Source organism: Homo sapiens, chromosome 16 (genome assembly GCF_000001405.40).
Source record: "Homo sapiens chromosome 16, GRCh38.p14 Primary Assembly".
NCBI lineage: Eukaryota > Metazoa > Chordata > Mammalia > Primates > Hominidae > Homo > Homo sapiens.
In genome coordinates this window covers 23,578,722-23,794,882 of record NC_000016.10, presented here as the reverse complement: position 1 = coordinate 23,794,882, position 216,161 = coordinate 23,578,722, and the positions used below count along the sequence as shown (strand labels likewise).

The 216,161-nt window shown below is 45.5% G+C and overlaps 6 protein-coding genes across 36 annotated transcripts, besides 12 other annotated features; 3 read left to right on the top strand and 3 right to left on the bottom strand.

Moving 5' to 3' along the window:
* Positions 6,992 to 7,627: an enhancer, noted in NCBI's record as "OCT4-NANOG-H3K27ac hESC enhancer chr16:23798577-23799212 (GRCh37/hg19 assembly coordinates)". NCBI's record gives its function as "activates a minimal SCP1, AML or CMV promoter by ChIP-STARR-seq in primed H9 embryonic stem cells {active_cell/tissue: H9 hESC(primed)}" and the evidence as "EXISTENCE:reporter gene assay evidence [ECO:0000049][PMID:30033119]".
* Positions 7,628 to 8,263: an enhancer, noted in NCBI's record as "OCT4-NANOG-H3K4me1 hESC enhancer chr16:23797941-23798576 (GRCh37/hg19 assembly coordinates)". NCBI's record gives its function as "activates a minimal SCP1, AML or CMV promoter by ChIP-STARR-seq in primed H9 embryonic stem cells {active_cell/tissue: H9 hESC(primed)}" and the evidence as "EXISTENCE:reporter gene assay evidence [ECO:0000049][PMID:30033119]".
* On the bottom strand, positions 35,948 to 39,857 carry CHP2 (calcineurin like EF-hand protein 2). The gene is made up of 7 exons (NM_022097.4): positions 39,767 to 39,857; positions 39,150 to 39,222; positions 38,956 to 39,036; positions 38,690 to 38,820; positions 38,434 to 38,495; positions 37,560 to 37,682; positions 35,948 to 37,353 (listed from the first exon to the last, which is right to left on the bottom strand). The coding sequence occupies exons 1-7, from the start codon at positions 39,831 to 39,833 to the stop codon at positions 37,300 to 37,302; spliced, it is 591 nt and encodes a 196-aa protein (NP_071380.1). The 5' UTR covers positions 39,834 to 39,857; the 3' UTR covers positions 35,948 to 37,299.
* Positions 39,324 to 39,969: an enhancer, noted in NCBI's record as "H3K27ac-H3K4me1 hESC enhancer chr16:23766235-23766880 (GRCh37/hg19 assembly coordinates)". NCBI's record gives its function as "activates a minimal SCP1, AML or CMV promoter by ChIP-STARR-seq in naive H9 embryonic stem cells {active_cell/tissue: H9 hESC(naive)}" and the evidence as "EXISTENCE:reporter gene assay evidence [ECO:0000049][PMID:30033119]".
* Positions 64,751 to 65,682: an enhancer, noted in NCBI's record as "H3K27ac hESC enhancer chr16:23740522-23741453 (GRCh37/hg19 assembly coordinates)". NCBI's record gives its function as "activates a minimal SCP1, AML or CMV promoter by ChIP-STARR-seq in naive and primed H9 embryonic stem cells {active_cell/tissue: H9 hESC(naive and primed)}" and the evidence as "EXISTENCE:reporter gene assay evidence [ECO:0000049][PMID:30033119]".
* On the top strand, positions 81,661 to 104,573 carry ERN2 (endoplasmic reticulum to nucleus signaling 2). Of its 7 annotated transcripts, NM_033266.4 has the most exons (22): positions 81,661 to 81,788; positions 83,865 to 83,970; positions 84,334 to 84,367; positions 84,639 to 84,711; positions 87,804 to 87,876; positions 88,022 to 88,129; positions 88,452 to 88,553; positions 89,736 to 90,000; positions 92,181 to 92,259; positions 92,346 to 92,493; positions 92,610 to 92,731; positions 93,769 to 93,924; positions 94,179 to 94,344; positions 98,905 to 98,989; positions 99,494 to 99,683; positions 99,765 to 99,864; positions 99,956 to 100,155; positions 102,552 to 102,699; positions 102,793 to 102,920; positions 103,458 to 103,581; positions 103,687 to 103,754; positions 103,840 to 104,573. In NM_033266.4, exons 1-22 carry the CDS (start codon positions 81,696 to 81,698, stop codon positions 104,050 to 104,052), a joined length of 2,781 nt encoding a protein of 926 aa, NP_150296.4. In that variant the 5' UTR covers positions 81,661 to 81,695; the 3' UTR covers positions 104,053 to 104,573. The 7 variants fall into 7 exon arrangements, 6 of the variants coding, with proteins under 6 accessions (NP_150296.4, NP_001295149.2, XP_011544013.1 ...); NM_001308220.2 differs by lacking the exon at positions 93,769 to 93,924; XM_047433506.1 differs by lacking the exons at positions 81,661 to 81,788; positions 83,865 to 83,970; positions 84,334 to 84,367; positions 84,639 to 84,711 and adding an exon at positions 85,671 to 85,712.
* Positions 89,401 to 89,901: an enhancer, noted in NCBI's record as "H3K4me1 hESC enhancer chr16:23716303-23716803 (GRCh37/hg19 assembly coordinates)". NCBI's record gives its function as "activates a minimal SCP1, AML or CMV promoter by ChIP-STARR-seq in naive and primed H9 embryonic stem cells {active_cell/tissue: H9 hESC(naive and primed)}" and the evidence as "EXISTENCE:reporter gene assay evidence [ECO:0000049][PMID:30033119]".
* On the bottom strand, positions 104,516 to 115,994 carry PLK1 (polo like kinase 1). The gene is made up of 10 exons (NM_005030.6): positions 115,543 to 115,994; positions 114,631 to 114,799; positions 113,825 to 113,969; positions 112,726 to 112,819; positions 110,794 to 111,013; positions 107,259 to 107,414; positions 106,138 to 106,215; positions 105,491 to 105,645; positions 105,207 to 105,389; positions 104,516 to 105,023 (listed from the first exon to the last, which is right to left on the bottom strand). Exons 1-10 carry the CDS (start codon positions 115,948 to 115,950, stop codon positions 104,820 to 104,822), a joined length of 1,812 nt encoding a protein of 603 aa, NP_005021.2. The 5' UTR covers positions 115,951 to 115,994; the 3' UTR covers positions 104,516 to 104,819.
* Positions 107,394 to 107,895: an enhancer, noted in NCBI's record as "H3K4me1 hESC enhancer chr16:23698309-23698810 (GRCh37/hg19 assembly coordinates)". NCBI's record gives its function as "activates a minimal SCP1, AML or CMV promoter by ChIP-STARR-seq in naive H9 embryonic stem cells {active_cell/tissue: H9 hESC(naive)}" and the evidence as "EXISTENCE:reporter gene assay evidence [ECO:0000049][PMID:30033119]".
* Positions 115,995 to 117,410: 1,416 nt separating the features above from the next.
* DCTN5 (dynactin subunit 5) lies at positions 117,411 to 153,417 on the bottom strand. 6 transcript variants are annotated; one of them, NR_037573.2, is made up of 7 exons: positions 153,293 to 153,417; positions 151,860 to 151,928; positions 137,297 to 137,397; positions 136,258 to 136,376; positions 133,602 to 133,713; positions 129,155 to 129,257; positions 117,411 to 127,836 (listed from the first exon to the last, which is right to left on the bottom strand). NR_037573.2 is itself a non-coding variant. In NM_032486.4 (6 exons), exons 1-6 carry the CDS (start codon positions 153,338 to 153,340, stop codon positions 127,739 to 127,741), a joined length of 549 nt encoding a protein of 182 aa, NP_115875.1. In that variant the 5' UTR covers positions 153,341 to 153,417; the 3' UTR covers positions 117,411 to 127,738. The 6 variants fall into 6 exon arrangements, 3 of the variants coding, with proteins under 3 accessions (NP_115875.1, NP_001186672.1, NP_001185940.1); XR_001752007.3 differs by lacking the exon at positions 137,297 to 137,397 and having other exon boundaries at positions 117,411 to 125,440; positions 127,310 to 127,866; XR_001752006.3 differs by lacking the exon at positions 137,297 to 137,397 and having other exon boundaries at positions 117,411 to 125,440; positions 127,310 to 127,836.
* Positions 124,240 to 124,469: an enhancer, noted in NCBI's record as "active region_10586". NCBI's record gives its function as "activates an Ori minimal core promoter by ATAC-STARR-seq in GM12878 lymphoblastoid cells {active_cell/tissue: GM12878}" and the evidence as "EXISTENCE:reporter gene assay evidence [ECO:0000049][PMID:35858748]".
* Positions 142,698 to 142,847: an enhancer, noted in NCBI's record as "active region_10585". NCBI's record gives its function as "activates an Ori minimal core promoter by ATAC-STARR-seq in GM12878 lymphoblastoid cells {active_cell/tissue: GM12878}" and the evidence as "EXISTENCE:reporter gene assay evidence [ECO:0000049][PMID:35858748]".
* Positions 152,355 to 153,144: an enhancer, noted in NCBI's record as "H3K27ac hESC enhancer chr16:23653060-23653849 (GRCh37/hg19 assembly coordinates)". NCBI's record gives its function as "activates a minimal SCP1, AML or CMV promoter by ChIP-STARR-seq in naive H9 embryonic stem cells {active_cell/tissue: H9 hESC(naive)}" and the evidence as "EXISTENCE:reporter gene assay evidence [ECO:0000049][PMID:30033119]".
* PALB2 (partner and localizer of BRCA2) lies at positions 153,573 to 191,718 on the top strand. 19 transcript variants are annotated; one of them, NM_001407305.1, is made up of 14 exons: positions 153,573 to 153,773; positions 156,291 to 156,424; positions 156,754 to 156,813; positions 156,931 to 157,033; positions 158,549 to 160,021; positions 164,414 to 165,243; positions 165,608 to 165,679; positions 168,486 to 168,647; positions 170,789 to 170,874; positions 171,753 to 171,914; positions 173,405 to 173,521; positions 180,792 to 180,879; positions 186,871 to 187,019; positions 191,214 to 191,718. In NM_001407305.1, exons 5-14 carry the CDS (start codon positions 159,223 to 159,225, stop codon positions 191,422 to 191,424), a joined length of 2,676 nt encoding a protein of 891 aa, NP_001394234.1. In that variant the 5' UTR covers positions 153,573 to 153,773; positions 156,291 to 156,424; positions 156,754 to 156,813; positions 156,931 to 157,033; positions 158,549 to 159,222; the 3' UTR covers positions 191,425 to 191,718. The 19 variants fall into 19 exon arrangements, with proteins under 19 accessions (NP_001394234.1, NP_001394235.1, NP_078951.2 ...); NM_001407306.1 differs by lacking the exon at positions 156,291 to 156,424 and having other exon boundaries at positions 153,573 to 153,756; NM_024675.4 differs by lacking the exon at positions 156,291 to 156,424.
* Positions 154,272 to 154,506: a silencer, noted in NCBI's record as "fragment chr16:23651698-23651932 (GRCh37/hg19 assembly coordinates)". NCBI's record gives its function as "represses an EF-1alpha promoter that drives an FKBP-Casp9 reporter gene in an ReSE screen in phorbol 12-myristate 13-acetate-treated (for megakaryocytic differentiation) K562 erythroleukemia cells {active_cell/tissue: K562(+PMA)}" and the evidence as "EXISTENCE:reporter gene assay evidence [ECO:0000049][PMID:32094911]".
* On the top strand, positions 198,567 to 213,869 carry NDUFAB1 (NADH:ubiquinone oxidoreductase subunit AB1). Of its 2 annotated transcripts, XM_011545856.3 has the most exons (6): positions 198,567 to 198,795; positions 203,733 to 203,790; positions 207,564 to 207,686; positions 209,460 to 209,547; positions 212,508 to 212,607; positions 213,710 to 213,869. In XM_011545856.3, the coding sequence occupies exons 1-5, from the start codon at positions 198,593 to 198,595 to the stop codon at positions 212,597 to 212,599; spliced, it is 564 nt and encodes a 187-aa protein (XP_011544158.2). In that variant the 5' UTR covers positions 198,567 to 198,592; the 3' UTR covers positions 212,600 to 212,607; positions 213,710 to 213,869. The 2 variants fall into 2 exon arrangements, with proteins under 2 accessions (XP_011544158.2, NP_004994.1); NM_005003.3 differs by lacking the exon at positions 203,733 to 203,790 and having other exon boundaries at positions 198,567 to 198,760.
* Positions 198,820 to 198,909: a silencer, noted in NCBI's record as "silent region_7281". NCBI's record gives its function as "represses an Ori minimal core promoter by ATAC-STARR-seq in GM12878 lymphoblastoid cells {active_cell/tissue: GM12878}" and the evidence as "EXISTENCE:reporter gene assay evidence [ECO:0000049][PMID:35858748]".
* Positions 200,655 to 200,831: a silencer, noted in NCBI's record as "fragment chr16:23605373-23605549 (GRCh37/hg19 assembly coordinates)". NCBI's record gives its function as "represses an EF-1alpha promoter that drives an FKBP-Casp9 reporter gene in an ReSE screen in HepG2 liver carcinoma cells {active_cell/tissue: HepG2}" and the evidence as "EXISTENCE:reporter gene assay evidence [ECO:0000049][PMID:32094911]".
* Positions 213,870 to 216,161: the final 2,292 nt, after the last annotated feature.

Here is a 216,161-nt window from a genome sequence, read left to right as displayed (position 1 = left end):
TCCTCCCATGGTTAGCTTGGCCTATGCCCAGGAATGGGCAAAGACATCCAGGCTGTGAGGATGGAGTCAGCCACATTAGACTTCTCTCGCTGTCTCATTGTCATAATCTATGCAAACTGAACATGCAACTACTATATAACCTAGCAATTGCACTCTTGAATATTCATCCCAGAGAAATAAAAATTTATATTCATACAAAAACCTCTACATGAATGTTTATCACAGCTCTACTCTTAATAAGCAACCATTGGAAACAACTTGTGATATTGTAAAATTATATTTGGTTTTGGACCTCATTTCCTGGCATACAACTCTTAAAATCCTTAGAATACTTAGAGTACAGTGGCACGATCTCAGCTCACTGCCACCTCTACCTCCTGGATCAAACGATTCCCGTGCCTCAGCCTTCCAAGTAGCTGAGTTTACAGGCGCCCACCACCACGCCCGGGTAATTTTTGCATTTTTAGTAGAGACAGGGTTTTGCCATGTTGGCCAGGCTGGTCCTGGCCTCAAGTGATCCACCCACCTCACCATCCCAAAGTGCTGGGATTACAGACATGAGCCACCGCACCCGGCCTATGTCTTTAGTTTTAAATACTACAGTGAAAGAGCACGTTTGGGTTGACCCACAGCTCACTACAAAATAATCACAAATGGTTATATGGGAGGCAGACACACAGGTGGTTATTCCCAAGAGAACAGCCAGCCTGGTGGACTGGATAAAAGCCACTATAGGCTGGATATTGTGCCTCATGCCTGTACTCCCAGCACTTCGGGAGGCAGAGGTGGGTGGATTGCTTGAGATCAGGAGTTTGAGACCAGCCTGGGCAACGTGGCCAGACTCCATCCCTTCCAAAAGAAAAAGAAAATTAACCAGGCATGGTAGTGTGCACCTGAAGTCCAAGCTATTTGGGAGGCTGAAGTGCAAGGATCACTTGAGCCTAGGAGGCGGAGGTTACAGTATGCCAAGATCACGCCACTGCAACCAGCTTTGGTGACAGAGTGAGACCCTATCTCAAAAAGAAAAAAAAAAGCCACTGTAAGATCTGTTCTCCCTGAGAAGGGGGACTCTGTCTCCTCCTATAAATATCCAGTAGTGCATCTCGGAAGAAGCAGCTGATGTGTTTCATATGCAAGTCATGTGGGCCTGGCTTTATGAGAATCGCGATATTCACCAGCTGAATGTGCTCATTGCCAAGGTCATAGTAAATGCTGTGGTTAAGGGCACCCCTGTAATGTGGATGCCCCGTATAACCTTGCTGCTGCAAAATCAAAAGGTAGTTCAAGAAGCCTTATCATGTTTTCTGGGCCAGTCACGGTGGCTTATGCCTGTAATCCCAGCACTTTGGGAGGCCTAGGTGGGCAAATCATTTGAGGTCAGGAGTTCAAGACCAGCCTGGCCAACATGGTGAAACCCCGTCTCTACTAAAAATACAAAGAAAACTTAGCAGGGCTTGGTGGCACATGCCTGTAGTCCCACTACTCAGGAGGCTGATGCAGGAAAATCGCTTGAACCTGGGAGGCAGAGGTTGCAGTCAGCTGAGATCACACTGCACTCCAGGCTGGGTGACAGAGAGAGACTCAGTCTCAACAACAACAATAACAAAAATCAGATTAATTAATAAGAGAATGGGGAAATGCAGACAAGAAAGTCAAAGGATTCATCCCAGGAAGGTGGAAAACACCCTCGATGACTGGAGTGACATCAGAGAAACACTGTAATGAGTGTGACACTGTGCAGCAGAGATCCATGATGAAATGGAAATGGTTTAGCGGATCATTCTACCTGGGGAATGCGAGGAAGAAATACACGCAGAGAGCCTCTTTTCCCCTCAGATAGACTTTGGAATTGTGGGAGGCGTTGCTGGATTCTATTGTCACTTGGATAGTGCCCTACAAACAGTTCTCAAATAACAGCTGGTTGGGGCTGGGCATGGTGGCTCACGCTGGTAATCCCAACACTTTGGGAGGCTGAAGCAGGAAGATCGCTTGAGCCCAGGAGTTGGAGACCAGCCTGGGCAACATGGTAAGACCTCCTCTCTACAAACAATTTAAAAATTAGCCAAGTGCATGCCTGTGGTCCCAGCTACTCAGAAGGCTGAGGTGGGAGGATCGCTTGAGCCCAGGAGTTCAAGGCTGCAATGAGCCGTGTTCATGCCACTGCACTCCAGCCTGGGTGCCTGGGTGACAGAGTGAGACCCTGTCTCAAAACAAACAAACAAACAAACAAAAAAACTGCATGGAGTATGGGTGACAGTTCCAAGTTCCAAGATGAATAGACAACATCTTATTTGGAAAGATGCCACTCTGATCAAAGACAGTAAAAGCAAATCAGCTCAGTGGGCTGAATTGCATGGTGGTTTCCTAGCAGTGATGGAAAGATTGAACAGTAATAAAAAGTCTTTGTGTTTGGGTTTTTACTAACTCATGGGCAGTGGTCAGAGACCTAACCATACTCAGGCAGGAGGGCATGGAAACCTGGCCTATTAAAGAGATGCCCTTATAGGGGACAGCCCTATGGAAGTGTGAGAGTACATTAAAGTAAGACATGGGCTGCCCATCAGAAGAACCTCCTTCCGGGTTTGGAAGGTGATTGGAATCGACAAGCAGATATCCCCATTTGCTCCCTTGTGGGGGCCAGCTGGGTCTATGAGACAGGGCCCTGCAGCAGTGCAGAGACGGGCTGAATCTAGACAGGTTCTTCTTGTGCCCTCTGAGGTACAAAATGCCAGTGAGACTGTTCTGTTTGTCAGCAAGAGAGACAGAAGCTGCTGAGGGCTATGGAAAAGATTCCTTGGTGGGAAGGCCCTGAACGTAGCTGGCAAGTGAGACCGACACTGGTAGCCCTGGGGGACCACAAGTGGGTCTTGACAATAATAGACACTGACTCTGCACTGGGCCTTGCTTACCCAATGGAAGATGCAACTATTCACGATGCCATTAAAAAACAGGATCAAAAATAGTACATGGATTTGGGCAGCTAACTGTCATTTCTTCAGACCAAGGGGCACACTGTACAGGCTGAAATGTCCAGCAATGGGCAAAGAGACATTCTCCTAGAGAAGTGGAGCTGGCTATTAAAATTTATTAGGGCTGGACATGGCGGCTCACACCTATAATCCCAGCAATTTGGGAGGCCAAGGCAGGAGAATCACTTGAACCCAGGAGTTCGATAAAAGCCTGGAAAACATAGTGAGACCTCGTCTCTATAAAAATAAGAAAAAAAATTAGCCAGGTGTGGTGGCATGTGCCTGTAGTCCCAGCTGCTTGGCAGGCTGAGGCAAGAGGATTGCTTGAGCCCAAGAGGTGGAGTCTATAGTGAGCCATGATCACGCCACTACATTCCAGCCTGGGCAACAGAGCAAGACTCTGTCTCCAAAAATAAAATTTAAAAATAAAAAATAAAACTTATTGGTTGTCTAAAATGGGTTAGGCTGGGCATGCTGGCCTATACCTGTAATCCCAGCACTTTGGGAGGCCGAGGATCACTTGAGGACAGGAGTTTAAGACCAGCCTGGGAAATACACAAAGACCCTCATCTGTACAAAAAGAAAAAAAAAATAGTCAAGTATGGTAGCACACATCACAGTCCTAGCTACTCAGGAGGCTGAGGCAGGAGGATCACTTGAGTCCAGGAATTCGAGGCTACAGTGAGCTACAGGCATGCCCCCACCACACCTGGCTAATTTTTGTATTTTCTTTGCAGAGACAAGGTTTCACCATGTTGCCCAGGCTGGTCTCAAACTCCTGGGCTCAAGCAATCTGGCTACCTCAGCCTCCCAAAGTACTGGGATTACAGGCATAAGCCACCACACTTAGCTTTGAAGAGAGAAAGGGCAGGTTGGGTTTTGTGTCACACAAGGTCTTATTATACAATAGTCATGCATATTCAGCAGGTTTGGGAGAACGCTATACATATTTATGAGAGGAGCCAAATGCATGAGCAATGGGTAAACATTGGCAGCAGAAATAGGGCCCCACATTTGCTTCATGGGCAATCATTAAGCACCTACTGTGTCTCGGGTAGATTCTGGTTATTCAGGCAAAGTGCAGGAAGGGGAATCTGCAGTGGCATGAGGCACTGCACCCAGCCTATATGCTTTTTAACATTCTTAATCACACACACACGGGACGTAGCATACATCCCATGTTCACTTCGGGGCAGGTTTTAGCATTAAAATGAGGTGGAATTTGACTCGTTACGTCAAAAGGTGACCTACAGGACACAAAGAAAGCTTGTGTGCAGCCTCTATAAGCCGCTGAAACTGGCTTAAGGTCTGCAGTTCCATATAAGAAAACAATGTTTATAAGGCTGGTCCCTGTCCAGAGTTGTAGCGGTCTGGGCCGTAAATTCACCTGATATAGCTCCTATGGTTAGGGAGTTTAGCAAGGCTGTGATTTTACTTTTTTCTTTTTCTTTTTCTTTTTTGAGACAGGGTCTCGCTCTGTCACCCAGGCTGGAGAGCAGTGGTGCAATCATGGCTCACTGCAGCCTCCACCTCCCAGGCTTAAGCAATCCTCTCACAGCCTCCTGAGTAGCTGGGCATACAGGTATGCCCACATCCAACTAATTTTTGCATTTTTTGTAGAAATGAGATTTTGCCATGTTGCCGAGGCTGGTCTCAAACTCCTGGACTCAAGCAATCTGCCCTCCTAGGTATGCCAAAGTGCTGGGATTACAGGCATGAGCCACAGCGCCCAGCTGGTTTTTCTTATAGCTATAGGAATTTAGAAATTTGCCATGCCTGCCAGGACCTGAACCCTTGACCTTAGGTAGGTAACTTTTGTTTCCTTAACCTTGGGCTTGTCTTAGTTGATAAAGGGGTGTCTGTTTCAGTCTCTGAGCACATTACACATAGGTCTCTCAGATCACACTACACTAGGTACTTTACATTATTAACTAATCTTTTTTTATTTTTTATTTTTTTCTTGAGACAGGGTCTGGCTGTGTCACCCAGGCTGGAGTGCAGTGGTGTGATCCCTGTTCCCTGCAACCTCCGCCTCCTGGGCTCAAGCCATCCTCCCACCTCAGCCTCCCAAGTAGCTGGGACTATAGGCATGTGCCACCATGCCTGGCTAATTTTTTGTATTTTTTTGCAGAGATGGGGTTTCACCATGTTGTCCAGGCTGGTCTTAAACTCCTGAGCTCAAGTGATCCACCTGCCTTGGCCTCCCAAACTGCTAGGATTACAGGGGTGAGCCACTGTGCCCAGCCCTACTCACCTTCTTAAACCCTGTGAGGTTAATACCACCATGATCCTGTTTTACAAACAATGAAACTGAGGTTAAGTAATTTACCCAAGGTGATATAACTAGTAAGTGGTGGAGGTAGAATTTGAACCAAGACATTCTGATTCTAAAGTCCTTGATTTTAGCCACTGTGCTGCAGTAAAGTCTGGGCCACTCATAGGGCCTCTCCTTAAAGATGCACTCCAGTTCCTAGCCATTCTCAGGCTTCTCCCTCTATTCAGTCCCTCCTTCTTCAGGCCTTCTCAGTATACATCTCCATCCCTCCTCTCTGGAAAACTTTCAGAGCAAGAAACAGAGCCTGCAACTGATCTGACCTTACACACTGAAGAAATGTTATTATCTCACATAATAAAATGGGGAAGCTTCATGGTTGATTGATTTGACAGCTCAATTACATTAGTAAAGGCCCACTTCTTTGTGGATTTCCACTGTTATCCTTGACCTAAATCAGCCCCCGTCATGGGCACAAGATGGCTGCCCAAGCTCCAGCCAGCATGTTCTCAAATAACCAGAGACAGTAAAGGGGCTGTTTCTTCCCTCTTTCATAAAGGGGCTGTTTCTTCCCTCTTTCAATCAATCTCCTTTCAATCATTAAGGAAGACCTTTGCCAGAAACTCCAATACACTCCCCACTCGTGTCTCATTGACCAGAATTATTTCATGTGCCCATGCTGAGCCTATCACTAAGCAAGGGAAATAGGAAAACATGGTTGGTTTAGACCAATTACTATTAACTTCTTGAGGTCAGAGACCGCTTCCTGTAAAGAACATGACCACGTGGAGGACAGTAGACAGCAAAAAATAAATGGAGGTTTTATTGGGAAAGAGGAAGAGGAAACCAAGTTTTTGCCACATTCTAACCACAGAAGTGGACCTCACAGTGGGATTCATCCTTCTTCCTCCCCAAATACAAGCTCCAGAGGACCAGCATTAATTATCAGAAATAGTACTGTCTGTCTCAGCAGTTCTCAAACAATAATGTGCATAAGAATCACCCTAGAAGTTTGGTGAAAGGGCAGATCTCTGAGAATGATGGAACTTGAGCCTAAATCCATCTATTTTAACACCTGGGCTTTTAACCATTGTCTTATTGAGCTCTTACCCTGTGTCAAGCACTGCTCTAGGAGCACTCCCTTAATGCCTACAGCAGAATTAGGCCTAAGAAGTTCCCCTTCATAGGTCCCCTGTGACCCACCTTATCCTCCAGAATGTTCCTTCCAGCCAAAAAAAAAAAAAAGTTGTGCCCACCCCAATTTTCCAGCCCCTTGGACAGAGTTCTGATCTTTGAAATTTTCATCAAAGTGAGACAGGAATAATACAGGGTGGTCACAGGAGAACAGAAAATTCCAGGCAGCACTTTCACATGGCTAGGCAAAAGGCAGATGTTGAAATAGCTGCAGAAGCTAGGGTCTGATAAAACCCTGAAAAACCAGGGTGTGGACCATGCTGGCTAAGACCAATTGAACTTAATTGGCACTGGATTTGACCTAGGTTTCACCTAGAACCTTATGTTTTTGTTTGTTTGTTTGTTTTGTTGTTGTTTTGAGATGGAGTTTCACTCTTGTCACTCAGGCTGGAGTGCAATGGCGTGATCTCAGCTTACTGCAGCCTCTGCTTCCTGGGTTCAAGCAATTCTCCTGCCTCAGCCTCCCAAGTAGCTGGGATTACAGGTGCCCACATTCACACCTGGCTAATTTTTGTATTTCTAGTAGAGACAGGGTTTCACCATGTTGGTCAGGCTGGTCTTGAACTCCTGACCTCAGGTGATCTGCCCCGGCCTCCCAAAGTGCTGGGATTACAAGAATGAGCCACTGCACCCAGCCTATATACTCATTAACATTCTTAATCACAAACCCACCAGTGCCAGGACAGTTCCAGGAGCACCCATATTGATGTAAAAATTGGTGGCACCATAATTCTGAGAAATCTCCAGCTTTTTCCAGGAATTTTCATGAATATTCCTTCCCTTGGTATGCCCACACTCCTCTCTCTTGAGTATGTACTCAAGACCCTATTGCATGTTTCTATTCTTCCCCCAGCTCATCGAGATTCCCTCCTGTCAATGGAAGAAGGGAGTGCGTGTAATAAACAGATTCTCCCAGCTCTTCAGATAACTACTTTTGTGTTCCTGTACTCTCGGGACCACAGTTTTCCTGTGAGTAATATCTTGATGGAGAAGTTTCTATCCACCTTCAGCCCTTTGTTGAGATCCTGTACCCCCGGGAGTATATAGAGAAGCATTGAGGTGTGAGTGAGAAGGGAGGGGGATAAGAGAGTACAATTACTCCTGGGAACATTCCCTTTCTTTGGGGAGAAAAGTGGCATATCATTGACACTGCTGGATCTCATCAAACACCGAAGCATCCCTTAAAATAATTATTTGAATCTACAAAGCTAATGAGCAATTGCCAAAGCTCCTTTCGTGCTAATGGGGCCGCATTGTGTTCCCACTAATGAGTGCTGATTGGCACTCCATTCAGATGCAAACCTTGGTCTTTTTTTCTTACAAATAGCCTTTTTTTTTTCCTTTTAAAGGCATACTCTGGGGGTGCTGAGAGTTTCAGCTTGATTGCAAATCTAAAATGGAGTTTGGGATTTGATTCCTTCAATTCCCACCCCAAATCTGCCTGCTCACCCTCTTCCCAGTGTCATCAAAAACTGTTCTTTTGGAGACCTTAAATTTAAGAGATGGTGGGCTTGAAATTGGATAGAAGAAGGTGCAGTTTCTATAACCACCTGGTGAGAGGGGGTAGTGTCTGCACCAGCACTGGTAAAGCAGCTGGTTATTATTAAGAAATGTCTTCTCTCCTCTGCTCTTCCCTACAAATCTCAAGGTCTTACTGTCTTGCAGCTTCTGCATCTAAGTGCCTTTCATCTCAGTCTTTAATGTCCCTCAGTCAACATGTTCTCTTGTTGAAAATGTACTTTAGAGAGCAACTGTTCCCCTTCCTGCACTTTGCCTGAATAACCACAATCTAGCCCAGACACAGTAGATGCTTGATGATTGCCCATGAAGCAAATGTGGGGCCCTATTTCTGCTGCCATCCTTTATCCTTTCCATCTATTTCCTACGGTCTATGTAATAGATCTCCAATACTAATCTGAAGGTACAGAATCCAGTGCAATGGCGGAATTGTTAGATTCATGAGAATTACTCTCTTCAGCATTGCAGGGGTTGCTAAGTCCAGCTGGCTGCACAAGCAATGGCTAGGCTCTATGATCAGTGGTCCCTGGAGGAGGCTAGTTAAGTGTCTCATCTCTCCTCTTCCCTGGGCTGAGACACAACAGTCCAGGTCTGAGGAAGGAAGCAATACAAATAGCACAGGACTTAAGGCACAGGCTTCATCACCATATAGACCTAAAGTTGAGGCTGAGCTCTACCTTATAGCAGCTGTGTGACCTGTAACAAGATTCTTAACTTATCTAACCATCATCAGTAAAATGAGGATAATAAGAGTACGCAGCTGGTTGTTTATAAGATGACTACCATAATCCACCCCCTCCCCACATCCATATCTTGAGAAGGTCACCTCTATGTATAATCTGGTCTTAGTCATGTGACTTGCTTTGACCAATGGGACATTAACCAATGTGATGCAAGCAGAGGCTGGAAGCCTTCTTGCACATTAGGATTTACTCTCTTGCTGCTGAGAACTTTCCTACCATCATGTGAACCAGTGTGGGCTGATACTGACAGACACATGGCTGTCGCCCCAGCTGACATTGAGGCAATTGCCAGATACGTGAGCGAGACTATCCTAGGCCATTCAGTTGCAGCCAAGCTAGCCCAAATCAGAATAAACTCCCAGAAAATTCACAGAACTGTGAGAAATAATGTCTATTGCTTAGTCAGTTGCAGTGGCTATGCTTATAGTCTCAACTACTCAGGAAGCTGGGGAGGGAGGATCGCTTGGGCCCAGGAATTTAAGACCAGCCAGGGCAACATAGCAAGACCCCGTCTCTTAAAAAAAAAAATTCAATAAAAGATAAAACAATGCCAGGCACAGAGGCTCATGCCTGAAAGCCCAGCACTTTGGGAGGCTGAGGCAGGAGATCACTTGAGCCCAGGAGTTCAAGACAGCCTGGGAAACATAGTGGGACGCTGTATCTACAAAAATTTAACAATTATCTGGCCATGGTGGCACGGGTTTGTGGTCCCAGCTACTCAGGAGGCTGAAGCAGGAGGATCACTTGAATGCAGGAGGTTGAGGCTGCGGTGAGCCATGTTCACACCACTGCACTCCAGCCTGGGCAACAGAGCAAGACTCTATCTCAATAAAAATAAAATGATGTCTGCTGTTTTAAGACACTAAAACTTGGGAAGGTTTGTTATACAGCAAAAGCTAACTGATACACATTGCCCCACTCATAGTGATGTTTGAGTTTTAAATGTATATTAAGGTGCTTCAACCAGTGCCTGATACATAATAAGTATTCAATCAATGTTGATCACATCATGTGATCTGTGAAGTCAGGATACTAGGAAACTTCCGGGATGATCTCTGCTGAAGTGGAGCACGTACAGAAAGAAATTATGCTTAATTTTGCCAACCCGTAGTCTGGTTCCAAGTCTAGTTCCTTCCCCAAGGGAGGGACTCCAGAACTTGCAAAAGCACCATTAGTCATTGCTTATCTGCACAGATCATGAGTATCTCATTCCAACACCATTTTGGTGAGTAACAGCTACTTCAGAGTTAGCCAATGGGAAAGAAGCAAGCCCTTCTACTGCAGCAACACCAACAAAAACCTGTCACTGCTCAGGCCAGACCCAGTGAGAAACATTCCCACCCACCCCAGGTGGCCCAGACCCTTCCCCACTAGTCAGCAGGCCTGTGGATTATTGTTTCCAGTGGATTCATATATGGAACATTTACACGTATTCCTGAATTACAATGCCTCTGAGCCTCCCACCTGCACCCCATTCCTACTTTCAAAAAGCAACCTCATATGCACTCACACACCAGTTTTCCACTGCAATCTAAAAACACAAAAATTGCCAAGTTCTTTCTCTCTCTGGCTTCAGATTGAGGTTCAGGAAGCCACATAAACTAGCCACAGCTGAGAGTGTCTCTTTTGAGGATGCCTATGCTGGTTTTGAGGTACCATCCCCTAGTGCCCACAAGGTGACCAGTTCTGGGGGTGCCCCAGGTGAGGTGGATTCTGCACAGGACCACCTTTTCCCCATCGCTCCATCACTGCAAATCTGCTCGCTTCCCCATCAATCACAAAATCTCTTATCCAAACAGTTCTGCAGACAGCATTGTTTATAAAAGCCAAACATTGGAAACAATGCAAGTATCCTTCAACGGGAGAATGAGTTTTTTTAATTGTCATTTATTCACACAATGGAATACCATAGAACAGTGAAAGTGCACAAACACTCCACACAATGACATGCATGAACTTCACAGATATAAAGTTAAGTGAAAGAAAACACTCATTTAAAAGTATTTTTGTTTTTTGTTCTTGCGATAGTTTACTGAGAATGATGATTTCCAGTTTCATCCATGTCCCTACAAAGGACATGAACTCATCATTTTTTATGGCTGCAAGAACAAAAAACCAAACACCGCATATTCTCACTCATAGGTGGGAATTGAACAGTGAGATCACAGGGACACAGGAAGGGGAACATCACACTCTGGGGACTATTGTGGGGTAGGGGGAGCGGGGAGGGATAGCATTGGGAGATAAACCTAATGCTAGATGATGAGTTAGTGGGTGCAGCGCACCAGCATGGCACATGTATACATATGTAACTAACCTGCACAATGTGCACATGTACCCTAAAACTTAAAGTATAATAAAAAATAAAATTAAATTTTTAAAAAAAAGTATTTTTGTTTGTTTGGCTTTGGAGATTTGGGTTTGTTTTTGTTGTTGTTGTTTTGTTTTATTTTGTTTTTTTTGAGACAGAGTCTTGCTCTGCTGCCCAGGCTGGAGTATAGTGGCACGATCATAGCTCACTGCAGTCTCTACCTCCTATGCTCAAGTGATCCTCCTGCCTCAGCCTCCCAAGTAGCTGGGACCACAGGTGTGTGCTACCACCCCTGGCTAACTTTTTAAATTTTTTGTAGAGACAGAGTCTCATGATGTTGCCCAGGCTGCTCTCAAACTCCTGGACTCAAGCAATCCTCCCACCTCAGCCTCCCAAAGTGTTGGGATTACAGGCGCGAGCCACCATGCACTGCCTGCTCAACACATATTTCACTAGTAGACGTGAGTTTGCAAGTCTAAAGAAGGGATGATTTGCTCTGTGCCTAATCCACCAAGAGTGATGAGAACAGAGCCCTGAGGAATACCAGCATTTAGGGGAGAAACAGATAAGAGAAAGCCTCCAAGGAAATGAGAAAGAGCAGCCAGGGAATGGTGCTCAGGAAGCCTAGAAGGAGTCAAGTCTCAAAAACAGTTTGGCCAGCTTAGGCGACAGAGCGAGATTCTGTCTCAAAAAAAAAAAAAAAAAAATACAGTTTGGCTTTGGTCAGGGGCGGTGGCTCACGCCTATAATCCCAGCATTTTGGGAGGCCGAGGCAGCCAGATCACTTGAGGTCAGGAGTTCAAGACCAACCTTGCCAACGTGGTGAAACCCCATCTCCACTAAAAAATACAAATATATATATATATATATATATATATATAAAATCCAGATGTGATGGTGCACACCTATAGTCCCAGCTACTCGGGAGGCTGAGGCAGGAGAATCGCTTCTACCTGGGAGGCAGAGGCTTCAGTGAGCTGAGATTGCACCACTGCACTCCAGCCTGGGCAACAGAGTGAAACTCCATCTCAAAAAAAAAAAAAAAAAAAGCTAGTTTGGCCAATGTCAAAATGCAGCAAAGTCATATAAGATGCAGATCGATTGAATCAGCCCAATTCCCAGAGATGTGATTTTCTTAATCCACCATATTCTATAAATTATGCATATGAGCACTAAAACCCCATTAGTCCAAATTGAATTTTGCAAAATAGTTCTGGAAACAGGAAAGCAAAACTACTATCAGTGGTTATTTCTGGGGACTGAGATGAGTTGAGCGAAGGAGGGACTCTCACCTTTTTACTTCATGTACTTCTGAATTACTTTAATTTTTACAAGGAGCGTGAATGTATTTGAAAATTTCAAATGAAGCAAATAAATGAAAATAGCTCAGTGTTAACCAATACTAGCATAATAACATTGGGAGAAGGGAAAAGTGGTTTTTGTCGATGGAAGGGGAAAGAAAATCTATGGCGGGGGGGTGTTGATGACAGATGGGGGAATTTGGCAGGCAAGGACTGGGGATGGATGTACTGACAATGTGAGAAGTGAGAGCGTGGTAGGAGATGCTGTGGTCCAGTAATTGTGTAGGTGGGTGAAAATACAATAGCAGGAGCAGTTCCCGGTTAGAAGGTTTAAGAGGCTCCTCCAGTGACCAATGGTCAGGTAAAGATGGGCAGGAAAAACCCAGCGAAGGGAGGGGGGTGATATTTGGGGTCTCACTGGCCCCAGGCTAGGGAGGCACTTTTGTTGTCAACTCACTTGGGGCTGCCTTCCCCAAGAATCAGTTGGGTCACCAGTGGTCTTAGCTACTCAGGAGGCTGAGGTGGGAGGATTGTTTGAGCCCGGAAGTTCAAGACCAGCCTGGGCAACATACTGAGACCTCCATCTCTAAATAAATAGATAACCTTAAAAAAAAAAAAAAAAAGAGTCAGTGGGGAACAAAGAGGAAACTCCCCCCCATCTACCCACCCATACCCCCAAGGCAAGACACAGAGGGCCAGAGCAGAAAACAGAGTTGGGGCCAGGCATGGTGGCTCACGCCTGTAATCCCTGCACTTTGGAGGGCCAAGACGGGCAGATTCACCTGAGCTCAGGAGTTCAAGACCAGCCTGGACAACATGGCAAAACCCCATCTCTACTAAAAAATTAGTCAGGCATGGTGGTGTGCACCTGTAGTCCCAGCTATTTAGGAGGGTGAGGCAGGAGAATTGCTTGAGCCCAGGAGGCAGAGATTGCAGTGAGCCAAGATTATGCCACTGCACTCCAGCCTGGATGGCAGAGGAAGACCCTGTCTCAAAAAAAAGAAAAAAAGAAAAGACAAAGAAAACAGAGTTGGGATGAACATAACAGCACAGAGTTAATGTAGTCAGACTGGGTTGCAATTTATTTAACATCAGAAATCTACAAAGTGCCCTTTTCATCATGTCCTAACAAGCATTGATTGTGTCTTTTGTTTGTTTTTTAGTCTTTGCTAATCTGATTGGCGAAAAGGGCTTTATTGTGACACAGGGGATGTTCTATCTAAATTGCTTGCTTACTCAAACCTTTGAGGGTGACACAGTGATTTTCATCTTTCCAGTCCCAGCATGTCACTTGACCTAGAATTAATGGATAAAAGTGCCATAGCATGGCTGTTTTTATTTGTATAAAAATGTTACAAAGAAAGAGTTGGCTGGGCAGGCATGGTGGTTCATGCCTGCAAACCCACCCTTTGGGAGGCTGAGGCAGGAGGATCACTTGAGCCCAGGAGTTCAAAACCAGCCTGGGCAACATAGTAAGACCTCGTATCTAGAAATAATTTTTTAAATTAGCCTGTATGGTGGCTTGCACCTGTAGTTCCACCTACTTGGGAGGCTGAGGTGAAAGGCTCACCTGAACCCAGGAGGTCAAGGATTCAGTGAGCCATGTTCGTGCCACTGCACTCCAGCCTAGGTGACAGAGGGAGACTCTGTCTCAAAAAAAAAAAAAAAAAAGAGTCAAGCATTTTCCTCAACAGTTTAAGCACAAGGAAAGCTTGGTACTTTGTGGCTTACAATAATGTCAATCCAGGGATGAGATAATTGGTGGCTGGCTCTTGTCATCACGAAAGGTTTACTCAGGCTATTTCATTAATGTTGCAACTGAAACCCTGCATTTGATATAACTCAATCATCGGACCACTTAGAGCACTGTGTAGAAGTTATAATATAAGGTAGTCAGTTTTTAGTCTGAGATGTCTCCAACTAGGAGTCATCTCTATACCTCTAAGAAGGGTCGGATAAAATAAGTACAAAAAGGAGAGGATAGTGTTTCACAGTCAGATGCCTACGGTCAGCGAGCCAAATCTGCCTGCAGCTGTATAAACAAAAGTTTTATTGGAACACAGCCAGGTTCATTCACTTTTATTTTGTCTATGGCAGCTTTTGCCCTACAATGGTAAAGTTCGATAGCTGAAACACTAGCTTTATAGCTCTCAAAGTCAAAACTATTTACTATCTGCTTTTTTTTTTATTTTTTGAGATGGAGTTTTGTTCTTGTTGCCCAGGCTGGAGTGCAATGGCGTGATCTCGGCTCACTGCAACCTCTGCCTCCCGGGTTCAAGCGATTCTCCTGCCTCAGCCTCCTCAAGTAGCTGGGATTACAGGCATGTGCTACCATGCCTGGCTAATTTTGTTTTTTTTTTTTTTTTTTTTTTTTTTTTTTAGAGACAGGGCTTCACCATGTTGGTCAGGCTGGTCTCGAACTCCTGACCTGAGGTGATCCACCCACCCCAGCCTCCCAACATGCTGGGATTACAAATATGAGCCTCCACAGCCAGCCTACTATCTGCTCTTTCACAGGTAAAGCTTGCCCGCCTTGTTCTAGACCCTACCCCTCTCCAGAAATGGTGTGTGGAACCAACCCAACTTGAGGAAGGTTTACATCAACGGATACAGAGGAGCACAGAAAGGTAGGGGGTCATTTGATCCTCACAGCAACTCTGTGAGGTAGGTACTGTTATCTTTACAGATGGGGAAACTGAGGCACAGAGCAGTTAAACAAATTTCCCAGAGTCACATAACCAATGATTGTTGGAACTGAGATTTGAACCCAGGTAGTCTGCTTCTAGAGTTTGCACACTTAACTGCCACCAATAATGGCACCTAGAAGTTTTCAGGAGTGGGGGAAAGAAACATAATAGGCACATACAAAAACTAATACTCTTCAAGAGCATCATAAGAAGCTAGAAGAAAAATGAAGCAATACTTTTCCTTTTTTTTTTTTGAGAGAAAGGCTATTTTCAACCTAAAATTCTAGACCCTGACACCTTACCATCAAGCGTAATGGCAGAATAAAGACATTATAAATCATGCAAGCTCTCAAATATTTTTCACCAATGCACTCTTTTTTTTTTTTTTTTTTTTTTTTTCATGGAGTCTTGCTCTGTCACCCAGGCTGGAGTGCAGTGGAGCAATCATCTCAGCTCACTGCAACCTCTACCTCCCAGGTTCAAGCAATTCTCCTGCCTCAGCCTCCTGTGTAGCTGGGATTACAGGCACCTGCCAACATGCCCAGCTAATTTTTGTATTTTTAATAGAGACGGGGTTTCACCATGTTGGCCAGGTTGGTCTTGAACTCCTGATCTCAAATGATCCACCCACCTCAGCCTCCCAAAGTGCTGGAATTACAAATGCGAGCCACCACACCTGACCACCAATGCACTCTTTCTTAGGAGGTTACTAGGTAGTCTGCTCTATCAAAATGAGAAATTAAAGCTATAAAGAGGAAAACAGGGGGTCCAGGAAGCAGTGGAAGCAGGAAAAAGGAAAGGGAATCCCTAGGATGAGAGTAAAAAGTGGCCCAGAATGTACAGCAGGTCTGTTCACACTGAAGCAATAAGTTGGGAAGCCAATGACAAACCCACAGCCAATATCATACTGAATGGGCAAAAACTGGAAGCATTCCCTTTGAAAACTGGCACAAGACAGGGATGCCCTCTCTCACCACTCCTATTCCACATAGTCTTGGAAGTTCTGGCCAGGGCAATCGGGCAGGAGAAAGAAATAAAGGGCATTCAATTAGGAAAAGAGGAAGTCAAATTGTCCCTGTTTGCAAATGACATGATTGTATATCTAGAAAACCCCATCGTCTCAGCCCGAAATCTCCTTAAGCTGATAAGCAAATTCAGCAAAGTCTCAGGATATAAAATCAATGTGCAAAAATCACAAGCATTCTTATACACCAATAACAGACAAACAGAGAGCCAAATCATGAGTGAACTCCCATTCACAATTGCTTCAAAGAGAATAAAATACCTAGGAATCCAACTTAAAAGGGATGTGAAGGACCTCTTCAAGGAGAACTACAAACCATTGCTCAATGAAATAAAAGAGGACACAAAAAAATGGAAGAACATTCCATGCTCATGGATATGAAGAATCAATATTGTGAAAATGGCCATACTGCCCAAGGTAATTTATAGATTCAACGCCATCCCCATCAAGCTACCAATGACTTTCTTCACAGAATTGGAAAAAACTACTTTAAAGTTCATATGGAACCAAAAAAGAGCCTGCATTGCCAAGTCAATCCTAAGCCAAAAGAACAAAGCTGGAGGCATCATGCTACCTGACTTCAAACTATACTACAAGGCTACAGTAACCAAAACAGCATGGTACTGGTACCAAAACAGAGATATAGACCAATGGAACAGAACAGAGCCCTCAGAAATAATACCACACATCTACAACTATCTGATCTTTGACAAACCTGACAAAAACAAGCAATGGGGAAAGGATTCCCTATTTAACAAATGGTGCTGGGAAAACTGGCTAGCCATATGTAGAAAGCTGAAACTGGATCCCTTCCTTACACCTTATACAAAAATTAATTCAAGATGGATTAAAGACTGACATGTTAGACCTAAAACCATAAAAACCCTAGAAGAAAACCTAGGCAATATCATTCAGGACATAGGCATGGGCAAGGACTTCATGTCTAAAACACCAAAAGCAATGGCAACAAAAGCCAAAATTGACAAATGGGATCTAATTAAACTAAAGAGCTTCTGCACGGCAAAAGAAACTACCATCAGAGTGAACAGGCAACCTACAGAATGGGAGAAAATTTTTTCAATCTACTCATCTGACAAAGAGCTAATATCCAGAACCTACAAAGAACTCAAACAAATTTACAAGAAAAAAAACAAACAACCCCATCAAAAAGTGGGCGAAGGATGAACAGACACTTCTCAAAAGAAGACATTTATGCAGCCAACAGACACATGAAGAAATGCTCATCAGGACTGGCCATCAGAGAAATGCAAATCAAAACCACAATGAGATATCATCTCACACCAGTTAGAATGGTGATCATTAAAAAGTCAGGAAACAACAGGTGCTGGAGAGGATGTGGAGAAATAGGAACACTTTTACACTGTTGGTGGGACTGTAAACTAGTTCAAACATTGTGGAAGTCAGTGTGGCGATTCCTCAGGGATCTAGAACTAGAAATACCATTTGACCCAGCCATCCCATTACTGGGTATATACCCAAAGGAATATAAATCATGCTGCTATAAAGACACATGCACATGTATGTTTATTGCAGCACTACTCACAATAGCAAAGACTTGGAACCAACCCAAATGTCCAACAATGATATACTGGATTAAGAAAATGTGGCACATATACACCATGGAATACTATGCAGACATAAAAAATGATGAGTTCATGTCCTTTGTAGGGACATGGATGAAGCTGGAAACCATCATTCTCAGCAAACTATCGCAAGGACAAAAAACCAAACACCACATGTTCTCACTCATAGGTGGGAATTAAACAATGAGAACACATGGACACAGGAAGGGGAACATCACACACTGGAACATGTTGTGGGGTGGAGGAAGGGGGGAGGGATAACATTAGGAGATATACCTAATGTATATGATGAGTTAATGGGTGCAGCACACCAACATGGCACAAGTATACATATGTAACAAACCTGCACATTGTGCACAAGTACCCTTGAACTTAAAGTATAATAAAAAATATATATATATATATTTTAAAAAGGGAAGCCAAATAGGAGGTTGTATCAGTTAGCTATTGCTGTGTAGCAAATGACACCCCAAAAGCTAGTAGCTTAAAACAACAAATATATATCATCTCACACACTCTCTAAGGGTCAAAAATCAGGGAGCAGCCTCTGGTTCAGTCTTTTATGAAGTTGCAGTTAAGCGGAGGCTGAAGTCATCAAAAGGCTTGACAGGGGCTGAAAGATCTATTCATTCCCAAAATTGCTGGCAAGATCCCTCAATTACTTATCACCTGGGCCTCTCCATAGGGCTGCTCCATATGGCAGTTGGCTCCCTCTAGAGTGAATAATCAAATAGAGATGGGGATGAAGCAAAGACCAAGACAGAAGTTACAATGTCTCTTATATACTAATCTTAGAACTAATATGCCCTCACTTCTGATCTATTCTGCTGGTCAACAGAGATGAACTCTGGTACAAGGTTGGAGAGGACTACACAGGGTGTGAATATCAGGAAACAGGGATCACTGGGGGGATCATCTTTGAGGCCGCCTACCACAAAGGTGTTCCAATTATTACAGCAGTGTAGCAAAACCTAGTGGTGAAATTGGCTGGGTTGCAATGGCTTATGCCTGTAATTCCAACATTTTGGGAAGCCAAGGCAGGAACATCACTTGAGGCCAGGAGTTCAAGACCAGCCTGGACAACATAGTGAGACCCCCATCTCTACACAAAAATTAAAAATTAACCAGGTGTGGTGGCATGTGCCTGTATTCCCAGCTACTCAGGAGGCTGAGGCAAGAGGATTGCTTGAGCCTAGGAGCTTGAGGCTGCAGTGAGCCATGAACACAACACTGCACTCCAGCCTGGACAACAGAGCAAGACTCCGTCTCAAAAAAACAAAAAAATTATAGAGGTTGCCTCTCTAGACTGGAACTGGGGAGGAAGAGAGTGCGGCAGGGACTGCTGGTTTCTGGGTTGAGTTTGAAGCATAACTGGGCTTTTGAATTCAGTCTCTGTCTTTGTTACCACACTTAGGCCTCTGCAATCTGTGGCCTCCAGGAGACTTGTCACTCTCTAATGCCTCTGATTAGACCCAATTAGACACCCTCAGGTCGTGAGATGCACTGTCCAGCTGGGCTGCTCCAAGGGGCACAGGCCCCAGCCTCAGACTCCACATGCTGGGAGCTGGCCTCCCCCTCCCACTAGGCCCAGAAATTCCTTCCAGCCCCAACCTTGGAAAGAGAGCAAGAGTGTCCCCTATGAAAATGGTATTTGTCCTTGCATTGTCCCTGCCCAAAGCAAAAGAGCTCACCCAGATGGCCCTTCCCAAAAGAAAGGAACTATGCACTCCACGCACAAACCCAAGCCTCCACCCTAAATGACAGAACCCACATCTATTTTTTAAAAAATAAAAGTAATAATGAGCCAGGCACAATGGTCAGGCCTGTAGTCCCAGGACTTTGGGAGGCCGAGGTCAGGAGTTCGAGACCAGCCTGGCCAATGTGGTGAAACCCCATCTCTACCAAAAATACAAAAATTAGCCGGCTTGATGGCAGGCGCCTACAGTCCCAGCTACTCGGGAGGCTGAGGCACGAGAATCGCTTGAACCCAGGAGGTAGAGGTTGCAGTGAGCAGAGATCAAGCCACTGCACTCCAGCCTAGGTGACAGAATGAGACGTTGTCTCAAAAAAAACAAAAAAGTATCTGTATATAATGCTTGTAGCTTTTTAAGTGGGCATTTGTAGAGGCTTCAAAAAAATAATAATGTCCCGTCTCTATTAGACTCTCTGTTGTGTGAATAAGAAATGTATCTACAGAATCCAACCATGTTTCCATCTGCGCTGAAGGATTTCTGTCCTCAACATTGGAACAGAAACCCGTATAATTCTTGGCACCCGGGGAACCATAATCAACCTCTTCCATGTTATCAGCTTTAGTGAATGTTAAAGGCATAGTGCTTAAAACATCAAAATTTAGGAGACTGCACAACAGTGACATACTAAAAATACAAATGCTTGTTTTATTTTGCTGACATATGTTGGTTGAGGATAATGGAACCGCAAGTAGATTCAGAAAATATTTTCTAATACACTGGATTTGCATACCACAGATAAACTATTTCTGGGCAACTTCATGTTCTGCTTGGAGGAGAATGGGAATTCAGGGACAAACTCTGGAAATTATAGCTTAATAATTTTTTTCTAGAATCAGTATGGTATCAGATAGGAATTGTATTCAACTACTAGTAACAGGGTTCCAATTATTGTAGATTAAGCAATTTAGAGTTTTTTCTCTGATATAAAAGGCTAGAATTGGCTGGGCACAGTTGGATCACGTATGTAATCCCAGCACTTTGAGAGGCTGAGGTGGGCGGATCACTTGAGGTCAGGAGATTGAGACTGGCCTGGCTAACATGGTGAAATCGTGTCTCTACTAAAAACTACAAAAATTAGCCAGGTATGGTGGTGTGTACCTGTAGCCCCAGCTATACAGGAAGCTGAGGTGGGAGAATTGCTTGACGCTGGGAGGCTAAGGTTGCCGTGAGCTGAGATCACGCTACTGCACTCCAGCCTGGGTGACAGGGTGAGAAAAAAAAAAAAAAGGCTAGAACTGATATGGCAACTCTGCAAAGTTATTTGGCATAGAGGCTCCTTCTCTTAGTCTAAGCATGTAATTTCAAAACTCAAGGTTATTCACATTCACATTATGTATATGGAGCTCACGTAATAGACAAGCAAAAGAGGTTAGCTACAAAGGAAACTAAGAAATGTTATGTTTTCTCCAGACACTTTGCCACCCCCGGTAAAATTGGCTTTCCTTTATTAAAAAAAGAGGGGAATGAAAAGGCTATAGTAGACACCTAGCAGTCTCTGCAATGGGCACTCATTCAAAAAAAAAATTACTTTGCACAAAACTCTTCATTTTTCCAAGCATATTGATCCCTAGAAATCCCTAGCTCTAGAAATGCTACCATTCTCCAACCACATGCTCAAACCAAGAATCTACAAACCATCTCTGATTCTTCTTTTACTTTAGCCCCACATGCAAACCATGAGCATGTTTTCTTGACTCTACCTCCAAAATATGTCCCATGCCTTTCCAAATCTAACCTCTACTGTCACCACCTCCTCCCTACCTAAACTATTGCCATAGCCTCCACCGAGTCTCCCTCATCCTGCTTTTTTAAAAAAATAAATGTTATTTTCATTTCATAGACAGAGTCTTGCTCTATTGCCCAGGCTGGAGTACAGTGGTGCAATCATACTCACTGCAGCCTCAAACTCCTGGATTCAAACCATTCTTCCACCTCAACCTCCCAAGTACCTAGGACAACAGATGTGTACCACCACACCCCACTAATTTTTTAATTTTTTGTAGAGACAGAGTCTCACTATGTTGCCCAGGCTTGTCTTGAATTCCTGTGAGCCCGGTCCTCCCATCTCAGCCTCCCAAAGCACTGGGATTACATGAGCCACTCTGTCCAGCCTGAACTTACTTTGTCATACATTTATTTGTTGTGTGGTCTGCCTACCTCTCTAGAATATAAACTCCATGGCAGTGGGGTTGTCTGTCTTGCTTATCCCTGTAACACCTGCTTTTATTTAGCTCCGTGTCTGGCATGCCAAAGTGTGCATGAATATTAATTATTTATTAATTAATCATTTGCTTAAAACAGAATCTGAAAATATTGCTCAGAGTTGGGAAAGAGTTTGGTATGGCTTAAAATGAGAAGTTGATCATCCGAGTATTAAATTAAATATCTTTTGTGAATTATTTTCATGCTAGGAAGCGACAAACAGACCTCTTAAATATCAAATTAGTATACACTGAAGTCTAATTATGAAAATTCATACACAAAATTGTGGAAAAATCAGAGGGAATGTTTACTTAAAAGAAAAATGTATGTGATTGGAAACCAGCAATTTCTCAACAGACTGAAAAGCTTAATGACTAAAAGCAAGCACTTCACCACTTACTGACTGCATGACCTTGAGAATATTACTTCATATTCATAATGTGGGGTTACCAAAAATACCTAACTCATGGGTTTATTGTTAGAATTAAAGGAGGTTATGTTTGTGTAGGGCTTAGCTCAATAGGAAGTAGCCATTACCATTATGCCTTTATCATTAAAATTTGGTAAAAAAAATATATATACACACACATATATACATATGGTACCATTTTAAATGTGAAATATATATGTATATTTATACATATATACATATATTTAAATAATACATATGTATTAAAAATAAATATATATGTATTTTAAATGGTACCATTTTAAATGTGAAATATATATTACATATATACAAATATATATACATATATATTTCACATTTAAAATGGTACCATTTAAAATACATATATATTGTATATACATATATATGTATATGTGTATGTGTATATATATATACACATATATATATATTTCATATTTAAAATGGCACCATTTAAAACAATGAAGCTATTTTAAAACTTTGGTCATCAGGCCAAGGGTGCCTGCAAGGACTGATGGGAAGTCTGGAGACAGCAGCGTGTTGAACCTGTAAGTGGAAAGCAAGAGAGAAAGAGAGAGACCTGTGGCTCAAAGCCTTTATTAAGGTCCTGGGTACAGCCAGGCACGGTGGCTCATGCCTGTAATCCCAGCACTTTGGGAGGCTGAGGCAGGCAGATCACGAGGTCAGGAGTTTGAGACCAGCCTGGCCAACATGGGGAAACCCCGTCTCTGCTAAAAATACAAAAATTAGCTGGGCATGGTGGCGGGTGCCTGTAATCCCAGCTACTCGGGAGGCTGAGGCAGGAGAATTGCTTAAAACCAGAAGGCAGAGGTTGTGGTGAGCTTAGATCATGCCATTGCACTCCAGCCTGGGCAAAAGAGTGAAACTCTATCTCAAAAAAAAAAAATACGTCTTGGGTATTACCCCAGCAGATTTCCCAAGAGAAGTTCTAATTGGTGGGTTTAGACTAAGCAGGCAGGAGCTCTGCAAAGCCACACTGTGACTAAGAGGTGGTCACTGTAGCATATCTGTGCAACCTATGCAAGGTGTAGGGGCCAGAGGGGTGAGTCAATTAGGTGGGGTGAGACAAGTAGGTTGTATCTACACCAGGAGGAGATATAAGGCAGGTGTCTGGATCAGCCACATTGAGGAACTGGGAAGAGGTGAAGAACTGTGTCAAGGTTGACTGGGCCCTGCGTCTGATATGAGAAAGTCTAACTTATATTCAAAATGGGTACCAAGGCAACATAAAACTATGGAAATTCACCACACAACCATTGGATCTCTATCACATGCAGACAAGTCTATATTCAAAATCATATGCAGACTTGCAGGTCCTGTCTCTGGAAATTATAATGTAGAAGATCTATAGTGACGCCCAAGTATCAGTATTTTTGTAAGTTTCCCAGGTAATTTATTTTGATGTTCAAAATAATTACTTTGGGGAACTATTGAGCTGCAAATGGCTCAATAAAGCACTACCAGAAAATTATTATTGAATAATAAGCAGGAACTAATCAGGCAAAGGTTGGGGTGAAAGATAGTCCAACCAAAGAGAAAAGCCAAAGTCAGTGAGAAACAGCAGAGCATAGAAAGGAAGAACCTCAAACAGCTGGCATTCCTAGAACATGAAATGACACGCACGTGGGAGTCAGAGATGAAACTGGAAAGACCGCATACGTCATCTGCATTGCAGAGGACCTGGAAGCTATAAAAATACTTAGATTTGATCAATTGTGCAAAACTGTTTAAGAATTTTTTTTGAGATGGAGTACAATGGTGTGATCTCAGCTCACTGCAACCTCCACCTCCCGGGTTCAAGCGATTCTCCTGCCTCGGCCTCCCGAGTAAATAGGATTACAGGCACCCGCCGCCACGCCCAGATAATTTTTGTATTTTTAGTAGAGACGGAGTTTCACTATGTTGGTCAGGCTGGTCTCAAATTCCTGACCTCAGGTGATCCACACACCTTGGCCTCCCAAAGTACTATTTAAGAATTTAAAGGAGATTAGGAAGGTTGAGGCAGGAGGATTACTTGAGACCAGGGAGTCGAGACCAACCCGAGCAACACAACAAGACCCTATCTCTAAAAAAAAAAAAAAAAAGAAAACTTAACCCCAGTATGATGACACACACCTGTAGTCCCAGATACTCAGGAGGCTGAGGTGGGAAGATTATTTGAGCCCAGGAGGTTGAGGCTGCAGTGAGCTGTATTGTGCCACTGCACTCCAGCCTGGCAGCAAAGTAAGACCCTGTCTCTAAAAAAAAGAGTTTAAAGAAGAGAAGTGACCCAGACTGACTTGTTTTGACTTAAAAATGTAACATCTTAGAACATAACCCCTCAAAATACTTTTCTTTATATGTTTATATGCATGTTTGCAAATTAGTTTATGCTATTTATATTGTTTTCTTAATGATAATATTCATCTATGACATCGTTTTAAATGGCTGAATACCATTTCATTTTATGAATATATCATTTTATTTTAACCAATCCTATTGTGGTAGGTTTATTTAATTTTATTTAACTTAGCAAAACTGGAACTATATTTCCAAGAAATCCCTTCTCTATGGTCTATGTTATTGTTGGCCATGAGAAAAACATATGCAAGATTTGACAGACTGGCCGGATGCAGTGGCTCACGCCTGTAATCCCAACACTTTGGAAGGCTGAGGCTGGAGAATCGCTTGAGCCCAGGAGTTCGAGACCAGCCTGGGCAACATAACGAGATCCCCCATCTCTACAAAAAAAATAAGAAAATAAATATAAATAAATAAATAAGCCAGGCATGGTGACATGGGCCTGTGGTCCCTGTTACTCGGGAGGCTGAGGCAGGAGGATAACCTGAGTCTAGAGGTTTGAGGCTGCTGTGAGCTATGATTACACCACTTAACTCCAGCCTGAGTGACAGAGTGAGATTCTGTCGCTTAAAAAAAAAAAAAGATTTGGCAGACAGGACTGAAGGTGCAGCAATTGCTATGCTCTGAGCACAGGTGCATGGCATTCTTGCCACTTACACAATTTGCAGCTAGCCTGATGCTTCACCTGTGGGTGTGAGGCATCAGCCAGGCCTGTGGTACCTCCAGCTCCTCCAGGTCTCCTTCAGCTTCTCCAAACCCTACACCAGGTGCCTGTCATGGGCACTGGCTCCTCCTGCCAGTCACTCACATCATCAAGATTGGAGGTGGCAACAGACTCAGGTTCCACGTTGTCCTTGTAGGTTCCTGTTGGTCTTTGCATCCCCTACTTCATGTACATTTTTTCCTGTCCAGCTGCTGGCCCTGATGACTTCAGATGCAACATCAGATTCAGAAGAGCCACCGCCCACATTGACTGATAACTTGCCCCCACAGTTGCATGAGGACTAATCCCCACATGTAATAAGTCTCTCATTGCATGTCAGCCATGGTGGTTCTGCTCCTCTGATCAAACTCCAATTGAATGCTAATGCAATGTGTTAGTTGGGTTCTCTGCGGTAGTATCAGGTTTATTTGGGAGTAACATCCATGAAAGATAAAATGGTGAAGAAGGAGGATTGGCCAGGGAGAATATCAGATCGAGATGCAGATCTGGAAAATGTTCATCCAACCCAGTGGGGAGTTCTGGAGCAAAGATTTCCCACCAAAGGAATCCCACAGTGAGCTATAATCACTAGTCCCAGTACCTTGCTCAGTCCTTCGCTGGGGCTGCCTGAGAACAGCACAACCTCAGCTTAACAGGTGAGGCAGAGGCCAGGTTCAGTGGCTCACACCTGCAATCCCAGCACTTTGGGAGTCCGAGGTGGGAAGGTCACTTGAGCCCAGGAGTTCAACACCAGCCAGGGCAACATAGTGAGACGTCATCTCTACTAAAAATAAAAAAGTAAATTATCTGAGTGTAGTGGTGCACACCTGTAGTCCCAGCTACTCAGGAGGCTGAGGTGGGAGGATCACTTGAGCCCAGAAGGTCAAAGCTGCATTGAGCCTGGGTGACAGAGCAAGGCCCATGCCTCAAAAATAGAAAAATAAAAATAGCTGGAATCTGTCAGCTCCCAGCATTCCTCACAGCCGAAGGGCAAGTTCCTTCTTGAAGGGAGACCAGAACAGCACACCCTAGAGCTGCCCCACCCATATTGGCGCACAGTTGGATGACTCTGATGATCCACTTTGTTTGTTATAAACAAGACCTAAGTGAACAATCTGGTAGGTCATATCTTTTTGCACATCCTTAATTATTTGCTTAGGATACATGCCTAGAAATGAGGATCTGGGACAAATAATCTCCCCATTTTTAGGGCTTTTGATATATAAAACTAGACTGGGCCTCAGAAGAGTTGTGATTTTAATCAAATTTTAATCAACATTGAGGTTGAATGTTTTCATATGCATTTAGACATTTATATTTCTTTCTTTCTTTTTTTTTTTTTTTGACATAGAGTCTCGCTCTGTTGTCCAGGCTGGAGTGCAGTGGCACGATCTCGGCTCACTGCAACCTCTGTCTCCTGGGTTCAAGCAATTCTCCTGCCTCAGCTTCCCAAGTAGCTGGGATTACAGGTGCCCATCACCATGCCCAGCTAATTTTTGTATTTTTCAGTAGAGACAGGGTTTTTCCATGTTGGCCAGGCTGGTCTTGAACTCCTGACCTCAGGTGATCCACCTGCCTTGGTCTCCCAAAGTGCTGGGATTACAGGCTTGAGCCACCACACCCAGCCTAGATATTTATATTTCTAAAAAAAAAAAAAGAAAAAAACCTTCTTGTTCATATTGTTGGATATAGGATGGTCATATTCTTCCAATTGAAAGAGCTACTTATATGTAAAAGATTGCAACCTGTTGTCTGATATGCATGATGCAAATAATTCTCCAGTTTGTCTTTTACCTTTAATTTTTTAAATTTTTATGTAGTCAACACTATTAATATTTTACTTTATGATTCTTCTTAGGAAAGCTTCCGCATCTCAGGATTATATTAATACATTAATAATCACACTTTTTTTCTTTCTTTTTTTTTTTAAGAGACAAGATCTGTCTCTGTCACCCAGGCTGGAGTGCAGTGATGTGATTACAGCTCACTCCACTGCAGCCTCAACCCCCTGGGCTCAAGCAATTCTTCTGCCTCAGCCTCCTAAGTATCTGGGACTATAGGTGTACACCACCACACTCGGCTAATTTTTGTATTTTTTGTAGAGACAGGGTCTCATTATGTTGCCCAGTCTAGTCTTGAACTCCTGAGCTCATGTGATCCTCCCACTCAGCCTCCTAAAGTGCTATTATACTCCTTTTCTTTTCTTTTTTTTTTTTTTTTTGAGATGGAGTCTTGCTCTGTCACCCAGGCTGGAGTGCAGTGGCGCTATCTCGGCTCACTGCAAGCTCCGCCTCCCAGTTTCACACCATTCTCCTGCCTCAGCCTCCCGATTAGCTGGGACCACAGGCGCCCATCACCACCCCCGGCTAATTTTTTGTATTTGTAGTAGAGATGGGGTTTCACTGTGTTAGCCAGGATGGTCTCGATCTCCTGACCTCGTGATCCACCCACCTCGGCCTCCCAAAGTGCTGGGATTACAGGTGTGAGCCACCACGCCCAGCCTAGAGATGGATTCTTATTCTGTTGCCCAGGCTGGAATGCAAGGAATGATCACAGCTCATAGCAGCCTGGACCTCCTTGGGCTCAAGTGATCCTCCTGCCTCAGTCTCCTAAGTAGCTAGGACTACAGGTGTGCACTGCCAGCTAATGTTTTACTTTTTAGAGACATGATCTCACTATGTTGCCCAGCTGGTCTCAAATGCCTAGCCTCAAGCGATCCTCCCATCTCGACCTCCCAAAGTGTATTTTATTATATTTTTTTGAATACTGTAATAGTTTGCTAGATACTTTACATTATTTATATACACAAAGCTCTTTTACATCTACCTATTTAGTGCTTTGCATTAATAAGCATGAGAAAAATCCATTCACAAAGCAGTTTACATAGAGTTGCCTAAACTTTACAGGCTTCCCAAACCAACCATTTTATTTACTTTAGTTTCGTGATAAATGATAGATGTTAACCGGTAAGATAAGGCCCATTTTATTATTCATTTTTTTTAATGTCTACTTTCCTTCCCTGCAAGAAAATTATGCATCCCCACCTGTAACCACAATGTCAGATTAAAGATGACCATAAATTCATCAGTACTCCTGCCATCCAGAGATGGAGTCTATATTTCCTCTTCTGTGTGCTCTAGGACTGTTTTGTCTCAATTCATTTTTTTTTCTTTCAAGACAAAGTCTCACTTTGTCACCCAGGCTGCAGTGCAGTGGCCCAGTCTCAGCTCACTGCAACCTCCACCTCCCACGTTCAAGTGATTCTCCTGCCTCGGCCTCCCGTGTAGCTGGGATTACAGGCACCTGCCACCATACCCGGCTAATTTTTGTATTTTTAGTAGAGACAGGGTTTCCCTATGTTGGCCAGGCTGGTCTCGAACTCCTGACCTCAGCCTCCCAAAGTGCTGGGATTACAGGCATGAGCCACCTGTTTTGTCTCAATACATTATAACAGAAGTGACATTGTGCCACTTTCTCAGGCTTTAAGACACTGGGGTCTTACACTTCCTGTTTCTTAGGACACTCTCTCCAGAAGCCTTTTCTAGACACTGTTCCTGTGAGGATGTGATGGCTAGAGCTATGGCAGCCATTCTGTAACCATGAGTCAACACACCTGAGCATTAAAAGCCAACATACTGAGGAATAGAAGGATAAAACATCTTGGAGTCTCAATTATATTGATGAGTCATTCAATAACTCTAAGACTGCCTACCACCAGAGACATCTTATAATGTGAGATAATTGTTTTAATTATTTAAGCCACTGTTAGCTGGCAATTCTGTTATTTGTAGCCAAAAGCAAACTAACTAGTATATAGTTATCTGTGGATTTTGCCTGTCCAACATGCAGCCTCCTTCTTCCCATAACAACATTCTGATATTCCTTTAGGGAATCAACACACACACACACACACACACACACACACATACACATTGCATTTGGTTCAAGTGGGATTGACTTCAGTCCATAGTACTGGGGCAAGCATGTGAGCAGGTCTGGCTAACCAGAGTGTTGCATTTACCTGGCTACAATGGATGGACCAATGAGGTTTTGTTCTGGGACTTTTGACAGAACTGTTGGGAAAGAGAGACTCATTATCCTTAGCAAACTAACACAGAAACAGAAAACCAAATACCACATGTTTTCACTTATAAGTGGGAGCTAAATGATGAGAACACATGGACACCCAGAGGGGAACAACACATACTGGGGTCTTTTGGAGGGTGGTGGGTGGAAGGAGAAGGAGGATCAGGAAAAATAACTAATGGGTACTAGGCTCAATACCTGGGTGACTAAATAATCTGTGTAGCCACCTCCCATTATACAAGTTTACCTGTTTAACAAACCTGCACTTGTACCCCTGAACTTAAAATAGAAGTTTTTAAAAAAGAGAGAGAGGCTCTCTTTATTGGTATTTTATTTTACTGCTTAAGAATGAAACCAACACATTGGCTGGGCTCAGTGGCTCACGCTGGTAATCCCAGAACTTTAGGAGGCTGAGGTGGGTGGATCACTTGAGGTCAGGAGTTGAAGATCAGCCTGGCCAAGATGGTGAAACCCTGTCCCTACTAAAAATACAAAAATTAGCCCAGTGTGGTGGCGCATGCCTGTAATCCCAGCTACTTGGGAGACTGAGGCAGGAGGTTCCCTTGAACCCGGGAGGCAGAGGTTGCAGTGAGCCAACATCACACCACTGCCCTCCAGCCTGGGCAACAGAATGAGACCTGTCTCAAAAAAAAGAATGAATGAATGAATGAAACCAACACAGAGGACAGCAGAGTTAAGAAATGAAAGACTAGTTTCTGGTAATATCATTGAGCCTTTGGGACTCACCTTTGCCTGGTGTACCTTTGGACTTTTTTTTCAGTTATATGAACCAATAAATTTCTATTATTTTATTAGCCAGTTAACAATTAAAGAATCCCAGCTGGTGCAGGCCAGAGTCCAGGCTTACAAATGAGGCCAAGGGCCTCAGCTAAAATAAGTAGGTTTGAGGGAGAGGGGGAGAGAGAAAGGATAAGATGCAGCTCTGGAGGGCAGCTGCTAGTATCTCTCTCTGTCACAGATGACAGAAGCTAAAGCCCCAAGGGTTAAAATCACTTACCCAAGGTTGTACGGCAGCTCATTATAAGGGTCCAGATTCAAACCCAGGCCTAACAAGACTCAGCTATACTGTATCGCCAGTGTGGTTTTACTAAACCACACTGATTCTCAGGGTAGGGCTCTACCAGGAATCAAGTCTGTATGTTGCCTCTTAAACATTAAGAGTTTTATTGGAGCCAGGCGTGGTGGCTCACGCCTGTAATCCCAGCACTTTAGAAGGCCAAGGCAGGTGGATCACCTGAGGTCAGGAGTTCAAGACCAGCCTAGCCAACATGGCAAAACCCCATCTCTACTAAAAATACAAAAATTAGCCCGGCGTCATAGTGGGCACCTGTAATCCCAGCTACTCGGTTGGCTGAGGCAGGAGAATCACTTAAACCCGGGAAGCAGAGGTTTCAGTGAGCTGAGATCCCGCCACTGCACTCCAGCCTGGGCAACAGAGTGAGACTCCATCACTCACAAAAAAAGAGTTTTATTGGTGTTGCTTAGGCAGGGCTGAGGACAAGGTCAGAACTCCTAACTATTTTCCTTATCAGTTAGCAAGGGGCAATGGCAGCATAACCAGGTCTACCCAACATCACTACCTACGTCCTTCTACAGCCATGCGCTGCGTCATGACGTTTTGGTCAATGATGGACCACATATATGACGATGGTCCCACAGGACTGTAATACCACAGTTTTACTGTAACATTCCTATGTTTAGCTATCTTTAGATACATAAATACTTACCATTATGTTGCAGTTGCCTACAGTATTTAATGCAGTAACATGCCGTGCAGGTTTCTCCTCGCCTGAGAGCAATCAGCTACACCGTATCGCCTAGGCGTGTAGTAGGCTACACCATCTAGGTTTGTGTAAGTACGCTTTATGATGTTCATACAATGACGAAATCACCAACAACGCATTTCATTTCCCAGTCGCTAAGTGATGCATGATTGTACTTGCTTCTCTTCCGAGGGCTCCCTACATACCCTCTCAAGTTTTGTCTCCTTGGCAAGGAGAGGTGCTTCTTCTGGAACTCCCGTCTCCTCTTTGAGATACATAGATGAGTTATTCTAGAAAATTCCAGGATAGCCAAGGCCTTTCCCAGCAGCCACAGTGGAACAAGCTGGGACCACTCCAGTGCCCTTCCCACTCCTGGCTGGGAAGCACCCTCCCTCTCAAATGAGGATCGCAAGCACCAGGACTAGAGCCACCTCCAGTTTCTCCCTTGGGGACTCTGCCATCTTAGCCCAGCAAGTGGGCAAGTTCATGGGCCCTGTCTCCAAACTTACAAGTCTTACCAGGTTCTGGAGACGAATGTCAGCAGAGGGCTGTTGCTTTTAATATTTCCAGCTCCACGAAGCATCTGTCATAATGTCCTGTTACTTGTCCCTGGACCTGGCCTGATAAGTGAATTCCGCTACGATGGCCAACCTCTGCCAAACCCAACCTGACCAGTGGCCAACCTGAGCATCACGATGTTCAGCCCACTGATGGCTGCCTCCAGATGCTCCCTGAAGGGACAGGAAGGGAAGACTCAACCCAAGTTTATTTCCTCATAGATTGCTCCAGCCAGAGGTTCCCAAGGTGTGGGAAACACACCACTCACATACACAAGATGATTTTGGGTAGTAACAACACAGCTCAATAACATTGAATCACACAGTGAAAAGGTTATTCCTAACCAGGTGCGGTAGCTCACACTTGTAATTCCAGCCTAGGCAATATAGCAAGACCCCATCTCTACAAAAAATAGCAAAATTAACGAGGTGTAGTGGCATGTACCTGTGATCCCAACTATTCAGGAGGCTGAGGTGAGAGGATCACTTGAGCACAGGAAGTAGAGGCTGCAGTGTGCCAAAATTGCACCACTGCACTCCAGGCTTGGTGACAGGGCAAGATCTGGTCTCAAAAAAAGAAAAAAAAAATTGTACCCTTCTCAATTCTTTTTTGCATTCTTCAGATCACCAAAGAGAAATCTCTGTTTGAGGCAGGTTTATCTTTTAAAACTCTTTAACACTTGTTAATCTCCCCCCTGTAAAGAAAGTATTATTTTTGATTGACATATAATAATCATACTTATTTATGCAATACAGTTGATATTTTGTTTTTGTTTTTGTTTTTGTTTGAGTGTTTCCCAGGCTGGAGTGCAGTGGTGCAATCTCACCTCAGTGCAGCCTCCACTTCCTGGGTTCAAGTGATTCTCCTGCCTCAGCCGCCCAAGTAGCTAGGATTACAGGTGCCCACCACCATGCCTGGCTAATTTTTGTATTTTTAGTAGAGACAGGGTTTCACCATGTTGGCCAGGCTGGTCTCAAACTCCTGACCTCAGGTGATCTGCCCACCTCAGCCTCCCAAAGTGCTGGGATTAGAGGCATGAGCCACTGCGCCCAGCTCAATGTGATATTTTGATACATGCATACAATGTGTAATTCTCAAATGAGGGTAATTAGCATATTCTTCACCTCAAACATATATCATTTCTTTGTGTTGATATTCCCTTATATGTGTATTTTTTGTTTCTTTGCATGTACTGTATTTGTGTAGTTATTTTATTTATAGCCATTGATGCTGCTTTTATTTTATAGGAGTGATAATGGATGATTGGATGCAGAAAATATATTTTAAAAAGAAAATAAAATTTATAGGAGTAAATACAATTTCCTTTACAAACTCAAATGTATAAATTTTAAATGAGTGTGTTTATAGACAAACAATGAGTAACAGTACAGGACATAGATACTGTACAGCAACAATAATGACGATGGTAAACAAATCGCTGAACATTGTCAACTGCTGCTCACAGGAGAGGGGCTTCTCATCAGGACCCCTCTAGAACAAATCCACAGGCATCTGCCAGACTTGACATCCGGAGGGTGGCGTTCAGCAGTTTCTGCCCAGCAGCCAGACTGCAGCCCCTCACCTGCATGACAAAAGCCTCCCCTCCTGAGGTTTGGGTGGGATCTGGGGACTTTCGTGCTGAGAGTGGTTTGTGCCCCCAACAACCAGAGCAGCGAGTGGAATCCTGGGGATCCCTCAGGCCCTCTAGTAACCCTTATTAGATGAGGAGCACTAGTGATTGGTACTGAGTTCCTAGAGAAGGTGTGGGCATGAATGGATGGGGAGACCTTTCTTTAGAGCCTGTGGGCCCGGTGCTATGCTCAGTGCCTTATGGCTGTTGGAGACCTTCTTATAGATAGCAGTCACTAGGAGCCTGGCCGGAAGCTTTAGGTCAATGTTTTTAAAAGTTTTTTCCTTCATCTTCTGGTATCAGAATCACTTATTTAAAAATATATATATCTGGGTTGGGCACACTGTCTCTTGCCTATAATCCCAGTACTTTGGGAAGCCAAAAAAGGGGGTTCAGACCAGGTGTGGTGGCTCATGCCTGTAATCCCAGCACTTTGGGAGGCCGAGGCGGGCGGATCACTTGAGGTCAGGAGTTCAAGAGCAGCCTGGCCAACATGGCGAAACCCCGTCTCTACTAAAAATACAAAAATTAGCCGGGCATGGTGGCACACGCCTGTAGTCCCAGCTACTCAGGAGGCTGAGGCAGGAGAATCATTTGAACCCAGGAGGCTGAGATTGCAGTGAGCCGAGATCACACCACTGCACTCCAGCCTTGGAAACAGAGCGAGACTCCAACTCCAAAAAAACAAAAGAACAAAAATTAGCCAGGCATGGTGGTGCACACCTTTAGTCCCAGCTACTCGGGAGGCTGATGCAGGATAATTGCTTGAACCCAGGAGGTGGAGGTTGCAGTGAGCCAAGATCACACCACTGCACTCCAGCCTTGGCGACAGAGCAAGAATCCATCTCAAAAAAAAAAAAAAAAAAAATAGCCAGGCATGGTGGCGCACACCTGTAGTCCCCACTACTCAGGAGGCTGATGCAGGAGAATCGCTTGAACCCAGGAGGTGGAGGTTGCAGTGAGCTGAGAACCCACCACGGCACTCCAACCTGGGCTGTAAAGCAAGACCCCATCTCAAATAATAATAATAATAAATGTTAAAAGTTGAAATGTGGTTAATCCACATTTCACATTGTGGTTAACCCCGGACAATTCCAGGTTCCTGGGGCCCCAAAGTGTGTCGTGTTTACATGACCTCAAACTTCTAAAATCAGAAAGTGCCAGCAGCTGTGCAATGCTTCCTCAAAATGTCCCACTGAGTACTCACAACCATGGTTGAGTGTGAGCTTATGTTCTGGAAGGTCTAGTGTCTCTTAGGTTGGGTTTTGCCAGAAGCACCCTGAGGTTTGACAGTAAGTTTATTTGTGAGGTGATCCGGGAAGCACTAATAGGGAAGTACGCCCGTGATACAGGAAGGGAAGGAAGCCAGGACAGGGTGGGTTTTTTGTTGTTGTTGTTGTTGTTGTTGTTTGTTGTTTTGGGGTTGTGTTTTTTGAGACAGTCTTACTCTGTTGCCTAGGCTGAAGTGCAGTGGCACAATCTCGGCTCACTGCAACCTCTGCCTCCCAGGTCCAAGCAATTCTCCTGCCCCAGCCTCCCAAGTAGCTGGGATTACAGGTGCATGTGACCACGCCTGAGTAATTTTTGTATTTTTAGTAGAGACAGGGTTTCACCATGTTGGCCAAGCTGGTCTCGAACTCCTGACCTCAGGTGATCTGCCCACCTTGACTTCCCAAAGTGCTGGGATTACAGGCCTGAGCCACTGCCCCCGGCCAGGACAGGGTGATTTAACAAGCAAATGAATTAACCCTGTGAGCAATGGGGGCTCAAATCTGCTGGAAATTGCTATGAAAATTAAGAAAACATGTATCTAAATTGTGCCACCTGAATGATGAAGTAATGGGTATTTATCCAACCAATTTCCATCTGTCACTAGTTGAGAGCTACTCCTAATGTCATTAAATCCTGGCACTTCCACCCTGCCCTTTATACAGGCTGAATATGTGCAAAGCCCTGGAGCAAGGCATCACAGTGCTTGCAAAAAGAAGCCACTAGCATGTAAGGCTGGGTGCAGTGGCCCATGCCTATAATCCCAGCACTTTGGGAGGCCGAGGTGGGTGAATCACTTGAGTCTAGGAGTTCAAGACTAGCCTGGGCAACATGGTGAAACCCCACCTCTTTTTAAAAAAAAAATTAGCTAGGCATGGTGGCATGTGCCTGTAGTCCAAGCTACTCAAGAGGCTGAGGTGGGAGCATTGCTTGAGCCCGAGAGGCAGAGGTTGCAGTGAGCCAAGACTGCCACTGCACTCCAGCCTGGGTGACAAAGCTAGACCCTGTCTCAAAAAAAAAAAAAAAAAAAAAGGAAAGAAAGATAAGAAAAGAAAGAAAGAAAAAGAAAGAAAGAAAGAAAGAAAGAAAGAAAGAAAGAAAGAAGGGAGAAAAAAGGAAAGAAACCATTGGCATGCAAAGTAATGGGAAATGTCTAGCAGGTAGTGTGCAGATAAATGTTTAACAACTGGCTTTCCAGGAGGAAAAAGCCTTAACCTGTTGCAGTTACCAATGTCTGTGGTGTAAATATTCCTGCTATAGCCAGTTTCAAGCTGCTAACATATCATTGAAAGCAGAGTTGAGATGTTATGAGCACAACTGGTTCTCATGTGTTGATGATACAAGACAACCAAAGACCAGCTCTGGGAGGGAGAAAAACAGCAGGGCAATTACAGTGTCTCCCACAGGTGCAACCAGAGAGCTCTGCTGCAGACATAGAGTCTCATAGTTTTATGGGACTTCCTGCTCCATTCCATCTTATATCAATGTTTGAACATCTTACCATGAAAACAAGCTTACTCTTAGAATCTTCGAATGCATTCACACTCTAGGAAGGTATATATTGTTTATTATTTTTACATCGTCTCTTCCCTACTGCATCAAGCCCCATCATCCTAGCATGCACCCAGGAAATCAGCAAAAACCCATTTAAGAGTCCAGACTTCAAGGGTCCCTCACAGTAATGGGCATCTCTTGTTTTGCCCGAGCAGAGCAGACCACTCGTTTCCCCTTATTCTGCTAATTGTATTTCATTTTCCTTTAAGCAACCACCTTTCACCCCATCCTGAATCCTCAGACCTTATTTCCCTGGCTCTAGGAATTAGCACATGACACAGGCCTGGCCACTCAGAGTGTTTCATTCCCCTAGAAGTAGAGATGAGACCCCAAACGGGTCAATGACACTCTCCACTTGGAATTATTGGAATAAGTAAATCTCTTCCCACTGGGTTACTGGGTTAGCAGGATAGAAGCCTGGAGCTGATGGTGGTCATCTCCATCACTAGGAAAGAGCCTTCCTGAAAATCAGGCTTACAGACAGAAAAAGCTGAGCTGGGAGATGGAGAATAACTGGAGCCTGATGACATCATTTGTGCCCTTGGATCCAGCTGTGCCTAAAGGCAGATACTTCTGGACTTTTTAATTACCTGAATTCATAAAATTTCTTTCTGACTTAAGTCACTTTGAGTTGGGTTTTCAGTGATTTGCAACTAAAATATTGCTGGCTGATTCACAGCTCTGAGACCAAATGAGATAGACCTGGTGTGGGGTCTGTGGTCTGTTAGGAACCGGGCTGCACAGCACAAGGTGAGCGGCAGGCGAGCTGAAGCTTCATCTATATTTACAGCCACTCCCCATTGCTTGCATTACCGCCTGAGCTCTGCCTCCTGTCAGATCAGCAGTGGCATTAGATTATCATAGGAGCCCAAATCCTACTGTGAACTGCACACCAAAGGATCTAGATTGTGCACTCCTTATGAGAATCTAATGCCTGATGATCTGTCACTGTCTCCCATCACTCCCATATGGGACCGTCTAATTGCAGGAAAACAAGCTCAGGGCTCCTGCTGATTCTACATTATGGTGAGTTGTATAATTATTTCATTATATATTACAATGTAATCATAATAGAAATAAAGTGCACAATAAATGTAATGCACTTGAATCATCCCAAAACCATCCCCTGTCACCCATCCGTGGAAAAACTGTCCCTGATGCCAAAAAGGTTGGGGACTGCTGAGCTAGACTTTAGTACACATCCTTCCAGCTTTCTTCTCTTGGCCCTAAATAGAGTTAGAAACGAAAATACAGTTTATTGTCGCCCTGCGTCCATGCGTCCATGGGGGCTTTGGATGAATTCCAAGGAGATACTGGTTGCAGGAGCAAGCCCAAGGCACAAACGGAGTCACTTCAGGATCCGGATGCTCATTTTTTGCTCAACGTCCATCTTCTCTAAGGACTGAGGGAAAAACAAATGGCAGGCAAGAGGCTTGACTCTCAGCTCTCCATGCTCCCAACCTCCTCCCCCAGGGTTCTACCCATTCCAGAGACCCCATCATTCCCAGGCAACCCCTATCTTTCCGCCCTCCTCCGTTGAACGTTTCCCAAGTCTGTCTGCCCCAGAACTCCTGATCTCAACTCCCCAATCCCCAAGGGCACTCTGACCTTGGTGAACTCCACGAAGGACACAGCCCCATCCCCATCTTCATCAGCCTCCTGCACCGTGCGGTCAGCGATGTTCTCCAGCTGCTCTTCTGTCACCTGTACCCCAACCATCAGACGGAGAACCTGAGAGATGAGTGAAGAGGCAGCCATAAGGAGGGGGCACGAAGGCTGCAACTCCCCATCTCCTAAACCTTGCCCACCTCATCCCAAAAGTTATTGCTAATTTTATAATCCATCCTTCATCCATTTTTCACCATATCCCCCAATAATTTTCCCTACTGCTTCAACAACCAATCTCCTATCTCTCCCTCACCATCCTGCACTACCCTCAAAATATGCTCAAACTCATTACCCAACTTTATCACCCAACCTCCATCCATCCTCCACACCATTCTCCACCTTAGCCACTAAGGGTTTCTAATTCCATCCTCATTCCATCACATCTGTTCCAGAGTTTCTCAATCTTGGCACTGTTGACATTTGGAGCCAGGTAACTCCTTGTTGGAAGAGGCTCTCCTGGGTATTGCATGATATATAGCCACATTCCTGACCTCTACCCACTAGATGCCAGTAGCACACTCTCTCCCCCATTGTGACAACAAAAAGCATCTCCAGATATTGCCAGATATTCACTCAGGGAGCAAAATCACCCCCAGTTGAGAATCACTGATCTATTCCCAACCTCATAGTCAACTGCTCCCCACTCCGACTCCCAACAAACCCACACTCTAACTGCACCCATTCCCATTTCCCAACCAATACCCCAATTATCTGCGCCCCAGTTCCCCAATCATCCCACCCCATCTCTCACACCATTGCATTTAACCATCCCATCCTTCACACATCACATCTCTTGCTCTCGCTTTCTGCCAACCTGCAGCATCTCATGCCTGGAGATCTTCCCATCGCGATCCAGGTCATAGAGCTGAAATGCATCTGGGGAGAGGGTGGGAGGGGGAAAGGAAGGTAGGTCTTCCCTGGCTCTCTTCCAGCAGCCACCTTCCTTCCCCCCACCTTGGAGGAGGGGGGAGGTTGTCAATGCCCTCAGGAAGGGAGTGGGAGATCCCTGGAGCCTGTCCCTGGTGTGGGTACATCTGCATTCTCACTTGTGCAGGTCCTCACAAACTCACAGTGAAGTTTGTTCCTTCTGCTGTTGAGAGGTTCAGGTTTCTTGGGGTCTTGGGTTTCTGTGTCCTCATCTTCTACAGGGCGAAAATGAGCCAAGACCCTGACAAAGCCTGGGAAATCCACTCGCTGGCTCCTGGGGAGACGGGACAGAATGGAAAGAGGTGGTGGTCACCTTGGCCATCACTTTGCCTCCGTCTCTAACCTCCCCTCCCACCCACTCACACACCGGTTTTCCCGCCTTCACCTCCCCACGCCCAGCAAGCCTCACCCATCGGGGAAGAAGCTTTCTATAATTCGGTCTCCCAGGGGGTTCACGGCGAGCGCCCCTATCTGCTGGAGATCCATGCGGCTGCAAAGCCAAATTTCAAAGAGGGTAAGGCAGAGATGCCAGACGGAGGGTCAAAGAGGGACATGGAGTCAGAGAGACAGAGGCCAGAAGTTATGAGGCCGGCTCCCCCTCACCTCAGGTAGCCCTTCTTATTCCTGTCCAGTGCCCGGAACCGGTGGTGCAGGCGGAGCAGGCTGGCTTGGGAGACTGCGGGAAGGAGAGTGGGGTGGGGGTGTGTGACTCTGCAGGGCCAGCTCCAGAAACCCGCCCCAACAGGCCAGGAAGATGGGCCAGAACAGCGGGGGCTGGCTGGAAGGGGCGATCATCCCGGGGAATCAGGGGTTGAGCTGGCCGGGGCGGAGGGAGAGTGACACGACCCCGCGAAGATCCAGGTTCAAGACCCGGGCGGCTCGCAACCTCCCGAAAACCAAAGAACCAAAGCCATCCCTTCCAACCGCCGTCAGCTCTGCCTTCAGCTTCGAGCCGGGCTGGAGGACACCTGGGTGCCTGGATTCCTCTGGACTCCGACCCCGTGAACCCGGATCCTCCCCAGACTTGGAGGCTGGGACCCCTAGGTTAACCCGCCCCTAACCCAGCGATCCCAGGCACAGGGGCCTTGGTCTTCCAGCTCCGGGGAGCCCCGGACCCCAGACTTGTAAGTTCGTCCATCCTTCAACCCAACCCCTTCCCTAGCCCCAGACGCCTGGGTTCGCCCCGTCCCCTCCGCAGCCGCCGACGCGGGCGCACTCACAGCCGGTCTCTCGCCGAATACTGTCCCCGTCGGGAATGACCGCGGCGTGGGAGCTGCGCGACCCCATGGCCGAGCTGGAGGCGGAAGGGCCGGAGCAGCCACCCGGACCCACGCGTTCTCTCCTCCCGCCGGAGAGGCGTGGCCGCCCCAGTGGCCCCAGGGGGACGAAGGCCACAAGCCTGGCGCGCGGCCAAGCTCCAGAACCCCGGCGTGCCTCTCCTCCCACCCGCGACCCGGGCGAATGGAAAACAATGTGCAGGGTGGCGGGTCAGAGGGAGGCTGCGAACAACGGGCTGTTTCAGCTCCGAGATTTTGCGATCCGCACGGGAGAGGCTGGTCGAGTCCCAGGCCCCGCGTTTCCACGCCTCCCCCGGGGCCGGTTCCCACGGTGCGCCCTGACACCTGAGCCACCTCCTCCTTCGCGGGCCCCGGGCGCTCCCAACCCCAGGGCGCTCCCCGGCGTCGACGCTGAGGAAGCCTGGGAGACCTGACCTCCTCTGTAGAGACCACGCCCTGCTGGAAGGCGGGTGGCCTATGGGGAGGGAATCCTGGGGGGAGGGGGGAAGAGGCATCGAAGAACTCCCAAAGACGGGGAAGTGGGGAGGGGCGGCGAGATGAAGGGTGTGCGTTAGGTTAAGTGGAAAGAGCACTGGTTTGGGAGTCCTTGTTGGAATCCCAGCCGTGCCCGTGACTCTGGGAAAGTCAGTAAATCTTGGTTTCATCCCTTTTGTTCGGTTCACATTGCCTTATTGTTGTTTAATTGAGCCAATGCTTAAAATTCAGGAGATTTAACCCAAAATCCACATTCTTGGCTTTTCCTGAGAAATCAGAAGTTCTATCACCACCAGGCCCAGAGCTGTCTTCTGGCCACAGTCCCTCCAAGCCCAATTCACTCCCTTAGGTACCTACTGATCCCGTAGAGCTCCAGACTGGGAATGACTTAGTCCTCTGAACAGCCCTCCAGAGCCATGGGACTCCTTGGCCCAAGAGAGGGTTACAGACATCACTGGGACTAGGCTTAAAGCAAGAATGACAACAAGGGCTCTTGTTTACCACGCTTTGCTAAGCACTTTACGTGCATCCGTTCACACATTCCTTGTAGGCCCTGCTGGGCTGCTTTCTTCTAATTTTACGTGGTGGAGGCTGCCGGGGGCAAGTTGTGAACTAATTATGTAAAGCGTGCATTCTCAGTGCGGTCTCTATCTCACCCCAACGGGGCAAAAAATAAAACATATTTTTTATGTACAAAGCACAGCATACATACAGCACATAAATAGATATACAGTATAGCTGTGATATTGAAATTTCAGGGCAGACGTGGAGGCTCATGCCTGTAATCCCAGCACTTTGGGAGGTAGAGGCAGGAGGATTGCTTGAGCCCAGGAGCTCAAGACCAGCCTAGGCAACATAGTGAGACCCCATCTCTACAAAAGAATACAAAAAAAAAAAATTAACCAGGTGTCGTGGCACATGCCTGTAGTCTCAGCTACTTGGGAGTCTGAGACAGGAGGATCACTTGAGCCCAGGAGGTTGAGGCTGCAGGGAGCCATGATCACGCCATTACACTCCAGCCTGGGTGACAGAGTGAGACCCTGTCTTGAAAAGAAAAGAGGCCGGGCGCGGTGGCTTATGCCTGTAATCCCAGCACTTTGGGAGGTCGAGACGGGCGGATCACCTGAGGTCAGGAGTTTGAGACCAGACTGACCAACATGGAGAAACCCAGTCTCTACTAAAAATACAAAATTAGCTGGGCGTGGTGGTGCATGCCTGTAATTCCAGCTACTCGGGAGGCTGAGGCAGGAGAATCGCTTGAACCCGGGAGGTGGAGATTGAGGTGAGCCTAGATCGCGCCATTGCACACCATCTTGGGCAAAAAGATCGAAACTTGGTCTCAAAAAAAAAAAAAGAAAGAAAATAAAATTTCATGGGGTAGGGGTGAGGGTGGGGAAATTAAAAAGACTAGGGGAGGCGTTGATAATGAAAAAAAAACAGGTCGAGAAACTCATTTGTCAAGGGACAAACACTAGAAGTGTCCACTTTTGAAAGTATCTTTAAACCGTTTCCCCCATCATAATTGCACATACATACACAAATTTCCCAGGGGGGAAAACATGCAAGCAGTTCATTGCAAGGGCTCAAGTTCATATCCACCCTGGAGAGAGAGAAGCTGAAGAAACAGTCTATCCTCCAGCCCCAGGCAGAGGCCTGCATCAGATAAGTCTTGAAAATATTGATCTAAGAAGTGCTTGCTTCTTTCAGATACCCCCAAGGATTAAGCAACTGGCATAAGGAATGCTTGATTCTCTTTCAGACTCCCCCCAAAGACTAAGCATGCGGGAAACCACACTCCTCCCTAATGAAGCCCAGCAATCACTGCAACCCACAGCTGTGAGTCAGGCTGTGCATGTAGTTTGGGTTCAGTTCTGAACCCAGGAGGAGATGAGAGCCCTAAGAAGCTGTGATAAGCACCGCAGGCCAGCTTGGGATGCTGATCTTGGAAAGGGCTTCTCCAGCCTTAATATTGGAGTCAGTGCTACACCAAAGTAAATTAGGCCGGAGAGTAATTAGGAACTCCCATGCACACATCATACACAAGCTTTTAAGAGAGGGCTGGACCAGGCACAGTGGCTCACACCTATAATGCCAGCCCTTTGGGAGACTGAGGCGGGCAGACCATGAGGTCAGGAGATTGAGACTATCCTGGCTAACACAGTGAAACCCCGTCTCTACTAAAAATACAAAAAATTAGCTGGGTGTGGTGGCAGGCGCCTGTAATCCCAACTATTTGGGAGGCTGAGGCAGGAGAATCACTTGAACCTGGGAGGCAGGTGTGGCAGTGAGCCAAGATCACACCACTGCACTCCAGCCTGGGTAACAGAGCAAGACTCCATCTCAAAAAGAAAAAAAAAGAAAGAGAGAGAGAGCAGGCTATGCTAGAACTCATTTCTGTTTCATGTACACAAGTGAGACTTAAATCAACTTCACAGTTTTTTCAGGTCATTTAAGCGGGAAGATGCTTTGGGGAAAATTTTATCTGCAGAATCTGTTAGACTAGAGTCAGGAGGAATATTTGGTTTTTGCTTTTCAGCTATGTAAAAGTTGCTAGTCATTCTTTTTTTTTTTTTCTTATTTAATTTTTTGAGACAGAGTCTTACTCTGTTGCCCAGGCTGGAGTGCAGTGGCGCCATCTCAGATCACTGCAACCTCTGCCTCCTGGGCTTAAGCAATTCTCCTGCCTCAGCCTCCCTAGTAGCTGGGATTACAGGCATGCACCACCACACCTGGCTAATTTTTGTATTTTTAGTAGAGATGGGGTTTCACCATGTTGGCCAGGCTGGTCTCGAACTCCTGACCTCAAGTGATCTGCCCACTTCGGCCTCCCAAAGTGATGGGATTACAGGCATGAGCCACCACGCCTGGCCGCTAGTCATTCTTGGTGAAGGTTCAACTAGAAGAATGAACATCCAGGAATAGTCAGGAAAATACAGAACAATTAGCACTCAATAATAAAAAGATAAATGACCCAACTTTTTAAACGGGCAAAGGACTTGAATAGACATTTCTCCAAAAAAACATATATGTTTAGCCAATAAGTACATGAAAAGATTCCCCACATCATTCGTCATCAGGGAAATACAAACCAACCACAATGAGATATCACTTCATACCCACTAAGATGGCTGGAATTAAAACAAACAAAAACAAGTCTTAGTGAGGCTATGAAAAAGTTGGAAGCCTCATTCATTGCTGATGGAAAAGTAAAATGGTTCAGTTACTGTGGAAAACAGTTTGAAAGTTTCTCAATACACTAAACAAAATTACCATGTGACCCAGCAATTCTGCTCCTAGGTATACACCCAAAAGAATTGAAAATAGGGGCTCAGGCCAGGCACAGTGGCTCACACCTGTAATCCCAGCCCTCTGGGAGGTAGAGGTGGGCAGATCACTTGAGGTCAGGAGTTCAAGACCAGCCTGGCCAACATAATGAAACCCCATCTCTACTAAAAATACAAAAAAATTAGCCAAGCATGGTGGCACGCATCTGTAATCCCAGCTACTTGGGAGGTTGAAGCAGGAGAACCACTTGAACCTGGGAGGCAGAGGTTGCAGTGAGCCGAGATTGCACCACTGCACTCCAACCTGGGCAACAGAACGAGACTCCGGCTCAAAAAAAAAAAAGAAAGAAAGAAAGAAAGAAAGAAAGAAAGAAAGAAAGAAAGAAAGAAAGAAAGAAAGAAAGAAAGAAAATAGGAGCTCAAACAAAAACCTGTAGTGAATATTCATAGCGACACTATTCATAACAGCCAAAAATTGGAAATAAGCCAAATGTTTGACTGATGAATGGATAAGTAAAACATGGTATATTGATACAACGGAATATCATTTGGCCATAAAAAGTAATGAAGTATTATATATGCCACAAAATGGATGAACCTTGAAAACTCTATGCTAAGTAAAATAAACCAGTCACAAAAGACCACGTATTATATGATTGCACTTACATGAAATGTTAAGAATAGGCAAACCCGTAGAGACAAAAAGTAGGTTAGTGATTGCCGAGGGCTAAGGGAGGTAGGTGGGAGTCAGGGATAATAGCTAAAGTGTACAGGGTTTCTTATTTTTTCTTTTTTTTCTTAAGACAGGGTCTCCTATCACCCAGGATGCAGTGCAGTGGAGTGATCATGGCTCACCACAGCCTCAACTTCCTGGGCTAAGATGATCCTCCCACCTCAGCCTCCTTAGTAGCTAGGACTATAGGCACATGCCATCTCAACTGGCTAATTTTTTGTTGTTGTTGTTGTTTGTTTTCTTGTAGAGATGGGATCTCACTATGTTCCCCAGGCTGTCCTGGGCTCAAGCGATCCACCCGCCTCTGCTTCCCAAAGTGCTGGGATTACAGGTGTGAGCCACTGCGCCTGGTCCCAGGGTTTCTTGTTGAGGTGATGAAAATGTTCTACAATCGACTCTGGTGATAGTTTGGTTGCACATATCTGTGAATGTAATAAAATCTATTGCATTGCATGCTTTAAATGGGCAAATTGTGTGGTATGTGAATTATATCTCATTAAAACTTTTTTAAAAGAAAACAGCACAGAGAAGACAGTCAAACTTGACTCTCCAGAGGAAATAAAAGTTGTAACAAGATTTCTGTAGCTGAACCTACAGAGGGATCTTTTTTTGTCTTCTTAAAAACAAACTATAAAACAAAAAAAAAATTTGAAAGAAAAAAGTAAACAAAAAAATAAAAATTAAAAACAGAATAGCCAGGAAAGCTCTGGGACGAAAAGTAATGAGGGTGGGTGACATCAACATCATTAGTCATCAGGGAAATACAAATTCCTCTACCAGGAATAGAGAGGTAAGAAACAGGAATAAAGGGCCAGGCGTGGTAATCCAGAACTTTGGGAGGCCGATGCAGGTGGATCATGAGGTCAGGAGTTCAAGACCAGCCTGGCCAACATGGTGAAACCCCGTCTGTACTAAAAATATAACAACTAGCCAGGTGTGGTTGTGGGTGTGTGTAATCCCAGCTACTCAGGAAGCTGAGGCAGGAGAATTGCTTGAACCCAGGAGGCGGAGGTTGCAGTGAGCCGAGATCGCACCACTGCACCCCAGCCTGGGAAACAGAGTGAGATTCCATCTCAATTAAAAAACACACACACACACACAGAGACAAGAGGCCTTGTGTAGTGGCTCACACCTGTAATCGCGGCACTTTGGGAGGCTGAGGCAGGTGGATCACTTGAGCCCAGGAGTTCAAGACCAGCCCAGGCAACATGGCAAAACTCTATCTCTACAAAAAATACAAAAATTAGCTGGGCATGATGGTGCACAGCCTGTAGTCCCAGCTACTCAGGAGGCTGAGGCGGGAGAATTCTTGAGCCCCGGAGGTGGAAGTTGCAGTGAGCCGAGATCGCAGCACTGCACTCCAGCCTGGGTGACAGAGCTAGACCCTTTCCCGTGTGAAAGAAAGGAAAGAAGGAAGGAAGGAAGGAAGGAAGGAAGGAAGGAAGGAAGGAAGGAAGGAAGGAAGGAAGGAAGGAAGGGAAAGAAAGAAAGAAAGAAAGAAAGAAAGAAAGAAAGAAAGAAAGAAAGAAAGAAAGAAAGAAAGAAAAAGAAAGAAAGAAAGAGAGAAAAAGAGAGAGGGAGGGAGGGAAGGAAGGAAGGATGGAGGGAGGGAGGGAAGGAAGGAAGGAAGGGAGGGAGGGAGGGAGGAAGGAAAGAAGGGGAGAAAGTCAGAAATATACCCAAATATATATGGAAATTTGGCATTTGATAAAAGTAACATTTCAAATTAGTGACATTCAAAAATGTCATTTGGGTCCTCTCTCTGTCTTTTGGGAGAAAAAAATAAGGCTGTACTTTACCTTTTTATACCAAAATATAATAAATTCCAGATCGAATAGAGATTTCAATGCAAAATGAAACCATGTAATACTAGAAAAAATCTTGGGTAGCTGTTCTTATAATACTAAACAGAAGAAGGTCTTCTAAATATGAAACAAAACAAAGAAATCATAAAGAAAAGATTGACATGGCCAGGCACAGTGGGTCACACCTGTAATCCCAGTACTCTGGGAGGCCAAGGAGAGTGGATCACTTGAGCCCAGGAGTTCCAGACCAGCCTGGGCAACATGGCGAGACCCTGTCTCTACAAAAAATACAAAAATTAGCCGAGGATGCTGGCACTTGCCTGTAGTTTCAGCTACTTGGAAGGATGAGGCAGGAGGATCGCTTGAACCAAAGAGTTCGAGGCTGCAGTGAGCTGTGATCACACCACTGCACTCCAGCCTGAGCAATAGAGTGAGACCCTGTCTCAATTAATTAATTAATTAATTAAAAGTTTGACAAATTTGAACTACATGAAACTTAAACCTCCGTATGGCTACATATATATATACATACACACATATGTATATACGTATGTACATACATAAAAATATGTATATACGTATGTACATACATAAAAATATGTATATGTAAAAGATAAAAGACAATCCAATAGGAAAAATAATTGGGATAAGATGTAAAAGAGGCATGGTCAATAAGGATAAAAAGACACTTAACCATACAAAGTCTAAAATACAAACTGAAACAATGGACTATTACTAGCTTAGATATGTTCAAAACAAGCAAGCATGAGTCACAAAAGTGTGGTAGAACATAGTGGAAGGGTTTTTTTTTTTAGACGGAGTCTCGCTCTGTCGCCCAGGCTGGAGTGCAGTGGCGCCATCTCAGCTCACTGCAAGCTCCACCTGCCTGGTTCATGCCATTCTCCTGCCTCAGCCTCCCAAGTAGTTGGGATTACAGGTGCCCGCCACCATGCCAGGATAATTTTTTGTATTTTTAGTAGAGATGGGGTTTCACCATGTTAGCCAGGATGGTCTTGATCTCCTGACCTCGTGATCCACCTACCTTGGAGGATGTGATAATGCAATTTCTGTTTTGCTGTTGTTATTGTGTTTGAGATGGGATTTCACTCTATCACTCAGGCAGGAGTGCAGTGGCAGCTTCTCAGCTCACTTGCAGCCTCAAACTCCTGGGCTGAAGCAATGCTCCTGTCTCAGCCTCCTGGGTAGCTAGGACTACAGGTGCACACCACCACACCCAGCTAATTTTTTTATTTTTTGTAGAAATTGGGTCTTGTTATGTTGCCCAAGTTGATCTTGAATTCCTGGTCTCAATTAATCCTCCTGCCCCAGTCTTTCAAAGTGTTGGGATTTGGGGCTTGAGTCATGGTACCTGGCTCCAATTTCTGTTTTAGTAGCATCACAAGAATCACACTGGCTGCTGTATGTAGACTTCACTGGGCAAGATGAAAGCTGGGAGACTATTGTGATAATTAAGGTAAAAGATGATGGTGGATTGGACCACAGTGCCAGCAGTGGAATGGTGAGAAAGGGTCAAATATGGATCCTATTTTGAAAGAACAGCCTGCAAGATTTGTTCATATATGGAATGTAGGCTGTGAAAGAAAGAAATCAAGGATGACTCCAAGATTTTTGTCCTAAACAACTGGAAGTTGCCATTTGCTAAGACGGTGAAGAGAGCAGAAGAAGCACATTTCAAGGGGAGAGTTAAAAAAAAAATCCTTGAGCTGCCTGTTACACATTCCAATAAAGATATTAAGTAGATTATTGTATATGGGTGTATCAGCTTCAAGAGAGAAGTTGGAGCAAGAGCTATATAGTTTGTATGTTGTGTTTTTGTTTTCATTTGTCTCAAAGTATTTTCTAATTTCCTTATGACTTCTTCTTTGATCCACTGGTTGTTTAAGAGTATGCTGTTTAATGTCTACATATTTGTGAATTTTATACTTTTCCTTCTTTTATTGATTTCTAATTTCATTCCATTGCAGAAAAGATACATTGTATGATCTCAGTATTTTTAAATATATTGAGATTTATTTCGTGGTTTAACATATGGATTATTCTGGAGAATGTTCCATGTGCACCTGAGAAGAATGTATGTTCTGCTGTTGTTGGATAGCCTGTTTTATGTATTTTATATATGTCTGTTAGGTCTAGTAGGTTTGTAGTGTTGCTCAAGTCCTCTATTTACTTATTGATTATTTTGTCTAGATGTTCTATTCAATTTTGAAAGTGGGGCATTGAAGTCTCCAACCATTATTGTAGAGCTGTCTCTTTCTCCCTTCAATTCTGCCAATATTTGCTTCATAGATTTGGGGGATTTGTTGTTTGGTGCACATATGTTTATAATTGTCATCTCTTCTTTGTGAATTGACAAGGCTATATACATGTGGGGGTTATCATTGTATAGTTGGTATTAAAACTATGGGACTGGACAAGATCACCTGGGATGTCAGTGAAGAGAGAAGAGAAGTCCTAGGATTGAGTACTGATGATCCTCTAACATCAAAAAGTTGGGAACAGGAGAAGGAGCTGCCAAAGAAGCCTGAGAAAAAATGGCCAGTGACGGGAGGAGAGTCAGGTGTGTGGTTTTTCAGCTCAGTAAAGAAAACGAGTCTGGTAATAAAAGTCAATACAAAATCCATAACTTGTAGTTTATGGCTCAAATGTGGACAATCATGGTAATTTCTGGGGTCATGTGTATGATGTGGTTTTCCAAATGAGGACTGAAAACATCCATCTCCCTTCTGCTCACTAATGCCAAGCTGGGTGCTACTGGGCAGTGGTGGGGTTGGTTCCATCAAGAGTTGCATTCTGTGTAGGGCTGTACTCAGTAAAAGACTGACATGTTTTCTCTTCAGAGCTCTCCAGGAAAGCTAAATTTTGCATCAAGACTGGTATAAATCAGAACCCAGTGGGGTGTACTGTCCAGAGTGCCTCAAGGCCTAATAGGATGGCAACACAAAAAAACTGAACATACCCCAGTAGTACCAAGTCACTGTTCTTCTAGATCTTCAGAATTTTGCCCATCTGGGAAGGAAAGGAATCCCTGAACTAAAACAAACTGGTTTTTTACGAAGAAGACTGGAGAATTAGGTTTGCAAAAGGCATAAACCAGGACAGTTTTGGGGGAGCTTGACAGCAGGAGTCGTCACAGGAACAGTGCAAGAATGACCTGACTGACCCAGCCATTCCCTCCTAGGTATATAGAAAGAAATAAAAACTTATAGTCATGCAAAAACTTGTACACGGATGTTTACAGGACCATTATTCATAACAGCCAACAGTGGAAACAACCAACAGCTCCCTCGGGTCTTTTTTATAAGGGCGAAAGTCTCATTCATGAGCACTCCACCTTCACAACCTAATTACCTCCCCAAAGCTCCACCTCCTGATAACATCACATTTGGGATTAGGCTTCAACATATGAGTTTTGCTGAGGGAACATGAACATTCAGACCACAGCAGATGCATTCCAGGTGAGGTGCCTATTAGACATCTAAACTGGGTTTAAGAACACCTCCAAGGCCGGCTGGGCACGGTGGCTCACACCTGTAATCCCAGCACTTTGGGAGGCCGAGGCAGGTGGATCACAAGGTCAGGAGTTTGAGATCAGCCTGGCCAACATGGTGAAACCCCATCTCTATTAAAGATACAAAAAATTAGCTGGGCATGGTGGTGCACACCTGTAATCTCAGCTACTCGGGAAGCTGAAGCAAGAGAATCACTTGAACCCGGGAGGCGGAGGTTGCAGTGAGCTGAAATTACACCACTAAACTCCAGCCTGGGCTACAGGGCGAGACTCTGTCTCAAACAACAACAACAACAACAACAACAACAACAACAACAACAAACACCTCCTAACATTATCCCTCCTCTTCCCTTCCCTCCCCTTGCCCTCTCTCTTCCCCTGTCTATTCTCCACAGGGCAGCCTGAGGGCTTTCTAAAGAAGTGCAACCATTTCACAATGGCCAGTTGTTCTTAGGAAACTTTTGAGTTCCAGAGGCAGAAACCAACCTCAACCTAGATTAAGGAAAGGAGAGCATGGATAAGCTCAAGCCAAAGGGAATTCTAGGGGAATGTACCTCAGGCACAGCGAGATGCAGGTGTTCAAACAATGCCATCAGGTCGCTGTCTCACTTTCTTTCTCCATTGGCTGTGCTTTTCTCATTTTCAGACAGACTCTCCACCTGCCTACAAAGATGGTGCCCAACATCTCCAGGCTGAACTGGTCCTTAGTACCTTGGATCTCAGAGAGTAAGAAGTGTCTCTCTCTCCCCCAGGATCCAAACAGTCCCAGAAAAGGAACTCACATGCTCACTTCTAAACCCATCACCGAGGGGCCAGCTGGGGTCTTACACTCACCCTTGTGGTGGGGAAGGTGAGGTCTCCTTTTTTGCATCCTATTTACCAATCCTGATTCCTATGGGACCCACTGCTGCCCCCTCTTTTTTTGTGCATCTTCCAGAGTTGTTCATACATATGCAAGAAAATATAAAAAGAGGCCGGGCACAGTGGCTCGTGCCTGTAATCCCAACACTTTGGGAGGCTGAGGCGCACAGATCACTTGAGGTCAGGAGTTCAAGACCAGCCTGGCCAACATGGCGAAATCCCATCTCTACTAAAAATACAAAAATTAGCCGGGCATGTGTGGAGGAAAAGTTAAATATTAAATTTGAACTCAATTGAAAGTGGACACAAACAATGGTCACCAAGTCCCAGAACAGGTTGTATGAGCCCCTTGATGCATTCATCCAGCGCTGTTTCAGGAAAATCTCTATTTTAATCTATTCCTGTATGTTAGTTATTGAAAAACAACTGACCATTGCAAAAACAAGTTGATCTTTCTGTGTTCCTTGAGTCCAGTCGCGAAGGGCTGTCGTGACTGGGCCTCATGCCAAACAACTCATTACAAAAAGAGCTAGGGTCCCAGACCACGCCGAAGCTTCGTGAGACCTCTCCTCGTCTGTGCACAGATGGGTGGCCGACTCTGGAGCCCAGGCTGTTGCTTCCCGGTCTAGTGATGAATCCTCCATAGTCTGTTGAGTGTAAATTTATATATCTTTTCCCTTCTCCCCTTCCCATTGCAATTTGCTTATTATATCAATTTGCTTATTATATCATTTGCTTATTATATCTCCATTGCCATTCACGTGGGGTAAAGGTTGTTTACCCTTAAAGGTAGTGTGTGTGTCTTTTCTTTTCCCTTTGTGCGTTTCCCACACAGAACAGCGTGGTGGCAGGCACCTGTAATCCCAGTTACTCGGGAGACTTGGACACTTGAACCCGGGGGACAGAGTTTGCAGTGAGCTGACATCGCGCCACTGCACTCCAGCCTGGCCACAGAGAAAGACTCCATCAAAAAAAAAAACAAAAACAGACAGTAAAATATATAGGGATGCCTCCTATGAGAAAGGAATCTTTTCCAGAAGTCTCTCCCAAAAGACCTCCCCTTTTCCCTCATTTGCGGAGATTTCCTTACATGCTCATGCAAAAAGCAATCATGAGCAAGAAAAATGTGCAACATGAGAATCACCTGGTATGTTTAAAAAATACGAGATATGGGGACCCAATCTCAGACCAATTAAATCAGAGGCTGAGTCAAAGGGTTCAGAGACAGCGGCAATTAGCAGCAAGACTAAAAACTAAAACCAGGTCATCCCCTGCAGGAAAAGAAAAAGGGTGGGGAAAGAAGCGGAGTGGAAGAGAAGAACAAAAGGGATGGGGAAAGGGAGGAGGAGTGAGAGGATGGAAAGGAGAAAAACCAACTATGTCGCCATCCTCTGGTGGACGTAAAGGGCAGGTCCTCAACTCTGTTCTTTCTACTTACTCATTTGAGAAACATGTGCTGGATGCTGAGATTAGAGCAGTAAACAAAAGACACACAGTCCCAGACCCATAGAGCTGAGTCCAATGGAGGAGGTAGACACTAAATATATTCAGTCATTCATTTATTCAACAAAGATTTACTGAGCACCTACTCTATGCCAGGCACCATCTTAAGAGCTGGGATATGAGCCTGGTGTGGTGGCTCACACCTGTAGTCCCAGCACTTTGGGAGGCCAAGGAGGGAGGATTGCTTGAGGCCAGGAATTCAAGGCCAGCCTGGGTAACATAGCAAGACCTCATCTGTACAAAAAATGTTTAAAAATTAGCTGGGCGTGGTGGTGTGCACCTGTAGTCCCAGCTACTTGGGAGGCTGAAGTGGGAGGATCACTTGAGCCCAGGAGGTCAAGGCTGCAGTGAGATGTGATCGTGCTACTGCACTCCGGCCTGGGTGACAGAGCGAAATCCTGTCTCTTAAAAAAAAAAAATAGATACAACAATTTGCATTAGAAACAAAACCAACTATCAACATTCCACAATGTTATGGTGACTATATGGTTTTCACAAACTGGCATTTGTTAGTTCTTTGGGAAGAAAAAAATGTTCACTCCAAGAATCTCCTCCAAAAGTACTCAATGTCTCTAACCCTGGCACAAAACAAATGGCAATTATCTCAACAACAGCAAAAAAAAAAAAATTAAACTTGAAGTTATTTTGCAATGGATATGCTACTATGTGTGAATTTGTTAGTATAAGACAGGGATCAGCCAACATTTTCTGCAAAGGGACAGATAGTAAATATTTTAATTTTGCAGGCTGTACGGTCTGTATTACATCTACTCAGCTCTGCTCTGCAGGGCAAAAGTAGCATAGACAATAGACAAAGGAATAAGAGTTCCAACACAACTTTATTTACAGACCCTGAAATCTGAATTTCATATAATTCTCACATGTCACAAAATACCATTCTCCTTTTGGTTTTTTCTGATCATTAAAAAATGCAAAAACTATCTTAGCCCACAGACCACACAAAAACAGGCAGCAGGCAGGGTTTGGCAGGCACACTTGGCTGACTCCTGGCAAGACAGATGTTACTAGAGATTCAGGCATGAATTTCCCAATGTGCCTTGACAGGGAAACTGAAAAGACACCTAAAAACCTTTGATATCAATAAGGGATCACCCCAGGTACGACAGGTACATTTTTGTTCTACAGAGATAGGGATGGAATTTATCTTTTTTTTTTTTGGTGGGGGAGGGCAGAATAGGATTACAAATTGAGTTGTATTGATTCTAAATGGTATTTGAGGATAAAAAAGATGTTTCCAGCCAAGCGTGGTGGCTCACACCTGTAATCCCAGCATTTTGGGAGGTCAAGGTGGATGGATCACCTGAGGTCAGGAGTTCGAGACCAGCCTGGCCAACATGGTGAAACCCCATCTGTATGAAAAACACAATGCTGCCGGGATGGTGGCACACGCCTGTAATACCAGTACTGGGGAGGCTGAGGCAGGAGAATCACTTGAACCTGGGAGGTGGAGGTTGCAGCAAGTGGAGATTCCTACCACTGCACTCCAGCCTGGCAAGAGAGCAAGACTCCATCTCACAAAAACAAAAGAAAGAAAGAAAGAAAAAAAAGACGTTTGCATGTTGCACATAATTGTTATATTAATTGTCTGTAATTGGCTGGGAGTGGTGGCTCACGCCTGTAATCCCAACACTTTGGGAAGCTGAGGCAGGCGGATCACTTGAGATCAGGAGTTCAAGACCAGCCTGGCCAACATGGTGAAACCTCGTCTCTACTAAAAATACAAAAATTAGCTGGGCGTGGTGGTGTGCACCTGTAATCCCAGCTATCTGGGAGGCTGAAGCACGAGATTCGCTTAAACCCAGGAGGCAGAGGTTGCAGTGAGCCAAGATCATGCCACTACACCCCAACCTGGGCAACAGAGCAAGATTGTCTCAAAAAAAAAAAAGTGTAATTAATGGGGTGTTGGCCCATATGTCATGTAGCCTAAGGCAATTCACTAAATCTCTCTGAACTTTAGTTTCCTTAACGGTATTGTAAATGGAGGGGAAAAATAGTAGCTGGTACCTAAGAATGTGTTCAGGAGTAAATGACATAAATGCCTGTGATTGGCTTATCACAGCATCTGGTACACAGCATGCACTAAAAAACGAAAGCTGTTACTATGGCTATTGTTTGATACCACTCTGCGTTGGGTTTTTTTTTCTTTTTTTTTTTTTTTTTTTTTTTTTGTGAGACAGAGTCTTGCTCTGTTGCCCAGGCTGGAGTGCAATGGCATGATCTCAACTCACTGCAACCTCCATCTCCTGGGTTCAAACAATTCTCCTGCCTCAGCCTCCTGAGTAGCCAGGACTACAGGTGCACCACCATGCCCCACTAGTTTTTGTATTTTCAGTAGAGATGGGGTTTCACCATGTTGGCCAGGCTGGTCTCTAACTCTTGACCTTAAGTGATCCGCCCACCTTAGCCTCCCAAAGCGCTGGGATTACAGGGGTGAGCCACTTCTCTCAGCCTGCATTGCTTTTTAGTAGTAACCATCATAAAATATAAAATTGGAGAAGAGGATATAAGAGTTAACACATGTCAACATTTTTGTACCTTTAACCAGTAATAAAATTTATTAAAGATTGTTAAAAGTCACTCTCCTTTATATTTCTTTTTCTGTTTGAACATCAGGTTCGTAGAATTGGATTATTCATGATAATGAATACCCTTGGCTCAAGGCATACTCTTATCAGTGTTTCGTGTATGGCCTGCCTTTATGTTGTTAGTTAGCAGTTTTTAATAAGGTATTCAGCATCCGCAAAACCACTCACTAAAAACAAAAGCTAGGAACTTAGCAGTAGCCAACCTCTAACCACATGGTTTCCCCAAGTAGGGAGCCATCGTTCTGAATCCCATATTCATCATTCTCTTGCTTTCCTATTTATGTTTAGTTCATTTTATATGTATTCCTTAGAAGTGCATATTTTAGACCAAGCATGGTGGCTCACACTTGTAATCCCAGCACTTTGGGAGGCCAAAGCAGGAAGATCCCTTAAGTTCAAGGAGTTCAAGAACAGCCCAGGCAACATAGTGAGACCCCATCTATACAAAAAAATCTAAAAATGACCAGGCATGGTGGTGTACCTGTAGTTCCAGTGACTAGGGAGGCTGAGCTGAAAGGATTGCTTGAGTCCTTGAGCCCAGGAGTTCAAGGTTACAGTGAGCTATGTTCACATCACTGCACTCCAGCCTGGGTGACAGAGTGAGTGTCACAGGGTGACTGTCAAAAAAAAAAAAAAAAAAAAAAAAGCACATTCTTATGTTGACTGCTTGTTTGTTTGTTTTTTAAAGACAGAGTCTCGCTCTGTCACTTGAGTGTAGTGGCATGATCTTGGCTTACTGAGGCCTCCCCTCCCAGGTTCAAGCGATTCTCCAGCCTCAGCCTCTCAAGTAACTGGAATTACAAGCATTAGCCACCATGCCCAGATAATTTTTGTATTTTTAGTAGAGACGGGGTTTCACCATGTTGGCCAGGCTCGTTTCGAACTCCTGACCTCAAGTGATCCACCCACCTTGGCCTCCCAAAGTGCTGGGATTACAGGTATGAGCCACCACGCCTGCCCTCTTGGTATTATTTTTTATTGTTGTATTGTTATTTTTTATGAGTTTTTCTCCCGAATATTTTCAATCCAAGGTTGGTTGAAACCACAGATACAGAACCCACAGATATGGAGGGTGGCTATATTCAACTTGAAGAGATAATGCCCAACTGTTTTCCAAAGTATTTATATGATTTTACACTTCCACCAGCAATGTATATGCATGCATTCTATATATTTCTCATCCAAATGCTGGGGATTTGTTGAAGGAAATGAAATACATTATAAAGAACGTATTTTAGTATAAGGATCAGAGGAATTTCATGGAAACCTAGAGCAAGAAGTTCAGCTAACCAGCTACCTGGCACTCTGGCTCTCTCTTGTTCTCTCTCTCTCTGTCTGTCTGTCTTTGGGTGCAGATCATCTCCCTCTCTGCTTCTCTCTTTCTGGGTATTTCTCTTTTTTCTCTGTAAGTCAGTGTCCTCTAAAAGGCTCCCACAGTCCGTCTCCTCCGTAACTTGGACTTGCCCTTGACTTAGTGCCTGGGTGCAGTGGTTCATGCCTGTGAGCCCAGTACTTTGGGAAGCCGAGGCAGGAGAATCCCTCAAGGCTAGGAGTTTGAGAACAGACTGGGCAACAGTGAGATCCCATCTCCTAAAAAAAAACAGAGTTGCCCTTGACTTTGGGTTCCACAGCATCAACTCTGACCCAGATCCTACAGTATCTTACCACTCCAGGGTTCCCAAACCCGCTCGCCATCAATTCAGATTTTAAAGAGAATAGATCTACTTGGCTTAGCTGGGATCAAGTGTCCACGCCTGGTCCAATCAGCGGAGTCCAGGAGTTCAAGACCAGCCTGGCCAACATAGAAAAACCCTGTCTCTACTAAAAATACAAAAAATTAGCTGGATGTGGTGGCACACGCCTATAATCCCAACTACTCAGGAGGCTGAGGCACGAGAATCACTTGAAACCAGAAGCAGTGAGCCGAGATTGCACTAACGCACTCCAGCCTGGGTGATAGAGCAAGACTGTCTCAAAAATAAATAAGTAAACAAATTCATACATACATACATACATATATACATACATACATACATACATACATACATACATAAAACTAAGCATCTAATTTGACTTCAGCCTTAAGAGAAACACAAATTAAAATTACACGGAGATACCATTTTTAATTTCTGAGAATAGAAAAAAGAATTCTGAAGTTGGAAAAATATACTGGTGGTGAGGCTCTCAGGACCTAGGCACTCTCATTTCAGTTTCTCCCTGTAGAGGGTTGTGTTCATTGGTATAACTCCTGCAGAGGTCATGTGGATACTATCCATTAAAATCCCAAATATATTATATGGACTCCTAGACTCAGCAATCCAACTTCTAAGAATTAACCCTACAGAAACACTCGCATGTTTGTAAAATGATATGTGCACAAGGTTATCTGATGCAAAATTGGTTTTTTACCTAGCCAAAAAAAAGAAAAAAAAGGAAACAGAAACCATCCAAGTGTCCATCAGGTTAAATAAAGTACAGTACCATGAAATAAAATGAAGCTGTAAGAAAGAGGGAAGGAGAGAGAAGAAGGAAAGAAGGAAGGAAGGAAGGGAGGGAGGGAGGGAGGGAGGGAGGGATGGAGGGAGGGAGGGAGAGAGGGAGGGAGGGAAGGAGGGAAGGAAGGAAGGAAGGAAGGAAGGAAGGAAGGAAGGAAGGAAGGAAGGAAGGAAGGAAGGAAGGAGGGAAGGAAGGAGGGAAGGAAGGAAGGAAGGATGGAAGGAGGGAAGGAAGGATGGAAGGAAGAAAGGAAGGAAGGAAGGAGAGGAAGGCAAGAAAGAAGGAAGGGAGAAACCTTTCTACAAACTCATATAGGAAGATCTCCAAGATATGTCACATGAAAAAGCTAGTTGTAGAACAATATGCATGATTGTGAATAATATGCTATCTTTTCTGTTAAAAATACAACAGAATGTGGCCAGGAGCAGTGGCTCATGCCTGTATTCCCAGCACTTTGGGAGGCCAGGGCAGGTGGATCACTTGAGGTCAGGAGTTCACGACCAGCCTGGACAACATGGTGAAACCCTGTCTCTACTAAAAATACAAAAATTAGCTGGGTGTGGTGGTGCACACTTGTAATCCCAGCTACTCGGGAGGCTGAGGCAGGAGAATCACTTGAGCATGGGAGGCAAAGGCTACAGTTACCCGAGATCGCACCACTGCACTGCAGCCTGGGTGACACAGTGAGACTCCATCTCAAAAAAATAAAAAACAAAAAAACCAGAGAATACCAAGAAAGTACATATCTATATATACATACATATGTGTATATATTTGCATAAATAAATCCAGAAGATGCCTAAGAAACTTATTTAGGAATGTGGGAGGGCATGGTGCATTTAGATGAATAGGGAGCAACAGTTAGAGAGAGTTCACACTTTGTATGTTTTTATATGGTTAGGTTTGAAACCATGTGAATGTATTACTTACTCAGAAATTAAATTAGGCCAGGCGCGGTGGCTCACGCCTGTAATCCCAGCACTTTAGGAGGTAGAGGCGGGTGAATCACAAGGTCAGGAGATCGAGACCAGCCTGGCCAACATGGTGAAACCCCGTCTCTACTAAAAATACAAAAATTAACTGGGTGTGGTGGTGGGTGCCTGTAATCCCAGCTACTCGGGAGGCTGAGGCAGGAGAATCACTTGAACCTGGGAGGCAGAGGTTGCAATGAGCTGAGATTGTGCCACTGCACTCCAGCCTGGCAACAGAACAAGACTCCATCAAAAAAAAATTAAATTAAAAAAATTCAATCTAATGTAAAAGAAAAAAACTAGTATCCAGGACATAAAGACAAATCTCTATATGCTGGGTGTGGTGGCTCATGTCTGTAATCCCAGGACTTTGGGAGGCTGAGGTGGAAGGATCACTTGGGTCCAGGAGTTTGAGACCAGTGTGGGCAACATAGCAAGACCTCCATCTGTATAAAAAAAAAAAAAAAAAACTTTAAAAATTAGCGGAGCTTGGTGGAACTTGCCTGTTGTCCCAGCTACTTGGGAGGCTGAGGTGGGAGGATTCACTTGAGCCTGGGAGGTCGAGGCTGCAGTGAGCCATGATCACACCAGCCTGGGCAACAGGGCAAGACTGTATCTCAAATTGAAAAAAAAAAAAAATCTACAATTTGAAAGCACAAATATTTTCTACCATTAACAAACAAACAAAATAAAACAGTATTTTTAATAATTAACTCCATCATTATTTCATCCTTAATTTCATCCATAATTAGCTTGAAACTCAAAATAATTATGCCGAGTGAAAGAAGCCAGACAAGAAAATAATCCATAGTGTACAATGCCATTTATACAAAACTCTACAAAATGCAAACTAATTTATAGTGACAGAAAGCGGATTGGTGGTTACTCAGGGATAGAAGAGCAGAAACAGGTGAGGAGTAGTTACAGAGAGGCAAAGAAAACCTTTGGGTCTGATGGGTGTGTTCACTATCTTGATTGTGTCATGGTTTCATAGGTGTGTGTGTGTATGTGTATATATATATCAAAACTTCTCAAATCATGCTCTTTTATATGTGCAATTCATTGTCAATTATGCCTCGATAAAGCATTTTAAGAGTTCATTTTATTTTTTCATTCTTAATTTCAATTTTATTATGTTTTATGATATAACAAATAGGACCAGAATTATGCGTACAACTTATAAATAATTATATATATATATATATATATATATATATATATATATATATATATATATATATATATATATTTGAGGGTGCAGGTTCAAAAATTTCTCACTGAAAGAGGCGTGTAATCACAAATGCGTGGCAACTACTGGTTGAAGCCAGTTTCAAACCCAAATACAGAAGCGAAGCCCACATGTTTAACTGCTACACTCTACTGCCCCCCGCTGGAAGTAGGTTTTGCATTAGGCCTTTAATTGGCTCCTCTGGGTTAATGTCACCAATTTAATGAGGAAAGATTTTCCAAAGATCTACTTAGAACCAAACCCTTCTGAACCACACACACACACACACGCACACACACACACACATAGCAGGAAACAGCCCCAGATCTTTCTGCCACACCAGCCTCGAGAGAGAAGAGAGGAACCATTCAAAGCTGTGAAAGAGAAAAAACAAAAACGAAACCATCAAGCCAGAGTCCAAACTTTCCCTAACACCTTGAATGGCCCCTCAGGAGGCCACGGATGGAAAGGGGTCTTCCCTAGAGGCCAACATTCCTCTTCACACTTTCTCCAGGTAAATAAAAGACTTAACACTAAGCCTCTAGCCAGGCATGGTGGCTGATGCCTGTAATCCCAGCACTTTGGGAGGCCGAGGTGGGAGGATTGCTTGAGCCCAGGAGTTCAAGATCAGCCTGGGCAACATAGCAAGACCTGTCTCTACTAAAAAAACATACGAAAATTAGCCGGCCGTGGTGGTGTGCACCTATAGTCTCAGCTACTCGGGAGGCTGAGGCGGGAGTATGGTTTGAGCCCAGGAGGTCTAGGCTGGAGTGAGGTGTGATCATCCCACTGCACTCCAGCCTGTGGGACAAAGCGAGACCCTGTCTCAAAAAAACAAAGCAAGGCTGAGCACGGTGGCTCACGCCTGTAATCTCAGCACTTTGGGAGGCCAAGGCAGGTGGATCACTTGAGGTCAGGGGTTCAAGACCAGCCTAGCCAACATGGCGAAACCCCGTCTCCACTAAAAATACAAAAATTAGCAAGGCGGGATGGCATGGGCCTGTAATCTCAGCTATGTGGGGGGATGAGGCAAGAGAATCGCCTGAATCCAGGAGGCAGAGATTGCAGTGAGCCAAGACAGCGCCACTGCGCTCCAGCCTGGGCGACAGAACAAGACCCTGTCTCAAAACAAACAAAACAAAAGCCAAACCTCTTGTCAGCCAGAGAGCCAGAGAGCCAGAGTTGCAAGGGAGAATTGCCAGAATAGAACTATTCTGACTGTAGTCTGGAGAGCTACTGTGAGTTCTGACAAAACCCACGGGCAGACCCTTGAGGACCTTACGAGTGTCTCTTTACTGGGTTTTTTTGTTTTGTTTTGTTTTGTTTCGTTTTCAGATGGAGTCTCACTCTGTCGGCCAGGCTGAAGTGCAGTGGCACAATCTTGGCTCAATGCAACCTCCGCCTCCCAGGTTCACGCCAGTCTCCTAACTCAGACTCCCAAGTAGCTGGGATTACAGGTGCCCACCACCACGCCGGGCTAATTTTTGTATTTTTGGTAGTGACGGGGTTTCCCCATGTTGGCCAGGCTGGTCTTGAACTCCTGACCTCAGGTGATCTGCCTGCCTCGGCCTCCCAAAGTGCTGGGATTACAGGTGTGAGCTACTGTGCCCGGCCATCTTTATTGTTGCTTCCAAAGACTTCTAAAGTGAGTGAGCTCATTGCTTCAGTTTCAGCCACACTATGACACACAGCCAAGAACTCACCTCCAATCCAGTTCCCATTTCAAATAATGTTCTATGAGGGGATCCACCCACACCTGGGATCTAGTCTGCAGGATTAGGCAATGCACCCAGGATAATCCCAGAGCCTAAGTAGACAGTTCCATGATCCGAAATAAGCCACCACCCTGCAAATGTTACCACTATTATCATCAGTTTCGTGCTTCCACCGAAATCTAAAACTCACAGCCAAATCATTCCATCCTAAGGAAATGAAAAGAAAAGAAAACAAAACAAAACAAAAACATGTCCAAAGGATTTTCTCTGAAATGCAATATAGCACAGAGGTTAAGAACTTCAGATTTGAAGTCAGATCACCAAGGTTCAAAGTCTGGCTCTTTATTTTATTTATTTATTTATTTTTCTTCTTAGACACAGGGTCTCACCATGTCGCCTAGGCTGGTCTTGAACTACTGGGCTCAGGCAATCCTCCCCCTCGGGCTCCCAAAGTGCTGGGATTACAGGTGTGAGCTACCATGCCTGGCCCTGGTTTTGTTGTTGTTGTTGTTGTTGTTGTTGTTGTTGTTGTTGTTGTTGTTTTTGAGACTGGCCTGCCTGGTTCTATAATTTATTTTTTTGTTTGTTTGCTTGTTTGTTTGTTTGTTTGAGATGGAGTCTTGGCCCTGTCACCAGGCTGGAGTGCAGATGCCCTATCTTGGCTCACTTCAATCTCCGCCTCCCAGGTTCAAGTGATTCTCCTGCCTCAGCCTCCCAAGTAGCTGGGATTACAGGCGCACGACACCACACCCAGCTAATTTTAGTATTTTTAGTAGAGACGGGGTTTCACCGTGTTGGCCAGGATGGTTTTGATCTCCTGACCTCGTGATCTGCCTGCCTCAGCCTCCCAAGTGCTGGGATTACAGGCATAAGCCACCGCACCCTGCACCTGTTTCTATAATTTAGCTTACAAGTTGTGTGTCTAGGGAAAGTTAACTCTAAACTTCTCCGAACCTTTTCTGTGACTCAATTTGGTCATAGATGAAATGGGGATAATAGTAGTAGTTACCTTGTAGGATTGTTGTGAGAAATATATGACACTATGTATGCAAGGCTCTTTGTACAGTGCCTGGCCCATAGGAAACGCCCTGTATCTTTACTGTTATTATTGTTACTGTTATTGTTTTTGTTTTGGGTTTTGGGGCATTTTTCTTTTTTTTGAGACGGTGTCTCACTTTGTCATCTAGGCTGGAGTGCAGTGGCACAATTTCAGCTCACTGCAGCCTCCATCTCCTGGGTTCAAACGATTCTCCCACCTCAGCCTCTCAAGTACCTGGGATTACAGGCATGCACCACCATACCCGGCTAATTTTTGTATTTTTAGTAGCGACAGGGTTTTGCCATATTGGCCAGGCTGGTCTCAACCTCCTGACCTCAGGTGATCCACCCCCTCGGCCTCCCAAAGTGCTGGGATTACAGGCATGAGCCACCACACTTCGCCTGTTATATTATTCTTCTCTACCCTCTGTCATTCTTCGCCATCTCATTTTTTTTTTTTTTTTGAAACAGGGTCTCACTCTGTTGCCCAGGCTGGAGTGCAGTGGTGATCATAGTCCTCACTTCAGTCTTAACCTCCCCAGCTCAAGCAATCCTCCCACCTCAACCTCCTGAGTAGCTGGGACCACAGGTGTGTACCTCCATGCTCAGTCTTTTTTTTTTTTTTTTAGCAGAGATGAGATCTTGCTTTGTTGCCCAGGCTGGTCTTGAACTCCTGGGCTCAAGCGATCCTCCCACCTTGACTTCCCAAAGTGCTGGGATTACAGACATGAGACACTGCACCTGGCCCATCTTGATAGACTGAAAGAGCTCATTCAGATAGGTCGGTGGATCATGTGAGTCCTTCGAGGCCTGTAGAATTGGGTTATTCAGTTCAGCATGTCTCACCTTTCCAAAATTCTAGAAGTCAACAGAACTCACAAGGATATCTCAGGACCAGTTACACACCCCCAAATTTAGAAAATACAAGCAAATATCAGAACCAAAGATGACCATTGCAGCTAGTTAAAATCAAAGCACTGATTCTTTCTTAAAGTAGCATTTCCCAACCCAAGAGCAAGATTCAAGATCTCAAAGTCTAAAATAATGTTGCTATTGTCAGCTAAGGAAAAGTGTATAGATGGAGAGATAGAAGGAAAAAAAAAAAAAGCCAGGCATAGTGGCTCATGCCTGTAATCCCAGCACTTTGGGAGGTGGAGGCGGGCAGATCACTTGAGGTCAGGAGTTAAAGACCAACCTGGCCAACATAGTGAAACCCTGTCTCTACTAAAAATACAAAAATTAACTGGATGTGGTGGTTTGTACCTGTAATCCCAGCTACCGGGGAGGCTGAGGTGGGAGAATCACTTGAACCCAAGAGGCAGAGGTTGCAGTGAGCCAAGATACATACCACTGCACTCCAGCCTGGGTGACAGAGTGAGACTGTCTCAAAAAAAAAAAAAAAAAAAGAGAGAGAGAGAGAGGAGAAACCATGTAGGGTAATAAATATTATTTTTAAAAAAAGAAAAGAGGGAAAGCTTTCTTGCTTTTGGTTTTTCCAAGATGCCAATTGTCCTCATTTCCCCACCTGTGAACTGGGAGAAATCCTCCATCAAGAAGTTAACCCCCTTGTTCTAGGGGAGAGGTGGAGGGATAAGTCTGTTCCCTGGGTGTTGCATCTCCCCACTCAGAGAATAATATTTTATCACACTTAGACTGGTAGTTCTCCAACTCTAGGATGCATCAGAATGGCCTGGAGGATTTGCTAAGGCACAAATGGCTGGTTCCTGACTCAATAGATCTGGGGTGGGACCAGGAATTTGTAATAAGTTCCCAGGCTGTGCACCAGAAACAACTCCCAGCCCTCATTAGCCAGAAGAGAAATGATTTGCAGAAATTTAGCCCACTTGAGATAAAAGCTTATTCTCAAGTACAAGCTCAAGCTCAGGAAGTTGTTTGATGCTCCTAGGTTTTCTTCTCAAAGCCTGGGCATCCAGGACATTTTTTTTATTTTATTTTATTTTATCTTTACTTTTATTTTTTGAGATGGAGTCTCGCTCTGTTGCCCAGGCTCAAGCACAGTGGTGCGATCTCAGCTCACTGCAATCTCCACCTCCTGGGTTCAAGCAATTGTCCCGCCTCAGCCTCCTGAGTAGCTGGGATTACAGGTGCCCGCCACCATGCCAAGCTAATTTTTTTTTTTTTTTGAGACAGAATCTTGCTCTTGTCGCCCAGGCTGGAGTGCAATGGCACGATTTGGCTCACTGCAACCTCTGCCTCCTGAGTTCAAGCAATTCTCCTACCTCAGCCTCCTGAGTAACTGGGATTACAGGCACACGCCACCACACCCAGCTAATTTCTGTATTTTTAGTAGAGACGGGGTTTCTCCATGTTGCCCAGGCTGGTGTCGAACCTCTGACCTCGTGATCCACCCGCCTCGGCCTCTCAAAGTGCTGGGATTACAGGCATGAGTCACTGCACCCAGCCTAATTTTTGTATTTTTAATAGAGATGGGGTTTCGCCATGTTGGCCAGGCTAGTCTCAAACTCCTGACCTCAAGTGATCCATCCACCTTGGCCTCCCAAAGTGCTGGGATTACAGGCATGAGGCACCACATCCCGCCAAACCAGGGTATTTTAGCTTGATTCCTCTGGAAGCAAAGCCTGAGATAGGGCTTCCGATGCATAGGGTTTATTCATTTATTTCTTCTGGAAACAAATATAAGGGAGAAAAGGGAAACAGGGTGAGGCAGGGAGAGAGATGGAGCAAAGATGTGGTCTCAGGAAAAGTCTAGCCTTGGTCTGATCAGTGAGGGTTTGTAGGGCATAGGCTATAGTGCAGAAAGGTTCTTCCTGGAGAACAGGGGCGGGGCTTTTCTGAGGACCACAGGATTGGGTAGCTTCCAGGAGAGGCAGCTTGCATCATCCCAGGGCAATGTTCTGAGGAAGGGAGACGGCTATGGGCTGTAAACAGCCAACACTCACTGCAGCTGGGAAATGGGGGTGGGATCCCACTGTGTCTACTACGCAAGGCAACTTATTTGACTCTGCAGAGATTCTGCTCAATGGGGTGGTTGCTCAGCAAGCTTGAGGCTGAGATGCAAGGTTTTGCTTGTTTTAGTAATTAGGTTTTCTTTTTCTTTTCTTTTGCGGCAAGATCTCTGTCACCCAAGTTGGTGTGCAGTGGTGTGATCACAGCTCACTGCAGCCTCGACTGCCTGGGCTCAAGCAATCCTCCCGCCTTAGCCTCCCGAGTAGGTGAGACCACAGACATGTAGAACCATGGTTTGATTTTTTGTAGAGTGGAGGTCTCACTGTGTTGCCCAGGCTGGTCTCGAATGCCTGGGCTCAAGCAGTCCACCTGCCTCAGCCTCCCAAAGTGCTGGGATTACAGGCATGATCCACTACACCCAGCCAGGTTTTCTTTTCAATGTTTGTATATTTTATTAAGAAAATTAAACAAAAGCATTGTGTATGAAATCCCTCATATTTTTACCATAAGGGCATAAATCCATGTATCCGCTTCTTCATTGGTTTTTAACCTTTTATTTGAGTATCACTTATGATGTACTAGTAGACTTTTAACAACTGGCTCTGCAAGTGTAGCTCTGACATGCATATTTGTTGATATTTTTGTTTACATAAACAACTAGGAAGAGAAAAATGAAAAGAAGATTTTTTTGGAACTTTACTCATTTTTCAATGACAAAAGGAAATTCTTTGTTGAATCAGATAATAGATTTCAAACACAAGGAGAATATTTCCTTGATTTTTTGTCATTAACAGACACAACACTTCTAAAAAATATTTTCGGCCGGGTGCGGTGGCTCATGCCTGTAATCCCAGCACTTTGGGAGGCCGAGGCGGGAGGATCACCTGAGGTCAAGAATTCAAGACCAGCCTGGCCAACATGGTGAAACCCCGTCTCTACTGAAAATACAAAAATTAGCCAGGCGTAATGGTGCATGCCTGTAATTCCAGCTACTCAGGAGGCTGAGGCAGGAGAATCGCTTGAACCCAGGAGGCGGAGGTTGTAGTGAGCCAAGATAGCGCCACTGCACTCCAGCCTGGGAGACAGAGTGAGACCCTGTCTCAAAAAAAAAAAAAAAAAAAAAGTTTAGGGGGTCAACAAAATATAAATCAAGCCCCAACTTGTAGCATCTGCTGACTTCCACGGCAGAAATACTTGCACCATAACTGATTCCAAAATGGTAATGTGATGTCACTGGAATGGAGTTGGGATATGATTCTGTGTAACCCACCATTACATAGTAATAGTATTTCCACCATACAGATACCATAGATAGAAAGAATCCCAAGTGTGCTCAGAAGCAACAGTAAAAGAATTAGAAAATATATTTTGAGTATTTATTACTTTTGTCTTTAATATAATGTATTTAATTGTAAGTGTGTATACGTTAATTGTTAATGATGTCTGGACAGGGTGGCATGCGCCTGTAGTCCCAGCTACTGGACTTGGGAGGCTGAGATGGGAGGATCGTTTGAACCGGGGAGGTGAAGGTTGCAGTAAGACAAGATCGCGCCACTGCACTCCAGTCTGGACGGCAGAATGCAACTGTCTTTAAATCAATCAGTCAATAAAGTGTTCATGCCCCCTGCATCTGTATCAAGAAACATAATGCAGTTAGATCCCCCAGGAGCCTCCCTCAAGCCTCCGCCGAGTTACTACCCTGTTTCTTCCCCACTCTCCCTTCTCCGTGGGTAACCAATACTTGCAACAGCTTGGAACCCTTGGCTTGCTTTTGTCATTCCAATGGAATCATGAGCCTGCAGTTTGAAATGTTACCATTAGAGGCCTCTCGTGAGGCAAAACAGAAATCTGCAGGACTCCGCCTCTGAAACCCAGTCCCGCAGGACTTCTGGCCTTCTTCCGACGTTAAGGAGATGGTTACTCATGCCCGGGGCTGGGAGGAGAAAGTGAAATGACTGAGCTCTGTGCGTGGGTGAGCTCTTGGAGGAGATATGAGGCCACGAGGTTCCCTGGGGGAGATAAAGGGACCAGCTTTGGCCTTAAACCCCAGTGTGGGCCGGGAGCGGTGGCTCATGCCTGTAATCCCAGCACTTTGGGAGGCCGAGGCGGGCGGATCACCTGAGGTCAGGAGTTCAAGACCAGCCTGGCTAACATGGTGAAACCCCGTCTCTACTAAAAATACAAAAAAAGAAAAATTAGTCGGGCGTGGTGGCGGCCATCTGTATCGGGAGGCTGAGGCAGAAGAATCGCTTGAACTTGGGAGGCGGAGGTTGCAGTGAGCCGAGATCGCGCCATTGCACTGCAGCCTGGGCAACAAGAGTGAAACTCCGTCTCAAAAAAACAACAGGCCAGGCGCAGTGGCTCACGCCTGTAATCCCAGCACTTTGGGAGGCCGAGGCGGGCGGATCATGAGGTCAGGAGGTTCAAGACCAGCCCGGCCAACAAGGTAAAACCCCGTCTCTACTAAAAATACAAAAAAAATTGGCCGAGCGTGGTGGCGGGCTCCTGTAATCCCAGCTACTTGGGAGGCTGAGGCAGGAGAATCGCTTGAACCCGGGAGGCGGAGGTTGCAGTGAGCCGAGATCGCGCCATTGCACTACTCCTGTCTGGGCAAAAAGAGCGAAACTCCGTCTCAAAAAAAAAAAAACAAAAAACAAAAAACCCAGTGTGTCGTGCCAGTGCATTAGCATAGCCCAAATGAGCACCAAGGAGTGTTTCTGCCCAGGCAACAGGACCGCTTACCAATGGCTCCTTTATTTGAAGCCTAAACCTTAATCGGCTCATTAGTTCACACCACCATGATCTAGAAGAAGCAAACCATGGGAAAACATCAAGGGGAAAATAGGAGGAAGGAAATAGAACATAGAGATTAAGCTCGCAGACTCAGGAGTCCAACAGACCTAAGTTTGAATCACAGCCGCATCACTTACTAGCTTTGTAAACTTGGACAAATTACTTAACCTCTATGAAACTTAGTTTGCTCATCTGTGAAATGGAGACAAGAAAACCTTCCTTGAAAATTACTTAGCAATTAAGTAAATCACATATGTGCAGCAACAGTGACTCTTTTGAGGAGGATAAAAGGAAGACCCTCATTTTGTTTCCAAAGACATTCCAATCCACTGAATTTATGATGTGCAGAACTGGCAGGGTATGTGAACATGGGAATTAAAACTGCTCCAGGCCAGGAGTGGTGGCTCACGCCTGTAATCCCAACACTTTGGGAGGCTGAGGCAGGAGGATTGCTGATTTCTTGAGGCTGGGAGCTCGAGACCGGCCTGGGCACACTTGAGCCTGGGAGACAGAGAGAGACACTGTCCCCAAAGTTGTTTTTTAAAAAACATTTCTGCATAATAATATAAACAGCTCTTTCATTTGGTCAAGGACATATATGCAAATCAGTGCATACATGCATATCACATAGATACATCCAACTTTATATAAATGGGATACATAATGAGAGTATTTTCTATTTTTTAGTAGCTTTTTTCTTTCTTTTTTGCTGGTTTTATTCCTTCATTAGTATAACACTCCCTCCAGCCTACCACAAAACCCCTGTTAACAAACCAGTATATTACATTCTGTATTTTTCTCCATGCTCATATAAAATAACTTACAAACATATTGCAAAGTTTTACAAAAATAAGTTCCTATAAGGTTGTTTTCTCATCTTGCAATTCTCAATGTGACTCAAAGAAATTCTTCCAAGTCAATGACTGTAACTCTATTTTTTTTTTTTTTTTTGAGACAGGGACTCGCTCTGTCACTCAGGCTGGAGTGCAGTAACACAAACACAGCTCACTGCAGCCTTGACCTCCTGGGCTCAAGCAATCCTCCTGCCTCAGCCTCCCACGTAACTGGGACCACAGATGCATGCCACCACACCTGGCTAATTTTTTAAATTTTTTGTAGAGACAGGGTATCACTGTGTTGCCTAGGCTGGTCTCAAACTCCTGGGCACAAGTAATCCTCTCTCCCCAGCCTCCCAAAGTGTTGGGATTATAGGCATGAGCCACCACGCCCAGCCTCATATATATGTGTGTGTGTGTGTGTGTGTGTGTGTGTGTGTGTGTGTGTGTGTGTATATATATATATATATATATATATATATATATATATATATATATTCTTTTTGAGACAGAATCTCACTCTGTTGCCCAGGCTGGACTGCAGTGGCACGATCTCAGCTCACTGCAACTTCTGCCTCCCAGGTTCAAGCAATTCTCCTGCCTCAGCCTCCCAAGTAGCTGGGATTACAGCCACCAGCCACCATACCTGGCTAATTTTGTATTTTTAGTGGAGACGGGGTTTCACCATATTGGCCAGGCTGGTCTCGAAGTCCTGACCTCAGGTGATCCGCCCACCTTGGCCTCCCAAAGTGCTGGGATTACAGGCATGAGCCACTGAGCCTGGCCTCTAATATATTATTTTTAATAGCTGCATAATACTCCAAATTGCAGATGTTATATAGTTCAGTCAACTATTTCTTATTTATTTATTTATTTAGAGACAGAATCTCACTCTGTTGCCCAGGCTGGAGTGCAGTAGTGCAATCTCGGCTCACTGCAACTTCTGCCTTCCGGGTTCAAGTGATTCTTGCCTCAGCCTCCCAAATAGCTGAGACTACAGGTGTGCGCTACCACACCTGGCTAATTTTGTTTTGATTTTTGTTTTAGTAGCGACAGGGTTTCAGCATGTTGGCCAGGCTGGTCTCGAACTCCTGGCCTCAAGTGATCCATCCACAATGGCCTTTAGTCAGCTATTTCTCAACTGAAGGATACTTTCATTGTTTCCACTTGTTTGTCACTAAGAACAATGCTACAGTAAGCACATTGATATTTCTACCATTATAAACCTGGTGCTTTTATTTTTATCCCCGAGAGTGGGGTTTCCAGGTCAAAGGAGTTATGTATTGGCTGAGGCAGGAGTATTGCTTGAGGCCAGGAGTTCGAGTTTCTTGCCTGGACAATATAGCAAGATCCCCATCTCTACAAAACATTTTTTAAAAAACAAAAACAAAATAACCAAATAAGTCTGTAACAATTTACATTTCCACTAGTACCACGTGTGACTGTGCTCTTCTCTGACTGCAATAGGTTTAGCCTTCTTTTTTGTTTGTTTGGGTTTCCTTTTCTTGTTCTTGTTCTTTTTACTAATTTGTTTATTTTTTTTTAGACAATATCTTGCTCTGTCGTCCGGGCTGGAGTGTAGTGACGCAATCATAGCTCACTGCAACCTTAAACTCCTGGATTCAAGTGATCCTCCTGCTTCAGCCTCCTGTGTAGCTGGGACTACAGGCACACGCCACCAAGCTCGGCTAATTTTTTTCTTCTTTTCTTTATCTTATGGACATTTTCAAACATTTTGAATGCAAACAGAATAGTATGATGAACCTCCAAAAACGCATGGCTCAGCTTCAGCAATTTTCAATATTCTTTTATTCCCGCAGACTTCTTTTTAATTTTTGCAAATTTATGGGCATAAAGTGATATACTTGCTGTTACTTTTTTAATCTTGTTTTTACATTTCTCTGACTGCTAGTGATTTTGAGCACATTTTCACATGTGTGGAATTGATATTATGTAAGAGCCTATTCATAGACTTTGCATATTTTTTGGTTGTTTGTCTTTTTCTTGTCGATTTATAGGAACAGTTTGTATATAATAGATGTTAATCCTTTACTTATCTTCCATGTTGCCAATATTTTTTCTAATCTGATGTTTGTCTATGGTGTCTATTCTAAAGTTTTAAATTTTTATATATATCATGTGTATCATTTTTTCTTAAAGCTTCTATATTTTCTATATTGCATAAGAAATTCCCCACCACCACCACCAAGTGCAATCTGGTAGTTTAGAAAATTGTTTGGCAAAATGTTCTGAAGCAGAACATACACATTTCCCATGACCCAAAAATTTTGCTGCTAAGTATATACCCAACAGAAATGCATAGATATGTTCATGTACAGACATGTACAGCCGGGCACAGTGGCTCCTGCCTGTAATCCCAGCACTTTAGGAGGCTGAAGCAGAAAGATCACTTGAGGCCAGGAGTTTGAGACCAGCCTGGGCAACATAGCGAGACCTCTGTCTCTACAAAACAATAAAATAATTAGCCAGGCATGGTGGTGGCACGCACCTGTAGTCCCAGCTGTTTGGGAAGCTGAGGCAGGAGGATCACTTGAGCCCAGGAGTTGGAGGCTGCAGTGAGCTATGATCGACCTGCCGCACTTCAGCCTGGGTGACAGAATGAGACTTTATCTCTAAAAATAAAATATAAAATAAAATAGTACAAGAATATTCATAGAACTAGTCATAAAAGCCAAAAACTGGTGGGGAAAAAAACTAATGCCCATCAACACTACAATGGTGCAGCCATAAAAAAGAACAAGATCATGTCCTTTGCAGGGACATGGATGGAGCTGGAGGCCATTATCCTTAGCAAACTAACACGGCAACAGAAAACCAAATACTGCATGTTCTCACTTATAAGTGAGAACAGATAGAGGGGAATGACACACACTGGGGCCTTTTGGAGGGTGGAGTATCAGGGGAATCTGCCCCCAACATTTCAACGTAGGTTCTTTCTATTTTCCGTAAGTGTCAGCTGGCTGAGAAATAAAGAGAAAGAGTAGAAAGAGAGGAATTTTACAGCTGGGCCTCCGGGGGTGACATTATGTGTCGGTAGGACCGTGATGCCCACCTGAGCCGCAAAACCAGCAGGTTTTTATTAAGAATTTCAAAAGGGGAGGGGGTGTACAAACAGAGAGTAGGTCACAAAGATCACATGCTTCAAAGGGCAAAAAGGAGAACAAAGATCACATGCTTCTGAGGAAACAAGACAAGGACAAAATCAGAAACTCCTGATAAGGGTCTATGTTCAGCTGTGCACATATTGTCTTGATAAACATCTTAACAGAAAACAGGGTTCGAGAGCAGAGAAGCGGTCTGACCCCAAAATCACCAGGATGGGGTTTTTCCCCACCCTAATAAGCCTGAGGGTACTGCAGGAGACCAGGGCGTATTTCAGTCCTTCTCTCAACCACGTAAGACAGACACTCCCAGAGAGGTCCTTTATAGACCTCCCCCCAGGAATGTATTCCTTCCCCAGGGTATTAATTATTAATATTCCTTACTGGGAAAAGAATTTAGCGATATCTTCCCTACTTGCACATCCATTTATAGCCTCTCTGCAAGAAGAAAAATATGGCTGTATTCTGCCCAACCCCACAAGCAGTCAGACCCTATGGTTGTCTTCTCTTGTTCCCTGAAAATCAACTGTTATTCTGTTCTTTTTCAAGGTGCACTGATTTCATATTGTTCAAACACACATGTTTTACAATACATTTGTACAGTTAACACAATAGTGGTCCTGAGGTGACGTACATCCTCAGCTTACGAAGATAACAGGATTAAGAGATTGAAGTAAGAGAGGCATAAGAAATTATAAAAGTATTAATTTTGGGAACTGATAAATGTCCATATTAAAATGAAATCTTCACAATTTATGTTAAGAGATTGCAGTAAAGACAGGCATAATAAATTATAACAGTATAATTTGGGGAACTGATATATGTCCCTATTGAAATGAAATCTTCACAATTTATGTTCCTGTGCCACGGCTCCAGCTGGTCCCTTCGTTCGGGGTCCCTGACTTCCTGAAACAGTGGAGGGTGGGAGGAGGCAAAGGTTTAGGAAAAATAACTAATAGGTACTAGGCTTAATACCTGGGTGATGAAATAATCTGTACAGCAAACCCCCATGACACAAATTTACTTATGGAACAAACCTGCACTTGTACACCTGAACTTAGGATAAAAGTTAAAAAAAAATTAGAATGAATAAATAAATTGTGGCATATTCATACAAAGTAATGCTATACTGCAATGAGAATGAACTACAGCTACACATCTCACAAAAATAATACTAAAAAGGAAGCCAGACATTGAAGAGCACATGCTGTATGATTCCATTTATATAAAGATCAAAAACAGACAAAAATAATCTGTGGTGTAAGAAGTCCAGGTAGAGGTTACTCTTGAAACAGGGCACAAGGAACTTTCTGGGGGAGTTGCTCAAGTTCTGTTTGTTGATCTGTGCACAAAAAACAGAACACAAACAATCACAGTCAAACAGATGTGTTCACTATAGGACCTGTGATTTTTGTACCTTCTGTAGGTATGCTATACTTCAACAAAAAGTTTACTATAAAATACAAAATAAATTTTCCCGTCTCCTAGCTCCTAGATAGTTCATGTAATATTGTAAACCATCCTCAGAGAACTTTATTGTCTTATTTTTCATATTTACCTTTAATCCATTAGAATGTATTTTATGTATTGTGGTAGGCAGGCTTCTAAGATGGCCCCAGTGATTGTCACCTGCTGGTATTCATGACCTTGTATCATCTCCTCCCTGGAGTGGAGGCTGGAACTGGCTTCTGACAAATAGAATATAGCAAAGTTAGGCCAGGTGCAGTAGCTCATGCCTGTAATCCCAGTACTTTGGGAAGCCAAGGCAGGAGGATCACTTGAGGTGGGTTTGAGACCAGCCTGGCTAACAGGGTGAAACTCCATGTCTACTAAAAAAAAAAAAAAATACAAAAAGTTAGCCAGGTGTGGTGGTGTGCACCTGTAATCCCAGCTACTTGGGAGACTGAGGCATGAGAATCGCTTGAACCTGGGAGGCAGGGGTTGCAGTGAGCTGAGATCACACCACTGCACTCCAGCCTGGGCAACAGAGCCAGACTCTGTCTCAAAAAAAAAAGGGCAGGGGGGCTTAGAATATGTTAACAGGGTATCATTTCTGAGATTAGGTTACAAAAGACTGTGACTTCCACCTTGCCAGCATCTCTGCTTTCTCTCTCATCTCTCTCTCTCTCTCTCTCTCTCTGATGAATTAACTTGCAATGTTATACACTGCCCTTTGGACAGACCCACATGACAAGGAACCAAACAAGGGTGGACCAACACCTCTTAAGGAACTGAGGCCCTTAGTCCAACAGCCCACAAAGAAATGAATCCTGCCATCAACCACAGAGTGAGCCTGGAAGTGAATCCTTCCCCAGTCAACCCTTAAGATGAGTACAGCCCAGACAGACACCCTGATTGCAGCCTCACTAGACTTGCAGCGCTGGGCCCTGCTAAGCCACGCCCACATTCTTGACCCACAGAACCTGCCGAAGAAGAACTGCTGTTGTTTAAAGCCAGCAATTTTGGGGGTACTTTGCTATGCAGCCATATAAAACTAATGCATGTGTGATATAAGAAATAAATTTTATTTCTTCCTGATAGATAGAAAATTATGCCAAGGATTCATCAAATAGTCCAATGAATTAAACTATCATCTTTAGCTGAGTGTGGTGGCGAGCACCAGTAGTCCCAGCTACTTGAGAAGCTGATGTGGGAGGATTGTGTGAGCCCAAATTTGAGGCTGCAGCAAGCTATGATCATGTCACTGCACTCCAGCCTGGGTGACAGAGCAAGACCCTATCTCTAAATAAATAAATAAATAATAAAAATATCATCTTTGACATTTATTAAATTATCATATATATTGATATTTATTTCTGGATTCTCTGTTTAATCCAACTTGTATATTTATTTATTTGTCAATTCCTGTGCTAAAATTATATTGATGCTGTAGTTTTGCAGTATGTTCTGATATCTAGTAAAAATAAGCCCCTTTCTGGCTGGGCACGGTGGCTCACACCTGTAATCCCAGCACTTTGGGAGGCCAAGGTGGGTGGATCACGAGGTCAGGAGATCAAGACCATCCTAGCCAACATGGTGAAGCCCCGTCTCTACTAAAAATGCAAAAAAAATTAGCTGGACGTGGTGGCAGACACCTGTAGTCCCAGCTACTCGGGAGGCTGAGGCAGGAGAATGGCATGAACCCGGGAGGCAGAGGTTGCAATAAGCCGAGATCGCGCCACTGCACTCCAGCCTGGGCAACACAGAGAGACTCCATCTCAAAAAAAAAAAAAAAGAAGTCCCTTTCCCATGTTTCTTTATTCTCACACTTTTCTTGACTGATCTCAAGCATTTATTTTATTTCAAATTTTTTATCTTTAATTTTTATGGGTACATAGTAGGTGTATATATGTATGGGGTACCTGAGATGTTTTGATACAGGCATGCAATGTGAAATAAGCACATCAAGCATTTATTCTTGCATATAATCTTTATTTTAGCCAATTTTTAAAACCTTGGATCAAAAGAATTATATTATACTTATATTTTAATTTGGGGAGAATTTTTTTGTTGTTTTTTTGGGAGTTTTTTGTTTTGTTGGGGAAAATTTTTTGTTTGCTTTTTAGATTTTGTTTTGTTTTGTTTTGTTTTGTTTTTGTTTTTAGAGACAGGGTCTCACTGTGTTACCCATGTTGGAGTGCAGTGGTGTAATTATTGCTTACTGCAGCCTCAAACTCCTGGGCTCAAGTGATCCTCCCACTGCCACCACACCCAGCTATTTTTAAATTTTTTTGTGGAAACAGAGTCTCGCTATGTTGCCCAGGCTGGTCTCAAACTCCTGGCCTCAAGCAATCCTCCTGCCTTGGCCCCCCAAAGTGTTGGAATTACAGATATGAGCTACCACACGCCCAACTTAATTCAGGGAGAATTAACATATTAACCCCTATATAAGATCTTCCCACGCAGGAACATCCCTTTACATTTGTTCACATTTTGTTTTATGTCTTTCATAAGATTTTAAGGTTTTCTTTCTGTAGGTCCTGTGCCTTTCTACTTAAATTTATTCCTAGGCATTTTCCTTTCGGTGGTATTATGATTGGAATATTTTTTGTTTTCTCTTCCTGTTTTCTCTACTCTGTTGCTAGAATATGAGAAAAGCTATTGATGTGTGTATAGATCTAGAGATTTCAGAGCCCTTGAGCACAAATTGAGGTGCAGGGAAGAAACAGAATTTTATTTCTTTATAACTTTAGAAAATTTATCAACTTTGTAAAATCTTATAGAACTTCATAGACTTTATAAAATGTAACTTTTATTTTAAGCTCCCTTTGTGCCAGGTGGAAGAAATTCAATCCATCTGGCTCCTCCTAGCCTTTTTCAGGGTGGGTTTAAGTTCCGTGGAGGCTACACAGCACCAGCAGGCAAGAGGGCATGGGGGTCTGGTCACCATCTGCACCAGCGGGTGGCCCCTGAGATGCCAATGGCCTCTGCTGCATCGCCTGTCCTTCCCCTCTGAAGTCTCCCTCCTCCCTCCCTCCCCCGCTCTCTCTCTCTCTCTCTCCCTATATATGTATATATACACACACATACATACATGCATATATGTATGTATGTATGTATGTATGTATATATATACACATTTATATTTGAGCACGTGTTCTCTCTCTGCCATTTTATTTTATTTTATTTTATTTTATTTTATTTTATTTTATTTTATGATGGACTCTCACTCTGTCACCCAGGCTGGAAGGCAGTGGCGCGATCTTGGCTCACTGCAACCTCCGCCTCCCAGGTTCAAGCAATTCTCCCGCCTCAGCCTCCCAAGTAGCTGGGATTACTGGCACCCGCCATCATGTTGGCTAATTTTTGTATTTTTGTAGAAATGGAGTTTCACCATATTGGCCAGGCTGGTCTCAAACTCCTGACCTCAGGTGATCCACCCTTCTTGGCCTCCCAAAGTGCTGGGATTACAGGCGTGAGCCACCTCGCCCGGCCTCTCTCTGCCTTTCTGTTTTGAGCACGCATGTTCTCTCTCTCTCTTTTCTGAGCACGCATGTTCTCTCTCTTTACCTCTGTCTCTCTTTGTTCTCTCTCTCTCTCTTTCTTTCTTTTGAGCATGCATGCTCTCTCTGTCTCTATTTTGAGCACACATGTTCTTTCTCTTTACCTCTCTCTCTCTCTTCATACACATGTATTTTTTGAGCACACGTGTTTTCTTTCTCTCTCTGTCTCTATTTTGAGCATGCATGTTCCACTTTTTTTTTTTTTTTTTTTTTTTGAGATGGAGTGTCGCTCTGTCACCCAGGCTGGAGTGCAGTGGTGCGATATTGTCTTACTGCAACCTTCACCTCCCAGGTTCAAGCGATTCTCCTGCCTCAGCCTCCCTAGTAGCTGGGATTACAGGGATTACAGGCATCGGCCACCACACCTGGCTAATTTTTTTTGTATTTTTAGTAGAGATGGGGTTTCACCATGTTGGCCAGGCTGGTCTGGAACTCCTGACCTCAAGTGATCCACCTGCCTCAGCCTCCCAAAGTTCTGGGTTTACAGGAGTGAGCCACCCTGCCCAGCCGCTATCTCTCTCTCTATTTTGAGCACACATGTTCTTTCCATCTCTCTCTCTATATATATTTTTGGGCACACGTGTTCTCTGTGTGTGTGTGTGTCTATTTTCAGCATGCATGTTCTCTGTCTCTATCTCCATCTCTATTTTGAGCACACATGTTCTCTCTCTCTCTTTCTGATTTCAACACGCATATTCTCCATCTCTATGTGAACATGCATGTTTTCTCTTTATCTCTACTAATCATCTTTCTCTCTCTCTCTCTCTCACTCCATCCTCCAAGCCACTCTCAGGCACTCAGGCATGTGGTAAACATCCCCACCCGTCTCCATGTCACAGTGGACAGTGGGGACCCCTCTAACGGGCCCCTCTGCCCCAATACAGAATGCAGCTTCTCTTCTGGAGTCTTCCTGCTTTCCCAGGCTCTCCCCAGGAAGCAAAACGCAGAACCCCTCTGCTCTTGGACCCCACAAACCCACATGGGGTCCCCTCCTTGGATGAGGGGAGGGGCTGCAGGCCTGGGTCTCCCTTCCTTGGGGACCTGGAACAGCTTCTCCCTGTCCCTTCTTGTTCTCCTTCCTCTCAAAGTCGGGAAAATCTTTTCCAGTCTCGTTTAGTGTCTGAAATCTTTTTTTTTTTTTGAGACAGAGTATCACTCTGTTGCCCAGGCTGGAGTGCAGCTCACTGCAACCTCCACCTATGGGGTTCAAGTGATTCTTCTGCCTCAGCCTCCCAAGTAGCTGGGATTACAGGCACGCACTACCACACCCGGCTAACTTTTGTATTTTTAGTAGAGACAAGGCTTCACCATGTTGGCCAGGCTGGTTATTGTCTCAAATCTAGGGTCCTAACCTGAGTTTTCTGAAAACTCAAAAACTAGAAGAATTTTCATTTTCTCTTTCTGCTTTCTCATCCATTTGCTGAGGTAACAAAATTTAGGGCTGACTTGCTTGAATGGGAGAAGGACTGTTGGGGAAAAGGAAACTCTGGAGTGGAAAAAACATGTAAATATTTGAACATAGGATCCCATCATACATACAGGCACAGGGAGAAGAAACCATTGGCGGAAGTAGGACAGAATGTTAACGGGGTGCTGTTTTCAAACGGTGGACCCATGAATGAACTTTTTAAAAAAATTTTATTTATTTATTTTTTATTTTTTTTATTTTTATTTTTGAGTTGGAGTGTTGATCTGTCTCCCAGGCTGGAGTGCAATGGCGTGATCTTGGCTCACTGCAACCTCTGCCTCCCGAGTTCAAGCAATTCTCCTGCCTCAGCCTCCTGTGTAGCTGGGATTACAGGCATGTGCCACTACGCCCTGCTAATGTTTGTATTTTTAGTAGAGACAGGGTTTCACCATGTTGGCCAGGCTGGTCTTGAACTCCTGACCTCAAGTGATTCACCCACCTCAGCCTCCCAAAGTGCTGAGATTACAGGATGAGCCCCTGCACCCAGCTGATTATTATTAATATTTTTGAGATAGTGTCTTGCTCTTTAGCCCAGGCTGGAGTGCAGTGGTGCAGTCACAGCTAACTGCAGCCTCCAGCTCCTAGGCTCAAGTGATCCTCCCACCTCAGCCTCCTGAGTAGCTGGGACTACAGGTGTGAGCCACCACACCTGTCCAGATATTTTCTTATTTAAATTTTTCTGAATTTTACAAAGTTTCTAGAATGTATATTGCTTTTATCATTACACACACACACACACACACACACAATTTATTCCAGTTCATTTGCAGTTTGTATTTTATGCAAGTCAAATTTTTTGCATGAGAAATGCCTGAATCCAAGCATAGTAAACACAATGTACATTTCAAAACAATGCAGAGTGTACAAAATATAGAGCAGAAAGGAGGGTTCATTCACACACTCAATAGCTTGGGTTAGGTTCTACAATGGCAAACAATCACTTTTGTTATAAAGTTAGGAGTACTGGGCCAATTTAGGGGTGTTGGAACAGCTAAGCATGAAAGAGCAACCAAGTAAACTAAAGACTTCATAATGTACATATTTCTTTGTTTTTGTTTTGTTTTGTCTTGTTTTTTATTTATTTATTTATTTTGAGACAAAGTCTCACTCTGTTGCCCAGGCTGGAGTGCAATGGCACGATCATGGCTCACGGCAGCCTCCACCTCCTGGGTTCAAGCAATTCTCCTGCCTCAGTCTCCCAAGTAGCTGGAATTACAGGCATGCGCCATCACGCCCGGCTAATTTTGGTATTTTTAGTAGAGACAGGGTTTCACCATGTTGGCCAGGCTGGTCTCAAACTGCTGACCTCAGGTGATCCACCCACCTCGACCTCCCAAAGTGCTGAGATTACATGCATGAGCCACCGCGCCCAGCCTGTTTTGTTTTTTAGAGACAGGGTCTCACTCTGTTGCCCAGGCTGGAGAGCAGTGGTGCTACCTGCAGCCTGGATCTCCTGGAATCAAGGGATCCTCCTACCTCAGCCTCCCAAGTAGCTGGGGCTACTAGTGCACACCAGCGTGCCTGGCTTATTTTTTATTTTTTGTAGAGACTGAGGTCTTGCTATGTTGCCCAGGCTGCTCTTGAACTTCTGAACCTGGTATGGCTTAGTGTGAAATAACTTTCACAAAAATCCCAACCTGTTTCAACCCAGCCTAAGACAGTGGTGTAGTTCCTTCAGATGGTCAGCTAGGAGGTCCAAGCAGGATAAGGACAAGGAAGGGGCTGACAGAGTGGAAGAGAGACTGAGGGATGAAGGTACCGTGTAGGTCAGGGCACAGGGATAAGGAGAATGAAAGGGTGAAACCGTTGCATGGAGAGGAGGCTGCAATCAGAGAAAGGGACATTGGAACTAAAGTGGTTCTGAGTGTGACAAGGGCCCAGTGCAGTTGTGGCGTGGGGGATAAGGTCTCCAAAGAGGTACACCCACTGAGAGGCTGCAATGCTGGCTAAGCTGTACCTTGGACATTGAAGACACCAAGGAGAGTGGCAGGATTTGTGATGGAGATGAAGGCTAGGGGCCAAGCTACCAAGTTTTCAGTAACTGTGAGGGGATGACCAGGAGGGCCAAGGATGACAAAGAGGACGGGGAGAAGGTGGCAGAGCTGGGCTGCATGACCCTCAAATCAGCAGGGATTTTTTTTTTTTTATTTTTACACAAGGATGAAGGAGACATGAATGAGTTGAAACTTGCAAACAGGGTGGACCTTACCTTCAAGGACCCTGGCAGACCCTCTCTGAACAAAACTGGAGACATCTACCAGGAGCAAGGGTGGTCACGGCCATTAGAAGGTGCCCTTCCATGCGGAGTTGTCTTACATCTAAGGCATAGGAATCTCTAAGCTCTACGAAGACAGGGACCTCATCATCTTGTTCATCAGGCAGGCATGTCATAGCTTATAATAAATGCATATTTATTGGCTGGGCGCGGTGGCTTATGCCTGTAATCCCAGCACTTTGGGAGGACGAGGTGAGCGGATCAACTGAGGTCAGGAGTTTGAGACCAGCCTGGCCAAAGTGGTGAAGCCCCATCTCTACTAAAAATACAGAAATTAGCTGGGCATGTTGGCCCACATTTTTAATCCCAGCTACTCGGGAGGAGGATTGCTTGGACCCAGGATGCAAAGGTTGCAGTTAGCCAAGATAGTGCCATTGCACTCCAGCCTGGGTGACAAGATCGACTCTGTCTCAAAAAATAAATACATGCATATTTATTTATTTATTTTATTTTTGGAGAGTGTGTCTCTCTCTGTCGCCCAGGCTGGAGTGCAATGGCACAGTTATAGCTCACTGCAGCCTTGACTTCCTGGCTCAAGCAATCCTCCCACCTCAGCCTCGCGAGTAGCTGGAACTACAGGTGGACATCACCACACCTGGCCATTTTTTTTTGTAGAGATGGGGTCTCACTATGTTGCTGGTCTCCAACTCCTGGTTTCAAGTGATCCTCCCTCCTAGGCCTCCCAAAGTGCTGGGATTACAGAGGTGAGCCACTTACCTGACCCATAATAAATATTTATTGAACGAACGACTGAATTCACCAATTAATCGCTATTTCCTGATAGCCCACCGGGATCCGCTGGTGCAATGATAAAGAGCGCAGGCTTTGAGATCAGGCGGATCTGTATTGGGACTGCGGCTCTCAGCCTCCGCTTGTACCTGCTGTGCAGTGAGGACTCCAGGAACTGATGATGAACCGGCACGGTCCTCGGCACGTGGCAAGTTCTCCATAAGTGGGCTCAGTAAAATCCCTCTCCCGGGAAAGCGCCCCACCGTGTTTGGTGGGGTGACTGGGACGCGAGGATGCGGCTGGGAGTGTGATGAGAAGGGCGGGGATCGGCGAGGACTCCAGGCTGGGGTTGCAGGCCCAGCCAGGGGCGGAGCCTTCTCCGGGTCGGGCGGGGACAGAGCGCTCCCTTGGAGGCACCCAGGGACCTGGCCAGCCGTGCAGCTGCCCAGGCGCTATGGCGAGTGCGGTCAGGGGGTCGAGGCCGTGGCCCCGGCTGGGGCTCCAGCTCCAGTTCGCGGCGCTGCTGCTCGGGACGCTGAGTCCACAGGTGAGAGCCAGGGACCGACGCCAAGTCCCCAAAGTCTGGTCGCGGGGCGCAGGGGGCGGCGTCGCACTTGGGGCGAGGGCGCGGCGGGGCCACGGGGGCACCTCTCCCTCCCTCACGCCTGGGTGGTCCCAACTCGGCCCCAACGGAGTAAAAGCCTCCTGGGTTTGGGGAGCCGCCAGTTGCCCCCAACAAATACCTAGCTGGGGAGATCTGCCAGCGTGGAAAGGCAAGAGTAGACAGAGCACCCCGCCTCTTCAGCAGGGAGAGGTGTAGTCTGGGGTAGGGGGGCACCTGGGCACGAAAGCCAGGCCTCTTAAAACTTCTGGGAATCCTGGCTTCCTTTGAAAATATGATTGACTTCAGGGCCCTCTGCTGAGAAATGAGCCTGCACGCCCAGTTTTGCAATTTCAGAGGCTTTACAATACGGTCCCCTTACCCATGGCTGCACCCCAGGTTCAGAACCTATGGGATAAATGAGCTGGGAGTGTCAGTATCTGCTCCCACGGTGCCAGGAATAGCAGAGTCTTACAGAAATGCAGCCAGGAGGCAAAAGTCGCCTGGCCTAAGAATCCAGGTGTCCCGCCTAGAACCCCCATGGGGCAAAAGCGATCAGGTAGAGTTAGGCACCTCTCATTCCCGGCTTCCACCTCATGGGTCCACCTCATGGTTGCCAGCTAAGAATGCAAGCCCAGTGTGGCCAGATCGGATGTCTCTGGAAAAATTAGAAATGAGAAAGATTTGAAATCTTGGTTTTTTTGTAGAAATCATCCAATTTTTAAAAAAATTGGCAGCTAATTGAAAAATTTTTAAGCACTAGATGGTCAAACAAAATTCATTTCTGGGCAACCAATCTGCAGCCTCTTCTCCAAACCGTTCTCCCTCCTGCCATGCTGCAGATGACAAAATTGAAGCCCAGAAAGAAAGAGGGGCTAGCAGATAATTTCCTGACCCTCCACTCAACACCAGTGGCCCAGCCCCAAACCTGAGGGTCCTGAAGCAGGATGTGGCCTTTGTAGGGGTGCGGCTGGGCCACCCGGATGTTAGGCCTCCTGCTGGGAGCTCAGCCTCACCCTGTTTGCTCAAGGAGGGACTGGAGCAGGTGAGTGAGCCCAGGATCGCCAGATGTAAGTACGGGTGGCTCCAGCCCCCCTCCCAAGGGCACCCCCCAGCCTTGGGTCAAGGGACCCACTGGAGCCTGGCACCAAAACCAGCTGGGCTGGTTTGGGGAGGCAGAAAGGGGCATCCCAAAAGAGGTAGACATTGTGGCAGAGGAAAAAGAGGCCAGGCATAGGAATCAGAGGGATGGCAACTCAAGTCCTTAGTTTTGCCACTTATTATCTCTGTGGCTTTATGCCAATGACCTAACCAATGACCTAACTTTCCTGAGCCTCAGTCTCCCTCCTCTGTAGAATGGGAAAACTAATAATACCAGTCTTAGAATGGGTGCAGTGGCTCATGCTTGTAATCCCAATACTTTGGGAGGCTGAGGCAGGAGGATCGCTTGAGGCCAGGAGTTCCAGACCAGCCTAGACAACATAGCAAGACCCCATCTCTACAAAAAAATACAAAAATTAGCCAGGTGTGATGACAGACACCCGTAGTCCCAACTACTTGGGAGGCTGAGGTGTGAGGATCAGCTGAGCCCAGGGGTTTGAGGCCACAGTGAGCTATGACTATGCCACTTCATTCCAGCCTGGGCAATAGAGCAAGACCCTGTCTTATATTAAAACAACAAGAACAATAACAAAAAGAAACAAAACAAACAATGAAGTCATTTTGTAAAGGCCTTTAGTCTTCTTTGGAAAACCAGAATGAATTGAGGAAGGAGGTAAGTAATTGGGAATTTAGATACATTGGGAGCCAAAACCTCCCCTCAGAACCCCCCAGCTTCCACTATAACCCTTCTCTAGGGTCAAAGAGATGATGAGTGACACCAGCACGTTCCCCAATCACCCTTCCTCCCCTGCTGCATCCCCATCTGGGGGAAGGGGAGTCATGGCCAGCCCTGCTTGGGACAGGAGCAAAGGGTGGTCCCAGACCCCTCAGAGAGCTGACTTTGTCTCTACCCCCTTGCAGGTTCATACTCTCAGGCCAGAGAACCTCCTGCTGGTGTCCACCTTGGATGGAAGTCTCCACGCACTAAGCAAGCAGACAGGGGACCTGAAGTGGACTCTGAGGGATGGTGAGCAAGAGGTGGTCCCTCCTCCCTCCTTGGGCCCATAGATTGGTGAAGGGATAGTCACTGTGGCATAGAGAATAAGAACATGGGCTCTAGAATCCAATAAGCTGGTATCTACAGGCAGCTTCACTGCTTACCAGCTGTGTGGCCTTGAGAAACCCACCTTACCTCTCTGATCCTCAACATCCTCATCTATAAAATGGGGCAAAGGATATGACCCTATCTGACAGAGTTTTTGGGAAGATGGCATTACATTCACACCAAGTGCTTGACATCACAGTCATGCCATAGCTCAGTGAATATGAGCTGTGCTTTTCAGTGGGGTCTGGAGGAAACTGCTTATGTTCTGTGTCCCTGTCCCTGCAGATCCCGTCATCGAAGGACCAATGTACGTCACAGAGTAAGTGAACCTGGGGCCTTTTAAGGAGGAGGCTTCTGGGAGATGGGGGACTCATAGTTGTCTGGAGAGAGTTTGTATGTGGGGCAGGGACATGTTGGAAGTAAGGGAAGAGAATTGGCTCTGGATGTGATATAGGGGAGGGTCTTGGAGCCCCATGATGTTTCCTACAAGAACAGGCTCCTAGTAGCTGAGAAATTGGAAGGAATTTGGGGCCTTCATGAAACCAGGGGGCAAGAACCCATTGGTCTCCTTGTTTCTCTCTGCTCCACAGAATGGCCTTTCTCTCTGACCCAGCAGATGGCAGCCTGTACATCTTGGGGACCCAAAAACAACAGGGATTAATGGTTTGTATCCCATGGTGTTCGGGAATGGGTGAGAGCCAGGGCTTTCGTCAGCTGGAGCACTGAGAGGTGGAGAGGCAGTATGGTCAGTATCTCCTGTTCTGCAGAGGATATAAGTCAGGACTCAGCACATTGTGAGAAGGCTGTCTGAGGGACCTGTTGAAAGGGTGGTAAGGGGAGGTCTGGCTGTGTCTGCAGGGCAATCTGACTATCAAGCTGGAGGTATCCCAGGGCCTTCTCCAGGACTCTGAGGGCTTTAAAGAGAAATGTATATACCAGTTAGCTTTTGCTAAATAAAAATCAACCCAAAACTCAAGAGCTTAAAACTAAAACATCACTTAAATTTATTCAACTCAGAATTTGGTGAGATGACAATTTAGGTTGGGCTCAGCACAGTGGTTCTTCTGCTGGTCTTGACTGAACTTGTTCATGCATGTGTGGTCAGCTGCTAGTCAACTGGATGGCTGTGTTTCTGAAAGTTGGTTGGTAGTTGGTTGGCTTTTGGCAGAGGTGGCTGGGCCATATGTCTCTTATCCCTAGCAGGCAAGCCTAGGCTTGTTCACATGATATCAACAAGGGACCCCAAAGCAGCAATACATAAGCACTTTTCAAGCTTCTGTTTGTGTCACATTTGCTAATGGCTCATCAGCCAAAGCAGGTCACATGGCCAAGCTGAGAATCCAGTGGTGAAAAAACAGATTCCATCTCTTTATGGAAGGAGCTGAAAACTCACCGTGTGAAGGGACACAGACACAGACATGAATACAAGATGAAAAGCAATCTGTGGCCATTTTTTGCAATCTTCCACATCAGGACTCTGAATGGGGTGGAATGTGCTTTGTCGGAATTCCTTTTTTTTAATTTAAACAAATTTTTTAAAGACAGCATCTCATTATGTGTCCAGGCTGGAGTGCAGTGGTACGATCACAAGGCTCACTGCAGCCTCGAACTCCTGGCCTCAAGCAATCCTCGCACCTCAGTATCCTGAGTAGCTGGAACTACAGGTACACACCACCACACCCAGTTCTTTGTCAGAATTCTAACCATGTCAGGGGAAGCCTGCTAGAAAAGTCTTAAGTATATGATTTAGGAAGGTGAAGTGATAAGAAATTTTAGTGTGTCAATCAGGCAAGGTCTCAGCTGCAAACACATGGCATACTCAAATAGAATAGTTTGAGGACATTTTGTTAAAAGTGTGAGCAGAGTATAGGAAACCACAAGGGATAGTGCAGTATATTAGTTCATTCTTGCATTGTTATAATAAAAAAATACCTCAGACTGGGTAATTTATAAGAAAGGAGGTTTCATTGACTCATGGTTCTACAGGCTGTACAAGAAATGTAGTAGCTTCTGCTTCTGGAGAGACCTCAGGAAACTTACAATCACGGCAGAAGGCATGAAGGGGAAGCAGGCACGTCTTACATGCCCAGAGCAGGAGCAAGAGAGAGAAAGGGAGGAGGTGCCACCCACTTTTAAACAACCAGATCTCGTGAGAACTCTATTACAAGAACAGCACTGGCTGGGCACGGTGGCTTATGCCTGTAATCCCAGCACTTTGGGAGGCTGAGGTAGGCAGATCACCTGAGGTTAGGAGTTTGAAACCAGTCTGGCCAACATGGTGAAACCCCGTCTCTACCAAAAAATACAAAAATTAGCCAGGTGTGGTGGCACGTGCCTGCAGTCCCAACTGCTTGGGAGGCTGAGGCAGAAGAATCGTTTGTACCCGGGAGGCAGAGGTTGCAGCGAGCCAAGACCGCACCACTGCACTCCAGCCTGGACAACAGAGTGATACCATGTCTCCAAAAAAAAAAAAAAAAAAAAAAAAAAGAATAGCACCAAATGGAAAGATCTGGCCCCACGATCCAATCACCTCCCACCAGGCCCTACCTCTAACATTGGGGATTGCAATTCAACAAGTGATTTGTGTGGGGACACAAATCCAAAACATATCATGCAGTATCCTTTGGTTTGTGACAGTGGGGTGACATTATCAGCCCTAATTCTGGAGGCTGGGGAGGGAGCAGCTACCACAGCCTGGAGCTGGAGAGAGCTGTCCCGAGAGCACCACCCGATGGGACCTCAGGGCTTCGGTAGAGGAACACAGCCAGCCCGTGAGGACTTTGTGACAAGGACAGCAGGGCATACTCTGATCTCACCCTGTCCCCATTATCCAAACCCAGCAGGAAGCTAGAGCACATGGTGCCCACAGACATAACCCAGACAAGTCCAGCTTTGGGGAGAAAGCAGAGTAGAGAAGGGTGGAGGATGGAGCTCCACTCCTAGCCAGCATCAGGCCATGGTCTCCTTTATTCTAGAACAACTCCTTCACTTCTGTGAGTCTCTCATGGCTGTTGACAGTTTTGAAATATTCATGTGAGTTGTTTTGGATTTTTGGAATTAAACTCCCCACTTGATGTGTGTGCGGCTTTTTTTTGTTTGTTTGTTTCATTTTATTTTGTTTAGAGACAGAGTCTCACTCTATTGCCTCGGCTGGAGTGCAGTGGCACAATCATAGCTCTGCAGCCTTGAACTCCTGGACTTAAGCGATCCTCCTGCCTCAGACTCACAAGTAGCTGGGACTACAGGCACATGCCACCATATTCAGCAAATTTTTTTTTTTTTCTGTAGAGACGAGGTCTCACCGTGTTGCCCACGCTGGTCTTGAATTCCTGGGCCCAAGCGATCCTCTGCTTCAGCCTCCCAATGTGCTGGGAGTATAGGCATGAGCCACCATGCCTGCCCCAGTGCAAGTTTTCGAGGAGGTGGTCAGGTCAGGCCGAGAGCAAGTGGCTCACATGATACCTTGACACTGGGTGTGGGAATTTCTGCATTTCCTCAAGAGGCTGTGTAGCAAAATGATTCAGTGTGCTGGCTCTGGAGCCTGACTGCCTGGGTTCAAGGCCAGGCTCTGCCATTTAGTAGCTGTGTGACATTAGCCAAGTTACATGGCCTCTCCAAGCCCCAGTTTCCTTACCTGAAAAGTGGAAATGATAGTAATACCTGTTAATTGGTTGCTATGGAAATGGGCTCACCTGGCACAGTGAGCACTGTGTGTTGCTGCTCTTACTCCTTCCTGTAAATTTTCCGTCTCCTAGAAACTGCCATTCACCATCCCTGAGCTGGTTCATGCCTCTCCCTGCCGCAGCTCTGATGGGGTCTTCTACACAGGTGAGCATCTCTTCAGCCTGTGGGGTCCAGGTTCAGCCAGCAGAGGCAGGGATCTAAGTCGTGACGGCTAATTAGGCACAAGAGTGGCGGGGCCACACCTCTTCCCATGCCAACTTGAGAGCTAACACACTTTCCACCTCCACAGGCCGGAAGCAGGATGCCTGGTTTGTGGTGGACCCTGAGTCAGGGGAGACCCAGATGACACTGACCACAGAGGGTCCCTCCACCCCCCGCCTCTACATTGGCCGAACACGTGAGTTGGGCCCCAGCTGTTCCTCAAGCTCTGGGCAGCCTCCCCTTTTGCTCTGCTGAGATCTAGCTGTGGCTAACCAAGTTGAATTCAGGACAGTCAGTCTGTTAGTCATCAACAAACATTCTACAGAGCACTGAACTAGGAGCCAGGAATAGAGCTGTAAACAAGACAGCTCCAGTCTCTGCCACTGTGATGTTCACAGGCTTCCAGGTCTCTAGGCTGTGTGCTCAGGAAACCCCCACTCCTGCAAGATAAATGGCCCCTGGGGTTGGAGGGAGCATCAAATGGACGTTCCTGGTAATCTTGCTTCTGGGATCCCCAGAGTATACGGTCACCATGCATGACCCAAGAGCCCCAGCCCTGCGCTGGAACACCACCTACCGCCGCTACTCAGCGCCCCCCATGGATGGCTCACCTGGGAAATGTGAGTTCCACCTTTCTCTGGTCCCATCTTGGAGCAAGGTCCCCAACCCAGGGAACCCTGAACAGCATCCATGACCAATTCCCAGCCACATTTCGACCCACTTGACCTCCCCAGGGACCCCATATACTAAATGGCACACCCCTGATGGCTGACCCCAAGTGACTCCCTCAACACCCAGACTGACCCTCCTGAACCCTGGCCAATCCCTCAACCTCCTAACTCTTCTATACTCCAAGTGGCCCCAACCGGGTAACCCTGGATGACTTCCCACATCCAGAGTGACCCCAAACAGCCCCTAAGCAATCTCTGTGTGTCCTAACTGACCCCTATATATAACCCCTGAAAGCTAACCCTAAGTAGCCTCTTCCATAGACCGACTCCCCAGGTGACCCCGACCACTCCCCACCATTTTTTGTGAGATGGGGTCTCACTCTGTCACCCAGGCTGGAGTGCAGTACTGTGATCACAGCTTACCGTAGCCTCCAACTCCTGGGCTGAAGTGATCCCCTATCCTCAGCCTCCTGAATAGCTGGGACTGCAGATGTGTACCACCAAGCCTGGCTCATCTTTTAATTTTTGTGTAGAGATGGGGTCTTGCTATGTTGCCCAGGCTGGTCTCAAACTCCTGGGCTTAAGTAATCCTCCTGTCTTGGCTTCCCAAAGTGCTGGGATTACGAGCATAAGCCACCACACCTGGCCCACCCCCTTGATATTATGACTGATACCCAACTGCCTGAGTGACCTTACAGGTGCCCCAAGGCCCCCTCAAGCCCTGATTCCATCATTCTGCATGAGACCCTACACAGGTCACCTCAGCAGAGGTGAGGTCACCTACTCGCCCCAACTGACCCCTCTCACACTGTAAGTGACTCCCAAGTGACCCAAATGCCTCCAGGCCACCCTGATTGATCCATCCCAGGTGACCATATGTTGACCATGAGCAATACCCCACCATCCTAAGTGACCCAAACTGACTCCCACACATCTGAGTCACCTTTGAATGACCCTGACTGATGGCCTCGTTTTCAAAGTGACTCCATGAACTCCAACAAACATTCTCATGTCCAGATAACCCTCCATGTGATCTCCACACACCAGACTGACCCCTCACCCAGAGGGCACACCCTTGGACCCTCTTAGGAGAGCTTCCAACCACATCTCCCCAGCCACCTTTCTCGGCAGACATGAGCCACCTGGCGTCCTGCGGGATGGGCCTGCTGCTCACTGTGGACCCAGGAAGCGGGACGGTGCTGTGGACACAGGACCTGGGCGTGCCTGTGATGGGCGTCTACACCTGGCACCAGGACGGCCTGCGCCAGCTGCCGCATCTCACGCTGGCTCGAGACACTCTGCATTTCCTCGCCCTCCGCTGGGGCCACATCCGACTGCCTGCCTCAGGCCCCCGGGACACAGCCACCCTCTTCTCTACCTTGGACACCCAGCTGCTGTAGGTGTTCGTGCCTGGGGCCCAGGGAGGGAGCCATCTGGGAGTGTCGCAACCTGGGTCTGATGGCCAGGCGAGATGTTCAGCTGTGACACACCAGTACCGCTGAACCAGGGGTCAAAACATTTCAAATTGGTTACTTACCCAACTGGTTGGTAAATAACCAGTGTCCTCTGCTGCCCTCCAAGTGTCCCCGGGACCCCCTGGGTAGCCCCCACTGTTCAGCAACTCATACGGTAAGATCTGGCCTAGGAGGGTGTATTAGTCTGTTTCATGCTGCTGATAAAGACATACCCAAGACTCGGCAATTTACAAAAGAAAGAGGTTTAATTGGACTTTCAGTTCCACGTGGCTGGGGAAGCCTCACAATCATGGCAGAAAGCAAGCAGGAACAAGTCACATCTTACGTGGATGGCGGCAGGCAAAGAGAGAAGCTTGTGCAGGGAAACTCCCCCTTATAAAACCATCAGATCTTGTGAGACTTATTCACTATCACAAGAACAGCATGGGAAAGACCTCATGATTCAATTACCTCCCACCGGGTCCCTACCACAACCCATGGAAATTCAAGATGAGATTTTGGTGGGGACACAGCCAAACCATATCAGAGGGGGACTCCAGGTCTTAACCTGTTCTGGTTGGTAGGTGCTGTGCCTTATGGATTGTTAAATACTTTAAATAACAACCTTATTTAACTTACCTTATTTAACAACTTATTTAAGGTATTATTGCATCTAATACCTTAGTGTCCCCATCTTGATAAACCAGTAGACAGCTTGGGAAAATCAGGGATCATCTATTCATTCAATTCATTCTGCAAATATTAATTGAGCACTTACTGTGTGCCAGTCTCACTAGAGTCTGGGAGTACAATAGCAAATAACCCAGCCATTGTTCCTGCCTCAGGAACCCGAGTCTAATGGGAGAGACAGATATGTGAAGAGACTATTGCAACCTGATATGATAAAGGATGAGATGAAAGTAGTATAAGATGCCATGGGAATGTATAGGAAGAGTACCCACATCAAGACTGGGGACAGGAGGCAGTCATGGAAAGCTTCCTAGAGGAAGGAACATCTAAACTGAAACCTAAAAAATGAATAGGAAATGAGAGAGATGAGAGAGCATAGAATTCAGGTAACAGGAAAAAATTAAATAAGACTGAAATACAGACCTGAGAAAGGAGTAGAGCCTGAGATTATAAGCTAAGAAGAGATCTTGTAGGATCATTTAAAGGGCTTGGACATTTTCTCCTAAAGTTAAAAAGTCACTGGAGAGTTTTAAGGAAGGAAGTGATTTAATCATATTTTCATTTTAGAAAGAATATCTTAGAATGGTATATGGAAAGAAGTGGACCATTCATGGAATATTGATTTGTTCAGGCAAGAAATGAAGATACTTTATACTAGAGCAGAAACTAGAGAGAGGAAAATAGGTGGAGTGTAAGATATATTAGAAGGAAGAACTAGTAAAAATTTGGTGATTAGGGAGTTTGACGATTGTGAGCAAGGAGTCAAAGATCATGCTCAGGTTTCTAGAAGCACGTGGGTACTGTCATTTTCAGAGGCAGGGAACACTAGAGGAGGTGGGGGAGAAGAAGGAGGAAGAAGTAAAGGACGATGTAATGAGTTTATATTTAGAAAATTGAGCTCTTGAAAGAGGTCTGGGTTAGACATAGATTTGAAATCATGACTATGGAACATGTATCAGCTAGCTTTAGCTGCATAACAAATTGCCCCAAAACAGAGAACTTAAAAAACAACAGTTTATTATTTTTCAAGATTCTGTGGGTCAGCTGGGGTGGGTTGTTTTTCTGCAGTCTGCTCATGGCTTGGTTGAGTCTGGAGAATCTAGGATGGCCTCACTTACCTATCTCATAGTTGATGGACTGTTTGACCTATGGGGGATTAAAGAGATCTCTCACACCCCAGCAGGCTAGCCTGGGTTTTCTCCCACGGTGGTCTCAGGGTCTAAAGAAAAATGCATAAGGAAGCCTGAAGGCACAAGCACTTTTCAAGCCTCTACTTATGTCACATTTGCTGTTGTCTAATTGATTAAAGCAAGTCTCATGGCTAAGCTGAGTCAATGTGAGAGGGAAATATACAAGGGCATGAGTACCTTGATAACTGAAACTACCCATCACCAGCATTCATTCTTCTCTTCTTTTTCTTCTCTCCCACTAGAATGACGCTGTATGTGGGGAAGGATGAAACTGGCTTCTATGTCTCTAAAGCACTGGTCCACACAGGAGTGGCCCTGGTGGTAAGAAGTGGTCTCTGAGTGGGCTGGAAAGAGGATGAACGGGAGAAGAACCTCCCTCACTCATGGCTCTCCATCTTCTGCCATAGCCTCGTGGACTGACCCTGGCCCCCGCAGATGGCCCCACCACAGATGAGGTGACACTCCAAGTCTCAGGAGAGCGAGAGGGCTCACCCAGCACTGCTGTTAGATACCCCTCAGGCAGTGTGGCCCTCCCAAGCCAGTGGCTGCTCATTGGTGAGATCCTCTGGCTCAAATTGGGAGTAGATGAAGATAAAGAACCTGTGAGCCCAGCTTCTGAGCTGGAAAGCTAAGGTCCCCTTCAGCCTGATGACTTTTGCCCCCCACCTTAGGACACCACGAGCTACCCCCAGTCCTGCACACCACCATGCTGAGGGTCCATCCCACCCTGGGGAGTGGAACTGCAGAGACAAGACCTCCAGAGAATACCCAGGCCCCAGCCTTCTTCTTGGAGGTCAGTGCTGGGAGGGGAGAGAGTGGGGGTAGGGAGGCCCCAGCAGATGGGGGGAATAGCCCTTGGATCTTTTCCTCGGGCTGCTAAGAATAACACTCGGGGGTGGGTCAATTGACCTCACACAATTTCCCAGACTTTTTGTTGGGAACAACACAACTTGTTGTTGTTGTTGTTGTTGTTACTGCCAGAAACACGTTAGAAGTGTTAAAAAGTGGCTGGGCAGGTGATTCATGCTTATATTCTCAGCACTTTGGGAGGTCAATGTGGGAGGATGGATGGCTTGAGGTCAGGAGTTTGAGACCAGCCTGGGTAATATAACAAGACCCCATCTCTACAAAAAAATAAAAATAAAAAATTAGTGGGGAATGGTTGTGTGCATCTGTAGTCCCAGCTACTCAGGAGGCTGACGTGGGAGGATTGCTCGAGCCCAAGAGTTTGAGGCTGCAGTGAGCTATGGTCACACCACTGCACTGTATAACACAGTGAGACCCTGTCTCAAAAAAAAAAAAAAAAGACATTGACTATTTAAATCATGAAACATAGGTCACATTTTCTTTATTCTTCTTCAGCGTAAAAATTGTAAAATATTCATTGAAAACAAAAACTATAAAAGCATGTGCTCCTGGGAGAGGTTTGGACCAAAATCACTAGTAAGTAGCTCAAGGTTAGAAGGAACAGCCATGGCCTAGAGCAATAATTCTCAAATCCGGTTGCTCATCAGAATCACCTGGGAGCCCACTCCAGCGCTAACGCGTTTAGGATCTCTGGAGGTGGACATCTATATTTTTAGTGACATTCCAAGAGTACCTGTATTTTTTAGTGACATCCCATGAAATGCTGGTCATTGGGTAGGTTTAGAAAACCGTTCTTCTGGGCAACATGATGTTTCAGCACTGTGGAGAGTGCCACGTTTCCCACCATACACAGACCACTCACTGCCCCTTCAGCTAAGCCCAGCTCTGTGCTGGGTGATGAAGAAAAGTTAGGGGTTCCCTGGTGGAAGGGGGTGCTAAAAGTGAAGGGCCCTTTATCCCCAGCTATTGAGCCTGAGCCGAGAGAAACTTTGGGACTCCGAGCTGCATCCAGAAGAAAAAACTCCAGACTCTTACTTGGGGCTGGGACCCCAAGACCTGCTGGCAGCTAGCCTCACTGCTGTCCTCCTGGGAGGGTGGATTCTCTTTGTGATGAGGCAGGTAGGCCCACCGCCCTGACCTCAGGTCTATCTGGGGAGAACGCTGCTTCTCCTCTCTGAGACCACTCAGCAACTCTCTCCCTCTACCCAGCTCTGATTTTGCCCCCTGCCTCCCTCCCAGCAGCTCCCCAGGCCCCTGCGATCTTGCTCTGTAAGTTCATGCAGTCTGGTGAGGCCATCTCAGTCACAGATACTGGGCCCATCACGGGGCAGGGCGTGGCCAGGACAAAGCTCTCTTAGGCTCTCATGTTACAGCAACAGCCGCAGGTGGTGGAGAAGCAGCAGGAGACCCCCCTGGCACCTGCAGACTTTGCTCACATCTCCCAGGATGCCCAGTCCCTGCACTCGGGGGCCAGCCGGAGGAGCCAGAAGAGGCTTCAGAGTCCCTCAAAGCAAGCCCAGCCACTCGACGACCCTGAAGGTGAGCCTGTGTGAACAAGACAGGGCAGTCAGGAACAGAGAAAAGCCAGGGGCAGATTTAGCTGCAAAGCTGGTTTATTAAAAGCCACTATAGTGGGGTGGTTAGGTCTACATGAATTAAGAAGAGTGTTTTGAGTAGAGCCTGCTACGTAATTGAGCACTCTAGGAGTGTCTGCTGTCATTTTTTCATCATTATTTTTTTGGAGACAGGATCTTGCTCTGTTGCCCAGGCTGGAGTACAGTGGCACAATCATAGCTCACTGCAGCCTCAAGCTCCTGGGCTCAAGAAATCCTCCCTCCTCAGCCTCTCAAGTAGCTGTGACTACAGGCATAAACCACCATGCCCAGCTAGTTTTAAAGTTTTGTTTTGTTTTGCAGAGATTGGGTCTCGCTATGTTACCCAGGCTGGTCTTGAACTGATGTCCTCTAGTGATCCTCCCACCTTAGCCTCCCAAAGTGCTGGGATTACAGGCATGAGTCACCATGCCCAGCTCATTATTGTATTATTATTTTCAAGGAACCTGGGTGTAGATAAAACTGGGTATAGATCTAAGGCTGCTCTCTGTTTACCTCTTTTGAGCTCAGTTTTTTCATTTGTCAAATGGGAATAATAACATCCAGTTCATTACATCATCTCATCATGAGAAGTCACAATCATTATTATTAAATAATACTTAGGTAATATTAATATTCATGTTAAAATGATGTTATATTTGGAAACAATAATAGTAAACGACCTTTGTACAATTTAGTACCTTTTATTTTTTAAACACTTATCTTTTCTCAATTTAGTCTTCTAAAGACTAAAGCCCTTTTAGGTTGGGCATGGTGGCTTACACCTGTAATCCCAGAACTTTCAGAGGCCAAGGTGGGGATTGCTTAAGGCCAGGAGTTCGAGACCAGCCTGGGCAACATAGGGAGACCTTGTCTCTACAAATAATACAAACAATTCGCCGGGCGTGGTGGTGTGCACCTGCAGTCCCAGCTACTCAGAAGGCTAAGGCAGGAGGATCGCTTGAGTCCAGAAGGTCGAGGCTGCAGTGAGCTGTGAATCTTTCAAGGTTCCTCTGGCATCTGGAATGTTCCAGGGGCTTCTTGCATGCCTTTACCAATCAGCCCAGGCTACTTCTGCTTGATTGGCTCTGGGCTGGCTCATGGTTTTGGTTGTCTTTGTGAACTTGTGCTGGCACCTTCTAGTCACTGCTCAAGCCACTTCCTCATACCTTGGCCCCACCCTGCCGTCACCTTCTCAGGCGGAAGTCTATGCCACACTTGGCTTGATACTCCAGTGCTGTTCGCAATGTCCGCCTCTGTGGTCATTGTGCCTTAGCCCAGAGGAAAACAGCTCCCCTTCCTCAGGGGTCAGCTCTTTTAGAGGGCCCTGCAGCAGGATTTCCTGAGCCCTGAGCTGTTGTAGTTTTTGTCATTTTACTGGCCCTGGGTGGGTCCAAGTAATACTCACCCCACTGTACCCCAAAACGCCCATCTCCCTGGACCTTCGGACTCGAGTTGAGTCTGGCTCATCTTTACCTGGACAACCAGGACTCCATCTTTCCCCAGGATCATTCTTGTCAAAGTCCTCATGGACTATTTTATGGTTCACAAAATTACAGTGGAGTCACAGCCAACTTTCATTTAACTTGAATAAATTTGGCTGGGCACGGTGGCTCATGCCTGTAATCCCAGCACTTTGGGAGGCCAAGGCAGGGGGATCACTTGAGGTCAGGGGTTCGAGACCAGCATGGCTAACATGGTGAAACCACATCTCTACTAAAAATACAAAAATGAGTCTGGTGTGGTGGTGGGTGCCTGTAGTTCCAGCTACTGGGGGGTGGCTGAGGTACAAGAATTGCTTAAACCCAAGAGGCAGAGGTTGCAATGAGCCAAGATTGCGCCACTGCACTCCAGCCTGGGCAACAGAGCAAGACTCCACCTCAAAACAAAACAAAACAAAAAACCCACAAAAAACAAAAACAAAAACTTACACAAATTCATCTACATGTGCTTGGCTGGGCCTCCCTCAGGACCTCTGGCTGCATCATGTATTCAATAACAAGTGGATGCAATCCAGCCTGAACCAGGGATAACATTTCTATAGCGCTTACTGTATACCAGGCTATACCAGGCAGTGTTCTGAATCCTTTGAATGCATTAACTCATGAGATAACATTCCTGTGAGGTGAATGTTATTATAGAATTCTCCTTTTATGGAAGAGGAAACTAAGGCAGAAAGGTCTAGTGACAACTCCCATCCTTACCCCCGGCTCACAAAGCTAATAAGTGGCAGCTCAGGGGTCCAAATGCATGTGGCTGGCTCCAGCAAGTGCCCTAATTTCTGTGGGATGGTGCCCCTGTTTGAACAATACCTGGCAAATACCTGTGAAAGAATGTGACTGACTGTAAGTGTTCCCCAACCTGTGTAGAAGCAGCAGCAAAGTCCATCATGTGTATGCAGGATTTCCAGAGGTAATTCTGACTGTATGCCCTTTCTCCCTGACACGAGATTTTTGATTACTTTAGAATTGAGCTTGGGAGGCTTAGGTGGGAGGATTGCTTGAGCCCAGCCTGGGCAACATAGTGAAGCCCCATCTCTACAAAAATTAAAAATACAAAAAGATTAGCCAGGCATGGAGGCACATGCCTGTAATCCAGCTGCTTGGGGGGCTGAGGCAGGAGGATTGCTTGAGCCCAGGAGTTCGAGGTTACAGTGAGCTATGATCACGCCAGTGCACTCTAGCCTGGGTGACAGAGTGAGCCCCTGTTTCTAAAACAACAACAACAACGACAAAAACTCCCACATTTGCTGCCTCTCCATTATAATTATGCAAAAGGCTAAGCAAAGTGATAACAAATATCTGTGTGTGCAGACTGAGCCTCCCCAGCTCATATATCTGCATTGAAGGCCTTTGTGGCCTTAAGTCTGGCCTGTCTCTTCGAGGGTGCTTCTGAACATCTAATCCAGGAAACTCTAAGCAAGTGTTTACTCCATGCCGAGAGTACTGAGAGCAGACACACAAGAGCCTCTGAGTCCAGCAGAGCCAGTGACACAAAGAGGGCCCAGAAGGGTGACTGTCACCTGCAGTCAGATGAGCAGGGTTTGTTCAAGCAGCTCTGTCCCTGCTCTCTGATCTGCCTGTTTTTCCTATGTGTGGGTGATGTACTTCCAGCAAGGCCCTGCCTGAGCCCATCTACTCCAGAAAGTCCAGTGTATACCAAAGGTACTGCCTGCATCTTACTGACAGATGAGTATGAACTCTAAGCAAATAATCCAGAGGAATGCTAAGGTGCAACTTGGTGTTTTCTCACTGATCCCTAATGCTGATTTTATTATTATTATTATTATTATTATTATTATTATTATTAATTATTGAGATAGGGTCTTGCTGTGTCACTCAGGCTGAAATGTAGTGGCGTGATCTCAGCTCACTGCAACATCTGCTTCCCAGGCTCAAGCCAATCCTCCCACCTCAGCCTACTGAGTAGCTGGATGACAGGCACACAACACCATGCCTGGCTAGTTTTTTTTGTAAAGATGGGGTTTCATCATGTTCCCAGGCTGGTCTTGAACTCAAGTGATCCACCTTTCCCGGCCTCCCAAAGTGCTGGGATTACAGGTGTGAGCCACGGTGCCCAGCCCTAATGCTGATTTTCATTTACTCTTCCCAGAGCTGATTGTAAAAACTGAAGCTAAAAACTCTTATAAAGTAGAGTGTTCTCAGGACCACCGCACTGCACAACTCTAGGGGTGCCATATATGTTTTGCCATATGAATAGTGCCCGTTGGAGCTGAGCAGGACACAGCCTGCCCAGATTTGCCAGGGTCAGAGTGAGACGTCTCTCACAGGCTGCCCAAAGGGAAGGGCAGTAATTGTCCCAACCTACAGATCTTTGCCCACCTGAGCCGACCCCACCCATCCTAATGGGAAACCGAGGCCTCTAGGGGTACCCCTGCTGCCCTGGAACTAACTCTGGGCAGGTTAGCATCCAATGCCCACTGCTTCTGTCCGGTCCAGTCTTTTTTCTGTGGCTATACTCACTCTCATCACTCTTCCAACTGCCAGAACTCACCTTACCTTGAAGTTGAAGCTGATTCAGTGTCAATTAAAAGGATTCAGTTACAACTGGTGGAGGTGGGCAGAATGGCAGAGGATGTAAAGGGAAAACAAAGCAAAACAAAACAAACCTGTGCAGAAGATGCTGAAAGAGGGAGAGAAATAAAAGAGGATAATATAGCAAACATCACCTCCACCCGTTCTTTCCATATATCCATTTAATCCTCACAATAATATTGTGTGGGCTCTTTAGCTTTAGCTCCCCACTCTACAGATGAGAATACCGAGGGCACAGAAGTGAGGAATTTGCCTAAGTAGACAAAGAATCAGTGGCAGCACCAGGCATTGGATCCAGACAGTCTGGCACTTGGGCCCTTGCTCTTACCCACTGCACCAGGCTGAGCATGGGAGGGTGGAGGCCCAGAAAATGTCAAGGTGAGTCTGGACTGGGCCAGTGGCCGGCAAAGGTGGGCAGAGGCTCCCTGAGTCACCACCCTCCTCTCCCCCAGCTGAGCAACTCACCGTAGTGGGGAAGATTTCCTTCAATCCCAAGGACGTGCTGGGCCGCGGGGCAGGCGGGACTTTCGTTTTCCGGTGAGTGGCAGCCAGGAGCCAAGCTGGGGACATGGCACTCACAGCCCTCGTGGGCACTGTCCCCTGGAGAGACATTCTTTCAAAGACTCCCCGAGGTGGGTACAGGTTGATCCCTCACTCGCCAGTCCTGCTCTTTCCTTTATCTGTTTTTTTTTTTTTTTTTTTTTTTTTGAGTCTTGCTCTGTTGCCCAGGCTGGAGGGCAGTGGTGCAATCTCAGCTCACTGCAACCTCCGCTTCCCAGGTTCAAGCAATTCCGGGCCTCAGCCTTCCCAGTAGCTGGGATTACAGGTGTGTATCACCATGCCCGGCTAATTTTTATATTTTTTTTAGTAGAGATGGGGGTTTCACCATGTTGGCCAGGCTGGTCTCGAACTCCTGACCTCAAGTGACCCGCCCGCCTTGGCCTCCCAAAGTGCTAGGATTACAGGTGTGAGCCACCATGTTTGTCCCTTTATCTGCTTTCCCTGAATGCCCCCCTGCCCCCGCCATCACCCACTTTCCAGGGGACAGTTTGAGGGACGGGCAGTGGCTGTCAAGCGGCTCCTCCGCGAGTGCTTTGGCCTGGTTCGGCGGGAAGTTCAACTGCTGCAGGAGTCTGACAGGCACCCCAACGTGCTCCGCTACTTCTGCACCGAGCGGGGACCCCAGTTCCACTACATTGCCCTGGAGCTCTGCCGGGCCTCCTTGCAGGAGGTGAGTTGCATTGCGGTTCAGGGAGGGTGAGTGGGAAGGTCCGGGCTGGAGAGTGATGCTTTGGCCCTTGCTGCTGCTCAGTACGTAGAAAACCCGGACCTGGATCGCGGGGGTCTGGAGCCCGAGGTCGTGCTGCAGCAGCTGATGTCTGGCCTGGCCCACCTGCACTCTTTACACATAGGTACCCGCACTTCCCCTGCCTCCCGCTCCCTGTCCTTAGCCCCTGCCTTCCGCCCTCAGCAACCAGCTTTCTTTCTGCCCCTCTCCCACAGTGCACCGGGACCTGAAGCCAGGAAATATTCTCATCACCGGGCCTGACAGCCAGGGCCTGGGCAGAGTGGTGCTCTCAGACTTCGGCCTCTGCAAGAAGCTGCCTGCTGGCCGCTGTAGCTTCAGCCTCCACTCCGGCATCCCCGGCACGGAAGGCTGGATGGCGCCCGAGCTTCTGCAGCTCCTGCCACCAGACAGTCCTGTGAGTCTATCCACCAAGTCCTCCAGGCACACAGCTGCCCCAGGCTGCAGGAATCCGTCCCTGTCCCAGTTCCCCTCCTGAGGAGACTCCATGACACTTGCTGTGTGACTTTGAGCTGCTCCTCCAAGCTTGTTTCCCTTAAAGAAGGGATAATTTGTCCCTCCTTCTACAGCAGTATCAGGACTGTTTTGCCACCCAGGGGACATTAGGCAATGTCTGGAGACATTTTTGACTGCCATGACTTGGGAGGGAGGGGCTACTGGCATCTGCTGGAAATGCTGCTAAATGTCTTACAGGACAGGACAACACCCAACACAAAGAACTAACAAAATGCCAGTTGTGCTGAGGTTGGGAAACCCTGAGCTAGAAAATGGTTTGTAATCTTCACTGTGCTTCACAACCACTGCGCAACTTAAAAAAAGAATGCCCATTGCCGGGTGCGGTGGCTCACGCCTGTAATCCCAGCACTTTGAGAGGCCGAGGCAGGCAGATTGCTTGAGCTCAGGAGTTCGAGACCAGCCTGGGTAACCTAGGGAGACCTCGTCTCTACCAAAAGCACACACAATTTAGCCGGTGTGGGTGTGTGCATCTGTGGTCCCAGCTACTTGGGAGGCTGAGGTGGGAGGATCGCTTGAGCCTGGGAGGTGGAAGTTCCAGAGTCAAGATCACACTACTGCACTCTAGCCTGGACAACAGAGTGAGACTCTTTCTCTCAAAAAACAAAAAACAAACAAACAAACAAAACCCCAGGCCCCACACCCCGTGATTTTTACCTAATTGCCTGGGTCATTTTTATGTGGAGCCAAGTTCCAGAACCACTGGTATCGAAGGTTTTGGAGGGCATCAGATGAGCTAATTAGTTGATACACAGAGCAGCGTCTGACCCACACAGACACTTGCGTTTGGGACCCCTGAATTACGGATTTTGAGTCACAGTGTGTGGGCGGAAGTTGAAGCCAGAGAAATGGATGCCAATCACACAAAAGGACAGTCACCAGGGAAGGCTGCCCCCACTCCTAAAGTTGAGAGAAAGCTCAAAGTGGTGAGCAGGGCTCAAGGACTAAATGCATGATGTCATGAGACTATACAGTTTATATTTAAATTAGTGGCCTATATATATATATATTTTTTTTTTTTTGAGATGGAGTTTCGCTCTTGTTGCCCAAGCTGGAGTGCAGTGACATGATCTCAGCTCACTGCAACCTCCACCTCCTGGGTTCAAGTGATTCTCCTGCCTCAGCCTCCCTAGTAGCTGGGACTATAGGCAGGTGCCACCATGCCCAGTTAATTTTTGTATTTTTAGTAGAGATGGGGTTTATGCCATGTTGGCCAGGCTGGTCTCGAACTCCCAGCCCTCAGGTGATTCACCTACCTCGGCCTCCCAAAGTGCTGAGATTATAGGCATGAGCCACTGTGCTTGGCCCTATATATATATATTTTTGAGACAGGGTCTTGCTCTGTCATGGAGTGCAGTCATACCATCACAGCTTACTGCAGCCTTAAACTCCTGGGCTCAAGGGATCCTCTCACCTCAGCCTCCCAAGTAGCTGGGACTACAGGCACACAACATGGCACCCAGCTAATTTTTGTATTTTTTTGTAGAGGCAGGGTCTCACCATGTTGCCCACGCTGGTCTTGAACTCCTGGCCTCCCAAAGTGCTGGGATTACAAGGTGTCAGCCACATGCCTGGCCCAATATTTTAACATTTGAGAAATTCCACATAAAATTTGGATTTCTGGATTTTCTTTAAAAAAAAAAAAAATCAGAATCGCTTGAGGCCAAAAGTTCAAGATCGGGCTGGGTAACATAAGAAGACCCATCTCTACAAACAATTTAAAAATTGGTCAGGCATGGTGGCACATGCCTGTAGTCCCACCTACTCAGGCCGAGGTAGATTGCTTGAGCCCAGGAGTTTGAGGTTACAGTGAGCTGTGGTTGCGCCACTGCACTCTAGCCTGGGCAACATGAGCAAAGCCCCAACAAAAAAAAAAACAAAATCAGCTCTGCCACCCTGGAGAGTCCCCTGGTGACAACCGGTTGAAGCTAAGGACCAGCTGCCCCTGCAGAAAAAACCCATGCCAGGTCACCACAGTCCTCCTGATTGCCTTATTGCCTCATGTATGGCACCCACTTATGTAACCCTATACCCTGCAGGAATGAAGCTTGGAAACCTGAACTAGCTCAGTAAGGGCAAAGGTTTTGGATGAAAACCATGGGCCCCCTATAGTAGTGTAGAGGGGAGGGATCTAGAGCCAAGGAGATGCTGCCCAGGAAGCATCTTGAGTTCCAGTCTGAGCCAAACCCCTGGCAGCTCTATCAGCCCATGGGAGAATTTAGCCAGGCTGACTTCCTGGAAGCAGAGATTTCCTTCTCATGCCCATCTCTCTGGCTCCAGACCAGCGCTGTGGACATCTTCTCTGCAGGCTGCGTGTTCTACTACGTGCTTTCTGGTGGCAGCCACCCCTTTGGAGACAGTCTTTATCGCCAGGCAAACATCCTCACAGGGGCTCCCTGTCTGGCTCACCTGGAGGAAGAGGTCCACGGTGAGGGAGCCCTGGGCAGGGCAGAGAAGGGAGGACGGGCAAGACGCTAGGCAGGCCTGAAGCAGACTCTCCTCCTCCTCTTCCATCCTCCAGACAAGGTGGTTGCCCGGGACCTGGTTGGAGCCATGTTGAGCCCACTGCCGCAGCCACGCCCCTCTGCCCCCCAGGTGCTGGCCCACCCCTTCTTTTGGAGCAGAGCCAAGCAACTCCAGTTCTTCCAGGTCAGAAGGAAAGCTTGGGAATGGCCCCCAAAAGTCCTAAGTTTGGGTCCTGGGCAATAAGAAATGGGATATTAGATTAGCTGAGGGAAAACAGGAAGAGCTACCTGGTCCTGGGAGCCTGGCTCTTTCCCTAAACTGGGAGCCAGCCTGGACTCCTAAACTCCGCCATCTTGGCACTCTCTGGTCCATTCACTGCCAGCTTTGCCAGCCCCAGCTGCCCTTTGTATGGGAATATAGCCCATTCCTTTCCACCCGAGTCATCATTCATGCTGTGCCAGTAGCCCACTGCACTTGAGTGAACTTGAGCAAGAGACTTCATGCCTCTGAACTGCAGTTTGCTCAATCTGTAGAATAGGGACAGCAGTACCAAGCTCATAGGTTGGTGGTAAATAACAGAGGCGTGGCACAGAGAAGCTTCACGCCCCCAGAGGCAATGATCCTTGTCAGTCACCCTAAACTACTCCTGTAAGACAACACACTCCTGGCTATGTGGCCTCTGGCCCCGGTCACAAGGCTCAGGAGCTCTCTGGGCCCCAGGACGTCAGTGACTGGCTGGAGAAGGAGTCCGAGCAGGAGCCCCTGGTGAGGGCACTGGAGGCGGGAGGCTGCGCAGTGGTCCGGGACAACTGGCACGAGCACATCTCCATGCCGCTGCAGACAGGTAGAGGCCATACTCAGGTGGGCCTGGGCGGTGGAGGGGAGTGGGCCTGGGCGGTGGAGGGGAGTCTAGCAGGGACGGTTTTGCCACTGAATTCCCTGTCCACAGATCTGAGAAAGTTCCGGTCCTATAAGGGGACATCAGTGCGAGACCTGCTCCGTGCTGTGAGGAACAAGGTATGTGTTGGGGCCTGGGTGGGCCTGGGTCTTGGGAAGGCCTGGCCGCAGCTGAGCCAGGGTTCTCTGCTCTACCTACCCACAGAAGCACCACTACAGGGAGCTCCCAGTTGAGGTGCGACAGGCACTCGGCCAAGTCCCTGATGGCTTCGTCCAGTACTTCACAAACCGCTTCCCACGGCTGCTCCTCCACACGCACCGAGCCATGAGGAGCTGCGCCTCTGAGAGCCTCTTCCTGCCCTACTACCCGCCAGACTCAGAGGCCAGGAGGCCATGCCCTGGGGCCACAGGGAGGTGAGGTGGGCTGGATGCCACACAGATGGTCTCCGTGCTGGCTCACTGAAGAGCTGAGCCTGTGGCTGGCCTCAGAATCAGGCTGGGTGCAGTGGCTCACACCTGTAATCCCAGCATTTTGGGAGGCTGAGTGAGAGGATCACTTGAGCTCAGGAGTTCGAGACCAGCCTGGCCAACATGGCAACACCCCATTTCTACAAAAAATTTGTAAAATTAGCCAGGCATGGTGGCGCACGCCTGTAGTCCCAGCTGCTTGGGAGGCTGAGGTGGGAGAATCACTTGAGCCCAGGAGTTCGAGGCTGCAGTGAGCCAGGATCATGCCACTGCACTCCAGCCTGGTCCACAGAGAGACACTGTCACCCCCTTTCCCCCACAAGACTGGCAGAGGCTGGGCAGCCTGGGGCTGATGAAGCAGAGATGTTCGCTGGATCCCAGGCCCTGGCACCCCTCAGGAAATACAAGAAAAAGAATATTCACATCTGTTTAATGTGCATAAAGCCAAGGAAAGGACAGTTCCGAATTCAATAGAAATATTCTGTACAATTCATATGGTGGGGTTGAGGGGGAGGGGGACAAGGCTGTAGAACCCACACCCGAACATGTACAAAAATAACTTATACAGCAACCCCCACCTGCAAGGATGATGCAGCTCTGCCCAGCCACCGGGGCTGGGGGGCACACTGCAGACATGGCACCGCGGGAGCCAACCAGTATGGGCCCCAGATGCAGGTGGGAGTGAGGAGGGCACCAGTCCGGAGGGGAGGGCAGCTATTAGGAGGCCTTGAGACGGTTGCTGGCCGAGCGTGAGCTCAGCAGCTTGTCCACCATAGTGCGGGCGTAGCGGAGCCGGCTGGCCAGCTCCTTGCAGCAGCCGTACTCCTCCAGGAGACTCAGGCGGTATGTGCGGAAGTCCCGCTTCTCGTCGATGTAGGTCACGGCTGCCATCAGTGGGCACAAGATGAGCTTGGTGTGATCCTGCAAGAGAAGAGCAGCAGGGGTTGGCGATCCCAGAGGCCAGTGTATGTTAGGGAGTAGAGGGAAGACACAACAGGTTATAGGTACCTGAGCCGCTCACTCCACATTCAACCCACATGGGCCACTGCCAGGCATGCGGAGCCTACCCCAGCTCTCTCCTGCGCCTGGTGACCTCCAGCTCACCTGGAAGAAGTTGATCTGCACGCTGCCGTTGCTGAGGTGCAGGATGATGGCGCTGCGGGTGCGGAACCAGGTCCGTAGGTAGGGCAGCCGGGCGAGCTCATCACCTTCGCGCGGCGTGATGTTGGCACCTGCCTTCAGCAAGTGCTCGCTCATGTAATTGCGGAAATATTTAAGGAGGGTGATCTGGATGAAAAGTAGGTAAGGGGTTCCAGAATTAGAGTCTGATCCTCCAGCACAGGTCCCACTTCTGCAACACCACCCCCCATGGGCCGGACGGCACTCACCTTCTTCATCAAGGAGTTGGGATGGGAACTCACGGTGAGGTAGGACTCAGTGCCGTCACGCTCTATGTACTGCAGGCTGTCACCATCATTGTAGAGGATGAGGCGTGTTGAGTCATTGAAGAGCACCCCCACGCTGTTATCACAGAGCTGATACCCTAGGGATCGGTGGAGAGAGGTCTCAGAAAGGGGGAATAGAAAGTGGGGAGTGGGACCGGGCGTGGTGGCACATGCCTGTGATTCCAGCACTTTGGGAGGCTGAGGGAGGAGGATTGTTTGAGCCCAGGAGTTTGAGACCAGCCTGGGCAACGTAATGAGACCCCATCTCTACAAAATATTTTAAAAATTAGCTGAGCATAATGGTGCACGCCTGTAGTCACAGCTACTTAGGGGCCTGGGAGTTTGAGGCTGCAGTGAGCCATGATTGTGCCACTGCACTCCAGCCTGGGCTACAGAGCAGGACCCTGTCTCTGGAAAAAAAAAAAGCTGGGGAGTCAGGGAGCACTGGGAGCTGGAACTGGGAGGCCTGGGATGGAGAGAGGAGGGCACTGAGAACAGTACCTGGGAGCTCAAAAAGGCCAGAGTCTGTAACAACTGAAAAGGTCACCTGGCTGTGCCTGAGTCACCCACCTGTTCTGGAAGAAACCTACCAAGGCCGTACTTGTCCGAATAGTCCACCCACTTGCTGACCCAGAAGATGGGGATGCAGGCAGGATCCTCAGCCTCCTCTGAGACAGAAACAGACAGACAGTTAGTTGGTCAGGACCAGCCTCTTCCCCTCTGCTCCACACATGTGGCCCACACCAGGGAACAGGGAAGCCTGCTGGGCACCCCACCTGGGCTCAGTTGAGAGGCCTAGGGCCCCAGAGAAGAGCAAAGCAGGGCCTCTGCTGCCAGCAGGCTCAGACAAGCAGCAGCACAGATATCTCTGCAGAGAAAGTCTCAGCACAGCGCACCAAGTTCCACTCACTCCTTCATTCCACTGACCCATTTACTGAAGGCCTACCGTGCCAGGCACTGTTGCAGGTTCAGTGAGCAACAGACAAAACCCCAGCCTCCACGGAGCTTACACTGTGGTTGTAGGGGCAAAGACTAATCAATTTAAGTATGGGCAAAATATCAGTGACTTCTATCATGGTAAGAGTCAGAGGCATCTAGTTTTCCAGTTTGGAGTAATTAAGAAACTGTGAAGACAGAAGCCAGTTGCAAACACATCAAAATGTTACGTTCAGTGCATGCAACAAACCCCTTAATTTAAATCCAATAAACAAAGAAGGACATGTTGGACTATGTTGGGTGAGAAGTGTTATGGAGAACTATGCAGTGGGCAAGAGGATGAGAAGCACCAGCAGAGGGGCCAGGGAGATGCTCACAGAGCTGACACTGGAGCAGACACTTGAAGGAGGCCACAGTGTGAGCCATGTGGTGTCTGGAAGAAGTGCTTTCGTGCCAGGACCAGGGAGAAAGCCCTGAGGCTGCAGTACATCTGGGTCTGTTATTTCAAGGGTCTTGAAGATACAATAGGAACTTACTGAGCAAAAGAAACAGCGTATGAAGGTGGCACATCGAGGTGCTAGAGTAAAAAAGACGGATCAGAAAAGGCGGCAGGAGCCACGGAAGCAGGGCCTTGGATATCAGGAAATGGGGAAACCAATGGTCCTATGCAGACAGGGCCTGAACAAGTCACCAGTGCTTTGTTGGCCAAGCCTCCTCCTGCCTTTTCCAGATGCCCCAAGCAATCCTGCCCCGCCCAGGGCCCCGCAGTACCCACCTTGCCTGACCAGCCCACGCTCCGAGGGCTTGGAGGCATTGACACTGTGCAGCTGCTGCAGCATGTCACTGAGGTGGCAGTCGACCACCTCACCTGTCTCTCGAACCACTGGTTCTTCTTTTTCCCGGGGACGCTCAGGCAGGGGGTTCTCCAAGCCTAGGAAGGTGACAAAAACAGGGGCGTTGGGAAGGGCACGGGACTCCCCTGCCACAGCTGAAACTCTTCCGAAAGAAAAATTCTCTTAGCTACCACTGCTTTGGGGAAACTGAATCAGTGCCTGGTTACTAGAGCAGCAGCTGCCATGCTCAGGTGACAGGCACATAGTGCTCACTGTGAGGCAACAGATCTTCAGAAGCCGTGGCCTCTGACCCAACGGTGTGGCCCTGCAGGATGACCTGCCACTCAGGCAAACAGCTTGAAGGCACCAGCAGCTCAGAGCTGCCCAGCTTTGAGCAAAGAATGGAAAGCATCTTCAGCATCCAGGCAGATGGAAGGGCTGAGTAGTTCAGTTCATCCACAGAATGGATTCAGTAGGCATTTAAATAAAAACACAAGAAATTTTTTTCCACCCCAAAATTTGCTTTATATGCTTATTTATAACCAAAAAAGCTTGAAAAGATAACATGAAATTTTAACGCTGATTATATCTGGGCAGTAGAAACACAGATTATTCTTATTGTCTTTTTCCTTATTTATTTATTCCCCCACCACCATGTGCTAATTCTCCTTGTATAATATAAAATGTTTAAGTTTTCAATTAAAAAACGATGTCATGATAGGGACTTGGGTATGAAATAATAAGATATTAGGGATTTGCTTTAAACACTCCAGCAAGGCCAGGCCCAGTGGCTCACACTTGTAATCCCAACACTATGAGAGACCGAGGCAGGTAGATTGTTTGAGCTCAGGAGTTTGAGACCAGCCTGAGCAACATGGCAAAACCCTGTCTTTACTAAAAATACAGAAACTAGCTGGACATGGTGGCACACCTGTAGTCCTAGCTACTTGGGAGGCTGAGGTGGGAGAGTCACTTGAACGCAGGAGGTGGAGGCTGCAGTGAGCCATGATCTTGCCACAGCACTCCAGCCTGGGCAACAAAGCAAGAATGTCTCAAATAAATAATAATAAATAGTAAATAATAATTTTTTAAAACACCGGTAACAAAAAAGGCAGGAGGCTGGAATAAATAAAACAGTCTGTCCAAATGTTGATAACTAGTAAAAATAGATGAAACATGGGACTCATCATACAGTTCTCTCCACCTTCGGGTAACTGAAAATTTCCTTAAGTTTTTAAAATGCTATATAAAAAATTAAAACTGAAAGAAAAAAAGTAGGAGTCTGAGGCAGGAGGATCACTTGAGCTCAGGAGTTTGAGACCAGTGTGGGCAAGACCTCATCTCTACCAAAAATTTAAAAATTGGTCAGACGCGGTGGCACATGCCTAAAGTCTCAACTACTTGGGAGGCTGAGGCTGGAGGATCACTTGAGCCCAGGAGATCAAAGCTACTGTGAGGTACGACTGTGCCACTGCACTCCAGCCCGGGAGACAGAGCAAGACCCTGTCTCAAATTTAAAAAAATAAATAAAAGCAGAGAAATAAGTAATCCTTTAAAATATAGCCCAAAGAATAAAAATATCCATGAGTCTATTTCAGACATAACCAAATAAATAAATCAATCGGAGAGAAGGAACAGCTCTTCCTTACAGAAGAATTCCAATTATTAAATGCAAAAAAAGTGAGGAAAAGAAAAATTACCATTAGAACATCATTCTAGGCAGGGCACAGTGGCTCACACCTGTAAATCCTAACACTTTGGGAGGCCGAGGAGGATCACTTGAGGGCAGGAGTTTGAGATAAGCCTGGTCGACATAGTGAGATCTTGTCTTTACAAAAAAAAAATTTTTTTTTTTTTTTGAGACAGAGTCTCGCTCTGTTGCCCAGGCTGGAGTGCAGTGGTGAGACCTCGGCTCACTGCAACCTCCGCCTTCCAGGTTCAAGTGATTCTTGTGCCTCAGTGTCCCGAGTAGCTGAGATTACAGGTGCACACCACCACGCCCGGCTAGTCTTTTGTATTTTTAGTAGAGACAGCGTTTCGCCATGTTGCCCAGGCTGATCTCGAACTCCTGAGCTCGGGCAATCCACCCACCTCGGCCTCCCAAAGAAAAAAATTTTTTAATTAGCTGGGTATGGTGGCACATGCCTGTAGTCCTAGCTACTCTGGAGGGTAAGGCAGGGGGACTGTTTGAGCCCAGGATGTTGGGGCTGCAGTAAGCTATGAGTGAGCCACTGCATTCCAGCCTGGGTGACAGCAAGTCCTGAGACCTGTCTCAAAAAAAATTCCACTGTAATAATTGCTGCAAGGTATGTAGGAACTCTGGGGAGTTTTTTGTTGTTGTTGCAACTTTTCTGTATAAGCCTAAAATTATTCCAAAATGAAGTTTAAGAAAAACCAATACCTAAAAATTGAAAACTGAAAAATGAACTGAAGTTGTACATCAAATTGGTGATATATCCACAGAGAAAAAAAGTATTTCAAGTGACTTTTTAAAACTATGTATCCTTAGTGAAATCGAGATCATACCACTCCCCTCCAGCCTAGGAGACAGAGCCAGACCCTGTCTCAAAAAAAAAAAAAAAAAAAAAAAAAAAAAAAAAAAAAAAAAAGGCCGGGCCTGGTGGTTCACGCCTGTAATCTCAGCCCTTTGGGAGGCCGAGGCAGGCGGATCACGAGGTCAGGAGATTGAGACCATCCTGGCTAACACAGTGAAACCCCGTCTCTACTAAAAGATACAAAAAAACAGCCGGGCATGGTGGTGGGCGCCTGTAGTCCCAGCTACTCAGGAGGCTGAGGCAGGAGAACGGCGTGAACCCGGGAGGCAGAGCTTGCAGTGAGCCGGGATCACGCCACAAAAAAAAGGAAATTTTTATGTTTTTCAATGAATCATGAAAAAGTGTTAGAAATTTTTTTAAAGGCCAGATGTAGCAGCTCATGCCTGTCATCCCAACACTTTGGTGGAGGTGAAAGGATCGCTTGAGCCCAGGAGTTCCAAGACCAGCCTGGGCAACATGGCAAAACACTGTCTCTACAAAAATTAGAAAAGTCAGCCAGGCATGGTGGTGCATGCCTGACAGTCCCAGCTACTTGGGAGGCTGAGATGGGAGGATCAATTGAGCCCTAGAGTTGAAAGCTGCAGTGAGCTGTGATTGTGCCTCTGCACTCCAACCTGGAAAATAGAGGAGAGACCCTGTCTCCAAAAAATTAAATTAATTAAAGTGATTTGAAAGAATTTTTCAGGCTTGGCATTCAATCCATTTTCTTCTTCTTGGGCATGGTACGTTTATCCAGCCATGGTAAGGTCAGTCTTTCCTGGCAGGGCCGAGAAGCAGATGGGCATTGGAACCACGGATTGAAGGACAGAGGCCTGTCCTACTCCACACCTGAGCTCTCAGGGCCAGGGACTAAGCTGCACACACCCCTACAACCTGGGCTTTCTCTGGGGGGTCTGCTCTCTTACCCAGACCCTTGTTGTACCTTTATTGAGGACTGTGAGGGGCTTCCGGTTGCTGGGGTCCAGGCTGCTGGGAGCAATCGAAAACCTTGGTGGAATGGTCAGGCAGGTGATGGGGAGACGGGCAGGGATATAGCCAGAAGTAAAGAACTCGTCATTAAGCAGCTCGTTAATGGTTGGGCGGGCAGTGGGATCTGTCTGAAGCATCTTCTGGATGAGGGAGGCGGCCACGGGGTTGATGTGCTGGGGCAGAGAGAGGGACAGCCATAAGCAGAATGTGAAGGGGACCTGGAGTACAGTACGGCCTCAAAGGAGCTGCAGGTCCCCAGCCCACATGCAGCCCCCAGTCTCAAATACACCACAGGTCAGTGGTTCACAACTTGGTTCAATGCCAAGTTCTCCACTGTCAGCTTTACTGAGCACCATTGACAGAAGGGTCAATGGACTGTGGCCGAACACCAACTCACTTTCCTAGCACTCACTATGTGCCAGGAAAGCATTCTAAGCACTCCTGTGTTTAGCTCACTTAGCCCTCACCAACTCATCTAAGGGGTGGGGATCTATTATCATCCCTTTTTCACAGAGGAGGAAAGTGAGGCACAGAGAGGGTGAAGGCCTTGTCTAGCTGGCTTGATTCCATGCTGTCTCTGACAGTGAACTGACACTTTGTGATGGATTTACTATGTCTGTCCTTATGGTGACAGGCCTCCTGGCTTCACACAAGGACACTACACTTCAAACTGGCTGTGTGCTAGGCTTCTGCAGGAACCAGCTATTCCTTTAAATGTATTTCTGTTGGTGGTTGTGAAAATGCACACCATGGCCGGGCGCGGTGGCTCACGCCTGTAATCTCAGCACTTAGGGAGTCCGAAGCAGGTGGATCACAAGGTCAGGAGATCGAGACCATCCTGGCTAACACGGTCAAACCCTGTCTCTACCACAAATACAGAAAAAAGAAGCCGGGCATGGTGGCTGGTGCCTGTAGTTCCAGCTACTCAGGAGGCTGAGGCGGGAGAATGCCATGAACCTGGGAGGCAGAGCTTGCAGTGAGCCGAGATTGTACCACTGCATTCCAGCCTGGGCGACAGAGCGAGACTCCATCTCAAAAAAAAAAAAAAAAAAAAAAAGAAAATGCACACAACTATGCCATTAGGAAGCCCTGGGATTCACAGTGATTCATAATTCTGAGAGCACTCACCACATGCAAGGCACTCTGTGAGGTGCTCCAAGGCAGGAACTCCACTTTATATATGGAAACTATGGTTCAGAAGATGCAGGCCAGGCTGGGTATGGTGGCTCACGCCTGTAATCCCAGCACTTTGGGAGGCCAAGGCGGGTGGATCACCTGAGGTCAGGAGTTCGAGACCAGCCTGGCCAACATGGTGAAACCCCGTCTCTACTAAAAATACAAAAAAAAAAAAAAAAAGCCAGGCGAGGTGGTGGGTGCCTGTAATCCCAGCTACTTGGGAGGCTGAGGCAGGAGAATCGCTTGAACCTGGGAGGTGGAGGTTGCAGTGAGTCAAGATCATGCCACTGCACTGGGCAACAAGAGCAAAACTCCACCTCAAATAAAAAAAAAAAAAAAAAAGATGCAGGCCATTTGCCCAATGTGATCTCGCTAAGTGGCAGAATCCATTTGAATTAAGATAAACCATTTCTAAAGATTAAGCACTTTTGCCTCCTACTCCTTCCTACCTCCTTTGTTTTTTGCTTTTTACACAACTTTTGGGTTACCCAATCTCTTGAGAATCTGCCAACTCTCTCCCCCTAGAAAAAATGCTTATGTGCACATACATGTCAAGTTCTGTATGCAATTTCAGACACAGGCCCTCTCAAGCTCTGTGGCTACCTTAGAGGTGGGATAGACCTATTTCTGGTCCTAGGATATTGCTGGGCTCCATAAACAGCTTCTGGGGAAAACAAAATAAATGTAAACTTAAAGCATCATTAGTCACCTTGGGAATACTGTATTCATTCTTCTTGATCCGGAGGTAGGTCTCTTTTAGGCAAGAAGTCTCAAAAGGTGGTTTGCCCACTAACAAGGTATACCTGTAAGCACAAGGTAGGATTTGGCACCAGTCTCCCAGCCACAACCCAGACATGAGAGAAATCATCTCAGGGTCAGAACAAAGGTCAGGCATCCTCTGGACACTCACTCTAACTCTGGGGCCCCTGAAGACAATCCCTAAGTCCACTGAGCAGCCCCAGAAGCCATGACATTGGCTAGAATAAGCCCTCAGCAGAATACACATGGTGAGACCAGGATTCTTAAGGGCCAGTGATTTTTTAGCTATAGCCTGTGGTCATCTAGGACTCTGTGCAAGGGCCTCAGATGCTGCCTGTCATGCAAAACAGGTCAAAGGGCTACCTGCGCTTACAGAAGCAGCTCCACCTTTAGCAGTTCTGTACTTAAGTCTTCAAGTTTTCATTTGAAAAAACCCCACTGCAAAGACGTATGAAAGCCATTGCTACAACTCATTTCTAACTCTCCAGTACCTAGGCCCAAAACAAGAAAGATAACACCTGAAAAGGCCCAAGCCTCTGCCTGCCACCAACCGCTGCTGATGGTCTTAATCCAGACAGACCACTGGCACATCATCTTTCCATCTGTAACTCCTGGCCTAATTTCCCCCACCATGCTAATGCTCATCGGTGTTTAAGACCTTATTGTGCAAGGGAATCACCAAGGGACCTTGTTAAAAATCCAGATTCTGATCCAGTAAGTAGTCTGGGTCCTGAGATTGTGTATACAAGTTCCCAGATGATGGTGATGCTGCCCTGTGGACAACTCTAGCAAAGGACTACAGTAAGGTTGTGGAGACTCTCCCTCCTCCTCCTCCGCTGTACCCATGACCTAGGCTGCAGAAATCCGACAGGATACACCAGTGACAGGGAAAGATATGACAATTAGGCTTTGTTTGGGGATGACTTGTCCCTTGGAGTAGGCTTTCTGTAAAGCAGGCCGAAAGGTCCACAGAAAAGGTCAGCCAGGTAGGATGTCCCAAAGTTGCCCCTGCTGAGACCAGGTTGGTCCAGAGACAACTCCCAACTTACATGATACACCCAATGGACCACACATCCACCTCGAAACTGTGCCCTTTCTTGCTCAGCACCTCGGGAGCTATGTAATTAGGAGTCCCACACAGGGTCTTCTTCCTCTCCCCGTCATATTCGACTTTGGTTGCCAGTCCAAAATCCCCTGGGACAGAGGGAGGAAGAGTTGGTACTTAGATGCCAGCCTCTGACATCTGTCAATGCAGAAGGCTAGTTAAGGTTTGACCATCCAGAACCAGGGCCATCTGATCCCACAAGCCTCTGCTCCTTGTATGTAGCAAGGCTTGCCCAGGAATCTTCCTCCCATGCTGACACCAGGGAGGTGCCTCCAGTGACACTTCTCACCCCTCCTTTTAGAAAGGGGCTATGCTTTGAAACAGGAACTGACAGGGATAGTAAAACTCCAATGCCTTCAAGGATCAAGCAAGTTAACCTCCAAGACTTGGCAAGTCTGTGAAGAATAGGGAGGAGTAGAGACTGTGGCAAAGAAGTCTGAAGGGGACAGCTGTTTTCCAGCCCAGCAAAGGGCTGCCCTAAGAAAATGCTGTCCTCGTATTACTGAAGCTTTCACCTGTTTAAAAGGAGTTCTGAATCAAACTTTTTGTTCAATCAAACCTTCCAATTTAAAAAATAAAAACAAATTCAAATTCTTTGTAAAAAAAAAATATTGCATTGGGGCACAAAAAAATAATGCATCTGTAGGCAAGATACTGACTTGTGGGTTGTCTCCTTCCTTTCTCCCAGCCTCCTCCAAATTCCAGCCTCTTGTAGTGATGTCAAGCACCCCTGCAGGCTCAGCAACTCACCTATTTTCACCTCCAGATCTTCATTCAGGAAAAGGTTGCCCAGCTTGAGGTCTCGATGAATAACTCGGTTTCGGTGCAGGTACTGGCAGCCAAGCACAATTTGCCGTAGGTAGTATCGGGCCTCAGGCTCAGTCAGGGCTTTCCTCCTCTTGTGCAGCTCCAGGAGAGACTGTGGGTGGGAAGGAGAGGGCAGGAGGGATGGGGAGGTGGATTGAGGCCGGTGGGGAAGGGAGAGGGTTACCAGGCAAAGGAAGCACAGGACTGGACTCTGGACTCCCAAGGGATGAAAGAGGGGTCTTGGTGGGTTTCTCTCCTTCCCTATGCCCCCACCCCATTCCTTCTCCAGCACAGCGGCATCTGGACCCTGCCTTAACACTGTCCACAACCATTCGCAGCACCCCTTCTCCTACTAGCTTCCCCCCTTACCTGGGGGTCCTCTCTCAGCCCCACTCCGGAAGCTCCGAGTCCCCAGCACCAGATCCCTTTCCTGACTCGTATCTCCCCCGGAAGGCCCGAAGTCTGGCTCCAACTACCCCCCCACTGACCCAGCTCCACCCCAGAAGCTCCCAGGGCGCGGCATCACTAACCTGGGACTCCTCCCTGGGTACTCCAGGGCCCTAGCGTCCATTACCAGCACCCCTCCCCCCAGCACCTCGCGTCCAGAAGCTGACTTCCCTATCAGCAACATGACTCAGACTCCACTTCACTGGAACCCCCTCCTCTAGCAGCTCCCAGAGCCAAGAAGCCCTTACCAAAGACACTTTCCATACGTAAGCGGGAGGCTCCCAGCACCCTTCTCTAGCAGCTCCAAGTCCCAGGCTCTCCCTTGCTGGGTACTCTTTCCAGCAGCTCCAGGTCTGGGCGCTCCAACTGCCCCGCAGGCAGTTCCAGTTCCCCAGCAGCGACACTCACCCTCCGGCGGCAGAGCTCCAACACCACGAACACGAAGTCGTTGTCCTCGAAAAAGCCGTGGAATCCTACGACGTGCTGGTGGGCGAGGCTGCGGTGAATGGATATTTCCATGGACATCTTCTCCCTCTGGTGCGGCTTGAGCAGCAGAGACTTAGGCACAATCTTGCCCGCGAACACCTCCTTGGTGTCCGCGTCCGAGATCTCGAAGCACTTGGCAAAGCCGCCCTTGCCCAAAAAGCGGCCCCGCACATAGCGCCGCCGGCTGCGTGGGTCCACTAGGACCTCCGGGATCTCTTTCGCCGGTGGAGCCGCCGCCGGAGCTCCGGGAGCTGCAACTCCGGGGACCCCGGCTTTCCCAGGGTCGGCCGGTGCCCGTGCCAGCTTCCCTGCAGTCACTGCAGCACTCATGCTCCCGAAGCTGCGCTGCAGACCTCGATCCGAGCAGAGCCTCCGCACCGCTCCGCTCCTCCCCGAATTCAAACGCGGCGCTGGGAACGTTACAAAAGCCTGCGCGCCACTGATTGGCCGCGGGGATTTAAAATCCAAACCCGCCCGCCGCGCGGCACCATGGGAGCGCCCTGCGCAGCAGCAGCCTTTAAACCCGGACCCAGCCGGGGAAAACCTGATTGACACGGACGCCCGAACACGTGGGATAGCCTGGGAAACCAAACCCGGCGTGGATGCGGAGACCCAGCCCCGAGAGAGGAGGAATTCCTTCGGGGTTTCTCCCTTTCTCGGGCGTCCGGGAAAGCTCCTGCGGTTCACTTGCGCCTCCTCCAGGAAGCTTTTACTTAAATCTTCCTCTACCTCGGGGCCAGGGAACAGTAGCATCGCCATCACCTGAGAGCTTGTTAGAACCGCAAAGGCAAACGTTCAGGCCCTACCCCAGACCTCCCGAGTCAGTGTCCGCCTCTCAACAAGACTGCTCAGGTGATTCCTACACATCCTGAAGTTGGAGAAGCACAGTACCAGAGCCCCCCATGATGCAACGAAGCTGTCTGGCCTCCTCGCTACTGAATTTCCCAGGGCCTAAAATAGTGGACACTCAGTTTCTTGGTCAGAGGGAGGGAAGGTTGGAAGAATGCCTAGCAAACTGGCAGGTCATAGCCAAATGTGTCTTGCGGGGTTTTGTTTGGCCTCCCCCCACGCCTTTTTTTTGTGTGTGTGACGGAATCTTGCTCTGTCGCCCAGGCTGGAGTGCAGTGGCACGATCTCAGCTCACTGCAACCTCTGCTTCCCGGGTTCAAGCAATCCTCCCGCCTCGGCCTCCCTAGCAGCTGGAATTACAAGCATGCACCACCATGCCCGGCTAATTTTTGTAATTTTAGTAGAGAAGAGGTTTCACCATGTTGGCCAGGCTGGTCTTGAACTCCTGACCTCAAGTGATCTGCCCCTCGGCCTCCCAAATGCTGGGATTACAGGCGTGAGCCACCGCGCCCCGCCATTGTAAAACATTTACAGCATTTAAAAGAGGAGCTCATAAAAGTTGGGATTTGTGGCCTTTCCTGAAAAAAATCAGCTCTAGCTACTTACTCTGTGCCTACATGCTTTCAGTTTGCCACAGTTTACAGCTACACCCGTTTGTTCTGTAGGTACTTGAGTGGCAACCCTGGAACAGTAAAATACCCACGTTAAAAGCTCTTTCTCTGTGCCTCCTTAGCACCCTCTGATCCTTCATAGAGCCCAGCAAAAATCAACCATACTATAAGCATCCTTCACCTGCCTTGCAGCTAAGCTGAAGGACAATGAGGACAATGATGCCGTCCTTTCTACCCCATGTCCCAAGCTCCCAGAGCAGTGCTTGGTAAAAAAAAAAGGGTACTTACTAAAATGTTGGCTGAATAAAAGGAAGACTTTGAAAAATTAAGTTATTTTGTACCCCTATAGTGTGAATTCTTTTTATTGAAATTTAATACACTTACAGAAAAAAATGTACATATTATAATTGTTCATAGAGCTCAGTGAATTTTCACAAACTGAACAAATCTGTAAACCACACCCAGATTGAGAAAGGGAACATGACAAACACCCTGCAAGTCTCCCTTGTGCCCTGTGCTGGGGGGTGCCAACACCACCACCTCCTAGTCTGATGATGTACTAGGAGATTCACAGACTCAGCCTGTAGTCATACTCATGGCTATGTTTTACTACAGCGAAAGGCTAGGAAGCAAAATCAGCAAAGGAAAAAAGCGCATGGACAAAGTCCAGGGAAACCAGGTGTAAGCCTCCCACAGTCCTCTCCCAGCAGAGTCACATAGGACACAATTCCTCCAGCAATCAGTTGTGACAACCCATGTGCAATGTTGTATACAAGGGAAGCTCATTACAGACTCAGTGTTCAGGGTTCTCATTGGGAGCTGCTCACCTCATCCTCTGCCTAACACATATGAAAATCTGACTCCCAGAAGGAAAGCAGATGTTGGGCATAACCCACATTGTTTGTACGAACAGTTTAGGCACAGTGAGCCACTCTTATCATTTAGGGAGTAATGAGAACCCTCCTGAAATCCAAGCTTTCAGATGCCAGCCAAGGGCCAGCCTTGCAAACAGGCCTGCTTTCTCATCTCTTTTCACACAGTCCATCTCCTTATTGAGGCTTCTTTACAGCAAAATTATTATTAGTAGGACCACATGCAAAAGGGTGAGACCAACCTCAAATATGGACCTCAGTTCTTCCTGGTAGGGGTCCTGGACTTAACCAGCTAAAATAAATCCCATTAACCATAAAGTCTATCTTAGGAAGCCAGGTGGCTTCCTCCTTAATTCCTTTTTGTTGTTGTTGTTGAGATGGAGTCTTGCTCTGTCACCCAGGCTGGAGTGCAGTGGCGTGATCTTGGCTCACTGCAGCCTCCACCTCCTGGGTTCAAGCGATTCTCCTGCCTCAGCCTCCCGAGTAGCTGGGACTACAGGTGCACACCACCACACCCAGCTAATTTTTTTATTTTTGTAGGGACTACAGGTGCACACCACCACACCCAGCTAATTTTTTTATTTTTGTATTTTTACTTTTCACCATGTCGGTCAGGCTGGTCTCAAACTCCTGACCTCAGGTGATCTGCCCACCTCAGCCTCCCAAAGTGCCGGGATTACAGGCATGAGCCACCGTGCCCAGCCCTTAATTGCTGTCTGAACCTTTTTTTTTTTTTTCAACCTGACCTGAGGCATCAATTCAGGCACAGTATAACTCTGACCAGTAAGCGGAAGCTAACCCAAATGCTTTCCAGGGCTGAGGGGACATCATGAGAGTTGTGGTCATGTACAGAAGCACAGTCCCAGGGGCACAGGTGGTACCCCTGTAAACAAAGAATTTGCAATATTAGGGCACCTCAAGCAGGACATCCATTAGGCTGTACAGGTGAACAGACCTCCTACCAGGGGAACTCCTGCCCAAGTGTTTCCAGTCCCATCTGAAAAGTTCCCAGAGTCCTTGGCTTCCAAGGGACTGCCTGAAGGCAGTGAGTCCCAAACAGTTTTGCTTGTTCAGGATACAAGTTGATCCATCTCATGAGCATGGATGACATTTGTGGGAGATCTTCATGGAAAGCATAGAAGCTAGACCCACTCTGTTGTCAGTCTGAACTCAAAGCACTCACAGCACATGGAAAGGCAGCACTGGGAATTTTCCTTCAGCAAGAGGAGGCTTCCAGGGATCAAGCCTCCCCAGGTGCCAGGCTTTAATTATTTTCTCCAATATTACAAAAACAGTCGTGCCCTGTTCAGCAATCATAACATTGCATTTTTTCAACCATCTCTTACTCTCAGCTAGGCCTTTCCTCTGGAAGGGTTGTATGTAAGAGGCACAAAAGCATTTTTGTAGATAAACTTTTTTTTTTTTTTTTTTGAGATATGGTCTGGCTCTGTTGCCCAGGCTAGAGTGCGGTGGCACGATTTTGGCTCACTGCAACCTCCGCCTCCTGGGCTCAAGCCATCCTCCTACCTCAGCCTCCTAAGTAGCTGGAACCAAAGGCACATGCCATCATGTCCAGCTAATTTTTGCATTTTTTGTAGACACAGGATTTCACCATGTTGCCAGGCTGGTCTTGAACTCCTGAACTCAAGCAATCTGCCCACCTCGGCCTCCCAAAGTGCTGGGATCATATGCATCCATCACTGCGCCTGGCCAACATTTTTTTTTTTAACTATCATCCTAGAGTTCAAGTAGATAAACGTTTTTATGCAACTTAACCAGAAAGACATTCAGAAATTGGTAATTATGTGTGGAGGGTTGAATTATGTCCCCACAAAAATTCATGCTGAAGCCCTAACCATCTACCTGTACCTCAAAATGTGAGTATATTTGAAGATAGGCCCTGAAGAGGTAACTAAGTTAAAATGGGATTGTTAGGATGGGCCCTAATCCAACCTGAGTGGTATCCTTATTAAAAGAGAAGATTAGGACACAGACACCCAGACAGAGGGACCATACAAGGACACAGTAAGAAGGCAGCCATCTGCAAGCCAAGCAGAGAGGCCTCAGAAGAATCTAAAGCTGTCGACACCTTGTCCTGGACTTTCAGCCTCCAGAACTGCAGGAAAATAAGTTTCTATTGTGTAAGTCACTCAGTTTGTGGTACTTTGTTATGGTATCCTTAGCAAACTAATAAAGGATGAAACCCTGAATTTTTAAAAATTTCAAAATGTGTTTACATAATCTTCTACCCCTTTTGTCCTGATTATTCAATGAGCAGACTAGAAAAGCCTAATACCTTTCTGGGGACAGCTACGTTTTAATAATCCACCTACCTTACTAAGCTGTGTGTGCTGGGAGAAAAGTGAGGGAAGTAGAGTCAGGCTGTCAGTCCACTGTTGCAAGCTGCAACTAATCCCAAAAGCTGAATGCAACAAGTCAACAGCAGTGAGAGAAGCCCCAGAGAAGGTTTGAGTCTGGTCTGTCAAAAGCAGGAGGAGAGGTCATAGTCCTTGCGATGTGCCCTTCCCCAGCTTGGAGCGTTTGGCAAATATTAGAAGTTAGGAATGCAATTAGCCTCTGTATTAGAGACAAAGAGCCTATCAGCAGCTTGATCTTAGATGGTCCCATTAGAGAATAAGCCCTTTTCAGCCAGGTTCCAGGACGTTTTCATAGTTTAGCGCTCCACGGAGGGGGTCCTTAATCTCCAACGGCCCCAACGTCTGAGTCCTGGTCATTGAGCCTGTGCCTGCTTTCAGTTCAGCATAGCTCGTGTTGAGGCTAAAACAGCTCAAGGCAGACAGTAGCAGGTTTCAGCTTAGAGTCAGGGCCAGGCAATTAGGATCTGAGAATTTGAGATTCTCAACAAGCAGCTGCTTTTCTTCAGCAGCAGTGAAGGCATGCTGCATGGCCAGACAGCTGTGGTCCAAGTGACATGCAAGGCTGCCTTTTTATCTTGTTGGTCTTAGAGTCCAATTGACCCACTCAAAAAAAATGCATATTAGACTAGACAATCATCAGCCTCTAAGGGGAGACATTTGATTTTGACAAGGGTTCATTAGCAATTTAACTGTATTTTCATTTTCCAAACAGATTGCTTCTCTTTACATGTTGTCTCCCTCTTTCCCGAGGCTCCAGTAAGCACGAATCACAGCAAAAATAATCAGTTACAGCCTGTTCTGGTTCCAATATCCGAAGAATTTAAATTCCAACCTATCCACTAGTGGCAAAAAACTAGAAAGCTGTATCCCACTAACACCTTTCATATTTTATTTTTGAGTAGCTTTATTTGATTAGGGTGATCCCTCTAGCATTTATGAAATTAACAAGCATAAAACTTTTTTTTTAAGAGATGAGTAGCTGGGACTACAGGCGCACGCCACTGCGTCCAGCTAAGGTATGTTTTTTAAGCAATGAAATCAACCAGTAAAAACAAGTTCAAATATTTTTCATTCACACACTCAAGGCCTGCTGAGCATCCACTGCATGTGTTTTACTTGTTCCATTAGAAAGGTTTATTAAAAAATGGCGGGGCACAGTGGCTCATGACTGTAATCCCAGCACTTAGGGAGGCCAAGATCGCTTGAGCCCAGGAGTTCAAGACTAGTCTGGGCAACATGGTAAAACCCTGTCTCTATTTAAAAAATAAACAAATACAAGCAAGTTTTTTTTTAAAAAATGATATATTAAAGAAAATCCTCCTAATTCTCTTATGTCTTTTCATAGCTGTTTCCATGTTCTCATATTCCCATCCTTGTCAACATGGAATTTTTGTTGTTGTTGTTGTGGTTTTTTTTTTTTTTTTTGAGACGGAGTCTCGCTCTGTCGCCCAGGCTGGAGTGCAGTGGCACAATTACAGCTCACTGCAAGCTCCGCCCCCTGGGTTCGCGCCATTCTCCTGCCTCAGCCTCCCAAGTAGCTGGGAATACAGGCACCCGCCACCATGCCTGGCTAATTTTTTTGTATTTTTAGTAGAGATGGGGTTTCACTGTGTTAGCCAGGATGGTCTTGATCTCCTGACCTCGTGATCTGCCCACCTCGGCCTCCCGAAGTGATGGGATTACAGGCTTGAGCCACTGCGCCTGGCCAAACATGGAATTTGTTTTATACAGTTGCAATTATGGTCCATTAATACAATCTATTTGTATGTTATCAGTAACAGTAATACTAACAGTGAACCCTTATTAAGCATTTACTATGTGCCAGGCACAAGGCTAAGAGTTTTACAGAGATGATCTCATTTACCTTGGGTTACTTACCCAACCAAGGTTTATAGCCAGCAGGTGGCAAAGCTTGAATTCCAACCCAACTCTGCTGACTCCCAACTACACCCACCTGCACACTTGCCTCTTGGGCCTTGTTTGTCTGGCAAGTCCTAAATCCCAGACTCATTTGTTCACTTGCTTGCTTCCTCCCTCCCTCCCTACCAAAACACAGTATGATCTGTCGGTTAAACTCAATAGACTAAAAACTCCGGGTTCAAATGCTAGCTCCTCCATCACTAGCTGTATGACCTTGGGAAAGTACTTAATCTCTCTGTGCCTCAATTTCCATGTTTATAAAATGGGATAAAGTGCCCATTATAGTGCCCATTTCCTAGGATTCTATCCAGGAGATGATGTGCCTATTTCCTAAGGTTCTTATAATGAGATTCTGCAAGGACAGCACTCCAAATAGTACAGGCACATGGTTTTGACAGTTGTTTCTGTTATTATTGAAATAAAAAGAACCTATACCTGTTCCCAGGAAGCTCAGAGTCTCTCACAGGCCTTTTCAGTTCCTGGGGCTCTCATATTTCCTCATTCTCCCAGACTCCTCTGACCCTACTCTTCCTCAGGTTCTTACTGCTCCTGTGGGAAATCAGAAAGAGCAGCCAGCAGACAACACCAACTGAGATGAATGCAGCTGAAATGGCACAGGTCAGTATGGCCAAGAAACACCATGGGCTAATGTTCAGACCCATGGTATGAAAGCCAGAGTGGGTGTGAATTTCACTCCCATGTCTCTTATCTTGGATGGTTTTCATCTGCATGACCCATTTGCCCAATGCCCAATGGATGTGAAGATACAGAAAAGTCCAGGTACTGTTTTCAGGGAAGTAAGATGTCCTGTGCCAACTCTTCTCACTTCAGGGTCCAAGTCAGAGTGCACAAGGAAAGCAGGTGGGGCTGGCCCACCAGCAAAAGCTTCAGGAGAGCAAGGGATTGGCTGACTGGGCTGCAAGGGTAGTGTTCAAAGCCAGCTGCCTTGGAGGCCAAGATAGTGGAGGAGCTGCATAAAACATGGATTTTGCAGCCAAGTAAGAGCTGGCCTTGATTCCAGCTCAGCCATTTATTAGATGTGTGGCATTGGGCAAATTTACTTAACCTCTCTGAATATCAGTTTCCTCTGCTGTAAAACAGGCTGTGAAACTCTCACTTTTTTGACAGTTGGGAGGATTAAATGTTTGCACCCCATAGATACAAAACAAGGAAGGGTGATTTCTCCATCTCTTGTTTGTGGCGGACTGATTATAAAGGGCAAGATGTTTTAAATTTTATTTTAAATTTTAAAAATATGTAAGAATGCTATGCCTTATACTCTAAGGGGTTTTGCTCAAGGTGTATCACTTCCTAATAAAAGTGCCTAATAAACTGCCGTTTATTGAGTGCTCACCCTGAGCCAGTACTTATGCTTTACATGTATAAATGCATTTCAATCATCATAATACCCTATCCAACTTCCCCATTTTATGGATGAGAAACCTGAGGTTCCACGAAGTAAGATAACTTGCTCAAAGTCACAAGGCTAGCCAATGGCAGGCTGGGATTTGATCAGCCTGACTCTAGCACTCACACTCCTCACCACTATGATGGCTCTCAAAATGGGCCCCTCAGACCCTCTCTGTATTTTGACTCTTTGGCTTTCTCACTCACTAAGCTGTGAGATCCCTATGAGAAAGAACTGGCTCCATCTTAGTCTCCACTGTATCCCCAGGACCTAGGAAGTGCTTGGCACCTAGTAGTGGCTTGGAAAGCACTTGTTAAATGAATAAATGAGTGATGGTGTCTCTCTTCTCTGTGCAGCATATGGTGAGGGGCCCACCTTCTTACCCCTAAATGGAAGCAAGCACATATTCTACTAAAAGCACAAGCCCATTGCTGGGGGGCTCTAGAAGTGTTTCAGTTATCATGTACTTATGGGAACTGTAGAAGTTGGCGAGACATTTTGCTGAGACCAGTTCTGAAAAAACCAGGCCTTCGGACACGCTGTCCCAACACTGCCAGTATCATTTCAGGGGACTTGCAGCTCCATGGAAGCTAACCCCCAGGAGACCAGCCAGCTGGATTTGACTACCTATAGTCACCATCCAGGTTGTCAGATGCCAATTTTTTTTCAGGAGAACCGCTGAGGCTAGCCAGAATATGGCTGGGCAGCACCCTCTAGGCTCTCACTGGATAGAACAGGATACAGAGAAAGGCCTCCCTAGCCACCAAGACCTCTTCCTTATAGCTGAGAAACTTCCAAGGATATGTTAACTATGAACAATGTTTGTCTGATTAATTTCAAGTCTGCCAGATGTATCAGTGACTAAGAAAGGAACTGTGGCCTCAGATCCTGAGTGAAATGGTTCATGCAGAAGTGACTAATACAGAAGCCACCACCCCAACCCCAAATAACCACAAGGGCTCTGTGCAGCCATGTAAAACAGAATCAGTCAACAGGAGGCTCACAAGACAATCATTCACCTTTGTTCCCTGCAGCAGGTATCCTGCAATCTGAGACTTATCTTGAGCTGGGGTAAGGTCTGAGGCATGCTGGCAGGGTGTGTGAGGGTTGGGGGTGAGGGTGGTCACATCCAGGCAATCATTCTATTAAGGATGTGCTAGATGACCCACAGACTCAGGCCTGACTCCTCAGGAGCTCACAGTTAGTAGGGGTTCAGACAAGAACACAGGTACATAACTAAAACTCTATTGATAAGGGCGCCTCGGTAAGGTGCTATGGGAACCATAAGGATGCAGTTCCATGGCCCAGTCAGCTCATCTGGGGAAAAATAATAAAACAAAAAGGAAGCAGTTCCAGACAGAAGACCATCTCCAAATGGTTCTTTATTGAACACCCACTTTGGCTAGGCAATATCCTCCCCCTGCCCTCTAATCCAGGCTCAGGTACCCCCAGTGGAGTATCCTCAGAAGGCAACTCCCAAGACCAGGAGTAATGAGAGATTGGGCAGAGGGTAAGGGACAGCAGGGAGACGGAGGAAAATGAAGACACCAGGGAAAGAGGAGAGGCCTGAACTGGACAGCTGATGCTTTGTCCTGCCCAGCACCCATTCGTCCCTTCTTCAGGTAATATCATCTGCCACCACAACCACCAGCACCAACTCTCAGTCTCTGTGGGTACATGCCAGGCCTGTCCATTTGGTGTATTCCATCTTCCTGGCCACAATGATGACTTGAGGCTGGATACCTTCCTCGTCTGGACCAATGAGAACCAAATCCAGCAGTTCTGTCAGCAAAGGGGAGCTCTTTTTATCAATAACTGGTGCTGTGGGGCCACACTGTGAAGCCCAAGAATAAAGCCAACTCAAATGAAAGCAGAGCTGAGAGCCAAAGAGACAGATCCCTGTTTGGAGTCCTGGGATGCAGCCTGAAGCCCAATCTAGCCCATCCTTTTCAGCTACGTGAGCCATTAAATTCCCTCTGCCCCAAGTGAACTGGAAAGAGTCCCAACCAAGGTCCTTCCCATCTGGTTGTTCTTCTGGAAGTATTTTGAGGACAAGGAGATTTTCATCTCCAGGGTTATAAAAGTAATTGTGTGGTGACAGGCTGTTCCTAGGTCCCTGGGGTGAGAGCCACCATGGAGACAGAGTCCAGCTCGCCTTTCCTAGGATACACACTCACGACTGTCAACACATCTTCGAATACATCAGCACATAATTATAAACTCCTATTGTTTGTAGTAGCTATTGTTTTTGTCTTCCCATCACCTTGTTTTGGATGAAGAAAAGGTCATGACCCAGACTGGATTAATCATGTGGCCAAACATGCATGGCCACAGTGACTGATCCAAGAGGACATGGAACTCACAACAAACCATTGAGAACTTTGGGAGTTTCCAAATTCGAACTGGAAGGGAAGAAACCTTTCATTCAGAGCCCCCAAGCTAGGAGGATGCAGGTCTGGAGCTATCAGCTGTCATGGCTCCAAATGCACGGCGAAGGCTCATGTGCAGCAGGAGGAAAGGAAGCCAACAAAGAGGCCTGGTTGAGTCTGCTTGTTGTCTCCCAATGGCCATTCTTCCCCCACTCCTTTTTACTAGCAGAATCTCCTTCCTCAGAGTTTTGGCTGCCCAAGTAGAAACTAAATTTACAGCCTCCTTTGTTGCTAACTGTGGCCACATGGCAAGACAGTAGGAACCTGGGTGCCTGATGACATCATGGACCAGCCCCTTGCCTGGCCTGGACCAGCTGACTATCACTGCACTGTTATGGGAGAGAGAAATAAACTTCCATCTTGTCGAAGCTATGTATTTTGGTGGTTTTATGTATAAACATTTTAAAAATAACAAACTAGAAAGGAGTTCTAGATGGAACTAGTGGCAATGATTACATACAGCTGTTTTGTTTTGCAAACCCCACAACTGGATATTAAGTCAGGATAGCTCCTGCTAAATTCTAACCTCAAGGCTGAACTGTTCTGCCCTATTCACTTACAGATCAGAGCATTAGGCAAGGACAACCTTCTTAGCCCCTCACTTCTGAATCTTCCTTCTAAGCTAAGAGGTCAGAGCAGAACGAGGAAATGTTGTGCTATTTGGCCAGAAGGAGATGGTAAGAACAGCCCTAGTAACTTCATTTACTCCTGAGGCTCTGTGCCCACAAACTGATTCTAAGAGCCCTTCCTGTATATATGCGAATTAGCTCTAAGTACAGACATTTTGGTGTGAATTGTGGAGTTTATGGCAAATACAGGGTAGGCTGAATGGTTCTAGGCCAGGAAGCAAGAGTTCACAAATGCGGTGTCTTCAATGAAATAAGGTAAGTACCTTGAAGCAAGGAGTAACCACCTGACTAATGCATCCACATGAGAGACTCAAATCTAACACTTGGCAAAATTACAATCTGGGATACTGAGGTCCCCACTTTTAGTGAAAGCCAAAGGCCCTAGGTCAAAATGCTAAAAAGTCTTTTACTAACTATCCTAGGACAGCTAAGGTCATTTTGGGAAGAAGAGAGAAACACTATTCACCCCTCCCTTCAAGTTTTAATAGACAACAGGAATCTGGGCTCTGAAAAGTCACAAACACCTTTCCCAAGATGATGAGCAACTGCAACAACTGGCCAAATGTGTTAGCAGCAGAAAAGCTGGGCATTACCTGTGTGAGAGGCGCTCAGCATGGGCAGTGAATGGCCGTGAGCAGCGCACCAGCTACATAGCCTCCACACCGGAAGGGTGCTGCTGCTCTGCAGGTCCGTTTCAGGCGGGATCCAGCCATCCACAGGACCAAGGGGCTGGAGTGTTGGGAACAGATGATTCTGTGTTCCACAGATAATGGTACAAAGTGACTGTTCATAGATAAGGTGTAAGCACAGCATTTGAAGACAGCTCCTCCAGATGGTCTGTCTGTTAGTGAATTCTTAAGCACTTAGAGCCTTGAAGATTGAGAAATTCTAAAGAAATTTTTTAAAAGGAGGAGGGTGGTAGATGTCAAAGACACAAAAGCTCTTTGTAGGTGCTGACTGGCTCACTTTGTCCCCAGGTTCATCTTAGAGCTCAAGCAGATTCAAGACATGAGGCAGAGATGCTAGACTTGCGTCAGGGGCAAAAACTTCTGGTAGTAGCTCTTGGTGACGTCAATCATCAGCTCCTGAGTGCACTCCGGGAGCTCCCCTGAGAAGAGTCCTGGGGAAAGAAAGACCCAGCTCTAAGGAGCTTGAAGAAGTTACAAGAAGTTAAGATATTTCTCTGGCAATATCCTTCTCACCTCAATCAGATGCATGTCTGACAATCACTTAAATAATCGCTGAGGCTGTTCTGGTCCAGTGCTTGCTAAGAACAGCTAAACTTTTTCACAGCAGGACCCCAATATGGAGAAATTACTAAACAAAAGTCTCTCCTTCCTCCTCTGCAAAAGCAGAGATGCATGACACGGTAGAATGGCCAAATGCCTCCCCGAAGAATCTGAGTGATGATTTTGTTCATCTTAGAAACTCAGATTCAATGATCTGAGAGATGAGATTTATTTTTTAATTGGAAAAACAATTAAACCACTCAGTGGTAGGTATCATATACTGTCAAATCTCTCTGTTCATATTATTTTCCATCTGTGAATTTATGACGTGCCTCTGTATATGCTACATGATTTCAGCTGTGTAAAACAACATGGAGAAGAAGATACTGTCTTGGGGTAGGGCTAAGGGAATGTGAGGTTTTCTCCTTCCTTCTGCTTTTCAGTGTTTTCCAAGTTTTCTGAGAGAAGTACGTATCACTTTTGTTTCCTCAAGCTTTATAATTTGGAACTCCGGGCTCCTGATGGGCTTTACTTGTGAGCATTCTATCAGCCAAGGTCCAGAGATAATGTATTAATATTTGCCCCTCTCAGGTATCCCCAGGGTATTGCTGGTCTTAGACCATGGTTTATGCTAACTTTTCAGTCTGGGAATTCCTGGGCCATGTGGAATGTACAAATTAAACCCATGACCAATGTGAGGGTAAGCCCAGTACTAAAATTCTCTAGACAGACTTTTTCTACCCAGAGTCCAGGCCAGGCAAGAAATGCTTTCTTGTACATTCCCTGTGTTGGCAGCAGATTTGTTTTACATCGACTTTTCCTTGAGAGGGAATCCTTTAAGAGTATTTGAGGATCTCTCTGCCATGTGTGGATCCAAGGCTTTATTTCCATCCCGACATGAGTATCACCCCTCAAATCACTCTATTATGAAGACAGCATTAACCCGTGCAATCTCACAGCTTGGGCTTAGTTTCCTCTTTGTGTTTGGCCCTTCATAATTTCCTTATTTTCTGGTGAACCCAATTATGCATTTAAACAGATGCTTGTTATATGTTAGGTAGCATTTCTAGGTACTTTGTACAGGTGAATTTCTAAGTTAGCTCTATCAACATATTGCCAGAGATAGGAATCGTAAGCATTACTTTTGCGATGGAAAATACAACTGAGTTTTAGGAAGTTAAAATAAAATTAATCAACAGCCAAGGTTACCTGGGCAGCCTGAGAAGACAGTGAATGGTGGAACCACAGTTTCTGGAGGTAATACTGTGTTGTCAAGAATTTTGCAGCAGTCTTTCAACACACATCGGCGCCCCTGAAATTAAAATCTTGTTAATAGGAAATGGATCAGTCTACTGTGTGAAAGGCTCCTTTCTATTTTCCCCATTCATGATACCATGTAATAGCCAGGGACGGTGACAAGAGGGTTGGTTGCAACTTCCTGCTTCAGGTGGTACCTGACGAGAAGGAGGCAGCAAGGTTGTGAGAGTGTGTGTTTGTGTACATTTCGGGGGGAAGGCTGTATGCTAGAGGCAGGACAAACTGTCTCAGACATTACAGACTGAATTTCAGTCTTCCATGAGCTCTGTTGAATTTTCCCTTTGATTTAGTGGACATTTGTGCTTTTGCTTGTCCAGCATCCATTCCCCTTTCTTCTGGTAACAGAACCTGTATTTTCCTCGGTAACCCTCCCATCCCCATCTCATCCATGTGCTTCACCCCCCAGCCCACACACCAAACCCCAAGCCTGGAAACAATAACAGGTCAGCATATGACCCCAATTAGTCTGATGGACCCCAACCTCAGGGCTTTTGCTGGGACTACTGGGGAAAGCAGCACTTCCCACTGGGGTTTCCAGAGGATAGGCTGGAAGACTGGAATAGGCATCTTATTTCCATGAAGGAAGAACCTGCCTGGGAGTGAACCTCCCAGAGGAAAGCAGCACAGAGATGGAGACTAATTCTTACAACATGGGCTGAATGCCTGGAGCCATTTGGCCGTGACATTAAGATCTACTCCTGTACTCTTGGTTTATATTCACCACCCATTCCACTCCACATCCACCAGCTTAAGGTTGGTTGGTTGGTTTGCTCTTTTGTCAATTCAAACTGGAAAAACCCTGAAAAATTCATTTGGATATGAAGCTATTAGTTCATTTGTTCTCCCACTGGTGAGTGATAGTCATGTAGATGTTTGAACCTCATCCCTGACTTTAACCACTGTCACCACTTTTCAATTCTGCCATGATCCACGGCATTCAGAGAGCAAGAAATAAGGTCTGAGAGACTCATCTGTTTCATGGGGCTTCTGTGTACAGTTTACAGCTGTATCTTAGACTCCTTGCTGAGGAAATGAAAGTTTTGATCATTCTGACTGCATTTACATCAGGGCCTGTTAGTTCACTGGTATCCTGGCTAGACAATCAGAAAATATACCTGACTGAGAATGTGGAAATCTTTACAAATACCAGGACAATGCTAACCAGTCCAGACCTCAGATTTTAGCAAAGAACATGATTGATTTGCTTGTGTTTAAATTTTTCCCCATTATTAAACACTTAAATCATATGTTTTTCTAGGAAAAGGTAGATTGCTAAATGAACTTCTTATGAAAGCATGTGAATTTCCTAAGTGGCTCTGAATTTCCCAAGTGGCTGATCTCTCTCCAGCTAGGTGGATAACAGCTATGAGAATACTCAGCAACATCTTTAGCTCAAAAGCACATTATGACTATAGTTCTTCGTTCTTCCTTGTAAAGTTATCTTCCGTGGGTTACCTGCTAGTGGCAATTTCAAAAATAGGGCAACTATCTTCCCTGGTGACCTCAAATTAACATAAACCCTAAGAATTCCTGTCATGACTAAGCTCCTACTAACTCAGACTAAGTTCATGAGGCACTGAGTAAAAGGACACCCAATGTGCTACATAAGGCATGATATAGTCCCATGGAGGGATCCACAGACAAAGGGCCCTGGAAAAGAAGACTAGCTGATGGGATATTTTCACTGTGTATACCAGCCACCATGCAGCCTGAAGGCACCTGCTCTGTCCACTGGTTGGCCATTTTGCCCACTTAGAGAAATAATACTTAACTGGGTTTCAGAAGCTGTCTGGGTAGACTGATCAATCAAATTAAACATTTAAAATGTAGGTATTTCTTAGGCATGAATGTACTGGTAATAGCTGAGGAGGTAAAAGCTGAAACTTCTTTTTTTTTTGGTGGCGGGGGACAGAGTCTCACTCTGTTGCCCAGGCTGGAGTGCAGTGGCGCGATCTCGGCTCACTGCAACCTCCACCTCCTGGGTTCAAGCGATTCTCCTGTTTCAGCCTCCCAAGTAGCTGGGATTACAGGCATGTGCTACCATGCCCAGTTAATTTTTTTGTATTTTTAGTAGAGACGGGGTTTCACCATGTTGGCCAGGCTGGTCTTAAACTCCTGGCCTCAAGTGATCCTCCTGCCTCGGCCTCCCAAAGTGCTGGGATTACAGGCATGAGCCACTGCGCCTGGCCTGAAACTACTTCTTTATTCTTCCCTAGAGAGCTTTCCAAGGAGTTAACAACTGCAGCCGTGCTGCTAATACTACAGCTACCTATATATCCTGTGCAAGTAAGTTAGCATCTTGGAGCCTTGGTTTCCTCATCTATGAAACAGGATGGAAAACCAAATCTGCAGGGAGGTTGTCAAGAATAGAGAGAATAAATGTAAAACTCATAGTACAGTAACAGTGCCTATAAATATTGCTTGTTAAGCTTTTCCTTCAGGCATCTGAGCAATTCTGATGAACACCTACATCTTCACATATCCAAACGGAAATTAAGACTATCACATGGGATGTTATAGGAAGGAGCTATGTGTCATGGGGACGGCTGGACTAAAAGAGTTACTTCCAGTGCTGAGATTCTAGAATTCTAAAAGAATCTCTCCTGAGATCGAGTATTTGTCAAGGCTCAGCGAGTACCGCCAATATGGAACAATGACTATATCATGAAGTGATGTATTAAAAAGTGGCATAAAAACAAGAGCACCTGACAATAGGATTAGAATTTCCTAAGCACTGGGAATAGAATTTGGATTCAACCTTTCAGACATTTCGCTCTGAGGATAAACGACAGGGTTATATGACTAGGCTACTGGGGTGATATCTTCACTTTGCTAAGGAAAATATCAGAAACCCCCAGCTGGAAGGCTAGCTTTTGTCAAGCAATTAGGGTGAGGGGAGAGATGAACTTTACTAACTTTCCCCTTGTCCCAAAGACTTTCTGTCCACCTTTGCTGTACCCTCATAGCTCCTGGAATGTGAACTGTTTGGTTTCTGCAAGTTTTTTGATATTTCAGGGTCTGAGTCTTATCCAGGGCAGAGAGCTGGCTCCATATTAACGGGAATGGTCATTAAAGAAACAGAGTCTTGGCTTTTCCTAGAATCTAGTCTGGAGTACAAATCTAAAATGCAGAAAACACTTTCCCTAAACATGGTTCTCATAAATCCCAACTGAAATCAAGCTCATCATCTAAGAAATCACAGGAAATCCAACCTTGTTAAGCCTTGGTTGGGTTAAATCAACCTATTCCTAGGCTCCAATGGACCAGGGTCCTACAGATTCTGCTGAGCAAGGGGCCCGCTTGCACCCTGAATTACATGTAAATGCCCTTTGATGACTTGAACCCTTCCTTACGCATGTGAATCTCTTTCCTGAAATGCCTGTCTTCCCCCAGTTTCAACTCACCCTTCAGATTTCCTTACTCCCATTAGACTGTAAGCTCCGTGAAGTAAGGCAATAAGTAGGCCATATAGCAGCATGGCTAATAATCATATTGCCTGGGTTTAAATCCCAGGTCTACTGCTTTCTAGCCCTATCAAATCCCTTAACTTTTGGGTTTTTTTTTTTTTTAAGAGAAAGGGTCTTGCTTTGTTGCCCAGGCTGGTCTTGAACTCCTGGGCTCAAGGGATCCTCCTGCCTTGGCCTCGCAAAGTGCTGGGATTATAGGCTACAGTCACCACACCTGGCCCCAAATCCCTTAATATTTAAGGTCCTCAGTCTTCTCATCTGCAAATAGGGATAACACCTAACACATCTGAATGGTTGTAAGGATTAAATGAAATCATCAAAGGAAAGAGTTTAACATCATATAGAGGAGACTTGATAAACGCTTGCCCGTATTAATGTCTAGAAAATATTCCAAATCTTTTTATTTATTTATTTATTTATTTATTTATTTATTTATAAGACAGTGTCTCGTTTTGTTGCCCAGACTGGAAAGCAGTGGTGCAATCTTGGCTCATTGCAACCTCCGCCTCCTGGGTTCAAGTGATTTTCCTGCCTCAGCCTCCCGAGTAGCTGGGACTACAGGCATGCGCCACCATGCCCAGCTAATTTTTGTATTTTTGTAGAGACAGGGTTTTGCCATGTTGGCCAGACTGGTCTCAAACTCCTGACCTCAAGTGATCTGCCCACTTCAACCTCCCAAAAAGCTGGGATTACAGGCATGAGCCACCGCACCCAGCTGAAAAAATTCCATATCTGTCAAGAAAAATCCAACTCTGGGAAGACTGGAAACCACTGCTACCCTGCTTAGTCACAGAAACAGGGTCCCACCGAAGTGAGGGATGGGAGCTGAAGGGAAAGTGAAGCTGCTTTGCCAGCCAAGTCATCATACTCACAATCACACAGTTCTTCCCAACATGAACATAGGAACCAATCTGTGCTGCGTTGACCACACAATCTTCCTCAATAAAGACATGGTCTCCAATATGTAAAGGAAAGAATGCAACACTAGAAGAGGAAAAGAAGATGAACACAGAAAGGTCAAGATGATGTACTTTGGGTCAAGGTTTATAGAACTACAGATCATAATTTGAACTTTATCATCTTAGCAAGACTGTTCCCAGCAAGGAAAGAAACCTCAGGCTAGAAAAATTATACAATATTGAAGAAAATGAATATGATTACTAGTTCAAAATTGCAATAGTACACCAAAGAAATATGAAAGGAAAAACCAAGGCAGGAGGGGCAAGATCTTCAAAGCTAAAAGAGCAGGTACCAAATAAAAATCAATGAACGTTTGTTCATTCCCACTTCCTTTGAAAATGCTCACAGATCACATTTTTAGTAACCTGCCCTATAATGTTCCAGGGGATTGACAGTAGGCTCATGAGTTATAATTTCCACATTCAGCATTCTAAAAATTTATTCATTCACAGACTTCAGTGAGTGACTACTATGTGCCAGACTCAATGCTAGAAATTAGGGCTATAATAATGACAAAAGAGAGAGAACACTGTCCACGAGCAGCTTGCAATCAAGAGAAGAAATGAGATTAAATAGTAAGTAGTGACAACTGTGATAAGGGCTACAGAAACACAATATCAAGTTATGAGCATATATAACAAGGAGACCTTACCTAGTCCATGGATTTAGGAAAAACTTAATTGACTTTGAGTAGGAGTCAGCAGGCTTTCTCCAGATATCTGACATCATTCCCATCCCGTTCTCTAGGGTTCCTCAAATGTCACTGACAGTGGTTCTGTGATCACATTTATATGTAATTTCTATACCTTGGGATGTAAAATATTTGGACTGGAATGAATATAAAGTGCTAGATGCTCACTAGAGAAAAGGGAAGTAGAAATGCAGAGAGAAGGGCAGTATAGAAGAATTCCAATTCTGTTCTATTCTGTCCAGAATATTTTTTCAGAGATGATACCTGTCCTCTACGAACCTATAATTTGTTTAAATCTTCCTTAACCACTAGTATTTTTGGTCTGTACCTCTTGTGCAGCAATGCATTCCCTGATCTCATCACAGTCTGTAGCAGTACTGACAGTTCTTTAATTTTAAATTTAAGATTCCAAGTTCGATAGTATTATCTGGTTCTGGTATGACATGCAGGTAGAAAAAAATCCACATTTAGCTTCTATTCATGTTTTGCTATTTACACTTTCATATTTTCAGCATTTCTCACATGTACTATTCCTATTTACACATCCCTTCATTCAGCAATAAACCCCTTGTTCACTCTTGGTGCTTTTCCTGTGCCATATCCAACCCAACAATGCTGTTAATCAACATTTCTAGTAGTGTATCAGTCACACTGTATAAAACCATAATAGGGTACCAGGAGGTTTTCTGGTTTTCCCCTAGTAGCCTTCAAAGCTAATCATGTGAATGTTTTATAATGATTCTCCGATCCAGTTCTTGTATGTCATGGAAAGCCTGGAATCCAACATCATTATTGGAAATGTGGGATTATTTCTGCATGATATACTTCTGGGTATTATCATTAGTTTGAGTTAATTGCTCCCTTCTCTGTTCCTTCCTAACCATGGTCATACCTCTGTGACAGGTGTATCACATCATATAGTAGCTGTCATATGTCGCTATCTGATTATGCTAATTGCTTCTACAACTAGACTTTGGGAACCTTGAGGCAGGAATTTTATTTTATCTATCTTTATATATTCTCAGCTTACAACCCAGCTGCAGGCATGAGGAAGGTGCTCAATAAATGCTTGCTGACTTATTGGATGAAATGCAGATGGGTGCCAGGAGGGCAATTAGTCAAGGAGGAGAGAAGCAAAGAGGCAAAGAGAATACTTTAGCACCATTATCAGCTATGGTGGTCAGTTTGCCTGCTCTGTCCCTGGCCTTTCTTGGACAGTCTTTATTCCCACTGAAGGATCAGTGGACCTGACTTGACTCTGCCCTTTGGGTCAAAGTCGTTCAGATCAGGGATACTTAAGATGAGTCAATCAGATTCTCTCTCTCAAGAGTTTGGAAGTAACACATAAGATCTCTAGTTGGTGTCTGCTGGAAGCCTAAATGGAGAAATGATATAAATTAGAGGCTGAGTCAGCAAGGTAGGCTCCATGAACAAATGGGGCAGGTATCTGTGAGAGAGAAAAGGCAAGTAGAAATGCAGAGAGAAGGGCAGTATAGAAGAAAAAATACAGTCTCAGATACAGAGAGGGATAGGTAGACAAAACAGTCTTGATTCCGGCTAGCTGTCCAATTCCAGGTTCCGGTCCCTTGTGAGGCCTGGCTTGCTCCTTTTCCTCCTCTTAGGTTCCATTATATACGCCAGTCTGTTTGATCAGAAATCCTTTGCTTTTGCCAGTGTGTAAGCGGATTCTGTTTGTAGCAACCAATCATCAACCAGACTGAGACAACCACCAGCAGAGTTGTGTTCATTATGGTGAACTCTTACTCAGTGCTTCAAACAGGACAGACCTAGTCATTATACCACAACTCAACACATGGACCACACCACCAGTGGCAGCTTCTTGCCCAAGACTTGAACAAAGTAATTAAATTACATACCCTTTGCTGAACTTCTTGAATGGTGGCCTTATGACACTACGACTTTTCACAACACAATGACGTCCAACTCTTACATTTGCCAGATCCCCTCGGATAATACAGTCATTCATCACAATGGTCTGTAAGACGAAGCAAATTTTAAAAAATTAGCAACATAGCCTAAGACGTAACAAAAAAAGAGTAGATAACGAGATACTGATTCTGAGTTATGTTACAATCCACTCTGACAGAATGTTTCAAATGTTCCGCCAAAAGGAATAAATTGTAAGGTAAAAAGAGAACTGCCCTCATGACAGTGACTGCAGTTAGTGATGTTCCTAGTACATCACAAGCTTTGCCCTTAATCCCCCATGAATAGAACTCACTGAATGAGCACTTAGTGAGAACACCTATAGCAGATCTGGCTTATATGTCTCTTTAGATTTGCTCAGGTAAGTCCTCATGCCCCCCAAGCCTTGGCTGCTCGCTTACCAAGAGTTCTGGCTGCTTTACCTTTGTCTTCTTTCTTAACACTACACCTCCTCCAACTCCATGCTCCAAGAGGTGGACCCACTGGAGTTCTGGTTCATCTCCCAACCTCTGAACTCAGATTCTAAGTGCTACACTGCAAAGTGTAAGGCGTGGCTTCCCCAGAAGTTGTTCCCCTATAAGTCTGGGAGGATTAATGCCTTATACTTGGTAAAGAGTAGGCACCCTCAAAATGTCTGCTGAATAAATGAATGGGGTTAAAAAGTGCATATGCTGGAGTTGTAACTGGAAAAAGTAAGCAAGGGACATGCAAGTAGATTATGAGGAATTATGTATGCTAAGCACAGAAACTTAGACATTTTTCCTAGAGGATATAGAGTCAATAAAATATTTTATTTCATTAAAAAATTTTTTCTGGCCAGGTGCGGTAGCTTACGCCTGTAATCCCAACACTTTGGGAGGCCGAAGCAGGTGGATTGCCTGAGGTCGAGTTCAAGACCAGGCTGGCCAACATGGTGAAACCCCATCTCTACTAAAAATACAAAAATTAGCCGGACATGGTGGCAAGTACCTGCAGTAATCCCAGCTACTCGGGAGGCTGAGGCAGGAGAATCGCTTGAACCTGGGAGGCGGAGGTTGCAGTGAGCCGAGATCGCGCCATTGCACTCCAGCCTGGACGAAAAGAGTGAGATTTTGCTTTAAGACACAGGGTCTCACTCTGTTGCCCAGGCTGCAGTGCAGTGCCACAATCATAGCTCACTGCAACCTTGAGCTCCTGGGCTCAAGGGATCCTCCCGCCTAAGCCTTCTGTGCAGCTGGGACTACAGGTGTGTGCCACCACATCCCACTAATTTTTAAATGTTTTGTAGAGATGGAGTCTCACTATGTTGCCCACGCTGGTCTTGAACCCCTAGGCTCATGCAATCAATCCTCCAACTTTGACCTCCCAAAGTGCTGCGATTGCAGGCATTAGACACTGCACTTGGCCCCAGTATTTTAAACAAAGGATTAACATACATAAATTTCCGTATTATTACTACTACTCTGGAAGCACCCTGGCATCTGCATGGAGGATACAGGTGAGAGACCTGAGGAAAACTGACCCTTTAGATGACTACAATGGATCAAGGTAAAAATAGATAATGAGTCTTTATTTTTTTTTTTTTTTGAGATGGAGTCTTGCTCTGTCACTCAGGCTGGAGTGCAGTGGCATGATCTTGGCTCACTGCAACCCCGCCTCCCAGGCTCAAGCAATTCTCCTGCCTCAGCCTCCCCAGTAGCTGGGATGACAGGCACCCACCACCATGCCCGGCTCATTTTTGTATTTTTAGTAGAGATAGGGTTTCACCATGTTGGCTAGGCTGGTCTTGAACTCCTGACCTCAAGTGATCCTCCCAAAGTGCTGGGATTATAGGCATGAGCCACTGAGCCCAGCCTATAATGGATCTTATCTAAAGCAATAACTGTACATATAGAAAGAAAAAATAAATAGTAAAAATATATAAATTAATAATAAAAGTAAATTAATCTGATTAAGTCTGTAGATTTAATGACCAATTTCAAGGAAGGAGGGAGATAAGGACCCTATTAGGCAATTCCATATAGACATAATCAGCCAAATTCAGCAGCTGGAGAATTCAACTGGATAGTGACCCAGTTTCTGCAATATATAAATGGCATGGAGAGAAAAAAGGGTTGGGGAAAGAGAACTGTTACAGATTAAAAGAGACTTAAGAGACATATCAACCAAATACAATGTGTGCAGCATCATGTTTGGATTCTGCTTTGAACAAATGAACTGGAAAAAGATATCCTGAGATACTGGGAAGACTGAATATGGACTGAGCGTTAGATGGTATTAAGGAAGTACTGGAGTTTTTACAATATTAACATGATAACAGTGATACTCTACTCATTTTTGTTTGTTTATAGAGACAGGGTCTCGCTCTGTCACCCAGGCTGGAGTGCAGTGGCATGATCATGGCTCACTGTAACCTTGAACTCCTGGGCTCAAGAGATCCTTCTGCCTCAGCCTCCAGGTAGCTGGGACTACAGGTGCATGCCACTAGACCTGGCTAATTTTTCTTTTCATTTTTTGTAGAGACATGGTCTTGCTATGTTGCCCAGGCTGGTCACAAATGCCTGGCCTCAAGTAATTCTCTTACTTCAGCCTCCCAAGTGCTAGGATTCCAATTGTGAGCCACCATGCCCCACCTCTACTGAATTTTTAAGTCCTTAAGAATTAGTAAGACACACTGAAGTATTTGTGGGTGAAATAATATGACATTTGCAATTTGTTTTAAAATACCATCCAGCCGGGAATGGTGGCTCATGCCTGTAATTCTAGTACTTTGGGAGGCTGATGCAGGAGGACTGCTTGAGCACAGGAGGGCAAGACCAGCCTGGGAAACATGGCAAAACCCTATCTTTGCAAAAAATACAAAAATTAGCCAGATGTGGTGGTGTGCACCTGTAGTCCCAGCTACTCAGGAGTCTGCGGTGGGGGGATTGTCTGAGTATGTGGAGGTCGAGGCTGCGGTAAGCTGAGATCACACCACTGCACTCCCACCTGGGTGACAGAGCAAGACTGTGCCTCAAGAAAAAAAAAAAAAAATTAAGCAGGGCATGGTGGCACGTGCCTATAGTCCCAGCTACACCAGAGGCTGAGGCGGAAGGATCACTAAGAATCAAGGCTACAGTGAGCTATGATAGTGCCACTTGCTGCACTCCAGCCTGGGCAACAGAGTAAGACTCTGTCTCAGAAAAAGAAAAAATAAATAAGTAAGAATAAAAAACTCTAGCGTTCCCTACCCCACCCTAGTCAAACTAGGACTTGAGTTTACAAGGTGAGTTTAGAGATGAAGCAAAAATGTCAGAATATTGCTAATTATGGAAGCTGGTAAATGAGTTTGTGGGAATTCCTTATATATCCTCTCTACTTTTGTACATGTCTTAAAAGTTCCATAATGATAATATTTAGCTATAAAAAGGAAAAAATAATAATCTGCTACTATATGCAACAAGATGGATACATCTCAAAAACATTATGCTGCGTGAAAAAAGCTTGACATAAAAGAGTATATGATTCTAACCCAGATATCCATGAATGGGCGAAAGGATAAAGAAAATGTGGTATATATCACTTCTTGGCCTTTTGGCTAAGATCAAGTGAAGAAAATGTAGTATATATACATAATGGAATATTATTCAGTCATAAAAAAGAACGAAATCCTGTCATTTGCAGCAACATGGATGGAACTGGAGGTTACTATATTAAATGAAATAAGCCAAGCACAGAAAGACATATATCACACGTTCTCACTCATATGTGGGCACTAAAAAAGCAGATTTCAAGACAGAGAGTAGACTGTTGGTTACCAAAGGCCAAGAAAGGTAGGAGGAAGGAAGAGGGGTTAATTAATGGGCACAAATATACAGCTTGATAGAAGAAATAAGACCTAGAATTTGATAGGTCAGTAGGGTGACTACAGTTTACAGTAATCTATTATGTATTTCAAAACAGCTAGAAGGAAATAATTTTTTTTAAACTTTTAAGTTCAGGGGTACATATGCAGGTTTGTTACATAGGTAAACTTGTGTCATGGAGGTTTGTTGTACACATTATTTCATCACCCAGGTATTAAGCCTAGTACCCATTATTTTTCCCGATCCTTTCCCTCCTGCACCCTCCCAACTCCCCGCTCCCATAGGCCCCAGTGTGTGTTGTTCCCCTCTATGTGTCCATGTGTTCTCATCATTTAGCCTCCAGCTCCATCCATGTCCCTGCAAAAAATATGATCTCATTCTTTTTTATGGCTGCATTGTATTTCATGGTGTACCTGTACCACATTTTCTTTATCCAGTCTATCACTGATAAGCATTTAGGTTGATTCCATGTCTTTGCTATTGTGAACAGTGTTGCAATGAATATATGTGTGCACATGTCTTTATAATAGAATGATTTATATTCTTTTGGGTATATATCCAGTAATGGGATTGCTGGGTCAAATGGTATTTCTGTCTTTAGGTCTCTGAGGAATCACCACACTGTCTTCCACAATGGTTACACTCCCACTAACAGTATGTAAGTGTTCCTTTTTCTTCACAACCTCACCAGCATCTGTTATTTTCTGACTTTTTAATAACAGCTATTCTGACTGGTGTGAGACGGTATCTCGTGGTTTTGATTTGCACTTCTCTAATGATCAGTGATGTTGAGCTTTTTGTCATGATTATTGTATTTCTTCTTTTGAAAAGTGTCTGTTCATGTCCTTTGCCCACTTTTTAAATGGGGTTGTTTTCTACTTGTAAATTTGTTTAATTCCTTTAGATGCTGGATATTAGACCTTTGTCAGATGCATAGTTTGCAAAAATTTTCTCCCATTCTGTAGGATGTCTGTTTACCCTGTTAATAGTTTCTTTTGCTGTGCAGAAGCGCTTTAGTTTAATCAGATCTCATTTGTCAACTTTCGCTTTGTTGCAATTGCTTTTGGCATCTTCATCATGAAATCTTTGCCTGTACCTATGTCCTGAATGGTACTGGTTAGGTTGTCTTCCAGGATTTTTACAGTTTTGGGTTTTATATTTAAGTCTTTAATCCATCTTGAGTTGATTTTTCTATATGGTATAAGGAAGGGGTCCAGTTTCAATTTTCTCCATATGGCTAGCCAGTTATCCAAGCACCATTTATTGAATAGAGAATCCTTTCCTCATTGCTTGTTTTTAGAAGGTTTGATGAAGATGAGATAGTTGTAGGTGTGTGGTCTTATTTCTGGGTTTTCTATTCTGTTCCATTGTTCTGTGTCTGTTCTTGTACCAGCAACACGCTGTTTTGATTACTGTAGCCCTGTAGTAGTTTGAAGTCAGGTAGCGTGATACCTACAACTTTGTTCTTTTTGCTCAAGATTGCCTTGGCTACTCTAGAAGGAAATAATTTGATTGTTTCTAGCATAAAGACAAATATTTAAGGTGATGAGTATCCCAATTACACTGATTTTTTATTTTTTCATTTTTTGGGGGACAGGGTCTCACTCTGCCGCCCAGGCTGGAGTGCAGTGGTGCCATCACGGCTCACTGCAGCCTCGACCTCCCAGGCTCAAGTGATCCTCCCTGCTCAGCTTCCCAAGCAGCTGGGACCACAGGTGTGCACCACCAAGCCCAGCTAATTTTTTTTATTTGTAGAGATGGGGGTCTCCCTATGTTGCCCAGGCTGGTTTTGAAATCCTGGGCTCAAGAGATCTTCCCACCTTGGCCTCTGAAAGTGCTGGGATTACAGGTGTGGGCCACCACGTCCAGCCAAAACCAATCTTATCTTTATAAATTTTATAAATGTATTAAATTATCATGTGCCCCCAAAATATGTACATCTATTATATGTCAATGAAAAATTATTTTTAAAAAGGGCTTGTGATTCTAATTATATGAAACTTCAGAAAATGCAAAACTAATCTATATTAGTTTTATATTGGTGGTTGCCTGAGGCAAGGGTACAAGGGTAGAGGATTGACTGCAAAGGGGCACAAGGAAACTAGAGTAATAGAAATGTATTCTATATCTTGATTGTAGTAGTGGTTGCATAGATGTACCCATCAGTCAAAACTTGTCAAACTGCACACTCAAAATGGATACATTTATTGTATGCAAATTATACCTCAATAAAGATGATTGGTTTTAGTTCCATAATAAAATGTTTAAAAAGAAAAGAAGGAAGAGAATCTATATGACTTGGTGACTGTTCGGCTGTTGGGAGGTAAGACAAAGAGAATTTACAATAGGGTAAGCAATTATGAGGATTACCAATTAAATTTTGAAATGTTGAATTTGAGATAGCTACGGGATGATCAATAGGCAGTTGTAAATAAAGGTCTGAGGTCAAGGACAGAAGGTCAGGCTAGGGAGGTAGGTGGGGAACTCCTGATATATAGGTGAATTTAGATTTATCGCTAGCCTGAACACCTGACTCTGAAGAATACCAAAAAAGAAACAGACTCATACCTGGAAAAACTTACTCAACTGCATACGTATAGTCTACAAAACTTGTACTCATAAAAAAGAACTTCCACATCTGCTGCTGATTATGAAGTATTACAGTTCTTTTGGTTTTCTTTTTTATTTTTAGTTTTTGAGATGGAGTCTTACTCTGTTGCTCAGGCTGGGGCACAGTGGTGTGATCTCAACTCACTACAACCTCTGCCTCCCAGGTTCAAGTGATTCTCTTGCCTCAGCCTCCTGAGTAGCTGGGATTACAGGCGCATGCCATCACACTAGGCTAATTTTTGTATTTTTAGTAGAGATGGGGTTTCACCATGATGGCCAGGCTGCTCTCAAACTCCTGACCTCAGGTAATCTGCCCGCCTCCGCCTGCCTTGGTCTCGCAAAGTGCTGGGATTATAGGCATGAGCCACCGTGCCCAGCCACTTTGGTTTTCAAAAGATGTACTCTTCAAGCTTAAAGAGATTATCTATTTCTAGCATGAACTTCCTCCATCTAAGAGTCTTAATTTACTTCAATTATTGTTTTCAGTTTCATGTTTCCACCTACAATCAGAGAAAATGGCTTCCTTTTCTTTTGGAGGAAAACAGAATTCCAAAAGTCCTGGGTATTTGGTGATGGTGGTTGTTTTATTGTGTTTTAAATAAGTACAACAAGCTTAATCTGGAAATAAAGAACATCCACATAAGTCTGTTTGTCAGCCTAAACTATACACTAACTAAAGAAGCAAACACATGCAAAGGAAGTAAATTGTATCACAGGTGGTCAGAGAAATTTAGGAAGATGGACTCAAATCTTGGTTTCCTATTTCACAAGGAGTAGTGCTGAGGAAGAGAAGTCAGATTCAAAACAGAGGTAACGGGGTGTTAAAAAGAAAGAAGGTGGCTGCCCTTCAGAGAAGCAAATGAAAGGAGGTGGCTGCCCTTCACAGAAGCAAAGCAAAGAGTTCACTGAACTCAACAATGGGCAAGGCAGAGATAGCAAAGTGGAGGTTGAAGGACTATACTTGCAAACCTGTATTGTTTGGCTCATGCAGCATTTTTATTATTTATTTCTTTTAATTTTTTTTAGCTATCTCCTACAGGAAGGACACGTGGCATTTTAACAAATCATTTAAAATTAAACATTACTATTTGAGTAGTGGAACATCTTGCATTTTAAAAAGTGAGATTTCCAGTTGCTTTTGAAAAAGAATCAGACGCTCTGGAAAGCTGATTGTTGCCACGTGGGCCTGTATTCCCACACAGTAACAACCAGCTTGGGCTTAGATTGGTCACATTCTCCAATTCACCAGGCCCCACCACTCTCTATTGTTCACACTCAGTCTTACTGACTCATCTGATCTCTTTCTATCCCTGCAGGCACTGTGACATCTGATATATGGGCTCAGGAAAACAGAAATGACAAAGTTCTGAAAGAGAAGGGATAGAAATATAAATGGATTGTTCATAACAGCAAAAAACTAGAAACAAAGTAACTTTCCACCAAGAGGAGGGTGGATAAGTGGAATTGTACACAGCAGTGAAAATGCACAGACGGGCCAGCCGGGTGCAGTGGCTCATGCCTGTAATCCCAGCACTTTGGGAGGCCAAAGTGGGCAATCACCTGAGGTCAGGAGTTCAAGACCATCCTGGCCAACATGGTGAAACCCGGTCTCTACTAAAAATACAAAAAAAAAAAAAAAAATTAGCCAGGTGTGGTGGGAGGAAGAGGTGGTGTGTGGGGAGGGAGGGAGGCAGGAGAATCGCTTGAACCTGGAGGTTGCAGTGAGTCAAGATCGCACCATTACACTCCAGCCTGGGCAATAAGAGCAAAACTCCATCTTAAAAGAAAATAAAATAAAATGCACAGACCACAATGAATCTTAGAAATAAAAGCTGAGTACCTCCCAAAGCAGTCTACAGACTCAATGCAATCTTAACAAGATAACAATGAGATTCTTCACAAAAATAGAAAAAAGATCCTAAAATTCGCAGAGACTCTGAATAGCCAAAGTAATCCTGAACAGAAAGAACACAGCTGAAGGGGGCATCACACTGCCAGACTTAAAAATATACTGCAATGCTACAGTAATCAAAATAGCATAATACTGGCATTACAAAAAGACACATAGGCCAATGGAACAGAATAGAACCTAGAAATTAATCCACATATCTATAGCCAGCTGATTTTTGACAAAGGTGACGAGAACATTCATCTGGAAAAGGACAATCTCTTCAATAAATGGTGCTGGGAAAACAGCATATCCATAAGCAGAAGTAGACCCCACACCTGTCACTGTACACAAAAATCAACTCAAAATGAAATCTTTTTTTTTTTTTTTTTTTTTGAGACAGAGTCTCACTCTGTTGCCCAGGCTGGAGTGCAGTGGCACCATCTCGACTCACTACAACCTCTGCCTCCTGGGTTCAAGTGATTCTCATGCCTCAGCCTCCTGAGTAGCTGGGATTACAAGCATGCCACACCCAGCTAATTTTTTCTATTTTTAGTAAAGATGGGTTTCACCATGTTGGCCAGGCTGGTCTTGAACTCCTGCCCTCAAGTGATCCGCCCGCCTTGGCCTCTCGAAGAGCTGGGATTATAGGCGTGAGCCACTGCACCTGGTCTATAACTTAAAATGAATTAAAGACCTAAATGAAGGCCTGGGACTATAAACTACTAGAAGAAAACATAGGGGAAATGCTTAAAGACACTGGTCTTGGAAAAGATGAGTAAGACTTCAAAAGCAGAGACAACAAAAGGAAATAAACAAATGGGATTATATCAAACTAAAATGATCCTGCACAGCATAGGAAACAATCAACAGAATGAAAATATGGCAGAACATATCTTCAAACTATTCTTCAAAGACAGAATATATTAATACAAGGAACTCAAACATCTCAACTGCAAAAAAACTCAATCTAATTTTTTAAATGGGCAAATGATTTGAATCGACATTTCTCAAAAGACATACTAATGGCCAACAAATATATATTTTAAAATGTTCACTAAACATCACTAATCAGCCAGGCACGGTGGCTCATGCCTGTAATCCCAGCATTTTGGGAGGCCAACTGCAGGTGGATCACTTGAGGTCAGGAGTTCGAGACCAGCCTGAGCAATATGGTGAAACCTCGTCTCTACTAAAAATACAAAAAAAATTAGCCAGCATGGTGGTGTGCGCCTGTAGTCCCAGCAACTCAGGAGGCTGAGACAGGAGAATTGCTTGAACCCGGGAGGCAGAGGTTGCAGTGAGCTGACATCACGCCACTGCACTCCAGCATGGGCAATGGAGCGGGATTCTGTCTCAAAAAACAAACAAACAAAAAATCACTAATCATAGGGAAGGGCAAATTAAGACCACAATGAGGTACCACTTCACCGCAGTTTAGGATGCTTATCATAAAGACAAAAAATAACAAATACTAGTGAGGATTTGGAGAAAAGGAAACTCTTATACACTGTTGGTGGGATGTAAACTAGTACAGCCACTATGGAGAACAGTATGAACGTTCCTTAAAAAAACTACAAATAGGGCCAGGTGTGGTGGCCCACACCTGTAATCCCAGCACTTTGGGAGGCCGAGGCAGGCGGAATACTTGAGGTCAGGAGTTCACGACCAGCCTGGCCAACATGGTTAAACCCCATCTCTATTAAAAATACAAAAATTAGCCAGACATGGTGGTGTGCACCTGTAATCCCAGCTATTCAGGAGATTGAGGCATGAGAATCACTTCAACCAAGGACGTGGAGATTGCAGTGAGTTGATATCGCACCACTGCACTTTAGCCCAGGCGACACAGCGAGACTGTGTCTCTAAAAAAAAAAAAAAAAAAAAAAGAAAAAAGAAAAAAAAATTAGCCAGCAATGGTGGTGCATGCCCGTAGCATAAGCTACTTGGGAAGCTGAGGTGGGAGGTTCGCCTGAGCCTGGCCTGGAAGGTCAAGGCTGCAGTGAGCTATGATTGTGCCACTGCACTCTAGCCTGGGCAACAAAGTGAGACCCTGTCTCAAAAAAATTAACTAACAAATAAATTAAACAAATAAATAAAGATTTTTAAAATAAAAATAAATCACAGGAAACCAAGTTAAACAATATATATTATTTAGGGATATGTGGAAAATTTGCTTAAATAATAAATAATTTATAAGACACAAAATCAGGACAGCGGTTTTCTCTTGGAGGGTGGCAAAAATAGGAATAGGGGAGGAACATAAAAATAGTACTTATTGTATACAGATTATGTTCCAATTCTTCAGTTGGGTATAGGGTTCACTGGTGTTGATTTAATTTTATGCTTTATGACATATATGTCACATATATTCTTTTGTATACCCAAAATATTGCCAAATTAAACATCTTTAAAAAGCAAAAGGTAGCCAGGCATGGTGGCTCATGCCTGTAATCCAAGCACTTTGGGAGGCTGAGGCAGGCAGATCACCTGAGGTCAGGAGTTCAAGACCAGCCTGGCCAACATGGTAAAACCCCGTCTCTACTAAAAATACAAAAATTAGCCAGGCATGGAGGCACGCAACTGTAATACCAGGTACTGGGGAGGCTGAGGCAGGACAATTGCTTGAACCTGGGAAGTGGAGGCTGCAGTGAGCCAAGATTCCACCATTGCATCCAGCCTGGGCAACAGGGCAATACTCCATCCCCCTCCCCCAAAAAAAAATTAAAAAAAAAAAAGCAAACAGCCCTCAATAGGCAAAACAATCTTATAAAAGAACAAACATGGAAGACTCATAATTCATGATTAAAAACTTATTATAGTAGGCCGAGCACAGTGGTTCACACCTGTAATCCCACTACTTTGGTAGGCCAAGGCGGGCGGATCACCTGAGGTCAGGAGTTCGAGACCAGCCTGACCAAAATGGCAAAACCCTGTCTCTAGCATGGTGGCGCATGCCTGTAATCCCAGCTATTCAGGATGCTGAGGCAAGAGAATTACTTGAACCTGAGAGAAGGAAGTTGCAGTAAGCTGAGATCGTGCCACTGCACTCCAGCCTGGGTGACAGAGTGAGACTCTTTCTCAAAAAAAAAAAAAAACCAGAAAACTTATTACAAAGCTATGGTAATCAAAACAGTGCAGTGTTCCATAAAGATAGTCATACAGACCAACCAAATAGAATTGAGAGTTCACAAATAAATCTATTCATCTATGACCAATTGATTTTCTAGAAGAGTGCCAAGACCATTCAACAGGGAAAGAATAGTATTTTCAACAAACAGTGCCAGGATAACTGTATTTCTACATTCAAAAGAACTAAGTTAGACCCCTACCTCAAACCATATAAAAAAATTACTCAAGCTGGGTACAGTGGTTCACGCCTGTAATCCCGGCACTTTGGGACGCCGAGGCTGGCAGATCACCTGAGGTCGGGAGTTTGAGACCAGCCTGACCAATATGGAGAAACCCTGTCTCTACTAAAAATACAAAATTAGTCAGGCATGGTGGCGCATGCCTGTAATCCCAGCTACTTGGGAGGCTGAGAGAGGAGAATCACTTGAACCCAGGAGGCGGAGGTTGCAGTGAGCCGAGATTGCACCACTGCACTCCAGCCTGGATGACAAGAGGGAAACTCCGTCTCAAAAAACAAAAAAAAAAATTAACTCAAAATGGATCAATGACCTAAACACAGCACTAAGACCATTAACGCTCTTAGAAGAAAACACGGCAGTAAATCTTCATGGCCATAAGTTTGGATTCTTAATATGACACCAAAAACACAAGCAACAGAAGAAAAAACAGATAAACCAGACTTCAAAATTAAAAACTTTTGTGCATCAAAGGGATGCACAAAATCTACAGAAAGGAAGAAAGCATTTGCAAATCATATATCTGATAAGTGTTTAATATCCAGAATGCATAAAGAACTCCTAGAACTCAATAAGAAAAAGACAACACAATATAAAAATAGGCAAAGGACTGAACAGACATTTCTCTAAAGAAGATGTACAGATGACCAACAAGCAACATTCAAAGATGTTCAATATCATTAGTCATTAAGGAAATACAAATCAAAACCACTATGAGATACCATTTTATACTCCCTTGGATGGCCATAATCCAAAAAAAACCAGAAAATAACTAGTGTTGGTAAAGATGTGGAGAAATTGGAACCCTGCACAATGCTGGTGGAAACGTAAAATGGTGCAGCCATTTTGGAAAAAAATTTGTCAGTTTCCCAAAAAGTTAAACATAGACTCACCATTTGTCCCAGCAATCACGCTCTTTTGTATATACCAAACATTGCCAAATCAAGTATTGAGTATATACACTCCTAGGTATATACTCAAAAAAACTGAAGACAGGGACACAAACAGATACTTGCACATCAGTGTTCACTGCAGCATTATTCCCAATAGCCAAAGGGTAGAAACAATCCAAGTGCCTATACGAAATGTGGCATATACATACAATGGAGTATTACTCTGCTATGGAAAGGAATGAAGTTCTGATGTGCTTTAACAAGGATGAACCTTGAAAACCTTACACTAAGTGAAATAAGCCAGACAAAAAGGACAAATATTGTATGATTCCACTTATATGAAATATCCAGAATAGGCAAATTCATAGAGACAGAAAGTAGATTCAGGCTATCAGCAATGGAAGGAAGTAGGGAATGGGCGTGTATTCCTTAATGTGTAGAGTTTTTATTTGGGGTGATGAAAAAATTTTGGAAATGGATAGTGGAGATGGTTGCACAACATTGTGAATGTAATTAATGCAACTAATTGTACACTTAAAAATTGGTAAGGCTGGGCGCAGTGGCTCATGCCTGTAATTCCAGCACTTTGGAAGGCCAAGGAGGGCAGATCACCTGAGGTCGGGAGTTCGAGACCAGCCTGATCAACATGGAGAAACCCCGCCTCTATTAAAAATATAAAATTAGCTGGGCATGGTGGCACATGCCTGTAACTGGGGAGTCTGAGGCAGGAGAATCACTTGAACCTGGGAGGCGGAGGTTGTGGTGAGCCGAGATCGTGCCATTGCACTCCAGCCTGGGCAACAAGAGCAAAACTGCGTATTAAAAAAAAAAAAAATATATATATATATATATATATATATATATATATATATATATATATATATATATAGTTAGGCTGGGTGCAGTGGCTCACACTTGTAATCCCAGTACTTTGAGAGGCCAAGGCAGGTGGATCACTTGAGGCCAAGAGTTTGAGACCAGCCTGGCCAACGTGGCAAAACCCTGCCTCTACTAAAAATACAAAAATTAGCCCAGTGTAGTGGCGTGCACCTGTAGTCCCAGCTACACAGGAGGCTGAGGCATGAGAATCCTTGAAGCCAAGAGGCGGAGGTTGTGGCGACTGAGATGGCGCCGCTTCACTCCAGCCTGGGCAACTGTCTCAAATAATAAAAATTTTTAAAAAATTGTTAAAATGGCAAATTGTTATACATAGTTCACCATAAGAAAAAAAATCTTGGGCTGGGCGTGGTGGCTCATGCCTGTAATCCCAGCACTTTGGGAGGCTGAAGTGGATGGATCATCTGAGGTGAGGAGTTCAAGACCAGCCTGGCCAATATGGTGAAACCCTGTCTCTACTAAAAATACAAAAATTAGGCCAGGCGCGGTGGCTCACGCCTGTAATCCCAGCACTTTCGGAGGACAAGGCAGGTGGATCACGAGGTCAGGAGATTGAGACCATCCTGGCTAACACGGTGAAACCCCATCTCTGATAAAAATACAAAAAATTAGCTGGGCATGGTGGTGGGTGCCTGTAGTCCTAGCTACTCAGGAGGCTGAGGCAGGAGAATGGCGTGAGCCTGGGAGGCGGAGCTTACAGTGAGCCAAAATCGCACCACTGCACTCCAACCTGGGCAACAGGGCGAGACTCCATCTCAAAAAAAAAAAAAAAAAAAAAAAATTAGGTGGGCATGATGGCGGGAGCCTGTAATCCCAGCTACTCTGGAGGCTGAGGCAGGAGAATCACCTGATGCCAGGAGGTGGAAGTTGCAGTGAGCCAAGATCGCGCCACTGTACTCCGACCTGGGTGACAGAGCAATACTCTGTCTCAACAAAAAAGGAAAAAAAAGAAACAGTATGTCTGAGCAGCAATTACTGAATTATATTTCTTTTCCACTTAATTCCTTGGTATGACAGGCTTAATGGAGACTAATTATCTTCTACTGAAAATATTTGTGATCTCTTGGTTATAAGGAGACTATTTTCCTTCTGGAAGTTAGAGATGTAATATTTAAAGAAAAATTAATTTCAAAATTGAGTGTTCCAGATGGCAGGAAAACAACTGTGAACTTCACTGTTTGTCAAGCTCAAATATACCCTGTGATATTTTCTCTTCCAAGTTTATACTCGTCTCTTTGCTATTGTAATTTATTTGGATTACAAGATTCTCAGGCTTTCAGATTCCACTTTGCATATTTGTCTCATACTTTAATATCTTTTCCAATTGTCACATTCGTTTTAAGAGTTTCAGTTAATAGTGAATTATTAATTTTTACTAAAGAGATAATTTTATAAGTATTACTTTAGTTTCTACCTTCAAATATTTCATTACCTGTTACACTTTGTGCCCAGTAGTTTAATGCACACTATATCATAAAATAATGTTGGTTCTAGGTACCACTGTATTTTGTTCCTGGCATAAAAGAAAAAAGGTTTTCTGTTGCCTCTTATTGAACCTTTTTGCATTCAAGAGATCCAACTTAGGCTGGGTGCAGTGGCTCACACCTATAATCCCAGCACTTTGGGAGGCCGAGGTGGGTGGATCACTTGAGGGCAGGAGTTCAAGACCAGCCTGGCCAACATGATGAAACCCTGTCTCTACTAAAAATACAAAATATTAGCCGGGCTTGGTGGCAGCTGCCTGTAATCCCAGCTACTCGGGAGGCTGAGGCAGGAGAACTGGTTGAACCTGGGAGACGGAGGTTGCAGCGACCTGAGATGGGGCCACTGCACTCCAGCCTGGGCGACAGAGTGAGACTGTCTCAAAAAAAACCGAAACAAAAAAAAAACAAAAAGGAGATCCAATTTACAAAATAAAAAATTTAAAAACAAGAGAATTAAAAATGTAAACAATAAATAGGAGATATGGCAACATTTTATCTGCCCTGCTGTGGTGACAATTAGCAGAACGCAAGCTAAGGTTTGCAGCCTGGAGCTGGCTTTGTCCCTTACCTTGCCATTGAGAACGATGTTCTGGCTTCCACACAACACTGACTGGCGACTGACTTTGTTCCCAGATGCCTAAAAGAAAACAACGGAAAACCGGGGAAAGCAAACTTAATAGGTTTCTGGACTACAGGTTTCCATCAAGAAAGCTCCCATTTGAGAGAAAAAAACATAAAGTGGGGTGCTGTCCACAATGGAGTGAGTCCAGGATATCAAAAAAGCAATGATGGATTAGGAAACTATGGCTGAGTATGGTGGCTCATGCCTGTAATCTCAGCACTTTGAGAGGCTGAGGCAGACGGATCCCTTGAGGACAGGAGCTCAAGACCAGCCTAGGCAACATAGTGAGACCCCTTCTCAACAAAAAAAAAATTTTTTAATTAGCCGGGCATGGTGGCGCGTGTCTGTAGTCCCAGCTCCTCAGAAGGCTGAGGCTAGAGGATCGCTTGAGCCTGGAAGGCCGAGGCTGCAATGAGCTGTGATTGTGCCACTGCACTCCAGCCTGGGCAACAGAGTGAGAACCTGTCTCAAAAAATAAAAACACAAAGGAAACTAGGGACTCAAGGAATAAACTCATAATTTGAATGTCTATAGCTTGGTGGCATCAGACAGACGCGGATTCAAATCCCACTTCCACGCGTGGGCTTTACGGCCTTAAAACGAGGATAATGACTATGAGTATCAGAGTTGTGAGAAAGCAAAGAAAACCAAAATAACGATAGTAACGTTAATTGACCACTTGCCCTGTTTCCAAGATTTTACAAACATATCATGTACTGATCATAAAGAACCAAATCGGCAGGGTGCGGTGGCTCACGCCTGTAATGCCAGCACTTTGGGAGGCCGAGGCGGGTCGATCACCTGAGGTCAAGAGTTAGGGACCTGCCTGGCCAACACGGTGAAACCCCGTCTCTACCAAAAAATACAAAAATTAGCCGGGCGTGGTGGCGGGCGCCTGTAATCCCAGCTACTCGAGACGCTGAGGCAGGAGAATCGCTTGAACCCGGGAGGCGGAGGTTGCAGTGAGCAGAGATCGCGCCGCGGCCCTCAGGACTGGGCGACAGAGTCTCCGCCCCCCAACCCCCTTCCTCAAAAAAAAAGAACCGAATCGTTTTTAGCGCAAGTTAACAGATACAAAAGGCAGTGTAAAAGGGCCCGAAGTCCGAGCTGTAATTCGTATGAACAGGATGGGACTTGTCCTATCCTCCCGAAGGCACTTTACCCCTATGAGAAAATCAGGAATAAATACAAAAGGCCTCAACTGGCCAAGCGCGGAGTAAACAGCAAAGCCAGACGGTACACGGGGCATCGCTAGATAATCCGGGACTAATGGCCAAAGGGACAGGGGTTGGTGGGGTAGGGGCAGGTTGGGAACGCCGACCAGGCCTCAAAGGGACGCAGGGTTGGAAAGAGGAGGATACATATCTGGACCCGCGCACCGTCTCGATGTACTCAGACTTGTTGTAGAGCAGCTCGCCCAACTCCATGGCCGCCGCCTCCTTCCCTCAGCCCCGGATCCTGTCAGAGTCAGTCGGTCAGTCTTTCAGAGATTCCGGCTACTTCCGGCCGCTCCTCCACTTCCGCTCCAGGTGGCCCACTGGGACTCATCGACAGCGCGGCTCTCCTTTAGGCGGCCTCGCTCCACTGCTCGGCCGTCTACGGCTGCGCGTGCGCAGGCCGAATGGTGGATTTAATTGGCCGGAGTTTAGGGCGCGCTTGGCCCGCGTGGGTCAGCTGATCGCGCACTGAGGGTGCGATCCCGGGCTCCCCATTCCTTCCTGGGGCGCCTCCCCGGCCCAGGGCCAACTGGGTCCCGGTGTCGGCAGGCCTGGGGTCGGCGACGGCTGCTCTTTTCGTTCTGTCGCCTGCCCGATGGACGAGCCTCCCGGGAAGCCCCTCAGCTGTGAGGAGAAGGAAAAGGTGCCGGGGGTGCGGGAAGGGCGGACGCAGGACTCTGACCCCGCTTTCCCAGGGTTTTAGGCCTGGCTTTGTGTCCTCGGCAGTCCGAGGGCAGCAGTATCATCTGACCACCCCCTCCTCTTAGGGCTGAGGGGGCACAGAAAATGAAAATGTGGAAATAGCGTGGTGCTCACGTGGTGGCGTTTAAAGAACAAATTTCATTACAGTAGCAGCGCATTAATACAATGTGTAACAGTTTGTAGATAAAGCTGTATCGACACCCTTGCTCCTCCCCCCTCCCACACCCTCAATCTTTACTTCTCCCCCCGGACGGCCTCAAGTAAATCTTTTAAGTCTGGTACTTCCAGGTCCTTTCGTGTGTTAATGTGGGTGGTGGAGGAGGGGCGTATCCCTAACCACCAAAAAGGAATCCTATGTATATTTTTTGGAGAAGGGAATGTTCATAAATGGTATGATCTGAATGGTTCTGCAGGTTCCGTTTAGCTTTCCTGTCAGGACATGTTTATCTACCTTGCTTTCTTTTTTAAGTTCTAGACAGTATGTTGTAGTTTGGAAGTGCCCTCGTTTTGTTTCTTTTTTCTTCCTTTTCTGTTTTTCTTCTTTTTTGAGACAGAGTCTCACTCTGCCACCCATGCTGGGGTGCAGTGGCGCGATCTCGGCTCACTGCAACCTCCGCTTCCTGGGATCAAGCGACTCTCCTGCCTCAGCCTCCCGAGTAGCTGGGATTACACGAACCCGCCACTGCACCTGGCCTTGGAAGTGCCCTTGCTTCTTTAGACTGTACTTTACTGATAGACTTTTAGGATGTTTCCAGCTTGTGCTGATGTTATTCTTATCCTGGCTTACCTTCTGGTGGAGGTGAGAAAGATCATTTATAAGTAAACAAGATAATCCCCAGACATTGATAAGATTGGTGGGAGGCCAGTCTCCCTGGCTCACGCCTGTAATCCCCGCACTTTGGGAGGCCGAGATGGGCAGATCGCTTGAGCTCAGAGTTTGAGACCAGCCTAGGCAACGTAGTGAAACCCCGTCTCTACTAAAAATACAAAAATTAGCCGGGTGTGGTGACGCCAGCCTGTAGTCCCAGAGGCTCAGGCCTCAGAGGCTGATGCACGAGAATCGCTTGAACCAGGGGACGCTGAGGTTGCAGGGAGCTGCCGAGATCGCGCCACTGCACGCCAGGCTGGACGACAGAGTGAGACTGTCTCTCAAAAAAAAAGAAAATTCCTTACGGTTGGCAACTTGTCTAGTAGCATGTTTTGCACATAGGTTTTGTTTTGTTTGTTTTTGAGACAGACTCTCCGCTCTATCTCCCAGGCTGGAGTGCAGTGGCTCGATCTTGGCTCACTGCAACCTCCGCCTCTCAGGTTCAAGCGATTCTCCTGCCTCAGCCTCCCGAGTAGTTGGGATTACAGACGCCCAACACCACGCCGGGCTAATTTTTGTATTTTTAGTAGAGACAGGGTTTCTCCATGTTGGCCAGGCTGGTTTTGAACTCCTGACCTCAGGTAATCTGCCCGCCTTGGCCTTCCAAAGTGCTGGGATTACAGGTGTGAGCCACTGCACCCGGCCTTTTTTTTTTTTTTTTTTTTCAAGCAGAGTCTCGCTCTGTTGCCCAGGCTGGAGTGCAGTGGCGTGATCTAGGCCCACTGCAACCTCCGCCTCCGGGTTCAAGCAATTCTCCTGCTTCAGCCTCCTACAGGCACCCACCACCACACCCGGCTCATTTTTGTATCTTTAGTAGAAGCAGGATTTCACCATGTTGGCCAGGCGGGTCTCGAACTCTTGACCTCAAATGATCCACCCACCTCAGCTTCCCCAAGTGTTGGGATTACAGGCGTGAGCCACTGCGCCCAGCTGAGTAGGTCTTTTCTTTTTTTTAAAAAAGGCATGTATGGAGGATGGAAATCTTGATGTTTTGTTGGTTGAAAGATGAGTACAGCTAAAAAGTTGCTAAAAAGCAGAAAAACCGAGGCTGGCTTTGCTGCTGAGAGAATCCTTTGAAGCAAAGAAGCCAGAGAGACGAGGGAATCTAGGCTTTCAGAGAACAGTAATTTGATTCAGCCCAATTCATTTATTTATTTAATAAATATTTGTTAAATGCCTACTGTGTGCCTGGCTGGAGATTGAGCAATGATAGCTCCAACCTCACTGGCCTTCTGCGTGTTCCTCAAACGTAGGTAACCTATTCCACTGCAGAGCTTTTATATTTGTGGTTCCCTCTGCCTGGGGTACCGTTCCCTCTGATCTTCCCAAAACTAGCTCCTTCCTCATTCAGTCTTAGGCTCAAATGATAGTCAAAAATGCCTCCCTGACCACTGTAACTAAAGTAGTCCCTGTCAGTAGGCCAGTAACTCTCTCATATCACTCTGTTTATCTGTGTATTTTTTTACCTTGTAAAATCATTTCTGTTTGTTTTCTTATTTATTATCTGTCTCCCTCACTGTATGTAAATTGCATCTAGAATAGCATCTGGAGCACTAATTGACACATAGTGGGTATCAATTATTATTCCAGGTACTAGAGATACCTGGACCATTAACGGATAAATAGAAGATTCATTTGTTGAGTGACTGAGGATGGCAGTTCCTGCTACCTTCAAGGATCTGGATGATGGGGAGAAACAGAGAACATAGTGTGAGAATACTGTGGTAAGGAAAGTACAGAGGACTGGTAGAGTGTCTAACCTAGATTTGGAGAAGGACCTAGAAGTCTATCCCAGGGAAATAAAAATCTAAGCTAAGGTTTGAGGAATCAGTAGGAATTGGCAAAGGAAGGACATGTTCCAGATGATAGGAACAGGTTATGCAAAGATCCTGAAATGGTCAGAGCTTGGTGCTTTTTGAGAACCAAAAGTAGATTGTTATGGACCAGTGCTACTCCCTGCCTCTTGCCAAGGGACCCCGCCAAGCACTGCATCCCTTCCCTCTGACTCCACCTTTCCACTTGCCCAGTATTGTTGGTGTTTTTCTTCTTCCAGTTAAAGGAGAAATTAGCATTCTTGAAAAGGGAATACAGCAAGACACTAGCCCGCCTTCAGGTAAGTGAATCGTATTCTCAAATTAAGGTGTTATAGTACAAACAATTTAAAAACAGTTCTTGACTCTATAAAACTTTAAAGAAAACGTATTTCTGGGGCTGTTTTTGTCTCCTCTAGCGTGCCCAAAGAGCTGAAAAGATTAAGCATTCTATTAAGAAAACAGTAGAAGAACAAGATTGTTTGTCTCAGCAGGATCTCTCACCGCAGCTAAAACACTCAGGTAAATCTAGACCATTCACTTATGCCTGCTTTATTATTCATTTCCCAGGTATATTTTGGCTATTGTTCTTTTTCCCACAGTGTGAAGATAATGACTAGCAATAGACGCTTTAATTTTAATTTTAATTTTAATTTTATTTTTTTGAGACAGAGTCTCACTCTTTGTTACCCAGGCTGGAGTGCAGTGGCACAATCTTGGCTCACTACAACCTCCAACTCCCAGGCTCAAGTGATTCTCGTGCCTCAGCCTCCTGAGTAGCTGGGACTACAGGCACGTGCACTACCACACCTGACTAATTGTTATATTTTTAGTAGAGATGGGGTTTCGCCATGTTGGCCAGGCCGGTCTTGAACCCCTGGCTTCAAATGATCTGTCTGCCTGGGCCTCCCAAAGTGCTGGGATACAGGTGTGAGCCACTGTGCCCGGCTGCAATATATTCTAATTAACATAAAATTCATATGCCGTAAAATCTATAGTCTCTATTTTCAGTTAGACTGTTTATTCTTTTTCCCTCTCTTGCTCTTTTTCCCTCTCAATTTTCAGAAATTATATTTATTGTTTAAATATTAGAAAGGTTTTTTGTTTTGTTTTGTTTTTATTTTGAGACAGAGTCTCACTCTGTCATCAAGGCTGGAGTACAGTGGCTCAATCACAGCTCACTGCAGCCTCCACCTCCTGGGTTCAAGCAATTCTCCTGCCTCAGCCTCCCGAGTACCTGGGACTACAGGCGCACACCGCCACGCCCAGCTAATTTTTGTATTTTTAGTAGAGACAGGGTTTCACCATGTTGGCCAGGATGGTCTTGATCTCCTGACCTTGAGATCTGCCTGCCTCAGCCTCCCAAAGTGCTGGGATTACAGGTGTGAGCCACCGTGCCCAGTGAAAGGTTTTTTTTAAAAATGTAAGTATATATGAACAGAGAAAAATTCTAGGTGAAAATATTCTAAAAACAATGATCAATTCTGATGTTTACATTCAAGTAATTTATAATCATAAAACTGAGGGGTTATTGAAATGGGAGTGTTATTAAAATTACTTGAGCCAAGGGGGAAAATAAAGAAAGAAATACATGAGATAGAAAACTAGTTGAGATTTAGAAGTTAAGAGAAGAGATTGTGTGATAAAGAATACTCTGTTCGTTTAAAAAACATTTTTAGCACAATGCTGTTTGTTTATATGTACTTAAAATTTCATAGATTATTAGAATTTAAAAAATCAGAACTTTTAAAAATATGTACAGTATGGAGTATGTACAGTTCCTTTACATACTCCATCAGATAGTAGAAGTAGTCAACACCTTGAACACATTCCTCCTAAAGGTAACAGTGACCTTACTACTCACAGCCTAAAAAATAGGTTTATTTCACCTGTAAATTCATCTGCCTGAATGAAATGTCACTGATTCTTTCTTAAATAAATGTTTAGTAGTATTTATATATAATAGGTTAAAAATGAGTATTTTTTGTTTTATTTTATAAGAAAAATATAAGTTATATACATTTTTTTCCTCCTCAGAACCTAAAAATAAAATATGTGTTTATGACAAGTTACACATCAAAACCCATCTTGATGAAGAAACTGGAGAAAAGACATCTATCACACTTGATGTTGGGCCTGAGTCCTTTAACCCTGGAGATGGCCCAGGAGGATTACCTATACAAAGAACAGATGACACCCAAGAACATTTTCCCCACAGGGTCAGTGACCCTAGTGGTGAGCAAAAGCAGAAGCTGCCAAGCAGAAGAAAGAAGCAGCAGAAGAGGACATTTATTTCACAGGAGAGAGACTGTGTCTTTGGCACTGATTCACTCAGATTGTCTGGGAAAAGACTAAAGGAACAGGAAGAAATCAGTAGCAAAAATCCTGCTAGATCACCAGTAACTGAAATAAGAACTCACCTTTTAAGTCTTAAATCTGAACTTCCAGATTCTCCAGAACCAGTTACAGAAATTAATGAAGACAGTGTATTAATTCCACCAACTGCCCAACCAGAAAAAGGTGTTGATACATTCCTAAGAAGACCTAATTTCACCAGGGCGACTACAGTTCCTTTACAGACTCTATCAGATAGCGGTAGTAGTCAGCACCTTGAACACATTCCTCCTAAAGGTAGCAGTGAACTTACTACTCACGACCTAAAAAACATTAGATTTACTTCACCTGTAAGTTTGGAGGCACAAGGCAAAAAAATGACTGTCTCTACAGATAACCTCCTTGTAAATAAAGCTATAAGTAAAAGTGGCCAACTGCCCACAAGTTCTAATTTAGAGGCAAATATTTCATGTTCTCTAAATGAACTCACCTACAATAACTTACCAGCAAATGAAAACCAAAACTTAAAAGAACAAAATCAAACAGAGAAATCTTTAAAATCTCCCAGTGACACTCTTGATGGCAGGAATGAAAATCTTCAGGAAAGTGAGATTCTAAGTCAACCTAAGAGTCTTAGCCTGGAAGCAACCTCTCCTCTTTCTGCAGAAAAACATTCTTGCACAGTGCCTGAAGGCCTTCTGTTTCCTGCAGAATATTATGTTAGAACAACACGAAGCATGTCCAATTGCCAGAGGAAAGTAGCCGTGGAGGCTGTCATTCAGAGTCATTTGGATGTCAAGAAAAAAGGGTTTAAAAATAAAAATAAGGATGCAAGTAAAAATTTAAACCTTTCCAATGAGGAAACTGACCAAAGTGAAATTAGGATGTCTGGCACATGCACAGGACAACCAAGTTCAAGAACCTCTCAGAAACTTCTCTCATTAACTAAAGTCAGCTCTCCCGCTGGGCCCACTGAAGATAATGACTTGTCTAGGAAGGCAGTTGCCCAAGCACCTGGTAGAAGATACACAGGAAAAAGAAAATCAGCCTGCACCCCAGCATCAGATCATTGTGAACCACTTTTGCCAACTTCTAGCCTGTCGATTGTTAACAGGTCCAAGGAAGAAGTCACCTCACACAAATATCAGCACGAAAAATTATTTATTCAAGTGAAAGGTAAATCAAGATGTGTTTGATGATGATGATGATGATGATGAAAGTTAACAATTACTATTTGCCTGGCACTTCCTTTTCTTTCTTTTCTAAAAAGTGACAGGGCCAAGTGTGGTGGCTTACGTCTGTAATCCCAGCACTTTGGGAGGCTGAGGAACAGAGTGAGACCCTGGCTCAAAAAAATTTAAATAAATAAATAAATAAATAAATAAATAAATAAATAAAAATAAAGAGACAGGGGCTCACTGTTGTCCAGGCTGGAGTGCCGTGGTGCAGCCTCTATCTCCTGGGCTCAAATGTTCCTCCTGCCTCAGCCTCCCAACTAGCTGGGACTACTGGCATGTACCACCATGCCTGGCTAATGTTTTAAAATTTTTTGTAGAGGTGAGGTCCTGCCCTGTTGCCCAGGCTGATCTTGAACTCCTGGCCTCAAACAATCCTCCCACCACAGCCTCTCAAAGTGCTGGGATTACAGACGTGAGCCACTGTGTCCAGCTTGCCTGGCACTTTCTAAATGTTGTACAGATACTAACTCATTGAATCATCACAGCAGTCCTATGTGAGGTAGAATCTATTTTCATTCTCACTTTACAGGTGAGGAAACTAAAGTACAGGGAGATTAAAATAACTTTACTTAATTTAATTAAAATCACAGAGCCAGGATTCAAACCTGGCGGTATGGTGCCAGAGTTCACTAATAGAGCTGAAACAATTCAACACTGAAAAGGAAAATGTATTGGTTGTTTACGTAATATTACATATTCAGGTTCAATACAATTCTTTGGGTAGAAGCTTCACAGCTAACATAGAAAGTGTTTTTGAAGTAAAATGGAATGTGTACTAGAGGAAGACTCTATGTTGGGCTTGGTGGCTCACCCCTGTAATCCCAGCACTTCGGGAGGCCAAGGTGGGAGGATTGCTTGAGCCCAGGAGTTTGAGACCAGCTTGGGTAAAATGATGAAACCCCATCTCTACAAAAAAAAATATAGAAAAATTAGCCAGGTGTGGTGGTATATGCCTGTGGTTTCAGCTACTTGAGAGGCTGAGGTGGGAGGATCACTTGAGCTCAGGAGGTTGAGGCTGCGGTGAGCTGTGATTGCACCACTGCACTCCAGTCTGGGTGATAGAGCAAAACCCTCTCTCAAAAAAAAACAAGACTAAGACTCCACTGACTATCTCTTTTAGAAGTCATCATGTAATGAAAAGGCCTAAGCAACTTTTTTGGATAAAATATCTAATGCAGTGTCTCTAAGGCCTCCAAGGGACACAGAATTTTGGAGGATGGGCAGCAACGATACATTGTAATTTAAACTTTCAATTCATTTACTGAGAATTTAATCATATCTGATGAACTAAGCACAAAATCTGGGTAATTCATTGTGGCTCTAAACTAGGGATCAGCATACTTTCTAGAATGGGCCAGATAGCACAGATTTTAGTCTTTGTGTTCTGTCTGTCTCAACTACTCAGCTATGTGCCAGAGCAGCCAGTCAACTTGTAACTGTGACTGTGTTCCAACGCACCTTTATATGCACTTTACAGCCAAGTTCCTAAAACAAAAAAACAACTTTATGTGCAAAAATAGGTAGCAGGCTGCTCTGTACCATTGGACATGGACTTGGTCTATAAGCTGTGACTAATTAATCCAAAAATAATAATTGTGACTTTTCATCATCTTTTAAGCGAACAAGGATACAAAGTCATCAAAAAGTAGGCAATCCAGTAATCTAGAAATACTGTTTTTTACACAGTAGTTTTTTTTTATTGTTGTTGAGACAGTTTCACCCTTGTCGCCCCGGATAGGGTGCAGTGGCGCTATCTCAGCTCACTGCAACCTCTGCCTCCCAGGTTCAAGCGATTCTCCCACCTCAGCCCCCTGAGTAGCTGAGATTACAGGTGCCCACCACCACACCCAGCTAATTTTTATATTTTCAGTAGAGATGGGTTTTTGCCATGTTGGCCAGGCTGGTCTCTATCTCCTGACCTCAGGTGATCTACCCACCTCGGCCTCCCAAAGTGCTGGGATTACAGGCGTGAGCCACCAGGCCCAGCCAGTAGTTTGAAATAGTCTGCTATAATTGTAGTAAACTGCAGCTACATTTAAAAACTTTTTTTCTCAAGGTGACATTCACGTAACAAAATTAACCATTTTAAATTAAGTGAACAAGTCAATACATTTACAGTGTTGTGCAACCACCACCTTATCTCATTCTAAAACATTTTCATCACCCCTAAACCCCATACCCATTAAGCAGCTGCTACCCATTTCCTCCCCTGACCCCCTACTTCATCCCTGGGCAACCACCAATCTGCATTCTATCTCTATGGATTTACCTGTTCTGGGTATTTCATATATATGGAATCATACAATATGTGACCTTTTGTGTCTGGCTGCTCAGCATAATGGGTTTGTTTGTTTTTGAGATGGAGTGTCACTCTGTTGCCCAGGCTGGAGTGCAGTGGCACAATCTTGGTTCACTGCAACCTCTGCCTCCCAGGTTCAAGTGATTCTCCTGCCTCAACCTCCTGAGTAGCTGAGATTACAGGCGCCTGCCACCATGCCTGGGTAATTTTTGTATTTTTAGTAGAGACGGGGTTTCACCATGTTGTCCAGGCTGGCCTCAAACTCCTGACCTCAAGTGATCCACCTGCCTTCAGCCTCTCAAAGTGATGGGATTATAGGTGTGAGCCACTGAGCCTGGCCACTTAGCATAATGTTTTTAAGGTATGTTTCTGTTGTAACATGCATCAGTACTTTGTTCCTCTTTATGGCTGACTAGTATTCCATTGTATGTATATACCACAGTTTGTTTATGCATTCATCATTGAGGATATAGCAACATTTTGAATGATGTGGGATACCATTTGCAATAAGAGCGGTAAATTGCTACTCAGGAGGCTGATGTGGGAGGATTGCTTGAGCCTGGGAGGCAGAGGTTGCAGTGAGCCAAGATCTCGCCACTGCACTCCAGCCTGGGCAACAGAGTGAGACCTCGTCTTGAAACAAACAAGCAAACAAAAAGCAGTAAATTACTCTTTGCTTCAAAAGGGGACTAAGTTTTCCATAGTGAGAAGAGCCAGCATTTTGTAGAACATACTCTGGCAGCCTGTTGAAATCACAGTTTTAGAGGTAGGAAAGAATGTAGGTATTTTTAGTTCATTTCCCTTATGAGAGACAATGAGAAAAGGGAAAATGAAATAAATCGATTTGCCTAAGGTTTCACTGCAAATCAGTGGTTGAGTTGAGACTTGTCCTCAGTCCCTTCTCCTAGTTAATACTATTGACCATACACTGTTTTGTTTTGTTTGGTTTTATTTATTTATGTATTTATTTATTTATACTGTTGGCCATACACTGTTTTGTTTGGTTTGGTTTTATTTATTTATTTATTTTTTGAGACAGAATCTCGCTCTGTTGCCCAGGCTGGAGTGCAGTGGTGCAGTTTCAGCCCACTGCAACCTCTGCCTCCCGGGTTCAAGTGATTCTCCTACCTCAGCTTCCTGAGTAGCTGAGATCACAGGCACGCACCACCATGCCCAGCTAATTTTTTTAGTTTAGTTTTTTTTTTTTTTTTTTTTTTTTTTGAGACAGAGTCTCACTCTGTCGCCCAGGCTGGAGTGCAGTGGTGCCATCTCCGCTAACTGCAAGCTCCGCCTCCTGGGTTCACGCCATTCTCCCACCTCAGCCTCCGGAGTAGCTGGGACTACAGGCGCCAGCCACCACACCCGGCTAATTTTTTTTTTTTTTTTTTTTTGTATTTTTAGTAGAGACGGGGTTTCACCATGTTGGCCAGGCTGGTCTTGAACTCCTGACCTCAAGTGATCCGCCTGCCTCAGCCTCTGAAAGTGCTGAGACTACAAGTGTGAGGCACCATGCCTGGCCTTATTTTTTTTAATTTTTATTTATTTATTTATTGTTTTTAAAGACAGTCTCACTGTGTTGCCCAGGCTGGTCTGGAACTCCTGGGCTCAAGCAATTCTCTTACCTTGACCTCTGAAAGTACTAGGATTACAGCTGTGAGCTACCATACCTGGCTAGCAATACACTGTTTTGGGTAGTGCAGAAAAATAGCTGCTAATTAATCAACTAACTCATGACCGTTGTTTGAACCCTTCGCCCAAGTTTCTGAGTCATGGATGGGAAAAGTAATGAACATTTTTTAGTATATTTGAGTTTAGAAGCTCACTCTTTGTTGGGTATTACATTTAAGAATGGTTTAACATGTTTCTTTGATAGGACTTCATTGTAAACATTAAGTTCATTCTGGGGAAATTAAGGTTCATTAAAATGTTTCTTTTAAATCTAGGAGATCCTATTCTCTTTGTCATCAGTGAAACAGATTGTCTGTTTTGTTGGGTTTTGTTACTATTTTGTGACTTATTTTTCTTCTTTAGGGAAGAAAAGTCGTCATCAAAAAGAGGATTCCCTTTCTTGGAGTAATAGTGCTTATTTATCCTTGGATGATGATGCTTTCACGGCTCCATTTCATAGGGATGGAATGCTGAGTTTAAAGCAACTACTGTCTTTTCTCAGTATCACAGACTTTCAGTTACCTGATGAAGACTTTGGACCTCTTAAGCTTGAAAAAGTGAAGTCCTGCTCAGAAAAACCAGTGGAGCCCTTTGAGTCAAAAATGTTTGGAGAGAGACATCTTAAAGAGGGAAGCTGTATTTTTCCAGAGGAACTGAGTCCTAAACGCATGGATACAGAAATGGAGGACTTAGAAGAGGACCTTATTGTTCTACCAGGAAAATCACATCCCAAAAGGCCAAACTCGCAAAGCCAGCATACAAAGACGGGCCTTTCTTCATCCATATTACTTTATACTCCTTTAAATACGGTTGCGCCTGATGATAATGACAGGCCTACCACAGACATGTGTTCACCTGCTTTCCCCATCTTAGGTACTACTCCAGCCTTTGGCCCTCAAGGCTCCTATGAAAAAGCATCTACAGAAGTTGCTGGACGAACTTGCTGCACACCCCAACTTGCTCATTTGAAAGACTCAGTCTGTCTTGCCAGTGATACTAAACAATTCGACAGTTCAGGCAGCCCAGCAAAACCACATACCACCCTGCAAGTGTCAGGCAGGCAAGGACAACCTACCTGTGACTGTGACTCTGTCCCGCCAGGAACACCTCCACCCATTGAGTCATTCACTTTTAAAGAAAATCAGCTCTGTAGAAACACATGCCAGGAGCTGCATAAACATTCCGTCGAACAGGTACAATCCATTTCCTCTGTGAAATTTTCTCTGAAGGAATGAAATGCCTTAGTGAATGTAAACAGCATGACTTGCTTGCGCATTGGGCCTTCCACGTTTAAGAATGGTTTGACGTGTTTCTTTGATATGATTTCATTGTAATCATTAAGTTCATTCTGGGGAAATTAAGGTTCATTAAAATGTTTCTTTTAAATATGGGAGGTCCTATTCTCTTTGTTATCAGTGAAACAGTTTGCATTTGGAGCTTTGCTGCTGTTATAAGAGGAAATAAAGACAATACGAAGTAGACATTTTGATGAGTGGGTAATGCAGGCAGACATTATACATAAAGTGTAGACTAATGATGTGACTTTTGTTTTCACAGACTGAAACAGCAGAGCTTCCTGCTTCTGATAGCATAAACCCAGGCAACCTACAATTGGTTTCAGAGTTAAAGGTCAGAAGAATATTCTCTTCCAGTGTCTCGTGTCTTACATATGAAAACTTTAATGAACTGAAAAGAATTCAGTCATATAGCTTCTTGTTCTTTAATACTATTAAAGATATTGGTAAACAGATTCAGAAAAACAGATTTGGATTGGTTATTTTTCCCAATATTTACCTCTGTTTATGTTTTGAGCTCTCCTCTTAAAGTTTCTATGCCAACCTATTGGCAAGAACAACTTAGGCTAAGTAACTGAACTTCATGTCTAAATCTAAGTTAGGGAGCTGGGCACGGTGGCTCACCCCTATAATCTCAGCACTTTGGGAGGCTGAAGCGGGCTGATCACTTGAGGTCAGATGTTTGAGGCCAGCCTGGCCAACATGATGAAACCCCATCTCTACTAAAAATACAAAAATTAGCCGGGCGTGGTGGTGGGCGCCTATAATCCCAGCTGCTAGGGAGGCTGAGGGAAGAGAATACTTGAACTGGGAGACAGACGTTGCAGTGAGCCAAGATCTTACCACTGCACTCCAGCCTGGGCGAGTGAGACTCTGTCTCAAAAATAAAATAAAATAAATCTAACAGGCATTTTGACGGAGTGAAATGAGAGTTATTCATGCCTCTCCTACTCAAATGGTGTAATGTTTCTGGAAGAATCACTTATGGTGATTTATAAGAAAATGGGGAGCAGTTCTAGTGGTTAATCTTTTCTGTGCAGTGTGGTAACTGAAAATGTTGCATTACTAAATGTCCTAGGTGTAGGGTTGAAGATGGGGGTGCAGAAGCTCTCCCAGAGAATCACTGGTGTGAAGGAAAACACTTCAAATCCACATAAAGTTTTTCCCAGTTACTGGCTATGTCACCTTGGACAAATTGTGTAACCTCTGAGCCCCAGATTCCTTTTCTATAAAGGATGCATAGTAATACCTATGCTCTGTTTCGGAATTTATTCTTGAGTCAATTTTAATAACTTATTTTATTTTTTGAGACAGAGTCTGTTGCCTAGGCTGGAGTGCAGTGGGGCAATCTCCAATCTCCAATCTCCACTCACTGCAACCTCCGCCTACAGGTTCAAGCAATTCTCGTGCCTCAACCTCCATAGTAGCTGGGATTACAAGTGTGCGCCACCACGCCTTGCTAATTTTTGTATTTTTAGTAGAAATGGGGTTTTGCCATGTTGGCCAGGCTGGTCTTGAACTCCTGACCTCAGGGGATCCGCCTGCCTTGGCCTCCCAAAGTGCTGGGATCACAGGCATGAGCCACCATGCCCAGTGTCCTAATAACTTAGTCTCTTAAAGAATCAACTATTTCATTCATATTTTCAAATGTGTAGGTAAAAAGTTACTTCTTATAGATTATTAAAATCTGTGTATATGTAATTAAGCCTCTCTTCCCCATTCTCCCATTTCTAAATTATTGTTTTTCTACATTAGACTCGAGAGTTGGCCATTACGTGGGTCTTCCAAACAAACTAGTTTTTGGTTGTATTGATTATTAATTGGGTTGTGTTTTTTTGTTGTTGTTGTTTGGTTTTCTAGTTCATTTATTTCTGTTTTTATAATAAACAGGATAACTGTAAATCATTCCTTCCTACTTTTTTTTATTGTTCTTATTTTGTTCTTGTACTGACTTCCTGAGCTGCATGCTTACTTGATTTTAATCTTTCTTGTTTTCTTAAAAATGCCTTTGTGATTATGATTTTTCTTTTTTTTTTTTTTTTTTGAGACGGAGTCTTGCTCTGTCGCCCAGGCTGGACTGCGGACTGCAGTGGCGCAATCTCGGCTCACTGCAAGCTCCGCTTCCCGGGTTCACGCCATTCTCCTGCCTCAGCCTCCCGAGTAGCTGGGACTACAGGCGCCCGCCACCGCGCCCAGCTAATTTTTTGTATTTTTAGTAGAGACGGGGTTTCACCTTGTTAGCCAGGATGGTCTCGATCTCCTGACCTCATGATCCACCCGCCTCGGCCTCCCAAAGTGCTGGGATTACAGGCGTGAGCCACCGCGCCCGGCCGTGATTATGATTTTTCTTGGAAATTTCCAAATTTTCTTGGAAATACTGCTTTGGCCACGCTCTGTGGTTTGATACATAGTGCTCCCATGGTCATAATAGTAGATAGTATAATGTATGTTGTTTCAATGTTACTCCCTCCGAGGAATAACATTGAAACCTGTGGTTTCAGCCCATGAGTGGTTCATCAGGATGTTTAATTTTCAAATGGATAAGTTCTACAGGATTTTTTTTGTGGTTATATCTGAATTTATTCCATCTGGACTATACATTTTAAAATCTTTCATGGGCCGGGCACGGTGGCTCATGCCTGTAACCCCAGCACTTTGGGAGGCCGAGGTGGGTGGATCACTTGAGGTCAGGAGTTCAAGACCAGCCTGGCCAAATGGTGAAACCTTGTCTCTACTAAAAATACAAAAATTAGCTGGGTGTGGTGGCGGGCGCCTGTAATCCTAGCTACTCGGAAGGCTGAGGCAGGAGAATCGCTTGAACCCGGGAGGCGAAGGTTGCAGTAAGCCGAGATTGCACCACTGCACTCCAGCCTGGGTGATAAAGTGAGACTCAGTCCCAAAAACACCCAAAAATTAAAATTAATAAAATAAATAAAAAATAAAATCTTTCATGATGTAAGTTTGATAGGCATTTTTTTAGGTACATAAGAACCACAAAGCTCTTTCTTTTCACCTGCATAAGACTTAAATTTTACATACCTACTGTTTCATTGAATTATAATTCATCACTTTGCATACTTATGCTTTGCATAAAACAGCACTCGAGTGCCACTTTAACAGAACTGTTGCCATTGTGTCAGAATCCTTCAGGTTCCTGTTCCGTAGATGTGAGTGCCATGTTTTGGGAAAGAGCCGGTTGTAAAGAGCCATGTATCATAACTGCTTGCGAAGATGTAGTTTCTCTTTGGAAAGCTCTGGATGCTTGGCAGTGGGAAAAACTTTATACCTGGCACTTCGCAGAGGTAAGTGGGAATCTCGAGCTGAAAGAGATCTTTGCAGCCATTTGCCTGATAATGTAGATGGGCAGCTTACCAAAATTGGGAGCTATGACCATGCAAGGCAGAACAGAGATGAGGTTTTTTTCCCAACATTTTATTATGAAAAGTTTCAAACATCCAGAAAAGTTGTATAGTGAGCACCCATATACCCACCATTCTAGACTCTACCATTAACATCCTGCTTTGTTCGCTTTATCACAAATTTTTGTTTGTTTGTTTGAGACAGGGTCTCACTCTGTCATGCAGGCTGGAGTGCAGTGGCATGATCACGGCTCACTGCAGTTTCAACCTCCCCAGGCTCAGTAATCCTCTCACCTCACCCTCCCAAGTAGCTGGGACCACAGGCATGCACCACCATGTCTGGCTAATTTTTTATTGTATTTTTTTCTTCTTCTTTTTATTGAGATGGAGTCCTGCTCTGTCACCCAGGCTGGAGTGCAGTGGCATGATCTCGGCTCACTGTCAACCTCTGCCGCCCAGGTTCAAGGGATTCTTGTGCCTCAGCCTCCTGAGTAGCTGGGATTACAGGTGCCCACCACCATGCCTGGCTAATTTTTTTGTATTTTTAGTAGAGACGGGATTTTGCCATGTTGCCCAGGCTGTTCTTGAACTCCTGACCTCAGGCAATCCGCCTGCCTCAGCCTCGCAAAGTGCTGGGATTACAGGTGTGAGCTACCACACCTGGCCTATATTTTTTATGCAGACAGGGTTTTGCCATGTCGCCTGGGCTGGTCTTGAACTCCTGGGCTTAAGCCATCCGCCTGCCTCAGCCTCCCAGAGTGCTGGGGATTACAGGTGTGAACCACCATGCCCAGCCCATCACAGGTTTATCTAGATATGGGTTTTTTGTTTGTTTGTTTGTTTTTGGAGAGAGAGTCATACTCTGTTGCCCAGGCTGGAGTGCAGTGGGGCGATCTTGGCTTACTGCAATCTCCGCTTCCCGGGTTCAAGCAATTCTCCTGCCTCAGCCTCCCGAGTAGCTGGGACTACAGGCGCCCACCACCACGCCCAGCTAATTTTTGTATTTTCAGTAGAGATGGGGTTTTACCATGTTGGCCAGGATGGTCTCTAACTCCTGACCTCAAGTGATCCACTCGCCTCGGCTTCCCAAAGTGCTGGGGTTACAGGCATGAGCTCTACACCCAGCCTAGAGACGGGTTTTTACACTAGACCTGTTGGAGGAGCTTAGAATTTTATGTCTATTCTGACTTTGACACTTGCTGATATTTGTACTCCTTGCCCTTCACCAAGGCATTATTTTGCTTCTTTTCTACATGTATTTCCTTCTGGTCTTTTCCCACCATCATATACATCTTACAAGCTTGCAATCTTAGTGTGCTTAAAATTTTTAGATCTGTCTTTTCTCACCATACATATAAACATTTTTCTGGCCAGGCGAGGTGGCTCACGCCTGTAATCCCAACACTTTGAGAGGCTGAGGTGGGTGGATCACCTGAGGTCAGGAGTTCAAGACCAGCCTGACCAACATGGTGAAACCCCGTCTCTCCTAAAAATAAAATTAGCCAGGTGTGGTGGCGAATGCCTGTAATCCCAGCTACTCAGGAGGCTGAGGCAGGAGAATCGCTTGAACCCAGGAGGTGGAAGTTGCAATGAGCTGAGATTGTGCCATTGCACTCAAGGCTGGGCAACAAGAGTGAAACTCCGACTCAAAAAAAAAAATTTCCTTGTTCCTGTAGAGTCTTCATACTTGAATATACCTCATTCTTGCTCTCCAAATATATACAACATCTAACACTGTGCTTTACACAGAGGTGCCCAATAAATATTTGTTCAGTGAACATAGATATACTTTTAAATGGCTGCATAAATATTCTTTACATTCACATGCCAAAATATACCCAATTATTCCCCTATTGTTAGAATTATACCTTGCATTAGGTAAATGCTCAGTAAGCACTATTATGCTATTATGCATATAGTTTATTTAGATTTACAGCTAATAAAAAGAGTTTTCTGAGCCTTCAAATGATGAAAATTATCCTTGTACAGTGAGAATACAAAAGAATGTGATAAATTTTGGAAAATCTGGATTAAACAAAAATGAAACAACCAAGCATAATTTTTGGCTGCTTTGTTTTATTTAGGTTCCAGTATTACAGATAGTTCCAGTGCCTGATGTGTATAATCTCGTGTGTGTAGCTTTGGGAAATTTGGAAATCAGAGAGATCAGGTATGTAATTCCCAAGGAGTGATTTGTTTTTCCTTCATCTTTGTCTCTGTCAGCTGGTTTTAAGTGCAGGTAATAACCTAGGCTTGAGTCTTGAAAGAATCTGAAAGATCTAAAGAGAGAGAGATTTGTTTAAAAAAAAATCAATAGAATGACATCCCTGACTGAAGTTTCTATTTAAAATGTGAACCTAGGCTGGGCGCAGTGGCTCACGCCTGTAATCCCAGCACTTTGGGAGGCCAAGGAAGGTGGATCAACTGAGGTCAGGAGTTTGAGACCAGCCTGGCCAACATGGTGAAACTGTGTCTCTACTGAAAATACAAAAATTAGCCTGGTGTATAGCACCTGCGGGTGCCTATAATCCCAGCTACTCAGGAGGCTGAGGCAGGAGAATTGCCTGAACCCGGGAAACAGAGGTTGCAGTGAGCTAAGATCGTGCCACCACTGCATTCCTTCTGGATGACAGAGTGAGACTTTGTCTCAAAAAAAAAAAAAAAAAAAAAAAAAAAAGGCCGGGTATGGTGGCTCACACCTGTAATCCCAGCACTTTGGGAGGCCGAGGCAGGTGGATCACGAGGTCAGGAGTTCGAGACCAGCCTGACCAACATGGTGAAACCCCGTCTCTACAAAAATACAGAAAAATTAGCCAGGTGTGGTGGTGCGCACCTATAATCCCAGCTACTCAGGAGGCTGAGGCAGGACAGTCGCTTGAACCTGGGAGGCAGAGTTGCAGTGAGCCAAGATTGTGCCACTGCACTCCAGCCTAGGCGACAGAGCAAGACTCTGTCTCAAAAAAAAAAAAAAAAAAAAAGTGAACCTAGTCCTTTAATATTAAAAGGTTACTCCTCACATCACCCCATTTTTCCTTATATTTGGCTTAGGGCATTGTTTTGTTCCTCTGATGATGAAAGTGAAAAGCAAGTACTACTGAAGTCTGGAAATATAAAAGCTGTGCTTGGCCTGACAAAGAGGAGGCTAGTTAGTAGCAGTGGGACCCTTTCTGATCAACAAGTAGAAGTCATGACGTTTGCAGAAGATGGAGGGTAAGAAAAGCATTGATTGATTTTTAACTATTAGATGAAGAATGATTTTATCACAGGTTTCAGAGAAAGTTGGGTAACTAGGATCTCGTTTTTCTGTGCTGGGGGTGTAATATAAGCATGTACCGCATCAACACTAGGTTATGACATAGAAGCAGGTTAGTGAGGTGGAAGCCAGACATGTCAGGGATGAAGTCAAAGAAGGTGAGAGGCTCAGCAAATGTAGTTTGTTCTTCAGTCTTCTTGAAATCTGTGTGTCCCTTAAATGTTAGAAATACCTCTGCTGGGCACAGTGGCTCATGCCCATAATCCCAGCCCTTTGGGAGGCCAAGGCAGAAGTTTGAGCCCAGGAGTTCAAGACCAGTTGGGGCCACATAGCAGGGCCCCATCTTTACAAAAAATTTAAAAATTAGCTGGGTGTGGCAGAGCATGCCTTGTGGTCCCAGCTACTAGGGAGTCTGAGGTGGAAGGATCACTTGAGCTCAGGAGTTCAAGGGTGCAGTGAGCTGTGATCACGCCACCACACTCCATCTTGGGCAGCAGAGCGAGACCTAATCTTAAACACACACACACACACACACACAAATATTTTTAAAAATATAGAAATACCTTAAGGTCCTAGACCCTTTCCTCGTTCCACACACTTGTGTCCATTGCTTCACTGACCATCTTGGTGCTGACTACTTGCAAACATACATTTCTACCTCTGAGCTCTTTCTTGAGCTCTAGACCTGCAGGCCTATTTATTAGACGTATTGGGGACACCTTAAATTCAAAATGTTGCAAACTGAACTTACAGCATCTTCTCTATTATATACTCATTACACTTTATTTTTATTTTTCAATTACATTTCATTGTTATTATTCATGTATCTTCTAAAAATGGAGGGCAGGGAACTTTGGCTTATTTATTCATGATCTGTTGCAGTAATCTAGGCAAGAGATGATAATTGTTTGCTTAAATTAGGGGTATGTTAGTGGAGATGGGAAGAAGCAGACAGATTTCTGAGAGATGAGAAGATAAAATTACTGGGACTTGGTGATTGACTAGATTGAGAGGAAGGAGAGAATATCAACATGGTAGGGTTGGTCACTTGAGTGGTGACCAAGCTCGAAATGTGGGTATTATCCTTGTCTCCTTCCCCCCAGTCTAGGTGGTCACTTGAGTGGTGACCAACCCTGAAACTTGGACATTAGATGGTGATGCAATTCATTGAGATAGGAATGCAGAAAGAAACAAAAGGTTTATAGAAAAAGTTAACAAGTTTAATTTTGAATATAATGAATTCGAGGTGCTTGCAGCATATCTAGGTAGATATTATGAAAGTAATATATGTTCATTGTAGAAAGTTTAGTATACACGTTTTCTGGGTTAGATTTTTTTTTCCTGATATTAGGTTAGTTTATATTATGCAGTTCAACAATGCGGAGAAGGGCTACCTAGAGACTGCTTTAGTGCAAAGTACTGACTTTTCATACTGTTTTAATTACAGAGGCAAAGAAAACCAATTTTTGATGCCCCCTGAGGAGACTATACTAACTTTTGCTGAGGTCCAAGGGATGCAAGAAGCTCTGCTTGGTACTACTATTATGAACAACATTGTTATTTGGTAAGCTTTCCCTCTAGGTCCTCAGTTCCCTCATCTGTAGTATGAGGATATACCTCTAATTTTACAGGGTTGTTGTGAAGATTAAATAAGAGAGTATGTGTAAACATGATTGTGGTTTTGTGTTGCTGTTGTTGTTGTTTTTGTTGTGTTTTGAGACAGAGTCTCCTCCTATCACCCAGGTGGGAGTACAGTGGTATGATCTCGGCTCACTGCAACCTCTGCCTCCTGGATTCAAGTGATTCTCCTGCCTCAGCCTCCCGAGTAGCTGGGATTATAGGCATGTGCCACCACACCCAGCTAATTTTTGTATTTTTTAGTAGAGATAGGGTTTCATCATGTTGGCCAGGTTGGTCTTGAACTCCTGGCCTCAAGTGATCCACCTGCCTCAGACTCCCAAAATGCAGGGATTACAGGAGTGAGCCACCGTGCCTGGCTAATTTTTGTATTTTTTAGTAGAGAAGGGATTTTGCCATGTTGGCTAGGTTGGTCTTGAACTCCTGGCCTCAAGTGAACTGCCCGCCTTGGCCTCCCAAATTGCTGGGATTACAGGCATGAGCCACTGCGCCCGGCCTGATTGTGGTTTTTTTGTCAGATACTATATACTTGACTTACCAACAACATCATATTAATTGAGACATAACCAAAAAAGATCAGTCTGAGTAGACTATTTAAAACTAAATGGAATTCTGTTTTCAAAGATGTACACTTCTTTCTGCTTTTGGTTAGTGGTTGAGTAGTTTCTGTCAGACCAACTGTCTACCTTCGAATAAGTATACACTCTGGAAAAAATACAAAAAACAACTTTCTAAAGGCACCAGAGAACAAGAAAAAGAAGAAACATACTGGAGGGGTTTCTCCCTTTAGGTGAAGGGAATGGCACTAGGCAACATTCCTATTATGGCTTTAAGCTAGGGGGCAAGGCCCACTCTGCTCACTGGGTGACTGGAAGCCTAATAGAAGATCTTCTGTCCCACTGGCTTAGAGAACCAAAGGACAGAGTTCAGGGTGATCGCAGCTGCTAGAAAGGGAGGGGAAAAGTCCTAAAAAGGAGAGAGCAAAAAATAAAAAAAAGAACCCTAAATTCTAGCTATAATGTTTACCTAAATATTTGATTGACCCTTTAAACTGCATATTCATAGGTCAGACTGCTTGGAGTCTGGTAAGACTGAAAGCAGCTCAGGTAAGACTGAAAGAACGAATTTCAGTTTCGGCATTTGGAGTTCAAGTTCAGCCAAGTTAACTGTTTACTAGGACAGACAAACTTACAACCAAAAAAATCAGGGCCGGGCACGGGTGGCTCATGCCTATAATCCCAGCACTTTGGGAGGCCAAGGCAGGCAGATCACTTGAGGCCAAGTGTTCGAGACCAGCCTGGCCAACAAGGCAAAACCCCAGCTCTACTAAAAATACAAAAATTAGCCAGGCGTGGTGGTGCACACCTGTAATTCCAGCTACTCAGGAGGCTGAGGTAGGAGAATCGCTTGAACCCAGGAGGCGGAGGTTGCAGTGAGTCAAGATTGCGCCACTGCACTCCAGCCTGGGCGACAGAGCAAGATTCTGTCTCAAAAAAAAATAATAATTTTTTAAAAGTCAATAGAATTGTATTTTAAAAGTACTTACCATATTGTCTGGCACATAGGAGGTATTCAGTAAATGTTAAAATTCCTTTTTAAAAAATATTTTTAAAAAGAAAAAACATCAGTGTTTGTCAGAGGAACCTAACAGAATACAAAGTTTTTGCAACATATTAATATCACTGTAACTAGGATACAGTCCAAAGTTACTCAGTATACAAAAAATAAGTGTGGCGTCTCTACTAAAGATACCCCATCTCTACTAAAGATACCTCGTCTCTACTAAAGACACAAAAATTAGCCAGGCCTGGTGGTGCGAGGCTAAGGCAGGAGAATCGCTGGAACCTAGGAGGCAGAGGTTGCAGTGAGCCGAGATCGCGCCACTGCACTCTAGCCTGAGTGACAGAGTGAGACTCTGTCTCAAAAAAAGAAAAGAAAAAAGTGTGATCACAGGAACCAAATTAACAGATTTGTGATAGGGAAACCATCACAGGAGTCCCCAGCCATCTCTTTTCTGACTATAGGGAGAACCATACCCAGCCACAGGCACTTACTTGCAAGTTTAATTTGTATTAGGAAAATAGATTGATGTTTTTTCTTTTCTCAGAAGCCTTGTCTATTAACTGTTTCCTTAGGGCCAGAGTGGGTCTTGGTAAGAGGAAGTTATATTAGTGTGACCACTACCCTAGCTCTTATGTACCATCCAACCCTAACCTTTTTTTGTTTTCTTTTTTTTAAACACTATGGTGACTTACAACCCTAACCTTCTAGGAATAAACTAGAAAAGTATGGCCCTTGAGAGAAACGTTGTGCCCTTCCCACCAGAAAGCCTCTGAAATTTGACTATGTTCTGATCTGCCAGAAGACCCTGCTTTCAGATGTCCTGTTGTCTAGGGTAGCGCTTGGCCACTTGGAGCACTTTCACCAGGGTTTCTGCCGAGGGGTGTTATTTGAGGATGGTGCTCTTCCAGAAGTTGTCTTTTCTATTCTTTGTGCTATTTCCATAGTCCACACCTTCATTATCTGTCTCCTGAACTGTTAAAATAATCTAGTAGTTCATCTCCTTGCCATTAATCAATATTCAAACTTGATATTTTTTTTTTAAATTTTTTTAGACTATGTCTTACTCTGTCACCCAAACTAGAGTGCACTGGCATGACCATAGCTCACTGCAACCTCGAATGCCTGGGCTCAAACGCAGGTCATTTTTTATTCGACTACATTGTAAATACTCTTTCTTCAACTCTACCCTCATCCCTCAAAAGAAAACCTTTACAGGGGCCCATGTTTGCTTTCCTTCAGCTTTTATTTCCCCGGTGCTCTAGTACAAAAATGTCCTCTCCAGCTCTGCCGTCCTCCTTTCCTCCCTTTTTCCTTCCCATCTCTCAGTTGTACCCTTTTTCTATAAGTAGTCCTTTGGCATTTCGTATATAAGAGGTCACAAAGGAATTTGAGATTGGGAAGGGATTTCTTTCTGAAACAGAGTCTCACTCAGTACCCAGGCTGGAGTGCATGGGCATGACTCACTGCATTTTGAGGTAGCTCACTGCAACCTCAAACTTCTGGGCTCAAGGAATCCTCCCACCTCAGCCTCCTGAGTAGCTGGGACTGCAGGCACACAGCATCATGCCCTGCTAATTTTTAAATTTTTTGTAGAGATGAGAACTTGGTATGTTACTCAGGCTGGTCTTGAACTCCTTGGCACAAGCAATCCTCCCACTTCAGCCTCCCAAAGTGCCGAGACCACAGATGTACACCACCATGCCTGGCTAATTTTTCTTTTTCTTTTTCTTTGTAGAGGCAGGGTCTTGCTATTTTTTCCAGGCTGGTCTTGAACTTTTGGACTTAAGCAACCCTCCCACCTCGGCCTTCTAGAGTGCTGGGAAGTTGGGGAGGGATTTCTATACTTGGCTTCTAAGTTCCCCTTAGGGGATATTTTCACCCCCACAGTTACCTTGAGTTCTGTTGTACTATTCCAGCCTTCATTGATGTTTCCTTCTCCGAATTCATACTGCCTTGGTTGTTTTTTTGTTTTTGCTTTTTTGAGAGAGGGTCTCAGTCTGTTGCCCATGCTGGAGTACAGTGGCATGACTATGGCTCACTGAAGTCTCAACCTCTCAGGCTCAAGCAGTCCTCCCACCTCAGCCTCCTGAGTAGCAGGACTACAGATGCATGCCACCAGCCTTGACTAATTAAAAAAAAAAAAATTTTTTTTTTTTTAATTTTTTTTTGTAGAGACAGGGTCTTCCCATGTTGCCTAGACTGGTCGTGAACTCCTCAATGCAAGTGATCCTCCCGCCTCAGCCTCCCAAAGTGCTGGGATTGTAGACATAAGCTGCCGCACCTGGCCTGCCTTGATTTTTAATTTAGTATTTGCTGCTTTGTGTTATTTATCCTCTCTCGTTTTTGAAGACAGGTACCATGTCTCATATCTATTCTTGGTGCCTGCCTTAGCTCCATGTTTAGGGTAGTTACTCAAAGGTGTATTAATCATATTGTCTGTCAAAAGCTGTTACTTATCTTTTGGGCTCTGTATAATTTTATACTTACATGTAGTATTTGTTCTTATTTAACTCCTGATTTGTTAGATGTCTCAAGTGATTCATGTTATACTCAAGTGTCAAGTGGCTTTTTTTGGAAACTATGCTGAAGGTCTAAATATTTCTTAAGCTTGGCCGGGCACGGTGGCTCACGCCTGTAATCCCAGCACTTTGGGAGGCCGAGGTGGGCAGATCACGATGAGGTCAGGAGATGGAGTCCATCCTGGCTAACACGGTAAAACCCCGTCTCTACTAAAAATACAAAAAATTCGCCAGGCGTGGTGGTGGGTGCCTGTAGTCCCAGCTACTCGGGAGGCTGAGGCAGGAGAATGGCATGAACCCGGGAGGTGGAGCTTGCAGTGAGCGGAGATCACGCCACTGCACTCCAGCCTGGGCGACAATGAGACTCCGTCTCAAAAAAAAAAAAAAATTTCTTAAGCTTAATGTTTACAATGAAGTCATATCAAAGAAACACGTTAAAACATTCTTAAACACTGAGGGGCCAGTGTGTAAGGAAGTCTTGCTGTCCATATTCACTGAGACATTTCATTTAATATCTTCCAAACATTCAGTAGGTATCTGGGTCTCTACTTATGTCCCATTCTCTGTGAGAGATGCAGAGATGAATCAGATATGAATCCTGGTCCCAGGGCCCCTATAATCTAGTAGGTAAATAAGATGCCTTTACCATCAAAGCCTACAATTTCAGTACAATCCTTTTTACAATTCACATAAGGTCAAAGTGATTTGGGATTTGAGGAAAGAACAATTACTAAATACAGACCATGTATGAAACTCTGTAGGACACCCATCTGGTGTCCCTGATAGGAGGAAAACTTTGCATATGCACATAAAAATTTAATTTTCCTTCTTCAGTTTTTTATACACAGTATCTGGCCCATAGAATTCTGTATTTGTTGAGTGAATACATGATACAGTATTGCCAGTAGTATATTGCATACCAAATGAGGTATATGGACAAAATTAAAGGAGAGGAGATGACTGTGGACTGCTGTAGTCTCAAGTGAGTTCATGCAGCTTGGAGGGGGTGGGATATAACTAGGCCCTAAGAAATGGATGGGAATTCGTCAGTAACAGGGATGGGAACTCTTCTGTAATGGGTGGCAGGGAGTTGGGGGAGCAGGGGTCATTGGAAAGCATAGCTTGAGCAAAGTCTAGAGTCAAGGAAATGCATATGTTCTTCAGGCAGAAAGATTTCAGGAAATGGAGCAATGAGTGATAATGTAAATATTGCACTGCTGGATTCATGAGAGTTATAAATACCACCGGGCGCGGTGGCTCACGCCTGTAATTCCAGCACTTTGGGAGGCCAAGGCGGGTAGATCACCTGAGGTCAGGAGTTTGAGACCAGCCTGGCCGACATGGTGTACCCCGTGTCTACTAAAAATACAAAAATTAGCTGGGTGTGGTGGCGCCTGCCTGTAATCCCTGCTACTCAGGAGGCTGAGGCAGGAGAATTGCTTGAACCTGGGAGGCAGAGGTTGCAGTGAGCCGAGGCTGTGCCATTGCACTCCAGCCTAGGCAACAAGAACAAAACTCCATCTCAAAAAAAAAAAGAACTTGGACTTTATGTTGTGGCTAATGGGAGCCAACTGAAAGTTTTTCATCAACAGAGTAACATGAACCAGGTGCAGTCTCTCACACCTGTAATCCCAGCACTTTGGGAGGCTGAGGTGGGAGGATTGCTTGAGCCCAGGAGTTCAAGACCAGCCTGGGCAATATAGTGAAACCCTGTCTCTACAAAAAATTAAAAAATTATTCAGGCATGGTGGCATGCAGCTGTAGTCCCAACTACTTGGGGCAGTGAGGTGGGAGGATCGCTTGAGCCTCAGAGGTCAAGGCTACGGTGAGTCATGATCACGCCACCACACTCCAGCTTGGGCAATGGAGCGAGACCCTAAGCTCCAAAAACAAAAAAATAGAGTATCATGACAAAGCAGTTATCAATGTCACAAATCCTCAATAAAGCTGGGGAGCAGGTCAGGTGCAGTGGCTCGTGCCTGTAATCCCAGCACTTTGGGAGGCCGAGGCAGGTGGATCACCTACGGTCAGGAGTTCAAGACCAGCCTGGCCAACCTGGTGAAACCCTGCCTCTACTAAAAATACAGAAATTAGCCAGGCATGGTGGTGGGTGCCTGTAATCCCAGCTACTTGGAAGGCTGAGGTGGAAGAATTGCTGGAACCTGGGAGGTGCAGATTGCAGTGAGCCAAGATGGCACCACTGCACTCAGCCTGGGTGACAGAGCGAGACTCCATCTCAAAAAAAAAAAAAAAAAAGGCCAGGCGCGGTGGCTCACGCCTGTAATCCCAGCACTTTGGGAGGCCGAGGCGGGCGGATCACGAGGTCAGGAGATCAAGACCATCCCGGCTAAAACGGTGAAACCCCGTCTCTACTAAAAATACAAAAAATTAGCCGGGCGTAGTGGCGGGCGCCTGTAGTCCCAGCTACTCGGGAGGCTGAGGCAGGAGAATGGCGTGAACCCGGGAGGCGGAGCTTGCAGTGAGCCGAGATCCCGCCACTGCACTCCAGCCTGGGCCACAGAGCGAGACTCCGTCTCAAAAAAAAAAAAAAAAAAAAAAAGCTGGGAAGTGATTCCAACAAACTTTATCTTTTTTCTTCTTTATATTCACCCCTCTCTTCCTACCCCACTTCAATCCTTCCTTCTATCCATTATTTTGGTCTAGTTGTAGTATAAATACATGTAATAGAGATATAATTGTAACTCTCTTTTAGGTGTAGTCTCTTGCCCTACAAAATTTGGTTTCCTGGCCGTTGTCTTCCATGGAAAATTTAGACATAACAAGAAGTGTCACAAAATCATGATACTGCTATACCATGTGCCTGATTTCAATACCAGGTTGAATGAGATGATGGAACCTTCCTCATGGAATTTGGAGAGATTTATCCCTAGGGGCATTGTAGATTTAATCTAAGGCTGAACTATCAAATGAAACTATTGGCAAAATTAACCCACAGTTCTACTTTTACCTAAATCTATGACTAAAGAAAACTAAGGAGCTCTTAGTTTTTTCCCTGGTCACCTCCTAAGACATGCTATGATGAATAAGAAAATATTTTCTGAAAACTGGTTTGTTGGAAGAATGTGATCAGCTTATTTATTTTTGTTATCTAAGGAATTTAAAAACTGGTCAACTCCTGAAAAAGATGCACATTGATGATTCTTACCAAGCTTCAGTCTGTCACAAAGCCTATTCTGAAATGGTAAGTAATGACTGGCTGGGACCACTTTGTGTGTTACTGTTGGTCTCATTAAGTGAGAGCAGTAAGTCATAAGCAGTAATGAACAAACCTTCCCCGTGGCATCTTTTTTCAAAATTGGATAGCAATGTTTGTCCTTTCTTGAAATTTAGGATGAAAATAAGTGTTGGTACAGTGATTGCTTGGTAAATTTTCTGGCTGTAGGACCTGAGGGCAAATATTTATTTCTAGCTGTGGATTTGAACTGAGAACTATTATGCCTGTTATCAGACTTGACTCCCAGCCACATTGCCATGTTTAAGTAGCCTTAGGAAGGATGATTAAATGATCCAATAATCCCAGAAATACTTTTTTTTTTTTTTGGGATGGAGTTTTGCTCTTGTTGCCCAGGCTGGAGTGCAATGGCGCGATCTCAGCTCACTGCAACCTCTGCCTTCTAGGTTCAATTAATTGTCCTGCCTCAGTCTTCCAAGTAGCTGGGATTACAGGTGCCCGCCACCACACCCGGCTAATTTTTGTATTTTTAGTAGAGATGGGGTTTTGCCATGTTGGCCAGGCTTGTCTCGAACTCCTGACCTCAGGTGATCCACCCGCCTCAGCCTCCCAAAGTGCTGGTATTACAGATGTGAGCCACAGTGCCCAGCTAACATGCTTTACTCTTAGGCTTCAGTCTTCTCACACAGAAATAAATACAGTTACTCAGCTCTTGCACTAATAGTCTTGGCTAGTGGGTACAAACATACAGTTAGAAATAAGCTCCAATATTCAGTAGCAGAGTAGAATGACTGTAGTTAGCAACAATGTGCTATATATTTCAAAGTAGCTAGAAGAAAGGACTTGAAATGTTCCCAATACATAGAAATGATAGATTCTCGAGGTGATGGGTACCCCAAATACCCCGCCTTGATCATTATATACTTTGTGCACATAACAAATACATGTACCCCATAAATATATAAAATATTTTGTATTAATAAAAAAAAAAAAACGCTTTGGGAGGCCAAAGTGGGTGGAACACCTGAGGTAAGGAGTTTGAGACCAGCCTGACCAATATGGTGAAAGCCCACCTCTACTAAAAATACAAAAATTAGGTGGGCGTGGTGGCGCATGCCTGTAATCCCAGCTACTTGGGAGACTGAGGAAAGAGAATTGCTTGAACCCAGGAGGCGGAGGTTGCAGTGAGCCGAGATTGCACGATTGCACTCCAGCCTGGGCGACAGAGCGAGACTCCGTCTCAAAAAACAAAAAGAAAAAAAAAAAGTTTTACCTTGGGCAATGTGGCAAAACCCCATCACTATAAAAAAAGACAAAAATTAGCCAGGCATGGTGGCATGCAGCTGTAGTCCCAGCTACTCAGGAGGCTGAGTTCAGGGGATCCCTGGAGCCCAGGAGGTCGAGGCTGTGGTAAGCCATGATCACACTGCTGTACTCCAGCCTGGGCAACAGAGTGGGAACCTGTCTCAAAAAAAAAAAAAAAAAAAAAGTCTTGGCCTGGCATGGTGGCTCACACCTATAATCCCAGCACTTTGGGAGGCCGATGTGGGTGTATCATGTGAGGTCAGTAGTTCGAGACCAGCCTGGCCAACATGGTAAAACCCCGTCTCTACTAAAACTACAAAAATTAGCCAGATGTCATGTCAGGCACCTGTAATCCCAGCTACTCAGGAGGCTGAGGCAGGAAGAATTGCTTGAACCCAGGAGGTGGAGGTTGCAGTGAGCCGAGATCGTGCCACTGCACCCTGGGTGACAGAGCAAGACTCTGTCTCAAAATAAATAAATAAATAAATAAAAAGCCTTGACTCACAATCTAGTTACAGTGGGAAAGTAGTTGTCTAGGAGTAATGAATAACTACTTGAGTATTCACTGTTGAAGCCATGAGCAGAGACAATGGCAGCAGGCTCAGCATTTGTGTAGAGACTGACTTGCCTGGTGATTACAGTGAGAGGATCAGCATCCAGAGGCTCTGAACACAAAGACCGCATCTTTCCCTAGCCTAGTAGGATCTGTGGAATTGAATTTAAAAGTTGTGTGATGTTATATAATCCAACACATAATCTTGAGCCTAACCTTTGTCCTCCTTTAAATAAGACAGTTGTGGCCAGGTGTAGTGGCACATGCCTGTAATACCAGCTTCTCCAGTGAGAGGATCACTGGAGCCCAGGTGTTCCAGGCTGCAGTGAGCCATGATGGCACCACTGTACTCCAGCCTGGGCGATAGAGTGAGACCCTGTCCCAAAAATAACTAATAGTCCAGGTGCAGTGGCTCACGCCTGTAATCTCAACACTTTGAGAGGCCAAGGCGGGTGGATCACCTGAGGTCGGGAATTCAAGACCAGCCTGGCCAACATGGTGAAACCCTGTCTCTACTAAAAATACAAAATTTACATGGGTGTGGTGTGTGCGCCTGTAGTCCCAACTACTAGGGAAGCTAAGGCAGGAGAATTGCTTGAACCCAGGGGGCAGAGGTTGTAGTGAGCCGAGAGTGTGCCACTGCACTCCAGCCTGAGTGACAAGAGCAAAACTCCATCTCAAAAAAAAATAATAATAATAATAATAACTAGGCTGGGCATGGTGGCTCACGCCTGTAATCCCAGCACTTTGGGAGGCTGAGGCAGGTGGATCACCTGAGGTCAGGAGTTCAAGACCCAGCCTGACCAACATGATGAAACCCTGTCTCTACTAAAAAATACAAAAATTAGCTGGGCATGGTGGCAGGTGCTTATAATCCCAGCTACTCAGGAGGCCGAGGCAGGAGAATCACTTCAACCTGGAGGTGGAGGTTGCAGTGAGCCAAGATCGTGCCATTGCACTCTAGCCTGGGCGACAGAGGAAGACTCTGTCTCAAAACAAAAGAACAACAACAACAACGAATAGATAGATTGATAGATAGATAGATAGATAGATAGATAGATAGATAGATAGATAGACTGACAGTTGAATTCATCTCTAGAATTTACTTTTTTTTTGAGACAAGATTCTTGCTCTGTCACCCAGGCTGGAGTACAGTGGTGTGATGTCGGCTCACTGCAACCTCCGCCTGCCAGGTTCAAGCAATTCTGTGCCTCAGCCTCCCAAGTAGCTGGGATTACAGGTGTGCCTGCCGCCATGCCTGGCTAATTTTTTTGTATCTTTAGTAGAGACGGGGTTTCACCAAGTTGGCCAGGCTGGTCTTGAGCTCCTGACTTTGTGATCCACCCGCCTCACGCTCCCAAAATGCTGGGATTACAGGCGTAAGCCACCATGCCTGGCCTAGAATTTACTTATTAAGCATTTAAATAATGTTATACCTTTTATATTACAACATCAATACCCACTTGATATTAAAACATTTCACACAGACATGTGTAAGATAGTAAGTAAAAGTCCCCCATAAAGCCAATCTTCAGAAATAATATTTAATGCCAGGCGTGGTGGCTCACACCTGTAATCCCAGCACTTTGTGAGGCCGAGGCGGGCAGATCACGAGGTCAGGAGATTGAGACCATCCTGGCCAACATGGTGAAACTCCGTCTCTCCTAAAAATACAAAAATTAGCTGGGCATGGTGGTGCGCACCTGTAGTCCCAGTTAGTTGGGAGGCTGAGGAAGGAGAATTGCTTGAATCCAGGAGGCAGAGGTTGCAGTGAGACGACATCCTGCCACTGCACTCCAGCCTGGCGAAAAAGCAAGTCTCTGTCTCAAAAAAAAAAAAAAAAAAGAAATAACATTGTATTATTTATTTAACTGTTTAGTGCAGGGATTGATAAACTTTTTCCATATATGACCAGACGGCAAATACTTTCAGCTGTGCTGGCCTTACAATCTCTGTTTTACATACTCAACTCTGCCATTGTGGCCCCAAATCAGCCATAGACTGTATGCAAATGGATAGATGTAGCTGTGTTCTAATAAAACTTTATGGAGACTGAAACTTGAACTTCATATGTTAATTTTGGCATGTCACAAAATGTTATTTTTCTGATGTTTTTCAGCCATTTCAAAATCTGAAAAACATTCTTAGTTTATTAGCCATGGAAAAATAAGCACTGGGGCCAGGCATGGTGGCTCACAGCTGTAATTCCAGTGCTTTGGGAGGCCAAGGAGGGAGGATTGCTTGAGGCCAGGAATTCAAGGCTGCAGTGAGCTGATTATGCCACTGCACTCCAGCCTAGGTGACAGTGAGACCCTATCCCCCCAAAAAAAGTGTTGGGTGGCCAGGCGCGGTGGCTCACGCCTGTAATCCCAGCACTTTGGGAGGCTAAGGCGGGCGGATCATGAGGTCAGGAGATCGAGACCATCCTGGCTAACACAGTGAAACCCCGCTCTACTAAAAGTACAAAAAATTAGCCGGGCGTGGTGGCGGGCGCCTGTAGTTCCAGCTACTCGGGAGGCTGAGGCAGGAGAATGGCGTGAACCCAGGAGGCAGAGCTTGCAGTGAGCAGACATCGCACCACTGCACGCCAGCCTGGGCGACAGTGCAAGACTCTGTCTCAAAAAAAAAAATTGTGTTGGGTTAGATTTACCTGGTGGGCCATAGTTTGTCAGCCTCTTCTTAACTGTATAGCATTTAACATTTTTAAATCCTCAGTTTTTTTCCCTTTTAGAGATAGGGTCTCACTCTCTCATTCAGGCTGTAGATCAGTGGCACCATCATAGCTCACTATAGCCTTGAGTTCTTGGGCTCAAGCGATCCTCCCCACTCAGCCTGCCAAGTTGATGGGATTACATGGCATGAGCCACAGCACCCAGCTAAATTTTAATTTAATTTTTTTAGATGATGAGGTCTTCAGCTGTGTTTCCCAGGCTTGTCTCAAGCTATCCTACTGCCTCGGCCTCCTGAGTTACCTCAGTTGTTTTCTAAATATAAAAATATTTTATTTTCATTAATAAATTCAATCATTTGACCTGACGCCGTGGCTCACGCCTATAATCCCGGCCCTTTGGGAGGCTGAGGTGGGTGGATCACAAGGTCAGGAGATCGAGACCATCCTGGTCAACGTGGTGAAACCCTGTCTCTACTAAAAATACAAAAATTAGCCAGGCATGGTGGCGCATACCTGTAATCCCAGCTACTTGGGAGGCTGAGGCAGGAGAATCACTTGAACCTGGGAGGCGGAGGTTGCAGTGAGCTGAGATCGCACCATTGCACTCCAGCCTGGGCAACGAGCGAAACTCCGTCTCAAAAAAAAAAAATCTGTATATATGTGTGTGTGTGTGTGTGTGTGTATATATATACACACATACAGTAATATTATTATTAGAGCCTGTAATTTTAAAGCCAGGAGAGAACTTTAACACATTTTCTCACAGAAACAGCCATAGGTGATGGTATCTTTTTTTGGTCACCCTTATTCATAGAGAGTAGTAGGGTCAGGGTTTTAAATAGGCTATTGTGGGCTGGTCTGAGAAACCAGCCACCATGTACAAGATTGTTTTTATGGGAAAACATGTTCTGAATGTTCAAAAACCAATTTACAAATGAATATTTCTAATTTGAGCACTCCCTGCACATGTGTGTCCTCATTCTCTCTTTGCCAATATTTCCCCAAATGAATGGCATGAAATGTAGTACTATCTAAGGGGAAGGAAATGGATGAATCAGATTCATGCCTGGCAAGACTGGCTAAAACAAACACTGGGAACCGGAAGCAGGAGAAGCTAAAGCTAGAAGTTGGCTGAGCGCGGTGGCTGACGTCTGTAATCCCAACACTTTGGGAGGCTGAGGTGGGAGGATCCCTTGAGGCCAGGTGTTCAACAACAGCCTGGGTAACACAGGAAGGCCTTGTCTCTAAAAAAAAAAAGAAGAAGAACAAGAAGCCAGAAGTCCAGTCCAGTAATAATCTCAACAGTTCCTAGACGGCAGGGAAAAAAATCAAGCCAGTGGTTAAATCCTGGATACTTCAGAGCCTATCGGTCATTGCTTTAATTGTTTGGTTTTTGTCTCTGCCAGATCTTTATTTTTCCTGACATACTCTTGACAGTCTATTTGGGATATTTATTTTTCTCCGAAATTAGGGGCTTCTCTTTATTGTCCTGAGTCATCCCTGTGCCAAAGAGAGTGAGTCGTTGCGAAGCCCTGTGTTTCAGCTCATTGTGATTAACCCTAAGACGACTCTCAGCGTGGGTGTGATGCTGTACTGTCTTCCTCCAGGGCAGGCTGGCAGGCAAGTGTGCATAACTGCTACTCTATGGGTGGGACATTCTGAAAGGCACTGTGCAAACACAAAAACTAGATATTTTTGTGTCACTTAGAAGAATGGAAAACATGAAATACTATATATCATGATAGGAATATTCAGAAGTAGGATGAAGATTAGTGGACTTGAGTCAAACCCCAGATTCCCTGCATCCTGATCTCTACTAGTATGGGGTTATATAGGTTTTTAATAGTGTTTATTCAAGCCCTGTTTTTTCCCCTAAGGTAAATATTTTGGCAGCACATGGTGGATCATGCCTGTAATCCCAGCACTTTGGGAGGTCAAGGTGGGAGGAGAGCTTGAGCCCAGGAGTTTGAGACCAACTTGGACAACAGAGCAAGACCCAGTCTCTACCAAAAAAAATATATATATATATTAGCCAAACATGCTGGCATGCATCTGTACTTCCAGCTACTCGGGAGGCTGAGGTGGGAGGATGGCTTGAACCTGGGAGGTGGAGGCTGCAGTGAGCTGAAATCATACCACTTCACTCAAGCCTGGCAACAGAGCAAGACCCTGTCTCAAAAAAAAAAAAAAAAAAATTCACATAAAGAGTAATGAACGTTCTGTATTTAAAAAACATAATTTGTGTTCTTTCCCTAAACCTAAATTAAGGAAAATTTAAGGTACTTTAGGAAGACATCTTTACTTTGAAATCTGACTGAGTTTGACTGAGCCTCTATCATGCAGGCAGTTTATATTTATCTATAGATAAGTATTTATCTGGCCAGGCAGTGGCTCACGCCTATAATCCCAGCAATTGGGAGGCTGAGGCAGGTGCATCATGAGGTCAGGAGTTCACCAGCCTGGCCAAGATGGTGAAACCCCATCTCTACTAAAAATACAAAAATTAGCTGGGCACGGTGGCAGGCACCTATAATCCCAGCTACTCGGGAGGCTGGGGTCACTTGAACCTGGGAGGCAGAGGTTGCAGTGAGCCGAGATCGTGCCACTGCACTCTAGCCTGGGAGACAGAGCGAGACTCCGTCTCAAAAAAAAAAAAAAAAAAGCAGGGTGCAGTGGCTCACGCCTGTAATCCCAGCACTTTGGGAGGCCGAGGCAGGCGGATCATGAGGTCAGGAGTTCGAGACCAGCCTGACCAACACGGTGAAACCCCGTCTCTACTAACATACAAAAATTAGCTGGGCATGGTAGTGCGTGCCTGTAATCCCAGCTACTCAGGAGGCTGAGGCAGGATAATCGCTTGAACCCGGGAGGGAGAGGTTGCAGTGAGCCGAGATTGTACCACTGCACTGCAGCCTGGGCTGAAGTGAATCAAGAAAACAAGGTCTGACTTTAATAACTCACAAGGATAATGCACACAGTTACAATACATGTTTTTTTGGACCTTATGCAAAGTTTATTTGATAAGTGCATGTTCTAAAAGACATTCTCTATCCCTATGCACTTAGCTAGCTGTGACACTTCTGCAGGGTCTTGCTTTGTTGCCCAGGCTGGAGTGCAGTGGCACGATCTCAGCTCACTGCAACTCTGCCTCCCGGGTTCACACCATCTTCCCATCTCAGCTTCCCAAGTAGCTGGGACTACAGGTACATGCCACCACGCTTGGCTAATTTTTTTTTTTTTTAAGAACCTAAGAACCTCAGAACTATCATCTGCAGTATGTGCTTTCATATAAAACTTGCTTCCTTGGATTTGAAGAGAGAACGATAGTCGTTGGCCCTAGAGATTAAAGATAAAGATAACTGCTTGGTCAAGCATTTCCTTTGTCACTTTTCAAACTCATCTGTTCAGGAATCCTTGAAAGCCTGTTTGGTACCAATCCTGTAGGAAGCATATCTTAGTTCTATTAGGCTGCTACAACAAAATACCACAGACTGGGTAGCCTTTAAACAACAAAGTGTATTTCTTACCATTCTTTTGGCTGGGAAGTCCAAGATCAAGGTGCTGGCGGATTCACTGTCTGGTGAGAGCCCATTTCCTGGCTCATAGATGTGTCCTCACATGGTAGAAGGCAGCTTTCTGGGGCCTGTTTTACAAAACCACCAATCACTTCTCAAAAGCCCCACCTCCTAATACCATCACATTGGTGATTAGGTTTCAACAGATTAATCTTGGGAGGACACAAGCATTCAGACCATAGCAAAACACTGCTATTTCTGGCCGGGCGCGGTGGCTCATGCCTGTAATCCCAGCACTTTGGGAAGCCGAGGCGGGCAGATCACTTGAGGTCAGGAGTTCGCGACCAGCCTGGCCAACATGGTGAAACCCTGTCTCCACTAAAAATACAAAAATGAGCTGGGTGCGATGGTGTGCACCAGTAATCCCAGCTATTGGGGAGGCTGAGACAGGAGAGTCACTTGAAACTGGGAGGCAGAGGTTGCAGTGAGCTGAGATCTCGCCATTGCACTTCAGCCTGGGTGACAGAGCAAGGCTCTGTCTCAAAAACAAACAAACAAACAAACCACTTATTTCTAATTTTATGGAAATTAGAAGGGAAAACTAGTGACTGTTGTTCAGTGCACAAAATACAATACATGAAGCTTGCACTGTTTGAGAGCACAAGAGTGGAGAGGTGGGCACCTTAATTGGCAGTAGAGGGTTGGGGAGAGACTGTCAAAGAAAACCTTAGGGAGTTTCCAAAGATAAGTTAGGAGTTAGGTACGCAAAGTTGGGTGGGAACCAGGGATAAAAAGTATCATGCAGTTCATTCATATAATACTCTTTGGAGAGCTGGCCATGCCTCAGGCACCAGTGATACAGCAGTGAATAATAATAATAGCTAATTTTTTTTTTGAGACGGAGTTTCTCTCTGTTGCCCAGGCTGGAGTGCAGTGGCATGATCTCAGCTCACTGCAACCTCTGCCTCCCAGGTTCAAGCGATCCTCTTGCCTCAGCCCCCCTAGTAGCTGGGATTACAGGCACGTGCCACCATGCCCAGCTAATTTTTGTATTTTTAGTAGAGACGGGGTTTCACCATGTTGGCCAGGCTAGTCGTGAACTCCTTACCTCAGGTGATCTGCCTGCCTTGGCCTCCCAAAGTTCTGGGATTACCGGCGTGAGCCACCAGGCCTGGCCACAATAACAGCTAATTTTTTTTTTTGGAGACAGGGTCTCACTTTATCGCCCAGGTTGGAGTGCAGTGGCACGATCTTGGCTCACTGCAACCTCCACCTCCCATGTTCAAGCAATTCTTGTGCTTCAGCCTCCCGAGTAGCTGGGATTACAGGCATGTGCCACCACGCCTGGCTAATTTTGTATTTTTAGTAGAGACCGGGTTTCTCCATGTTGGCCAGGCTGGTCTCAAACTCCCAACCTCAGGTGATCCACCCGCCTTGGCCTCCCAAAGTGCTGGGATTACAGGCGTGAGCCACCACACCCGGCTAATAATAGCTAATTTTTATTGAGCACCTCCTGTGTGCCAGGCACTGCGCTAAGCCTTTTATAGGAACTGTTTCATTTAACCTCACCACAGTCCTGTCAAGTATGTGCTCTTAAAATCATCCCTATTGTACTGATAAAGTTAAATAATTTGCCCAGGGTTGCACAGCTCTTACTTTGTAGAGTTAGAATTTAAACCCAGGTAGCTGACTGCAGAGCCCTTGTCTAAATGAAAAAGGCAACCAGGTAGGTTTCTGCTTCATAGATGGCATCTTTTGTGGGGGAAATTCCCACTGAATATGGAAACAGGGTAATCTCAAATAGTGAAAAGTGCAATGAAGATAAAAACATATATGTCATAAAGATGGAACAGATCCCGTATGTGTGTGCACACTGCCTGAGATAGAGGATTAGGGGTGACCTTTCTATGGACATAACAGGCCTGAATGATGACAAGAACTCAGCCATGCTAAGAGCTGGGGTGAGAGCCTGTCAGGGAGAAAGAATGGCAAGAGCAGTGACACTGAGTTGGGACTGAGTTTGGCCAGAGTGATGGAGAGTGGAAGGAAGGCCACTGTGCGCCAGCCTTCAATTGCTACAAGATGCATCAGAGAGATTGGCAGGAACTGGACATGTGATTCTGTCCAAAACTGCAACACAATAGCCAACAGACCTCTAAGGCTACAAATGTAGGCATTCATAGTTACAGGGATTTTTGTTCCTGTTGCTGGTTTTGGGAACATGGTTTTGACCTTTTTTTTTTTTTTAATTGTTTTTTGGATATGTAATCTGAATTATATCTTCTTTGTATGCTATCAGGTTCCTGGAAGGTGACGTGAAAGATCACTGTGCAGCAGCAATCTTGACTTCTGGAACAATTGCCATTTGGGACTTACTTCTCGGTCAGTGTACTGCCCTCCTCCCACCTGTCTCTGACCAACATTGGTCTTTTGTGAAATGGTCGGGTACAGACTCTCATTTGCTGGCTGGACAAAAAGATGGAAATATATTTGTATACCACTATTCATAAGTTAGGGTAAAGTGAAAACACAATTTTCTGGATATATTGGGCCTCTTAGTATTTTTTGGAGTTTTAAATATAAAGGAGAATATCTGAATGACACTTAAAATGATTGCTTGTTTATGTCCAGACAGACTTATTTTTTATTCTAATGATGGTAGCACCACTGATCTTGGATGTACATTTATGTATACTTTGAGAAAAAGGGTTTTAGGTTGATTTTTGTAATTTCCCACATTTGTACATGTGCTTTTAAAGGTGTACATAAAGCTTCAAATGGCAATAAATATTTATTTTTATACATTCTGCTTGGCATGTTATTGTTTCCCATTCTTTCAAGATCATTTGCAGAAGCAAGAACTAATTATTATACAACCAGGATATTTAATCAATAGTCTTTGCCTAGTAAGTGTAAATTTCAGTTCAGTTAACTTACTACACTAATATGCAATATACTTTTTGTGCTATTTGTAATACTTTATTTTTACATACATACTAAAATAAAATGAAACCTACTAAAATATCCTAATTTAGGGATACTCTTACTCTTTTTCATTCTCATGCATCTTTCATGCCAGTGCTGCATTATCACTAGAGTCACCTTTTTTTGAGATGGAGCCTCACTGGTCACCCAGGCGGGAGTGCAGTGGCATGATCTCGGCTCATTGCAACCTCTGCCTCCCAGGTTAAGTGATTCCCCTGCTTCAGCCTCTCAAGTAGCTGGGATTACAGGCACCCACCACCACACCTGGCTAATTTTTGTATTTTAATAGAGATGGGGGTCTCACCATGTTGGTCAGGCAGGCCTTGAACTCCTGACCTCAAGTGATCCACCTGCTTTGACCTCCCAAAGTGCTGGGATTACAGGCATGAACCACTGCCGCTCTTTTTTTTCTTGGTTTTTTGTTTTTTGTTTTTTTTTTAGAACGGAGTCTCCCTCTATCACCCAGGCTAGAGTGCAGTGGGGTGATCTGGGCTCACTGCAACCTCCGCCTCCCAGGTTCAAGTGATTCTCATGCCTCAGCCTCCTGAGTAGCTGGGATTACAGGCATGCTCTACTATACCCGGCTAATTTTTATATTGTTTGTAGAGACAGGGTTTCACTGTGTTGGCCAGGCTAGTCTGGAACTCCTGACCTTAGGTGATCTGCCTACGTCGGCCTCCCAAAGTACTGGGATTACAGGGATGAGCTACCGTGCCCAGCCAAAGAAGATTATATTTTTTAAAGACAAATTTTTGGGCCGGGCGCAGTGGATCACGCCTGTAATCCCAGCACTTTGGGAGGCCAAGGTGGGCAGATCACTAGGTAAGGAGATCAAGACCATCCTGGCTAACACAGTGAAACCCCATCTCTACTAAAAATACACAAAATTAGCCGCGCATGGTGGCACACGCCTGTAGTCCCAGCTACTCGGGAGGCTGAGGCAGGAGAATCACTTGAACCCGGGAGGCGGAGGTTGCAGTGAGCTGAGATCACACCACTGCGTTCCAGCCTGGACAGAGCAAGACTCTGTCTCAGAAAAAAAAAAAAGACACATTTTTGGCCAGGTGCAGTGCTATAATCCCAGCACTTTGGGAAGCTGAGGCGGGTGGATCATAAGAGGTGGGTGGATCACACACACAAAAAAAGATACATTTTTATCATACTGTAGTTTTTGCTCATTTACAAATTCTGGTATTTTTTTAATTTTCTTTTTCAAAGGATGTCTATTATATTTTCTTTGAGACAGTCTCACTCTGTTGCACAGGCTGGAGTACAGTGGTATCACAGCTCACTGCAGTCTCAACTTCCCCACACTCAGGCGATCCTCCAACCTCAGCCTCCCCAGTAGCTAGGACTAAGGTATGGGCTACCATATCCAGCTAATTAAAAAAAAATTTTTTGTGAGACAGAGTCTCACCATGTTGCCCAGGCTGGTCTCGAACTCCTGGGCTCAAGCCATCTACCCACTGTGGCATCCCCTCCCAAAATGCTAAGATTACAGGTGTAAGCCTCCACACCCAGCCTCTTTTACAAATTCTATACCCACAATTTTTAACCTCAAATTATTTGCTAGTGTATCATAGATACTGGAGAACTTTTTGTAAAGATTTAATTTACTCATGAACCTTGAGAAACCTGTATTATTATCTTGATAATAACAAGAGTCAACAAAACTAAGGCACAAAGTAATTCTAGTCAGTAATGGTTGCACAAACTGAGCATCTGCTTGACACAGTAGGTATGTAAATCATTGCTGTGAGACCTCTGCCATTGAGAAGTACACAGTCTAGTGGGAGAGACTGTCGCATAAAGCAGTCAGGACTGTACTTTAAATTTAAGGGGTATGTTTCAGACCCGGCACGGTGGCACACACCTATAATCCCAGCACTTTGGAGGCCGAGGTGGGCAGATCATTTGAGGTTAGGAGTTCGAGACCGGCCTGGCCAACATGGTGAAACATTGTCTCTTAAATACAAAAAGTAGCTGGGTGTGGTAGCACACACCTGTAATCCCAGCTACTCGAGAGACTGAGGCAGGAGAATCGCTTGAACCTGGGAGGCAGACATTGCAGTGAGCAGAGATTGCACCACTGCACTCCAGCCTGGGCAACAGAGCGAGACTCTAATTAAAAAAAAAGGAAGCTAAAAAAAAAAAAATTTAAGGGATATGTTCCAGGTGCTATTATGGAAGCTCAAGGCTGAGCAGTTTGGACAACCCAGGAGTCCCAGAAAAACTTCATGGGAGATGGCAATTTAGCTGAGCCTTGCGGGATAAGTAGGTCAAAGCAGAAGCAACGGATATTCTGGGCAGAAAGGACAGCCTGGCCAAAATGGTGAAACCCAGTCTCTACTAAAAATACAAAAATTAGCCGGGAGTGGTGGCAGGCGCCTATAGTCTCAGCTACTCGGGAGGTTGAGGCAGAGAATCGCTTGAACCCAGGAGGCAGAGGTTGCAGTGAGCCAAGATCGCACCATTGCACTCCAGCCTGGGCGACAGAGCGAGACTCTGTCTCAAACAATGACAAAAAGAAAAAGTGTAACTGTAGGGGTGGGTTGCCCCTCCACACCTGTGGGTGTTTCTCGTAAGGTGGAATGAGAGACTTAGGAAAGAAAAAGACACAGAGACAAAGTATAGAGAAAGAAATAAGGGGACCCGGGGAACCAGCGTTCAGCATATGGAGGATCCCGCCAGCCTCTGAGTTCCCTTAGTATTTATTTATCATTCATGGGTGTTTCTCGAAGAGGGGGATGTGTCAGGGTCACAAGACAATTGTGGGGAGAGGGTCAGCAGACAAACACGTGAACAAAGGTCTTTGCATCATAGACAATGTAAAGGATTAAGTGCTGTGCTTTTAGATATGCATACACATAAACATCTCAATGCTTTACAAAGCAGTATTGCTGCCCGCAGGTCCCACCTCCAGCCCTAAGGCGGTTTTTCCCTATCTCAGTAGATGGAGCATACAATCGGGTTTTATACCGAGACATTCCATTGCCCAGGGACAGGCAGGAGACAGATGCCTTCCTCTTGTCTCAACTGCAAGAGGCATTCCTTCCTCTTTTACTAATCCTCCTCAGCACAGACCCTTTACGGGTGTCGGGCTGGGGGACGGTCAGGTCTTTCCCTTCCCACGAGGCCATATTTCAGACTATCACATGGGGAGAAACCTTGGACAATACCTGGCTTTCCTAGGCAGAGGTCCCTGTGGCCTTCCGCAGTTTTTGTGTCCCTGGGTACTTGAGATTAGGGAGTAGTGATGACTCTTAAGGAGCATGCTGCCTTCAAGCATCTGTTTAACAAAGCACATCTTGCACCGCCCTTAATCCATTCAACTCTGAGTTGACACAGCACATGTTTCAGAGAGCACGGGGTTGGGGGTAAGGTCACAGAATCTCAAGGCAGAAGAATTTTTCTTAGTACATAACAAAATGGAGTCTCCTATGTCTACTTCTTTCTACACAGACACAGTAACAATCTGATCTCTCTTGCTTTTCCCCACATGTAACAGCTTGTCTATGAAAGGTAGGAGGAATGGTATTAGAGATCTATAAAGGGTCAGCGGAGGGTCCTCTTACTTTGTTTTTAGGCTAAGAGGAACTTTGATGTGTTTATGGGTTCAGGAGAAAGAGCCAGAAGAGAGACCTTTGAGATGTAGGGAAGAAGAGCTAACTGGTGGTATAAGGTCCCATTGGGAATAAGAGGGGATGAGACTACCGTGCAAATGGGCTGGCAGAGGGAGCGATCATGGTGGGTTGGTGGGATAGTTTGTGCTGGGAAGCTGACAGCTTTTATGCTTATCCATCCTTTGATGGGAATGTTACTGAAAAGCACCGGTGTTGTCTTTTAACTCTTCCTCATCTGCTAAGGATGTGATCTTAATATTGGGACTTTTACCCTACAGGCCATGTAGGCTGATATTTTGTCTTTATTTGTTTGCTGAAGGGAAAAGTAGCTCTCCCAAATTATTTAAATAAGAGATGATTTGTTATGTTTTACCAAAAGGATTAAATGTAACACTGAGGCCGGGTGCAGTGGCTCACGCCTGTAATCCCAGCACTTTGGGAGGCCGAGGCGGGCAGATCATGAGGTCAGGAGTTTGAGACCACCCTGGCTAACACGGTGAAACCCCATCTCTATAAATACATACATACATACATATATACATACATACGTGTAACACTGAAAGACTAGATAGGTCATGGGAAGAGATGGCCCCAATTGTGAACTTAGTAGGATTAGGTTCTTCCTAAGCTAAGAGCTACATTTTTTTGGGAAACAGAGTCTCACTCTGTTGCCCAGGCTGGAGTGTAGTGGTGTGATCATAGCTCACTGCAGCCTTGACCTCCTGGGCTCAATTGGTCCTCCCACCTCAGCTTCCCAAGCAGCTGGGACCACAGACATGCATCACCATGCCTGGCTAATTTTTTAAATTTTTTATGGAGACAAGGTCTCCCTGTGTTGCCTAGGTTGATCTCAAACTCCTGGGCTCAAGCGATCCACCTCCCTTGGCCTCCCAAAGTGCTGGGATTACGGAGGTGAGCCACTGAACCAGGCTTGCCTGTCTGGCTTGCTCACAGTTGCAGCCTCAACAATTAGTACGTAACAGATACTCAATTTTTTTTTGAGACTTTTTTGAGATGGAGCTTCACTCTTGTTGCCCAGGCTAGAGTGCAATGGCGCGATCTCAGCTCCCTGCAACCTCTACCTCCCGGGTTCAAGCAATTCTCCTGTCTCAGCTTCCTGCCTCCTGAGTAGCTGGGATTACAGTCACCTGCCACCACACCCAGCTAATTTTTGTATTTTTAGTAGAGACGGGGTTTCACCATGTTGTCCAGGTTGGTCTCAAACTCCTGACATCAGGTGATCCACCTGCCTCAGCCTCCCAAAATGCTGGGATTACAGGTTTGACCCACCATGCCTGGCCCCCAGACACTCGAGTTTTAAAGGAATGCTATAATAAATAGAAATTATTTTACAACAGTGGGATGAAACTATGTTTTTTTTGTTTTCGTTTTTTTTTTTTGAGATGGAGTCTTGCTCTTTTGCCAGCCTGGAGTGCAGTGGCGCAATCTCGGCTCACTGCAACCTCTGCCTCCCAAGTTCAAGCGATTCTCCTGCCTCAGCCTCCTGAGTATCTGGGACTACAGGCGCGCACCACCACACCCAACTAATTTTTGTATTTTTAGTAGAAATGGGGTTTCACCATGTTGACCAGGATTGTCTCGATCTCTTGACCTCGTGATCCACCCACCTTGGCCTCCCAAAGTGCTGGGATTACAGGTATGAGCCACCGCGCCTGGCAGCATACCATTACATTTTATTTTACTTGGATTTAACAAAAATAAAAAGAAATTGAGGTAAAACTGGTGACATTATTGGATCATTCATTCAGGCAGATTTCAGAATTTGGAGTCATTATCCCGTGTGTTTCCATTTCAGTCAATATCCTTTAGCTCCCTGCTTAGAAATAGGAATTAGCCTTCTTAAACTCCTCCCTCGCTTACCTATTTTTGTTAGCTATTGTAAGGAACATGGCTGTGCTTTGGTCAAGGATAGGCCAAGGTAAGATGTTTACATCCTGCGTGACTCAGCAAGTTTAGACAGAGGCGTATAACTCCACTTGTTATCACAGCCATGTAGGCATAACATGGGAAGGTCATCACTTGGCTCTAAGCCACTATTTTCTGTAAAAGGTATAATTGCCCTGCTGATACTGTACAGGCGTTCGTGCCCAGAGAAAGAGAGAGCCAGAGCTGTCAGTCTTTGCAGACAGACAGGGGGAGCCAGATCACAGCTGAGAGAGAGTTAAGCTGCTGACCCTGAAGGCAAGGGAGAGCCAGCCTCGCAGTTGTGTGGGGGAGCCATGGGACTAAGCAGCTGAGACAAGGCAGACAGTGTGAGAGAACTAGTGTAAGTAAGCTGCTGATGAGAGCTGCTGCTGAATAAAATCATCTTTCACCTGCCTACCGTCCCCTGAGTGTTCTTTCAGCTATCTGTTCATCCACCCACTCCCCTCAGACCTCGATATGGGCTGGAACCTGGCTGTGGGCATGACAGTTGGCATAGTCGTGGACCTGACAGCTATATTATACACTGTCAAGTTTTAAAACATGTATATTGTTTTAATCGTAATTCTCACATTTATTAGTCTTAGGTATTGAAATTGATTATTTTTTCACATTATTATATATATTTTTTTACCTATTCAATAAATGTTAATACTTGTGGAAGAATTGTGGAATCAAAACTTTGTCCTTTTTTTCTTTTAATCTTTTTTGTAATAGAGACGGAGTCTTGCCGTGTTGGCCAGGTTGGTCTTGAACTCCTGAGCTCAAACAGTCCTGCCACCTTGGCCTCCCAAAGTGCTAGGATTAAAGGCGTCAGCCACCGCACCCGGCCCCAAACGTTTAAACAGATGTATTTCAGAACTTTCAGATAAAAAATGAAAGTAGGTTTCTCGTGCCGTGTCGTTTAGGGAAAGACGGCGACGTCTGCACAGTTTAGTTGTGACACCAAGCAGTTGTTCGTCCCCGAACCTGGATGGGCTCCGAGGGCGCAGTGCCTCCAGGAGCCGCCAGGGGCCGCCACCGCCGGCGGTGCCCGACAGCGCTGCCGTGTGCGTCGCCTGCGCGCCGCCGGAAAGGAACCCTGGTCCGGAGGCGGCGGCGCAGTGCATCCTGGGTTGGCGTAGCCATGGCGTCTCGTGTCCTTTCAGCCTATGTCAGCCGCCTGCCCGCGGCCTTTGCGCCGCTGCCCCGGGTCCGGATGCTGGCCGTGGCCCGGCCTCTCAGCACCGCTCTCTGCTCCGCGGGGACCCAGACGAGGCTCGGGACTTTGCAGCCGGCCTTAGTGCTCGCGCAGGTGACTCGTGGTGACTTTGCTGCCGCTTGGCAAGGGTCAGGGATTGGGCCCGGTGGGGGTGGGGGCCGGGCATCCGGGGCGCGCCAGCTGCAGGCAGGGGTGACCCGGGGGGCAGCCGGCTCGCTCCGCAGCCCCGCTGCCTAAAGGTGTTTAGTTGACCCCTGACGGGAGGCCGGGTGACCTCGTAATAACGAGCAAGAGCACTGACTCGAGTCCAGCACTGCTGGGCTGCCGCTTACCGAAACTTTGGACAAGTCTCCTAGCCTGGCTCACACTCACCTGCAAAATTGGGATCCTGGTCTCTACCTTGCGGAGTAGCAATGAGGATTAGATGAGTTAATGCGGCTAGAGCACCTCGTACGGTCTCAAAATAGCGGTCACCGTATTGTAGTGAAAGCAGCATGCAAAGAGGCAGCCACACTGGCCTACAGCCTTCTCCAGAGCGGTTTTCTCTCTGCAGTTCTGTCCTTACTCTTCCCTGCAGCACCTTCTGCCTGTGTCCAGGACTCCTGGAAGTAATTCTAGGAAACAAGCCAAGTGACCTTTGACCAATAAGGATTTGAATTGCGCGGGTCCACTTATATGCGGATTTTTTTTCAACCAAACGCGACCAGTATTTACGGGATGTGCCGCCCCGCGTATAAGGAGGGCAGGCTCTTCCTATAAGCGGATTCTGCAAGGCTGACTGCGGGACGTGAGTGTGCGGGGATTTGGGTATAGTCGGGGGTCCTGGAACCAATCTGCGCAAATACCAAGGAACGACTGTACCTGTAGTATATAGCTTGAGCTGATGAAATCTGCGTGAGGCTGAAACGCCGGGAGGCAGTGATTTCGGTGTTGTTGTTGTTGTTTTTGAGACAGAGTCTCGCTCTGTCACCCAGGCTGTAATGCAGTGGCGTGATCTCAGCTCACTGCAACCTCCGGCTAACGGCAACCTCCGCCTCTCAGGTTCAAGCAATTCTCCTCCCTCAGCCCCCCCGAGTATTTGGGACTACAGGCGCCCGCCACCATGCCCGGCTAAGTTTTGTATTTTTAGTGGAGACGGGGTTTCATCATATTGGCCAGGTTGGTCTTGAACTCCCGACCTCGCAATCCACCCGCCTCGGCCTCCCAAAGTGCTGGGATTACAGGCGTGAACCACCGCGCCCTGCCTTTTTTTTGTTGTTTTCTAAGTTCTCCAGATGACTCTGAAGTGCAGTTGGGAATAAAAATAACCGTCTTAAGGTAGGATAGACTCCCAAGGTCAAGTTATGAAACCCCTTTTCAAAGTCATAGACTTCAGGTAATAGTGGTTTCAACCTTGACTGCATGTTAGTGTGAAAAATAAGTGTGTCTGGCCAGGCGTGGTGGCTCACGCCTGTAATCCCAGCACTTTGGGAGGCCGAGGCGGGCGAATCGCTTGAGCCCAGGAGTTTGAGACCCTCCTAGGCAACATGGTGGAACCCCGTCTCTACAAAAAATACAGAAATTAGGCCGGGCGCGGTGGCTTATGCCTGTAATCCCAGCACTTTGGGATGCCGAGGCGGGCGGATCACGAGGTCAGGCGATCGAGACCATTCTGGCTAACACAGTGAAACCCCGTCTCTACTAAACATACAAAAAATTATCCGGGCGTGGTGGCACGCGCCTGTAGTCCCAGCTACTCAGGAGGCTGAGGTGGGAGGATCGATTGAACCCAGGAGGCAGAGGTTTTAGGGAGCTGAGATGATGCCACTGCACTCCAGTCTGGGAGGCAGACCGTCTTAAATAAGCCAGCCAGCCCGTGCCAGATCGACAGAATCTAGAAGTGAGTACTAGGCGACTATTTTTAGAAGTCATCAAGTGTTTCTTTTGTGAAGCCAGTGTTGCTGTTCACTGACAGTGTAATGGATTCATTCATTGGGCACTGCCCTGTTGGCTGTATCAAAAGGTGAAAAGTGTCACCTTGAAATTAAGGGTTAAAGGCCAGGCGCGATGGCTCACGCCTGTAATCCCAGCAGTTTGGGAGGCCGAGACGGGCGGATCACGAGGTCAGGAGATGGAGACCATCCTGGCTAACACGGTGAAACCCCGTCTCTACTAAAAATACAAAATAATTAGCCGGGCGTGGTGGCGGGCGCCTGTAGTCCCAGCTACTCGGGAGGCTGAGGCAGGAGAATGGCATGAACCCGGGAGGCAGAGCTTTCAGTGAGCCGAGATCGTGCCACTGCACTCCAGCCTGGGCGACAGAGCCAGACTCCATCTCAATAAATAAATAAATAAATAAATAAATAAATAAATAAATAAATAAATAAGGGTTAAAAAGGCAGTAGTTAGAATTGATGAGTGTCTGGTTCCTAAGATTGATTTCAACATTGGGCTAAAATGTGAAGTGACTGTCTTTGTTCTTACAGCATTGATTCTCAGTTGATTGGACATACAGATCACTTAGGCTGGAATACAGATTCTGATTCAGTTCTGGGAAGGGGCCAGAGAGTTTCCACCTCCAGTGGGCTTCCAGAAGATCCTGCTGCGGGTGTTCCTTGGACCATGCTTTGAATGGCAAGGAGCTCAGAAATGTTCCACTATGGCGGCTTGGCTTGCATATATAGCAGAGGAACCATTTTATTTATATTTACAAAGTGGTTTTGACTAAGTTCATTCAAAGATATTGAGGGCCAGCTGTGTGCCAGGACTCATGCTAGCTGTTGAGAGATACAGAGATGGATACAAAAGGAAGACATTAGCTTACATCTTCATTGAACGCTTTGCAGCCCTTATGTCCAACTTGCTGGCTCCTTCTCTGCTGCTGTCTTCTTCCCTAGGCTGTTGTGACACTGTTCTCCCTTGGTTGGTTTGTCCTCCTACCTTGTTGGGACACTTTGCCTTTCAGGCTGGAGTGCAGTGGCATGATCGTGGCTCACTGCAGCCTTGACCTCCTGGACTCAAATGGTCCTCCTGCCTCAGCTTCCTGAGTAGCTGGGACTACAGGCATGAGCCACCACCCCTAATTTTTTGATGTCTGTCTTCTTTTTAGAGACGGAATCTCCTTATGTTGCCTAGGCTAGTTGTGAACTCTTGGGCTCAAGCAATCCTCCTGCCTCAGCCTCCCAAGTGCTGGGATTACAGGCATGAGCCATCACACCTGGTGTGCCTAACCCTTAAATGTTGGTGGGCTCCCGAGTTCTCTTACCACACATGCTCCCTGGACTCTTCACTCCTGGTTTCTGTTATTGCTGTATATCCCAGACCTCCGCCTCCAGTCCTTGTTCATCTCATTTGGACCATTGCTCATGCTACCTATTCCCTGCTGTGAAATTTCCTCTCCTCAAATCCATCCACTATGCCAACTTCAGAGCAACTAGTCACTCATTTACACCCTTTTTCCCAAAAGGAGCTAAGGCAGTTTTCCTGGGTATAAAAATACCAGATGATATAAAATAGAAGGTAAGGAAAAAACAAAAAAACAAAAACCAAGGGCAATGGCCTAAAATGCAGCCTGGAAGTCTTATACTTGATCCAGGTAGGCCCCGAATCTACACTGTCTAGCAGATGGAGCACAAAGATAATTTCCAGCAGTTCTATGGGGCATGGTACGCAGATGAAGACAGCACTTGTACAAAAAAAAGCTAGCTATTCCAGGACTGGGACCAGGACCAGACAAAGTCCCAGTCCCTTCCCATGGCCCTTAAGGCTCTGCAGACCTGGGCCCTCCCTCTTAGCCTCCAAGCCTGTCATCTGTGTACCATCTCCCAACATGAGCTGATGTCTTCTCACATAGACACAGGCACTGCACTTTCATGACTTTTTTTTTTTTTTTTTTTCCAGACAAGGTCTCTGTCACTTAGGCTGGAGTGCAGTGGCATGATCATATATCAGTGCAGCTTCAAACTCCTGGGCTCAAGCAATCCTTCTGCCTCAGTCCCTTGACTAGCTGGGATAACTGGCCTGCGCTACCACGCCTGACCTCATTTCGTTTTCTTGACCTGTTCTTCCCTCTCCTTGAATTATCAGTCTCAGCTCTTTTCCTCACCAAATCCAAGTCTGGCATCCTCCTTTCCGGCCACTCAAGGACTGAGTGACAACTTTTGTTATTGCATCAGCCTACAGATACTTCTGTCATGGTGCTTGCCATATTTTTATTTCAACTAAAATGATCTGTGGATTGGTCTTTTCCATTAGAGTGTAAGCTTCTTTTGGGGGAAGGTTGTGTCTTATTCATCTTTGCATTTCCAGCCCATTGCACAGTTCTTGGCACACAGGTAAAGTTCCCAGGCTTCTGAGACAGTCGTGTAAATAAAGGCAAGGCATTGTGAAACAGGTGTGTGTAGTGCAAAAGCAAAAAGAGATACTTGACCAATCTCTCAGTGAACGTGATCTTGAAGGCCTGTGCAGAGGCCAGGAAGAGCCTGGCACTTACCTCCTTGTGGTTGACTCTTAGGGTGTCTGGAAGGGAACATTGTTGGGGGGAAGAGAGTGAGCATATCATGAAGGGAGCTGTATGCTGCAGCGAGGAATTGTGGGTATTCTCTGCAAAGGTCATAGGGAGTGAACATGAAACAGGGCTTATTGAAGGAATAAGCCCCAGGTGGCGGAGAAGGAACAGAGGTCTGTAAGCAGGAGTTTTGGAGACAGGTCAGGAGTTCATTTCCAAACTGTTGAGTTTGAGAGGTCTGGGCTGCCTGTGTAGAGTGGACCAGTCGGCAGTTTGTAGAGACGGCCTTTAAAGCCCTCTCCTTAGCCTCCTCTGAGTTTGCCTCAGGCAGAAGTGAGCCCCAGTGGAGTACCGGGATTCTGATGGAACCTCATCTGTTTGAATTACTAGCCCAGAGGGTCATCACTCTTTACCTGCAAACAGTACCTTCTCTGATGTCTGGGAGAGGTGGTTTATTTCCCATATACTTGTTAAGTGTAGATCTTGGGGAAGAACAACTAACACCAGAAACATCACATGTTGGCTGTTGGGGAGGTGCTTGTCCATTTTGTATCCCTTTTATTTTTTCCCAATCAACAGAGATCCAGTTAGAAGGAGCAGCAAGACCTTCCAGGAGGCCATGCTGGAAGGACATGGGGTGAGGAGGATACCTAACCTTCCCTTGCCTCAGTTTCTCATCTGTAAAAAGGAGGGTGATAGTATCATGGATCTCACCAGAATACTGGAGAGCTGAAGAAAGATGATGTGTGTAAAGTGCAATATCATAGCCTGAGCTGATAAGAAATTAATGGAGGCCGGGACGTGGTGGCTTATGCATGTAATCCCAGCACTTTGAGAGGCTGAGGTGAGTGGATCACTTGAGACCAGGAGTTCAGGACCAGCCTGGCCAACATGGTAAAACCTCATCTCCACTAAAAATACAGAAATTAGCCAGGCATGGTGGTGCACGCCTGTAATCCCAGCTACTTGGGAGGCAGAGGCATAAGAATCACTTGAACCTGGGAGGCAGAAGTTGTGGTGAGCCAAGGTCACAACACTGCACTCCAGCCTGGGCAACACAGTGAGACTCTGTCTGAAAAAAAAAAAAAAAAGAGACCAGAGGCAGGAGCATGAGAGGGTAGTAGGATCAAGTATTTTGGGGCTACGCTACAGCCAAGGTATCAAACTAGCTGCTGCTGGTCATTGTTCTCAGGATCCTACTAAATAACCCTAAATAGCACTTACTGTGTTAAGTGCCAGCCAATGTCCAAGCCTTTACTTCATCTCACTGATGCTTCACAACAGTCCTGTGAGTGTGGTACTGTTGTTTATCCCCATTTTACAGATGAGGAAACTGAGATGTAGAAGGTTAAGTAACCCACCCAAGGCCAAACAACTAGTGAGAGCCAGCACCATGGTGCAGGCATAGGTGGTCTAGTTTCAGCGTCTGAGCTCTTGCCCACTAACTTACTGCCTCACGCTGATCCTGATGCAGCACCCACTCTAGATTGGCATGTGGCCTCCAGTCAGAGACTCGTTTAATTTAATCACATGGTGCCCACCTGGCCCTTGTAGGTACTTGCTGGAGCTGCTGAGGACAATGCTGACAACCTAGTTGGCCTCATGGGTAGTTGTGTACGAACATAGAATATACCCTCACCAGGGGTCTTGCTTTGTTGCCCAGGTTGGTCTGGAACTCCTGGGCTCAAGCGATCCTTCCACTTTGGCCTCCCAAAGTGTTGGGATTACAGGCGTGAGCCACCACACCTGGCATCGTACCATTTCTTTTTTTTTTTTTTTTTTTTTTTCTTTTTGGAGACAGAGTCTCACCCTGCCGCCCAGGCTGGAGTGTAGAGCCATGATCTCAGTTCACTGCAACCTCTGCCTCCTAGGTTCAAGTGATCCTCCCACTTCAGCCTCCTGATTAGCTGGGATTATAGGCACACGCCACGATGCCCGGCTAATTTTTGGACTTTCAGTAGAGATGGAGGTTTCACTGTGTTGGGCAGGCTGGTCTTAAACTCCTGACCTCAAGAGATCCGCCCACCTTGGCCTCCCAAAGTGCTGGGATTACAGGCGTGAGCCACCACACCTGGCCTCGTACCATTTCTTGATAAGCACACAGCCTCTGTTAGATCCCTCCAACTGAAATTTCTTTTCTGCCATTGCCATATTACCTCATTTCTTCTCCCCCTTTCTCTTTATTCCTTTCTTCTCCATTTTATTTGTGACTTGGAAACCTATTTGAGTCATTGTTAAGTAGGCCGGTCATGTGCCTGTATAAAAGGTCTCCTTAACCCATGTATAATACGAAAGGAGACTAGACATTTAGACAAAGAAACATGCTCTAAAACTCTTGAAAGTACTCAGAAAGGCTCGTTAGAATATCTATCATACTCTCCAACTCATCTCTTTAGTTTGCTGATTAAACCTGATTTTTTTTTTTTTTTTCTTGAGACGGAATCTCACTCTGTCACCCATGCTGGAGTGTAAATGGCATGATCTTGGCTCACTGCAACCTCCGACTCCCAAGTTCAAGCGATTCTTCTGCTTCAGCCTCCTGAGTAGATGGGATTACAGGCACATGTTACCACGCCCAGCTAACTTATATTTTTGGTAGAGACGGGGTTTCTCCATGTTGGTCAGGCTAGTGTCGAACTCCTGACCTCGTGATCCGCCTGCTTCGGCTTCCCAAAGTGTGGCAATTACAGGTGTGAGCCACTGCGCCCAGCCTAAACCTGATTTTAATAACTGACTTCTTTTTCTTTTCTTTTTTGAGACAGAGTCTCGCTCTGTGGCCCAAGGTGGAGTGCAGTGGCACAGTCTCGGCTCACTGCAACCTCTGTCTGGGTTCAAGCAATTCTCATGCCTCAGCTACCTGAATAGCTGGGATTACAGGCACACACCACCACGCCCAGCTAATTTTTGTATTTTTAGTAGAGACGAGGCTTCACCATGTTGGCCAGGCTGGTCTCGAACTCCTGGCCTCAAGTGATTGGCTCACCTCGGCCTCCCAAAGTGCTGGGATTACAGGTGTGAGACACACATCGGCCCAATACCTGTTCTTTATGCAAGATGAATGTTTCTTCTACAGAGGTTATACTGGTTTGGTTCTCTGGGCAGTATTTATTATGATTTTTCATGGACCTTTGTGAGTTTCAGGGACCTGAGCCCTAACAAGCAGCCCCACTTTCTATAGGGAAATGCCTGAAGAACGCCAAGCCTCGGACTTAAAATCAACTTCAGGAGGTAAACAAACCAATTTAGATTAGGGATTTCTTTCTTTTTCTTTTTTTTGAGACGGAGTCTTGCTTTGTCGCCCAGGCTGGAATGCAATGGCGCAGGCTCGGCTCACTGCAACCTCTCCTCCCACATTCAAGCGATTCTCCTTCCTCAGTCTCCTGAGTAGCTGGGATTACAGGCGCCCACCACCACGCCTGGCTAATTTTTGTATTTTTAGTAGAGACGGGGTTTCACCATGTTGGCCAGGCTGGTCTCGAACTCCTGACCTCAGGTGATCTGCTCACCGTGGCCTCCCAAAGTGTTGTGATTATAGGCGTGAGCCACCACGACTAGCCAGATTAGGGATTTCAGTAGTGAGCAAAACTGCCAGATACCCTGTTTTGTTTTCTCTGATTCTGCGTCGTACCTTCCACAGCATTAAACCCCCTGACCTGTAATTGCAGCTCATTCCACATTTGTTGAATGAAATCTGGTCAATACCCTAATACCTAAACATTGAGCCGACTAATACCAGAGATACGTGAGGTATTGCTCTAACATGGCACAGGCCAGAAGGGCTCATGGTTTGGCTGGTGGCCATGAGGCAAGCCTCGCTGGAAGGGAAACAGATTGGAATGTAGTGACTGTAAGCTCCCTCATCCCCTCTTTGGGTGGGAGGCCAGCTTCCTTTGTCCTGGCTGAGATCAGGGAGATAACTGCTGGAACCAAACTAGACCTTTCTGGTGTATGGTCCTCAATTTGAATTGCCTTTGGGTTTACCATGACAGCTCTTTCCTTTTGGGTTATTTTGACTTGGGTCAGCCTATTAAAGGTGGCAGCACCCTGTAGAGGCCTCGGGATGCTGAAGATGCCATGAGAAGACACAGGCATTCTGCAGACGCTAGACAATTTTAGTGGCAGTTAGTGTCGCAGAGCAGTATGAATGTCCAGAGCCTGAGGGTTGAAGCCAGGAGGCAGAGGGGCCGGTCCTGACTCCCAGGAAGGAGGCCTGAGATGCTGCTGAACTGTTGGGGCTTCTGCGATTACCCAGTCCTGCAACTTAGTGTGTCCTGGTGGCCACAATGAGAATCAGATGCTGTGGGTTCTCTAAAGCCCCGAAAGTTCTGTGAAAGTTACCTATAGGCTTGTGCATTGATTTAGAGGTATTTTCCATTCAATGACAGTGTTTCCTTCCTGCCGTCGCTCTAGGTTCCTGGTAGAGTTACACAGTTGTGCCGCCAGTATAGCGACATGCCTCCTTTGACGTTAGAGGGCATCCAGGACCGTGTTCTTTACGTATTGAAACTCTATGACAAGATTGACCCAGAGAAGGTAACTGATGGTGGTTTGAATTTTTTTCTTTAAATATAGAGTATTTAATTACATGCTAGAAAATGCAAAGGGAAAGATACTCAGTAAAAATCTCCCTGGCTCCCAGACACCCAGGCCCATTCTGGGAGATAGCCAGCGCTACCAGTTTCATGTATGTTTCCAAAGGTACTCAATGCATATGTTAAAGAAGTATACACACGTGTGTATATTATATGTATGTATCTCTCACCCTTTTTAAAAAACACAACTGGCCGGGCACTGTGGCTCATGCCTGTAATCCCAGCACTTTGGGAGGCCGAGGCGGGCGGATCACCTGAGGTCGGGAATTCAAGACCAGCCTGACTAACATGTAGAAACTTCATCTCTACTAAAAATACAAAATTAGCCGGGCATGGTGGCACATACCTGTAATCCCAGCTACTCGGGAGGCTGAGGCAGCAGAATCACTTGAACCCGGGAGGTGGAGGTTGCAGTGAGCCGAGATAGCGTGATTGCAGTCCAGCCTAGGCAACAAGAGTGAAACTCCATCTCAAAAATAATAATAAATAATAAAAACACAAGTGGGGCCGGGCGTGGTAGCTCACGCCTGTAATCCCAGCACTTTGGGAGGCCGAGGCGAGTGGATCATGAGGTCAGGAAATGAAGAGCAGCCTGGCCAAGATGGTGAAACCCCATCTCTACTAAAAATACACAAATTAGACAGGCGTGGTGGCAGACACCTGTAATCCCAGCCACTCGGGAGGATGAGGCAGAGAATTGCTTGAACCCGGGAGGGAGAGGGTGCAGTGAGCCGAGATCATGCCACTGCACACTGCAGCCTGGATGACAGGGTGAAACTCCATCTAACAACGAAAAAAAATTGAATCTGTTGTGTAGGTAAGGCAGTTTTTTTTTTGATTTGGGTTTTTGAAGAATCATTCCTGGTGATCCTGAGGTCTAAATTAGAGTGATAGGGTGATAGTAAACACTTTGGCCAGGCGCAGTGGCTCACGCCTGTAATCCCAGCACTTTGGGAGGCCAAGGTGGGTGGATCACGAGGTCAGGGGTTCGAGACCAGCCTGACTAACATGGTGAAACCCCGTCTCTACTAAAAATACAAAAATTAGCTGGGCGTGGTGGTGCACGCCTATAATCCCAGCTACTCGGGAGTCTGAGGGGTGAGAATTGCTTGAACCCGGGAGGCCGAGTTTGCAGTGAGCCGAGATCGTGCCATTGCACTCCAGCCTGGGTGACAGAGCAAGACTTTCTCAAAAAACCAAAAAACAGACAACATTAGAGTGAAATCCTTCATTAGCTATGTATATATTGTTCACTTCAAAACAGAGTAAGATAAAGCAAACCATGTACATACTAGCATAGGTTACATATAAAATGTCAGTTATAGCCTCTGTATGTTAAAAAAAATTCGATGTAGTCACAAGGACAGAAAACCAAACACTGTGTGTTCTCGCTCATAGGTGGGAACTGAACAATGAGGTCACTTGGACAGAGGGTGGGGAGCATCATTTACCAGGGCCTGTCAAGGGGTAGGGGGTTTGGGGAGGGACAGCATTAGGAGAAATACCTAATGTAAATGATGAGTTGATGGGTGCAGCAAACCAACATGGCACATGTATACCTATGTAACAAACCTGCACGTTGTGCACATGTACCCTAAAACTTAAAGTATAATAAATTCAATATAGTGATTAAGTGGCATTGTACCACCCTGTTATCTTGGGAAGCAGATGCTTTCATGGACTAAATTTTGTGTTTGGTGCTCCTTTCTTGCAGCTTTCAGTAAATTCTCATTTTATGAAAGACCTGGGCTTAGACAGTTTGGACCAAGTGGAGATTATCATGGCCATGGAAGACGAATTTGGTAAGGCTCAGTCTTCTATCTACACACTGCGATTTTTGATTAAGGTGGATTAAACTGAAAGAAGTGGTGGGCGTCTGAATTGGAATTAGAATTAAATATTAATAGAAACAGTAGCATCCACTGCCCTTCACACACACCTTCCTGCCCACTTACCATCAGGTGAAGTAAGCTTTAGGGATGGTACATTTATTCAGAGAGCACCTTGCACAAGCCCAGCAGAGTGCCCAGTGTGGTGCCAAGAGCCGAATGACCAGAGATGGTTCCAGGGGACTGATTCTTCAGACAGGGTTCTAAGACAAAGGGCAAAAGCCTCCCCGGAACACATGCTGATGACATGTCAGCCCCTCCTGAGCTCGGGTAACGCGAACCAGGTAGAAGTAATGTGTGCCAGGACAAGAGACGCACCCAGAGCCTCTGGCCTTGGTCTCCTATCCTGGCTCACAAGCACACTCCAAGTTTGGGACTGTGTGTTGGGCAGGTGAGACCTTTATAAGGTTCCATGGCTGTTTCTGCGTGAGTTGGCTGAATAGGAAATCAAAGGACTTCTGTGCTGTTCTGCAGAGCAGGGCCTAGTTAAAATTCCTCACAGATGATGCTGACTAGGATGGAATCCCTTTGCCTAGTGCTTAAGAGTACCAGGTCTGGAATTGAGCTTAGTCAGGTATGAGCCTGGACAAGTAACTGTATCTCTCAAAGCCTGTTTCCTCAGCTGTAAAGTGGGGGTGATAATAGTAGGAACCCCAGGATTGGAATTGCTGTGAGAATTAGAGATGATGTGTAAAATGCTCAGCACAGTGTTTGGGCCAAAGTAAGCTAACTACCAAAACCCAGCCATTTATAAAAACCCAACCATCATAAAAAAAAAAATGCATGGGTGACGTGTGTTACAGCACACGAACCTTGAGAACGTGCCGAGTGAAAGAAGCCAGACACAGAAGATGACACGTTATATACCATTTACATGAAATGTCAAGAAGAGGCAAATCCAGAGATAGAAAGTACACGGGTGGTTGCCAGAGCTAGGGAGGATGGGGAGTGACTGCTGACGGGCACTGGGTTTCTTTTTTTTTTTTTTTTTTTAATTGATCATTCTTGGGTGTTTCTCGCAGAGGGGGATTTGGCAGGGTCATAGGACAATAGTGGAGGGAAGGTCAGCAGGTAAACAAGTGAACAAAGGTCTCTGGTTTTCCTAGGCAGAGGACCCTGGGGCCTTCCGCAGTGTTTGTGTCCCTGGGTACTTGAGATTAGGGAGTGGTGATGACTCTTAACAAGCATGCTGCCTTCAAGTATCTGTTTAACAAAGCACATCTTGCACCACCCTTAATCCATTTAACCCTGAGTGGACACAGCACATGTTTCAGAGAGCACCGGGTTGGGGGTAAGGTCATAGATCAACAGCATCCCAAGGCAGAAGAATTTTTCTTAGTACAGAACAAAATGGAGTCTCCTATGTCTACTTCTTTCTACACAGACACAGCAACAATCTGATTTCTCTATCTTTTCCCCACATTTCCCCCTTTTCTATTCGAAACAACCGCCATCGTCATCATGGCCCGTTCTCAATGAGCTGTTGGGTACACCTCCCTGACGGGGCGGCTGCCGGGCGGAGACGCTCCTCACTTCCCAGACGGGGCGGCTGCCGGGCAGAGGGGCTCCTCACTTCTCAGACGGGGCGGCTGCCGGGCGGAGGGGCTCCTCACTTCTCAGACGGGGCGGCTGCCGGGCGGAGGGGCTCCTCACTTCTCAGAGGGGGCAGCCGGGCAGAGACGCTCCTCACCTCCCAGATGGGGTCGCGGCCGGGCAGAGGCGCTCCTCACATCCCAGACGGGGCAGTGGGGCAGAGGCGCTCCCCACATCTCAGACGATGGGTGGCCGGGCAGAGACGCTCCTCACTTCCTAGACGGGATGGTGGCCGGGAAGAGGCGCTCCTCACTTCCCAGACTGGGCAGCCGGGCAGAGGCGCTCCCCACATCTCAGACGATGGGTGGCCGGGCAGAGACGCTCCTCACTTCCTAGACAGGATGGCGGCCGGGAAGGGGCGCTCCTCACTTCCCAGACTGGGCAGCCGGGCAGAGGGGCTCCTCACATCCCAGACGATGGGCGGCCAGGCAGAGGCTGCAATCTCGGCACTTTGGGAGGCCAAGGCAGGCAGCTGGGAGGTGGAGGTTGTAGCTAGCCGAGATCACGCCACTGCACTCCAGCCTGGGCAACATTGTGCACTGAGTGAACGAGACTCCATCTGCAATCCCGGCACCTCGGGAGGCCGAGGCTGGCAGATCACTCGCGGTTAGGAGCTGGAGACCAGCCCAGCCAACACAGCGAAACCCTGTCTCCACCAAAAAAATACGAAAACCAGTCAGGCGTGGCGGCGCGTGCCTGCAATCGCAGGCACTGGGCAGGCCGAGGCAGGAGAATCAGGCAGGGAGGTTGCAGTGAGCAGAGATGGCGGCAGTACAGTCCAGCTTCGGCTCGGCATCAGAGGGAGACCATGGAAAGAGAGGGAGAGGGAGAGGGAGAGGGAGACCGTGGGAAGAGGGAGAGGGAGAGGGAGACCTTGGGGAGAGGGAGAGGGAGAGGGAGACCGTGGGAAGAGGGAGAGGGAGAGGGAGACCGTGGGGAGAGGGAGAGGGAGCTGGGTTTCTTTTACACAATGGTGATGGTTGCACAATGTGAATATACTAAAAACTACCAAATTATATGGTATATACAAGGAGGAATTTTCTATTATGTGAATTCTATCTCAACAAACAAACAAACAAACAAACAAACATACCTCCAAAGCATCGTACCCAACCTGTATGCATACTGTCTAGAAGCTAACTGGCCCACAACCTATATGGGATTCAAGGTTGCTGAAAGTTTTGATATACTTGTAGCTGTTGTAGAAGGGTCAGGTGTGTTCAGTTCTAAAGGATTTTTTTTTTTTAACTCTCTCACATTGTTGTATATTTTTCTTTTAGGGTTTGAAATTCCTGATATAGATGCTGAAAAGTTAATGTGTCCACAAGAAATTGTAGATTACATTGCAGATAAGAAGGATGTATATGAATAAAGTATCAGGTAAATAGACTTAAAAAATGATGTTCACCCATAGATTTGTCTGTGGTTCTTCAATAAAGGAAACTTAAGAAGAAACAGAAAATGGAAATGCTTGACCAAGATTTTTCACTACTTATAAAATGCAAGCCCTTTCCTGTTGTCTGCCACTCAAAGGGGCCCAGCCCTGGTGGTGATCTTTGAGAGGTTGAGAACTGTCATTCCTGGATAGAACTCCCTTGATTGTCAGCTGTCCTCACAAAAGCAGAACATTGTACAAAGTACTGAACAGGGTAACCTGGAAACAGACCTCTGTCTCCCTCAATTACTCAGCCAAGGTAAGCCCAGCCTGCTGGGTAAGACACTGAAGTGACCTGGCTCTTAAGTAGGCAAGAGAGGCCTCATGTATAAGAGGATGGACTTTGGAGTCAGAGACACCCAAGTTTATTCTCAGCTTTGCCACACACTATAAGCCTGGTGGTCTCAGGCAGGCTGCTTAGCTCTGTAAGCCTCAGTTTCCTCATATGTAATATGGTGGTAATGATAGGACCTACCTGGGGCTTTTGTGAAAGCAAAATTGAAGAGAGTATATATATCACTTGATATAATGATGTAAAGAAGCCTCTCAGTAAATAGTAGCTTTTGTTACTTGGGACCTAGAATAATCAAATAAGACTTTTTGAATTAAAACATTGTATTAGTGTTTTTAGTCTTTAGCTTTTAGTGACCCTGCATTTTTTTTTTTTTTTTTTTAAAGATGGAACCTTGCTCTGTTGCCCAGGCTGGAGTGTAGTGGCACAATCTCGGCTCACTGCAACCTCCGCCTCCTGGGTTCAAGCAATTCTCCGGCCTCAGCCTCCTGAGTAACTGGGATTACAGGCGTGCACCTCCACGCCCAGCTAATTTTTATATTTTTAGTAGAGATGGGGTTTCACCATGTTGGCCAGGCTGGTCTCGAACTCCTGACCTCAGGTGATCCGCCCAGCTTGGCCTCCCAAAGTGCTGAGATTACGGGCATGAGCCACTGCACTCAGCCAGAGGCTGCATTTTTAGCACCTGAAAGATGTCACTTATCATTAGTAAGAATACATCAAAAATAACATTGAACTTATTTTGTCTTTTCCAGACCCTTTGGCTTTGCTGAGAGAGGACTCAGATGATAGTGACGAATGTCTGGCAGTGAGGACACATTTTGGCATTCTTGCTGACTCTGACAGAGTGATTCTGATGGACTTGTATTTAAATTGTATGTGTTTTACTCTTTGAAAATAAATCTATAAAACCAACATTTTCCCCCATCTTCAGTTTTTCAATGATGTCTATAAAGTGCTTTTTTATGTTTGTATACTGACATTGCTTAATATTTTTAAAGGTCTGATTTGTCATTTGTATTCATGCATGTCAAAAACAATGGCTTCCCCAGCCATGTACTTGAAGTAAGGCTGTCTCCCCACCTTCGTATCAGGAGTGAATATATTCATGGAAATGGACTTTTTGCTTCAAAAAAAACTTTGTTTTGGTTTCCATTAGCTTATTATCAGATGTGTCAGCTGATATCAGCAGGTGGGACTAGTTTTTCATCACTGTCCTAAAGATCCCTTTTAATACAGTTTAACAGTTTTGGAGAATGGGAGGCTCTCTTTCCTCCTGGAAGGTCAGTTTGACATTGCCACACATCAAACCACAGTTTGATTTGTCACACATCATTATTGGTTCTGCCCCTTTTACTCTTAGCACTGTGTTGGTTCCTTGGGGTTGATGTAAATAACATGTATGCATTGCTTAGCTCTTGAAGAGTTTAGTTTGAGAGTTACATCAAAATAATTCCTCTCCTTTTACTGACTTTCTAGTATGGGGAAGGAAGAGGAACCAAAGGCCTACAGTAAGTAGTGTCTTTGAGGCAGAGGGACTAAGGTGAGGGGCCCTCAGCCAGCAGAGAATCTCATGGCTGAGAGATGAGGTGGTCGAAGGATGGGAGTCAGCTCTGGGATTGGGTCCACACTCACATCTGCTTCCCTTCCTGCAGGTACCAATACGCTGGTTCCTTCTGGGTTGCTCTAGAGTTATTCCAGGCATGTTAGGCAGACATAGTCCTTTTTTTTTTTTTTTTTTTTTTAACTTTTATTTAGGTTCAGGGGTACATGTACATGTTTGTTATATAGGTAAATTATGTGTCATGGGGTTTGGTGTGCAGATTATTTCATCACCCAGGTAATAAGCATAATACCCCATGGGTTTTTTTATTTGAGAAGGAGTTTCGCTCTTGTCGCCCAGACTGGAGTGCAGTGGCACAATCTTGGCTCACTGCAACCTCCGTCTCCCAGGTTCAAGCGATTCTCCTGCCTCAGCCTCCCAAGTAGCTGACGTTATACCCGCCACCATGCACCCGCCACCACCTGGCTAATGTTTTGTATTTTTAGTTGAGACGGGGTTTCACCATGTTGGCCAGCCTGGTATTGAACTCCTGACCTTAGGTGATCCGCCCACCTCCGCCTCCCAAAGTGCTGGGATTACAGATGTGAGCCACTGTGCCCAGTCCCTGATGGGTGTTTTTTGGAGCCTCACCCTCCACCCTCCAGTAGGCCCCAGTGCCTGTTGTTCCCTTCTGTCCATGTTTACTCAATGTTTAGCTCCCACTTAAAGTGAGAACGTGGTATTTGGTTTTCTGATCCTGTGATAGTTCACTTAGGATACTGGTTCCAGCTGCATCCATGTTACCATAAAGGACATGATCTCATTTTTTATGGCTGCATAGTATTCCATGGAGAGTGTGTGTGGTGTGTGTGTGTGTGTGTGTGTGTATACACACTTTCTTTTTTTTTTTTTTTCAGACAGTCTCACTCTGTCGCCCAGGCTGGAGTGGTATGGTGCTATCTTGGCTAACTACAACCTCTGCTTCCCCAGTTCACGTGATTCTCCTGCCTCGGCCTCCTGAATAGCTGGGATTACAGGCATCCGCCACCATGCCCGGATACTTTGTATTTTTATTAGAGATGGGGTTTCACCATGTTGGCCAGATTGGTTTCGAACTCCTGACCTCAAATGATCCGCCCGCCTTGGCCTCCCAGAGTGCTAGGACTACAGGCGAGAGCCACTGCACCCAGCCTACACATTTTCTTTACCCAGTCTGCAGTTGATGGGCATTTAGGTTGATTCCATGTCTTTGTTATTGTGAATAGTGTTGCAGTGAACACAGGCATGTGTGTGTCTTTATGGTAGAATGATTTATATTCCTTTATGTATATCCAGTAATGGGATTGCTGGGTCGAATGCAAACCTCGTTTTCTTTGAGTTCTTTGAGACATTCACTGTCACCCAGTCTGAGTGCAGTGACACGACTGTGGCTCACCGCAGCCTCAACCTCCCAGGCTCAGGCCATCCTCCTGCCTCAGCCTCCCAAGTAGGCACACCACTGCTAATTTTTTAAGTTATTTATAGAGATGGGGTCTCACTGTGTTACCCCGGCTGGTCTCGAACTCCTGGGCTCAAAAGATGCTCCCGCCTCCACTTCCCAAAGTGCTGGAATTACAGGCATGAGGCACTGCACCTGGCCCCTTTTTAGCAATAGAAAGCATATC

Coding starts and splice junctions, on each gene's coding strand:
- CHP2 (NM_022097.4), bottom strand. CDS start 39,833: ATGGGGTCGCGCAGCTCCCACGCCGCGGTCATTCCCGACGGGGACAGT. Junction 38,496..38,689: donor CAGAAGGAACAAACTTCACT/GTGAGTTTGTGA, acceptor CCCTCTCCCCAG/ATGCATTTCAGCTCTATGAC. Junction 37,354..37,559: donor CCTTCGTGGAGTTCACCAAG/GTCAGAGTGCCC, acceptor TTTTTCCCTCAG/TCCTTAGAGAAGATGGACGT.
- ERN2 (NM_033266.4), top strand. CDS start 81,696: ATGGCGAGTGCGGTCAGGGGGTCGAGGCCGTGGCCCCGGCTGGGGCTC. Junction 84,712..87,803: donor AAAAACAACAGGGATTAATG/GTTTGTATCCCA, acceptor TCCGTCTCCTAG/AAACTGCCATTCACCATCCC. Junction 102,700..102,792: donor CCTGGAGGAAGAGGTCCACG/GTGAGGGAGCCC, acceptor TCCATCCTCCAG/ACAAGGTGGTTGCCCGGGAC.
- DCTN5 (NM_032486.4), bottom strand. CDS start 153,340: ATGGAGTTGGGCGAGCTGCTCTACAACAAGTCTGAGTACATCGAGACG. Junction 129,258..133,601: donor TTGGGAAGAACTGTGTGATT/GTGAGTATGATG, acceptor TTTTAATTTCAG/GGGCGCCGATGTGTGTTGAA. Junction 127,837..129,154: donor TGTCTTCTCAGGCTGCCCAG/GTAACCTTGGCT, acceptor TTCTTTCCCCAG/GACTCTTCTCAGGGGAGCTC.
- NDUFAB1 (XM_011545856.3), top strand. CDS start 198,593: ATGGCGTCTCGTGTCCTTTCAGCCTATGTCAGCCGCCTGCCCGCGGCC. Junction 203,791..207,563: donor CCATGCTGGAAGGACATGGG/GTGAGGAGGATA, acceptor CCGTCGCTCTAG/GTTCCTGGTAGAGTTACACA. Junction 207,687..209,459: donor ACAAGATTGACCCAGAGAAG/GTAACTGATGGT, acceptor CCTTTCTTGCAG/CTTTCAGTAAATTCTCATTT.
- PLK1 (NM_005030.6), bottom strand. CDS start 115,950: ATGAGTGCTGCAGTGACTGCAGGGAAGCTGGCACGGGCACCGGCCGAC. Junction 113,970..114,630: donor AGATCTGGAGGTGAAAATAG/GTGAGTTGCTGA, acceptor CCTCTGTCCCAG/GGGATTTTGGACTGGCAACC. Junction 105,024..105,206: donor TGCAGATCAACTTCTTCCAG/GTGAGCTGGAGG, acceptor CTTCTCTTGCAG/GATCACACCAAGCTCATCTT.
- PALB2 (NM_024675.4), top strand. CDS start 153,726: ATGGACGAGCCTCCCGGGAAGCCCCTCAGCTGTGAGGAGAAGGAAAAG. Junction 165,680..168,485: donor AATTGGTTTCAGAGTTAAAG/GTCAGAAGAATA, acceptor CCATTGTGTCAG/AATCCTTCAGGTTCCTGTTC. Junction 168,648..170,788: donor ATACCTGGCACTTCGCAGAG/GTAAGTGGGAAT, acceptor TGTTTTATTTAG/GTTCCAGTATTACAGATAGT.